The 241,896-nt window shown below is 41.6% G+C and overlaps 3 protein-coding genes, 1 long non-coding RNA gene, 2 other non-coding genes and 2 pseudogenes across 9 annotated transcripts in view; 4 read left to right on the forward strand and 4 right to left on the reverse strand.

Annotated features, from left to right (window-relative positions):
* LOC110568711 (peroxiredoxin-6-like) overlaps positions 1-431 on the reverse strand; it is an 853-nt gene extending 422 nt beyond the window's left edge. The window contains exon 1 of the mRNA XM_064364285.1: positions 1-431. This exon is cut by the window's left edge and continues 422 nt beyond it. Coding sequence (XP_064220355.1) covers positions 1-431 — 431 coding nt within the window.
* A 21,075-nt stretch (positions 432-21,506) lies between these two features.
* LOC135269765 (U6 spliceosomal RNA) lies at positions 21,507-21,616 on the forward strand. The gene has a single exon (XR_010338027.1). It is a non-coding gene; the product is annotated as a U6 spliceosomal RNA (small nuclear RNA).
* A 28,653-nt stretch (positions 21,617-50,269) lies between these two features.
* PAPOLG (poly(A) polymerase gamma) lies at positions 50,270-93,890 on the forward strand. Its single transcript, XM_012477247.2, has 22 exons — positions 50,270-50,508; positions 54,116-54,277; positions 55,726-55,792; positions 62,264-62,345; positions 62,566-62,675; positions 64,420-64,473; positions 68,040-68,151; positions 71,760-71,849; positions 76,691-76,829; positions 77,771-77,843; positions 78,941-79,061; positions 79,746-79,830; positions 80,196-80,249; positions 83,058-83,177; positions 83,635-83,744; positions 87,870-87,991; positions 88,231-88,391; positions 89,710-89,798; positions 90,059-90,279; positions 90,796-90,861; positions 91,050-91,106; positions 92,461-93,890. The coding sequence occupies exons 1-22, from the start codon at positions 50,492-50,494 to the stop codon at positions 92,557-92,559; spliced, it is 2,211 nt and encodes a 736-aa protein (XP_012332670.1). The 5' UTR covers positions 50,270-50,491; the 3' UTR covers positions 92,560-93,890.
* Positions 93,891-99,306: 5,416 nt separating this feature from the next.
* On the reverse strand, positions 99,307-182,265 carry LOC105734422 (uncharacterized). Of its 3 annotated transcripts, XR_010337939.1 has the most exons (5): positions 182,172-182,265; positions 181,413-181,549; positions 114,885-114,982; positions 113,505-113,717; positions 99,307-99,425 (listed from the first exon to the last, which is right to left on the reverse strand). It is a non-coding gene; the product is annotated as an uncharacterized LOC105734422 (long non-coding RNA). The 3 variants fall into 3 exon arrangements; XR_010337938.1 differs by lacking the exon at positions 99,307-99,425 and having other exon boundaries at positions 113,100-113,717; XR_001111507.2 differs by lacking the exons at positions 99,307-99,425; positions 114,885-114,982 and having other exon boundaries at positions 113,100-113,717.
* A 336-nt stretch (positions 182,266-182,601) lies between these two features.
* Positions 182,602-230,169, forward strand: REL (REL proto-oncogene, NF-kB subunit). Of its 2 annotated transcripts, none has more exons than XM_012477259.2 (10): positions 182,602-182,796; positions 191,974-192,116; positions 194,311-194,459; positions 201,522-201,613; positions 216,661-216,801; positions 218,037-218,141; positions 218,240-218,452; positions 220,145-220,213; positions 220,664-220,732; positions 221,838-230,169. In XM_012477259.2, the coding sequence occupies exons 1-10, from the start codon at positions 182,787-182,789 to the stop codon at positions 222,614-222,616; spliced, it is 1,770 nt and encodes a 589-aa protein (XP_012332682.1). In that variant the 5' UTR covers positions 182,602-182,786; the 3' UTR covers positions 222,617-230,169. The 2 variants fall into 2 exon arrangements, with proteins under 2 accessions (XP_012332682.1, XP_012332683.1); XM_012477260.2 differs by lacking the exon at positions 182,602-182,796 and adding an exon at positions 191,425-191,443.
* On the forward strand, positions 210,747-210,885 carry LOC135269876 (U4 spliceosomal RNA). The gene has a single exon (XR_010338115.1). It is a non-coding gene; the product is annotated as a U4 spliceosomal RNA (small nuclear RNA).
* A 5,869-nt stretch (positions 230,170-236,038) lies between the features above and the next one.
* LOC105734335 (non-POU domain-containing octamer-binding protein-like) lies at positions 236,039-237,395 on the reverse strand (annotated as a pseudogene).
* Positions 237,396-237,955: 560 nt separating this feature from the next.
* On the reverse strand, positions 237,956-238,986 carry LOC105734449 (small ribosomal subunit protein eS12-like; annotated as a pseudogene).
* Positions 238,987-241,896: the final 2,910 nt, after the last annotated feature.

Here is a 241,896-nt window from a genome sequence, read left to right on the forward strand (position 1 = left end):
TTCAGCTTCTTATCAGGACCAAAAACAAACACCACACGAGCTGTCACAGGCATGCCCTTTTCATCCTTCTCTGCTGCATCCAGCATGCCCAACAGGATGGCAAGGTCCCGATTCCTATCATCAATGATGGGAAAAGGTAATTTTTCTGTGGGCTCTTCACCGTTGTAAGCATTGATATCCTTGCTCCAGGCAAGATGGTCCTCGACACTGTCTATTGAAAGGGCAATCAACTTAACATTCCTCTTGGCAAATTCTGGTGCCAACTTTGCAGCTCTGCCAAGCTCTGTGGTGCACACTGGGGTAAAGTCCCGAGGGTGGGAGAAGAGAATGCCCCATGAGCCTCCCAGAAAGTCATGGAAATGGATGGGGCTGACGGTGGTATTGGCCTCGAAGTTGGGAGCCACGTCCCCGAGAGGCAGACCTCCAGGCATGGCAGCAGCGATGATGAGGGGGCGCCACTCAGACAGCAACCAACCAAGTGGTTCTCCCGAAGAAGTAGATAAGTATTTTAAATGGAGAAACAATTTGTCTGAGAAATTGAACTTCTATGGACTTATCATACAGATATGCAAAATGACCTGTGCACAAGCCTATTCATTGCAGCACTGTTTGAAATAGCAAAGGATTGGAACAACCAAACACAATGGAATACTGTACCACCACCACCCCCAAAAAAGGGCATAGATCTGTATATAGGAATTTGGGCCGGGTGCAGTGGCTCACACCTGTAATCCCAGCACTTTCAGAGGCCGAGGTGGGTGGATGACCTGAGGTCAGGAGTTCAAGACCAGCCTGACCAACATGTAAAAACCCTGTCTCTATTAAAAATACAAAATTAGCTGGGAGTGGTGCATGCCTGTAATCCCAGCTCCTCAGGAGGCTGAGGCAGGAGAGTTGCTTAAAGAGATGGAGGCTGCAGTGAGCTGAGATTACAGTGAGCTGAGCCACTTTACTCCAGGCCTGGGCAACAAAAGCAAAACTCCATCTCAGGAAAAAAAAAAAAAAAAAAAAAAGAATTTGGTAGGACCTGTAAACAAGGTACAAAAGAATGTATACAGTATGGTAGCATTTGTGTAAGAGACAAAAACGATATATATATAATGCCTCTGTAATGCGTCAACTTGACTAGCCTGAGCTACATTTCCCAGAATTTTTTTCCCAATTTGTTTCCAGTTAAGGTGGGCCTCAAGAGATACTTCTACATTAGGTTTCAGAGGCAGAAGTGAAACAGAGCCATTTTAATTTTGATGCGGACAAGGTGGAAGCAGGCACTTTTGTAGTTCACACACAATATTGTATATCTGTTGGCTCATCTCTTTGACGTGGAAGGCATTAGCTAGCCTGCAACCACTTCACCTTGCCCTGGATTCTTCTTCAGCAAGCCTCTCCAACTCTGGGCTCAGATGTGTGTTGTTTTTTTTTTGTTTTGTTTTGTTTTGGTTTGGTTTTGGTTTTTGAGACAAAGTTTTGCTCTGTTGCCCAGGCTGGAGTGCAATGGAGCAATCTTGCCTCACTGCATCCTTTACCTCCCAGGTTCAAGTGATTCTCCTGCCTCAGCCTCCTGAGTAGCTGGGATTGCAGGTGCCCACCACCATGTCTGGCTAATTTTTGTATTTTTAATAGAGACGGGGTTTCACCATGTTGGCCAGACTGGTCTCAAACTCCTGACCTCAAGGGATCCACCCACCTCAGCTTCACAAAGTGCCGGAATTACGGGCATGAACCACTGCATCTGGCCAGATAGAGGTTTTATATGAAGGACTGGCTCACTTGAGTATGGAGGCTGAGCGGTCCCATGATCTGCAGTCTGCAAGCTGGAGACCCAAAAAAGTTGGTGGTGTAGTTCCAGTCCAAGCTCCGAAGCCTGAGAACCAGGGGCCAGTGGTGTAAGCCCCATTCTGAGTTTGAAGACCCGAGAGCCAAGGTACAGATATAGAGATAGAGATGATTGATAGATAGACAATAGATAGATAGATAGATGATAGATCCTACTGGTTCTGTTTTTCTGACGAAACCTAACTAATACTTATGGTTGCCCTGTCTAGAATTAACCTACGCAAATATAAAAAAGAACAAAACTGGTATGTTGGTTCTCATGTGTTCTTTGTTCTTTGCTCTTTCTACCACTCTCTGTCAAAGGATCCCATTTGTTGGGACACTTAAGGTGTATAGTCCTAAAAGGCACTGGGATGCCCTAAGAGCACTAGTCCCTCTTAAGGCCTTTATGTAGTCAGCATACATAATCAGCTGTGTAATCAGCATCAAGTAGACTCTATCAAAGGCAGTTCATCTCTCAATGGTTTGTTCAGTCCAACTGAGATCACCCATCCTGCATATCATCAGAGTTCCTTGAGGGTGCTTTAAGGACTTTGTAAACAATAGAGAGAATCAGTAAAGAACCAAAATAAGACTTGTGGTAAAGATTATCATCATTAATATCTATATAACTCTACAATTTTCAAAGTACTTCTATATATACATTGACTCATTTCTGACTTACATATTAATAGCAAATATTAATTGTCACATATCCACATTGTACAAAAATTTCAGCATACTCTAGTCACTCCTGAGGGACCATCATTAATTCCATTTTACAAATGAAGATATTGAGGTTTAAAGACATTAAGACTTACCCAATATATTCAAGTAAGTATCACAATTAAGACTTGAGCCCAGCTGAACACAATGTCTCACACCTGTAATTCCAGCATTTTGGGAGGCCGAGGTGGATGGATCACTCACTTGAGGTCAGGAGTTTGAGACCAGCCTGACCAACATGGTGAAACTCTGTCTCTACTAAAAATACAAAACAAAATTAGCCAGACAGGAGAATCACTTGAACCTAGGAGACGGAGATTGCAATGAGCCAAGATTGCATCATTGCACTCCAGCCTGGGCAACAAGAGTGAAACTCCATCTCAAAAAAAAAAAAAAAAGACGAGTTCATATCTACCTAATTCCAGAGCCCATGCTCTTCACTAGTTCACAGTACTCTTACTCACTATAGCCCTGTGAAGGTGGTAGGGTTGATTTTTTTATCATACTCATTTTACAAATAGTAAGGCTCCAGAAAGGATATGACTTGACACAGCCATGTAACTATGACAAAGTAGAAATCCATAAGAATGTCTGACTTTATATCTCACACTCCGGTTTACTTAGCCCCAGCTGATTATGGTAAATATACATAAATGCATTCTTGTTTGATATGTATTACTTGCAGAAGATTGATCAATTTTTCCATGAATAGCTGGAAGCAAAGTCTATAAGCTGTTTTGATCTTCAATAGCTCATGTGTGTGTGTGTGTGTGTGTGTGTGTGTGTGAGAGAGAGAGAGAGAGAGAGAGAGAGAGAGAGAGAGAGAGAGAGAGAGAGAGAGAGAGAAGTTCTCACTATGTTGTTCAGGGTGGTTTCAAACTCCTGAGCTCAAGGGATCCTCCCGCCTCAGCCTCCCAAAGTGCTAAAATTACAGGCATAAGCCACCATGCCAGACCTTTTTTTTTTTTTTTTTTTTTTTGTCCTGGACGTATGTTGTCTATGTCCTAGGCATCTGCATGGGCCTTGAGTTTGGCAGAGAAGTTCTCAGACTCCTCTTGCAATATCTGAGTCTAATTATCGTGTGGCTCCCTGCTCCCACTGATGCTTCCTCAGACCAAGCCTCGGAGCAGCTTCTTCTCTCCTTCTTACCTCTTGATCTTATCATCTTTGGCAAGGATTGCTTGCTTTTCAGTGCCCCACTTTGTGCTACTTCTGCATTCCTGTTAGCCTTTAAGATACATTTCAAGCTTCTGAATTTTAGCCAGTAACTCTCAGATTCATTCACAAGCAGAACACTTGAAAACATTACTATTAAGGAAGTAAATTAGGGAATCAAAATGGCAAGCCAGGAATTCAAGAGTAAGGAGCAATCTCTAAACAATGAAATGGGAGTAGAGTCCTACGTCAATACCTGAGGCAAGCAAGACCTGTCAGTTTGCTTTTTAAAACTTTTTTTAAAATACTTGATACAAATATTAAAGCACATGAAACAACATACTGCATACCTGAGTGCCTACCCCTTCCCACAAATTCTAAAATTACTTCCTATTTGTATCCTTTTCCTGATTATAAAAAGCACATAAAGGCCAGGCACAGTGGCTCATGCCTGTAATCCCAGCACTTTGGGGGACTGAGGTGGGTGAATCACCTGAGGTCAGGAGATCAAGACCATCCTGGCTAACATGGTGAAACCATGTCTCTACTAAAAATAAAAAAAATTAGCTGGGCATGGTGGCAGGCACCTGTAGTCCTAGCTACTCAGGAGGCTGCGGCAGGAGAATTGCTTGAACCTGGAAGTCAGAGGTTGCAGTGAGCCAAGATCAAGCCACTGGACTCCATCCTGGGTGACAAGAGTGAAATGCTGTCTCAAACAAAAAAAAGTTGGCCTGGCATGGTGGCTCATGCCTGTAATCTCAGCACTTTGGGAGGCCGAGGTAGGCGGATCACCTGAGGTCAGGAGTTCAAGACCAGCCTGGCCAACATGGTGAAACCCTGTCTTAAAAAAAAAAAAAAGTTGGCAAAATGTTAATTATTGCTAAAGTGGGGTAATGACTACAGTATTTTAAAGGGCTTAGAATAGACTATCCATTGAACACACACACACACACACACACACACACAATCTTTTTTCTGTTTTTTAAGAGACTGGGTCTCACTCTGTCAACCAGGCTGGAGCATACCGGCAGGATCCCAGCTCATTGTAACCTGGAACTCCTGGCCTCAAGCAATCCTCCCGTCTCAACCTCCCAGAGTATTAGGATTACAGGCATGAGCCACTGCACCCAGCCATAATCTTTTTATTGAGGGGAGTTATCATTTTTATCTTTTTGATTAAAACATACAAATATGTGTTTTATGGGGGATTGTTCAGCCACATAAATACATATCTTTATACATTTCATCCGCACCTGTGCTTAGCCTTCTGGTCAGTCATTTGCTTGTGTTTGTATGCCATGCTTTTCCTCGGGATGCACTTTTCTTCTTGAGGAAATTCTTAACCATCTCTCTAATGAGAGCCTGTGGCAAGTTTTACTCTTATTTTTGAGTGATAGTTTAACAGGGCATACAATTCTAGGTTGATGTTTTTTTCTCAACAAACATTTTCATAATTTCACGTCTTTGTCTTTTGGCATCTATCACTGTTGATGAGAAGCCAGCTGTCAACGTAGTTGTCATTCCTTTGTAGATAATTGGTCGTCTTCTCCCTTCTGGGCACTTCTAAGATTTTTCTATTTATCTCTGATGCAATGTCACAATGTGGCCAGTGTGTGGACTTCCTTTCATATATTCTGCTTGGTATTTGAGATGCACTTTCATTTCAGGATTTTCATTATTTAATTCTAGATTTTTTTTCAATGCTAGAATTTAGAAATGTTTAAATTTCCTCAGCTCTCTTTTCCAATCTACTGATATTCTAATCCCTTCTGATCTAGAGTTTGTCCCAGCTATTGACTTCTCTCAAGAACTGTATTTTTATTTCCATTTGTTTTCCTTTTAAGGATAGCATCCTTTAATTTTTCCTTTTGAGGATGTGACATTTAAGTTGAGAAAGTAGAAGCCATGGGAACTGGTAGGTCTGGAGTATTCCTGACAGAGAGAATACCTTTAGGACCTGGATATTGTAGGCTCCCTCCTTCAAATTGTCTGCTACTTTACCAGCATTTACTTTCTTTTTTTTTTTTTTGAGACGGAGTCTCACCCTGTCGCCCATGCTGGAGTACAATGGCGCAATCTCGGCTCACTGCAACCTCCACCTCCCGGGTTCAAGTGATTCTCCTGTCTCAGGCTCCCAAGTAGCCGGGATTACAGGTGCACGCCACCATGCCTGGCTAATTTTTTGTATCTTTAGTAGAGATGGGGTTTCACCATGTTGGCCAGGCTGATCTCGAACTCCTGACCTCATGATCCACCCACCTTGGCTTCCCAAAGCGCTGGGATTACAGACATGAGCCACCGTGCCAGGCTCAGCATTTACTTTCAACTTGACCTGTAAGAACAGCTTGGCCGGGCTCGGTGGCTCAAGCCTGTAATCCCAGCACTTTGGGAGGCCAAGGCGGGCGGATCACGAGGTCAAGAGATCGAGACCATCCTGGCCAGCATGAGGAAATCCCATCTCTACCAAAAATACAAAAATTAGCCGGGCGTGGTGGCACACGCCTGTAGTCCCAGCTACTTGGGAGGCTGAGGCGGAAGGATCACTTGAACACAGCAGGCGGAGGTTGCAGTGAGCCGAGACAGCGCTCCAGCCTGGTGACAGAGGAAGACTACATCTCAAAAAAAGAAACAGCTTGATTAGCCAGCACACTGACTGAATCTAGAGGCTCTGGTGCTCTATCCATGCACTCATTACCTAGGTTCAGGGTTGTAGGTAATGTGATCCACAGACCTTCTGAGTAGCTGACTGGGTCTTGGTCTCATTAAGTGAGCATATACTAACTGACAGAATCTTTACAATATGGCCAGTACAGCCATATGGCATCCCAGAGACAAACACAGCATGAGCTGATTGAGCAAGACTGAATGGTTTTAGTTGGAATGAACAACAAAAGGCAAATTTTTATATTTACTTATTTTTTTAATATTTTTGTTCCTTTTTTTATTAACCTATAAATCTCTGCTTGTTCCAGCACCATTTGTTTTGTTGTTTTGTTTTGTTTTTAACACATAAGGTCCCATGATGTTGCCCAGGCTGGCCTGGAACTCTTGGGCTCAAACAACCCTCCCACCTCAGCTTACCAAGCAGCTGGGACTATAGGGGCACACACCACCACACCCAGCTTAAATTTAATTTTTGTGTCAAATATGCACTTTATGGAAACTAATAAAATTAACTATCATCACTTAGCATGATCTTCATCATATATAAAAGTGCAAACTTGGGCATTAAAATCACATGGCAGTGCTCACAAAGGTGTTATATGGATGATTTGGATACTCCAAACTGTACTAATATTGGTTTTTTCGTTTTTTGTTTTGTTCTGTTTTGTTTTGAGGCAGGGTCTTGTTCTGTCACCCGGGTTGGAGTGCAGTGGCTTTATCATAGCTCAACGGCAGCCTTGAACTCTTGGGCTCAAACAATCCTCTCACCTCAGCCACCCAAGCAGCTGGGACTACAGGTGCATGCCACCACAACCAGCTAAATAATTTCTTTTTAAGAATATTTAATTTGCAACCAAATTAAGTTTAATCCTGGCTAGACACTGAAGATACCCTGTTGTAGAATTATTGCTCCCACTCCCTATAGATGACTGAGTCTTGGCCTCATTAAGTGCATGTATACTAACAGAATCTTTACCTCCAGTTGGGTGGCAGTGGCAGTAGGCAATTCTAATGTTCTTTTCCTCATGCCACGTCACCTTTGATGCCAGAGTCAATCCCACTGATGCCTTTCTCTCCCTCTTCCCTTCTTCCTTCTCAACAAGTACCATTCTTACAATTGCCCATTTTGTGCCACAGGACAGTACTGTACTTTCTGACTGAGAAATTAACATATCTGGGCTGGGCACAGTGGCTCACGCCTGTAATCCCAGCACTTTAGGAGGCTGAGGCAGGTGGATTGCCTGAGGTCAGGAGTTCGAGACCAGCTTGATCAACATGGAGAAACCCTGTCTCTACTAAAAATACAAAATTAGCCGGGCATGGTGGTACATGCCTGTAATCTCAGCTACTCAGGAGGCTGAGGCAGGAGAATCACTTGAACCGGGAGATGGAGGTTGCAGTGAGCCAAGATCACATTATTGCAGGCCAGCCTGGGCAACAAGAGCAAATCTCCATCTTAAAAAAAAAAAAAAAAAGAACAGATGCACATATCTTGCATTATCTGATAAAGTCAGCTTCACTGTCAGTCTGTCAGACCATCTAGCAGTCGGGTGCTGACACACAGCACAGGTATGTAAGTTGATCCCCCTGTCACCACCACACAGTGTGCCTACATGTAGCCCAGTGGGCCTACTGGCTGTATGCGTGCCATGCAACCTTGAAATCATGCTCAATGTTTTTTTTATATAAACTTGATAGTGTTGGCTTTGTCTAGCATTCATCGTCCTCATTTCTCACAGTGCTACTAAATTAAGATATACTTAGATCAAAAGAGGCTGACTAATATACATTGAGCTTTAAATTTTTAACTTCTGAAATTACATGACAAAGTAAAACAATGTTAAGTTTCTCACATTGCAGAAAAACTCTCATACTTTGGGGCTTGGCTAATTCTAGTAAGTCTCTTTTTGGATGAAGTAGTTCAAGCACAGAAGCTGTCTTCACAAAAAGAGAAGACTCTCTCTAGTTCCTCCTTAGAAAGAGGTCAGTGCCTTGATGATGCTGTCTTCAAGAGAACAATGTCCTATGTTTTTCAACAAAGAATCTGTGGTTTCCAATTCAATAACCTGTCACTACCAAATGCTGGTTCAGAAAGAATGTTTAGAACAACAGAAATCTATAGTCTTAGAAACCAACAGATCAAATCAGTTAATATGAAATCAAATTCAAGTTTTTAAAAAATATTTCTTCCATTTATAAGCAAAGTATGGGTACAGCTAATTTCAACAAAATTAATTTTTAAATGAATACAGGCTGGGCATGGTGGCTCATACCTGTAATCCCAGCACTTCAGTAAGCCAAGGCAGGTGGATCACTTGAAGCCAGAAGTTCAAGACCAGCCATGGCCAACATGGTAAAAACCCCATCACTACTGAAAATATAACAATAAGCCGGGCATGGTGGCGCACACCATTAGTCCCAGCTACTCAGGAGGCTGAGGCAATAGAATCAATCACTTGAGCCTGGGAGGCAGAGGTTGCAATGAGCCAAGATCATGCCACTTCACTCCAGCCCGGGCAATAGAGTGAGACTCCATCTCACATACATGCATGCATACATACAAACATACAATCTGTTAAGATGGGATGAAAGTTATAACTGAATTTCCCATGGCTTTTGAGTTTTCCCATGGTCTTCAAGAACTGGTATGATCTGGCCCTCGCCTTATACCATTTGCTAATTTCATTTTCCAGTTATATCAGTCTTCCATCCACTCCTAGATGAGCTGTTCCTATCACAGGTCCTTTGCATTTATTGTTTTCCCTTCCTGGAATATTATTCTGCCTCTTCTCATTTAAATGTCATCTCTTCAAAGAAACCTTCCCTGAACGCCCTGTGCAAGTAGTCAGCCTCTTTAGTCCCTGTCACCACACTCTGCTTATTTCCTGTCATAATGTTAATCAGAGTCTGCTACTTTCTTATTGGCTGTTTATTTATGTAAACATCATGAAGACAGGAATCTGATTTGTTTTGCTCTCCTAGACTTTATGTGCCTGGTGCAGAAGTCTACCAGCCAACGACGTCTTCCTGATGCAGCTGCCTCCAATTTAGAAAAATCATCAATGTGATTCAAACAGTAAAAGCCTAGACACTGTGATGGATTTCATGCAGAATTATCCACATAGAATTTTGGATATTCCCTAAAAGCCACAAACCCTAGTCTTGAGGTTTGAAATTTTGAATTCAGTTCTGAAATATTTGTATTATGGTTAATTCTGCATAATGGCCACTAGAGGGGGTCATAGACAAATACTATACGCTGAAATTAAACATATTTCCTAGTTAGAATTTTTAGAAGTTCTGCAGCCCAACCCTACCCCCAACACTGTCAGCACCCCTCCCCCAGGAAACTCCTCTGTTTCTTGCCATGACTGAAAGCTGGCATCCCTGACAGATGTCCATCCTACTTCTTTAAAAAAAAAACAATATATGATGAAGAAGTCACTACCTTGTGGGACAGACTATTCTTCAGCAGAGCAGCACTGTTATTTAGAAAGTCCTCTTCCTCCTTGACCTATCTGTAACGGACCCTCCTTGCCAAAAACCATTAAGAAACCAACACTTGGCCAGGCACAGAGGCTCACATCTGTAATCCCAGCACTTGGGGAGGCCAAGGTGGGCAGATTGCTTGAGGTCGGGAATTTGAGACCAGCCTGGCCAACATGGCGAAACCACATCTCTACTAAAAATACAAAAATTAGCCAGGCATGGTGGCACATGCCTGTAGTCCCAGCTACTCGGGAGGCTGAGGCAGTAGAATCTCTTGAACCCAGGAGATGGAGGTTGCAGTGAGCCTAGATCGTGCCACTGCACTCCAGCCTGAGTGACAGAGCAACACTTCATCTCAAAACAAAAAAAGAAACAAGCCAGGCGCGGTGGCTCACATCTGTAATCCTAGCACTTTGGGAGGCCAAGGCGGGTGGATCAAGAGGTCAGGAGTTCCAGACCAGTCTGACCAATATGGTGAAACCCCATCTCTACTAAAAATACAAAAATTAGCCAGGTGTGGTGGCACACACCTGTAGTCCCATCTACTTGGGAGGCTGAGGCAGAAGAATCACTTGAACCTGGGAGGTGGAGGTTGCAGTGAGCCAAGATCGCATCACTGCACTCCAGCTTGGGAGACAGAGCAAGACTCTGTCTCAAAAAGAGAAAGAAAAAAGAAACCAACATTAGGCCAGGCATGGTGGCTCGTACCTGTAGTCCCAGCACTTTGGGAGGTTGAGGTGGGCGTATCACTCGAGGCCAGGAGTTGGAGACCAACCTGGACAACATGATGAAACCCCATCTCTACTAAAACTACAAAAAAATTAGCCCGAGCCTGTGGCCGCAGCTACTTGGGAGGCTGAGGCATATGAATCGCTTCAGCCCTGGAGGTGGAGGTTGCAGTGAGCTGAGATCTTATCACTACACTCCAGCCTGTGGGACAGAGGGAGATTCTGTCTCAAAAATAAAAATAAAAGAAACCAACACTTAGAAGCAGATCTTAAGATGAGGAGGGAAAAGCCAGGCACAGTGGCTCACACCTATAATCCCAGCACTTTGGAAGACCAAGGCAGCCAGATCACTTGAGGCCAGGAGTTCGAGACCAGCCTGGCCAACATGGTAAAATCCCATCTCTACTAAAAATACAAAAATTAGCCAGGCACCTGTAATCCCAGCTACGTGGGAGTCTCAGGCAGGAGAATTGCTTGAACTCGGAAAGCAGGGGTTGTAGTGAACCAAGATTGTACCACTACACTCCAGCCTAGGGGATAGAACAAGACTCCCTATCAAGAAAAAAAAAAAAAAAGGAAAGAGGCCGGGCGCGGTGGCTCACGCCTGTAATCCTAGCACTTTGGGAGGCCGAGGTGGGCGGATCACCTGAGGTCGGGAGTTCAAGACCAGCCTGGCCATCATGGTGAAACCCCATCTTAAAAAAAAAAAAAAAAAAAAAAAAACAGTAGCAAGTATTTATTGATAACTACTTTACAAGGTAGTACTATTATTATCCACAGATGACAAATGAGAAAAATGAGGTCCGAGGGAATAAGTAAATTGCCCTACTTTACAGGGAGTGAGCCACATAATCTGGCTTAATCAAATATATTTAAAACATGTAAAGGCATGGTGGCTCACGCCTGTAATTCCAGCACTTTTCAGGGCCAAAGTGGGTGGATCACTTGAGGCCAGGAGTTCGAGACCAGCCTAGTCAACATGGCAGAACCCTGTCTCTACTAAAAATACAAAATTAGTCAGTTGTGGTAGAGCATGCCAGTAATCCCAGCTATTTGGGAGACTGAGGCAGGAGAATCACTTGGACCCAGGAGGCAGAGGTTGCAGTGAGCCAAGATCGCACAACTGCACTCCAGCCTGGGGCAACAGAGCGAGACTCCATCTCAAAAACATTTTAAAAAATAAAATAAATAAAAATTAAATAAAATAAATATGTAAAGTAAAAATTGAAAAAATTACAGAGAAAATTTGACAAACCAACCATCAAAGTGGGAAATTTCAATTCACATCCCCAAATTATTGATAGGTCAGGCAGTCAAAAAAATTAGTAAAGATATAGATGGTGAAGGCCGGGCACAATGGCTCACGCCTGTAATCCAAGCACTTCGGGAGGCCAAGGCAGGCGGATCACCTGAGGTCAAGAGTTCAAGACCAGCCTGGCCAACATGGCAAAAACCCGTCACTACTAAAATTACAAAAATTAGTGGCTGTGATGGTGTGCACCTGTAATCTCAGCTACTCAGGAGCCTGAGGCAGGAGAATCACTTGAACCTGGGAGGCAGAGGTCACAGTGAGCTATGATCACACCATTGCACTCCAACCTGGGTAACAGAGCAAGACTCTACCTCAAAAAAAACAAAAAAAAACAAACAAAAAAATAAAGATATAGATGATGAAAACACACTTAGCAAGCTTGAGCTAGTAGACATATATAGAACACCATCTCCAATAATTAGACAAGCACACATGCGTTTACAAAGATTGACAATGAACTAGGTTAAGTGGTACTCAAAATTTTTGGTCTTTGAACCCCTTAACACAATTAAAAATATATAAGTTATATTACTGGGCTTGGTGGCTCACACCTGTAATCACAGTAATTTGGGAGCCTGAGGTGGGTGGATCACAAGGTCAGGAGTTCGAGACAAGCTTGACCAACATGGCAAAACCCCATCACTACTAAAAATACAAAAATTAGCCGGGCGTGGTGGCACGCATCTGTAATCCCAGATACTCAGGAGGCTGAGACAGGAGAATCACTTGAACTTGGGAGGCTGAGGTTGCAGTGAGCTGAGATTGTGCCATTGCACTCCAGCCTGGGCGACAGAGTGAAACTCTATCTCGATAAATAAATAAATAATAAATAAGTTATATTTACACACTTAAAATTACTGAGGACTCGAGGAGCTTGTGTTTATTTGGGTTATATTTACCAAAATTTACTACACTAGAAATTAAAACTGAAAGATGTTTTATGCATGAACGTATTAAATAAATGTAAAAATAATAATAGGCCAGGTGCAGTGGCTCATGCCTATAATCCCAACACTTGGGGAGGCCAAGGTAGGAAGATTATTTGAGACCAGAAGTTCAAGACCAACCTGGGAACGTAGTAAGACCCTGTCTCTACAAAAAATAAAAAATATAAAATAACAATAGTTAAAAACCCCCATTGCATGTTCTCATAAAATTTTTATGAAAAAATTCCTTTTTTGGGCTGGGCATGATGGTTCATGCCTGTAATTCCAGCACTTTGGGAGGCAGAGGTGGGTGGATCACCTTAGGTCAGGAGTTCGAGACCAGACTGACCAACATGGAGAAACCCTGTCTCTAGTAAAAAATACAAAATTAGCCAAGCATGGTGGTGGATGCCTGTAATCCCAGCTACTCAGGAGGCTGAAACAGGAGAATCACTTGAACCTGGGAGGCGGAGGTTGCGGTGAGCCAAGATTGTGCCATTGCACTCCAGCCTGGGCAACAAGAGCAATACTCCGTCTCAAAAAAAAAGAAAGAAGGAAAGAAAAGAAAAGAAAGAAAAAGAAAAAAAAAGTGTTTAAAAAAAAAAGTTCGAATCCAAGTCATGGCACCAAAAAATAAAAATTAAAAAGTGAAAAAAAATAAAAAATAAATAAATAAAAATAAAAAGGGAGAAAATGGCATTGTTTTACATCTTGGCAAATCTTTTTAACACCTGGCTGAATAAAAAAGAGTTGAATTCTCCTAGCTTCTACATTCAGTCTGTTGGAATGTGTTGTGTTGGTTGAAGTCCATAAAGAACACCCAGCCTCACATATGAGAGAAAGAAAAGCAGCACCCAATGCCCAGCCAGGCCTTAGTTCTTCCAGGAGCTGGCCTGGCACACAGCTGGCCTTCATGATCTCCTGTTGAACATAATGTCACAGAACATCCACATCAAATGAGGCCACCCTGTGACAGTGATGAACCAAAACAAAAACAGGACCAGGAACTTCTCCAAAGTGACCAAACATCCTCCTTTTCCAGTCGATCTGAGTCACTGCTCACAGCTACAGGGTGGCTCCACTGCACCCTTCTCTTCTCATTTCCTGCAGCTGCTGTGGCAGAGTACCACAAACCTGATGGCTTCAAACAGAATGTAGCCTCTCTCAGTCCTGGAGTCTAGAAGTCCAAAGTTAAAGGTAAGGTGGGGCCATGCTCCCTCTGAAGGCTCCAGGGAGAAACCTTCCCTGCTGCCTCCAGCTTCTGGTGACTCTAGGCACTCCTTAGTTGGATAACTTCCATCTCTGCGTCCATCTTCCCATGGACTTCTTCTCTGTGCCTGTCTCAAATCTCCTTCTGCTTCTCTCTTCCCCTAGGTAATCCAGGTAATCCAAGATGATCTCCTCTTGAGATCCTTAATTACATCTACAAAGATCCTGTTCCAAATAAGCTCACGTTCACAGGTTCTGGGGGTTGGGATGTAGACATGCTTTTGGGGGCCACCATTCAACCCACTACACCTTCCCAGAAATAAGATTTATTAAGCCTTTTGCAGCCATCATCAAAGGTGGAGCAGACAAAATAAAATTCAATCCCTTTGTGACTTCTGATCGAAGCAAGAACTGCAAGAGGCATTTCAATGCACCTTCCCACACTCGCAGGAAGATGATGTCTTCCCCTCTTTCCAAAGAGCTGAGACAGAAGGACAACATTCAATCCAAGACCATCCAAAAGGATGATGAAGTTTAGGTTGTGTGAGGACACTATAAAGTCAGCAAATTGGCAAAATAGTCCAGCTTTACAGGAAGAAATATGTCATCTACATTGAACGGGTACAGCGGGAAAAGGCTAATGGCACAGCTGTCCCTGTGGGCATTCACCCAGAAAAGTGGTTATCACTAGGCTAAAACTGGACAAAGAGCACAAAAAGATCCTTCAACAGAAAGCCAAATCCCGCCAAGTAGGAAAGGAAAAGGGCAAATACAAGGAAGAAACAATAGGGAAGACGCAGGAATAAAATAATTAGCTTTCATTAAAACTTGAAGGGAAAAAGATTATGATACCCAATTACAGAATTATCCCCATTTCCTAACAATCCAATCCAAAGCAGAAAAACCCCACTTTCTTAAACTGTCCCCAAAATCACCTAACACAAGCCCAAATCTACAAGTCTTTTCTAAAACTATCTTACTAAGGTGCCCAACAGTTCCCTACCATGTATGTTCTCCCTCACTACAATGATTAACAAATCCAACTTTTCCAATTACAACTGTGTTCCTGGTAATCTTTAGCTGGAAGGCATTGACACATGGATGTGCAGTTAGAAAAGGAAGGAGTGGGTCGGGCACAGTGGCTCACGCCTGTAATCCCAACACTTTGGGAGGCTAAGGCAGGTGGATAACCTGAGGTCAGGAGTTCGAGATTAGCTTGGCCAACATGGTGAAACCCTGCCTCTATTAAAAGTACAAAAATTAGCCAGGCATGGTAGTGCACACCTGTAATCCCAGCTACTTGAGAGGCTGAGGTAGGAGAATCATTTGAACCCAGGAGGTGGAAGTTGTGAGTTGAGATCATGCCACTGCACTCCAGCCTGAGTGACAGAGTGAGACTTCATCTCAAAAACAAAACAAAACAAAACAAAAAACAAGAAAAGTAAGGAGTGGTCAGGTGCAGCAGCTCACACCTATAATCCCAGCACTTTGGGAGGCCAAAGTGGGCGGATCACCTGCGGTCAGGAGTTCAATAGCCTGACCAACATGTCGAAACCCTGTCTCTACTAAAAAAACTACAAAAATTTAGCCAGGTGTGGTGGCACATGCCTATAATCTCACCTACTCAGGAGACTAAGGCAGGAGAATTGCTTGAACCTGGGAGGTGGAGGTTACAGTGAGCCAAGATCACACCATTGTACTCCAGCCTTGGCAACAAGAGTGAAATTCCATCTTAAAAAAATAGGGGGGGCCGGGCGCAGTGGCTCACGCCTGTAATCCCAGCACTTTGGGAGGCCGAGGCGGGTGGATCACGAGGTCAAGAGATTGAGACCATCCTGGTCAACATGGTGAAACCCCGTCTCTACTAATAATACAAAAAAATTAGCTGGGCATGGTGGCGCATGCCTGTAATCCCAGCTACTCAGGAGGCTGAGGCAGGAGAATTGCTTCAACCCAGGAGGCGGAGGTTGCGGTAAGCCGAGATCGCGCCATTGCACTCCAGCCTGGGTAACAAGAGCGAAACTCCATCTCAAAAAAAAAAAAAAGAAAAAAAAAGGCGGGGGAGGGGTGTTATTGTGGACATTTTTCTCTGATATGCCAAAATTCAACAAGTAATGATTTCTCGAGACAGGGTCTCACTCTGTCACCCAGGCTGTAGTGCAGTGGTGCAACCTCAGCTCACTGCAACCTCCACCTTCTGGTTTAAGCAATTTTCCTGCCTCAGCCTCCCGAGAAGCTGGGATTACAGGCACCTGCCACCACACCCAGCTAATTTTTATAGTTTTAGTAGAGGTGGGATTTCACCATGTTGGCCAGGCCGGTCTTGAACTCCTGACCTCAGCTACTCACCTCAGTCTACCTAAGTGCTGGGATTACAGCGGTGAGCCACCACACCCAGCCAACAAGTGATGATTTCTTTAAAATTACTTGCAATGTGGAACCTGAAACCACATCAATAAACATTTCATACTCTGTTACATTAAAACCCATGAGGGTAGGCCAGTCACAGTGGCTCACACCTGTAATCCCAGTACTCTGGGAGGCCAAGGCAGGAGGATTGCTTTAAGTCAGGAGTTCAAGACCAGCCTGGCCAACATGGTGAAATCCCATCTCTACTAAAAATACCAAAAAAAAAAAAAAAAAAAATCTGTCTGTTTTGCACTTTGGATCATTTGTCCAGGCATAATTTTGAACATCATTCATTGACCACTTGAGAAATGTTGGTTCACTGAATTATGCAGACCTTTTGAATGTTGATACATTTCATTATACATTTATTAACCACACCTTTTAATATCACCACCAGTCTCTTCAGAAAATCTCATTATGCTTTAGGAAGACATCAAACTTACAGCAATGAACATAAGATTTGCTTTTAGGCCAGGCATGGTGGCTCACACTTGTAATCCAAGCACTTTGGAGGCCAAGGCAGGCAGATCACCTAAGGTCGGGAGTTCAAGACCAGCCTGACCAACATGATGAAACCCCATCTTTATTACAAAAAATAAAAATAAATAAAAATTTTAAAAAAAAAGAAAAAAAGATTTGTTTTTATTGCTATTATAATTTTATTTTTTTTAGAGACAGGATCTCACTCTGTCATCCAGGCAGGAATGCAGTGACACGATTATAGCTCACTGGAACCTTCAGCTCCTGGGTCAAGAGATCCTCCTGCCTCAGTCTCTCAAGTAGCTGGGACTATAGATTAGCCCCACCACTCCAGGCTAGAATATAAGATTTCGTAAATTTGAATTTTCACTTGAAACTCAAATTTTTTCACCAGCGGGGTGCAGTGGCTTATGCCTGTAATCCCAACATTTTGGGAGGCTAAGGTGGGCGGATCACTTGAGGCTAGGAGTTCAAGACCAGCCTGAACAATATAACAAGACCCCATCTCTACTTATAAACTCAATTTTAAAACAAAATTTTTATCACTGACAGCAAATATTGCGAGTTGTTTTCCCCAAACTGGCAGGCTCACTTCAATCATTTTCAAGAATATATCTACCAAATACCCATGTCTAAATAACCAAGGATGGGCTGTTAGTTGCCCTCTCCAGTAAAAAAGGTGTTCCTTGGGAAAATTTTAAAAGCTGATTCTGGCTGAGTGTGGTAGTTCATGCCTACAATCCCAGCACTTTGGAAGGCTGAGGTATGTGGATCACCTGAGGTCAGGAGTTCAAGACCAGCCTGATCAGCATGGTGAAACTCCAACTCTACTAAAAATACAAAAATTAGCCAGGCATGGTGGCAGGTGCCTGTAGTCCCAGATATTTGGGAGGCTGAGACAGGAGAATTGCTTGAAACCTGGAGACAGATTGCAGTGAGCCAAGGTCGCACTACTGCACTCCAGCCTGGGTGACAGAGCAAGACTCCATCTCAAAAATAATAATAATAATTGACTCATAGTTCAGCATGACTGTCAAGGCCTCATGAAACTTAGAATCATGGTAGAAGGGGAAGCAAACATGTGCTTCTTCACATGGTAGCAGGAGAGAAAACAAATGCCCAGCAAAGGGGGAAGCCCCTTATAAAACCACCAGATTTCATGAGAACTAACTCACTATGGTGAGAACAGGATGGGAGAAACCACCCCCGTGATTCAATTACCTCCCACTGGGTCCCTCCCAGGACTCATGGGGATTATGGGAACTACAATTCAAAATGAGATTTGGATGTGGACACAGCTCAACCATATTAAGGGGTATCAGAAAGAAAGCAAGCCAGAGATCACCCACTGGCCTGCAACTGCATCCATCCATGTTTTATTTGCTCTGATTTCCATCACCTGCCTGGCACCCTGAGGCATTTGAGTTCGTGACATATGATATTTTGCTAATCATCTTCATTATAGAATTCTCCACTTCAGCCCAACAGTAATGGTTTAATGGCTGAGAAAGAGCAATCTCTCAGACGTAAAGGAATAAAGAATTTAGCATCTTCCATCACTGGATAAGTCACTTATTTAAAGGTTTTATGTGTGAAACCTCAAGGCTAAGTGGACAGGGGCTGGGAGTGGATTTTAGGAGTTTTCACAGGTACTTTTGTTATAGTAGACAGCGAGATTAGACATGAGCAGAGTAAGACAGCCCTCCCCACCCTCCACCCACCCCCTCCCCACCCCCCCCAACCCCCCCCCCACCACCACCACCACCACCATCACCACCACCAGCACCACCACCAACACCAGGAATGTCAGGTGACCATCAGGTGATGGTCAGGTGGTTGTTAAACACTCTCTAAAATCATAATTGTTCACAGCCAGTACCAGGGAAAGGCAGTCTCCCAGTAGATAAAAACACCTGAAACTGGTGATCAGCAGCTTCCTGATAAGATCTTCGTTGGGAAAGTGGGCTCAAGCATGAGCATTAAGAAGCAAAATGACAGAGTTTAACGTACATGACCACCTTCTAGGGACATGTGGCTGGTAAGGGAAGAACACCCCAAGTGAGCATGCGTACAGCTCCAGTAAACTCACTGTGTGCACTCACCTACCAGGTAATAGCAGGCCACTGCACATAAGCGCAGCCCACCCCAAGGGAAGACTCAGGGGAGAAGGGACGCCAGCCCTCAGAAGTATGCCAACATATAAAACCCCAAGTCAAAAAGTCAAACCACACACTTGCCTTTCAAGTTGCCCACTTGGCCCTCTTCCAAGTGTACTTTCCTGTCTTTCCTGCTCTAAAGCTTTTTAGTAAACTGTCACTCCTGCTCTAAAACTTGCCTCAGTCTCTTCTTCTGCCTTATGCCCTTCGGTCAAATTCTTTCTTCTGAGGAGGCAAGAATTGAGGTTGTTGCTGACCTGTACGGATTCGCCGCTGGTAACATACCTTGGTGCTGTGTGACTCGGATACTTTCCACCGCTAACATAATCTTCACTTACCAGTCTAGCATTCCCAGAAGAAGGTCATATAGAAGGTCATATGCCAGTTAAACGCCTTCATTTTGTCTCTTACTGCGCATGCTTGAGCCCACTTGCCTAACTCCTGAGATCTTATTGGGAAACTGCTGATCACCAGTTTCAGGTGTTTTTATCTATTGGGAGACTGCCTTTCCCTGGCTCCAGCTGTGACCAATTATTATTTTAGCGAGACCATTGTAATAATCACCTTACCCTCACCTGATGCTTGCCTGACATTCCTAGTGGTGGTTAGGGGGCGGGTGGTCTCTTCTACCCTGCTCATGTCTGACTCACCACTACTACTGTGACACTCAGGGTTATCTGTTGTCCTGGATGTCTCGGTGTGCCTGCTTGATGCTCTCTCCACCTTACCCACCATGCTCTGTGCCTAGGACTCCATCAGCAATAGGCTGACTTGCTCTCTGACTTTGAGCTGGGTTCAGTTAAAGGTGGGAGCTGCTGGCAGGAGACAGAAGATGGAGCAAGAGAACAAGGTCAGGGTGTTTGTTTCCCATCAGGGTCACTTCAAACATCTATACTCTGTCAGGTGACCTTGCCTACACAGCTTTCTCCGACTCTGCGTTCCTGTAGCCAGTTCCTCTCATGGCCACTGTAGGCCTAGGAATGGAAACAACCTGCTATGACAAGTCTTGAGTGTTGCCCAATCTATTGTGGAGCTATCCTCACAGTGATAGCTTCACAGAGTCCCCTTTTTTATTTTTGAAACGGAGTCTCATTCTGTCGCCCACACTGGAGTGCAATGGTGCAATCTTGGCTCACTGCAATCTCTGCCTCCCAGGTTCAAGTGATTCTCCTGCCTCAGCCTCCTGAGTAGCTGGGATTACAGGCCTGTACCACCATGCCTGGCTAATTTTTGTATTTTTAGTAGATACAGGCTTCACCATGTTGGTCAGGCTGGTCTCGACATAGAGTCCCCTTTTAAACTTTCCTTAAATATCTTCATTTGGCAATGCCATCTATTTCCTACCAGTCCACCTGATGAATATATATGTGCTTTTCACATAACTCACTTTTGAACCTAACACCTGGGCAAAGTACAACTCTGTACCAAGGGCCAAGGTCAATAAGAGTAGTAGATTCAAATTTCAGTCTGAAAACTCTCAAGTATGCAAAAAATACAACTTTTTCTTTTCTTTTTTGAGACAGAGTCTCTCTCACTCTGTTACCCAGGCTGGAGTGCAGCGGCACAATCTTGGCTCACTGCAACCTCTGCCTCCTAGGTTCAAGCAATTCTCCTACCTCAGCGTCCTGAGTAGCTGGGACTACAGGCACAGGCTGCCACACCTGGCTAATTTTTTGTATTTTAGTAGAGATGGGGTTTCACCGTGTTGCCCAGGCTGATCTCAAACTCCTGAGCTCAAGCAATCTGCTCTCCTCAGCCTCCCAAAGTGCTGGGATTACAGGTGTGAGCCACTGCGCCCGACCCAACTTTTTCTACTTTTCTATAACCCGACTTAATTTCTCTTTCAGTCCCAATCCTCTAGGGTTGCAGAAACATAAGTTAAATCAGTGCAGGTTGCCCCTGACAATTAAAATACAATTAATAGGCACAAGAATAGAACGACACACAAGGAACTTGGTAGCCAAGAGGAGGGACACCTAACAAAACCTCAAAGGAGAAAAAAAAAAGAAATGTCAGGGAACTTCTTGGAGAGTATGATGTGTTTGAGATGAGATAAAACAGCTGGGCGCCGTGGCTCACGCCTATAATCTCAGCACTTGGGGAGATCGAGTAGGGAGGATCACCTGAAGTCAGGAGTTTGAGAGCAGCCTGGCCAATATGGTGAAACCCCGTTTCTACTAAAAATACAAAAATTAGCCAAGCATAGTGGCGGGCACCTGTAGTCCCAGCTACTTAGGAGGGCAAGGCAGGAAAATTGCTTGAACCTGGGAGGCAGAGGTTGCAGTGAGCTGAGATTGCACCACTGCACTCCAGCCTGGGAGACAGAGTGCGACTCCATCTCAAATAAATAAATAAATAAAGTTAGCCGACAAAGAAAGGAAATGGCATGCCAGGCACACAGCCTGAGCAAAGGCACAGAGGCAAGAAATAGCACAATGTGTAGGAGACTTCAGCAGCACGTATACTAAAATTGGAACAATACAGAGAAAATTAGCATGGCCCCTGCACAAAGATGGCATGTAAATTCATGAAGCATTCCAAACAAAGCAAACGAACAAATAATAACAATGTTTTTTAAAATATATATTCAGGCCAGGCATGGTGGCTCATGCCTGTAATCCCAGCACTTTGAGATGACGAGGTGGGCGGATCACCTGAGGTTGGGAGTTCGAGACCAGCCTTAGACCAACATGGAGAAACCCTATCTCTACTAAAAACACAAAATTAGCCAGGCATGGTGGCTCATGCTTGTAATCCCAGCTACTCGGGAGGCTGAAGCAGGAGAATCGCTTGAACCCAAAGGTGGAGGTTGCAGTGAGCCAAGATCGCACTATTGCACTCCAGCCTGGGCAACGGAGCGAGACTCTGTCTCAAAAAATATAAATAAATAAATAAACAATCAGGCTTGGTGCAATGGCTCACGCCTGTAATCCTAGCACTTTGGGAGGCTGAGGTTGTCAGATCCCTCGAGGTCAGGAGTTCGAGACCAGCCTGGCCAACATGGCAATACCCCATCTCTACTAAAAATACAAAAATTAGCCAGGTGTGGTGATGTGCCCCTGTAATTCCAGCTACTTGGGAGGCTGAGATATGAGACTTGCTTGAACCCAGGAGGCAGAGTTGCAGTGAGCCAAGATGGTACCAGTGAACTCCAGCCTGGGCAACAGAGTGAGACTCCATTTCAAAAAAAAAAAATTAATGTTGTGGGAGTATATGGATCAAGGCAGGAAGAGATGAGAGACAAGGACTGTTTATAACAGGGGAAGGACTTTGAACTCTGTCTTACAGATCAGTGGTCTGCAAGGAGGAGTACACACAACCCATGTGCAGAAGAAATTTCACTGGAATACAGGAAGAAAATGTTACAACCTCTATCTTGTGCTTCAGTGGTTTTTTTCTTTTCTTTTCTTTTCTTTTGTTTTTTGAGATGAAGTCTTGCTCTGTTGCCAGGCTAGAGGGCAGTGGCGCGATCTCTGCTCACTACAACCTCCGCCTCCTAGTTCAAGCAATTCTCCTGCCTCAGCCTCCAAGTAGCTGGGACTACAGGCATGCACCACTGCGCCTGGCTAATTTTTGCATTTCCAGTAGAGACAGGGTTTCACCATGTTGATCACGATGGTCTCGATCTCTTGACCTCGTGATCTGCCCGCCTCCACCTCCCAAAGTGCTGTAATCCTAGCTACTAGGGAGGCTGAGGCAGGAGGATGATTTAAGCCCAGGAGTTTCGAGACCAGCCTGGCCAACATGGCAAAACCCCGTCTCTACAAACAATACAAAAATTAGCTGGGGGTCATGGCCTGTGCCTGTAGTCTCAGTTGCTTGGGAGGCTGAGGTGGGAGAATAGCTTTAAGCCTTGTCTCAAAAAAGAAAAAAGAAAAAGAAAAAATGATCTGGCATGCTGGCTTATACCTGTAATCCCAGCACTTTGGGAGGCCAAGGTGAGTGGATTACTTGAGGCTTGGAGTTTGAGACCAGCCAGGCCAACATGGTGAAACCCTGTCTCTACTAAAAATACAAAACATTATCTAGGCATGGTAGTACATGCCTGTAATCTCAGCTACTTCGGAGGCTGAGGCAGGAGAATCACTTGAATACAGGAGGTGGAGGTTGCAGTGAACTGAGATCATGTCAATGCACACCAGCCTGGGTGACAGAGCAAGCCTCTATCTCAAAATAAATAAGCAAATAAATAAATAAAAATAAAAATAGTGGCCAGGTGTGGTGGCTCACTCCTGTAATCCGAGCACTTTGGAGGCCGAGGTGGGCGGATCACCTGAGGTCAGGAGTTCAAGACCAGCCTGACCAACATGGTGAAACCCTGTCTTAAAAAAAAAATAAATAAAAATGGTTTGAGGAAAAACTATTCTTTTCACTATAAAACTATTCTTGCAACTTTTCTTATAAGCTTGAAATAATTTCCAAAAAAAGGAAAAAGGAAAAAATAAGAGCAGAACTTAAAAGACTCTGTTAAGAGAATGTAACTCAAGAGAGGCAATGTCAGAGGCATTTGAACCAGAGTGACTCCATCTTGAATTGGGGCTGGGTAAAATAAGGCTGAGTTGGCCAGGTGCAGTGTCTCACGCCTGTAATCCCAGAACTTTAGGAGGCTGAGGCAGGCGGATTGCTTGAGGTCAGGAGTTCAAGAGCAGCCTTGCCAATAAGGTGAAGCCCCATCTCTACTAAAATTTCAAAAATTAGCCAGGCATGGCGGTGGGCACCTGTAATCCCAACTACTCAGGAGGCTAAGGCAGGAGAATAGCTTGAACCCGGGAGGCAGAGGTTGCAGTGAGCTGAGATCACACCATTGCACTCCAGCCTGGGCAACAGAGCGAGACTCCATCACAAAAAATTAAAAATAATAAAAAATAAGGCTGAGACCTGCTGGACTGCATTCTCAGGTGGTTCTCAGTCACAGGATGAGATGGGAAGTCAGCACAAGATACAGGTCACAAAGATCTTGCTGATAAAAGGATGCAGTAAAGAAGCCAGCCAAATCTCACCAAACCAAGATGGTAATGAAAGTGACCTCTGGTTATCCTACTGCTCATTATATTTATTTATAATTGTAATGCATTCATATGCTGAAAGACTCCCACCAGTGCCATGACAGTTTACAAAGGCCATGGCAACATCAGGAAATTACTCTAGATGGTCTAAAAGGGGAGGAACCCTCAGTTCCAGGAATTGTCCACCACCTCCCTGAACACTCATGAATAATCCACCCCTTGTTTAGCATGTAATCAAGAAATAACCATAAAAATAGTCAACAAGCAGCCCTCGGGGCTGCTCTGCCTATGGAGTAGCCATTCTTTTGTTTATTTTCTTCTCTAATAAACTTGCTTTCATTTTACAATGTGGACTCATCCCAGTTCTTTCTTGCCCAAGATTCAAGAACCCTCTCTTGGAACCTGGGGTCTGAATTGGGACCCCTTTCTGGTAACAGGAGGAGTCAAGAATTACTCCCCGGGTCAGGTGTGATGTCTCACACCTGTAATCCCTACACTTTGGGAGGTCCAAACGGGAGGATCACTTGGGCCCAGGAGTTCAGGACTAGCCTAGGCAACATGGTAAAACCCTGTCTTTACAAAAAGTCTGGTGCGGTGGCGTGCACCTGTTCCCAGCTATTCAGGAGGTTGAGGTGGGAGAATCTCTTGAGCCTGGAAGTTCAAGGCTACAGTGAGCTAAGATAGAGCCACTCCTCTCCAGCCTGGGTGATAAAAGATAGATCCTGTTTTGAAGAAAAAGAATGACTCTCTTAAATGACTAGGAATCCCAGCTGAAAGTGAAAATACAAAATTTCATGTCTTAAAGTATAGATTAAATATGATTTTTTTTTTTTGAGACAGAGTCTCGCTGTGCTGCCCAACTGCAACCTCCGCTTCTCAGGTTCAAGCAATTCTCCTGCCTCAGCCTCTCTAGTAGCTGGAACTGCAGGCACGCACCACCACACCTGGCTAATTTTTGTGCTTTTCGTGGAGATGGGGTTTCACCATGTTGGCCAGGCTGGTCTCAGACTCCTGACCTCAAGTGATCCACCCACCTTGGCCTCCCAAAGTGCAAGGATTACAGGTGTGAGCCACTGCACCTGGCATTAAATATGATTTTATAAATTTAACGTGAAAGGGGATTGCATATTGATATTGCTTAAATTTATTAAGGTTATCTTGACAATTTCCTTTATTCTTGGCTAAATTCTTAAAGTTGGCTATTTGTGGTCAGTTGCCTATCTTTGGTACAAGAACAAGAACCAGAAATATAGAGTCTCATTTCTGGCTCTGATTTCACACAGAACCACATAACACTTAATTTCTCCAATGCTTGCTTTTTCATGTACAAAAAGTATTACTGATAATTATAATCTGCAAAGTACTTTCCTCAGGAGAGAGTCATGATTTGAGTGCAATTAACTGCTTCTAATTTTTCAAACATAAAATTCTATTTTGTTTTCACCTAATAGTAGAAACACAGTGTCCAAACTAATGGTTTCCTAAAAGCGATTATTTTCTTAGAGTCATCAATTTATTTGAGGTGTCTTCATGAAATGGTGATTAAATTGAAACTAATTCAGATAAATATAACATCATTTAACATTAGTCATCACAACAGCTCAACATTCTCTTAATAGGAAGGTTGTACATCATGGGGGTGGGGAGAAATATAAACAACAAAAAGAAATGTCAATTCTAACATAAAACTCTAGTTTCAGTAATTATTGGTATCTGGCTGGGCACGGTGGCTCAAGCCTGTAATCCTAGCACTTTGGGAGGCCGAGGTGGATGGATCACCTGAGGTCAGGGGTTTGAGACCAGCCTTGCCAACATGGCGAAACCTTGTGTCTAGTAAAAATGCAAAAATTAGCCAGGTATGGTGGTGTACGCCTGTAATCCCAGCTACTTGGGAGGCTGAGGCAGGAGAATCGCTTGAACCGGGAAAACAGAGGTTGCAGTGGGCTGAGATCACACCACTGCACTCCAGCCTGGGCAAGAGACTCCATTTCAAAATATATGTATACATATATATATTGGTATCCATTCCTCCTGTAAGCTTTCTCAGAAAACAACCAAGAGAATTATATAATCATATATAGTCTCACACCTCTACTATGCCCTGCAAAATAAAAAACAAAACAAAACAAAAAAGAATTATATATAGTACCAGCATTAAACAAACAAATTCATGAAAATGAATACCACTGGAAATAACAAGATTCTGCCTTGGGTGTTAATGTCAGACTTTAATGTTGAAGACAAGACTTGGAGCTATAACTTTTTTATTTATTTTTGTGTATTTATTTATTTTTTGAGACAGAGTCTCACTCTGCCGCCAAAGCTAGAGTGCAGTGGCGCCATCTCAGCTCACTGCAACCTCCAACCCTTGAGTTCAAGTGATTCTCCTGCCTCAGCCACCCAAGTCGCTGGGACTACGGGCGCACACCACCATGCCCAACTAATTTTTGAATTTTTAGTAGAGACGGGTTTTCACCGTGTTAGTTAGGCTGATCTCGAACTCCTGACCTCAGGTGATCTGTCTGCCTCAGCCTCCCAGAGTGCTGGGATTACAGGCATGAGCCACCGCATCCAACCCAGAGCCGTATTTTGATCTAAATGGGACTGACTGGGAAATGGTGTTCAGGTAGACACTATCCAAACAAACACTCTTGCAAGCTCATTGGTAAGCCCCTTTCCCCACCTCTTCAGAATGCCTCTCAGGCTGTTCTTTAGTAACTAGAAGCTGGGAGAAAAAACAATTCATGTATTCATCATCTCTCCTCACAGAGAAACAATGACTTTTAGAGTATAGTAATTTTTTAAATGTTATTCTCCTTTCTATTTTAATGAGTCTTTAGTTTAAATAGATAGACTCATAAAATGATAATACTCATAAAATCATGAAGTATGCCTGTAGTAGCAGAAATGAAAGAAGATAATGTGTAGAACATACCTGGATAAAATTTTACAGTCACTGTGCTGAGTTGAAGGGAAATAACTAATAAAATCTTTAGATTTTTTGAAAAAAAATTTATTGGAGTGTAACATATATACAGAAAAGTGTCCTATTGTACATATAGAGATAAATAAATAATGAAAAGGTGACTACATCTATGGAAACAATAGTCAGGTCAAGAAATAGTAATTAGGCCAAAGCAGGATGATCCCTTGAGTCCAAGAGTTCAAAACCAGCCTGGGCAACACAGACAGAACCCATACCTACCAAAAATTATTTTTTAAAAACTCAGGCATGGTGGTTTACGCCTGTAATCTCAACACTGGGAGGCTGAGGTGGGAGGATTGCTTGAACTCAGGAGTTTGAGACCACCCGGGGCCACAGAGTGAGACCCCATCTCTATAAAAAATAAATTTTAAAAAATTAGCTGATCATAGTGGCATGTGTACACAGGAGAATATGCATTGGTTATATGCAAATACTACAGCTTTTGTTTTGTTTTGTCGTTAGACTTGCACCCAGGCTGGAGTGCAGTGGTACAATCATAGCTCACTGCAGCCTTCACCTCCTAGGCTCAAACAGTCTGTAGACCTCAGCTGGGATCTAAGCTTACTGCAACATCTGCCTCCCGGGTTCAAATGATTCCTGTGCTTCAACTTCCCGAGTAGCTGGGATTACAGGCATGCACCACCACACCCAGCTAATTTTTGTATTTTTAGTACAGATGGGGTTTTACCATGTTGGTCAGGCTGGTCTTATACTCCTGACTTCAAGGATCCACCTGCGTTGGCCTCCAAAAGTGCTGGGATTACAGGCATGAGCCACTGCACCTGGCCCCTCTGTTTATACTTTTGAGTAAATTGCAGACGTGATGCCACTATGCCTCTAAATAACTCAATGTGCATTTTGTAAAAACAATGATATTCTCTTACATAATCACAATACAGTTATCAAAATCAGGAAATTAACACTGATACAGTACTACTATCTCATCTGCATACCTTATTTAAAATTCATCAATTATCTCACTAATGTCCCCTAGAGCAAAATTAAAAAAAATTTTTTTTAGCCGGGCGTGGTGGCTCACACCTATAATCCCAGCACTTTGGGAGGCCGAGGTGGGTGAATCACCTGAGGTCAGGAGTTCGATACCAGCCTGACCAACATGGAGAAACCCCGTCTCTACTAAAAGTACAAAAATTAGCCAGGCGTGATGGTGTATGCCTATAGTCCCAGCTACTTGGGAAGCTGAGGCAGGAGAATCACTTGAACCTGGGAGGCAGAGGTTGCAGTGAGTTGAGATTTCGCCATTGCACTCCAGCCTGGGCAACAAGAGCGAAAATCCATCTCAAAAAAAAAAATTTTTTTTTAAATCTTGGTCCAGAATTTAATCCAGAATCACATATTACATTTAGGTGTCATGCGTAAAAAGAAAAACCAGGCCTAGTGTGGTGATATGAGGTGGGAGGATTGCCTGAGGTCAGGAATTCAAGACCAGCCTGGGTGACAGGTAGAGACCCCATTTCTACAAAAAGAAAACCCTTTTTTTGTCCTTTAATCTCACAATCAACAGAGAAGACTTCTGAGACCCTTGCCACCAAAATGTGTGGGGATTTCATCCTACCAAGCAATTCTTCAGTGGATTCTCCATCAGGGTGTCTTATGATTCAGTTCAATTCTGACGCTATACATAGCATGCCTGTACCAAAATATCTCATGTACTCCGGAAATACATACACCTACTACGTACTCAAAAGAATGATAAGTAAATAAATGAATGAGTGAGTGAATGAATGAAAACTCTGATGCTATCTTTAGGCCACTGGTACTTCTGACTGGGTACAAGCCAGGGTTCCTGCAACCCCCTCCTTGGGTTTGACTGATTTGCTAGGACAGCTCACAGAACTCAGGGAAAAACATTGCCAGTTTATTATAAAAGATATCCTAGGCCTGGCATGGTGGCTTATGCCTGTAATCCTGTTACTGGTTGAGGGTTTCCAGATTCTTGGCGTCTTGAACAAAGATTTGGACAAAACACACAAAGCAAGGAAAGAATGAAGCAACAAAAGTAGAGATTTATTGAAAATGAAAGTACACTCCAGAGGGTGAAAACAGGCCTGAGCATAGGGGGTCAAGAGCCTGGTTACAGAATTTTCTGGGATTTAGTACTGTCTAGAGGTTTCCATTGGTTACTTGATGTATATAAATGAAGAGGATGAAGTAAAGTTACAAAATCACTTACTCAGGGTACAGCCTGTGTCAATGAAAAGGATATTTTCTGTCATAGCTGAGGTGTTTCCATTTGATTTAGTTTTCGGAAGTCCTTAAGTTCCCTGCCTTCGGGTCCTGTTCTCCTGCCTAATCCTAGCGCTTTGGGAGGCCGAGGAGGGTGGATTACTTGAGTCCAGGAGTTCCAGACCAGCCTGGTCAACATGGCAAAACCCATTCTCTACAAAAGTATTTTGTATGCCCACCATGTGACAGGCATGGTGGCTCACACCTTTACTTGGGAGGCTGAGGTGGGAGAATCGTTTGAACCTGGGAGGAGGGAGTTGCAGTGAGCCAAGATCATGCCACTGCACTCCAGCCTAGGCAACAGAGCAAGACCCTGTTGTGTTTTGTTTTGTTTTTTAAAGACGGGGTTTCACCATGTTGGTCAGGCTGGTCTTGAACTCCCAACCTCAGGTTATAAACCTCCGCCCACCTTGGCCTCCAAAGTGCTTGGATTACAGGCATGAGCCACCAAGCCTGGCTTTTTTTTTTTTTTTTTTGAGAAAGAGTCTCGCCTTGTCACCCATTCTGGAGTGCAATAACGCGATCTCGGCTCACTGCAACCTCCGCCTCCTAGGTTCAAGCAAGTCTCCTGCCTCAGCCTCCCAAGTAGCTGGGATTACAGCTGCCCACCACCATGCCCAGCTAATTTTTGTATTTTTACTAGAGACTCCCAGGCTCAAGTGATACGCCTGCCTCAGCCTCCCAAAGTGCTAGGATTACAGGCGTGAGCCACCGCACCTGGCCTCTTTATTTTTTATTTATTTATTTTGGTTTTTTTTTGGTTTTGTTTTTTGAGACAGTGTGTCACTCTTGTTGCCCAGGCTGGAGTGCAGTGGCGCAATCTTGATCTCGGCTCACTACAACCTCCACATCATGGATTCAAGTGATTCTCCTGCCTCGGCCTTCCAAGTAACTGGGATTACAGGCATGTGCCACAATGCCAGGCTAATTTTTGTATTTTCAGTAGAGACTGGGTTTCACTATGCTGGTCAGGCTGGTCTCGAACTCTTGACCTCAAGTGATCTGCTCACCTCAGCCTCGAAAAGTGCTGGGATTATAGGCATGAGCCACCATGCCTGGTCTCTTTCTTTTTTTAAATCTTTACTTGGAGTCATAAAGTTTTGAGACTTTGTCTTGTTATTTTTTAAGGATACAGGTCAGTTATTACATAAAATATCCTTGATTTGGGTTTGTCTGATATTTCCACATGGTTAGATTGTTACGCATTTTGATAATGTGGTTCAGATGGTTGGTATCTTTCAAGTTTTTCAACTGAAATGTTATCTCTTTTTCCTATTTCATGTGTGTGCCTGTTAGGCAGGTGTTTGATGCAATGTTAATGGTATTGCTTAAACTTTATTTTCTAACTGATTATGGTATATAGAAGTTCAATCGATTATAGTATATTAATCTCATATCCGACAACCTTGCTAGATTCTAATTTCTCTGTAATTTTTAATATTTTAACTCTTTTAAAATTCTTTTTATTCTAATAACTTTTCTGTAGATTATGTTGAATTTTCCTAACATACAAGTATGTCAATTCCATATAATGATAGCTTTTGTCTTCTGTTTTGAGACTTCCACATTTTATTTTTTTCTTGCCTTTGTACTTGCTAGGACAATGTAGACATAGCGGACATCATTGTCTTGCTCCCAACTTCAAGAGGAAAATCTTTGATATTTTACTACTATTTTACTATTTAATTTGCTGTAGTTTTTCATTGAATCACTTATCAGATTAGGGAAGATATTTTCTATCCAATGACATTAGACTTTTTTTTTTTTGAGATGAAGTCTTGCTCTGTCTTCCCAGCTGGAGTGCAGTGGCACAGTCTCAGCTCACTGCAACCTCTACCTCCCAGGTTTCAGTGATCCTCCTGCCTCAGCCTCCTGAGTAGCTAGCATTATAGACATGCACCACTACACCTGACTAATTTTGTATTTTTAGTAGAGACAGGGTTTCACCATGTTGGTCAAGCTGGTCTCAAACTCCTGACCTCAAGTGATCCACTTGCCTTGGCCTCCCAAAGTGCTGGGATTACAGGCATGAGCCACCGTGCCCGGCCTTTTTTTTTTTTTTAGCTTTGAGAGACAGGATCTTACTCTGCCCCCAAGCTGAAGTGCAGTAGTCTGATGGCAGCTCACTGCAGCCTCAAACTGCAAACTGCTGGGTTCAAACGATCCTCCTGCATCAGCCGGATTTTTGTGTTTTGTTTTGTGGGTTTTTGTTTTTTTGTTTATTTGAGACTTAGTTTTGTTCTGGTGACCAGGCTGCAGTGCAGTGGAGCAATCTCAGCTCACTACAGGCTCCACCTCTCACGTTCAAGGAATTCTCGTGCCTCAGCCACCTGAGTACCTGGGGTTACTGGCGTGTGCCACCATGCCTGGCTAATTTTTGTATTTTTTGTAGAGATGGGGTTTCGCCATGTTGGTCAGTCTGATCTCGAACTCCTGGCCTCAAGTGATCCACCCACCTCAACCTCACAAAGTGCTGGGATTACAGGCGTGTGCCACCACACCTGGCTCATTTTTGTATTGTTAATAGAGAGGAGATTTTGCCATGTTGGTCATGCTGGTCTCAAACTCCCTGCCTCAAGCAATCTGCCTGCCTCAGTCTCCCAAAGTGCCACATGAGCCACCACGGTCAATCTCGGCTCATTGCAACCTCCACCTCCCCCATTCAAGTTCTTCAGCCTCTCAAGTAGCTGGGATTACAGGTGCCTGCCACCACAGCCAGCTAATTTTTGTATTTTAGTAGAGACAGGGTTTCACCATGTTGGCCAGTCTGGTCTCAAACTCCTGACCTCAGAGGTAATCCGCCCACCTTGGCCTCCCAGAGTGCTGGGATTACAGGTGTGTGCTACCGTGCCCGGCCCCTAGGTTCTTACTTTTAAGACTAAATTGCAATTACCCCAAATGATTTTTTTTAAACCTAACTACAATTTGACCCAGGTTATAGTCAATTTTGGTAAATGTGTCTAGTTCCCTTTCCCAAACGCTATGACTATAAAATCACCCCTAAAATTAATGGGTTTCAACAACAATAACTGTTTTTACCTCTCATGGTTTATTTTCTTTTTTCTTTTCTTTTCTTTTTGAGACAGAGTCTCGCTTTGTTGCCTAGGCTGGAGTGCAATGGTGGGATCTTGGCTCACTACAACCTCTACCTCCTGAGTTCAAGAGATTCTCCTGCCTCAGCCTCCAGAGTAGCTGGGATTACAGGTGCGTACCACACCTGGCTAATTTTTGTATTTTTAGTAGAGACAGGGTTTCATCATGTTGGTCAGGCTACTCTTGAACTCCTGACCACGTGATCCACCCTCCTCGGCCTCCCAAAGTGCTGGGATTACAGGTGTGAGCCACTGTGCCCACTTCTCAAGGTTTCTGTGTGTCAAGAATTCTAGAGCAGCTCAAGGGCAGTGCTGTTCAAGATCTCTCATGAGAGTGCAGCCTGACTGGTTGGAGCTAGTTTATCTCAAAGGTTTCTTCACTTACATGCCTGGTGCCTATCCTGGGGATACTGGAACACCTGGGGCTCCTTAGACACCCCTGTCTGACTCTGTGTGGTGTCTCCGGCAAGGCAGCTTGAAGATAATTAGATTTACATAACAGCTCAGGGTTTCCCGAGGTAGGTGCCCTAACAGAGAGGCAGGGAGAAGCTGTTTTGCCTTTTATGACCTAATCTTAGAAGTCACATGGCATCATTTCACCAGGTTTTTTTTGGAGAGGTAGACCTCTCTCCAAGGCTACTCAGGTTTAAGGCTAGGGAACATAGACCCACCTCTCAATGGAGGAATATCGAGACACATTGTAAGGAGAACACATGGAATCAGATACATACTGTCATGGCAATCTTAGAAAATGCAGCCTGCCATAGCAGCATCCCACAAGTCCCATAAGCAGCCTGATAGCCATCTCTGCCATTAGACCCAGCTCTAGCCTTTGTGTGTTAGGTCACACCCTTTCTTGCCACTGCCCCCAGCAGCATAGTGCCCACTTCATTGTCTTTCATGCACAGCCACACACTGGAGTCCCACAATACTTGCTCTTAAGTCTAAGTCTTTTTTTGTTTGTTTCTTTGACTGGAGAGCAGTGGTGCAAACATGGCTCCCTGCAGCCTCAATCTCTTGGAGTCAAGTGATCCTCCCACCTCAGCCCTGCCAAGTAGCTGGGACCACAGGCATGCGCCACCCAACCCAGCTGATTTTTGTATTTTTTGTAGAGATGAGGTTTCACCATGTTGCCTGTTGTGGGTGAGTAGCAACTATCTGACTGGTATCTCGTGGGCAGTAAAGGAATTTACCAAGACAGTTGTTGTAAAGAAAGGCAGATTTATTAGAGAAAGTATGAAAATGCACTGCAAGGCTGCAAGGGGAAGGTCCACGAGAGAGGGGCAGACTGCAAGGAGACAAAGGCTTACAGGGCATTTTATAGGATGGTACTGTGTGCTGACAAGGGCTTGGAACAGTGCTGATAACACCGAGATTGCAGTGAGCTAATTAATCTGCAGGTATCTTGTGATAAATTGGGTGCAGGAGGGCTACATGTCCTGCACCATGAAGAAAGGCAGACCCACAAGTTATCTCCTTTCTCTTTCTGCTTTCCTTTGGTCTTGCCAGCCTGACTCCTTTTCCCTTGGTAGGACTCCACATTGGCCAGGCTGGTCTCCAACTGCTGAGCTCAAGCAATCCTTCCCGCTCAGCCTCCCAAATGATGGTATTTTAGGCAAGAGCCCCACATCCATCTTTTTTTTTCTTTTTCTTTGAGATGGAGTCTTGCTCTGTTGCCCAGGCTGGAATGCAGTGGTGTGATCTGGGCTCACTGCAACCTCCGCCTCCTAGGTTCTAGTAATTCCCCTGCCTCAGCCTCCTGAGTAGCTGGAACTACAGGTGCACACCACCACCTGTATTTTTAGTAGAGATGGGGTTTCACCACGTAGGCGAGACTGGTCTAGAACTCCTGACCTTGTGATCCACCCGCCTCAGCCTCCCAAAGTGCTGGGATTATGGGTGTGAGCCACCACGCTCGGCCTTTTTTTTTTTTTTTTTTTTTTTTTTTTAAAGACAGGATCTCACTTTGTCACCCAGGCTGGAATACAGTGGTGTAATCACTGCTCGCTGTAGCTTTGACCTCCCCCGGCTCTGAGATTATAAGCCTGAGACACAGTACCTGGCCTAAGAGGAGTTCTTAAGCTTCTTCTTGTACCCTCCCTGGGATTTTAAAGGGTCAGGGAGAGCCCCTGTGGGCTTGAGAAATAAGTGTCACACATCACCCAGGCTAGAGGTCCTGAGAAATGTCATTACAACCCTAGGACCTCTGAATGCATCTCCATGCCAAGGCGTTAGGATGAAATTCTTTTCTCAATGCCTTAAACATTTCCTCAGTGAACGCCTGGACCCAGGACTGTGTTAGGAGCTAGGCAGCACAATGATAAAGAAAGAAACCACTGCTCCAGAAGGAACTCACAGTGGAGAGAGGTGTCTATAAACTTGTGGGAGTATCATCCAGAGGCCATAGGGATGGCCTTCACATTTAAAAACATGAAGGCGTCCAGGCACGGTGTCTCACGCCTGTAATCCCAGCACTTTGGGAGGCCGAGGCAGGTGGATCACAAAGTCAGGAGTTCAAGACCATCCTGACTAACACAGTGAAACCCCGTCTCTACCAAAAAGACAAAAAATTAACCAGGCATGGTGGCACGTGCCTATAGTCCCTGCTACTTAGGAGCCTGAGGCAGGAGACTCGCTTGAACCTGGGAGGTAGAGGTTGCACTGAGCCGAGATCGCACCACTGCACTCCAGCCTGGGTGACAGAGTGGGACTCCATCTCAAAAAAAAAAAAAATCATGAAGGCAAGAAGTATTATGATCAGGTTTGCACTTCAGAAGTCATCACTCTGTGAAAGCAAAGCTATCCTTATACCTTACTGCCAGGAACAAGGCATAGTCAGTTGCAATTAGTGTATAAAATCTCCGTTACAATGTATTAGACCTGAGGGGGATTTCTCTGATAGGAGGTCTGACAGAGAATCATCCAGGCTAGGTTTGTTTCTGTATACAACAGGAAGCATACACTGAAGAAAACCTGCAACGGAATGGAGTTTGTTTTCCTCAGTTAGGAAAACAGGATGAGGAGTTGGAGTAGTAACAAATGAATTTACTTCAAATTCCTTGTTTTTGTTTTGTTTTTTGTTTTTTGTTTTTGAGGTGGAGTTTCACTGTTATTGCTCAGGCTGGAATGCAATGGTGCAATGTCGCTCACTGCAACCTCCACCCCTCAGATTCAAACAATTCTCCTGCCTCCTGAGTAACTGAGATTACAGCATGTGCCACCACGCCCAGCTAATTTTGTATTTTTGTAGAGACGGGGGTTTCTCCATGTGGGTCAGGCTGGTCTTGAACTCCTGACCTCAGGTGATCTGTCCACCTCAGCCTCCCAAAGTGCTGGGATTACAGGCATGAACCACTGCACCTGGCCTACTTCAAATTCTTAATTAACTTTCCCCATTCCAATAGACTTAGGTTAATTTGATTCCCTGGCTGAGAAATGGGCATAGCAACATCCTTTGTAAAATGTTTAGGAAATGTCTGGTTTCTTAAAAATGCAAGGAATAATCCAGTCCAGGTGGCACTGGCCTGTTATCCCACCTATCCTGGAGGCTAAAAAAGGAGGATCATTTGAAGCCAGGAATTCGAGGCTGCAGTGAGCTATGATCATGCCTGTGAATAGCTACTGCACTTCACCTGGTCACATAGTGAGACCCTGTCTCCAAATAACGTAAATATAGGCTGGGAACATGGCTCAAACCTGTAATCCCAGCACTTTGGGAGGCCAAGGCAGATGGATCACTTGAGGTCAGGAGTTCAAGACCAGCCTGGTCAACATGGGTGAAACCCTGTCTCTACTAAAAATACAAAAATTAGCCAGACATGGTGGTGCACACCTGTAATCCCAGCTACTCAGGAGGCTGAGGCAGGAGAATCACTTGAACCTGGAAGGCGAAGGTTGCAATGAGTCCAGATCACACCACTGCACTCCAGCCTGGGCAACAGAGTGAGACTTCGTCTCAAAAGGAAAAAGAAAAGTCCTACAACAGTGCTTAGGTATTTTCACAATAGGCTTTCCTGGAATCCAGAGCGACAGCAGTAATTCCTGGTAGGACTGTCTCTTCCTGCACTACAACCTACATTGGACATAGAAACTGTACACCTGATTGATTCAGGAAATCAAAGTAATAAAACTGCCCGCGACAATGTAGCCAAGTGATTAGAAGAAGTCTGGTTGAAAAGTTAAACACCCTTTTTATTCATTAATCTCCAACTGTTGAAGACAAACAAAAAGCAAAATTAACATGATTGTAAACTAAGCACTTGTGTCCTGTGGTTAGTGTTTTGGCCTGCTGAGAGAGAATGAGTTGATCAAAGCAAGTGAGTCTGCTAAGAACTGTGGGACCAGTGCTGCTTCGGGGAGCGCACAGCTAGGATCCATTAACTGGCGAGTTTCAGGAACAGGTGAATACCGTAATTAATCTTGGCTTCAATTTGGAGGGAAGCAGAAAACCTGCCTCCCTGCCCACTGCGTTTATACATTAATCCCCTGAGTTCTGCAGGAAAGTTTTCACATTGGAATAAAGACTTTTTCTGCCCTTCCTAATGTGTGAAGGACAAACGTTTGGGAAGGATGGCTGAGTTCCTTAACTTCAGTAGTTAAGATGCCTCCTAGGAAAGCTGTTGATTGCTACCTTGCTTGGTTTAACGCATCTAAGCTCACGGAGCAAAGGCTCTTCCAATGACACTAGCAGGTTTTTTAATGCAAGAAAACAGGGAGCCTCACCTTATAAATGTAAATCATGAAAATCCAGAGACTTGGAAGTTTTTGTAAGGGCCAACTCATCTAATCCATGGGCTCTTGAATTGCTTAAAGCATGTCCAGGACTTTATTGTTCTATGTACAGAAAAATGAATAGATACCTGATTTTGCACCACACTAAGAAGAAAAAAGCCTACAAGTTGTACAACTATCTGCATCAGCCATGGAAATTTCATATTAGAAACACAGGAATTTCTGCTAAAATTATGTGCTGAATGAACTGGGTAGCAAAATAAAAACCAAACCACACAAGGCAATCTTTCCTCTGAGACAACAAATGGTGAGTGTAAACCAGAGATGCTACAGGGTGCCCTGTGACGTCCATAACATGAGTGGTAGAGGCCTGTCAGATCCCAGGGTCTGAGTCCAGCCCATGCTGAAGTCCAAGGGGAGTGGGTGAATGAGCAGAAAGAACATGGCGGGGCTGGGGGAGCCGCAGGCAGGTGAAAGATGATTTTATTCAGCAGTAGCTCTCATCAACAGCTTTCTCACACTGTCTCCCTCACACTGTACCCCCAGTCTCAGCTGCTTGAGCCGACAGCTCCCACACAAAGCTGTGTAGCCAGCTCTCCTTTGCCTTCAGGGTCAGCAGCTTAACTTGTTCTCTCTCTGGGCAAGAGCAAGCCGAGCTATGTCCTGTCTCCCTCCTATCCGTCTACAAGACAGACAGCTTTGGCTCTCTCACTCGCGCTCTCTCTCTTTCTCTCTTTCTCTGGGCCATGTCAAGCCATGTAGAGCCAAACCGAGCCCCAAGAGCCCCTGTACAGCGTTAGCAGAGCAATTACACCTTTTACAGACAATAGTGGCTCAGAGACAAGTGTGAGAATTACACAAACAGGTCATATAACAAGTGGAGGTGTGCACCTGCGCACCAGACTCACTGGGTTATGCAAGGCCTATTCTTGACCAAAGCACATCCATACACCTTAAACTCCACCCCCTAGGCCCAGCACACAGGCTTGACACGTATAAGCTTTGGGCATACAGGCCCAATATATACACAGGCTTGACACATAAGAATATCACACAGGCCTTATACAGAGGCTATGGGCACACAGGCCTCTTACATACATAAGCTTCTGCGCACACAGGCCTGTTAATTACAAACATAAGCTTTGATGAACTGCCCAGCTAGCATCCCAGATTACCACAGGTGTTACCCTCTTGCAGATTATCATTCACACTGCCCTGAGTTTAGCTCATTAGCTACTCTGTCTACACCTGGTTTCAAACCATATGACGTTAGTACTAGGCTGGACTGAACCAGCAATCCAGGCAGCATTAGTGTCCCGGCTAGACCTAGCTGTGTACTATGCCCTATTAGGAATGGCAGGACACCCTTCCTAATGGTGAAGGCTCAGGGTCTAGGGGTGTCTCAGGCCCCATGGCCTTATCTTGCATAAGGACTATAGGTCTAAGGCTTCTTGTAACTCTGCTGTAAGGGACTTGTACTCAGCATACTCTGCTGTTCTAAGTAGGCATCCCACTTCACTAAAGTGATGTCTGTGTTGTCCCAGTCTGGGGGAATCATTACCTATGAACACACCCATCCCACTACCACGTAAGTCGTTTGCACGATGACCGTAACTCATCCAGCCATGTTCTTATGAGCCTGAAGAGCAGCCTATGCAGTCACTAACTGCTTCTTTATTAATGAACACCGGAGCTCAGCTCGCTTCCACGGTTGAGACTAACAGCCTATTGGTGCTTCCAAGCACTCCATGCATCGCTATAGGCCCTAGCCAAAACTATCTGTGGTTATGTGTACATCTACTCTAAATGGGCACTCTTGACTTACTACCCAAAAAAGCTGTCTCAGCCTCATTATCCCAATATCAGGCAAGAGGGGTGCTACTGCTTCTAAACCTGCAAGAAAATCAGAGGTTGGCAGAACATTATTAATATATTCATGACACATGGCGGAGCTCTACATGTAGCCCTGCGGCAACACTATAAAAGTGCATTGTTGCCCTCTCATGAAGGCAAACTGCTCCTGGCTCTCGGTGGACTGTCCTAGTTCCATTGTCAAATGGTCCATTAAGTTCGTGACAGATGGCACAGCAGCCAAGCTGTGCAAAATATCCACCCCCAGAATATCTTCAGGTATGGGACAGCGTATATAAGCAGAGAGCCCAGCGGCTGATGCCAAGATGTAGAGACACACGTTTCACTTTCACTGACCAGTCTTCATAGCCATCAATAAATGCGGCTCTGCCCAGAAACTAACCTGAGCTCAGGGACCAGTGGATTGCCAAGTCCACATGTGGCTCCAGTTGTCCCATAACCTCTACGCCAGGCATCTTGGCCAGTCTCTTGTCAAACAGAAAAGGCTTTACACTTCCTCCTCACTGCAGTAGGTACTCTCTAAACTGAGACGCTTAGGCGGGACGGGGTGGCACATTCGGGAGAAGCAATGTCCTTCTCCTGAATGATTGGCACTAAATCTGTGTATCGCTGTGGACATTGCTTGCCTAACTCCCACAACTCAGAAGGGGCACAGGCACCATAGAAATGTGCTTCAGCGGGTATGTCTCTGGGCCCACTCTTGGGGTCTAACAGCTGCTCATACCATATTTCCTGGCACACCACTGGGTGAGCCTGACATGGAGGTTCTTCCTCCTCCCTGTGCTGCGTCCCGCAGGGACTGGGCATGCACTTCCCACAGCACAGCCACAAGCACCCATCTGACTCCGCCGGGAAAGGCATGCTTCTTCTCAGTGCTGTGTACTTCCAGGTGCTTCAGCGCCTTCTCCACACTTCTCCACGCTCCACGATGCAGTGGACCTGTCCATTGCCTCCCATGTTTCCAGCACTGCTGCCACCAAGTACCACCGCCCATGCTGCAGCCACATAGCCGACCCGGAAGCCCTCAGGGGCCAAGGACCCACTCACCTCATCCCATACTTGTCGCAAATTTTCAGATCCTGGGATCCAGGTCCAACCCATGCTGAAGTCCCAGGGGAGTAGGTGGATGAGCAGAAAGAATATTTAGGGGTCGTAGGCAGGTGAAAGATGATTTTATTCAGCGGCAGCTCTCATCAGCTGCTTTCTCACACTGTCCACCCTGTCTCAGCTGCTTGAGCTGACAGCTTCTACACACAGCTGTGTGGTCGACTCTCCTTTGCCTTCAGGGTCAACAGCTTGTTCTCTCTCTGGTCACAAGCAAGCTGAGCTGTGTCCTGGCTCCCTCCTGTCTGTCTGCAAGACGGACAGGTTTGGCTTTCTCTCTTTCTCGGTTCACCCGCCATGTGAAGCCTTGTTGAGCCAAGCCGAGGCCCAAGGGCTCCCGTACTGTGTTAGCAGGGCATTTATACCTTTTACAGACAACAGTGGCTTAGAGCCAAGTATGAATTTACACAAACAGATTATATAACAAGTAGAGGTGTGCACCTGCACTCCAAACTCACTGAGTCATGTGGGCCGGACATCTGCCCCAGCCTATCCTTGACCAAAGCACACTCATAGACCTTACACTCCACCCCTCTGTCGCAGGGGGCTAAAGGAAAAGTATGCTGACAGTACTTTTAGGAATTGCTACATTTGGGTGTCCTTTCCTCTTCTGACACCCTTAGTGGTGGGCCGAGGTCTCAACAAGGCACAAATTAGCCATCTAAGTATAAAACCTTAAAGGGGAGAGTCCTTTTCCCAGCAATCCTACTCACATTAGAAATATGGCTTCAGCTACCACTCTACCTTCCCCTTCTACTCTGCTCCTCCCTACAATTTTATAACAAATCTGCTACATTTCTGAAATTTCACTACTGCCAGATTTATTCTTGTTTACATTTTAATTGAATTGAATTGAATTTATTTATTTTGAGACGCAGCTTTGCTCTTGTTGCCCAGGCTGGAGTGTAATGGCATGATCTTGGCTAACCACAACCTCCGCCTCCGGGGCTCAAACAATTCTCCTGCCTCAGCCTCCCAAGTAGCTGAGATTACAGGCATCCACCACCACACCTGGCTAATTTTGTATTTTTAGTAGAGACAGGATTTCTCCATGTTGGTCAGGCTGGTCTCGAACTCCCAACCTCAGGTGATCTGCCCACCTCAGCCTCCCAAGGTGCTGGGATTACAGGCATGAGCCACCACACCCAGCTGTTTTATTTTATTTTTGAGACTGAGTTTTACTCTTATTGCCTAAGCTGGAGTACAATGGCACGATCTCAGCTCACTGCAACCTCTGCATCCTGTGTTCAAGCAATTCTCCTGCCTCAGCCTCCCAAGTAGCTAGGATTACAGGCATGCGCCACCATGTCTGGCTAATTTTTTGTATTTTTTTTTTTTTTTTTGAGACAGTCTTGCTCTGTCGCCCAAGCTGTAGTGCAGTGGCACGATCTTGGCTCACTGCAACCTCCACCTCCCGGGTTCAAGTGATTCTCCTGCCTCAGCCTCCCAAGTAGCTGAGACTACAGGTGTGTGCTACCACACCCAGCTAATCTTTTGAATTTTTAGTAGAGATGGGGTTGCACCACATTAGCCAGGATGGTCTCGATCTCCTGACGTCATGATCTGACTGCCTTGGCCTCCCTAAGTGCTGGGATTACAGGCGTGAGCCATCGCATCTGACCAATTTTTAAAATTTTTAGTAGAGATAAGGTTTCTCCATGTTGGTGAGGCTGGTTTCAAACTCCTGACCTCAGGTGATCTGCCCGCCTCAGCCTACCAAAGTACTGGGATTACAGGCGTTAGTCACTGCGCCCAGCCTATTCTTTTTTATTTTATCTGGATCTGATGTCCTACCATTAAAATTTTGATTGGGAGGCCAGATGCACTTTGGGAGGCTGAGGCAGGTGGATCACTTGAGCCCAGGAGTTAGAGACTAGCATTGGCAACATAGGGAAACCCTGTCTCTATAAAAACTGGAAAAAAAAATAAATTAGCCTGGCATGGTTGCAGACTAGAGGTCCCAGCTACCTTTGGAGGCTGAGGTGAGAGGATTACTTGAGCCATGGAGGCCAAGATTACAGTGAGCCATAATCACACCACACTCCACTCCAGGAAAACCTTGTCTCAAAAAAAAAAATTGGTTGGGGATCCACATCAATTTTCGATGATATCCAACTCAGCTCCTATTTGTTCAAAATCAATCAAGTAAGACCAGACATGAATCCACTTGGAGCCCATTCAACAATATATATTTTTAATTTTATTTGGGTTGTTCAAAGTGAGTAGGGATTCCCTTCATGATTGCCACCTGTTGTGCAACAAGGCTTGGGATGAATTTCACATGGTCATTCAGCTTGGGTTAAGGAACAGGCTTAAACAGAGAAACGTACAAGCCAAGGGTCAACAAGAGATGACACAGTGGCATACTCTCCCATCATCCCAGAGGGATGCTAAGGCTATCTGCCATATGTGTTCCAATGGAAGGACGTGTGCCCCCTGAGATGACACTCTCTTAAAATGTGTCAGAATGTGGACCCAGAGACTATTTAGAGCCAAGATGGCTGAGTTTAGGTGCCAGCTGTTTAGGAGTTGTCTGGGAAGCCAGCTATCCAGCAGAAAGCTATCCTGGGAGAAGCTAAGTGCAGGCTCCCTCCTGTTGATAGAAGGGGAGACATTAAACACACCTGCCACAACGTGCAGGCAGCCCTAGCTCCAGCTTCCAGAATTGTTTATGGATGATCCTAATCTCAGGTAGGATCACCACACTTTTCTAATCATTCTTTAAAAAGTACTCACAGCCCTCCATATTGACCTGCTAACAACCAGTGCAAACAATACTATGCTACAATAATCTGCCAGAAAAAAAGAAATTCTCCAAGTCAATGAAGGAATCCAGAGATGAAAAAGTTTCAATGGAGTAATGGTACAACGTTCAGACACATCAGAATATTTATTAAGTTAGGGAGGGAGAAGGCAAGGTAGACTATTATACATAGTCTATCAATTGGGGCAAAAGATGGACAAATGATGAGATAAAGACAGATATAAGAGAGAAAATAATAGTTGAAATGAATTCATTCAACAAATATTTATTGAGCACCTGTGCTAAGTCTTGAACTATTCATTTCATTCAACAAATATTTATCGAGCACCTGTGCTAAGTCTTGACCCATTATACAAGACTGATGGTCCACGTCCTACAGACAAGTAAACAACCCAGTAAATCTTTTAAAAGTTAAGGTAATAATTTTTAAAGATTTTTCCCCTGAATTACTTGTACTCACATTTTAACATTCTTTCAAGTTGCAGTTCTCTTTACCTGAATGGACTTTTAAAAAATACAAGAGCCAATGAATGGAATAGAAACAATAATAATTTTTATAGCAGAACAAAAAAAGAGTGTATCTAATCTTTAAAAAAAATACTCAGAAAAAAAGAATGTTTAGATTGTTCTATGTACATTTTTAGGAAAAAGGCCTAACTTGGGGAATTTTTAAACTCGAAAAATAAGAATTTCACCAGGCACAGTGGCTAATGCCTATAACCGTAGCATTTCAGGAGGCTGAGATGGGAGAATCACTTGAGGCCAGGAGTTCAAAACCAGCCTGGGCAACATGGCAAGACTGGTTCCTACTAAAAATTTTAAAAAATCAAACAGGCATAGTGATGTACGCCTATAGTCTTAGCTACTCTGGAGGCTGAGGCAAGAGAATCTGAGGCAAGAGGATCACTGGAGCCCAAGTGGTTAAGGCTGCAGTGAGCCATCATGATGCTGCACTCCAGCCTGGCCTGCAGAGCAAGACCCTGTCTCTAAAAAATAAGAATCTTTACAATGTCTAAGATACAACAGCTAATAATAAAACATCTATCAAGTTCTGAAGGAAATGTTATCATGCAGTAGAAGGGCATTTTCAAATAAGCCAGAAGAAAATGTATCCCCTTTCTGAATAAGCTGACATTCTAGAGCAGGAAATGCTCAAAAGAAAAAAATTCAAGAATAGGGAAATCGTCGCTGGAAGAGACTGGCGATGAGCAATGAAAACAGTTCATCTGTAGAGATGAGTGTTGATAGTTAGTTACATATACATGCATGCACATTTATATATATATAGAAAACATATATATATGAAAATGGACAAAAGCTATGAATAGGCAATACACAAAATAAGAAGTATAAATGGCAGGTAAAATATGAAAGATATTCACCACTGGTAAATTACAAAAGATGCTCACCTTCACCACTGATGAGGGATCTGCAAGTTAAAATCACAAAGAAACAGCACTTTCCAACGTATCCGATTAATTTTGAAATTTTAAAAAAAATATTAACAGAAGCAACAGCTTGACAGAGGCATTTATTGGCCAAAGCTGGGGCAATTTTAGCATCAAAAGAACAACGCCTGCAACAAATTGAAACACACTCACCATATAAAAATCCGTAAGACAGGCGGGGCGCAGTGACTCACACCTGTAATCCCGTGCTTTGGGAGGCAGAGGTGGGCAGATCACTTGAGGTCAGGAGTTTGAGACCAGCCTGGCCAACATAGTAAAACTCTATTTCTACTAAAAATATAAAAATTAGGCTGGCTCAGTGGCTCATACCTGTAAGCCCAGCACTGGAAGCCAAGGTGGCCAGATCACGAGGTCAGGAGATAGAGACCATCCTGGCTAACACAGTGAAACCTTGTCTCTACTGAAAATACAAAAAATTAGCTGGGCATGGTGGCGTGTGCCTGTAGTCCCAGCTACTCAGGAGGCTGAGGCAGGAGAATCACTTGAACCTGGGAAGCAGAGGTTGTACTGAGCCGAGATCACACAACTGCACTCCAGATTGGGCAACACAGAGAGACTCTGTCTTAAATAAATAAATAAATAAATAAGCAAGCAAGCAAGCAAGCAAGCCAGGCATGGTGGTACATGCCTGTAATCTCAGCTACTCAGGAGGCTGAGGTGGGAGGATCGCTTCAATATGGGAGGAGGAGATTGTAGTGAGCTGAGATTGCCCCACTGCACTCCAGCCTGGGCAAAAGAGCTAGACTTCATCTCAAATAAATAAATAAATAAATATTCCTGCATCTATAGGATTCTTAAAAAAGAGAGAGAAGCAAGCAAATAACAACTCTAAGGTGGCCATTCCACCAAGTTCTTATTTGAAAGGGGAAAGAATTAGGTTCTTTGCAATAGCCTATTGCAGAGTAAACTAATGTCCCAGTTGATGAGCAAGAGCCCTTTTTTCCTGAAAAAAGCCTAGCTATCAATGTAGACAGAACTGGAAAAAAACACAATTTGCAATCCCTAAGGGAAATAATTAATTAGGCCACGAATTATCAACGGATGCTGAAACAATTAGGTGAGAGGTTGGGAGCTGCACATTCACCTGGTGCTAAAGTTATCCCCCTGCAGATTACTAACGAGTTCCAAGATGACTGTCACCACATAGACCCAGTGATCAATCTTAATATCATTAATAATGGGATAAACAGAGCTTCACTTTGTGCCTTCCGGTATAATGCAGTATTTAGCCTAAATCTATCAAGCCTTTAGATCCAACACCCAATAGAAATTACTGAGGTTATTGTTAAATGACACCACAAGGAAACCAGAAAAATCTAGAAGTTGGAACATTCTAAGGAAATACTAGTCTGCTCTTTACAAATCAATGTCACAGGAAAAATAAAATGCAAGGAGAAAGTCTGTTCTAGATAAAAATATACTTCAGGATGTTGATAATGGAAGAGGCTATACATGTGTTGGGGTAGGCAGTACATGAGAAATCTTTGTTTTTTTTTGTTGTTTGTGTTTTGAGATGGAGTTTTGCTCTTGTTGCCCAGGCTGGAGTGCAATGGCACGATTTCGGCTCATCAAAACCTCTGCCTCCTGGGTTCAAGTGATTCTCCTGCCTTGGCCTTCGGAGTAGCTGGGATAACAAGCACCCACCACCATGCCCAGCTAATTTTGTATTTTTAGTAGAGATGGGGTTTTTCCATGTTGGTTAGGCTGGTCTTGAACTCCCAACCTCAGGTGATCCGTCTGCCTCAGCCTCCCAAAGTGCTGGGATTACAGGCGTGAGCCACCATGCCCAGCCAAAATCTTTGTATTTTTTTGTAAATTTTGCTATGAACCTAAAACTGCTCTTTAAAAATAAAGACTTTTTTTTTTTTTTTTTTTTTTTTTTAAATAGAGTCTTGCTCTGTCACCCAGGCTGGAGTGTAGTGGTGCAGTCTTGTCTCACTGCAACCTCCACCTCCCGGGTTCAAACAAATCTCCTGCCTCAGCCTCCCAAGCAGCTGAGATTACAGGTAACCGCCACCACTCCCAGCTAATTAAAAAATAAAATATTTTAATGAAAAAAATAAAAGCCATTTCAGAGACCCAACAACCAAGTGCAATCATACCTCCTGATTGGATCACACTGTAAACAAACTTGGTGCAAAAGATATTTGGGCAACAAGTGAAAAAACTTCAGTGTGTTAATGTTATGGTTGTATAGGAAAGTGTTTTCATTCGATATGCATATCAAAAAATTTAAGAGTGAAATTATACGTGTTTATGTGAAGTCTTTTGACTTCAACAAAAAATACGTGAAACGTGACAAAATGATAAAAAAAAAATTCTACGTGACAGGTATATGGTGTTTATTATACTATTCTCTCTACTTTTTCTGTACATTTACAGTTTTCATAAGCACAAAATTTTTTTTTAAATAGAGATGGGGTCTCACTGTTGCCCAGGCTGGTCTTAACTCCTGGGCTTAAGGGATCCACCCACCTCAGCCTCCTAAAGTACTGGGATTACAAGTGTAAGCCACCACACCTAGCCAAATTAAAAAGTGGATTTTGTTTGTTTTTGTTTTTTGAGACAGAGTCTCCCTCTGTCACCCAGACTGGAGTGTAGTGACTCACTGCAACCTCCACGTCCCGGGTTCAAGCAATTCTTGTGCCTCAGCCTCTTGAGTGGCTGGGATTACAAATGTGCACCACCACAACCAGTTAATTTTTGTATCTTTAGTAGAGACAAGGTTTCACCCTGTTGGCCAGGCTGGTCTGGAACTCCTGGCCTCAAGTGATCCACGCACCTCAATGATCATGGCTCATTGTAACCTCCATGTCCCCCGGGTTCAAACAGTTCTCCTGGGAAATAAAACTGGAGTAAGAGAAGGAAAAGAGGGACAGACATCCACTCTTTTTTTATGAGTGTGGGTTAGTTTTGTAATTTGAAAAATTTTAACTTAACAAATAGAGTTACAATGTACACTGCCAATAAGAAAAATGTCCTTATGGAAATTGGGGTTGGCCGGGCACGGTGGCTCATGCCTGTAATCCCAGTACTCTGGGAGGCCGAAGTGGGTAGATCACCTGAGGTCAGGAGTTTGAAACCAGCCTGACCAACAAGGTGAAACTCGTCTCTACTAAAAATACAAAAATTAGCTGGGCGTGGTGGCACACACCTGTAGTCCCAGCTACATGGGAGACTGAGACAGGAGAATTGCTTGAACCCAGGAAGTGAAGGTTGCAGTGAGCCGAGATCTTGCCACTGCACTCCAGCCTGGGCAATGGAGCAAGACTCCATCTCAGGAAAAAAAAAAAAGAAATTGGAGTTGGGGAAAATAAAGTATCCTTATTGAGATGGGGGTTGGGGACTGTCATTAAATGCCAGATAGATTAACAAACACAGGAAAATGGGAAGAAAAGCAATTAATGAAAACATTACTTGGCTGGGCGTGGTGACTCACACCTGTAATGCCAGCACGTTGGGAGGCCAAGGCAGGCTGATCACCTGATGTCAGGAGTTGGAGACCAGCCTGGCCCACGTGGTGAAACCCCGTCTCTACTAAAGATACAAAAAATTAGCCGGGCGTGGCAGTATGCACCTGTAGTCCCAGCTACTTGGGAGGCTGAGGCAGGAGAATCCCTTGAACCTGAGAGACAGAGGTTGTAGTGAACCAAGATCGTACCACTGCACTCCAGCCTGGGGGACAAGAGCAAGACCCCGTCTCCAAAAAAACTAAAACTAAAACCTAACAAATTACAAATTACATAAAGGGGAATAAAACCATATTGTTCTGATACTGACTTTGATAATTAGATACAGGTTCATAGCTATTTTTGAAACACTTTAAGATTTCACTGAACTGGTAAAATAGCAGCGTTTACCTTTCTTCCAAATTACTGCAGCAGATAATAGCAAACAAAGCATTCTATACAGATAAAATAAAAGAAAGAAAGGAAGGAAGGAAAATAAATATTTTAAAAATAAATATAAATAGAGGAAAAAAGGCCAGGAACATTAGCTCGCACCTGTTATCCTAGAACTTTGGGACGCCAAGGCAGGCAGATCACCTGAGGTCAGGAGTTTGAGACCAGCCTGGCCAACATGGTGAAACCTCATTTCTACTAAAAATACAAAAATTAGCCAGGCATGGTGATACGTGCCTGTAATCCCAGCTACTCAGGAAGCTGAGGCAGGAGAATGCTTGAACCTGAAAGGTGGAGGTTGCACTTCAGTCCAGGGGCTGAATGGGGGAGGGGGCGGGGACAAGAGCGAATCTCCGTCTCCAAAAATAAAAAAAATAAAAAAATACAGTGTTATTTCCTGCATGTCTGAAATTTTGGACTGAGATTTATATTGTCTATATATACTCTTCTTATGTGATTCTCTTACAACCCTAAGTTCATTGTTCTGAAGTGACAAAACTAGAAAGTAGCAAAGCTAGAACTCAAATTTGGGTCTACCTTCCACTGAAGCCCATGCCAGCTACTGCTCTATGGTGTCTAGAATAGGTTTTGACTTCTCCCCACCACCTGAACTCAATCTCTCCGCTCAAATCTTGCCAATTTAGACAGAATCCTCTATTCTAAGAAGCCACTATCGAGGGCCCCCACGACCAAGTTTAAATGGCCCTCTTTAGGCCTCCCTTAATACTTTGATGCCATCTGTATCACTTATATTTCTATATGATTATTTCCCTCCTAAACTGTGAATGAACTTTATAGAATCAAAGAATACATCTGGTTTTATGCACCATTAAATCACTGGAGCCTAACGCAGGGCTTGACGTAGATTAGGTTTTTTTTGTTTGTTTATTGCTTTTTGTTTTTTTGAGACAGAGTCTTGTTCCATTGCCCAGGCTAGAGTGCAGTGGTCTGCCTCCCAGGTTCAAGCGATTCTCCTGCCTCAGCCTTCCGAGTAGCTGGGACTACAGGCACATGTCACTACACCCAGCTAATTTTTGTATTTTTAGTAGAGACGGGGTTTCACCACATTGGCCAGGATGGTCTCAATCTCTTGACCTCATGATCCATCCTTCTTGGCTTCCCAAAGTGCTGGGATTACAGGCATGAGCCACCGCGCCTGGCCCTGTTGTTGCTTTTTAAGTAGAGATGGGTTTTTGCCATGTTGGCCCGGCTGGTCTTGATAGAACTCCTGGCCTAAAGTGATCCACCAGCCTTGGCCTCCCAAAGTGTTGGGATTACAGGCAAGAGCCAGCACACCTTACCCAAGTTTTCAAAAATATTTTTTTTGTAGAGTCTTTTATTTGGCAGGGGACAAGTTCTCCTTCCGTCACTCTGGCTGAAGTGCAGTGGTGCATTTTAAAATTGGTCATTATTTTCCCATTTTCATCCCCACACTCCCATCGAACCTGATCTCCACTGTTTAAAAGTGTAAGATTTTGTTTCAGTCTGGGATTTATCCTATTGCAAACTGCTAGCTACTATTTTCAACCTCTCTCAGCTAAATGCCCTTGTCACTAATCAAGGGTGGTACTTAGGGGTGAAGTGAACAGTTAAGCCTCCGATTTACAAGCTTGTTTTTCCCTGGGATACTTGTGTTAAAGTCGCACGTACCTGAGTGTGACCTTTCGAGACAAAATCTCAACTGGTGAGTTAATTATCTATAACTATAACTAAATCAAAGATGTAAGATAATGGAAGCGTTGAAATAGTATTTGCTAGGCAAGGGTGTGTGATCTTTTAAAACATGTATGATATATGCTGCCATTCGAGAAGCAAGGAAAACATATTTCCAAATTTCCTTCCAAACTGTATACCGGGATTGACAGTACTGCGGACAAAAGAGGGCACCAAAGGCTCCTTCGAAGCTACGGTACTGGGAGAGCCCTGAGCCTGTGGGCGGGGTCCCGGGACCAAAAGCAGAGGAGGCGTGGCCGAGGGTGGTCCAGACCTCCAGGGGCGGGGCCACGGCGGCGAGAGGCAGGCTGGGAAGCGGCGCCATGTTGGCGTCGGCCGCGCTGTATTGTCATAAATAGAGCCGGTTTTGTGGTGTTTTCACTACTCGGTTGAATGCCTCAGCCATAGTAAGTGGGAAAGTGAGCGAGCAAGCGAGCTACAAGCGACCAGAGGGAACTGAACAGGGGGAGAAGGGAACAGCAAGAACAGGACTCCAGAGCGAAAGACACTCGCTGGAGAGGGAGACGCAGGAAGCGATGAAAGAGATGTCTGCGTAAGTGGTGGGGGGCGGCGGTTGGGGTGAGGCGGGTAGGGGTGAACTGGGGTGGTCAGTCTGTGTCCTCGTTTCCGTTCCCTGCCCCTTTCACCCTGCACGCAGCTCGCCGGGGTGGTCTCCTTCCCGGCTCCCGGCCGGTCCGCAAGGGCACCTCCCCTAAAACCGGCGGCTCACCTGGCCACCCCTGCATGGACTCGGGGACTCCGGGAGTCCCCAGCTGTCCCGCCTCCGAGGACGCCCTCAGACAAGGATGAGGAGGGGAAAAGGTGCCTGTGTCGGTAAGGAGAAATTGTCGGTCACTCGTCTGCCCCCAACACTGTCTGAGCCCGTCTGCTCCTGTCTGCATTGGCGCAAATACCATCCCCCTGCCTCCCCCTCCTCCCTTCCCGACCGGCTATCTCCAGGTCTTCAGGAGTGGAAGACCTATCGCAGCCCTTTGGTTTCTCTTTCATATAAGGCTAAAGTCTTTTCACCGCCGTCCCCACCCTCTCCCTCACCCCCTGCCTCCCCACCTACCCACAACATCCACCGGTCTGTACCTCTTGTTCATACTTTGATAAGTCAGAGACAGTTACCATGCTTGGCAGGATTTTGTTATAGCTTCTTCCATTTTGGTCTATTAGGAAATAATTTAAACATGCAGAAAAATGCAGAGAATAACATAAGCATCATTTGTGGAACCACCACCCATTTCTCCCAAATCGTAATTGTGTACACACACACACACGGTGTGTGTATACATATCTATGTGTTTATTTTAAAGAAATCAAGCATTCCAGAGGCATCTGAAGGACTTTCCTACCTCCTTGTCTGGTCCCATTCATCTCTTGCTCCAAATGTCACCACACTCTTGAATTTGATGTTTATTGTTGCTTCGTGTTTTTTATTTTACTGCTTTTTTTTTTTTTTTTTTTTGCCCTCAAATCATGGGAGCTGCATGTTTTTTAATGCTATTACTACATACACATGTGTTCCTAATAACTGGCATAGTTCTAGTTGTTTTTAAATTTTAACGTAACTGGTATCACACTTGCCATTCTGCAACTTGCTTCTTTAGCACAGCATAGTATCTCTGAGCTTTGTTCATGTTAATATTTCAGTTGTAATTAACATTAATATTGTATTGTATTCTATTGTAGGAATACACCCTAATTTAATCCTTTACCTGTTAGTGACCATTTTAGGTTGTTTCTGAGTTTTTAATGTTACAGTGTGACAGAGAACATTATTTTACACGTCTCTTTGTGTGCTTGTAACTAGAACTTCTCTAGGGTGTTTGCCTATAAATGAAATAGATGGTTTGAATGGAAGGTGGGATTCTGTTGTTTACTCCCTCCCCCTCCCCAGATGAGGGAAGTTTAGAACCCTAGATTTGGAATCTTAGGACCAGTAGGCTAGTTGGCCAACTTTGTCAGTGTACAGGTAAGAAAGTGAGACCCAGCATCATAGTGTCAGAACTGAGGTGTAGTTATGGAGGAGAGAATGGAGTAGTGGAAAGAGGTTTTGAGTTCAGATTCTGGCTTGTCCTCTCTCTTTGAATTTCAGATACTTATCTGTAAAATTGCACTTATTTAATGCCTCTTAGAATTATTGAAATTGAGTGATATTATATAGATATGTAGATAATTACTCTGTCCTATTCATTTGCCATATATATTTACATATATAGAACAGAAACAATACCAAAACACTGCTCTAGCTTTCTCAGAGGTAAAAAGTCAAATCTTTAAAAAGAAATTACAACTTGAAATAACTAATTGAACTTTTGTTTGTTCTACAACAAAATAAATATGGAAGAGAAATTATAATAACCTGTATTTTGGGTTTTTTGTGTGTGTTGTTGTTTGTTTGTTTGTTTGTTTTTTTGAGTCATTTTGGAAGGTATACAGGCTATTTTATCTAACATTTGATTCTTTCTCTCTCTCTACTTAATGAGATCTTTAGCTAAAGAGCATGTCTTACTCTGTGTACTTAGTAGTGATAAGCCAGTGTTTTAACCAGTTAAAATCCAAAAACAAACGATCTCTATTGTATTTTGTTTGTTTTTTATTTGAGACTGAGTTTCCCTCTTGTTGCCTAGGCTGGAGTGCAGTGGTGCGATCTCAGCTCACTGCAACCTCCGCCTCCTGGGTTCAAGCCATTCTCCTGCCTCAGCATCCCGAGTAGTTGGGATTACAGACATGTGCCACCACAGTTAATTTTGTATTTTTTCTAGTAGAGACAGGGTTTCACCATGTTGGTCAGGCTGGTCTTGAACTCCTGACCTCAGGTGATCCACCTGCCTCGGCCACCCAAAGTGCTGGGATTACAGGTGTGAGCCATGGCGCCCAGCCTGTATGTTATTTTTTACAGGGCTAATTTATTCAATCTAAAAAATTGTTTCTGATTTTGAGATTACATTCTTATTTTTGGTGTTAATGGCTCTTTATGAAAGCATGGTGAAGATAAATGGTAGTGTTGGTTGTTTAGTGTGTATGTTTTTACTTTCATAGCAAAATTAGAAGTTTTGCCAACCACTGTTGGTTCCAAAATTTATTTTGAAATTAGTTAGTTTGTGTAAACTCAAAATCTCAGAACTTCAACTGGCTGAGCACAGTGGCCCATGCCTGTAATCCCAGTACTGTGGAAGGCTGAGACAGGCAGATCACCTGAGGTCAGGAGTTCGAGACCAGCGTGGCCAACATGGCAAAACTCTGTCTCTACTAAAAATACAAAAATGAGCCGGATGTGGTGGCACGCGCCTGTAATCCCAGCTACTTGGGAGGCTGAGGCAGGAGAATTGCTTGAACCTGGGAGGTCGAGGTTGCAGTGAGCCAAGAAACAGAGAGAGACTCCATCTCAAAAAAAAAAAAAAACAAAATCTCAGAACTTCTGTTGTACTTTATTCAAAACTGTAGTTTCCTGATGGCTAAGATCTTTGGAGGGTGGCTCATACCTTCCGAAATATTGCTATTAGTGTAAAGAATTTTATTTCAACGTGAAAATGGCATGGGTACCAGTCTAAAATGAAGAGAACAATTAACTATAGTCACAAAATACTAGGACTGGAAACTCTGATTCGAGGAGAGGATGTTAATGTAGGTTTCCCAAGGACAAATCTAATTATGATTTCTTTGTAAGAGCCAGATTATTTCACAAGGACCGCCTAATGGAATGTTTCTTTCCTGGGGGTAAAAACCCATTGTTTTTACTAAGAGCTTTCTTTCAAGTGGTTGACTGCTGTTCAGAGATTCTAGATCTGGATGGTACTTAAGTCTGCAGGGTAGTGGAGGTGGCCCTGGCACAGATCCCAATGAGACTCTAGGTTTGAGCCTGAGTGGTATTGGTACAGTTGTCCTGAGGACAACACATGCTGCGTTTGGCTTGAAAAGACATCCTAACCATGAAAGCTGCAGGCAGTATGAATAGCCCCTTTGTAAACATTAAACATAAAATACCCATTTTTCCTTAAAAAAAAAAAAAAAAGTCTACCCCTACTGTTAGTACTAGGTAAACTTTTAAGGTAGCTAAATTAACATGAGTAGATTGAGAGATTCAACGTATCAGTATGGTATATACTTTAAATTTTTTTCTGCTGTTTCATTTTTCTTGTTTTCTTGAACAGAAACACCGTGCTGGACAGCCAGCGTCAACAAAAGCATTATGGAATTACCTCTCCGATTAGTTTGGCATGTCCTAAAGAAATTGATCATATTTACACACAGAAATTAATTGATGCCATGAAACCATTTGGAGTGTTTGAAGATGAGGAAGAATTGAACCACAGGTATGTCACTGAAAACTATAAAATATTTGAATGTGCATTATTTAATCATGAATTCTACGAACATATTGAGTACCTACTAGTCTCTACATACAGGTGCAGAAATGACAAAAAGAAAAATCTTGGCGCTCTTGGAGCTTACATTTTAGATAGGGGTTAGAGGAAGAGATTTGTCATTATTAATATTATCAGTATTATACTTATGTGTAATACACATAAGTGCTACTGAGAAAAATAAACCTGAGTGGGTAGAAGTTTCAGGGAAGGAAGGCCTCATTGAGAAAATCACATTTAAGGGAAAATTTAAAGATGAAGGAGGGAGCCATGTGTCTATTTGAGGGAAAAGTGGTCTAGGCAGAACTCTTGAAGTGGGAGTGTACCTGGTGTATTTGAAGAGTACCTAGCATGATACCTGATGTCTGAAGCAGTGAGGAAGCAGGAAAATAATAGGCTTAAAGAAACTGAGGTGGAAAAGAGCTTGGAGGGCAAGAGCTCTTAGGACCTTGTAAGGTGTTGTCAAGGTTTGGTTTATTCTGAGTGAAATGAGAAGCTATTAGGGTTTTGAGAAGATTGGCATGATTGGACTTAAGTTTTAACAGTCACTCTGGCTGCTGTATTGAGAGTCATCTTAAGAGAAGTGTAAGGGCAGAGCAGAGAAACCAGTTAGTAAGCCATTGTAATAGCCCCAGGAGGAAATAATGGTGGCTAGAACCTGGAGGGTGGTCGTAGAGATAATAAGTAGAATTCTAGAAATATTTTAAAGGTAGGGTTCTTAGAGTTTAATCACTGGAATGTGTGTGTGAGAGAGAGGGGTCAAGGATGATGGCCAAGGTTTTTGGTCTTGGCACCTTGAAGGATAGAGTTTCATTATTTGTGGAAGACTGAGGAAAAAGTAAGTTTGGACAGATCAGAAGTTCAGTTTTGTATGTTATCTTTGAGATGTCTAAACCCCACTTTTCTCTTCTAAATGTGGATTCATTTATGCTATTGGTTATAAGTTTGTTTAGTAATACCAAAACTGCTTTAATACTATTAGACAGAAATTAGACAGTAATTAATTCACCTTTTTTAACTATCCCAAGACCTATTACTAGCAATGAGACAATTCTGGTTTCTAGTACCAGAATTCCATAGTAAAGCCAAGAAAGTTGACAGTTCACTATGCCTTTACAGACTCATCGAAGGCAATTTTATTGTTTTTATTAAGCTTTTTGAATTTTGACAATTAGATCAAAAACTAAAATACTGCAATCATATTTATCATCTCTTTAGCACTCTTAAGGATCTAAGAATGCCAAAGAGATGTGTCCTGTGTCAATAGATGTGATAGCATTATCACTTGTATATTATGGTTTTACCCTAGCATCAACACAAAGGGTACTGCTTATATGGGTTTTTAAAAGTACTGTTTGTTCATTCGTTTATTTTAATCTGAAGCATTTTTTTTATAGGCTGGTGGTTCTTGGTAAATTGAACAATTTAGTAAAAGAATGGATTTCTGATGTCAGTGAGAGTAAGGTAAGACTGTAAACTATGTGGAATTCTTATTTTTATTATATCCCCGTCACTTATCCTGGCAGTAAGATGCAGGTGTTGAGAATTATCTGAAATACATCAAAACTTGGCTCTCTGGTATAAGTGGGAATAAATTGGTCTAGACAGTTGAATTTCTAAGTAGTTGAGGATTTACCCAGAAGTAGCCAGTATATAGCTTTGAGTCCACATAATTGTCTTGTTTAACTCATGTATAGTAGGCAAAATTTAAATAGCAGATTTTACTTAAAAGTCACATTTCAGCCGTTTTATGAAGTATTAGACCTGGCAATGCTAGGCCTGCCTTTGTGCACAGCAGGAAGAGGCTTGAATGGGATTGGGCTCCTGTCTTCCATTGCCTCATAACCTCCACCACTTCCTGTTTTCCTTGCGAGGTGATTAATTGAGCAGTTACTATGTTTCTCATTTGAGATTCCCTTATTTGCCTACCCCCTTGGTTCCTAAGACAGGAATTTGCAAACTAATTTATAACTACACAACTTTTTTTTTTCCTCCTGTAGCTTAGCTATTTTTCCCCTGAAATTGATTACATTTTGCTGCTTTGTGTAGTACCGTCCTCCCTTGGTATCCTCTGGGGGATTATTTCTAGGCCCTCTGTGGATGCTCAAGTTCTTTACATAAAATAATATAAGTGAACACAATCTCAGCTCACATACAAAATAATACATATTTGCTTGTTACGTTTTCATATCCTTCTGCACACTTGCAGTAATTTCTAGATTACTTACAATATCTAACACAATGTTAATGCTATGTAAATAGTTGTCACTGTAATTTTATTTTAATTAGCATGTTTAATTTTTGTTTTTTGAGATGGAATCTTGCTCTGTCGCCTAGGCTGGAGTGCGATGGCATAATCTTGGCTCACTGCAACAACCTCCTCCGGGTTCAAGTGATTCTCTTGCCTCAGCCTCCTGAGAAGCTGGAACTACAGGGGTGTACCACCACACCCAGCTAATTTTTGTATTTTTAGTAGAGACGTGGTTTCACCGTGTTGTCCAGGCTGGTCTCAAACTCCTGATCTTAGGTGATCTGCCTGCCTCAGCCTCTCAAAGTGCTGAGTTTACAGGTGTGAGCCACAGTGCCCAGCCTAAATTTTATTTATTTATTTATTTTTTCTGGAGACAGTCTCATTCTGTCCCCAGGCTGGAGTGCAGTGGCACAATCTCGCCTCAGCTTCCCAAAGTGCTGGGATTACAGGGGTGAGTCACCATGCCAGCCATAAATTTTATTTATTTTTTTAATAGATAGGATCTCCCTCTGTCACCCAGGCTGCAGTACAGTGGCACAATTATAGCTCACTGCAGCCTCAAACTCCTGGGCTCAAGCGATCCTCCCCACCTCAGCCTCTCAAAGTGCTGGGATTACAGGCATGAGCCACTGTGCCTTTCCTAAAATTTGCTTTATTTTTTATGTTTTTTCCCCCCACAGTATTTTTTATCTGTGCACGATTGGTTGAATCTGCAGATGTGAAACCTGCAGATATGGAAGGCCAACAATATTTTGAATATAATTGTTTTCGTTTTTGTTTTGAGAGAGTCTTGCCGTGTTGCCCAGTCTGGAGTGCAGTGGTGAGATCCTGACTCATTGCAACCTCCAACTCCCGGGTTCAACCTGCCTCAGCCTCCTGAGTAGCTGGGATTACAGGCACATGCCCGCATGCCTGGCTAATTTTTGTATTTTTAGTAGTGTTGGGGTTTCATCATGTTGGTCAGGCAGGTCTCAAACTCCTGACCTCAGGTGATCCACCTGCCTCAGCCTCCCAAAGTACTGGGATTACGGGTGTGAGCAACCATACCGGCCTTGTTTTTGTTTTTGTTTGAGACAGGGTCTTACTCTGTTGCCCAGGCTCACAGCGACCTCCGCCCCCAGGTTCAAATGATTCTCTTGCCTCAGCCTCCCAAGTAGCTGGGATTACAGGCACCTGCCACCATGCCAGGCTAATTTTTGTATTTTTAGTAGAGACAGGGTTTCACCATCTTGGCCAGGCTAGTCTTGAACTCCTGACATCAAGTGATCCATCCTTTTCGGCCTCCCAAAGTGCTGGGATTACAGGCATGAGCCACTGGACCCAGCCTCACAACTGATATTGTCTGAGAATCACCACTGTGAAGATTATTTTACTAGCTGTACCAGAATGTTTTGGAAAACGAGACTGTCTCCAAAAAATAATAATAATGAAATTTAGGCTGGGCGCAGTGGCTTACACCTGTAATCCTAGCACTTTGAGAGGCTGAGGCAGGCAGATCACCTGAGATCAGAAGTTTGAGACAAGCCCAGCCAACATGGTGAAACAATGTCTCTACTAAAAATACAAAATGAGGGAGGGAATGTTCAACTGGGTGATACCATTTGCCTCATCACTAGGTAGCCCATACTATTTTATTTTAAGGTTTTTGTTTTTCATAGTTTTCTCATCTTTGCCTTAACAGCAGTCAGTTAAAAGGTAACGTCTCACAGTTGTCAGTGTGTCTAGCTGTAAAGTCCCCTTCTGCCCCTTAATCTGCATGGATTTAGAAATTAGGTAAACACCTACAGATTTTTTTTTTTTCTTTTTTGTGGAGATGGCATCTCACTCTGTCACCAGGCTGGAATGCAGCGGCGCAATCTCAGCTCACTGCAACCTCTGCCTCCCAGTCTCCAGCAGTCCTCCCACCTCAGCCTCCTGAGTAGCTGGGACCACAGACCTGCACCACCACACCTAGCTAATTTTTGGTAGAGACGGGGTTTTGCTATGTTGCCTAGGCTGGTCTCAAACACCTGAGCTCAAGCAGTCACCTGCCTTGGCCTCCCAAAGTGTTAGGATTATAGGTGTGAGCCACCATGCCTGGCCTAGAATTCTTTCTTTTACAGCTTTCATTATTTTTTTCTGTACCTATGATAAATATGTAGAATTGGTTCTTCTAAACAGTGGACTCAGAATAAAGTTGAGTCTCTTAAAGACTATAGTCATTGAATTTAGCATGGTCTTTATGCTATTTACTTTTGTTGCCAAAAGGCTGTCTGGCTCATTTCTGAACTTAGCAGGGTTATCAATATTTGAAGTTATTGGATAAGTCAAATTCTGAGCAGGTGAAATGCTAGTCACAAATAATAAAAAAAATTAAGTTAACATCTTCCATTGAGCAGCTGAGGTCATTTTTCTGTGTCAATTATAATTGTCTCTTTCATGTGGGGGCAGGGTCTCACTCTCCCAAGCTGGAGTGCGATGGCATGCATAATCATGGCTCACTACAACCTCAAACTCCTGGGCCCAAGCAATCCTCCTACCCCAGCCTCCCAAATAGCAGAGACTACAGGTACACATCCTGATGCCCTGCTAATTTTTTTCTTTTTTTTTGAGACGGAGTTTCGCTCTTGTTACCCAGGCTGGAGTGCAATGGCGTGATCTCGGCTCACTGCAACCTCCGCCTCCTGGGTTCAGGCAATTCTCCTGCCTCAGCCTCCTGAGCAGCTGCGATTACAGGCACGCACCACCGTGCCCAGCTAATTTTTTTGTATTTATAGTAGAGACGGGTTTCACCATGTTTACCAGGATGGTCTCAATCTCTTGACCTCGTGATCCACCCGCCTCAGCCTCCCAAAGTGCTAGGATTACAGGCGTGAGCCACCACGCCCGGCCCTGTTTGTTTGTTTTTTTAGAGATGGGGTCTTGCCATGTTGCCCAGGCTGGCCTCAAACTCTTGTGCTCAAGTGATACTCCTGCTTTGGCTTCCCAAAGTATTGAGATTACAGGCATGAGCCACCACCATGCCCAACCTATAATTCTTTTTTTTTTTTCTTGGTTTTAAATTAAAAGTGACAAGGTCTCTCTGTGTTGCCCAGGGTGATCTTGAACTCTTGAGTTCAAGTGGATCCTCCAACTTCGGCCTCCCAAAGTGCTAGGATTACAGGCATGAGCCACCACTAGCAGCCTATAATTCTCTTTTTGTATATTTTACTTTGGAAAGTAACTGTAGGATTTGGGTTCAATCAAAGATCATTTGAATCTATACACAATTGGGATATTTAAACTTTAAATAGTATAGAACCCAGATCAAATCATTTTAGTTAAATACTATAGCTGTGGCCAACTATGATTCAGCATATCACTTTCTCATAAATCATGCAAGAATTATACTTCTCAAAGTAAGAAGTTGAACTAAAATATTTTTTTAAGGTCCTGGCTTCTCTGTCCTTTTCATTCATGTTAATTATCATTAAATTTACTGATTGCTGGGCATGGTGGTGCATGCCTGTAGTCCCAGCTACTCAGGTGGCTGAAGCAAGAAGACTGCTTGAGCCCAAGAGTTCAAGGCCAGCCTGGGCAACATTCAAGACTGTATCTCTTAAAAAAATCTGATTCATAAATTTACTGACTCCTTTATAGCTATAAAATTATTTGTGATACTCTTAATGTTAGTAGTCATTAAACAGAGGCATTAACAAGCATACTATCCTATTATATAGATACTTTTATTCAAGTTCAAGTTAATCATCCGATATTCTTTAGAACTTGTACTGAGCATTGTGAGAAAATACAGAGAAGTAGCAGACACAGTTCTTAACTTTTAGAAATTTAAATATGATTGAAGAGATGAGACATACCAAAATGTTAGTAAATATAGCAAATAAGAATTTAAAGATTATAATAGCAGAGAACACAGGAAGAAAAACCTTGTTAGGGAGTAAGGATAACCAGGGAAGGCTTCATGGCAGAGGTGGAACTTGAAGTGAACTTGCAAAAGTGGATATTGATACCCAGAGGCTGGACATGGTGGCTCATGCCTGTGATCCCAGCACTTTGGGAGGCCAAGGCAGGAGGATTACTTAAAAACAGGAACTTGAGACTAGCCTGGGCAACAAAGCAAGACCCCATCTCTAGAAAAATTATTTTAAAATTACCCAGGCACAGTGGTGTGTGCCTGTAGTCTCAGATACTCTGGAAGCTGAAGCAGGAGGAATACTTTGTGCTCACTAGTTTGAGGCTGCAGTGAGCTAAGATCACACTGCTATGCTCACTTCAGCCTGGGCAACACAATGAGAGCCCATCTCCATCTGTTTAAAAAAAGATAAACAAAAAAGATGTCCAGAGAGGATGGGCAAGCACTTTCGGCAGGGACAATGGCAAATGCAGTGGAAAGGAGATTGGATTCTGTAAGCATGTTGGTTGGTTGGTTGGTAGTTGGAGCTTCAGAAAGGAAGATAAGAAGACAAGAAAGATCCATAGGAACATATGAAGATTTTCAACAACAGGCCCAAGGATCCTTACCTCAGTAGTTAGAGAAGGCAGCATTGGCAACTTTTGAGTAGAACAGCTATTTAATAGAGTAATTTAAGAAGATTGGTGAGTGAATTTTATACAAGATAGTGAAAGAGAAAAGGAAGATTAAATAGAGGAGAGTTAGCCTAGAATTAGGGGAGGCGTAGTTAAGTAGAAAGGAGGCCACACATGTGAGGGATATAAGCTAAGAATTGATAAGCCAAGAAGCAGCAGCTTGGTAGTAAGGATGAGAAACAAAAATAGAGAAAGCAGAAGCAGTATCTGTTACCATTGGAAGAAATTTTTTGCTTGTTTGAGGCTGGATATTGAAGTGAATCAGAATACTTGAGTGAATACCTGATAGGCTTTTGGAATTGGCTCTGAAGAGAGGCAAAAAGTAGCTTTTTTCTTTGAGGCAGAGTCTCACTCTTGTTGAAGCTCAACCTCCTGGGCTCCTACCGCAGCCTCCCGAGTAGGTGGGACTAGAGGCACACGCCACCCTGCCCAGCTAATTTTTTATTTTTTGTAGAGATGGGATCTCATTGTGTTGCCCAGGCTGGTCTTGAACTGGACACAAATGGTCCTCTCACCTCGGCCTCCCAAAGTGCTGGGATTATAGGCATGAGCCACCATGCTTGGCCAAAAAGTAGCATTTTAATTACGTTATAATCCAAGAAATGTTAATTAAGCTTGTTAGAATCGCTCTCATAAGATCATGTCGGGAGTGACTCCTTTCTTACAGAAAGGTTGTAGAGCTAGAATCAAGAAATTAAACATACCTCACAAAAACTAAAGGGGATATGGGATTGTCCAAGAGTATTATGTTTTAGAGGGCTGAAAGCACATTAGTTTGGTAATTAAGGTTGCTTACTGCAGCCTCCACCTTTCAGGTTCAAGTGATTTTCCTGCCTCAGCATACTGACTAGCTGGGATCACTGGCACCACCACCACGCCTGGCAGGGATTACAGGTGTGTGACCCCGTGCCCAGCTAATTTTTGTATTTTCAGTAGAGACGGGGTTTCCACATGTGTTGGCCAGGCTGGTCTTGAACTCCTAATCTCAGGTGATCCACCCATCTCAGCCTCCCAAAGTGCTGGGATTACAGGCAGCCACAACACCCAGCCAACATTGAGGTGACTTTTACACAAAATAATCGGAATAATTGAATGTCTTCTGCTTAATTTTATTTTAGAACCTCCCACCTTCTGTTGTGGCTACTGTTGGTGGTAAAATTTTCACGTTTGGATCCTATAGGCTTGGAGTACACACCAAAGGTAACTGCTTTTCTATGTTCTAGTGCTAAGAACATTCAATAACAAACTTTTGTTCATAATTAGAAAAAAGTTCCCAGTATTTCACTACTTAGAGCTAATTATTGTTAACATTTTCTTATGCTCAGCTTCCATACTTTCTTCTATACATGTATTTATGTGTACTTTAACAAAAAATATAACAAATAATATATTCTTAATTAAGAACTACTTTAATTTGCAGGAGCTGACATTGATGCACTTTGTGTAGCTCCAAGACATGTGGAGAGATCTGATTTTTTTCAGTCTTTTTTTGAAAAATTGAAACATCAAGATGGCATTAGAAACTTAAGAGTAAGTATCCTCTGGCATTTAATATTTTGAATATAGATTGGTAACAAATACCTATAAAAGCCAGGGCTTAAGATTATTGAAATACCTCCTAAGTTACTATTAGGAGATAGGTAATAAGAGTAACTTTAATAAGTGATGATTATATGATGGATAAGAACATGGGTCTTATAGTTACACAGACTTGGGTTTGCATCTAGACTCTACCACATCATAGCTCTTAGATCTTGGTCAAGTAACCTAATCCTCTGAACTTGTTTCTTTGTCTGTAAATTGGAGACGTAATAACTTTTTAATAAGGTTTTTTGAGTATCAATGAGATAATTTACATAAGTCATTTACTGTCATAGCCAATAATGATTGATACATATCAAATGATGAGTGCTGTTAAGGTTCAGTTAGTAACTCTTTATATGTATCTATCTAGCAATTCATTCAGCAAATACAATTTCAGCACCAGTAATTTGTTAGATTCTGGCATTAGTCTTACAGATACACTACTAAACAAGACATTGTTTATTGAGGAGGGGGTTAGGCGAACTAAATGAACAAAATAGTGTTAATGTATTCTGAAGTGCTAGAATAAGGTGAAGGTCAAAGAATTTGTGATATTTGGGGACTCTGAGAATGTTTTTGACAAGGAAGTTAAGAATTTGTTAGGTCGGGGAGTTAAGGAAGACTCAGAAAACCATTGTTTCTGCTAAATCTAAATTAATCTCAACTATATTAATTAAATTTTTAATAGGTTAGTCATGAGCTCTCATTATTTTAAAATTACTAACTCTAGTAGCCTTTCTAGATAATCAGTTTTCAGTTTAGACTCAACAAATTCTAAGTACCCAGATGATAGCAAGTTATTTTTTTAATTTTTAAGTTCTGGGATACACATGCAGGATGTGCAGGTTTCTTACATAGGTACATATGTGCTATGGTGAGTCTTTTTTGAGACCGAGTTTTGCTCTTGTTGCCTAGGCTGGAGTGCAATGGCACAATCTCAGCTCACTGCAACCTCCGCCTCTCAGGTTCCAGCAATTTTCCTGCCTCAGCCTCCTGAGTAGCTGGGATTACAGGCATGCACCACTGCGCCCATCTAATATTATATTTTTAGTAGAAACAGGTTTTCAACATGTTGGTCAGGCTGATCTTGAACTCCCGACCTCAGGTGATCCTCCCGCCTGGGCTTCCCAAAGTTCTGGGATTACATGGGTGAGCCACGGTACCTGGCCCATTATCTAGGTTTTAAGCCTGACATGCATTAGGTATTTGTCCTAATGCTCTCCCTTCCCTTGCCCCCACCCACTGACAGGCCCTGGTATATGATGTTCCCTCCATCTGTCCATGTATTCTCATTGTTCAACTCCCACTTATGAGTGAGAACGTGCAGTGTTTGTTTTCTGTTCCTGTGTTAGTTTGCTGAGAATGATGGCTTCCAGCTTCATTCATGTCCCTGTAAGGGACATGAACTCATTCTTTTTTATGGCTACGGACCATAAAGTTTGCTTCCCAGTTCTAAGGAATATTTTTAGAGGGATAATAAATTAGATACTGTTACAGGCATTTTCTATATCTTACATAATACAGGTCACAAAGTAGAAATACTTACCTGGAATGTAAGATCAAAAACATTTTCACTTTGTCTATTGAGTTAAAATACAAATTGGGAGCAAAGATATTCACATTATTGGTAGTTAAGAAGGATAGGGAAGGGATTACACCTATGTGTTATAATTGTTTTCCTTTTTTGTAGGCTGTAGAAGATGCCTTTGTACCTGTTATAAAATTTGAATTTGATGGTATTGAAGTAAGTGTTTAATATTTTTCTGACTTTTCTGACTTTACTGTTAGTTGGAACTCAAGTTTGTTTTCTGAAATGAGGCTTAATATAAGTGCATATTTCTATTTTTTTTTTTTTTTTTGAGATGGAATCTTGCTCTGTCGCCCAGGCTAGAGTACAGTGGCGCACCTCAACCTCAGCCTCTGGGGTTCAAGCCATTCTCCTGCCTCAGCCTGGGAGACTGAGACTATAGGCATGTGCCACCATGCCAGCCTAATGTTTTGTATTTTTAGTAGAGATGGGGTTTCACCGTGTTAGCCAGGATGTCCTCCATCTCCTGACCTCGTGATCAGCCCACCTCAGCCTCCCAAAGTGCTGGGATTATACGCATGAGCCACCACATCTGGCTTTTTTTTTTTTTTCCTTTTTTTAAGTAAAGAGATGGGGTCTAAATCTGTGGCCCAGGCTGGAGTGTAGGGACACAGTCGTACCTCACTGCAGCCTTGAGCTCCTGGGCTCAGGCGATCCTTCCACTTCAGCCTCCTGAGTGGCTAGGATTCTAAGCACACACCACCACACCTGGCTAATTTTTAAATTTTTGTAGAGACAGGGTCTCGCTATGTTGCCCAGTCTGGTCTCAAGCTCTCAGCCTCCCAAAGTGCTGGGATTACAGGTGTGAGCCACCACACTGGGCCTCAAATCCTCTTTTTGTTTTTGTTTTTTTTTTTTGAGACAGGGTTTTGCTATGTTCAGGCTGGAGTGCAGTGGGCATGATCGTGGCTTACTGCAACCTACCCTCCTAGGCTCAAGCGATCTTCCTGCCTCAGTCTCTTGAGTAGCTGGGACCACAGGCGTATGTCACTATGCCCATACCATGCACCATGGCTAATTTTTAAATTTTTTGTGGAGACAAGGTCTCACTCTAATGCCCAGTCTGGTCTCGAGCTCCTGGTCTCAAGGGATCCTTCCACCTCAGCCTCCCAAACTGCTGGGATTATAGGTGTGAGCCACCACAACAGGCCTCAGATAGTCTTTGAATAGTTCCATACCTTCTTTTCTCTTATTTCTGTGGACTTATCACCATGGAAAATGAACCAACCCTTATTCCCCTGCCCCCATGATTTTTATATACAGCCTTCTCAATCCCATAATCTCCTAAAATAATTGTATTATTACAGTTTTTCTTAGAGCAATATTCAGTTCAGTGTTTACATTATTCATTTTTTTCTTTCTTTTCTTTTCTTTCTTTTTCTTTCTTGCTTTCTTTCTTTTTGAGACTGAGTCTTGCTCTGTTGCCCAGGCTGGAGTGCAGTGGTGTGAACACAGCTCACTAGCTTGACCTCCTGGGCTCAACTGATCCTCCTACCTCAGCCTCCTGAGTGGCTGGGACCACAGGTGTGCCCCACCATGTCCATCTAATTTTTAAGTTTTTTGTATCGACAGGATCTCGCTCTGTCATGAGGCTGTCATTGCAAGCCTCGACTTCCTGACTTGAAGTGATCCTCCTGCCTCAGCTTCCCAAATAGCTGGGATTATAGGCACGCACCACCACACCCTGGTAATTTTTTATAGAGGCAGGGTTTTACTATATTGCCTAGGCTAGTCTCGAACTCCTGGGTTCAAGCAATCCTCCCACTCCAGCCTCCTGGGAGTGCTGGAAGTATAGGCATGAGCCCATTTACGTTAGTATGATCTTATAAGCAGTGTACAAAACCAAACACTTAAGTATACTAGATAACCATTCTTTGCTGTGTGACTTTTTTTTTTCCTTGGGAGTTAATAATTGTTTAGTTCCTTGATTTTTTTAGATTTATGACCAACTCTAACCCAGCCTTTCTGAGTTGTCTAAATCTCCTCTAAATAAGTTTAGATTTATCAGGTATTATGATATTTTCATCTTGAGAGAAAAACTCACTGAGTCTTCTCACCCATTCCAGTGTAAGCTGTTCTCCATGACTGGTACACAGCTGTCACCCAGGCATCTTCCTTTCCCATCATCCTGGCATTTCTTTTTGTTTCTAAGTTTTCTTCTTTCATGATTTACTCTTATTTTAGAGCGGCTCATCCACTAGCTTCCTGAGAAAGAGCATTTGCGGCCGGGCGCGGTGGCTCAAGCCTGTAATCCCAGCACTTTGGGAGGCCGAGGCGGGTGGATCACGAGGTCAAGAGATCGAGACCATCCTGGTCAACATGGTGAAACCCCGTCTCTACTAACACAAAAAATAAGCTGGGCATGGTGGCGCGTGCCTATAATCCCAGTTACTCAGGAGGCTGAGGCAGGAGAATTGCCTGAACCCAGGAGGCGGAGGTTGCGGTGAGCCGAAATCGCGCCATTGCACTCCAGCCTGGGCAACAAGCGAAACTCCGTCTCAAAAAAAAAAAAAAAGAAAGAGCATTTGCATGTTTAAAAATGTCTCTTTTTTTCCTCTTTTTTTTCTATTAACCATCAAGTCCAGTGAAAATGTCTTTATTTTGTTCTTACACTAAATAATTTGGCTCAGTATAAATCTAGGTATGAAATTTTTTTTCTCACTATTATGAAGGCCTTGCTTCATTGTCTTGTAGCTTCTGTGCCATATTGAGAAGTGTGATGCCATTTTGTTTCTTCATTCTTTGTATATGACTGGTTTTGTCTCTTTGGAAACTTAATAAAATCTTTTTTTCTTGTCTTCATAATTCATGAGACATTTGTGAAATTCATAATACTCTTTGGTGTGTGTCTTTTCAACCAGTGTGCTAGGCACCCACTAGTCATCTTTGAATATGGAAACTCCTATCTTTGCTTTTGGAAATTTTATTGAATTCTATTGGATTTCCCTCTCTCTCTTTCTTCTTTTCTTTCTAAAATCCTAAATTTGTATGTTGAATGTTCAGGACTTCCTTCTCTTTTTTTTTAATCTTTTTTCCCACTTATTAACCACATCTTCATGTTTTTGTTCTGCTTTTTGGGATTTTCTCATCTTCCAGATTTTCTACTTTTTATTTCTGCATCATATTTTTAATTTCTAAGCATACTGTTTTATTCTTTAAATGTTCCTTTTTATTTATGTCTGTATTTATTTATAGCTTCCTGACTTTATTTGCTAGATACAACGTTTTTATCTACTTTCTTAGGTCTACTTGATCTGTTACCACTTGTCCATCTGCTTTCCAGCTTTCATAGATTTTGCTTTTGTCACTTTCTGCTCTTTATCCTAGTGAATTTTGCCTTTAAAATCAAAATAATATTAAACAAAAAAAAATAAATAAAATTTTCCTGGTATTTTAGTGAAGTTTCAAAAGGGAGGGAATGTAAATGTGTGTTGGATCTTCTATCTTTATCTAGAAATTTGCTCGTAAGGCTTTGATTTTTTTTTTATGCTTAGCATATATGCTAAAATTTAAATGCTTTCATTAATTTGAAAGTTTAATTACCTTAACAAAACTTTACAGTGATTTTCCCATGTGAAAATGCCTGCATAGGCCTATTGAAGTTTTGGTAGAACTTTCCAAACTAATAATCAGAGCTTTTCACATTTTTGTGGTGGGATGGGGGAGGATGGATTAAAAGGAGAAAATGTAATTTTTTTCTCTTTTTTCACATCTTTCCAAAGATTGATCTAGTCTTTGCAAGACTGGCAATACAAACCATATCAGATAATTTAGATCTAAGAGACGACTCTCGCCTGAGAAGCCTTGATATAAGGTGTATTCGCAGCTTAAATGGTAAGCTTCTAAAAAGAAATCTCAGATACCTGCTTCAAAACAATTAGAGAAATATAGATATTTTTGCAGAATTGACTATTAATTGACTTTTGGGGATTGGACTAACTCAGTTTAAAGTGTTGTAATTTTTTTTTATACAGATAATGTGACCACATTTAAGGATCCTTCCACAAATTTATTTGAAAGGCTATGTATGTTTATAGTAGTGGTTCTCAAACTTACTAGTCTCAAGACTCCTTTACATTCTTAAGATTTATTGAGGACCCCAAAAAGCTTTTGTTTATGTGAGCTATATCTGTCAATATTTACCATGTTAGAAGTAAAAACTGAGAAATTTAAAAATATTTATTAGTTCATTTAAGAAATAATGCATTTTAAATTATTATTTCTGTAGACTTACAGAAACTTTTGTGTGTGAAGAATGGCCTTTTTTTTTTTTAAACATTTTGCTAATCTTTTTAATATTTCACCTGATAGAAAACAGCTGGATTCTCATTTGTGTCTACAGTCAATTCTAATATTTCGTTCTGGTTAACATATAAGAAGAAAATCTGGCTAGGTGTGGTGGCTCATGCCTATAATCCCAGCACTTTGGGAGGCCAAGGTGAATGGATCAGTTGAGCCCAGGAGTTCCAGACCAGCTGGGTAACATGGTGAAACCCCATCTCCACCAAAAATATAAAACATTTAGTTGGATGTAGTGTTACTCTCCTGTAATCCCAGCTACTCAGGAAGCTGAGGTGGGAGGATCATCTGAGCCCAGGAGATGGAGACCACAGTGAGCCCTGATTACACCGCTGCACTTTAGCCTAGGTGACAGAGCAAGACCCTGTCTCAAAAAAAAAAAAGGGCCGGGCAAGGTGGCTCATGCCTGTAATCCCAGCACTTTGGGAGACTGAGGCAGGCAGATCACAAAGTCAGTTTGAGACCATTCTGGGCAACATGGTAAAACCCTGTATCTATTAAAAATACAAAAATTAGGCAGGGCACAGTGGCTTATGCCTGTAATCCCAGCAATTTGGGAGGCTGAGGCAGGTAGATCACGAGGTCAGGAGATCGAGAACATGGTGAAACCCCCGTCTCTACTAAAAATACAAAAATTAGCCAGGCATGGTGGCGTGTGCCTGTAGTCCCAGCTACTCAGGAGGCTAAGGCAGGAGAATTGCTTGAACCCACGAGGCAGAGGTTGTAGTAAGCCAAGATCATGCCACTGCACTCCAGCCTGGGTGACAGAGCAAGACTGTCTCAAAAAAAAGCAAAAATTAGCCATGTGTGGTAGTACTTGCCTGAAATCCCAGCTATTCGGTAGGCTAAGGCAGGAGAACCACTTGAACCCAGGAGGCAGAGGTTGCAGTGAGCTGAGATCATGCCACCACACTCCAGCCTGGGTGACAGAGCGAGACTCCATCTCAAAAAAGAAAGAAAAATCTGTCCTCTTAGTTGGAAAAGGGAGGAGTGTTTTAATAGCCTTTTCAGATAATTATGGCTATTCTTCTTAAACTCGACCAGTAACATTTTTTCTTTTTAACAGTTTTATTGAGATATAACTACATATCATTAAATTTATCCTTTTCACATGTACAATTCAGTGGTCTTTAGTATACTACAATCCAGTGTTAGAATATTTTATCACCCTCAAAAGAACCTTCAGACCCATTTGCAGTCATTTCCCCTTCCAGTCCCCAGGCCCAGGCAACCACTAATCTGTTTTCTATCTTTGTAGATTTGCCTCTTAGAGACATTTCATATAAAAAGAAGCCTATGTGGTCTTTTGTGTAAGGGTTCTTTTACTTGGTATGTTTGTGAGGTTCATCCATGTCTATTTTGCTGAATAAAAATGATCGTTTCTTAAAGGTTAGAGTATGGAATCTAAAATCATATCAAACTTTTTGTATTCTGTTACATGATAATCCACTGATCTGTCTTGTTCTTTGAGTGGTCCTTTTATTCATGCTTGATTTTGTACTATCATGCCTTGGTCATTTGGAAAATATTGGATCACAAAATTATTTGGATCTTCCAAATGCTAATGCACATTTCATTATAAAATGTGAAAAAAAAAGCATTCATTAATATCACCACCAGTCTCAATAGAAAAGTATGGAAAGGTGTCAAGCTCATAGTAGCAGATAAAAGTTGTCTAAAATTCAGATTTAACTTGAAAGGTTAAATTTTATTGTTGGCAACAAATTTCATCATTTGTTTTAGTTGAACTGAGGGATTCCCTTTGTTCATTTTTTTTGGAAATACCTAATTGTGAATAACTATAATTTATCTGCCAGTTATTCTTTTGGGTAAAACTGGTGTTCCTTGAAAAAAGCAGATAGTTCAGGTTACAACTCACACAGTCTCACATGTGCCTTCCCCACCTTTATTTTTAACTGCAAGTGTGTGGTGGTGCAGATATTTTTTTCTGTTAATATAGTTTGTTGCTTCATCTTGATCGACTGCCAAGGTACCTGCAGTTTTATACACCGTTGCTTTTGCACCATTGGTGCAAATGTTAACACGGTGAAAAAAGCAAAGAAAGCCTTAGTTTCATTATTTACAAAAAAAAAAAATTGACCTCACAGATTCCCAGGGGTACACAGACCATACTTTGAGAACCAGTATATTTTTTTTTATTTGTTTGTTTGTTTGTTTGTTTTGAGATGGAGTCTCGCCGTCACCCCGGCCAGAGTGCATAATCTCAGCTCACTACAATCTCCACCTCCTGGGTTCAAGTGATTCTCCTACCTCAGCCTCTTAGGGAGCTGGGATTATAGATGCCCACCACAACACCCAGCTAATTTTTGTATGTTTAGTAGAGACAGGGTTTCACCATTTTGGCTAGGGTCATCTCGAACTCCTGACCTCAGGCGATCCACTGACCTTGTCCTTCCAAAGTGCTGAGATTGACAACCACTGTTTTATACTGTTTTGTTTAACTTAATCACTATTGCATTTTGGTGTTTTTCCAGAGGGTAACAGTGAATCACAGTATTTGTGGAAAAGGTTTACATTGAAGTTGTAACAGTGTTGTAATTTGGAGGTATTTGATTAATAGTCAAATGTGGAAGAAAACTAAAAAATACTCAGACTCATCTCATTTTGGATTGCATTACCTATGTAATTTTTTTTTTTTAAGACAGAGTTTTGCTCTTATTGCCCAGTGCCCAGTCTGGAGTGCAGTGGCGCAATCGGCTCACCACAACCTCCACCTCTCAGGTTGAAGCAATTCTCCTACCTCAGCCTCCCGAGTAGCTGGGATTACACTCATGTGCCACCACGCCCAGCTAATTTTATATTTTTAGTAGAGACAGGGTTTCTCCATGTTGGTCAAGGTGGTCTTGAACTCCTGACCTCAGGTGATCTGCCACCTCAGCCTCCCAAGTGCTGGGATTACAGGTGTGAGTTACCTCGCCTGGCGCTCATGTAATTTGTAATTATCCTAAAGCAAAGTGATTTATCGTATATGAGTGCTAAATTTCAAATACATAAAGAAAATAAAACCCGAGGTTTTATTGTCTTTCATATTTTTAGCATTTGAGAGTCTGGAAGTTAGGAGGGCATTTGAATTAACTAAGTATTAGCTTCATAGCGAAAAGTGATTGCTTTGTCTTTTTCAGGATGTAGAGTTACTGATGAAATTTTGCATTTAGTGCCAAATAAAGAAACTTTTAGACTCACCCTAAGAGCTGTCAAATTATGGGCAAAACGTAAGTATCGCTACTCTTTTATGTTTGCATTATAAAATTCTAATTTTCTCTTGCCAGTGATAGAAACACATTTAGAAACTCTGATCCTAATGATATTGTTGGAGGTTGAGGACCAATAAAGTCTGGAGTAGCTATTTGCTTTTCAGGTACAGTGGTTATGGTGTTTTGATATGTAGTGTACCTCTTCCTCCCTTGGGTAAAAACTAAAAGCCCATGACTTTTCATCTTAGATTCAGCCAGGTAGTCAGAATAAGTCAGAACTTGAAGACTGACATCCCTCCCTGTGGGTAGCACCATCTTATATATCTTTGTATTCCCACCAGCAAAGAGTCTGGTTTATACTGTAGTAGGTATTCAATAAAGTTACTGAGGGAAGAGCCTACAGTGATGATTTTCACTTGTTTTTACCTTATAGCACTTTTCTAATAAAGCCTGGAACTGTTACTAGTTTATATATTTAGGTTCTTAAAAATCCCTTTGCTTACCACTGAGCTGGCACAGCACATTCTGTATAATTTGTTGTTTAGGCACACCTCTGAGATACTGCAGGTTCGGTTCCAGATCACTGCAGTAAAGCAAATTACAATTTTTTTTTTGTTTGCCAGTACGTAGAAAAGTTACACTATACTGCAATCTATTAAGTATGCAATAAATAGCATTATGTCTTTAAAAATGTGCGTACCTTAATTTAAAAATACTTTATTGCTAAAAAATGCTAACAGTCAGCTGAGCATTCAGTAAGTTGTAATCTTTTTGCTGGTGTAGGATCTTGCCTTGATGTTGATGTCTGCGGACTGATGAGGCTGGTAGTTGCGGAAGGTTGGGGTGATTGGCAATTTCTTTTTCTTTTTTTTTTGACTGTCAGTTTCTTTAAGACACCAGTGAAGTTTGCTGCATTGATTATTTCATGAAAGATTTCTCTGTAGCATGCCATGCTGTTGAATAGCAGTTTACCCACAAGTAGAAAGTCTTTCAAAATTGGAGTCATTCCTCTAAAATCCTGCCACTGCTTTATCAACTAAGTTTATGTAATATTCTAAATCCTTTGTTGTCATTTCAACAATGTTCATAGTATCTTCACCAGAAGTAGATTCTGTCTCAAGAAACCACTTCCTTTGCTCATCTATAAGAAGCAACTCCTCATCACTTAAAGTTACATCATGAGATTGCAGCAATTCAATCACATCTTAAGGATCCACTTCTGATTCTAGTTCTCTTGTTATTTTTACTACATTGGCAGTTAACTTCTGTCGAAGTCCTGAACCTCTCTCAATCATCCATAAGAGGTGGAATCAACTTCTTCCAAACTCTTGTTAATGTTGATTTCCACCCAGCACCAGGAGACAGGGTCTCACTGTGTTGCCCAGGCTCTTCTCAAACTCCTGGGCTCAAGGGATCCTCCCTTCTCAGAATCCTGAGTAGCTTAGGACTGCAGGCCTGTGCCACCATGCCTGGCGAAGTTTTAAAAAAAATTTTAGTAGAGATGAGGTCTAGCTATAATGCCCAAGCTGGTCTTGAACTCCTGGCCTCTAGTGATCCTCCTGCCTTGGCCTTCCAAAGTGCTGTGAGCTACCGTGCCTGGCCAAAATGTATTTCTTAAATGGTAAAACAAGAAGATAACTCCTTGATCCATGGGTTACAGAATGGATGCTGTATTAGCAGGTATGAAAATAACTTCAATCTCCTAGTATATCTCCACTAGAATTCTTGGATGACTAGGTGCATTGTCAAAGAGCAGTCATACTTAGAAAGGTAATCTTTTTTTACCCAAGCAGTGGACCTCACCAGTGGGTTCTTAAATACTCAGTAAACCATGCTGTAAACTGCTGTACTATCATCTAGGCTTTGTTGTTCCATTTATACAGCACAGACAGTAGAGTGAGCATCATTCTTAAGGGCCCTGGGATTTGGGGAATGTTAAATGAGCATTGGCTTCAAGGCTTCAATTCTTTTTTTTTTTTTTTTTTTGAGATGAAGACTCACTCTGTTGCCCAGCTGGAGTGCAATGGCAGGATCTTGGCTCACTGCAACCTCCTTCTCCTAGGTTTAAGGGATTCTCTTGCCTCAGCCTCCCAAGTAGCTGGGATTAAAGGCGTGTGCCACCACACCTTGCTGCTTTTTGTGTTTTTAGTAGAGATGGGGTTTCACCATGTTGGCCAGGCTGGTCTTGAACTCCTAACCTCAGATGATCTGCCTGCCTTGGCCTCCCAAAGTGCTGGGATTACAAGCAATAGCCACCGCACCCAGCTGGCTTCAATTTAAAGTCACCAGCTGCATTAGCCTCTAACAGGAGAATTACCTGTCCTTTGAAGCTTTATAACAAGTTTCTCCTCTCTAGCTATGAAAGCTCTAGCTGGCATCTTCTTCCAGTATAAGGCTGTTTCATCTACATTGATAATCTGTTGTTTAGGGTAGCCACCTTCATCAGTGATTTTAGCTAGATCTTCTGGGTAACTTCCTGCAGCTTCTGCATGAGCACTTGTTGCACTTTTATGTTGTGGAAATGATTTCTTTCCTTAAACCTGTGCAGCAGCCTTTACTAGCTTCAGGCTTTGCTTCTGCACCTTCTTCACCTCTGTCAGCCTTCATATGATTAAAAAGAAGTTAGGGCTTTGCTCTGGATTAGACTTTGGCTTAAGGGAACATTGTGTCTCATTTGATTTTTTCATCCAGACAAAAATTAAAATTTTCTATCAGCAATAAGGCAGTTTTACTTTTGTCATTCCTGTATTCACTGGAAAGTAGCACTTGTAATTTCTGTCAAGAACTTTTCCTTGGCATTCTCAACTCGGTTAACTGATTGGCACAAGAGACATAGCTTTCAGACTATCATAGCTTTCAACATGCCTTCTTCACTGAGCTTAATCTTTTCTAGCTTTTGATTTATAGTGAGAGATACGCCATTATTTCTTTTACTTGAACACTTAGAGGCTATTAAGGGTTCTTAATTGGCTTAATTTAAATATTGTTGTGTCTCAAGGAATAGGGAAACCTGAGGAGAGGGAGAGAGATGGGTAATGACCAGTCTGTGGAGCATTCAGAACATACACATTTACCAACTAAGTTCACACTCTTACATGGGCTCAGTTTGTGGTGCCCCAAAACAATTACAATAGTAACATCAACGGTCACTAATCACAAACCACCATAACACATATAATAATAATAATAGACTTTGGAATTTTGTGAGAATTACTAAAATGTGACACAGAGTCATGAAACAAGAGCTTTTGCTGTTGGAAAAATGGTGCTGATAGATTTGCTCAACTCAGGGTTGCCACAAACTTTCAACTGGTAAAAAACTCAGTATCTATGAAGTGTAATAAAGCAAAGCACAATAAAATGAGGTATGCCTTTATATTTATTTTATTTTATTTCCTTTTATTTTTTTAGACAGGGGCTTGCTCTGTCTCCCAGGCTGGAATGCAGTGTTGCAATCATAGCTCACTGCAGCCTTGACCTTCTGGGCTCAAGCAGTCCTTCCACCCTAGCCTCCTGAGTGGCTGGGACTACAGGCATGTGCCACCATGCCCAGCTAATTTTATTTTATTTTTTATTCTTACTTTTATTTTTTAGCAGAGACTAGTGTTGATATGTTATTCAGGCTCAAACTCCTGAGCTCAAGCAATCCTGCCTTGGCTTCCCAAAGTGGTGGCATTACAGGTGTGAGCCACAGCGCCTGGCTGAGTGTGACAGTTAAAGGTTTCTTTTTGGGGTCATGAAAAACATTCTAGAATTGAAAATGTTGTTGATTGCACAACTCTCAGTATACTAAAAACCATTGAATTGTGTGCTTTAAATGGATGAATCTTATGGTATGTGAATTACATCTCAGTAAAGCTGATACAAATTAAAAAATAGCAGCACATGGCTTGTGGCTACCATATTGGACAGTGCAGGTCTAAAAAGATATTAAACAAGTAAACTTTGTCCTTGGGCTCAAGTGTCTTGTATAGTTTAGAATAAAGTAAAATTTGCAGTGAAGGGATAACATGAACAATTTGCCCTTCCTTAGAGATTAAATGCCATGTTTTGTCAACTAGATGCATATTTTTTGTATTTACAGTGTCTGAAATTGGAATTTGGTAGTTTTTTTTCTTTTGCTCACTTGGTGGGACATAATATAGATAGCTATAAGAAACGGTCATGACAAGCATGGTGGTGCACCCGTTATCACAGCTATTCAGGAGGCTAAGGTGGAAGATCAGTTGAGCTCAGGAGTTTGAGGGCGCAGTGAACTGTGATTGTGCCAGTACACTCTAGTCTGGGTGACAGAGTGAGAGCCCGTCTCTTTAAAAAAGAAAATGAATAATGTCAGTGGTGTGGTGTATTCTACTTCATGGGGAGGTGTCCAAATTCTGTGAAATACTGAAGTCTTCAGCTTTACACTTGATTTAAAAATATCTATAAATATGATTACTAATGAAATATTCATTCATGTTTGTATACATACACCATTGTATCTCCAAATGTCTCCTTCCTTTCACTTTTCTCTCAATCCTAAATACTAAAAAATGGGGAATTTCAATGTAATATCAGTGGAGCCCAGTTGAGCAGTTGGAACTGAGGCAGAGAACTGAGGTGTCTATTTTAGAAGGCAAAGTAAGGAGGGTAAGATTAGCGATTTATGATTACTAATTGGACTGTGGGCCTAACGTGAAGGTCTGCTTATCAGTTTTAATATTTTATTGGGGAAAAGTTCCAACCATCTTAAGAATAAAGTTACCTTGTTGAATGTCATGGATATTCATTCACCTTGTAACGAGCAGAAAAAAGAAAAAATAAAAAATGTCACAGATAGTCGGCCCTAATAATAATTAGCAAATATATTGACTTTCTAGGACGTGGTATTTATTCCAACATGCTAGGATTCCTTGGTGGTGTCTCCTGGGCAATGCTAGTTGCAAGAACTTGCCAATTATATCCAAATGCAGCAGCATCTACTTTAGTTCATAAGTTCTTTTTAGTTTTTTCCAAGTGGTAAGTACTTTGACTATTTACTAACCTCTACCTGTATGTAAGTTTGTTTGGAAATTTAAGAGCTATACATAGACTTTTTCTGTTGTTATACATTTCTTTGTAAAGTTAAAAGTGTAAAACATCAAATTTGAGGCAATGGTGGGACATCCAGATGACACCTTCTTCCAGGGATTTGTAAATGTGGGCCCTCATCTTGGGAGAGCGGTTAAAATAAGTTTGGCTTTGCAAATTACTAGTTATGTAGAGGTTGCTTAAGCTTTTCTCATTTGTAAAATGGAAGTGATGATCACCCTGATTTATTAGTTTTTTCAGTACATGTTAGCTGTTGCTGTTAAAAAATTATCAGAATTAAATCCACGAAAGCAAATGAGAAGGAAGTGAAAGATTCAGGTGTAAATTAGTTATAGTTAATGCACAGTAATATTTGCCCTTTCAGAGAATACTGTATTAAAATAGGCAGCCTTTTCTTTGTATAACGCCTTACCTTCTTCTTTAGCCCATTTCTTTATTTTTATTATTATTTTTTTTTAATTGAGACAGGGTCTCACTCTTGCCCAGGCTAGAGTGCATGCATCTCAGCTCACTGCAACCTCTGCCTCCTGGGCTCAAGTCATCCTCCCACCTCACCCTCCTGAGTAGCTGGGACTATAGGCATGTGCCACCAGGCACAGCTAATTTTTGTGTTTTTAGTAGAGACAAGGTTTCACCATGTTGCCCAGGCTGGTCTCAAACTCCTGAGCTCAGGTGATCGGCCTACCTCAGCTTCCCAAAGTGCTGGGATTACAGGCATGAGCCACCATGCTTGGCCATTTTTTTTCTGTTAATACCAAATACCCAGAACATTTGCTCTGTAGAAGGTTAGAACAGTCTAATAATTATAAGATTTCATATAGTACCTGAAGTTAGATCATGTGTAAGTTAATTTGCCTTATTTATGTCAGGGAATGGCCAAATCCTGTGCTGCTGAAGCAACCAGAAGAAAGCAATTTGAATTTGCCTGTCTGGGATCCTCGGGTATGTGATTTATTATGGAATTTCCTTAAACCTTTTAAGGAAGAGGACATTTCTCTAAATTACAGTCTAGTTAAAGTTAGTTCCTCTGGTCTTTGTTCTTCTGAATAACTATAGTGCTCTTTCTCCTTCTGCTGTTTTTTTTTTTTTTTTCTGTAGATGATTAGGACCACTAATGCTGATTCAAATGTTATGTCATTAAAAATCACCCATGTGAGATAAGTGGGTGTCTCAAGGATAATGTCATAATCCATTGTGAAAAACTGTCTTAAAAGTAATTGGTTTCTCGGCTGGACGTGATGGCGCACGCCTGTAATCCCAGCACTTTGGGAGGCCGAGGCGGGTGGATTACATGAGGTCAGGAATTCGAGAGCAGCCTGACCAATATGGTGAAACCCCCTCTCTTCTGAAAATACAAAAAATTAGCCTCAGGCATGGTGGTGCATGCCTGTACTCCCAGCTACTCTGGAGGCTGAGGCACAAGAATCGCCTGAACCCAAGAGACAGAGGTTGCAGTGAGCTGAGATTGTGCCACTGCACTCCAGCCTGGGTGACTGAGTTGAGACTTTGTCTCAAAAAAAAAAATTAATTGGTTACTAATAATAAAATACTAAAGTATAATAAAAGATTTGCTTTGCAATACAATTTAAAGCAGATTCATTGTTCCAAGATAGCATAATTCTCTCATATCTTGCATTTTATTTTGCTTTTAGAGTGAGTGCTCGTTCCTCTAGGTAACCAAGGGGAAGTCATCCATTGAGTGGGTGATGAAAAAAGAATGAGAACCATTGAACCAGATAATGCTTTTTGTAGTTATAATACTGTATGTCCTTTATCATGAGATACTGTTTATAAGATCCACATCAATTTAACAGCTTTTCTGAGGAAAAACATACTTCTGCAATGTTTCCTTTGACTTTGACTCTTAAGACATATCCCAGTTCAGAAATAAATGTAGTTAGGGAGGGGAAATGTACTTCTTAGACTTGAGGAAATGTAGTATTAAGTTTATATTTCATATTCTTCAGACTTTTGGGGAAATGAAGTGAGGACAACTGAAATAGGAGAATAGATCAGTTATTCTGCTTCTAATTTCACAGGTAAATCCATCAGATAGGTATCATCTCATGCCCATAATCACCCCTGCCTACCCACAACAGAATTCTACGTATAATGTGTCCACATCAACTCGAACAGTAATGGTAGAAGAATTTAAACAAGGTAAACATGTTGGCCCTACTACCCTTTACATATTCCCACAAGTTTTTTGGTTGACAACAATTTTATTCTCTGTTCTAGCTATGGATTGGCAGTTAGTGTTATACCTATTCTTAAAACTTCTTTCAAATATGGTTGTTTTGTTTTTTAGTAATTAGTTTTCCAAAGTATATGATAATATTAAGGCCAAAAATGGAGCCAACTCAGTCTGGTGGAACCTAATTTTTTTGTATTCTAAGAAATAGCATATATTTATATTTTGTTACTCAAGAATTTGGTGGGCCAGGCACAGTGGGCTCACGCCTATAATCCCAGCACTTTGGGAGGCCAAGGTGGGTGGATCACCCAAGGTCAGGAGTTCAAGACCAGCCTGGTCAACATGGTGAAACCCCGTCTCTACTAAAAACACAAAAATTAGCCAGGCATGGTGGCACGCACTTGTAATCTCAGCTACTAAGGAGACTAAGGCAGGAAAATCGCTTGAACCCAGGAGGAGGTTGCAGTGAGCCAAGATAGAGCCACTACCCTCCAGCCTCGGTGACAGAGTGAGACTCCACCTCAAAAAAAGAAAGAATTGGGTGTGGTGGAGTTTGAGATTTTGTAGTAATAGAGTGATTTAAGAGCTGGTCCCTCTCAAAATCATTCTTTATTCTTCATTTGTTTTGTTTTGTTTTGTTGTAAATTTAGGTCTCGCAGTCACAGATGAAATTCTTCAAGGAAAATCAGATTGGTCCAAACTACTTGAGCCACCAAATTTCTTTCAAAAGTATAGGTATGTGAAATTTTGTATTTTGTATGTATGTGGTTTTTTTTAAAGACTAATGTTAAACTTAGTTAATATATGGCAGGCGACAGCTCTTCCATTTCTTAAGCAAGATAGAGAATAAACTAACAAATCCTAAGTGATAAGAGTATTTCTTCATTCTATTAGTGTGACTTTTTAAAGTGAATTGTTTTTTACTTGTAGGACCTAGAATTAATTTTGTGAAAATCAGAGCACATTTAATTTTCATAAACTGTGTGCCTTTATTGGCTCATTTGTTCAGTGAGAGGGAGGAAAAAAAAGGGATGATTAAAAAGCAGGCCTTAACAATTTTTCTGGCTTTTTTTTCCTGATTGTTGCTGAAAATTCTTCAGACATTATATAGTATTGACTGCCAGCGCATCAACAGAAGAAAACCATCTAGAGTGGTAAGACTTCTATTTCAAGTTTTCTACCTAGTGTGTGGTAATAGTGACATATTTACATGGTGCTTTACCATTTATAAAATACTTTCTTGCTTGATTTACAAAATTTTTTTTTTTTTTTTTTTTTTTGAGAGAGTCTCACTGTTGCTCAGGCTGGAGTGCAGTGTCGTGATCTCAGTTTCGCCGTGTTGGCCAGGCTGGTCTCGGAACTCCTCACCTCAGGTGATCTGCCCACCTTAGCCTCCCAAAGTGCTGGGATTACAGGTGTGAGCCACCTTACCCGGCCATTTTTTTTTTTTTTAATTTTTTTTTTTGGAGAGGGAGTCTCTGTCACCCAGACTGGAGTACAGTGGCGTGATCTCGGCTCACTGCAGCCTCTGCCTCCTGGGTTCAAGTGATTCTCCTGCCTTAGCCTCCTGAGCAGCTGGGACTACAGGTGCGTGCTATCATACCCTATGGCTAATTTTTGTAGTTTTAGTAGAGACGAGGTTTCACCATATTGGCCAGGCTGGTCTCAAACTACTGATCTCAAGTGATCCGTAAAATTATTATATCTTACTGGTGATTGTTGTATATGACCATGGAGCTTCAGTGTTTAAAATACGCCATCAAATTAATGTTTCAGAAACAGGAGGGACATGAGAGAAAGATATACGTATAAATTCTGCTTCTTGTTGCTTCTCAGATTTAAGCAAAATTTTGAGCTAGTTTAGATGATTCTGATAGCCACCGTCTTAATAAGTTTTCCATTTTTGCCATCATGTTTACCTCCAACAAAACTCAAAAGAAAAGATATTTTCTATATCCTTTTAATTTAGGAGATGATGGCATAAATTTTTCAGATTTAGCTTCCGTCGACAGATAGGAGATATTTGTGGTCAAGAAGTAGGTATTCTTTTTAGCACATCTGAATTTATCCCCTCTGCCTCCAGTATATTCACATCCTTGGCTCTATCAGGCGGAAGCTATTAGACCACCAGAGATGGTTGTACTTTCCTTGGGTCTGACTTCTGGAAAAGCAAAACAACAGTACTGTTTTATTTTTACTTCAGGAGTTTAATGCTTATTTCATTGGTAATTAAAGGGACTCTGAAAATAATTCTGTCACTGAAACAGTATTTTGTTTGTCTGTATCAGGAGTCAGAAAATAGGATCTAGGCCAAATTCAATCTGCCACCTATTTTTCATAATGTTTTATTGGAATATAGCCATGTTTTTTCATTTATATATTATCTGTGGCTGCTTCTGGGCTTCATAGCAAAGTTGAATAGTTGTAACCGAGACTGTATGGCCCAGAAACCCTAAAATTTACTATTTAGCCCTTTACAGAAAAAGTTTACCAACCTCTCATTTAGATGACATGGAATAACACAGATTTTTGTGATTGACTGTTAAAGCACACACAATTATAATGTATAAGCTTTTGCTGATGTTCTTTAAAAAAATCTTAAAATATAGTTACTCTAATTCATTAAGTCATTAATAAGTTATATAGCTGCCATTGGTCACACTTCTTAAGTGAAGTAGAAATGAAGTTGCAGAAATCTGAAGAAACTTGAGGTATTTTAATAATATCTAATCCAAATTTAGTGAATTTTTTCTTAAATGCAAAGTCTATCATAATATATGATTGTTTCATATATTATGTGCCAATATTAGTTTCATTGTTTAAACATATCTTAGCCTTAGGATTTATTTTTTATTTTTTTTTAAGAGATGGAGTCTCGCTGTCACCCAGGCTGGAGTACAGTGGCGTGACCATACTGCAGCCTCAAACTCCTGGGCTCAAGCGGTCCCTCCTGCCTCAGCTTCCCAAATAGCTGGGGCCTGCAGGCCCATGCCACCATGCCTGGCTGATTTTTTTTTTTTTGATCTTATAGAGATGGAGTCTCACTGTGTTGCCCCAGGTGATCTCAAACTCCTGGTCTCGGGTGATCCTCCCGCCTCAGCTTCCCAAAGTACTGGGATTAACGAGCATGAGCCACCACACCTGGCCTAGCCTTAGGTTTGAGACATAAGATTTGAAGGTAAAAAAAGATTCAGGATTAGATTAACCAGCAATTTTTGTTCATGCCCTAAGCCATGACTATTTATAGTCTTAACTAAGTCAGGGTATTTTAGATTCAGAAATGCATTAAATAAATCAGTTCTTCTATTAAAAAAAAAAAAGAACACACAGGAATCTACCAACTTGTTATTTACTACAATGGCATTTTAAATGGGGTTCCTAATATATTGGGCTGAAATTTTTAAATGAACATGTAAAGATTCATAGCTAATATGCTGTTTGGTTTACTTGAGTGTAGCTTTCATATTTAAAGTTGACATAAGATAAATTGTGTTTACAATGGCATTTTAAGTGGGGTTCCTAATATATTGGGCCAAAATTTTTATTTTTATTTATTTATTTAGTGATGGAACCTCACTCTGTCACCCAGGCTGGAGTGCAGTGGGGTGATATCAGCTCACTGCAGCCTCCACCTCCCATGTTGAAGCGATTCTTCTGCCTCAGCCTCCTGAGTAGCTGGGAATATAGGTGTGCACCCCATACTCAGCTAATTTTTTGGTATTTTTAGTAAAGACGGGGTTTTACCATGTTGGCCAGGCTGGTCTCGAACTCCTGACCTCAGGTGATCTGCCCGCCTTAGCCTCCCAAAGTGCTGGGATTATAGGCATAAGCTACCACACCCAGCCTGAACTTTTTTAATGAACATGTAAAGCTTCATAGTTAATATGCTGTTTGGTTTACTTAAGTGTACCTTTCAGATTTAAAGCGGACATAAGATGAATTGTGTTCCTTGTTTGTTTTAGGGTTGGATTAGTAGAATCTAAAATACGTGTACTTGTTGGAAACTTGGAACGGAATGAATTTATTACTCTTGCCCATGTGAATCCCCAGTCATTCCCAGGGAGTAAGGAACATCATAAAGAGTAAGTTAATTGTTTTTTAATACTGTATTTATTAAATAATGTCATTTGGCATATGCATCATTTCAGAGTAATTGTGAGATTTTTGTTTAACAGGCATTGATGGGAGTATGACACATTATATATTTGAGTTTGAGTGGCTAGGCATTAAAAATAAGTACATACTACTTTGGTAGCCCAGAAACCCCGGCAAAACACCATCACAATATTTGGAGCATATTTGAGCATATATTTAGTAAGTCATTTTCATAGCCACTTAATCCTCCTTAGAACAACAGGCATTAACTTACCAGTGTTCTGGATGCCACTTTTAAGAATCTGGCCAAACCACTGAAATCTATATTTGTGAGATAGAGACGTAGACACCAAGTTTTAATTATGAAGTAGCATCTGTAACATTGTAAAAAAAAAAAAAAAAAAAAAAAGTAATTAATGGAAATTCTTAAATTTTACTTTATAGCAACAATTACGTATCAATGTGGTTCCTTGGGATAATTTTTCGGAGAGTAGAAAATGCAGAAAGTGTCAACATAGACTTGACATATGATATACAGTCATTTACTGATACAGGTAAGACTTCATCATCATAGAGCTGTGATTCTCAAACCTGGCTATTACTCAGTGTCATCTGCCTACGATCTGGCTGGCTGTACTTATTAAAGTTCTACAATTGGTTAAGTGAACATGGCATATCCATACTGCTATTAAAACAGGAAAGGAGCTGGGCGCGGTGGCTCACGCCCTATAATCCCAGCACTTGGGAGGCAGAGGCGGGCAGATTACCTGAGGTCAGGAGTTCGAGACCAGCCTGGCTAATATGGTGAAACCCCATCTCTACTAAAAATAGAAAAGTTAGCAGGGTGTGGTGGCGAACGCCTGTAATCCCAGCTGCTTGGGAGGCTAAGGCAGGAAAATCGCTTGAACCCAGGAGGAGGAGGTTGCAGTGAGCTGAGATTGTCCCACTGCACTCCAGCCTGAGCCACAGAGTGAGACTCTGTCTCAAAAAAAAAGAAAAAAAAAGCATTATGAAGCAATTTCCAAGATATATTAAGTGGGAGGTAAAATTACAAAACACTGTGTACACTGTGCTACCATTTATAGAAATAATAAAAGAAAAAATACACATTTGCTTACAATTGCATAGAATATCTCTGGAAGGATGCTTACTTAGTTTTAAAAAAAATGGCAAAGTGGTTGCTTCTAGGTCAGGGGACAGGATAAGGAGACATCATTGAATACTCTTCAACACTTTTGAGTTTTGTAGCATGTGAATGTTAACTGTTTTATTTTATTTTATTTTATGAGACAGTCTCACTCTGTCACCCAGGCTGGACTGCAGTGGCACGATCAGCTCACTGTAACCTTCGCCTCTGGGGTTCAAGCGATTCTCATGCCCCAGCCTCCCAAGTAGCTGGAATTACAGGTCCATGCCACCATGCCTGGCTAATTTTTGTATTTTTAGAAGAGGAGTTTCACCGTGTTGGCCATGCTGGTCTCAAACACCTGACCTCAAGTGATCCACCTGCCTCGGCCTCCCAAAGTGCTGGGATTACAGGCGTGAGCCACCTTGCCCGGCTGAATGTTATATTTTAAAATACAAAGAAAGGAAAGCTCTTTGTGTATAAAACCAGGGTTTGTGACCACAGTCATACAGATGACTTGATTTTTGCCAGGCCCAGTGGCTCACGAGCGCCTGTAATCCTAATACTTTGGGAGACTGAGACAGGTGAACCTCCTGAGCTCAGGAGTTTGAGACCAGCCTGGACAACATGTTGAAACTCATCTTTACAAAAAGTACAAAAAAAATTTACCAGGTATTGTGGCACATGCTTGTGGTCCCAGCTACCTGGGAGGCTGAAGTGGGAGAATTGCTTGAACCCAGAAGGTCAAGGCTCCAGTGAGCCCAGATTGTGCCACTACTCTGTAGTTTGGGTGACAAAGTGAGACCCTGTCTCAAAAAATAAAAAAAGACTTGATTTTTATGGGGTTTGTTTTGTTTGTTTGTTTTAAATAGAGACAGAATTTCGCTATGTTGCCCAGGCTGGTCTCGAACTCCCGGATTCAAGCGATTTGCCCACCTCAGCCTCTCAGAGTGCTGGGATTACAGGTGTCAACCACTGCACCTGGCCAGATTTTTGTTTTTTATATGAAATAAATATCAGTAAGTACAGAATTACTGACTATATTTCAGGATCAATGAAAAGAGTATCTTTCACATCTAGCACTCTAGTCACAACCCTGGAATATCTTAATATATCTGTTATGAATTTAGGATTATTTATCTTAAGAATCTGGAATACAATTAAAATTATTGGTTTGGCTTATCTGGGTTTTCTGAATTCTTTTGAAAGAGCCCTCCTATTATGAAAATGCAGATTCCTGGCCAGGTGCAGTGTCTCACGCCTGTAATCCTAGTACTTTGGGAGGCCGAGGCAAGCAGACCACCTGAGGTCAGCAATTCGAGACCAGCCTGGCCAACGTGGTGAAACCCCATCTCTACTAAAAATACAAAAATTAGCCAGGCGTGGTGGCATATGCCTATAATCCCAGGTACTTGGGAGACTGAGGCAGGAGAATCGCTTGAACCTGGGAGGCAGAGGTTGCAGTGAGCTGAGATCGCACCACTGCACTCCAGCCTGGGCAAGAAGAGCGAAATGCCATCTAAAGAAAAAAACGAGGAGGGAAAAAAATGCAGATTCCTATGCTTCACCTTAGAACCACTAAATCACACTCTGGGGAGGGAACCAAAGAATCTGCATCTTGAACAGGCACCCCTGGTAACTCTTTTATAAGCAATCTGGAATAAAAACATTCACTATAAATGTTTCCATTCTAATTTGGGCTTTATTGTTTTAAAAAGGAGAAGGGACATTGTTTATTATAAATTTATAAAATATTATTTTTCAGATGAAGAAACTTGAAGCCCCAAGAGATTAATAATTTATCACATCTCACAGTAGTTGCTGTGTAAAACAAGCCTCCCATCCCTGTCTTCAGTGGGCTTTTAATCTAATTGGGTATATTTACAATTAAAACATATTAAGAAATTTATGTGGTTATAATAAAATAAATAAAACCCATTTTCTTATAAGGTGTGAAAAACACTAGAATGGGAATCTAGGGCTGTGTGGATTCTGATCCTGGCATTCAGGGCTGTTTAGCCTCCTTTTCTCAACTGTACAATAAGGATGTATTTGTAAAATGGTTCCTGAAGTCTTGTCTTTCTATGATTGTGGTAGCTGCAGTAGTAAATTGTCATAGACAGCTTGAATTGCATCTTGGATATTTGGCATAAGAATTCGCTTAGAAGGCCGGGTACAGTGGCTCACATCTGTAATCCCAGCACTTTGAGAGGCAGAGGTGAGTGGATCTTTTGAGATCAGGAGTTTAAGACCAGCCTGGCCAACATAGTGAAACCCCGTCTCTACGAAAAATCAAAAAAGTAGCTGGGCGTGGTGCTACATGCCTCTAGTCCCAGCTACTTGAGAGGCTGAGGCAGGAGATTGTACCACTGCACTTCAGCCTGGGTAACAAAGCAAGACTCTTGTGTCCAAAAAAAAAAAAAAGAAGTAGACTTGGACAAGTAATTATGAAGAGAGATTGCCTTTTGGGAAAATATTAGAAACAAGATCTGGAACATACCTTTTTTCATACATTTATGTTGTTAATAAAGTTTGATTATGAGAAAGCCTTAGAAGGTGGACATGGAAAAACTAATGGATTCGTGGCCAGCCACGGTGGCTCACGCCTATAATCCCAGCACTTTAGGAGGCCAAGGTGGGCAGATCACCTGAGGTCAGGAGTTTGAGACCAGTCTGACCAACATGGAGAAACCCCATCTCTACAAAAAATCCAAAAAGTAGCTGGGCGTGGTGGCACATGCCTGTAATCCCAGCTACGTGGGAGGCTGGGGCAGGAGAATATCTTGAATACAGGAGGCAGAGGTTGCAGTGAGCCAGGATTGTGCCACTGCACTCCACCCTGGGTGACAGAGCAAGAGTCTGTGTCAAAAAAATAAAAAGAATTAGCTTAGACTTGGACAGGTAATTATGAGGAAAGATTGCCTCTTGGGATAATATCAGAAAACAAGATCTGGAAAATATCTTTTTTTCCATACATTTATTTTGTTAATAAGGTTTAATTATGAGAAAGTCTTAGAAGGTGGACATGGAAAAACTAGTGGATTCATGTCCAGGCACAGTGGCTCACGCCTGTAATCCCAGCATTTTAGAAGGCCAAGGCAGGCCGATCACCTGAGGTCAGGAATTCAAGACCAGCCTGACCAACATGGAGAAACCCCATCTTTACTAAAAATACAAAATTAGCCGGGCATGGTGTGGTGCATGCCTGTAATACCAGCTACTTGGGAGGCTGAAGCAGGAGAATCACTTGAACCCAGGAGGTGGAGGTTGCGGTGAGCCGAGATCGCGCCATTGCACTCCAGCCTGGGCAACAAGAGTGAAACTCCGTCCCAAAAAAAAAAAAAGAGAGAGAGAGAAACTAGTGGATTCATGAATAGGATTGTGATGTGATGGAAATGTATTAAAAATATTTGTTTTGTGAGAGGGTTATGGGTGGGTGGGTGACCGGTAGTGATAGTGGGGAGATAGTAAAGGCATATGCATTTCAGGAAAATTAGGCAGAACCCTTGGTTCAGAAAGAAGTGTCCCGTTTAACGTATTAACATTGTTGCAGTGTACAGACAGGCAAACAATATAAATATGCTAAAGGAGGGAATGAAAATTGAAGCAACTCATGTAAAGAAAAAACAACTTCATCACTACCTTCCTGCAGAAATTCTTCAAAAGAAGAAAAAGGTGAGTTTGTAATCTTAACTTGCCAGTATGGTTTTACTCAGACAAATCTGGGATCAAATTTGCATTCTTACAGCTCCCAAACCTATTGAGAAAAATAAGGAGGATATAGGCAGTTCAATCTAGGACTGAAATCTCATTTTCATTCATCACAAGAGATAATTTGCTTAAATGACCTTCAAAATTGAAACCAGTCTTTATAATTTGCTTTTTGAAATCCTAAAATCGCTTCCTTCTTTCAGCAAAATCTCTCTGATGTCAGTCGAAGCTTGGGCGGACTTCAATCCAAAAGATCGTCTCTGGATAGCAGTTGTCTAGATAGCTCCAGAGACACTGATAATGGAACACCTTTTAATTCTCCAGCATCCAAGTCCGATAGCCCTTCTGTAGGAGAAACGGAAAGGTCTGTCTTACTTCAAATGCGTCCTTTTGGTTTTCTTTTCAGTTCGTTTGAAGATAATGTGAACTTTTCTATACCTCTGCTACTGCCTTTCTTTTTAAATTGTTAAAAGATTTTATTTTACAGGCTGCTGATCAGTTTCTTGTTTAGAAATAATTGTGGTAATCCTGTGGGAGATGGTATAGACTTATGAGCATGTAGGACTAGATAGGTACACGGAAATGTACACATTTTTTGCTTAAATTTTTCTCTTCTTACTGGCTCCTCTGCTTTTTTCCCCCCTTTTATTTCAACGAAATGTTAAAGTACAGGCCTGAGCCAATAGTTGTGGCCAGGCACAGTGGCTGGGGCTTGTAATCCTACAACTTTGAGAGGTCAAGGCAGGCGGATCACTGGAGCCCAGGAGTTGCCAGACCAGCCTGGGCAACATGGCAAAACTCTGTCTATACAAAAAAAAAAAAAAAAAAAAAAAAAAGGCCAGGCACGGTGGCGGTGGTTCATGCCTGTAATCCCAGCACTTCGGCAGGCTGAGGCAGGCAGATCACCTGAGATCAGGAGTTCAAGACCACCCTAGCCAACATGGCAAAACACTGTCTCTACTAAAAATACAAAAATTAGCAGGGCGTGGTGGTGCGCGCTTGTAATCCCAGCTACTTGGGAGGCTGAGGCAGGAGAATCGCTTGAACCCAGGAGGTGGCGGTTACAGTGAGCCGAGATCGTGCCATTGTACTCCAGCCTGGGCAACAAGAGTGAGACTCTGTCTCAAAAAAAAATAATTAGCTCGGCATGGTAGTGCACGCCTATAGTCCCAGCTACGCGGAGGCTGAGATGGGAGAATTGCTTGAGCCCAAAAGGTTGAGGCTGCAGTGAGCCATGTGTTCATGCCACTGCACTCCAGCCTAGGTGACAGAACAGTACCATGTCAGAAAAAAAAAAGAAAGAAGGCAGTTGTAATTGTTATTAGAAGTGTTTTAAATAAGTAATGGGGCCAGGCGTGGTAGCTCCAGCACTTTGGGAGGCTAAGCCAAGAGGATTGCTTGAGCCTCAGGAGTTCAAGACCAGCCTGGGCAACATAGTGGTATCCTGTGTCTACAAGAATAAAAATTTAAAAATCAGCCAGACATGAGGGCACACAGCATATTCCCAGCTACCTGGGAGGCTGAGTGGCAGAGTTACTTGAGCCCAGGAGGTTGAGGCTGCAGTGAGCTGTGATTGTGCCACTACACTCCAACCTGGGCAATAGAGTGAGCCCTTTTCTCAAAAAAGAGGAAAAAAGTACTATTTAAATCATTTATTGATGATAATTTAACACTTTCATTAGGAATAGTGCTGAGCCTACTGCTGTAATTGTGGAGAAGCCACTGAGTGTACCACCAGCCCAAGGACTCTCCATTCCAGTCATTGGTGCAAGTAGGTATCTAAACTTGTATTATTAATAATTCTATTTACAAAAAATTAGCTGGGCATGGTGGCACATGCCCGTAGTCCTAGCTACTTGGGAGGCTAAGGCAGGAGGATCACCTGAGCCTGGGAAGTAGAGGCTGCAGTGAGCCGTGATCAAGCTACTGCCCTCCAGCCTGGGTGATGGGAATGAGAGACCCTGTCTCAAGAAAAGAAGAAAATTATATACATAAATGTTTAATTATTAAAATCCTTTTTTTCCTTTTCAGAAATTGACTCTACAGTAAAAGCTGTGTCACCCACCGCTGTGTGTACCATTCCTACTGTAGTAGGGCGAAATGTCATTCCTAGAATCACAACACCCCACAACCCTACCCAGGGACAACCACATCTGAATGGAATGTCAAATATAACTAAGACTGTTACACCCAAGAGATCCCATTCCCCATCCATAGATGGGACTTCTAAGAGATTGAAAGACATAGAAAAGGTAAAGCTACAACTTTAGTGGTGATTCAGTAGTTAATATTTTTAAACTTAATACTAAAGAAACAATTTTCCATAGCTGTTGGTGTTCTGTTAGCAGTTGACTGAAAAGAATATTTACCCAAACCTTAAAGGAACAGTATTAATTGCTCATCCTAAAATCAAATTACTAATGTGTCTAAAAATTTGAATGATTGGTCTGAGTTTCTCCTTGACTTACGGAAGTCATTATTGATAACGAAATCTCATTTCTTGGCTGTTAATATGCCCTGCTTCCAGTAGGTGGTGGTAAAACTGTATTTGTTAGAATCTGAATTGATTTAACCAAAAAGATCACTCAAACTGTAGACATTAACAGTGGCAGCTGAAGTCAATCTGATTTAAATTATCTTCTCTTACCAACCCATGTTTATAGTAATTTTTATAATAGCCTAACCACTAATTAGTCTTCCAGTCTATATAGATTTGTATGGTTTTTGCAGATACATACTAGCAATTTATTTCAATGTTTATATTTTAGTTTATTCGACTTGAATCAACATTTAAGGACCCTCGCACAGCTGAAGAAAGAAAAAGAAAATCAGTGGTAAATATATTAATAGTGTGCTTCAGAATATTTACTGTAAAGCTCCATGTATCAAGAAAAGTGCCATATTAGAAAGTAGGTCAGACTAGATCTACTGTTAGGTTTTAGTTAGGTTTTATTTTAAGTAGAAATAAGTGTTTGCATATAGGAAAGTTAGTTTTCACTTGTGTTGATTCTTCTGTTTTTAGGATGCCATTGGAGGGGAATCTATGCCTATTCCTACTATTGACACATCTCGCAAAAAGGTAACAGTCTTATTCATAGGTACAGTACATAGGTAAAAACTCATAGGTAATCTACAAGTACAAAAGGCTTATTAAGAGCCTAGCACTGGGAAAAGGAAAGATTTTGTCCCTGTCCTCAAGACTAGCAGTGTAGTTGGGGTTGGGATTGGAGATAGCAAAGTATGTAGTTCTGAATATATGTATCTCAAAAATCTAAAAGGGAATAGTTTAAGGCAACTTTATTATTTAATTAGATTATGTTTACCCTTTGTTTTTTATCTTTAAAGAAGCAGTTGGATGCTTAGCATATTAATTTCTTACCAAGTACCTGGTAGTATATCTCTGTTGTGTACTACTGCTTACTGTCTAAACATAGGTTTGATAATTAGGAACTACATGTATTAATATTTTAGAGGAACCAAATGTAGTGGTATATATAGTAAATACCTTTAAAACATGAGCTAAAAGCCCCTAAATTGTAATTTAAATGTTTATTATTTGAAGAATTACTTTTATGATAATATGTAGTATTATTAAGTATGTTATGCTAAAAAGCAAGTACTCAAAAAGCAGCCTTGTGTAAATCAAAGTCCTTCTCTGAGTTTATAGTGAACAGAATGGCTTATTTTTACCCCTCCCATTAAATAGTAAAGTGCTTCTCATCATCAGCTCTTACCCTGCCAGGTTCTCCACAGTGTAGTAGCTTTTCTAAAGCAAAATAGAATACTCACAGGCTATTTGTTGTAGAATTTAAGCCTGTAACCTAAGATTATTCATACAAAAAATATGAATGTATAATTATGTGATAGTGGAAAAAAGTTTTGAGATGGATATTAAAGTACAAAAGAGTGAAATGACATATGGATTTTTAAATATATCAAGTCTAAAGTGAAAGTTGGCTACACCAAACAATTGCAGCAAAATTGTAATAATATCTGAGACTTGGTTATGTCATTTAAGTCAGTATTGCCCTGTTCTCTATTACTTTGTATATCTCAAATTGTTCATAATTGTTTTAATGCATATGGATATGATACATATACTGGCTTAGCCAAGGTAAAACGAGAGGAGAATTAAGCAGTCATCTCTTGACAAGAAACTAACTGTCCTGATCGTGTACATCTTCACACTCCTGCCACTTCTGACCTTTCTCTTAGCCCTCTGCTTTTCACCTCTGACTGTAAAAAGAAGTCATGCCGAAAGCAGGAGTTCCCTATGAACGCTGGAAGGAAGTATTCATTGCATACTTGACTGTTCAGGAGCTAGAGGGATTGGGAGAAAAACTCAAGAGTTTTTTTGTGAGTGACTTTCTAGCTGGGCCTTTATAATACATATGGTGTGCTTTTCCTTTTTTGTTTCTCTTTCTTTCTAATAGAGACTACCCAGTAAAGAACTACCAGATTCATCATCTCCAGTTCCAGCAAATAACATCCGTGTCATCAAAAATTCCATTCGATTGACCCTTAATCGGTAAAAGCAGTGCCTCCTCTCTTAAGTGAACAAGCAATCATTTAGTGGCATAGATGCAGCCACTGTTTTTTTCAAATAGAAGTGGCTGTCATACATGAAATATGGTGAAAGTTACAGCCTTCAGCCTCATTAACCTTGAAGTGGTTTCTGAACTGTCACACTTTGACCTGCAGATGCTGTAGCATTCTCTTACTGATTGCTACATACACTTCTCTGAGGATCACCTGCTGTCAAATTGCAATCTACAGTATTACAGCTTTGCATTTGGGGGTTTTACTGCCTTAACTTTCAACGCTTGTTATGGGAACCAGTTCTTGGCCACTTGGACACTGATAACAAGTCCTGAACTCCTTTTTTTTTTTTTTTTTTGTGTGTGTGTGTGTGTTGTTTTTTTTTTTTTTTTTTGTCTTATGTTGTAATCATTGTATAGACCTAAAAAAACAGCTGAAAACAAAAAAATTGTCTTGTATCTTCCAAATGTTAACACATTTACTTTAGCATTGAAGCCACTTTGTGAAACCTCAGATAAATGAATGTGAGGTATCTTTTCTGCTTTCCTCATTTGTATAGATGTACTGTCTGTTCTGTTGATTTAAATTATTTTTTTCCAGATTGGCACATGAAATATTTAAACTTTTTTGTGTGCCTTTCTGTCCAAATGTTGCTTAGTTACCAGGGAACATTAGTCCAGTGATTACGTAAGAGTTGGGCACCATAAATTCTCTATATTTTGCCTCCCATGGAGGCCTTTGAAATGCATCTTTATTAAAAATCAAAATATAACCAGGATACTGAAAGTCAGTATATGAATGGTAAAATTGTTACATATCCTATTTCATGCCATTCTTGTTAGTTGACTGGTATTTTTTACTGAGGAGCAACTCATTCCAGCATCAACAATAAGATACCTTTAAGTATGGCAAACTTGTATTTTTGAGGTGTAAAATTAACTTGGCATGATAATTCCTGACCATTATTTACCCCACAACTTCAAATAGTTTCTTCATGGACTAGGCATGCAGAAATAAGCAGTGGATTTTATTGAAACCTTAAAGGCATTTTGAATGACATTGATACCAACCATTAATTGGCTCAGGACCTTTGTAATTTTTATTTAACTATATGAGTTGTCTTTTTTTACGCTGCTTTTTTCAATGCATTTCTTAATATTTTTTAAGTTTCATGAATGCATGCTCAGTTTATTAAAATCCATAACCATGTAATTCTTGTAATATGTTGATTCAGTGTTTTGTAAATGAAGTCGTATGTATTTTCAGAGTATTTTTGTATGTACTGTAAGATACCATGTTTTCAAAGAGAAACCTTTAAAACCTTTATTGTCTCTCCTTAGTCTAATTTTTTAAATATGGATTATGCTTGAATTATATTTAAAATGAAAATGTATAGATTACACAGCCAGGAATGCTAGTATTTATCACCTTCTTCAGATTTCACTCGGCATTTAGTAGGTTCAGTAGGAAAAACCCAAAATGGTACATTGAGTAGTGTGGGGAAGATACCTCGTTGTGTATTTTATAGGACTCATAGGATGCCATCTAGCAGGTGGAGAAATAGCAGTCCATTTTCTCTTGCAAGCCCTTTACTAGAGTTGAAATTCTTGAATTGTCAGAGAGCAGTATCCTCCAGGTTCCACTCCTTGCCCCTTAGGTCTCTGAAATGTAAATTCTGTTTACCTTTATCATGGAAAACATGAAAAGTCTTAGAAGTAAAGAACAGCAGGGAAGAAATGATTGTTCTCTTATTCCCTTTTTATATAGCAGCAAAAGATAAGAATGAAATCACATAACCAAGTTGTAGCTTCCTTGGCAAAGCTGTTGTCTTAGCTGACTCTTTCCTTTATTCAAATGTTTTGGGATTTGTTCTACGAATACTCTATTTGAGCAAAAGTGAATGGTTATGAAAGGACTGAATAATTATCACATGACATCAACCTTTGAAAACTTTGATAAGGAATTTGATTAAATTTTATATACTTGTGTATGCACTTCCGCATTTAATATCTCTTGCTTTTAAATCAGCCTTCAAAGTCTCTTTAGGAATTCCTTCCATATCCATGTTTACTCTGTTATATCAATAGACTCTTTCGAGTGACTAGTAGAATTTTTCTTTAATAAGGAAGCAACAAGTCTAATCTTGTACTATAGCACAGGCATTTCTTTTAGATTAAGGAGCACATTCAACATGTGAATGAGTCAACATTAGAGTCCTCAAAGATAGCATTCTTCAACCTGTTTGGTAACTGAGGAGTTGATAGTGGGGTTTGTCAGAAATGAAATGTTTTCTATCCTGACCAGTAAGTAGAAGTTTCAGTACATTTCGTTAACTTAATGGGAAGCTTCCATTGTACTGGTTCCAAGTAAAAAAGGAGAAGGTATGATCTGAATTTTATGTTATGATCAGAGGCACTAAGTACATGTGTTTGTGGGGTTTTTTGTTTGTTTTGTTTTGAGACAGTTTCGCTCTTGTTGCCCAGACTGGAGTGCAGTGGCGCAATCTCTGCTCACTGCAACCTGGCCTCCTAGGTTCAAGCGATTCTCTCATCTCAGCCTCCCAAGTAGCTGGGATTACAGGTGTCCACCACCACACCCAGCTAATTTTTGTATTTTTAGTAGAGACGGGGTTTCACCATGTTGGCCAGGCTGGTCTTGAACTCCTGACCTCAGGTGATCCACGTGCCTCAGCCAGACATGAGCCACCGTGCTCAGTTGTGTTTGTTTTCAAGTATGAAAAAATACCTAGAAGCATATTTGATAAAGGCAAATAGTCTGTTCTTCAGTATATAGACACATGTTCATTTTCACAAGGGTATTACATTTTAATTTGCTCATTTTTCAGTAAGTAGCCCTTGAGAATATATATGAAAGGAAAACAATTATCTGCTAGCTTAAACCTTAGGGACCTAACCAATTTGAGAGAGATAGAGGTACATGGCTTACAACTTTGTAAAACTGGGGCAAGAGAATGATTTTTTTTTTTTTTGAAAACAGAAGCTCACTCTGTCACCCTGGCTGGAGTGCAGTGGCATGATCTCACCTCATTGCAGCCTCTGCTCCCGGGTTCAAATGATTCTCCTGCTTCAGCCTCCAGATTAGCTGGAATTAACAGGCCTGTGCCATCATGCCTGACTAATTTTTGTATTTTCAGTAGAGACAGGATTTCACCATGTTGGCTAGGGTGATCTCGAATTCCTGACCTCAAGTGATCTGCCTGCCTTGGCCTCCCAGAGTGCTGGGATTACAGGCATAAGCCACTGCTCCAGCCAGGAGAATGAATTTTAAAAGTCTGTGTTTTTAAAATGAGTGCTTTGTTTTAAAGCAGCAATTTAGTAGCATTATTAAAATGCTTACTTTAGTAGCAAGTAAGTAAAGATGGACAATATCAAAATGGGCTAAACTTATTTTCCACTATGTTCCACACCTTTGAAATAAGAATTCCTAACTTGAGAATCATGAACAACCCTCAGATAATTCTTTGTAATTGTGTATAAGAAGTTCTAGTTTACATTCATCTTTCTGGGGGAGAAGTGTATAGTTTAGATCAGCTTCTCGAAGTGGTTCATTACCCCAAAAAAAAGTATGGAAGTTGTGGTTAGGAGACACCAGGATTGAATAATCCTGGAATATTATATAATTTCCTCCCTTTGATTTTGCTGTGATATATTACTGAAAATGTGCTGTGACTTCTAACTAGTAAAATGGGCTGATGAGGGACTCTGGAATTCCAAATTTCAAAGTTTATAACTTAAGATGAAACCGTAAAGTCCTCAGCATTTAGAAGAATGCTTAATCTCAGATTTACAGATGTCCTCATGATAACTTAGATTCATTAACAGGATCAAACTTGAGTTCAACAATTTCAACCCAATGTTATCAGAGTACATTAGTTTAGAATGATCATTAGAAATGGTAGAAAATAGAATAAATTATTAAAGATCCCAAAATGTTGAGTTCTGTAGCATGAAACCTCTCTTGCTCCTCCATGTTTGTAGTTCAGGCCAGAACAAACTAAACAGACCAATAAATACAAAAGCTTTAGTTAAAAAAAATAATAGTAACTTGTATAAATTATAATTGTACATGTGTTTACATAACCTATTAAATCGTCCAAAACTTAGAATTTAAATAGCAAATAGTACAGATGATGGAAGAAAGCTAGTCTCAATAATGGTAATTTTTGTTTAATTGTATTCCCAAATTCTTTTTTTTTTTTTTTTTTTTTTTAAATGAGATGGAGTCTTGCTCTGTCACCCAGCCTGGAGTGCAGTGGCACAATCTTGGCTTATTGCAACCTCCACTTCCTAGGTGCAGGCGATTCTCCTACCTCAGCCTCCCAAGTAGCTGGGACTATAGGCGCCTTGGGACTATAGGCGTCTGCCACCACCCCCGGCTAATTTTTGCATTTTTGTAGAGATGGGGTTTCACCACGTTGGCCAGGCTGGTATCAAACTCCTGACCTCAAGTGATGCACCCACCTTGGCATCCCAAAATGCTGGGATTACAGGCTTGAGTGACCATGCCCAGCCTCTGTTTTTTCTGAAACAACTTTTCGGATATACTTTTATATTTGAATTAGTTGAACATAAGATGATCATCAAGCTTGCTATAGTTTTTAAGCTATTGCTACATTTGAACAAAAAGACCCATGTACTTATCCTAGAAAGTACTTAGGATACCTTTGAGATTAATGGTGCTATATCACCCCACAGTGCTTTGTAAAATGAATGCAGCTGCTGTTCCATTCTAGCTAGCTGTTTGTGTCGTTCATATTAATTTACCCTGCCTTTTATTTGGATTGTCTTATTTCTTAGTTGTACACATGCACCTCATTATTTGCCTGGAATAAGTAATCAAATAAACTTGCTTTGATAAATAGGTGATGATTGAGTGATGTTATTTGGGACTAACTCAAAAGTACCAGAAGTGTTTACTTAGTTACCTTTTCAGTGACAAACAATTTTGTCATTTACCACTTAGATTCTTTGGTAGATGATGGTATCCACTACCCACTTAGTATGAAAGCAAAGCTCAGACTTAATTTGCATCACACAGAATCATTTATTAAACACTTATCAGCAAGCAATGGTACAACAGTTTATATAATCTGCTCTATAAGCTTAATGGAGTGTCCCAGCTTTCAGTCCCTTTTGGTAATCTGACCACCCTTTCATGAAAGGACCACTGGAGGTGTCTGTCAGGCACTGGGGGCAAAATTCTGTCACCCTTCTGATCAGGATCAGGCAGAGTCCTTTGTACTAATAATGGCTGGACACAGGATCAAGCTCTGGGTACTATCCATACAAGTACAGGTTACAGGGCTGGTTACATTATAATGGACAGTGACTAGTTTTTAGGCAATCCATGTACTGAATTCACAAGAGCTTGTGTCTGCATCATTAACATTACTAGCAAGTTGTTCATTGCACCAATGGAAACACATTTAACATTTATTAAGCTAATTGGCAAAGTCTGTATTGATTGAGCTGTGGATAACAAGGGCTTCTAGTAGTCACTTGTGAAATGTGGGCTTCCTGATTGAATTCCTAGCTGACCATCTCTGGAGTGTAAATTTCTGATTGGGACAACTCACTGCTCCTTGGATATAACATACTAACACAATTACCACGCTGTGATAAAATTTTTTTTAAAGTCAACATCATAACAGGTTCTTTGTGGATCCAAATACGTTACAGCACTAAAGACAAAAATAAAATGTACTGGGGCTGGGCACAGTGGCTCATGCCTGTAATTCCAGCATGTTGGGAGGCTGAGGCGGGTGGATCATTTGAGGTCAGGAGTTCAAGACCAGCTTGGCCAACATGGTGAAACCCTGTCTCTACTAAAAATATGAAAATCAGCCGGGTGGTAGTGGCAGGCACCTGTAATCCCAGCTACTCAGGAGGCCAAGGCAGGAGAATCGCTTGAGCCTGGGATTAGCAGAGGTGGCAGTGAGCCAAGATTGTACTGCTGCACTCCAGTCTGGGCAATATTGGACCAGGCGTGGTGGTTCACGTCTGTAATCCCAGCACATTGGGAGGCCAGGGCAGGTGGATCACCTGAGCTCAGGAGTTCAAGACCAGCCTGGCCATCATGGTGGAACCCCATCTCTACTGAAAATACAAAATTAGCTGGGTGTGGTGTTGCACACCTGTAATCCCAGCTACTACAGAGGCTGAGACAGGAGAACCACTTGAACCCGGGAGGTGGAGGCTGCAATGAGCCCAGAACACACCACTGCACTCCAGCCTGGGCAAGACAGAGTGAGACTCCATCTCCAAAAATAAATAAATAAAGGTATTGCTTTTTAATCCCCTAGCCTAAAAACCATCTTTCAAACCATATAATCCAGCCAAATTGTTTTAATGGATAGTGTTTAAAAATCCATGCTTCTGGTCCTTCCTTGCCAAACTTTGATTACTGACATTTTTGGCTTACTGCTACCTACAGACTTCCATGACACCCTGGCCAGAGTCTACCTTTTCAGTATGTTACAAGTATGTTTTAACATTTAAATTATTATGACCTGTGTAATACTCAGTTTACCTGTTTGTTTCCCCTGACAAGGTTGTAGGTTTGAGAAAAATGACTTCCAGCCAAACACAGTGGCTCATGCCCATAATCCCAGCACTTTGGAAGACCAAGGAGGGAATATCGCTTGAAGCCAGGAGCTGAAACCAGCCTGGCCAACAGAGTGTTTCTACAAATAAAATTAACCCGATGTGGTGGTGCTTACCTGTAGTCCCAGCTACTTGAGAGGCTGAGGTGGGCAGATTGCTGGAGCCCAGCAGGTCAAGGCTGCAGTGAGCTATGATCACACTGCTCCACTCCAGCCTGGATGACAGAGACTCCATGTCTTTAAAAAAAAAAAAAAACAGTGACCTTTATTCAAGAATCTTTATGTAGTGAATACCCAGAAAACATTGAAGTGGAAAACACATGAGTCCTTGTCTGGTTTTGGGAGTGGGGTTGTTTTGTTTTTAAATTTAAACAGTATTATCTTAAAGAGAAGCCCATTGAAGGAACGAAGATGCAAGAAGGCAAACGAAACTTGAGGCCATTAAGACACATTTTCTAAGCTGGGCACGGTGGCTTACGCCTGTAATCCCAGCACTTTGGGAGGTCAAGGCAGGTGGATCACCTGAGATCAGGAGTTAGAGACCAGCCTAGCCAACATGGCAAAGCAAAACCCTGTCTCTACTAAAAATACAAAAATTAACCTGGCATGGTCGTGTGCACCTGAAATCCCAGCTACTCAAGAGGCTAAGGCAGGAGAATTGCTTGAACCCAAGAGGCAGAGGTTGCAGTGAGCTGAGATGGCTCCACTATACTCCAGCCTGGGCAACAGAGAAAGACTGTCTCACAAAAAAAAAAAAAAAAGACATGTTTTTCAAATTTAGACTGTAACCCTTATTAAGAAATACATTTTATATTGCAAGCCAGCACATATACCATATATACATGAATATGTGTGTAAATAAATGTATATATACACATAAAATTAAAACCACAAAACAATGTTTTCCTTACTATCTGTGATAAAGATTATTTCCTTTTTTTAAGTGCTGTGATTTCACTAAGGTGATTTTACAAACTGTCTTGAGTTATCACCTGCAGTTTGAAATACACTGCATTAGAAGTTCCCAAAAGTTCATCTCAAACTTAGTCATCTTTCTTTTTTCTGTCTGTTCTGTACTGCAGACTGTTAAAGCAAACACTTTTGTAAAGCATGGTATTATGAAAGAAGTGGGAAAAGTAGATGAAGTATAGATAATCCTTTGTCCCAAGGAAAAATTCTTACCTAAAAAACATTTGCGTCAATCAACAATAAAGAAAAAAAATGTAAAAGCCAAAAGTGGCCAGGCTCAGTGGTTCACACCTGTAATCCCAGCACTTTGGGAGGCCAAGGCAGACAAATCACAGATCAGGAGTTGCAGACCAGTCTGGCCAACACGGTGAAACCCTGTCTCCACTAAAAATACAAAAATAATTAGCCGGGCATGGTGGCGGGTGCCTATAGTCCCAGCTACTTGGGAGGCTGAGGCAGGAGAATTGTTTGAACCCAGAAGGGAGAGGTTGCAATCAGCCAAGATCACGCCACTGCACTCCAGCCTGGGCAACAGAGCAAGAATCTGGCTCAAAAATAAATAAACAAATAAAAATAAGCCAAAAGCATGAATTGGGACATTTGGAAAGTATTCATCTTAGTATTAGTTAACTTCAGCGGGCCAAGAAATGGAAAGATGCTCAGAGAGTGGACTGGGGTAAACTCAAGGATGACAAGGATATCTTACTAACAAAGATGTGCACAATTGAGATGCACAAACCACTCATTTAGAAAATGTGATTGTGTACACCACTCTCTTATATAATATCCCAACATGGTCCAGAAACTCAAGGATACTGGACTGCAGTTCTACATCTCACTTAAAAAAAAAAATAGAGAGAATTTGGGAATGATGTGACCTTGTACAATTAAACAAAAATTACCATTATTGAGACTGGCTTTCTTCCATCATCTGCACTATTTGCCTCTATGACCAATTTAAATTCTGAGCTTTTAGAATTTAAAACCCTAACCCTAACCTTAATATTTACTTAGCATTTACAATGCTTAATGTTTACTAAGCATTTATAATGTGTCTTTTAAAACATTATGGTACTTAATCTTAGCACTATTTTTAATAGCACTGTTATTAGTTTACAGGTGATGAAACTGAGGTTTAGAAGAATTACATGACTGGCTTCAAATTGCATAATTCAACTATTAAGTGGCAGACTCAAAGGCCAAGTGTTCAACTCCATCTCCTATTTATGAAAGAAGTTAGGTGGAGATGTGTGCATCAAATTCCCACCATCCTATGTCATTCCATGGGATCTGGAACTTTTGAGAAGAGCCTCGCCAGTGGCAACAATGGTCATTTGTGTCAGGCTGCAGGAGCACTGTACCAGAGAGCCCAGTTCTAGCCTGGCTCTGTCACGTGCATCTGTGTAACTTTAACTGACACTTAACTCCCGATGCTTTGTTTTCTTCCACCTGAAACAGGTACCCTTCAAACCTCACAGGGTAGTTATAACATGAAAATATTCCAAAAGATCAGCAAGGGTTTTCAAATAGGGAGGACAGACAGTTAATCTCCCAATATAATAGCTATTTAGCATTCCTTACCCATCAGGCCAGAAAGACAAAGGGATCCAGGAGGAATATCTCCAAGAAGAAAAAAAGAAAGAAAAAATGAAAGCTTATCTGATATGCTTGATCACAGTGAGAAGATATTAATGATTCTGTCAAAGAGCTTGAAAATAACCAAGTAAAATTTTTTAAATGATACATATTCCAGAGAAATCCAAAAGCTGAATAAAAGGAAATGTAACTACAGCATTCACATGGTGTCACAGGATCCTTCAGGTGTCGCTTTTCCTGCAGGAAACCTCTGTGGCTGGTGGCGCCTTTGCCCAAGTCTTGCTTGGGCCTGCTGGGCTCATTCCGGCCACTCAGCCTGGCAGGCTGCACTCGGCTTGCACTACCAGCCTGGATCCCATGCCTGCCAAGGGCAAGCCAAGCATGAAGCAGTGAGGGGTGTGTGGGCGTGTGGGCAATTGAGCACAAGGGTCTGGCCACTGAGCACAGCAAAGCACACCGGCTGCTGTGGTGGGGCAGGCAGCTCCAGGCACCCACTCCATGCAAGCCTGCGACTGGATCAGATGCACTACAAGTGGCTTCCACCTGTGTCTGGATGAAGGCAATGCAGTGGTGCCCAAAAGCTTGGAGAGGCCACAGACTGCAGAGCCCCAAAGAGGATGGTCACAGTCTTCGCTCAGAGAGCCTCTAGGTCTGGGCTCCCCAAAGGGCCATAGCTCCTTTCTCTTGTCACCCACAACATGGTGAGTGTGAGGGGGTGTGTTTTAGCCCTGTTTGTGTTACAGCTCTTTCAGTCCAGCCATTCGGCGGGTCCCAAGTTCTTATCCCCCATCCAGGAAGAATGAGGTATGTGGACAACTGGAGGATGAGCAAGGCAGAGAGGAGCTTTATTGAGCCACCTCTCAGGAGACCTGAAACGTGTAGCTCCTTTCCTCAGGCAGGTCACCCCAACAGGTGTCCAACTCTCAATAGAGAGGAAACCCAGACCTGAAGTTGGTAGCTCCTTTCCACAGGCAGGTCATGCGAATGGGTGTCCAGCTCTCAATAGAGAGGGGACCTGGAGTGGATAGCTCCTTTCTGCTGGCAGCTCATGCTGACGAGTAGAGACCTGAAGTGGCAAGCTCCTTCCTGCACCTGGTAGTCCCAACATCTGCCTGAGTCTGTCTAAGCCCCAGGTTTTTATGGACTCAGAAGGAGGAAGTATGTGCTGCTTGGTGTATGGGTGGCCCCAGAAAAAGCACCATAAGTTTCCACTCTGGGCCGCAGATTCCATCTGGAACTGGCACCCCAGCCCCCTTCCCTGGCTTGAAGCCGGGGCTTCACTAGGCACCTGCCCGTTTGCACCCAGGAGCCTGTCTGCCTCCTGCCTCCATCAATCATGTCATCCATGGTGCCCAGGCTGTTCCTGCCAAGGGGCGCCTGCAAGCCTGTACCTAGCTGCCCTCATCCCCTTGGCCCCCTCCTGTGCTCCTCAGTGCCCAAAGTCTGGAGGGGCTGAGGCAGCAGGGGGCTGAGGCAGCAGGGGGCTGGTATGTCCGTGTCACTCTGAGCACACGCACACCCAGCCGGCTTGTGACAGCACCCAGGCTTGGCCACAACTTTGCTCTGCTCTGGAATGGGCACCGGAGCAGGGAAAGGCCAGGCAGCAGGAGCATGCATGTCCAAGCTTGTCGGGGAAGAGGGGCTTCCTGGGCCTTGGAGAGCATAGGGATGCCTGGATCCACAGCCATGACTGGGTGGCTGCAGCTCCGCCCAGGAGCGTCAGGCTCCTGCCCCACCTATTCAGAAGTGGGCAGGGCTCCCGCCTGTTCCAGTCTCCTGCTGGCTTTGTGGCACACGCAGCCCTGGCTGCACCTTCCCTGCTGTAGCTGGTGTCTTCGCAGCCGCCGCTCCAGATGGGCCTCTGCTGCCATCAATGGATTGGCTGTGAATGTTCACATAGTCTTTACAAGTAGAGAACAGAGAATATTGAACTTGGCAAAAATTGTAACTATATTGAGAAGAATGGGGGAGGGAGGTAGGACAGGGTATGAGAGTGAAATCCTCATCTTCAGTGGTAGTGAGTAGAAAATATCTAAGACAAAAATCCAGAATAATACAAGCAAGTTATTTAGGAATTTGTAAGTAATCAGTAGGAGAAAAGTCTTAAAATGATGAAAATGGTTGCCTCTAGGGAGCAGATATCAAGAATGAGAAGTAGGAAAGCAGAGGACTTTTGTTTTTTTTTTTTTTTTACAAAATAAGACTTGTATAAGATTTTGACTTTTTTTTTTTTTTTTTTTTTAAAGGAGTCTCATTCTGTTGCCAGGTTGGCGTGCAGTGGCGCAATCTTGGCTCACTGCAACCACCACCTCCTGGGTTCAAGCAATTCTTCTGCCTCCGCCTCCTGAGTAGCTGGGATTACAGGCATGCATCACCACTCCCAGCAAATTTTTGTATTTTTAGTAGAGACGGAGTTTCACCATGTTGGCCAGGCTGGTCTTGAACTCCTGACCTCAGGTGATCTGCCCACCTCGGCCTCCCAAAGTGCCAGGATTACAGGTGTGAGCCACCACACCCGGACATACTTTTTGACTTCTAAACTAATATATCCACTATCTAACCAGTAGGGGGTAGGAGAATGTTGTAGACTTTGAAGCAGGCAGACCTAGGCAGATACCTCAGCTACATCTCTTACCACTTGTGAGACCTTGGACAAATTGCCTAACCTTTTGGTTCAAGGTTACTAATTTATAAAGTGGGAATCTCAAAACTTACCTCATATGACAAGAAGTGAAGTGTTTAAGAGGCTCTGTAGTCCAATGGCCTAGTCTCAGTTGCCAGCTCTAGCACTTACTCACTGACTATGCAAAATAGTGGAAGTTAATGCCTCAGTCCCTCAGTTTTCTCTTCTGAAAAAATGGTGATGATAATAGCAGAAGCTACCCCCAAAGAGTTGCTAAATGGTTTAAAAGAGGCAATCCAAAAGTTCCTAGTATACAGTGGAGTTCAAGAGATCATTTTGAGGCATGATGAGTCACATGAAATAGCATACGTCATACACTATGCAGGTGCTTGACCCACAATTTTTAGGCATCCCTTCTAAAAATACATCACAAGAATCAAGGAAGAAGGCCAGCATTTGTCTCTCCTGCCAGAATGAGGAAAAGATCTCCACCTCCTACGCAGTAGTATGAAAATACATGGCCCTTGCCTTGTCACCAAGTCCTTCTCCAAGTATACGTCTCAAAACAGTTTTATTTGGAGAAATGTATAGAATTCATTGAATTCTTATAAAGTCTCCCTGAGGGCCAGGCCCAGTGGCTTATGCCTGTAATCTGAACACACTGGGAGGCCAAGGAGAGAGGATCACTTTAAGCCAGGAGTTCAAGACCAGCCTGGGCAACACAGTGAGAGCCCTGTCCTACAAAAGAAAACATCAGCCAAGCACGGTGGTATGTGCCTGTAGTCCCAGCTACTTGGGAGGTTGAGGCAGGAGGTTTGCTTGAGCCCAAGAATTGGAGGTTACAGTGAGCTATGATTGTGCCACCACATTCCAGCCTAGGAAATTTAGTGAGATCCTGTCTCTGGCCAAAAAAAAGAAAGAAAAAGTTTCACTGAGCACTTCAGTTCACTTAAGGTTATAATAGGGCCAGGCATGGTGGCTCATACCTGTAATTCTAACACTTTGGGAGGCCAAGGCAGGTGGATCACTTGAGCCTAGGAGTTCAACATTAGCCTGTGCAACATAGGAAGACCCTGTCTCAACAAATAATTTAAAAAACTGTAACTCGATCAAGACAGTTGCAGGTGGGCAAAAAAAAAAAAAAGAAAGAAAAAAATTAGCTAGCCAGGCATGGCAGCACGTGCCTGTGGTCCCAGCTTCTCGGGAGGATGAGGCAGGAGAATCACCTGAGCCTAAGAGGTTGAGGCTGCAGTGAGCCGTGATCACACTACTGCATTCCAGCCTGGGCAACAGTGAGACCTTGTCTCAAAAAAACAACAACAACAAAAGATTATAACATTAAACTGAGATGAAAATGCTTATCAAGCTCATCTCTGCCAGCCCAGGACTCCTGGAATACCTGGCAGAGTGCACCACCAATGTGTAATAAATGTTCTACCACATAAACAGTCATCCTAATTTCAGCTCTGACTAGATCTAAAAAGTGGGCCACACGTGGAGAGATGGCCACAGGAATGATCTAAAGCCACACCCACACCTAATGCAACTGTATCTCATTACTCCCACCTCTCCTGGAGTGAGACAAAACTGTCTAACCCAGATCCCAAGTCACTTCCTGCCAGGGCTTCTCAGCAGTTAAAAGAACTTCTATGTGCAGGTTCTTTCCAAATAGATTCGTTTCTTGAAACTCACAAGAACTCAAACACCAGAAAAAAGGGGATTTCTGAAAGCCACCCACTAGGATGGCAACTGGTACTTGGTAGTTTCAAATATTAAGAAAAGAAAAAGAATTGGCGTTGATTAGGCAGTATCTAATCTCCCTAAGCACAGGAAGTGAAGGCGATTGAGTCTGATTTGCAGGAGGCCCTGAGGTTGCACAAAGCAATCCCTCCTCTAGCATGGCCCACTCACTGCCTGCTGAGAAGCCTGCTTTGCCTGCCTCCAGCTGAGCACACTAGAGGGAAAGCACCATTAAATTCCCTGTGAGCTCTTTAACCAATTAGCTGCACCAAGATCACCAGGTGAAGGGCGTGGGGAAAGACAGAAGATGCTATGGGTTTGACAAGATTAAATTGAAGGGGCCTGTGGGACATGGCTATTGATTCCATAAATGTTTATCGAGACCCTAGCATCCACCTGGCATTGAGCTAGGCACCCAGAGCATAAACAAATATTAAACCTGTCCCTACACTGAAGGACCCCTCAGACTGGTGGAAAGTTAGGGGACAAACATCTCGGTTATGCTCGCTTTTGGGAGCACTGCAGAGGGATCCCTTAATTCTGCCTTGGTCAGGGATGGTGTTGGGGAAGAACAACCCCAGAGCTGAATGCTGTAGGCCAATCAGGAGTTTTCCAGGCAAAAGTTGGGGGAGGTGGAAGGCTGGAAAGGTTTTGGAAACTGGATATTGTAATAGGGCTGTGTGAAAGGCGCATTGGTTGCATTTGGGGAAAAGGTATGAGGTTGGAATATAGGTAGAGTCCACTTCCCACGGACAAGAGGGAGAGGGAAAGACAGAGGCATGGAGACGGTAAGGAGGCTCCTGCTGTGATCTAAGAGATGGGGAGAGTAAACTGAAGTAACATAAAGGAACACGGTGCAAACTTTGGAGGTAGAAAGGATGGGATCTGCTGACAAACTGTATTCATGGGAGAGTGGAGGAGAGTGCCCACTTCCTTGAATTGGAAGGCTGACTGTACTGTCATTAATCAATTCTGAAATAGCAGGGGAGGGCTGGGGGAGAGGGCTCCTGAATTTAGTTTTGGGGGTGTTGAATCGGAGCTGCCTCATGGCCATCCACGTGGAGATGTACAGTAGGCCATGGGAAATATTGGTCTGGTGCCCAGGAGCGTGGCCTTGGCTGGATGTCCAGTCTTCACAGTCTGACAGTCATCTTTATGGATATTTGTTATGGGGGAACCTGGGTTCCTAGCCTCCCCACACCCATTGCAAGAACTCCAGGCCACTCTGGGCTTTGCCCTGTCCAAGCAGGAGGGGTGGCTTACCTGATCGGTCGGCTTGGGGAAGAACTGAGCATTGCGGCCACACCCCATGGCTCCTCCCTTTTACGTTCTTCCGGCCCTGCGCAGTGGCTTTGCTGTGCCTGTGGGTGGCCTCCACTGTGAAGAGGCTCTGCTTGGAGCACACTTGGAGCCACTGTTTCCAATGAGCTCTATTAGTAATAAGGCAAATGTTTTGTACTCCGTCTGTGTCCTAAACTCACAAGAGAGAGAAGAGAGTGTCGTGTATTGAAGCCCACTGCTCGGCTCCCAACAGTATTAATTTGTGTGGGTTGGTTTGTTTTTTGGAACAGGGTCTCAGTCTCTTGCCCAGACTAGATGGAGTGCAGTGGTGTGATCTCGGCTCACTGTAGTGTTGACCTCCTGGGCTCAAGCAATCCTCCTCCTGCCTCAGCCTTACAAGTAGCTGAGACTATGCCCAGCTTATTTTTTAAAAAATTTTTTGTAGAGTTGGGGGTCTCCCTATGTTGCCCCAGCTGGTCTCAAACTCCTGGCCTCAATGATCCTCCCGCTTCAGCCTCCCTAAGTGTTGGGATTACAGGTGTGAGCCACCATGCCAGGCTAATTCGTGGTTTTTTTTTTTTGCAGTTTTCCCTCCTCTACATTCTAAGCTGGTGGCCAAGCCTAGTTCCTTTCCTGAGATGTTTTTGCAGGGTAAAGAACAGATACGGTTGTCTTTGTTTGATGTTCATGGGGTGGGGACTTTGAGAGCTGCAAGAAGAGAGAGAGAAGAGAGTACCCCTGAGATTGGGAGAGAGGAAATAACAGGTTCCAGCAACTATTGTTGTTGCTGTGAATCTTAGCCCTCTGGACGTGGGTGCTGCTCCATGTCAGGTGACAAGTCCTCAAAGAGGGTGTTTGATCTTTGTAGTTAGGAAGGCTGGACCCCAGGCCTGGGAGCATTCACTTTGCCAAAGATTCCTTTGCTCTAAGCAGCAAGGCTATTAGACCTCAAGGGACAATGCAGTCAGACCAGGGAGCACCTCAGCAGTGATCAGCATGAGCCAAAGACCAATGCCTTTGCCTAGCAAGACCTCCCAGGAAGAGCCGACTTTGACACATCCCTGGATAGAATGTGGGACATTCAGCAATTACTGAGATTCATTTCCTGTCCGCTCAGTAGAAGAGGGGGCTCAATATCAGATTGAAATTGGTTTAAACAAAGTGAAGAAGTATGTCATGGCTGGGTGCAGTGGCTCACACCTATAATCCCAGCACTTTGGGAGGCTGAGATGAGTGGATTACCTGAGGTCAGGAGTTTGAGACCAACCTGGCCAACATGGTGAAATCCCATCTCTACTAAAAATATAGAAATTAGCCGAGCGTGGTAGCTCACACCTGTAGTCCCAGCTACTCAGGAGGGCAAGGCAGGAGAATTGCTCGAACCTGGGAGGCGGAGATTGCAGTGAGCCAAGATCGCACCACTGCATTCCTGCCTGAGTGACTGAGCAAGGCTCCATCTCAAAAAAATAAAAACAAAAGTGTGTTACTTCTTTCACATGTGAGTTGGAAGACTAAAATTCACAGCTTCACAGCAGCAACAATAGTTATCAGAATATTGAGGTGCTGGGAGTACGGGAGGTGGGGATTCAGAGGGAGTGAAGCCAAGGAGTGTGGGCAAAGCCTGGACAGCCTCAGATTTAGGGATAAGTGAAGACAGAGTAGGCCAAAAAGGTGAAGTCAGCAAGACAGGAGAAGCTGAAGAGGAGGGTTAACGGGATTCAGTGCTACAGAGGTCAACTAAGACTAGGATTAAAAGGTGGGCATATGACCTGACATTTGGAGGTCACTGATGACCTTAGCAGAGCAGTGCTGTGGAGGTGGAAGTGAATGCAGAGAAGAAAGGTCACATTCTCAAGAAGAGTTGCAGGGGAAGGAAGGAGAGACTAGTGGTCATAGATCAAGGTGGAGGGACGGTTTACTTTTAGCTTGGGAGATTTCTGGACATGGCTTAAGGTTGAAGGGAAGGAGGCAATGGAACAATGGTAGATACTCTATATAGCCAGATGCAGAAGACAGGAACATTTGCACATATTGAGAACTGGCCCTGGAGGCAAGTAGGAATATGGGAAGAAGAGGAGAAGTTGTCATAGGCAGCTTCTAATGATCTCAGCCTCCTGGTGTTCATGCTCTGGTGTAACCCCCTCCCCTTAAACAGGCACTGGACTTACCCACTTGTAGCACATAAAATACTGTACACATAGCTGGGTGTGGTGGTACACATCTGTAATCCCAGCATTTTGGGAGGCCGAAGCAGGCATATCACTTAAGGCCAGGAGTTCAAGACCAACCTGACCAACATAGTGAAATTCCGTCTTGGCCGAATGCAGTGGCTCACATCTGTAATCCCAGCACTTTGGGAGGCCGGGCAGGTAGGTCACTTGAGGTTGGGCGTTCGAACCCAGTCTGACCAACATGGAGAAACCCCATCTCTACTAAAAATACAAAATTAGCCAGGGGTGGTGAAGCATGAGAATCACTTGAACTTGGGAGGCAGAGGTTCCATTGCAGTGAGCTGAGATCGCGCCACTGCACTCCAGCCTGGGCAACAGAGAAAGACTCTGCCTCAAAAAAAAAAAAAAAAAAAAAAAAACAGAATACTATACAAGTGATGGGATGTCACTTGTGATATATTTGGTTATGAAAGCCTGTGGCTTTTATCTTGGGCACTGTATTGGAAAACAAACTTTTCCTCTGCTGTCACATCACAGTAATCAGCACAGAAGACTCCTGTGATCCAATGTGTGCAGATTTGTCCCCATCAACAAGCGAGCAGTCAGTTCTGCAGTGGACAGCAGCTGAGTGTCTTCTAATTCAGTTTGGTTCTGACACTGACACTATTTACCTGGAGATAGCATCAGATCCCACAAATTGAGGGCTCAATCCCACAAGACTGCCCCACTTCAGATGCCAGTCGCAAGTCTAGGCCTCTGTAACTGCAGACTGACCAGCTTCAAGCTGGGGTTCCCACGATGCCCCCTTTAGGCTTGATTCATTTCCTGGAGAGGCTCATGAAACTCTGGGAAACACTTATGTTTACTGATTTATTATTTTATTTATTTTAAGGCTTGCCCAGGCTGGAGTGCAGTGGCGCGACATTGGCTCACTGCAACCTCTGCCTCCGGGGTTCAAGCGATTCTCTGGTCTCAGCCACCATAGTAGCTGGGATTACTGGCACACACCACCATGCCTGGATAGTTTTTGTATTTTTAGTAGAAACAGAGTTTCATCAGGCTGGTCTCAAATTCCTGGTCTCAAGTGCTCCAGCTGCCTCAGCTTCCCAAAGTGCTAGAATTACAGGCATGAGCCACTAGGCCTGGCCTCTTTAACAAGTTTTTCTGCACTGTCCTGGAAGCCTCCATGAGTTCAGCTTTTCAGAAGCTTCCCAAATCCCATCTTCCTGGGCCTGGAGACTTCATCAGATAGGCACGATTGAAGCCTGGACAACCATGTAGAAATGTGATTGGACAAAAAGGGTATAACCTAATACTAATAGACTGAGTGGGGAAATTCAGCAAGGCCCATCAGTTCAGATTCTTCTTGGCCTCTCTGTGCAGCTTTCCTTTCTCCTGGGTACGGGGCAGGACCCCTTCTGAAATGGGGGTCTTAGAACCTACAGTCAGACAAGGTAAGCCAGATAATTTATTTCTGACCAGCGCCAAGGCAGAAAGGTGGGGGAAGATTATACTTTTAGTGCCTATGGCCTGTGTTGGGGAGAAAAAAGATCAGGTGAAAGGAGCGCAGGAGAAGGTCAGAGAAAGAGATTCTGCTTCCTGAGGCCTAAATGCCCCCAGTGTTGTAACAATACAGAGCTTCACCTTTATCGCTCTGAAGCTGCTTTAGGAACCAAGGACAGGGGACAAAGACTTTAACAAAAGGTATGCATATTGTTTTAGTCACTTAGGAAATAAGGACTACAGGAGTTATCAGCCAGGAACTGAACAAAACCACATACATATGTGTAATATATGTATCATAATATCACAGGCACTCTGTCTTGTTCTCACTTGGATTGCCCACCCTGGGGGAGGTCAGCTGTCATGTTATTTTAAGGCAACCCTATGTAAAGCCACATGAATGACCTTAGGAGCCTTCAAGCCCCTTCAAGCCTTGAGATGACTGTAGCTCCAGCCAACAGCTTGATTGCAATCTTATGAGAGACCCTGAAAGAGAGATATACAACTAAACCATGCCCAGAGTCTGCAGACTATAAGATGATAAATGTTTATTGTTCTAAGACATTCCATTTTGGAGTAATTTGTTACACAGCAATAGAGAGCTAATAAGTAGACAAGTGGCCGGGCACAGTGGCTCATGCCTGGCAGGTGCATTACTTGGGCACCAGGGTTCTAGACCAGCCTGGGCAACATGGTGAAACCCTGTCTCTACAAAAAATAAATACAAAACTTTGCTAGATATGTTGATGTGCATCTGTAGTCCCAGCTACTCAGGAGGCTGAGGTGAGAGGATCAGTTGAGCCCAGGAGAAAGCTGTCTCTAAGACTGAGACAGCTGTAGGAGCAACACATGTCAGACAGACAGCCTGTAGGAGCCTGTCAGACACATGTCTGTCAGACAGACAGCTGTAGGAGCAACACATGTCAGACAGACATGTGTGAAGTCCTGAGAAGCTTATGAGAGAGGCCTCATAGGCAGTTGGGAATTGTGTCCAGAATTCAACATGGGAGTCATCTGTGCAGGAGATGGAATCTAGGAGCCATCAGCATATTCATGGCATTCAGTCTTGAGACTGGTTCAGACCCTCAGGAAAAGCAGAGACACACAAGTCATGGCCAGGTGTCTGACCCTTTAAGGCTTAGTTGTCAAAGGAGATCTACCTTGCATGGTTGTTGTGAGTGGTGGCATAAAGAAATGTCTGATTCCAGTGAACCATGTTCATGAACTGCACTCCAGCCTAGGTGACAGAGCAAGACCCTGTCTCAAAAATAAAATAAAAAGTATACAAGTTAACATGCAGGAAAGACAAATATTTGAGGGAGCAGGAGCCCGAAAGCCTTCCATTTTCTTTGCTGAGAAGAGGAACAAAGGTTTGGCATGGCCACCATGAAAAATGAAAAATTAAGCTGGCTAAGGATGCATAAAAGAATGGACCAGTACTCCTAAGGACCCAGTTGAGACTAGTGGAAACAAAGTCGAAGATACTGCCATATGCAGTTGAAGGATTGTTGTCCAACTACCTTGACATCCTGAAATAAAAGAAAGAGAGAGAGGCTATTGAAATGATCCAGGACTCAAAGTTTATAAGATGATGGGGTCAAAAGCCAGAGAGTGAAACAGTTGAGGATGCTGGTAAGAGATGGGCCACAGTGATAGAGCCACAGGAGGGGAACAGAGGAGGTTAGCTCCTGGATGGCTGGGCAGAAAATGGCAGTCTTATTGAAACTAATGAGTTGAGGTGCTGAGCTTAAGAGTGAGAGGAGCCAAAAGATTCCAGGGGAGGACTTCTGGGTAACTAGACAACTCGGTGTGTACTCATGGGTGATGGCTGCCAACATGGAGTGGCCCCCTGCCAACTCCTCTAGTCTAGCTCAAGCCACGCTGAGTTCCCTCTACTGCATTACCACAAATACCATGCTTTAGTCATAAAGGAGTTGTCTGGTCTGTTCTAGTCACATCTGCCTGTGCTGCCCTCCCTTCCACCCCACCCCATCTGCCCTTCATCTTTCCCCAGCACATTCCTTTTTTTTTTTTTTTTTTGAGACGGAGACTTTGCTCTGTCTCCCAGGCTGTAGTGTAGTGGCATGATCTTGGCTCACTGCAGCCTCTGCCCCCTAGGTTCACGCGATTCTCCTGCCTCAGCCTCCCGAGTAGCTGGGATTACAGGCACGTGCCACCACGCCCAACTAATTTTTGTATTTTCAGTAGAGATGGGGTTTCACCATGTTGGCCAGGATGGTCTCAAACTCCTGACCTCAGGTAATCCACCCGCCTCGGCCTCCCAAAGTGCTGGGATTACAGGCATGAGCCACCGCATCCTGCCACATTCCTTTTCAACTCTCAAACTCAAGCTCATGTTCTGCTTCCTTGGTGAGTCCCACAAATGTCTCCAGTCTGAATTAATGTCTCCCCAGCCCCACCCCAGTGTTGCACCTGCACAGCCTTGCAGTTCGCTGCACATTCTCAGGAAGGCAATGGGGTTTTCTTGTTTTCTCCACTGGAAGGTGCATCCCTGGGGAGTGGAAAGTACCAGCCAGGATCCTTAGGTAGCTGATGTTCTAGCAGAGTGGCTTCTTTTCAGTTGGTGCTCAGAGCTGAACTGGATCCAAGTAGTTAAATAATAATGCTGAGGATCAGCCTTCACTCCTAATGAGGGCACAGAGGAAAAAAGAAAGAAGACTGAAGACACTCAAATCCAAAGTAAGCTGAGCCAACAATAGTGTTATTCTGAGAACTGGGCACTGGGTCCATTCGGCACCTCCCACCACTCACAACAACCATGCAAGGTAGATCTCCTATAGCTTTGACAACTAAGCCTCAAAGGGTCAGACACTTGGCCGTGACTCATGTGTCTCTGCTCCTCCCGAGGATCTGGTCCAGTCTCAAGAATAAATTCCATGGTATGCTGATGGCTCCTAGATTCCTGCACAGTCTCCTGCGCAGACTGCTCCCATGCCGAATTCTGGACGCAATTCCCAACTGCCTAGGAAGTCTCTCTCAGAGGCCTCTCAGACCTCACATATCATACAGAAACTCCTGATTCCAACCCCAAATGTGTTGCTCCCACAGCTGTCTTCATCCTAGTAAATGGCAGCTCCACTCTAGAACCAGCTAGAACCAAGAAACCTTAGCTCCTCTCTCTCATACACCCATAGCCAGCCATCCTCAGGGCCCTTACTGCCAGCTCTGATGTCGAAGCATGTCAACTTTCAACCAAGTGCTCGCTGCTTCTAGCACCTGGCTGGAAGCCACTGGTGCTGGATTCTTGCATTAAGCTCCTTGCTCCTCTCCCTGCATCCACCAGTGTCCCCCTTCAGCCAGTTCTCAACACAGCAGCAGAGAGTCTTTTCTTTTTCTTTTTCTTTTTTTTAATTTTAATTTATGAAATAGAGATGGGGTCTTGCAATAGTTGCCTGGGCTGGTCTTAAACTCCTGGGCTCAAGCAATCCTCCCCTTCAGCCTTTCAAAGTGCTGGGATTAGAGGTTTGAGCCCCCGTGCCTCGGCTGGGATTCTTTTTTAATGTAAATCTGATCATATCACTCTTCTGGTTAAAACAGACTGGTGGTGTCCCATCTCAGAGTCAAAGCACAGCTCCTCCCCATGGCCCACCAGGTCCTGCATGGGGCAGTCCCCTGTCAGTCACTACTCTGATTCTTTAAATAGCTTTATTGGCCGGGCGTGGTGTCTCACACCTGTATTCCTAGCACTTTAGGAGGCCAAGGCAGGAGAATCGCTTGAGGTCAGGAGTTCAAAACCAGCCTGGCCAAGAACTAAAAATACAAAAGAAATTAGTTGGGCATGGTGGCAGGCACCTGTAATCCCAGCTACTCAGGAAGCTGAGGCAGGAGAATCACTTAAACCCAGGAGGTGAAGGTCACAGAAAGCTGAGATTGTGTCATTGCACTCCAGCCTGGGTGAAAAAAAAACAACAACAACAATAAATAGCTTTATTAAGATACAATTCACAATTCACATACCACACAGTTCAACCATTTAAAGCGTGCATTGGAAAAACCATTGTATGGCTTTCTATATATTCACAGAGCTGTGCAGCTGTCATCTCAGCGCCTTCCAGGTTATTTTCATTATTCCAAGAAGAAACCTGCATCCCAAAGTCACCTCTCCCCATCGTACCCACTACTGCAGCCCTAAGCAACTTGCTTTCTGTGCCTATAGATTTGCCCATTCTGGATGTTTCATAAAAAGCTCTCTGATTTTATCTCCTACTTCTGAAACCCCTTTCTCTGCCTTCTCTCTTCCTCCTTGCGTGCCTTGTACACCCCCAGCGCACCTTCTTCTCAGGGCCTTTGCACAGGTTCCCCCAGCCCCAAATCCAGCTTCCCTGATCTCTCCACGGCCACACCTCTCAGGGAAGCCTTTCCTGATCTCCACACATAGCAGCACTCCTACAGTTCCCTCCTCCTCCCCCACATGCTCCACTTAATTTTTTAAGTGTTATAAGTATATATTATCACATGGCACTAATCACCATGTATTCTACATTTTTCTTTTAATCATCTATGTTCTCCTGTCACTCATGGAACATCAGCCTGAGAGGCAGGGCTTTTATCTCTTTTATTTCCAGCTGTACCCTCAGTGCCTTGAACGGCGCCTGAAATATCGAGATACTCCATAAACATTGTCAAATGCATGGCAGGAATGGGATGTGAACACAAGTCTGTCAAACTTCAAAACCTGTGCCCATAACTATTATAAAGATCATAGAGAATGTGAAGGATTTAAACTCATGGCAGCGGCTGGGTGCAGTGGCTCATGCCTGTAATTCCACCACTTTGGGAGGCAGAGGTGGGTGGATCACCTGAAGTCAGGAGTTCAAGACCAGCCTGGCCAACATGGTGAAACCCCATTTCTACTAAAAATGCAAAAAATTAGCCAGGCGTGGTGGTGTATGTCTCTAATCCCAGCTACTCTGAAGGCTGAGGCAGGAGAATCACTTGAACGGGGAGGAGGAAGTTGCAGTGAGCTGAGATCACACCACTGCACTCCAGCCTGGGCAACAGAACGAGACTGTCAAAAAAAAAAAAAAACAAGTGGTAAAGGTAAGAAAGGTCTAAAGCCTATGCCCGGTGTGGTGGATGCTGGGCTGCAGTGGAGGTGTTCATAGTGTCAGCTGCCAGGAGTGTTGGCAGCCAGAGCTCGCCGCTGCATCTTTTCCAGGGTTTTCCCTGGGCTGAGGAGAGTTGCCTCACTCAAGGTCATTAGCACTTTCTAGGGCAGCCTGCATCCCACGGTCAGTGCAAGGGTAGCAACCTGCCCTACACTCCAATTTTAAAGGGCCGTCCTAGTTCCAGAGCTCCTTGTGGCATTGGCAGAAGCCATTGTCTCCCCAGCATTAAAGTTCAGCTTCTTCTTCTATTCATCTGGCTTCCTCCTCTCCTTGCACAGGTGTTGATCTTGATAGCATTTCCCAGTAAACTTTCTGTGCACACATCTCCATTGTAGAGACTGCTTCCTGGAAAATGCAACCCATGATGCTCAGAATAATTTATTTAATGGCTTCCCAAAGAGGCTGAAGGATCTATGGGTAATTGAACACAAAACAAATAAGCTGGGCCTCTGAAAGACACACCAACAGCAGAGGAATCAGTCCTACCTGTGTTTTCATGACCCTGGCTCATCATATCCCTCTTAACAAAACTAACATGAGAAGGAAGAGAATGTGGTGTGCAGGGTCCACAGTCACCACCACGGCTCTGAAGCATCTCTAGGGTGAAGTGGCTCCATTTCTTGGCCAAGCTCCACTTCAGACCTGAGCTTGGGCTCCCTGTCTGTACTGTGATGTCACCCAACATACAGTGACTCACGAGTCATCAGGGGCTCGATCACCATTTCCTCTTAGCTACATCTTCCACCCCCACCCCAAAGACAATTTTGTGGTCATCTCTTTTGGAAGCCTCGCTGCTGAGGGGCAAAGGAGAGAAAAGGGGAGAGTCAGTCAAGAAATGACAACCCCAAGGGGGCAGTAGTGTCCCTGCCTGAAGTCTAGAGAGGAATAGACAAAAGTATTATTAAAGTCATTCTTGCCTGTCAGCCTCTTCAGTTGAATAAGAAAGGGGAAGATGGTACCCTCTTTAGTGTGGGAGCAACTTGAGGGGCCATATCACTTGTCTTTTATAATAATAAAAGCCAGTCCTTGGTAGGGTGTGGTAGTTCACACCTGTAATTCCAACACTTTGGGAGGCCAAGTTGGGAGGATCACTTGAGGCCAGGTATTTGAGATTAGGCTGGGCAACGTAGCAAGACCCCATCTCTACAAGATATATATTTAAAATTAGCCAGGCATAGTAGTACACCCGTAATCCTAGCTATTCAGGAAGCTGAGATGGGAGGATCCCTCAAGCACAGGAGTTCAAGGCTGCAGCAAGCTATGATCACGCCACTGCATTCCAGCCTGGGCAACAAAGCAAGACCCTGTCTCAAAAAAAAAGGGCAGTGCTTGATTCATGGTTTTTGTTCTCTCTTTGGTGCACTCACTCTTTCCAGAATTTTTACTTTCTTTCCATTAGCTCACAAGGGAAGACCTGCTGAGGGCGGAAACATCACGCATGAGTTAAAGGAGAACAATGGGTGAGAGGTGCCGAGTAAGCCTCGAGTGTGGCGGCTGTGTTGTGGTTCCTGAGCTTCCTCCACACCAGATCTGATCTTCAGTGACGCCGAGTAGGGCCTACGGAGACATTCATCACTTCCTCCTTCAAAAAAAGGTGTGAACCCAAGAAACTTTTCCTCTCCCAGACCAGGTGGTCCCTGTGCCGACGGGAGCAGGATCTCTCTAGACTCTGGTTACTTACCCATCCTTTCAGGGCGTTGATGTGTCCTTGTGCCTACAAGCCCCTGCCCTACCCAACATGCACACAGGAATTTAGCAATTTGGAAGTTTTTGGTTTTTGTTTTTGTTTTATTTATTTATTTTGAGACGGAGGCTTGCTTTATTGCCCAGGCTGGAGTGCAATGGAACGATTTCAGCTCACTGCAACCTCAGCCTCCTGGGTTCAAGTGATTCTCCTGCCTCAGCCTCCCAAGTAGCTGGGACTACAGGCAAGTGCCACCACGCCTGGCTAATTTTTGTATTTTTAGTAGAAACAGGGTTTCACCATGTTAGCCAGGATGGTCTCGAACTCCTGACTTCATGATCCGTCTGCCTTGGCCTCCCAAAATGCTGGGATTACAGGGATGAGCCACTGTGCCCGGCCTGTTTTTATTTAGGACAAGGTGTTGTTCTGCTGCCCAGGCTGGAGTGCAGTGACACGACTGAAACGGGAGAGTTCCCTAATGCCCCTCACGGGATGTGCAAGAGGGATGTGGCTCACCTGTTGGGTTGTCGCCATTGCTCAAAGCCCTTAAGGGAGCGGGAGCATGCAGATGGACAGGTGCAGGAGCCTAAGTGGGCACATGTTACAGTGTGTCCATTTAGCCTTGGTGTCCACAGGCAGCTTGAGTGTTAACCAGCCTCTATGGACCCTCTGCCTTTCTGCAAGGGCAGAGGGCCAGTGTGACAGCTTTCTGTATCCTAAGCTCTTGTCCAGCATCCCAGAAAAATCGGGCCACACACGGACTCGAAGGATAAATGTGAGAATTTTATTGAGTGGTGGAGGCTCTCAGTGGGATGGATGGGGAGACGAAAGCAGGGGATGGAGTGGGAAGACAGTCTTCCCCTGGAGCCTGGCCATCCAGCAGCTGAACTCCTCTCCCCCCACCAACAACCCAACTCCTCTCAGCATTCAGATGTTCTTCCTCTTCTCTCTTTCTCTGCTGTGCCCTCCATTCCGCCCTCCCATCTGCCTGTCTCTTTGTCTTTTTACCTGCTTGTCTGCTTCTGGAGCCTGGAGTAGGTATTTTTATGAGTTCAGGGTAGGAGGCATGACAGACCAAAAGGCAACTTTTTGGGCATGAAAACAGGAATGCCTGTCCTCATTTAGGGTCATGGGTCTTCAGGCTTGAGGGTGAGGTCTTTGCCAGGGAACCACCAGCTTCTTCCCAGTATTTCCCTGTCTCCTGTCCATATCACCATCCCAGTTCTCTGCAGCCTTGACCTCCCGGGCTCAAGTGATCCTCCCACCTCAGTTCCCTAGTAGCTAAACTACAGGTATACACCACCACCCCTGGCTAATTTTTGTATTTTTTGTAGAGATGAGGTTTTACCATGTTGCCCAGGCTGGTCTTGAACTCCTGGGCTCCACCTGGTTTGGCCTCCCAAAGTGCTGGATTGACAGGCGGGAGCTGCTGCACCTGGCCTAGCTGTTTGGTTTTCCCTGGGCATCTCTGCATCGTGAGGATTATTATTCTCAATTTACTCTCCTTGACCAAAGAGTGAGATCACCCCTGCAGGTTCTGGTTGTTGGAGATATAAGGAAGTCCAGACTTAGCTAGACTGATGTTTCTCAAGCTTTTTTCATTTTCACCCCCTCAGGAGCCTTGTAAGACATTTTTTTCTTATTGTCCCTCTCCCCATGAGATTACTGTATGTCAGCATATTTAGTAAAGGTCACAAACCATTGTAATGTGTAAGTTTTTTTTCACATACACATTCTTCTCAATAAACAATTTTCAGCCCCTTGGGGGCAATATCACCTTTTGTTTTTGTTTTTGTTTTCGTTTTTGAGATAGTGTCTCACTCTTCACCCAGGCTGGAGTGCAGTGGCCCAATCTTGGCTCACCGCAACCTCCACCTCCCAGGTTCAAGTGATTCTCCTGCCTCAGCTTCCCAAGTAGCTGGGATTACAGGCACATGCCACCACGCCCGACTAATTTTTGTATTTTTGGTAGAGAAGGGGTTTTGCCATATTGGCCAGGCTGGTCTCAAATTCCTGATCTTAAGTGATCTGCCTGACTTGGCCTCCCAAAGTGCTGGGATTACAGGTGTGAGCCACTGCACCTAGCCTCAATATCACCTTTTGGAAATCCATGAGCTAGATTCAGCCGCTGAGTTCCCCACTCAGGCCTTCTCTTCCTTTGGAGTGGGGTTGTTGATGTTCCTGCCTAACATGCATTACTTGTTCATGGTTTTATATATATAAATCTTAACCTACCTCTCTGTCAAACCTTAAGCCTGACACAGTTTCACTCCTAGGTAGTTACCCAAGAAAATCTTAAGTGCAGGCTGGGCACGGTGGTTCACACCTGTAATTCCAGCACTTTGGGAGGCCCATGAGGGCGGATCACAAGGTCAGGAGATCGAGATCAGCCTGGCCAATAGGGCGAAACCCTGTCTCTACAAAAAATTACAAAAAATTAGCCAGGCATGGTGGCGTGCACCTGTAGTCCCAGCTACTCAGGAGGCTGAGGCAGGAGAATGGCTTGAACCTCGGAGGCAGAAGTTGCAGTAAGCCAAGATCACACCACTGCACTCCAGCCTTGGGTGACAGAGCAAGACTCTGTCTAAAAAAAAAAAAAAAAGAAAATCTCAAGTGCGTAAGATGACCAAAAGACTATTACAAGAATGTCCGCAGCAGCTTTACTCATAATAACCAGAAACTGGAAAAAATCAAAATGAACTTTAACAAGACAATATGTAAGTAAATGGCGATATATTCACACAATGCAAATTTACCAGCAATAAAAAGGAACTACTGCTACACATAACAACATGTACAAATTGCAAAAACGTAATATAAGTAAAAGGAAACAGATGCAAAAGAGTATGTGCTGTATGATTCCATATCCATGAGGTTCAAGGACAGCCAAAACTAGCCCACGGTAACAGTCAGAATAGTATGTACCTCTGGGAAGACTTAGACGGAAATTTTTCTTCTCTATCTTGATTTGAGTGGTTATTCCACAAATGTGTAACTAGGTTAAAATGTGTATCCTTATATAAAAATTCTAGCTACATACTTAAGATTTGTGTACTTAGCTCTATGTAAATTGTACTTTAAAATTTTAAACAGATCCTTGAAAATTCCTTCCAAACATTCAGACAGGGGTTCCTGGGTGAGATGTATATTTCAGGGTCTCATCCAGAGACCTGCTCTAAGGGCTGAGATGCTAAATCTTATCCATGGTCCCAGGGATTCTGATACAGGTTACCGTGGTGCTACACTCTTAATGGAAAAACCAAACTGTGTAAAATATTTTAAAGAGGTTTATTCTGAGCCAATATGAGTGACCATGGCCTGGGAAAACACAGCCTCAAGAGGTCCCAATAAAGTGTGCCAAAGGTGGTCAGGCGCGGTGGCTCACGCCTATAACCCCAGCACTCTGAGATGCCAAAGCAGGCAGATCACCTGAGGTCAGGAGTTCGAGATCAGCCTGACCAACTGGTGAAGCCTTGTCTCTACTAAAAATACAAAAAATTAGCTGGGTGTGGTGGCATGCGCCTGTAGTCCCAGCTACTCAAGAGGCTGAGGCAGGAGAATTGCTTGAACCTGGGAGGCGGAGGTTGCAGTGAGTTGAAATTGAGATTGTGCCACTGCACTCCAGCCTGGGTGACAGAGCGAGACTCTGTCTCAAAAAAAAAAAAAAAAGTGTGCCAAAGGCAATCGGATTAGTTTGCTTTTATACGTTTTAGAGAGGCAAGAGTTACAGGCAAACACATAAATCAATACATGGAAGATAAATATTGACCCAAAAACGTGGGCTATCTTGAAGTGGAGGGCTTACAGGTTATAGGTGGATTCAGATATTCGTTAATTTACAGTTGATTTAGAGCAAGGCTAAAATTTGGAGTCAGCAGAAAGAATGTTTTAAATTAAGATAAAGATGAAGATGCTATGTAGCAAATTGATGGCCTGCAGGGGTGACTTTACCCTTGCTGTGTGGCCTTAGGTCTTGCCTATAATCTGGAATCTTAGTGCCACAAAAATCTGTTTTGTCAGTCTGTGATCTCTGTTTTAACATTAAGGCTGGCCAGTAGTTGTGCCTAAACTCCAAAAGGGAGTGGGTATAACAAGGCAGGCCTGACCTTCCTTTCCCATCATGGCCAAGTAGTCTGTTTTTCAGCTGTCCCTGGGATCCCCTTGACCAAGAGGGGGTCCATGTAGTCGACTGGGGGCTTAGGATTTTAGTTTTAGTTATCACTGTAAGACACACTGGTCAAGAGTTTCAGCAGAATACACTGACTGGTTCCATTAGCTTCTTGGTTCATGTTCCCATAAATGGGAAAACATAAGTCTAAAGAATTTGAAGTGAATGAAATGAATGTTGCAAAATATTCCCTGAGAAGCACAACAGAAATAGACCCTGAAGTCCTGTAAGCCTAAATCAAATCAATATGCAGACAAACTGGCTCCCAGGGGTGAATGTGGTGATGTCGCAGAAAAGGAACAGGCAAAGAAAGGGGCCCTTACACTCAGCAGTGTTTGGCTGCAATTGAGTGTTCTGACTCCAGCCCACCCTACATCATTGTGCAGTAGAAGGCAGAACATTATATTTGGACCTTAATAGGACCCTGTCCTGTGATGAGCTGTGTGACTCTAGGTAAGTTACTTAACAGTTCTGATCTTCAGTTCCTCCTCTGTAAAATGGGAATAGTAGAATTTACCTCAAGGGGTTGTTGTAGAAATTAAAAGAGAGAAAGTATGCAAGGACTTTGTACAATGTATAGGGGATGAAAATCTTTTTCCCTCTACTCTCCTAAATTTTCCAGCTGGGGCCCCGTAAATTCAACTGGCGAAAAATAGATTAACATGTGCATCACATGTACATAGAGTACCCTGTGCTGAGTAACTTAAAAGAGTGGTTAGAACTTATGCCTGTGGGGAACCAATGAAAGATAAGGGCTAGTGAGTAAGGTGTGCCATGTATATTCATCTGGTTCCTCTCTGAGTTTATAAGCATCCAGACTTGTCTCCAGTGATTAACTTCTGTCCTTTCTGGCAGAGAGGAGAGGAGTAGAAACCTTTACAAATTGGTGTCCTGGGCCGGGTACGGTGGCTCACGCCTGTCATCCCAACACTTTGGGAGGCCAAGGCGGGTGGATCACCTGAGGTCAGGAGTTCGAGACCAGCCTGGCCAACATGGTGAAACCTTATCTCTACTAAAAATACAAAAATTAGCCAGGCCTGGTTGTGGGCATCTGTAGTCCCAGCTACTTAGGAGGCTGAGGCAGGAGAATCACTTGAACCTGGGAGGCAGAGGTTGCAATGAGCTGAGATCACACCACTGCACTCCAGCCTGGGTGACAAGAGTGAAACTCCATCTCAAAAAAAAAAAAAAAAATGGTGTCCTGGTTTTAGGCAAATAGAGGGCGAGCAGAGAGCCTTTCTTGTATCTGCTACTTCTCAATGGTTGTCAGCTCAAAATAATCCTATGCCAAAGTAGCATATTTTGGGGTGGCATGCTCTGTACTGTCCTTCATATATCTGGGATACAGAAGGAGCTTGTTCAGTGTGGCTTTCTCCAGTCTTTCCTGAACTTTAAGCTCTTGTTTGCACTAGCTTCAGCCCCTCATTCACATATTAAATATTCACTGGCACCTCTTCTGTACCAAGCACTGTGCCAAGGACTGGGACTAGAAGAATGAGTGAGATGTAGACACTAAGAGTAGGTAGAACAACCTGGGAGGACAGGTGCTGGGGACACCTTGTGATAAGGAGTATTATATCCCCCCACTCTCAGGGTACTAGGGAGGAAGGACTTATAGGGCTCCCCTGAGTTAAGTTTAGCAGGATGAACAGAAATCAGCAGCAGGGCAAATCACAAAGACTTAGGGTGAGGAGAAGCTCTAGCTGTGCAAAGTTTCTGAGTTCTCTTTCATGGGGTGCATTAATTCAAAAGCCAGCATCTAGTGTGAGACTGTATGCCAGTCACCAGGCCAGACACTACGGGGAACACAGGGATGCCTGACAGTCCATGCTCTCAAGAGACTCTTCACCTGAATCGGGCCCTCCCAAAAGCACTAGGGTGGTAGAAAGCAAGGGATCGTTATTACAGAGTTACACACATAATTTGTGAGGTCTTTTTGTTTTTATGTTTTGTTTTACTTTGGGTTTGGAGGGTTTTTTCGTTGTTGTTGTTGTTTTGTTTTGTTTTTTGTTTGCTTGCTTGTTTGTTTTGAGATGAATCTCCCTCTATCGCCCAGGCTGGAGTGCAGTGGTGCAATCTCAGCTCACTGCAACCTCTGCCTTCCATCCTCCTGCCTCAGCCTCTTGAGTAGCTGGGATTACAGGCACCCACCACCAGGCCTGGATAAATTTTTTTTTGTATTTTTAGTAGAGATGGGGTTTAGCCATGTTGCCCAGGCTGGTCTCGAACTCCTGACCTCAGATGATCTGCCCACCTCGGCCTCCCAAAGTGCTGGGATTACAGGCATGAACCACCGTGCCCAGCCTACACCCATAATTTGTAACTGTCTCATGTTGCTAATCAACTGCTAATCCTCCGAGGAGAGAGATGAGGTCCTAGGTGCCTTTACTATTTGTCCCAGGGCGTGGTAACAGTCTCTAGCCATGGAGGGAATCAATCAGCAAGCAGCGCTGACCAGCCAAGTCTACCCCCTTCCGTCCCCCTCAAATGACAGTAGTTAGGAGGTTCTGCTTCTTGAAAACCAATTGCAGGAAATATTTCATGAGTGACAGAAATCATGCTAGATCTTTGGTGGGTTGGCAACAGCTGTTTTTTCCCAGCTGTCTGAGGCAGGATCCAAAGGCTGTCATGTCGCTTTGTCATAAATCCAATCTTTTCAAGAAAACTTGTGATGTTCTGAGAAATTGGGCATCTTCTCTGGGACTGTGAAAGGTGGCTCATGCTGTGGCATGCTAGTAAATATTTATCATCAGTGCTCTAAGAAAAAAAAAATGCCCTGCTTTGCAGTGTGTGCTGATTTCCCTGATGCAAATACTGCCAACCATGAGCAACAGTGCCACTAGACCAATGTGACATCACTGAATGTGCAGTTGGAAAGAGATGTGCACAGTCAGCCCTTGCAAACAGAAAGGAACCTTCTCCAACGTGCCACTGAGTCATGCTCTACTTGGACCCTGAGAGAAAATTTGCCAGAATGATATGCAGATATCACCTCAGTGATGAGTAACAGCAGATTCTTAAAATACAAAAAGCCTTGTTTGAAACACTTCTGGGCACTTGTGTGACCTGCACTCTGAGCTGGGTCCAGGCCTTTATACTTTGTTAAATCAAGTTTAGCCTGAAGCTACCTCCTTACATATTTTAAGTTCAGCCTAAAGGCTTTTCTGTACATCACGAACTATAACATAAATGGAACTGTAAACAGACTGTAGTCTACTCTTGTGCCAATCACTGAGTTTTGGCCAAATGTGGCCAACTGTTGAAACTGTTCAAATAAGGCAAATACCGAGTTATAGCCAATCCAGCTGTTTCTTTTCTTTCTTTCTTTTCTTTTTTCTTTCTTTCTTTTTTTTTTTTTTTAGACAGAGTCTTGCTCTGTCACCCAGGTTGGAGTGCAGTGGCGAGATCTTGGCTCACTGCAACCTCCACCTCCCATGTTCAAACTATTCTCCTGCCTCAGCCTCCCGAGTAGCTGGAATTACAGGTGTGTGACCCCATGCCCAGCTAATTTTTACATTTTTAGTAGAGATGGGATATCACCATGTTAGCTAGGCTGGTCTCAAACTCCTGACCTCAGGTAATCTGCCCAACTTGACCTCCCAAAGTACTGGGATTACAGGCATGAGTCACTGTGCCTGGCCCCAATCCAACTGTTTCTGTACCTCACTTCCATTTTTTGTACATCACCTTCCTTTCTCTGTCCATAAATCTTCTTCCACTACGTGGCTGCTCTAGAGTCTCTGAGCCTACTCTGGCTAAACAGGCTTCCTGATTCGTGAATCTTTTTTTGCTCAAACTCTTTAAAATTTAATTTGGCTGAGTTTTTCCTTTAATGACTTATTTTGAGCAGGCTACTGCCTTCCACAGGTTCCATCCTTTCTCTGCCTGGTCACCTCCAACCATCACTCTAGTATCTTTTTTTTTTTTTTAAATAGAGTCTCACTCTGTCATCCAGGCTGGAGTGCAGTGGCGCACTCATGATTCACTGCAGACTCGATCTTCCACGCTCAAGCAGATCCTTGCACCCCAGCCTCCCAAGCAGCTGGGACTATAGGTATGCCACTGCTCCCAGCTAGTTATTTATTTTTTGTAGAGCCCTGGACTCCCCATGTTGCCCAGGCTAGTCTTGAATTTCTGGGCTCAAGCGATCAGCCCACCTCAGCCTCTCAAAGTGCTGAGATTACAAGCATGAGCCACTGTGCCCAGCCACTGTCCTTCTGTTCTCAACTGGAATCACTTCTTCATGGGTGTCTTCTCACCCCCACCCCTCCCCCTTAGGTCAAGTCCCTCCACCACGTGCACTCAAAGCCCACCCACTCCTCCTTCCTGGCCCTCATCACAGTTTTTGTTTGTTTGAGATGGAGTCTGGCTCTGTTGCCCAGGCTGGAGTGCATTAGCATGATCTTGGCTCACGGCAACCTCTGCCTCCCAGGTTCAAGCAATTCTCCTGCCTCAGTCTCCCAAGTAGCTGGAGTTACAGGCTTTTGTCACCACCCCCAGCTAATTTTTGTATTTTTAGTAGAGACAGGGTTTCATCATGTTGACCAGGCTGTTATCGAACTCCTGATCTCAAGTGATCCACCCACCTCGGCCTCCCAAAGTGCTGGGATTACAGGCATGAGCCACCGTACCCAGCATTCATCACAATTTAATGTCCATGTTCTTGGTGTGATTATTTGATTTGTAGCTCCCTGTGAACTGTAAACTCCTTGAGGGCAGGGCCTGTAATCCCTGGCTCACACATGATGGGAGTTCAGAGTGGGACACAGACTGCATAAGGTGAAGAAGTAACTGAACTGTAAGAGCACGGAGACAGGCAGAGCCCATAACCAACTTTCGGGATTAACTCCTGAAGCTCCCTCTCCCTCATCTTCAGTTAGAGAGGTCAACTAGTGATCAGGTGACCTTTGTCCTAAGTTTCAAGATTCTGGAACCAGTGTAAACTTACCCATATGGCCATCATCCAGTAGGGGAGAAAATTCTCCAGCTGTGATGAGGAGGCCCTCTAGCTTAGCCACCACTAACTAGCCTTATGTGGTGTATATAAATTAGACAGTGATCTCCCCTTTAGCCAGATGTAGCCCCAAGGACCCTTGAATTTGCTACAGGATGCTGTATTTGGTAAAGAAAAATGCACCTCTTCTCAGAGCACAAGACTTAGCAGACAGCACTAGGACTGAATTTCAGAGCTCACCACCCCCACAGTCCAGCATCTTTGTGCAGTGCATAAACTGGAGAAGTGTTCATGGCAGCCCTGTGGCCCGGCCTCCTCAGGAACCAGCCTTGACAAGATCTAGGAGCAGAGAGTTTAAGACAGAGGGGAACAGCAGGGCAAAGTTCCTGAGGCAAAACTGAGCTTACGCTTTGAGAAATCAGAGGCCAGAGTGGATGGAACTCAATGGGGGCAGGAAGGAGTGGAGGTGTGAGGCGATAAGGGCTTTGGGCTAAGAGAAGAGCTTATATTTTATTCTAAGTGTCTGTTGAACTGAATTGGAATCATAAAATCAGATAAAACAGGGTTTCTCATTTTTTTAATCTATTGACAATGAATGCATAATAGACCCCGGGGGACTCTAACAAGGTTGTCCCATACTTATGTAGAGGAGTTTGGGGACCAGATCCTTCCCTAGGCAGGGAGGACCTGAGCCAAATTATATTGCGTACTCTCCTTCCACAGGCTCTTCTCCAGGTAAAATCATGTTAAAATACACAACAAGGATGGCCTTAAGGGTGTGGATGTTTATTGTTATGCCTATCTTCTTTTGTTTCTTTTAGGATTATTGTTTTCCCTATTCTGGACATGTCATTTAAATGGGAGCTGCCATCTTTCTTTCCTTTCTTTTCTCTTTCTTTCTCTCTCTCTCTCTCTCCTCTTTCTCTCTTTCTTTCTTTCTTTCTTTCTTGACAGGGTCTGCTCTGTCACCTAGGCTGGAATACAGTGGTGCAATCATTGTATCTCACTGCAGTCTCAAATTCCTGGATTCAAGCCATCCTCCCACCTCAGCCTCCCAAGTAGCTGGGAAAACAAGTGTATGCCACCACACCCGGCTAATTTTATTTTTTATTTTTATGTAGAGGCTGGATCTGGCTTTGGTGTCCAGGCTAGTCTCAAACTCCCAGGCTCAAGAGATCATCTTGCTTTGGCCTCCCAAAGTGCTGGGATTACAGATATGAGCCACCGCACCTGGCCAGCCACATTCTTATAGAGCCTGCTCTTGGCCACAGTCCTGAGGTAGAAACTTGGGCCTAGCTAGGCCATTCAGAATTCTTCCCCAGGATTTAAAAAACATAGACCAGAGAGGTCTGAGTAACTCCTTTGTGGTGCATTAATGTATTCAACATTTTTCTCTTTTGGGGTGAACACTTATTACAATGCTGTGTTTAGGTATAAAGAATACATTAGTAAGAAAAGGAAAGTGCACAGTCCCTGCCTCCCCAGTGCTTACAATCTAGTGAGAGAGACATGTGTGAGTCCAAAGATGATGCAAATAAATGTAAAAGTACACTGAAGACAGATGCAAAAAAGGAGAGGCTGGTGGCACTTTGAGATCCTGTGATGGGGGAACTACCTGGGGAAGTAGGTCAAGGATAGTTTCCCCAAGGAAGTGATGATGGAGCTGAGATCTAGGCATTGGGAGTGGCATGTGAGAAGACTGAGTGGCAGGAGAGTACATGGCAAGCACAGGGAGAGCAAGAGGGCAGTGCAACAGGAGAGGGAGAAAGGTGGAGGGGGGCCTGGTTCCAGATAAGGCTGGAGGGGTAGAAGGAGGCTGTTATACCTGTTTGTATAGGTATAACATATCCCTATGAATTGTGTTTGGCTTCTAGTTATAAATAGAGGGAACTTAAATAAGATAGAAATTTATAATTTCTCACCTAAAAGTTTTCTAAAGCTAGGAAATAGGCACCTTTATCCCAAGTTTCTTCTATTATTCTCTCTGCTATTTTGGGTGCTAGTTTCCATCTTCAAGTTCTCATAGTCTCAAGATGACCACTGCAGCACTAGCTGTTATGTCCACATGCCAGGCAAAAGGAGGAGGAAGGCATAAGGATGAAAACTGCAAAACATTCAGCTAAGTCAGCCTTTTGTGAAGGACTTTCACAGGAACTCAATCTAATTACTTCTGTTTACATTGCATTGTCCACCTCTGGCTGGAAGGGATGCTGGGAAATGTCATCTTTTCACTGGGTTCACTGCCACTTCCAACAACATGGAGATTCTGTTACCAAGAAAGAAGGGGGAAGTTTCAGATGCCTTTGAGATGCCCAAGAGTAGATACCAGGAAGGCATTTGGATACGCAAGCCTAGAGCTTGGAGAAAGGTCTGTGTTGGAGAATACATATGAGAATGCTCTAGGTAGATGTGGTGACTGAAGGTCTCAGATAAGTGAGATCTCAGGGAGGGAGTAAGAGGGCCTAGGATGCAGCCTGGAGGAACTCCAGCATTTGATGGGCAGGTAGCGGACTGAGCCTACTAAGGAGACAGAGAAGGAGGATAGAGTCTGGGCAATGTGAGGCCAGGGCACCACCATATTGGGGAGAGCCCCTCTCCACAGAGAGAGAAGGAAATGAGTAAGCCAGAGAGGAGTGTGGAATGAAGGGCAGGGGTGAGGGAGGGAGGGATTCCCTGGTTCCCTCATCCCTGATGCCCTGCCCTTCCTGTGATTAGGTTGTTGAACTTTCTTTCTGTTATATGCTTTCCACTCAATCTCCTCTTTTGTCTAAATCATTCTAAGCCTGTCCCTCTCAACTTTACTAATATAGGTAAGTTCGGGACTGAGGAATGTGGAAGATAACTCAATCCATTGTGCCTTGTGAAAAGGGGAAGTGCAAATGCACATCTGTTCTTTTCAGCACCTCTGATTGGCCCACTTTCAGGTAAGTCCTAATGTGAGCTCTTGTGTCTTCCTAGTGTGTGCTCATAGTAGGCTCCATTTGTCTGAATGAATAAATAAATGCTTGTGGAATGAGAGCCACCAAGGCATGCTTATTGTTCCAGCACTTATGAAGACACTGGTTTGGTCGAGTTGGGTTTGTTAGTCATTCACTTCCCTTCTCCTCTTCCACTCAATCACTTTCTCAATGACTTCCAAGCCAGAAGTGCCATGCCATCTATTTTCTCACTACTGTGACAAGAAGACTCAATGGCAACAGGGAAATAAACAAAGATAGAGGTTCATTGCTAACCGTTAATTTTCTTTTTTTTTTTAATTTATTTTTATTTTTTATTTTTTTTTAATTTTTATTGCATTTTAGGTTTTGGGGTACATGTGAAAAACATGCAAGATTGTTGCATAGGTGCACACGTGGCAGTGTGATTTGCTCCCTTCCTCCCCTTCACCTATATGTGGCATTTCTCCCCATGCTATCTCTCCCCAACTCCCCACCCCCCACTGTGCCCCCCACTCCCCCACAACAGACCCCAGTGTATAGTGCTCCCCTCCCTGTGTCCATGTGTTCCCATTGTTCAACACCTGTCTATGAGTGAGAACATGCAGTGCTTGATTTTGTGTTCTTGTGTCAGTTTGCTGAGAATGATGGTTTCCAGGTTCATCCATGTCCCTACAAAGGACGCGAACTCATCGTTTTTGATGGCTGCATAATATTCCATGGTGTATATGTGCCACATTTTCCCTGTCCAGTCTATCATTGATGGGCATTTGGGTTGGTTCCAGGTCTTTGCTATTGTAAACTGTGCTGCAATGAACATTCGTGTGCATGTGTCCTTATAGTAGAACGATTTATAATCTTTTAGATATATACTCAGTAATGGGATTGCTGGGTCAAATGGAATTTCTATTTCTAGGTCCTTGAGGAATCGCCACACTATCTTCCACAATGGTTGAACTAATTTACACTCCCACCAACAGTGTAAAAGTGTTCCTATTTCTCCACATCCTCTCCAGCATCTGTTGTCTCCAGATTTTTTAATGATTGCCATTCTAACTGGCATGAGATGGTATCTCAATGTAGTTTTTATTTGCATTTCTCTAATGACCAGTGATGATGAGCATTTTTTCATATGCTTGTTGGCCTCTTGTATGTCTTCTTTTGTAAAGTATCTGTTCATATCCTTCACTCACTTTTGAATGGGCTTGTTTTTTTTCTTGTAAATCTGTTTTAGTTCATTGTAAATTCTGGATATCAGCCTTTTGTCAGATGGGTAAGCTGCAAACATTTTTTCCCATTCTGTTGCTTGCCGATTCACTCTAATGACTGTTTCTTTTGCAGTGCAGAAACTGTGGAGTTTGATTAGGTCCCATTTGTCTATTTTGGCTTTTGTTGCCAATGCTTTTGGTGTTTTGGTCATGAAGTCCTTGCCTACGCCTATGTCCTGACTGGTTTTTCCTAGGTTTTCTTCTAGGGTTTTTATGGTGTTAGGTCTTATGTTTAAGTCTTTAATCCATCTGGAGTTAATTTTAGTGTAAGGTGTCAGGAAGGGGTCCAGTTTCTGCTTTCTGCATATGGTTAGCCAGTTTTCCCAACACCACTTATTAAACAGGAAATCCTTTCCCCATTGCTTGTTTTTATCAGGTTTGTCAAAGATCGGATGGTTGTAGATATGTTGTGTTGCCTCCAAGGCCTCTGTTCTGTTCCATTGGTCTATATCTCTGTTTCGGTACTAGTACCATGCTGTTTTGATTACTGTAGGCTTGTAGTATAGTTTGAAGTCCGGTAGTGTGATGCCTCCCGCTTTGTTCTTTTTGCTTAGAATTGACTTGGCTATGTGGGCTCTCTTTTGGTTCCATATGAAGTTTAAGGTGTTTTTTTCCAGTTCTGTAAGAAGGTCATTGGTAGCTTGATGGGGATAGCGTTGAATCTGTAAATTACTTTGGGCAGTATGGCCATTTTCATGATATTGATTCTTCCTAACCATGAACGTGGAATGTTTCTCCATCTGTTTGTGTCCTCTCTTATTTCGTTGAGCAGTGGTTAACCGTTAATTTTCTGACCACAACATGGATCTAAAGGGCACTTATGTTAGCCTATGTCCCAGTGAAAAAACGGGTTAATCAATACATAAATAACATTCCTGATTTTTTCTTTTCTTTTTTTTTTTAGAAACAGTGTTTTACTATGTTTTCCAGGCTGGAGTGCAGTCACCATTCACAGGTGCAATGCCACTACTGATCAGCACAGGAGTTTTGACCTGCTCTGTTTCTGACGTGGGCTGGTTCACCCCTCCTTAGGCAACCCAGTGGTCCCCTACTCCTGGGAGATCACTATGTTGATGCCAAAATCAGGCAGACACCCGATCAGCATAGCACACTAGGCCAGCATTCCTGAATTTTCATAGTGATGAATCAACTAATGATTTATACAATAATTCAACAAGCAGAAGTTGAATTATTAACCAAGCTTTCTATCCACTTGCCTGAAAGGAATTACAAAATCAGATCTGGCCAAGTGGAAGAAAGAGTTTTAAATAGTAAGAAAAGGGTTGATAAAACTACAGTCCATTTTTTGGTGGGAGGAATAGTTTGAGTAGACAGAGCTAAGTGATAAACCATATCCAATTTCCACATGACTTTGAGTTCCCTAGGTACTGGTATAAACAAGGATACAAAACACACACTCTTTCTACCTTAACCAAACCAATATATTCATGTTCATAGTCATTGGTCATCAGCTTTTCCAAAGCTCCTTTTCCAATCCAACTCATGATATATATCCAGTTTCATATATCTTGATATATATACATGTTTTTATGTATATATTATATATAATGTTCTATATTATGTGTATATACACACATACTCTCCAAACTGTCAACTCCATCAGTGTTGAAAATAAACATGGAAAAGAACTCTCAGTCCTCATCCATGTCACCATAGGAGGTCTTGGAGATGGGCGTTTCAACTCAAGTTGGTCTCAGCAGCTAAGGGATTAGTCTATCCCAGTCTATCCCTTGAGAATGAACTAGGCAAGTGAAACGAAACAGGAAAAGTGAGCATCTGGGGGGCAATACTTCTCACACTGAAATATTTTCATTCTAGGGGGAACTGGTTGCTAACAAATGTTACACTTCTCATTTTGGCTAAAGGGTTACTCTAACTGGTGGGTGATTGGCCATGAGAAATGATCTAGTCGTGAGAAGTCTGATCTCCATGTCCCGTGCTTGGGTGAACAGTTCACACACTTCACCACTTTGAAGTCGTCCCTTGCAAAATGTATGGCATTAAAGCCTTTTTGTCTTCCCCCTTAAGGGCTATGAAGCTGTTGTTTGCTCTAAATCAGTCACTGAATTAAACAAAACTCAGCTCCTTTGAATAAAACAATTTACTTCTTGAGTCAGCTTGAGTAATTTTCACTTATGTCATTCGTAATTGGAAGGGGGAAAAAAACCTTCTAATGTGTAACTTTCAAGTGCCTAAGTCATTCTCTGACAGAAAATTCAGATCCTAGTGATTCATACCAACCCTTCTAGGCAAAAAGATGCCTCTGATTATACAATGAGGTAGTCCCTCATATTTATCCCCCTTGGAGGGACTCAGGCTGGACCCCTACCCTAAAATGTTTCCCTCAATCTCCCCTGCCAGTTAGGGTGCCGAAAACATGCTGGGCCCTACCCTATTTAAATGAAAATCCCCTGAGAAGAGCAGTACTTTTGTGTTAATCTGAATTATGGAGGGCAGCAGGCAGAGGAGGACAGGTTTTCTGGGGCTGACATTCCCACTCAGACTTTCCACTAAATACAAAATTGCTGCCTTGATCTATTCTTTTCTCCTGGAGCCTCCAAACCATAGCTGGGAGAGAGTCTTTAAAATTATTTCAACAAGGCTACAGTGAGCTGAGATCATGCCACTGCACTCCAGCCTAGGCGACAGAGTGAGATTCTGTGTCCAAAAATAGAAAACAAAATGATCTCAAAGGCAGCATGGGTCAGTGAAGGGTACAGATACTAGGCTGAGTTAGGATCTGCTACATACTAGCTGGATGACCTTGGACAAGTTACTAAACCTCTCAGTGCCTCAGTTCTACATCTGCGATGTAGGGGTGATAATGGCACCCACTTCATGTGCCCAAATCTTTCTCTATTCATCTCCTCTTCTCTAATCCAGTAAGCATGAAACTTGTCGGCCCCTTAAAACTCTCTCCTGTCTTCCTGTCTCTGTTTCTCCCTCCCTTGACCTGGGCCTTCTAAATGCTGTTCTCTCCTATTGGTTCAATCTGTCCTCACAACCTGACCCCTCACCTTCACCTACCACTTTCAGAGTTTACCTTAGATGTTACTTTCTCCTAGAAACTGTCCCTGACTGGATGCCCCTAAGTCTGGGGTCAGCGTCTATGTGAATGTTCCTACCACACCCTACATTTCTCTTATCCAGCATCTGTTACCCTGAATTGTAGGTGCCTCACTCTTTGAGGACAGGCACAGTGTCTGTCTTTCTTCTCTCTTGTCCAATGACCAAGCATACAGGTTTCATAAAGGTTGTTGAATTAAGGAATGAACCAGTAGATAGATGGATGAAGGTTAGACAGAAACCTAATACCAACTTATGGAAATTTCTACAGACATTTCAGTGGAGAGAGAATGAGAATGGAATTACCCAGAGAAGGGATCTTTGCCATCAAATACAGATTTAGATATTACTTACTTTACTTTTAAAAATGGATGGCCTTTACTGCCAACAGCTCAGAAACTACTTGTTTCATTTATCTCCACATATGTATGTAGTAGTAATATACCCTCAGGATAACAATACCAAGAAGTTTCTTTTTTATTTTAGAAGAGGACAAACAGGAAGGAAAAACAGGAATTGAATCCCCTAGTATGTAGTCATGTGTTTCTGTTTTCTCAGAGCCTCGGTTACAGCAAAGAGGTACATGACATTTAGATATGAAGCTCAGATCTCAGTCCCTGGTGAAATAGGGTATTTCCATGAGGTAATCACTCCTCTAAATATGTCAATAGTGTGTTGTCATTCTGTTGAATAGAGCTCCAGCCCCAAGGAATTTCCCTAGGAACCCTGCTTCGGCCATCTCCCTGGCCCCCTGGGAGGGAGGGGTTTGTCTGTTTTTTTGCATTGGTCTGAATGTGAGGTCAGCCCCATCATACATACTCTTCAGGGCACTGTCTCAGGCACTGAGAAACAACAGGGTGGGAAGTAGACATGGTCTCCATCCAGAGAGAGCAGAGGGTCCCAAGGGTACACAGACAAATCACCATCCCGAGGCATGGAGCCAGGGAACAGAGCAAGACTTTGTTTATGGACAGGCCAGAAAATGAATGAGGGAGCAGATGAGTGGCCAAACTGAGACCCTCTTGCTTTTGACAAGTTGAGAGTGAAGCAAAGGAAGATGAGGAAGGACTGTGCTGGTGAAGCAGGGTCAGGGGATGCATTCGTAGAGGAAGGAGCCGCTAGAGAGGAGAGACTGTGATAGATAAAAGAAAGACAGAGCGAAGGGTAACGGAAGACAGCAGGGGATCAAGATCAAGATGAAGGAGTCAACTTTGGTTTGAAAGAACTTTTCCTCATCTAAAATCCAGGGATTGGCCGGGCACAAGTTGCTCAGACCTGTAACCCCAGCACTTTGGGAGGCCAAGGTCAGCAGATCACCTGAAGTCAGGAGTTTGAGATCAGCCTGGTCTACATGGTGAAACCCCATCTCTACTAAAAATACAAAATAAATAAATAAATAAATAAAATGAGCAGAGCAGAGCATGGTGGTGAGTGCCTGTAATCCCAGCTACTCGGGAGGTTGAGGTAGGAGAATTACTTGAACTCAGGAGGCGGAGGTTGCTATGAGCTAAGATTGCTCTACTGTACTACAGCCTGGGCCACAGAGCAAGACTCCGTCTCAAAACAGAAAAAAGAAAAGAGAGAAGAGGGGAGAGGAGGGGAGGGGAGAGGACAGGATGAAACGAGGAGAGGAGAAGAAACCAGGGATCACGATAAAGACAGATTTTCTGGGGAGAGGAGAGAAGGAAGTATAGGGAGTTCCTACTGGAGCCAGGCAGTCCTGGGACCAAATGCTTGCACTGTGACTTGGAGGAAGTTAGAAGCCCTTTTAAATTTTCATCATCTGCAAGACAAGGTTATTGATACTCGCCTCTCAGATGAAGCATAGTTATTGTGCCAGCCTAGTGCTCGTGGCTGCTGCATACATGGTGGCAGCTGTGATTACTACTGTTACTCATCTCAGGGAAGCAGGCATCCACAGAAGGAAAACAGGGAAAGGATGGTTTAGGGGCTTTGAGGAAGTGAGCCGCCATGGGACTATTACAGAGATACAATCAGTAGGCGACTAGAAGGAAGGCCATGAGGTGGTGAAGGACCAGCAAAAGTCAGAGGGCAGGATTTGGGGCAGTCCACTGGTAACTCTGGGACTTTAGCTGGTAAGGTTCAGCAGTCTGGGAGTGGGATCGACATTTCCATTAACATTGCATGGACATTCACATCTGTGAAGGAAGTGTCTACTTGCTCTAGTTTTAGGGAAGCTGGTCTTTCGATCAGGGTTTGCACAACAAAGCACCACTCCAGTGCCTGTAATTCTAGGACTCCCTGTTTCGCAGCCATCAGCACCAGACACGTTTCCACCACTGTTTTCATTCAAGTCACTGCCCTAACAACCTTCCTGTGTGTGTGGACAGAAGGAAGAACCAGATAGATGATGAACAATGGTTTATGACAGACCCAACTCAAAGACAGAATGCCTTTGAGATGTTACCTTACACTGCTGGTCATTCATTTTGACAACTTGGATTGTCAATTGACCTGCAGTAAAAGGAGTACCCTAGAACAGTTTCTCAACCTGAGCACTAACGAGATATGGTGCCAGATAATTCTTTGCTGTGGAGGGTGTCCTGTGGATCATAAGATGTTTAGCAGTATCCCTGGCCTCTACCCACTAGATGTTAGTAGTAGCCCTCCCCGCTGGGGATAGAATTTGCCCCTGCTTAGGAATCACTCTCCTAGAAGTAGAATGATAATCCTTGATGAAAACCATACTGGTGTCCACATTTTATCACTTTGAACTCAGCTGGGAGATCTCCCTAGCTAGCAGTTCTCCAAAGACCTTCTTCCTATGGCCAAGTCCCCAGCTATTACATCACTTCATCTGGCAAGGCAGAGCTAAATGGTTGCAAAAAAGTAAAGCTGAAAAACAAGAGCTACAGAAACGTACAGGCATTTCATCAGGAGTGGTTCTAGTTTTATAAAGCCTGAAACCTACATACCTTAGGAAGCCCTTTTTATGAACACTAATGCATAACTGTAAACTCAAAATTGCTAGGGTCCCTCTTGGGGTGTTGGAAGAGGCTGGGGCTCAGTGAGGGGTCCTGAGCCTCAGGCTTTATTGGTTTCTCCGTGAACCTGCTTTTACACATGATGCAAACTTGATTCTTTGCTCAATTTTCTTCTCTTGGCTGAACTTTTCCCCCCCAGAATACTATGTTGGATAATCTTACATACAACATTTGCTTCCAACGTGCTTTTCCCTCGTCAACAATTACTTAAGATATTATCCCTTTTGTTTCTTTTTTTTCACAAGTTACGGAAGGTGTAACCATAGTGCTTTCGGCAAAAGAGGTGCAAAGTTGATCTGAGACTATGTAAAAGAAACCATCTAGATCTCAATTTCCCAGGCTATATGGAAAATGAAATTGTTCTACTTATTAAAATAGCATTTCTTCACATTCTTGTGACTTACTAAAAATGACCATTAACGTTTTCAGTCGGTTCCATTTTGGTTTTGGTCAGAGTTTTTTCTGAACTGTTTCACTGAGCACTTTGGTGACATTTATCCTTCACTTCCTTTTTTTGTCTGCTGCCCTCTGGGACTGAGGCTAGGGGATGTGGTGCTCTTGTTGGTCAAACAGCTTCTCCTTTTGGATAGGATCAGCTGAGACCCAATGCTCCAATTCACAATAATAAATCAAGTCTTTCTTTTCAAAGTACTCTAATATTTACTCTCGTTAATGTTATGTGTAAGAATGTGTTGTGAGTGCAGCATAAACCAGGCTCGCTTGGGAATCCATCAATCATCAATCCATCCTCACTCCAACAAGGCTTATAGTCAAGTAGGAATGAAACCTACATATACATAAACAACAGCAATAATAATGGTCATCATCATCATTTGAGTGTGTACTATGTTCCTACACTACTCCAAGCACTTTATAAACATTACCTCAAAACATAAGGCAGAGTGTGATGTATAATGACAAATCACAAACTGTGTTATCTGGGGTTATATTAATTATGGCTGTCCAGGGAACAGCAGGAAAGCTTCATGGAGCAAAGGGAATCTGAACAGAGCTCTGGGGATCATTGTGCTTTATCCAGGCAGAGATGCTTTGAGTCATAGCACAGACACTCATTTCTTAGTAGCCCTGATGTGATTCTGGACATGGTATCCCCAAAACACAGCACTTTGGCACAGTGAGTATTTCAAGCTGAAGGAATTTGAGAAACAGCATTTGCTTGATGGTCTCTCTGACCATTCCCTGCCCTTCTCCCCTGAAGCAGGTCATATGACTTTTATTCAAGACGTACTCTCCCTATATCCAGAAGAAAGGAACATTCTGGGTTTCTTATTTGTTTGTTTTTGAGACAGTCTCACTCTGTTACCCAGGCTGGAGTGCAGCGGCGCGATCTTGGCTCACTGCAACCTTTGCCTCCTGGGTTCAAGCAATTTTCCTGCCTCAGCCTCTTGCGTAGCCATTATTATAGGCATGCACTACCAGGCCCAGCTAATTTTTGTATTTTTAGTAGAGACAGGGTTTCACCATATTGGCCAGGCTGGTCTCGAACTCCTGACCTCAAGTGATCCACCCGCCTCAGCCTCCCAACGTGCTGGGATTCACTGCGCCTGGCCAGAAGAAAGGAACATTCTTATCTCTGAAGACATAGGAGGAACACAGAAAAGAATTTGAACAAACAAAGGTTGCTAAGCTCCCTCCGGTTTATTATCATTAGATCATACCCGCTTTGTCCTGTTATATTTCTCTACGACCATCCACTCTTCATGAAAGCTAGCAATAATATATACAAGTCTGTTTCTTTGGGTATTCATTTGCTTAAAAGGCCCCTGTGTCATGTAAAACATACAAAATAAATTTTCATGATTTTTTCTCTTGTTAATCTGTCTTTTGTTATAGAGATCTCCCCTGTAAACCTAGTGATGGGTGAGGAAAAAATATTTCTCCTTATGTTCTCATACAATATTTGAAGCTACTTATTAAAAAATGCAGCCATAATAGATTGTTAAAACAAGAATGGAACAGAAAGATCAGTTTAAGGAAGAGAAGGGAGAACTATATGAGAAACCCTAGACTAAGAATATTTCTTAGAATTGAGCTAAAATGCCTGAAGCAGTGGCTCATGCCTGTAATCCTAGCACTTTGGGAAGCTGAAGCGGGCTGAAGCAAGCCGATAACTTGAGGTCAGGAGTTCAAAACCAGCCTGGCCAACGTGGTGAAACTCCATCTTTACTAAAAATAGAAAAATTAGCCAGGTGTGGTGGCAGGCACCTGTAATCCCAGCTACTCAGGAGGCTGAGGCAGGAGAATCACTTGAACCCAGGAGGCAAAGTTTGCAGTGAGCCAAGATCACACCACTGCACTCCAGCCTGGGCGACAGACTAAGACTCTGTCTCAAAAAAAAAAAAAGAATTGAGCAAAAACGAAAGTGTCCTGGCAATTTAGGTATCGTGAGTTTCATAACTTCACCCTTTTTTAAAAAAAAAAAGGACACAGGTGCTTGCTCTAAACTCTAAGAAAGCTGACAGAGTGAATCTTTATCCAGGGATGGTAAATGGCAGTAAAATTCTTTGTGGCAGTAAAACACAGATACAGAAATGTGTTTTATGTGTCAATTTCTTACACTTAAATTGTTGTCTTGTGTTGGAATTTCTGTGGGAAGCTGAGAAGCTTCAATCTAAGAGTACCCCTTTCTGGTGCTCTAACTCTAAACTGACCGTGGGAGACAGTCAAGAGCAGTGCTTTTCAAATTGTAGTGTGCATCTGAAGGACCTGCGGGCTCTAAATCAGTCATCTGGGGTGGGGCCTGAGGTCCTGCATTTCCAACAAGCTTGAGAGGCTGAAGGCTTAGAGCAGCAGTTCTCAAACCTGAGCATCCATCAGAAACACAGGGGGCCTTCTGAAAACAGGGGTGGCTGGGCACCACCTCCAGGGTTTCTGGTTTTTTTTTGGTTTGTTTTTTGTTTGTTTGTTTTTTGTTTTCATTTTTGTTTTGAGACAGAGTCTCTCTCTGTTTCCCAGGCTGGAGTGCAATGGCGCGGTCTCAGCTCACTACAACTTCCCACTTCCGGGTTCAAGCAATTCTCCTGCCTCAGCCTCCTGAGTAGCTGAGATTACAGGCACCCGCCACCATGCCCAGCTAATTTTTGTATTTTTAGTAGAGACGGGGTATCACTATGTCGGTCAGGTTGGTCTCAAACTTCTGACCTCAAGTGATCCACCTGCCTTGGCGTCCCAAAGTGTTGCTATTACAGGTGTGAGCCACCGCACCCAGCCCAGGGTTTTTGGTACAGTAGTACTGAGGTGAGTCTCAATAATTTGCATTTCTTGGCTGGGCATAGTGGCTCATGCCTGCAGTTCCAGCACTTTGGGAGGCCAAGGCAGGTGGATCACTTGAGGCCAGGAGTTCCAGAACAGCCTGGCCAACATGGTGAAACCCCATCTCTACTAAAACTACAAAAATCAGCTGGGCGTGGTGGCAGGTGCCTGTAATCCTAGCTACTCAGGAGGCTGAGACAGAAGAATCACTTGAACGCAGGAGACAGTGGCTACAGTGAGCCAAGATGGAGCCATTGCACTCCAGCCTGGGCAACAGAGTGAGACCCTGTCTCAAAAACAATAAATAAAATAAAGAATTTGCATTTTTTACTCATTCATTCATTCATTCATTCATTTATGAGAAGAGAAGTGGTGGAGTAGGGGCAGGGAGTCTCACTAGTTGCCCAGGCTGGTCTTGAACTCCTGAGCTCAAGAATTCTCCCACCTCAACCTCTTAAAGCACTGGATTACAGGCACAAGCTGCCAGGCCCAGCAGAGTTTGCATTTCTAACAAGATCCCAGATGATACACATTTTAAGAACTGCTGGTTTAGAACATCCCTCATGAGTGTGAGTGGTCCCTCACTGGCTTTGCATGAAAGTTGGGGGTTACAGAATTCAAGATGAAACAACCATGACAGGCCTTCTGAGCAGGTATTTTGTGAGTTTAAATGAAAAGAGATCCATATGATTTATTTAGATAATGAAGATAAGAATAGCTAACATTTATTAATCTTTTTGCAACACACTAAGGGTGTAACGTACATTATCTCACTTGGCATCTGGCATGGGCAGCAGTGTTGGTGTTTGATGTCTGGCCGAGGGACCAGCCTGGTGTGCGTGCTTGCTGGGAGGGAGTGTTGTATTTTCTGTGCGCTGTTGTGGTCTGCAGAGGTACCTGCATGCCAGGCCAAACCGTCCCTCAGGAAACACCTTTAGATCTAGACTAGCAGACATTAGAGGCCTGAGTTCTGCTTCACAGAGTCTGCAGGAAACAAATGAAAGAACTGGAGGGCAGGTGCTAACAATCATCTGTATCAACCAAAAAAGTACCTGAATATAGAACAGAGTTTATCAAGCCTGGCACACAGCAGGAGCACCTGGATGCCCAGGACCCATCCACAGGGTGTGATTGGATTGGCCTTGGGAGACACCTGGGCACACACATTTTTAAGAGATTCCCAGCCAGGGTTGAGAAACATTGGTTCAGGTTTTATTTTATTTTATTATTTAAAAAAAATTTTTTTTTTTGAGGGCACTAATCTGCCAGGTACAGGTTTTACTGGAGCAAGATGAATCGGGATGGCTGGGGAAGGGAAGGGGCAGAGACCAAATTGAACAAAACAAAACATCTATTCCCAGACTGGATCTCTTAAGTGTTTGCCAAATTGGTTTTGTGCTATTCTTTAGAACAGCGGTCTTCAAATTTAGTATGCATCAGAGTCACCTGGAGGACTCCTTAAAGCAGATTGCTGGACCTACCCCCAGAGTTTCTAATTTAGCAGGTCTGGGGTGGGCTCAAGAATTTGCATTTCTAACAAGTTCCCAGGTGATGCTGATACTGCTGGTCCCAGAAGTCAGTTGCGTTGCTATTAAGACCTTAATTGCAATGTAGAGAAGGATGCCTATATTTCTTATTTTCTACTTCTTCTCAACTCTTTTTTACTGGAGAAAAAAAAATGCAAACAAAAATGAAAACAGGCCAGGTGCAGTAGCTCGCCCCTATAATCCTAGCACTTTGAGAGATGGATCACCTGAGGTCAGGAGTTCAAGACCAGCCTGGCCAACACGGTGAAACCCACCTCTACTAAAAATTTAAAAAGTGACAGGCATGGTGGCACATGCCTGTAATCCCAGCTACTTGGGAGCCTGAGATGGGAGAATTGATTAGGAGGCAGAGGTTGTAGTGAGCTGAGACGGCACCACTGTACTCCAGCCTAGGCAACAAAGTAAGATTCCATCTCAAAAAAAAAACAAAATAAAGTGAAAATATTGAAATCATTCATAATCCAATGATAGCCACAGTAGACAGCTTTTTTTCCACATAGTAGATATGTATGTATACAAATTTTCTTTCAGAAATTATAATGGTCATATGAAGAATGTGTTTGCATCTAGCAAGATATTTATGCATTATTTCAAGTTCCTTCTATAATCTACGTAATACATAAAATCTTATATAATCTATATAATAAAATCCATATAATTTTTGCTGTGAGTTTAGAATTATAACAAAGTTTCTTTTGATAATACCTTTAATATTATGTAATAAAAATAGCTTTAAAGATCTATACCTAGCAATTTAAATAAATGTTAAAGAGGCTACTGTCTTGTTAAAACGCTATTTAAGTTGAGGTCTAGTGGTATTATTTTGATAAAACCCCAGAAGAAATGTTAAAACTGTAGTAGGATCTTTTATCCAGCTACATAGCTTGACACATAAATGTTTTTTGTTTATGAAATCAGAATATGTCCACAGAGGAGATCCACAGAAAAAAGAAATCAGAATAAAATCAAGAGCTACTAAAGGGTGTTCATGTTTATAACCCTTTTCTTATTTGAGAATAGTCGCGAATAGCAAAGACTAAGAGTGGCAAGCATTTAGAATTTGACCCTCACATATAGGACAAGAGTTAGAAAACCAGCCCACACCACCTGGCAGATGATGGCTCAATCGGATGTGGTTGTTTAGTTTGCAAACTAAAAAATTATATTAATAAAAGCAAGGCAGAAAAGAATTTAAACAACAACTAGGCCGCTACGATAAAACACAAAAACACAAATGAAGAGACAAAACCTCCACAAAGGACAAGGCAAATGAAAATATCTAAAAGCTGCAGCAACTGTTCTGAATAGTAAGCCTGAAATTAATTTCAGGAATTGTTTAAGAGAGGACAGCCAGGGGCAGCCCCTGAAGGCTGGTGGTAGTCTTCATTCACTGCCTCAGGGGAGAAGCCTGTCCTCACTTTCAGAGGTGTGGAGGTGTGGGCCATTCCTGCTGCCTTCCTTCCCTCCCAAAGACAGCCCTGTCCCCCTACTACCTTGAGGCACTTTCAGCAGCATCCAGACACAGTCCTAGATCCTCCCCCTGGGACAGAACAGCACCAACAAAGGAGAGGGCACTGTTCTCACCCCTGGCTGCACTCCTGAAAACACCTGTCCCGGGCCCCACCCAGGGGCTTCTAATTTAATGGTCTGTGGTGGGAACTAGGTAGCAGTTTTGCTTTTTGGGTTCATTCGTTGTTTTTTTTTTTTTTTTTTTTTTGGTGTATGTTTTGTTTTGTTTTTGAGACAGGGTCTTGCTCCATCACCCAGGGTTGGGGTACAGTGTTCAATCATGGCTCACTGCAGCCTTAAGCTCGTAGGATCAAGCAATCCTTGTGCCTCAGCCTCCTAAAGTGCTGGGATTACAGGCATGAGCCATCGTGCCTAGCCAGTTTTGTTTTTTAATTGAAGTAATATATATATAGCCAAAAAAGTACACAAATCATGTGTGCAACTTAGTGGATTATCACAAAACATGCATATTTTTTATTTGCGTAACTGGGTATATCACAATTTGTCTATTCTTTTGGGCATTTGAGTTGTTTCTAGTTTGAGCAATTACAGATAATGCTGCTGCAAACATCCATTGTACATGCCTTCTGGTGCATGTATGCACACTTCTGGGTATAAACTAAGGAGTGGAATTGCTGGATTGCAGGGTAGATTTTCGTTCAATTTTAGTAGATGCTGCCAAACTGCTTTTCAAAGTGATTCTACCAATTTATACTCCCATTAGCAATGTTTGTGAATTCTAGTTGCTCCACATTCTAGCAAGAGAGCAGTATTTGTAAAAGTTCCCTGGGTGATTCTGCTGTACATGAGGAGAAGAACCACCAATGCCATCATACATCATATGCTTTGCAAATGGCATATGGTCTCACATGTGCTAGAGTGCTAGGGATATGGGGCATAGACTGTGATGTCTTCACAACCATCTAGGAAGAAAACATTACAGACATTTGTGTTCCCTTTTTGCTAATGAGGACATGACTCAAAGTTAATGTTACCAGAAGTAACAAAGCCATGCAGTGAGTCAAGACTAAAACCCATAATTCTCAATTTCCATCCCTTTGCTCTTTCCGACATACAGCACAACCTTATTCAGAAGATGTCCAATGTATAGAGGTTTTGGGCAAACCAGATGTCAAGGCACCTTCTCAGTTGTTTGAGTTTCTGTACTAGGGTTTAAGAAAAAAAGGAAGCAGAATAAATGACTCAGACTTTGCCTTCCACCAAAGTCTCTGGACTTGGTTGTGAGAAACACAGAGACCCTCCCTTCAGGCAGGGATGAAGAACAGGAAATTTGTCCCTCCTGTGCCTGGGACTCTACACAACCAGAAGAGCGAAGGGTGCCTTCAGGAGCAGTATGGCCTGAGCGTCCCTCAGACCAGCTAGGCTCTGAGCCCAGCTCTCCCTGTCCTTGCTGGGTGACCTTAGACAAAGGGTTCAATTTCTTTGAGTCTCGACTTCCTCATCAGTAAAACAGGAACAACAATATACCTCCTTTAGGTTTTAAGAAATGAATATCTATAAAAACAAATTTATAGCAAGCATTTAATACAATGCAGATTTTTTAATTTTCATTTTTAGACCGTGTCTTGCTCTGTCACCCAGGCTGGAGTGCAGTGGTACTATCACAGCTTACTGTAACCTCAAAATCCTGGCTCAAGCAATCCTCCTGCCTCAGCCTCCCGAGTTGCTGGGATTACAGGTATGTACCAACAAGCCCAGCTAATTTTTAAATTTATTTATTTATTTATGTAGAGATAGGGTTTTGCTGTGTTGCCCTGGCTGGTCTAGGCTCCTGGGCTCAAGCCATCCTCCCCTCCCAGCTTCTCAAAGTGCTGAGGTTACAGATGTGTGCCACTGCACCCAGCCTCATATTCTTAATATTACCAGAGACAGCCCATGAGTCCTACATCTTCACTTTTTCCCTCTCTACTGAATCCATTCTATTTTTTCCTCTCTATTGGATATTTTCCATAAATATTAAAGGTAATTATTTCTCTTATATTTATTTTTTATTTGAGACAGGGTCTTGCTCTGTCACTCAGGCTGGAGGGCAGTGATGCAATCATGGCTCACTGCCACCTCGACCTCCCAGGCTCAAGTGATCCTCCCACCTCAGCTTCCTGAATAGCTGTACCATAGACATCCACCACCACGCCTGGCTAATTTTTGTATAGAAATGGGGTTTCATCATGTTTCCCAAGCTGGTCTCAAACTCCTAGGCTCAAGTGATCCACCCACCTTAGCCTCCTAAAGTGCTGGGATTACAGGAGTGAGCCACTGCACCCAGCCTCTCCTATCTTTAAAAAAAAAACTCTCCCAACCCTTCTTCCTCCTCTATTTCCATTTCTCTCTTCCATTTACAACTAACGGCCTTGAAGGAATTGTTTGTGGTCACTGACTCCAATTCTTTGTTTATTCTTTCTTTTGAGACAAAGTTTCACTCTTGTTGCCCAGGCTGGAGTGCAATGGCACAATCTTGGCTCACCACAACTTCCGCCTCTCAGGTTCAATCAAGTCTCCTGCCTCAGTCTCCCAAGCAGCTGGGATTACAGGCATGTGCCACCATGCCTGGCTAATTTTGTATTTTTAGTAGAGATGGGGTTTCTCCATGTTGATTAGGCTGGTCTCAAACTCCCAACCTCAGGTGATCTGCCCACCTTGGCTTCTCAATGTTTATTAATTCTTTAACCTTTTCAATGAGACTTTGACCCTCTCCACTCCACTGGCACAGCTCTTCTCAAGGTTTGACTTTCCTAACGCAATGACTTTGACTTTCCTAAATGCAACAGTGGATTCCCCAGTCCTCATCCTACTTGCTCCATCAGCAGCACTGGATATGGTCAATTGCTCCCTTTTTTATTCATCTTTGCTTGGGTTCCAGGACAACACACTCTCCTTATTCTCCTCCTGTCTCACAGGCTGGCCCTCCTGTCTTTTTTACTTGTTTTCCTCTTCTTCCCAATCATAAACACTAGACTGTTTCAGTGAACCTGAAACACTTCTCTTTTCCATCTACCTTTTTTGAGATTTCTCAAAAATCTCATCATCTTTTGGCTTTATTTTATTTTACTTTATTTCTGAGACAGAGTCTTGCTGTTGCCCAGGCTGGAGTATGGTGATGCAATCTTGGCTCACTGCAACCTCCACCTCCCTGGTTCAAGTGATTTTCATGCTTCAGCCTCCCAAGTAGCTGGGACCACAGGTGTGTGTGACCACACCCAGCTAATTTTTGTATTTTTAGTAGAGACAGGGTTTTACCACGTTGGCAAGGTTAGTCTCAAACTCCTGGCTTCAAGTGATCCACTTGCCTCAGCCTCCCAAAGTGTTGGGATTACAGGCATAAGCCACAACACCCAGCCATTATTTTTGGCTTTAAAAGCCATTTATTAATTGCAGACTCCCAAAATTTATCTCTAGGCCCTGACCTCTCCCCTGAATTCCAAACTGACTGGTTACTTGGCCTTTCCGACAGAATGTCTAACAGGATGTCAGTTCCCATAAGTGAATACCTGATCTTCCCCCAAACCTGGACCCATGAAGTCGTCTTTCGGTTCATGGCAATTTCCTTTTTCTAGTTGCTCAAGTCAAAAATTTTGATGTTCTATTTGACTCCTATCCTTTTCTTATACCCTGCAAACAATCCATTAGCAAATCTGTTTTGTTAAATCTTCTCTTCCCTGGATTGCTGCAAGTCTCCTAACTGGGTCTCACCCTTGCCCTTCACAGTTTATTCTCCACCTCCAGGGTTCAAGCAATTCTCCTGCTTCAGCCCCCCGAGTAACTCTGTTTTCAAAATATGTCCAGAATCTCACCACTTCTCACTGTCTCGATTACTACTACCCTGGTCTAAGATACTTTCTTCTCTTCCCTGGATTACGGCAATAGTCTCCTAACTGGTCTCACCCTTGTCCTTCACAGTTTATTCTCAAACCAGCAGCCAGAGTGATCTTGTTAAAATGCAACTCAGATCATGTCCCTGCACTGCTTAAATCATACAGTGGCTTCCCATCTTGTTCAGAGTAGATTCAAGTCCTAACAAAAGCCCTCCATGACCTCCAGTCACCCACCTACACCTTTCTGACGTCACCTTCTACCGTTTCCCATGCTCACCCTGTTCTCGATTCAGCCACGCTGGCCTGCAGATGGATCCCTAACCTTGTCAGGCTTGCTCCTGCCTCTTGCCTTTACATTTGCTGTTCTCTGTGGTAAGAATGCTTTGCCCCCTGATGTTCTGTTCTAGTGCCACTTCCCTCCTCCTCCTCCTCCCATTTTTTTTTTTTTTTTCTAAGACAGAGTCTTGCTCTGTTGCCCAGGCTGAGCAGTATAATCTCTGCTCACTACAACCTCTCCACCTCCTGGGTTCAAGCGGTTCTCCTGCCTCAGCCTCCTGAATAGCTAGGATTATAGGCTCCTGCTACCACACCTGGCTAATTTTTGTATTTTTAGTAGAGATGGGGTTTTGCCATGTTGCCAGGCTGGTCTTGAACTCCTGACCTCAAGTGTTCCCCCCATCTTGGCCTCCCAAAGTGGTGGGATTACAGGCATGAGTCACAGTAGCCGGCCCAGGTCTTTCTTTAACTGTCAACTTCTCAGTGCAGCTTTCCCTGGCCACTCTCCTTTATTTTCCCTCCAGCACTTCTCACCACTGAACACACTCACATGCACACATGTACACATACACTATCACTGTTACTATTATTTATCTTGTTTATTGCTTATTTTCCTCAACAGAATGTGCAGGGCATAAGCTCGGCAGGGTTTTTGTGATTTCAGTTCACTCCATTTTCCCCAGCACCTGGAGCAGTGCTTACCCGTAATATAAGCTCATTTATGTTGGTTTAATGAATAAATTAGTCCCTATTCACATATAAAAAACAAAACATCCTTCTTGAAAAGAGCTCCTGGGCGAAATCCCTATGAGTTCTTTGGCCTGAGAGAAACACAGTTAAAAACCTGAAGAGGGAAATCGTTTTGGTTTTCCCCTTTATTTCTGAAAGTTCCATTTAAGAAAGACTAGCCAGGCCTGGCCCAGCAATCCCTCTCTAATCCTTAATATGCTTTAATGAGAATGCAGAAATGAGTGGGAGTGTGGCAGGCCAATTCTCCCTGACAATCGCACAGACAGGCCTGCATGACAATCACATGGACAGGCCTGCATAGCACCCCAGTTACACGGACAGATTCCCACAGCACTGCCTGAACACTGAGCAAATAGTTAAACCTAGGGAAATCAGTGTCCAGACATCTAAGCTACAAATGAAACATATGGTCAGTAGGAGCCTTGCCTGGGCTTCCCCATTGCTGAAGCAAATCAAAATAATAGGGACAGTTTTTTGTTGTTTGTTTGTTTGTTGTTTTGGTTTTTTGAGATGGAGTCTAGCTCTGTTGCCTAGGCTGGAGTACAATGGCGTGATCTTGGCTCACCACAACTTCCACCTTCCAAGTTCAAGTAATTCTCCTGCCTCAGCCTCCCAAGTAGCTGGGACTACAGACACATGCCACCACGCCCAGCTAATTTTTGTATTTTTAGTAGAGATGGGGTTTCATTATGTTGGCCAGGCTGGTCTCGAACTCCTGACCTCATGATCCACTCGCCTTGGCCTCTCAGAGTGCTGGGATTACAGGCATGAGCCACTGCACCTGGCCATAAGAGACGGTCTTACATTCCTACTGCCAGGACCTGTCTCAGGTCTACAAAATCTGAGATAACCCAAGGTAACAGAGGCAGCTGTTTGAATAGATTCATTGGAGAGTCTAAGGCAGCTCTTCAGAACAAGCTGTTAAGGAGATAAGACAGAAATAATCACTCCATTACCAGAGTAGACAGGCCTTGAAGGTATTGGGGCCATTTAAATAGGACTTAGCATTTTTTTTTTTTTTTGCCTCTGACCTTCTAGTCGAAACAAAATTAGTTAGACTTAGGCGAATGCTAGACTAAACTAAGAAAACTGTAATATTTTGAGTTGGTCTGGTGGAATTATCTCTGGCCTTCTCCCTGTATCTGGTTACAGTAATAAATTTCCTTCTTTCCTAGTTTGTCTGCTTCTCATTATTGGGTCTCCAGAAAACACAGCCGGACCTGGCTTGGTTCCGGGAACGTGAGTGAGAGCCTGGGGGTACAGCAAAGAAAGGGGAAGGAGAGGAGACAGATGCAGGGCGGATCACCTGTGTGATCCAAGGGACACCAAAAACTCTTGTTGTACAACCCCTTGCCACAGTATTTACCATACTCTGATCAGGACAGCCCTTTCTTGGGTAAAGTCTCCATGTTTCTAGGGACCACCTTTCAAAGCCCCAGATGTCCTTATGGAAGGCAGAGGGTTCAATCCAAGACAATTCTTTATATCTGCCAGTTCCAAGGGAGGTCTACACCATATGTGTCTAAATATTTAAAAGTTATAATCAAGCCAACAAACTGATGAAATATTTTCCGTCTTCCTACCCTGTTGACAATTTGGAAGGCTGGGTTCAGCTTTAGAATTCTCAGACTCCTTAGACTTCTCTGCCAGAAGTGGTGGCACATGAAGGGCCAGCCTCTGGCCCCAGTCCACATCCAGGCTCCCTTCTCCTCCCACCCTGGCTCCCTCCCACACCATAGGGGCCTCCCACACAGGTATGTGGACACCACTGCCTGCACTTCCAAGCTCTGTCTGGCTGCCCCTTGGCTACTCTGGACTTTGGGATGCACACGCCAGGAATGCAGTCTGCTCTCAAGAGCCCTGACACTGGGAACAGGCCTGCAGGAGAGCTGGGGGCTCTTTGAGGTCTCAGGTTCCCAAACTGTGATCTTGAAGGAAAGCATGGGCTCTGGGCTAGGGAGGAATTCCCTTGGCCCTAAGGACTCTTCATGCCATGGAGAGGGGCATGGCAGGGGCAGGGCCCTCTAAAGTGCAGGGCTCAGGGCAAAGGCCCTCTTGCCAGTTCTAGTGAGTGAAGCAGAGGACAGTGAAATACCAAGGGAGAAAGAAAGGAGAATATGCGGACAGCATGGGGTGCTGCCTGGGGAGGGGCCACAGTGAAGAGTCCCTGGGCCAGCCTAAGATTGGGGAAAGAAAAGCTAGGAAAGCAGGAATGTGAAAGGAGATGAATGAAAAGTAAAAAGGCACTGAAAACAAACCTACTTGATAATGAACCTTGCTCTCTTCGGGTATATTTTATGTATGTAATGTATGCTTTTTTTTTTTTTTTGAGACAGTCTCACTCTATCTCCCAGGCTGGAATGCAGTGGCGTGACCTCAGCTCACTAAAACCTCTGCTTCCCAGGTTCAAGTGATTCTCATGCCTCAGCCTCCCATGTAGCTGGTATTATAGGCGCCTGCCACCACGCCCAGCTAATTTTTGTATTTTTAATAGAGACGGGGTTTCACCATGTTGGCTAGGCTGGTCTTAAACTCCTGACTTCAGGTGATCTGCCCACCTTAGCCTCCCAAAGTGCTGGGTGGGAGCCACCGTGCTGGCCAATGTATACATTTTTAATTAAACCATTAATCTTACTCCCCAGTTCATGGCACATCATCATCATCCTTATTACATATTTGGGTGGTAAAAGGACACTCTTGTTTTATTTATGTATTTATTTATTTATGTATTCATTTTCATTCCCAATGCCCACCCCACATCCCCATTGACAACAATTGTAATATATTGAATAGCATTTTGTATACAGAGGAGGCCATCCTGACTCCCTCCCTTCACCTCTGCATGTAATAGCCCTGTCTGAATCCAGGAACCATTCCTCTACATAGACCTGTTATGTCTCTTCAATGCGGTCATGCATCCTCCATGTCCAGGACAGGATCTAACTGGCTCCCTCCTAGGCCTTGCAGGAAGACTAGAACACGTTAAAAGTTCTGGAAGGCCTTGTTAACCCTAGAATGGACTTTTGCATAGATCACCCTACCTTGGACCCCATAGAAAGGAAGTGCTAAAATCCCATTACAAGTAATTTTCATCTGTAAATGTCCCTGACATGTTTTCTCATTATGCTATTTTGAAGCCTATTCACCTGTCCTTTGATTACCTTGAGATACCACAAACATGGGTAGATTTTTATTAATTTAAAATAGTTGATTAATTGACTCCTAATTATAGCATCCAAAGTACAGACATTTCAAATCTGGCTGTCATCCAGTCTGTTCCTGGATCTAAGGTCAAAAAAACCTAAAAAATATAATGAAATAAAGAAAAGGGCCTGGCTGTTTCATAGGGGTGTGTGTGTGTGTGTGTGTGTGTGTGTGTGTGTGTGTGAAAATAATTTACATATCTAAATTATCCTGAGGCCAACTTAAAATAAACTTTTAGCACCAATCCTGATTTTTTTCCCTTTAATAACAAATTTAAATATTTTTCTTCTTTATGTTTTTAGAGACAAGGTCTCACTTTGTTGCCCAGGTTGGTCTTGAAACCTGAGCTCAAGGGATCTTCCCGCCTCAACTTGCCAAAGTGCTGGAGTTACAGGTGTGAGCCACCACACCCAGCCAGATTTAATTTTTTTTTTTTTTTTTTTGAGATGGAGTCTTGCCCTGTCGCTCAGGCTGGAGTACAGTGGCAAGATCTCAGCTCACCACAACCTCCGCCTCCCAGGTTCAAGCAATTCTCCCGCCTCAGCCTCCTGAGTAGCTGGGATTATAGGCATGCGCCACCATGCCCAGCTAATTTTTCTATTTTTAGTAGAGATGGGGTTTCACCATGCTGGTCAGGCTGGTCTTGAAACCCTGACCTCATGATCTGCCCACTTCGGCCTCCCAAAGTGCTAGGATTTCAGGCGTGAGCCACTGCGCCCAGCCAGATTTAAATCTTAATATGAACTAAATGACCCTTTTGACTGGAACTGGCATCTTCCTGTAATTTGCCAAAATGACAAACACAAAGAGAAAGAAGAGAGGCATCCAACCTGTGTTCTCTAGGCCTTTTAGAAAACATGGAGTTCTTTGGCCACATATATGCCCGCCTATGAGAAAAGTGATAATGTAGACATCAAGGGAATGTGTACTGTTCAAAAAGGAATGTCCCACAAATGTTATCATGGCAAGACTGGAAGAGTCTACAGTGTTCTGCAGCATGCTGTTGGCACTGTTGTAAACAACAAGCTGAGGGCAAGATTCTTACCAAGAGAATTAATGTGGGTATGTATTGAGCACATTAAGCACTCTTAGAGCCACCACAGCTTCCTGAAACACAAGAAGGAAAATGATCAGAAAAAGAAGGAAGCCAAAGAGGAAGGCATCTGGGTTCAACTGAAGCTCCAGGCTGCTCTACCCGGAGAAGTGCACTGTGTGAGAGCCGATGGAAAACAACCTGAGCTGCTGGACCCTCTTCCCTATGAATTCATGGTATAATCGGTGTTAAAAAAATTAAAACACCTCTGGACTGAAAAATAAATAAATAAATAAACATGCCCTGACCAAAATTGCTAAAAAGTTTTTTCCAATCTCATTTATTTTGGTTTTCTAGTAGGAGTGTGGTATTAGCAGGGGCAGCTTATTATTAAGATGTCTCTGGTGGTAGTAGTATTGCTACGATATCATAGTTGGAAGTTATTTAATTGAAAAAGGTAAGATATGGTAAATAAGAGTTAAATCCATGGTTCTAAAAACCATGCCTGAAGACCAGGCTCTGAAGATCATGACAGGAGAGAGGGCAGCAACTGGTCCAGGGCAATGCTCTTCCATCCTGAGAGTCAGAACTGCCCTGTTGCCTTTGCAGTCCCCTCCTTGTTAATCTAAAGTGTAGTTCCTAGGAAACTAAGGGTTGTCACTGTCTAAGGGAGAGTTTAGAAGTTTTATCAGATTAGGATTTAAATACTTGATCAATTGGTGCTAACATAATTAGGTGCTAACAAAAATACAGGCAAACTCTCGAAGTGAAGAAGAAACACCTTTGTTGCCACTGCCCTAAGTGGGGTTTGAAGGTATCTCAGGATTTGAGCTGGGAGATCGTTCCCATCCAGGGCAGCTGTTAGCTCATGCAGGACTTTTGTGCAAATTAGGGAAGGTCCTCCAGATAGACTGACAGAGCCTGTACCCAAGGTGCCTGGCCAGGAGCGTGGGGCCTGGGCTACAGCCCCCACCACAGCCGCCACAGCACATGTGGCTGTCCTTCTGCATCAGTGTTCAAACAGGCTCTAGCCTGGACACCATGTCTCCTTCCAGTGACTACCCTAAAGCTCAAGTTCCCCTTTCCACACTTCCATAAGCTCACCAGTGGTTCCATGTGGCTAAATCCAAGGAACTGGTTTTGTTCCTCATATTACTGCCCACTCAGGAAGCTCTGACCCCGCGGATCACTCTCTCCTTAAAATGCTCTTCCCCCTGACTCCGTGACGCCACAGGCTCCTTGGGTTTCTTCTTCTACTCTCCTTTCTCCTTTTAGTTTCTTTGGCTGGGGCTTCCTCCTTGCAACCATGTTTATATGTAAGCTTCACTCAAGCCTCAGTCCTGACCTTCCTCTCTCCTATTCTAACTAGACTCTTTCCATAACCTCAGATATGATTCCTACAGCCAGGGAAAGCCTTATTTGTCTATTTTTACATCCACCCCGGAGGGGACAGTACTGGAGCACCTCCCCTGGCTGTATATCCACCACTTACCACTCTTTTCCAAAGACCAGGTTAATGAGCCCATGGGGAATGGAGGTGGGGCTTGGGGAAAGGCTACATAAGCTCTAATGAGCCAAACTGGACCACGTGCTGGTCTGGCAATCTCACCAAGCAGCCTCTGCCTCTGCCTCTGCCAAGGAGAGGTCCATAGCTTGGTGGGTAGATTCAGTTCCGGGGAAAGTATTAGGAAGCTCTAGTAGTGTCTGCAGAGTCCCAGCTGCATTTTCCAATCCAACTTTATCAGCAATAAAGTTGATATTGATCCCTAGCTGTGGCCTTGTTCTACTTCTCAGTTGGTTCCAACTCAGTGGAGGATAGATAATGTGTACCTCTACCATCACCCCCGAAACCTGCACAGGGCCCGAAACCCAGGAAAGCTTAAAGAACAGGCACGGGGTGGAGACTTAAGATACACCCAGAAATAAGGATGCTTCAGAGAAGAGGGGCTTCCAGATCCTTGACTTATTTAGGATACAGCAGTTTAATGAGACTGGCGTGGCAGGGTCTCAGCAAATTCAGGCCTTTGCTACCCCAGTATACACAGGCTGCACAGACTTTTGTAACTGATAGACCTAAGCAGGTGCAGCCAACATTAGAGGAATCGTTCAGTGACTTAAAACTTGCAGAGCTTCAGTGAATACATTCTTTCTTTAAGTATCGGTAGTTGAGACATCTTTTTTGTCATTCCTATGATACTCCTCATGCAGGGATAGGCCAAAGCTAACCTCCATGTGGGCTAGAGCTTTAGCTCTCAAACTCTCACATGCATGAGTCACTGAGTAAGCTTATTACAGTTTCCTGGGCTTCCACTCTGTGATTCAGTAAGCCTGGGGTAAAGCCTAGGAATTTGTAACAAGTTCCTAGGTGATTCTCCTGGTCTGAGGACCACTGGGTTAGAGTATACTAGCCTATGTGGTTCTAGCCTTCTGCGCATTAAATCAACTGCTTCGAATTCTCTTCCTATTTATGTTATATTGACCTGAATCCAATTTTAGGGCCAAGAAAAGAACCGTGGTAGAATTAATTTTCTGATTCTGTACACTTACCTACAGACTCCTAGAATCACCCTCAAAGCCCATGGCATAAAGTCCTCTGTAAATTTGTTACTTAACCCTGGCCATGGTTTTGATCAGAGACCCAGATTTGGAGGTTCAGCCATGGAGAGTGGTGGCTTTTTATCAATTAACAGACAGAGAAATTGGGGCCTTTATTTTCCAGGTGGCTGGCAATCTTTTGGGGCATTAATGAAAATATTAGTAAAACCAAAGATTAAGAGGAACAGGCTGGATGTGGTGGCTCATACCTATAATCCCAGCACTTTAGGAGAACAAGGAGGGAGGATTGCATGTCTCCAGGAGTTTGAGACCAGCCTGAACAACATAATGAGATCTTATCTCTACAAAAAAAATCAAAAATCAACCAGGAGTTAATGTTTATAAACGCCTGTAGTCCCAGATATACAAGAGGCTGAGATGGGAGGATTGCTTGGGCCTGGGATATCAAGGCTGCAGTGAGCCATGCTTGTTTCACTACACTTAGTTAGCCTGGGTACAGAGACTCTGTCTCAAAAAAAAAAAAAAAATTGGCCAGGTGCAGTGGCTCATGCCTGTAATCCCAGCACTTTGGGAGGCTAAGGCAGGTGGATCACTTGAGGTCAGGAGTTTGAGACCAGCCTGGTCAAACATGGTGAAACCCCGTCTCTACTAAAAATACAAAAATTAGCCAGGTGTGGTGGTGCATGCCTGTAATCCCAGCTACTTGGGAGGCTGAGGCAGGAGAATCACTTGAACCTGGGAGGCAGAGGTTGCAGTGAACCGAGATCACACTCCTGCACTCCAGCCTGGGTGACCAAGACTCCATCTCAAAAGAAAAGAAACCAAAAAAACAAAAATGAATAGTAGAAAGAGCTGTTTTTTACTAGGAGACAGTGGCAGGAGCATAATGTCTCCAAGAATCAAGGAGGAGCTGAATTGGTTTAGACAAGCTGACCTTGAAGTCGGAATGAGAGCAGTTGGAGAGAGAAAGAGAAGTAATGGAACTAGGCTAATAATGAGGGGAGGGAAGACAACAGGGGAAGTCTGGGGCTCAGTCAGACACACACGGGTTGTTTGCAGCCAGTGTCCACTCTGACTGGCTAATGCTGGGCCTATATACCACCACTGCCATGTAGAGGGAAGGATTTCCTTAAGAGAAATGTTTTGATCTTGGAGGCAAGGCTATTCCAATCTGAAAGGCAAAGGGAGATATGCTTTGACCCAACTGCTCTCAAATAAGATAATATTAATAAAAACTCTTGCTTTGGCTACTACTGGACCAGAAAGGGTGACTCAGGTCCTAAGAACTCCGTAAAAAAATAGAGATTTCAGAGAATAAACTGGAATAATCTACACACCCACCCCACCCTCAACCAGGGAGCATAGTTACAGGAAGCTCTTGAGAAGTGCTCTCTTAAAAGGTCAAATAAGGAGTCAACAATAAGTTTAATTGGGGAAATCACCCTTTAAAGACTATGACAGTTATACCAGGTAGTCATGCAACTGTGGCTGGATTTGAGGTGGGAGGTCTTGGGAAGATGGGCACAGAATGTGTCTAGCATTACCAGTGAGTTTTGAGGTGTCTCAATTAGAATATTACAGGTGGGAATGCAGGCATGGTATGTACCTTGAGGGGACATACCCAGGAAACTTTTGGAGGGGGCTTTCAGAGAAGGCACAGGAAGATGAAATGAGCTGCAGTGAACTAGGCAGGATAGTGGTGGTTGTCCAGGCCCAGCTTAGATAATTGGTCCAATAGGACAAAACCACCTGCAAGGAGAAAGAAGGACAAAATATGCTTCAACAGTCATGTTGTTAGCAGATTCAAAACTTCATAATTTCATATCGCTCACTATGATGGAACCCATGAAGCAGAACTTAAGAAGTACATCAGAAGGGAGAGAGATCCAAGATGGCTGATCACTAGCAGCTCGGGCTCATAGCTCCCAGTGAAAGCGCAGAGAACGAGAGGATGCCACACTTTCAGACGAATATTTGTTGCTCCCGGACCAAGAGATTCCCAGCGGAGGAGCCCCACAGGTCACCAGGGCGACTCTTGTGGCCGGCACGGCAGTTTTGCTGGCGCCTCAGCGTGGCAGTTCTTGGTGCAGAGTCCGGAGATTCCCGGGCAGAAAAGCACCATCAATCTTAACACCGCTGTTTTGGCCGGCACAGTGGACCACTCAGATTTCGGCACTGGGAATCAACAAGTTGGACGTCCTCTCAGAGACCTAGTTAGAAAGTCGGCAATTACAAAGACGACAGAGGGATAAATATATAATGAAGGGAAGAAACCAGCTTAAAAAGGCAGAGAATACTCAAAATCAGAATGCCTCTCCCTCTACAGGGGATCGCAATTCCTCATCAGTAACGGAACAAGGCTTAATGGAGAACGAGTGTGTTCCAATAACAGAAGCAGGTTTCAAAAGGTGGGTAATAAGAAACTTCTGTGAATTAAAAGAACTTGTTCTAACCCAATGCAAAGAAACTAAGAACCTTGAGAAAAGGTTTGACAAAATGTTAACGAGAATGGACAATTTAGAGAGGAATATTAGTGAATTGATGGAGCTGAAAAACACAACACGAAAACTTCACGAAGTATGCACAAGTTTAAACAGTCGAATTGATCAAGCAGAAGAAAGGATATACCAGCTTAGTGAAATGAAACCAGAAGACAAAATTGGAGAAAAAAGGATAAAAAAGAATGAGCAAAGTCTCCAGGAAATATGGGACTATGTGAAAAGACCTAATTTACCTTTGATAGGTGTACCTGAATGTGATGAAGAGAATGAATCCAAATTGGAAAATACTCTTCAGGATATCATTCAGGAAAACTTTCCCAACCTGGCAAGGCAGGGTAATACTCAACTCCAGGTAATACAGAGAACACCACAAAGATATTCTTCAAGAAGACCAACCCCAAGGCACATAATCACCAGATTTATTAGGGTTGAAATGAAGGAGAAAATACTAAGGGCAGCCAGAGAGAAAGGTCAGGTTACCCATAAAGGGAAACCTATCAGACTTACAGCAGATCTCTCAGCAGAAACCCTACAAGCCAGAAAAGAGTGGGGACCAATATTTAACATCCTTAAAGAAAAGAACTTTCAACCCAGAATTTCATATCCAGCCAAACTAAGCTTTACGAGCGAAGGAAAAATTAAATCTTTTGCGAACAAACAAGTACTTAGAGAGTTCACCACCACCAGGCCTGCTTTACAAGAGCTTCTGAAAGAAGCACTATACATATAAAGGAACAACCAATATCAGCTTTTCCAAAAATATATCAAAAAGCAAAGAGCATTAACACAATGAAAAATTTACACCAACTAATGGGCAAAACAGCCAGCTAGCATCAAATGGCAGTATTAAACTTATATATATTCTAATTGGATAAAAAGCCAAAACCCATCGGTATGCTGCATCCAGACCCATCTCACATGTAACAATACACAAAGACTCAAAACAAAGAGAAGGAGGAAGATTTACCAACCAAACAGAGAGTAAAAATAAACAAATAAATAAAAAGCAGGAGATGCAATTCTCGCCTTTGATAAAGTAGACTTTAAAGCAACAAAGATCAAAAGAGGCAAAGAAGGACATCACATAATGGCAAAAGGATCAATGTAACAAGAAGAGCTAACGATTCTATAGATCAACGAGACAGAAAATTAACAAGGACATCCCGGACTTGAACTCAGACCCGGAACAAGTAAACTTAATAAACATTTATAGAACTCTCCACTTCAAATACACAAAACATACATTACCACCTCACACCTATTCCAAAAGTGACTACATAATTGGGAGTAAATCACTCCTCAGTAATCACATAGCATTTCATAGGTTTAAATGAAATATTGGTTGGCTGCTTGTTTGTTATTTTCTTCCCTTATTCCTTCCTATCTACATCATTAAGTATAATTATTGGTATAAAAGAGGTTTTCAATACCCATTACTAAACTGCATTCTAGACTGGGCAAGAAAGCAATACTCCCATTCTCTCTCTCTCTTTCTCTTTCTTTTTCTTCCTCTTCTTCATTCCTTTTTTTTTCTTTCTTCCAAAAAAAAAAAAAAAGAACACTTTGTGCTGCAAGTAACAGAAAATGGATTCATATGGATTAAACAAGTAGGAGGCACCTTTGTCTTACATGTTGCCAAGGACCTGCATTCTTTTTCTTTCTTTTTCACTATTTCTATTACATTAGCTTATTACCCTAGGGTTATAAGATAGTTGTTGCATTTCCAGGTATCAGCTTCAAATTGCAAGTAGATAGAAGATAGAAAAGGGAAGGTCAGAGAGCCACAGGGCTGTGCCCTTCTGGGTCCATGATCACCCTAAACAAAATCAGAATTTTATTTGGATGAAAGGAAGGGGAAGAGGAAGGAGAAAGGTTTGGTGTAGAATAGGTAGCAGTAATATCAGGCAGATACGTTGCATTTATTTAAGATATTCTTAGCTCTTTTTCATAGCAAAGCATGGATATTAAAAAAGAAGAAGAAGAAGAAGTACATCAGAAAAACAAATGTACTGATTCAAAAACAAAGGTAAATAAAGTTGAAAACACTCATCAGTACAGCAAACAGTGCTGGCTGACATGTAGTAAAGGAGGAAATGGTCAACTGAAGCAGCAAGGTAAAATTTGTTATTGTTGTTGTTTGTTTGTTTTGAGACAGAGTCTAGCTCTGTTGCCAAACTGGAGTGCAGTGGCACCATCTCGGCTCACTGCAAACCTCCACCTCCCGGATTCAAGTGATTCTCCTGCCTCAGCCTCCTGAGTAGCTAGAACTACAGGCGCCCGTCACCACGACCAGCTAATTTTTGTATTTTTAGTAGAGACAGGGTTTCACCATGTTGGCCAGCATGGTCTCGATCTCTTGACCTTGTGATCCGCCTGCCTCAGCCTCCCAAAATGCTGGGATTACAGGTCTGAGCCACCGTGCCGGCAGTAAAATGTTAAAGACTTGGCTGCGCAGTCCTGAAAAGAGAAGTGGAACAACAAAGGCAAACAGATAATCAGAGACAAATTCCACTTCTTAGTAAAAGACAGGCCATAAGGTAATCTGCTGCTGCCTTTGACACAGATTTCATACTCATGACAGAGAAAGGCAGTGCTCTGTGGACCAGCACTTGGCAGAGATGTTCGTCCTCACCAGGCCCTAATGAAAAGCCTCAGAGCCACCACCACAGACAAACATGTACTAAGAACCTTCTATGTGCCAAGTACTGTTCTGGGCACTGGGAGTACAGCAGTGAACAAAACAAAGACCTCTGCTCCCTGGGAACATACATTTACAGCAGCTTCAGTTGAGGAATCCACTACTAATGATTCTCCAGATTAAACAAATGAGAAAACTGCTTCAAGAGGCAGATATTACAGGCCTATGAAAATCCAGGCAATGGCTGGACACAGTAGCTCACACCTATAATCCCAATACTTTGGGAGGTCAAGGCAGGCAGATCACTTGAGGCCGGGAGTTCAAGACCAGCCTGGCCAACATGGTGAAGCAAAACCCTGTCTCTACTAAAAATACAAAAATTAGCCCGGTGTGGTGGCGTGTGCCAGTAATCCCAGATATTCAGGAGGCTGAGGCAAGAGAATTGCATGAACCCAGGAGGCAGAAATTGTAGTGAACCAAGATTGCGCCACTGTACACTAGCCAGGTGACAGAGAGAGGGCAATCACTCCTAGGCATTCAAAAGGGGTGATAAATATTTACGAATTTTGCATGTCACAACTTTAACAGCTTAAAATCTTCCACAGTGAGAGTATTTATACCAAAGATATGAGCAAACACTGCCAGTCAGTGCTTATTTATTAATTAATTAATTTATTTATTTTGAGAGAGCTAGTTTACCAGCACACCATTGAAATGGATGCTTATGAGAGGACATATGGGAAATGGAAATTAAGGGGCTTTAAATCTACAGAATGGGGAAGCATCACTGAAAAATTCTAAATTTTGCAAGAGGCTAGGAAGGTTTCAATTTCCAGATGTGCCTAGGCCATAATTAACTTCTTGATGAAAGACTTTTCCTAACACAGTGTAAAATTCACCAGTCAAGAACTACAGAAAACCGGCCGGACGCGGTGGCTCAAGCCTGTAATCCCAGCACTTTGGGAGGCCGAGGCGAGTGGATCACGAGGTCAAGAGATCGAGACCATCCCGGTCAACATGGTGAAACCCCGTCTCTACTAAAAATACAAAAAATTAGCTGGGCATGGTGGCGCGTGCCTGTAATCCCAGCTACTCAGGAGGCTGAGGCAGGAGAATTGCCTGCACCCAGGAGGCGGAGGTTGCGGTGAGCCGAGATCACGCCATTGCACTCCAGCCTGGGTAACAAGAGCGAAACTCCGTCTCAAAAAAAAAAAAAAAAAAAAAAGAACTACAGAAAACCAACATAGATTGAAAGGCATTAAGACAAGGCTGATATCTAAAAGATTTTTTTCTCTTCTGTTTTCTCTACTTCCCACAGATACTGCTGGGCCTCTGCTAGGCTTGTTAGCTAGTGCCAGTACTATGCATGTATTCTGGGATTCTGGGGACTTTATTTTAATTGAAGTAGATGTTCATATGATTTTTGGCTGCTCATCAACTGAACCTCTTCCACCTCCTTAAGAATCTTGGTGGGAGGCAGAGTCTATCCCCTTTTATAGAAGCATACACTGTCACTTACTCACTTTCCCAGTTTCCCTTGCAGCCATGTGACCAAGGCTCGGCCAGCGAGATGAACCCATTCTGCATTTCGAGCCAGGAGTCAGCGATGCACAGTGAGGCCCAATAGAGAATTCCCCACAATGGTGGGGACAAAGCTCAGCTGCTGACAAAAATGCCTTCTCCAGACTCGTTAATAGGTCATACTATGCAAAGCCAGGTTTTCCTGTCTTCCTTGTAAATCCCCCAACTACCCAATGGACTATGGATAAATTCCTGCTTTGCTTAAATCAGGCAATGTTGGTTTCTATGGCTCATAAACTAGAATGAGCACTGATATAACTGGTCTAACTGCTGTAGGGGCCAGCAGATTTGTTCATGTTTTCTAAGTCTCTTGGGCGTGGGGCTGGTGCTGGGATAATCTTCTCTGTCCTGTTAACCCTTTGGACTCTAAAAGTGGAACACACAAGAGACAGTGGCTGCAGCCACTGAGTGAAGGCCCTGGGCTGAGGCTGAACAGTATGAGAGTGTTTGCAGGAAATCATCATAGACTTAATGTCCTTGATCTTTACATTATAAGAGAAAGGAAATTTGATTTAGGGGGCATGCATCCTTGGGAATGTATTTAACAACTAACATACCATTAAGAAGGGGAGATTTTGACAAAATGCTTTTTTGTCACTTAAAATGTTGATACTTCATTAACCTCTTTTAGACTTACTTGGACATAGATTTGTATCATAGGTTGCTCTTGTGCACGCATAAAAAGGAAAATATAAGCAAAATGACATAAAGTACTCTTAGAAGCTCTTTATATTCAGAATCCAAATATTCTGAATTATCTTTGCTTTCAAAGTTGGACAAGTGTCTTTTTAGACAGAGTTTTGCTCTTGTCGCCCAGCCTGGAGTGCAATGGCACAATCTCCACTCACTGCAACCTCTGCCTCCTGGATTCAAGCAATTCTCCTTCCTCAGCCTCCCAAATAGCTGAGATTACAGGTGCCTGCCACCACACCCGGCTAATTTTTGTATTTTTAGTAGAGATGGGGTTTCAGCATGTGGATCAGGCTGGTCTCAAACTCCTGACCTCACGTGATCCACATTCCTCAGCCTCCGAAAGTGCTGGGATGACAGGCATGAGCCACCATGCCCAGTCGAAAGTTGGACAAGTTTTTTTTTGTTGTTTTTTTTTTGGTTATTTTTTTTTGGACAAGTTTTTATTGAATGTCTTTTTCCTACCTAAGACATAGTTCACACAAGCCTGTAATACACTCTGAATACCAATTTTTCTATATAGGACCTCAATTTTGGATGATATTCTGAAAGGTTTTTTTTACGTTTTTTTATTTTGAAATAATTTTGGATGCAGCATAAGTATAGAGTTCTCATGTGCTCATTACCCAGCTTTTCCCCACGTTCTGAATCACTTTTGGAAAACTGAGATATAATCTACACACCATAAAATACATCCCTTTAAAGTGTACAATTCAGTGGTTTTCAGTGCATTCACAAAGTTGTACAACCATCACCGCTATCTATTCTAGAATATTTCTCTCAATTTCTTTTTTAATTAAAGTCCTTCGAGGGAATTATTACAGAACATTTCTGTCACTCCCCAAAGAAACCCTGTATCTATTATCAGTGACTCCCCATTCCACTCCTGCTCCCCCAGCCCCTGCAACCACTCATCTACTTTCTCTCTGACTGAATCACTTTTTAATTCAGAATGGTCTGTGTGCATCTCAGTGTTACCCTCTGTGTCACCAAGAGCACTGGTGATAGAGCATTTTATAGCAGAGTGCTTCGTTCTGTCTGCAGGATTTTCTTCCAAGCTGCTGGTATCTATTCTGCAAATTTTAACACACATGTGCAGACATGACAACTCCATCATAACTGCAGCCTGGATGATGAGACTGTAATATGAATACCAATTTCAGAGAGGTTGAAATATGAAAAACTGCCAGGCATGGTGGTGGGCACCTGTAATCCTAGCTACTTGCAAGGCAGAAGTGGGACAATATCTTGAGTCCAGGAGTTCAAGGTCAGTCTGGGCAACATAGCAAGACCCAGTCTCTTTTAAAAAAATGTGGAGGAAGAAAATGAACATGGACATCTTAGAACTAATGAAACACTGTAATAAAAATAGGTTATTTAGGATATTTCCATTTATTGGCATTGTATCATTGTCAGACATCATATTGTCATACATTTCTATTATCATTTGATCTACTTCATATCTTCTGGTGAGCCAACTGAATGCTATAGCTGAGGACACATGAGATTAAGAAATAGGACAATGATGAGTTTTTATCCCACGGTGCAGTAGGCATTGATAATTTAATTAAAGAACAGTCCTGCTCCCACTTCACAGCCTTCTTGGAGCAAAGGCTAAACTACCCATGAGTAATTAAAGGAGGAACTCAAAGGAGCAACGGATTTTATGGGGAAGGAGGTGGAGGTTAGCCTTATAAAATGGGAGCAGGGGAGCAGGGGAACAGGTCTCCACTGCTCCCCTCAGGGAAGTTCACTGGCAGAGTGATGCCTCTTGTCCTCTTAGCCCTCACTACCTGTGCTGGTAATTTTCAAATGGCCTACTCTCCACCATTCTCTGCCCTGCTGTGTGCCCAGGCAGGCTGACTGCTGCAGATTACATTCCCAACTCATGACAGTCCTCTGGCTTCTGGTGGGTTTCATCGATAGGAGGGAGTTATAAGTGGGGAAGAGCAAGTAGGCAGGGTGATATTTACCTCCCCCTACAGCCCATCCTCACACCTGGCCAATCAGGGCCACAGTTTTGGCTCTGGCTTCTTTCCTCTGCCACAGTTCCTGTTGGGTGGCATCTCTGCCTGCCTTGGCAACAGCTCCCACTGAGTTACGGTAACAGCTCCCGCCCCTTGTCCCTACTAGAACTTCCCAGTAGCTAGTTCCTGGATACAGCTACATCCCCTGTTGGTACTTTTAACCTTGCCCACACCTCTGAAAGGCGTGGACATGGTTAAAGGTGGTGTCCCTTTGCTAAACTCTCTTCAGTTGCCACTTTGAATGCACCATCTGTTTCCTTTTGGAACACTCAGTTCTTCCCAAAGTGTGTGACTCACAGACAGCTGGGTGCCTCTCTCTCCTCTCCTCTCCCTTCCTCTCTGGGTTGATGCCCCTGCACCAGGCACCCAGTCCTGTCTCCTACATAACACAATCTTACTGGGCCAGGTTCTGTTCTGAAATAGGGAGGTCTGGAGTTGGGGGCCACATTAGGCCATTCCTGCATCGCTGTAAAGAAATACTGGAAACTAGGTAATTTATAAGAAAAGAGGTTTCATTGGCTCATGGTTCTGCAGGCTGTACAGTGTTGGCATCTCTTTCTAGGGAGGCCTCAGGAAGCTTTTACTCACCAGGGAAGGAGAAGCAGAAGCAGGCACTCCACATGGCGAAAACAGGAGTGCATGAGGGCAGGGGTGAGGGGGAAGGGCCAGTGCCATACACTTTCAAAAGACCAGATCTCCTGAGAACTCACTCACTATGGGGAGGACAGCACCAAGCCTTGAGGGATCCACCTCCGTGACCCAAAAACCTACCACCAGGTCCCCCTCCAACACTGGGGATTACATGTCAGCATGAGATTTAAGGGGACATCCAAACTATATCAGTGGCAATAGGTGAAATTCAGGGGTAAGATATTAAAAAGACCAATTTTGTCTATGGATCAAAGATGCATTCTATAATCCAGTTTAACCAATAAAAAAAATTGAGATTTTGATTCCCAAGATCGATATCTAGTTCACAGCTGGTTCTGCACTCAGAATGTATAGGATATCATTCATTGGTTCCCTTAAATCCCACTCTCAAATTTATATCTCCAGTTTCAGACCCATACAGACAGCTGTCTTGTTCCACAGGCTCCTCATTGAACATACTCACATCAAACTCATAATCTTCCTCTTTCTACCCTCAAACCTGGGGCTCCTCCAGTGTTTCCTATTTCATTCCACATACCACTCTCCATACCGTTGCTCATGCCCAAAACCTGAGTCATTCTTGACACCTTCGTCTTCACCCTTATATATATGAATTTTCAGACACTGTAGATCCTGTCTATGAACAGATCATTTATCCAATCCACCCACTTCTCTCCACCATCATAGCTACACCCTAGTACAAGCCATCATTAACTCTTGCCTGGACATAGTATTAACTCACAGTCCTATGGGCTCAGTTCTCTTCTTCCCTGGTCTCTAAACCATTCTTCAGTCAGTATCCAAGGCCTTTTACATGTTTTAAAATCAAATCTGAGCATGATATTCTCCTGCTTAGAAGCTTTTAGGGTTCCCAACTGGTCATACAATAAAGTCCACTGGGAATGAGAGCAAGAAGAAAAAAAAGTTTTTTTTAAGGATAAAGTCCAAGGGCTCACCATAGCTCAAAAGGTCCTTCAAGATCTTGCCCCTGGCCTGCCTCAAGAACTAAATCATCTTCACACACAGCACTCCAGACACACTGGCCTTCTCTATTCCTTGAAATGCTTTGCTCCTCCCCACCTAAGAACATCAAACATTCCATTCCGGTTCCATCTACCCAGAAAGCTCCATCAACTCCCACATCCCCAGCCTGGCCCTTTCATTCCTTGCCCTAGTTCCAGCTCCTGTACTTGTCCTGTGTAACACTTGTCACCATTATTGATATGGGTCACTTACTTTCTATCTCCTCTAGACTTGAAGCTTCTTCAGAATTGGAACTGTATCTACTTTGTTCACTTCTAGGTCTCAGGGCCTAGAACATAGCCTGTTACGCGGTGGTTGTTTAATACACATCTGTTGAATGAATGAGCCCATAGTTATTTCACTTTGAGCCTCAGTTTCTTCATCTGTTAAGCTCAAGGAAGTGACGTTTCTTCCAATGTGAACATTTCATGATTTTATGATTGCAAAGCCCTTCTTTGAACACTAAAATTGCTCAGTTGAAGATAAAATGGTTCAAGAGGAAATTTTTTTTTTCAAATTTTAACCATTGAAGCCTCAGTCATAAAGAGGAAATCCTTGAGACAACTCTGCTGCTCCCACCTGTCCACAGTTTCCTGGGAAATACAACATACACAACAGTCTCACAGGTCAAAAGGCATCTCTGCTTCCAAGAATTTACCTCCTCTCTCTCAGGAAAGTTAAATTGCAGGTGTGGCCTTATGTCTCTAGCTATCCTTCTCGTGCCCATGACACAATCCAAAAAACCTCCAAACTCTACCATACTGAGATGTCCCAGGTTCCTATGGCAGAAACAGGGATGGATTTCAAATTTGTGAGCTTTATCATTTTCTTCTTTTGGGGGTGGTGGGTGTTAGTAGAATCTTTACACATTATATTATTTTTAAAAGTTTTAAAGTGGAAACAAACTAAAGAAGCAAAATTTACCCCTCTCTAGAATCTCAGATGTAGTTAGTTGAGACCATACTGAATTAGCGTATGACTGGTGTCCTTGGACGAAGAGGAGACAAAACACAGACACAGAGAGAAGAAAACCAAGACAAGGGCAGAGATGTGAGTTGTGCTGCTACAAGCCAAGGAATACTTGAGGCTACTAAAAGCTGGAAGAGGAAAGGAAGCATCCTCCCCTAGTGTCTTTGGAGGGGCATGGCCTTGCCAACACTTTTCTTTAAGGCTTTTGGCCTCTAGAACTGTGAGACAACACATTTCTGTTATTTTAAGCCATGTAGTTTGTGATACTTTGTTACAGAAGCCCTAAGAAATGAATATATCAACCTTTAGGAATTTATTCCTCTAGAGCATAGGTTGGCAAACTACAGTCCATGGGCCATATCCAGCCCACTGCCTGATTTTGTATGACCCATGAGGTAGGAATTATTTTTTTCAGAATAACATTTGCAGTCAATTTGATGGTAGGAAACACTAACTTTGAACATCAATTAATGCAAAATGTTATCCCCCAAAAAGGAATCTATCTTCTCATTAGACTTCTATTACGAAAAATTGTACTCAATTATTTTACATTTTTAATTTCATCAAGTAAAAGCAGACGTTTGTCTTTTCTTGTTATATGAGTACCTACATAATATCCACAACTTTGCCTCTTGGCCCACTGATATGGTATGCCTGTGTCCCACCCAAATCTCTTCTTGAACTGTAGTTCCCATAATCCCCACATGTTGTGGAGAGACCCAGTGGGAGGTAATTGAATTATGGGGGCAGTTGGCCTCAGGATATTCTGATAGTGAGTTCTCACAGATCTGATCGTTTTATAAGGGGCTTTTCCCCCTTTGCTCAGCACTTCTGCTTCCTGACACCATGTGAAGAAGAATGTATTTGCTTCCCCTTCTGCCATTTAAGTTTCCTGAGCCTCTCCAGCCATGCTGAATTGTGAGTCAATTAAACCTCTTTCCTTTATAAATTACCCAGTCTCGGGTATGTCTTTATTAGCAGTGTGAGAATGGACTAATACACACATAAATCCTAAATATTTTCTTTTTTAAAAAATAGAGACAAAAAAAGAAATAGAGACAGAGTCTCTGTTGCCCAGGCTGGAGTGAAGTGGCACTGATTATAGCTTACTATAACCTCCAATTCCTGGGTTCAAGGAATCCTCCCACCTCAGCCTCTCAAGTAGATAGGACTACAAGCAAAGGCTACCATACCCAGCTAACTTTTAAGTTTCTTTTGTAGAGATGGGGTCTTGCTATGTTGCACAGGCTGTAAAATATTTTCTATGTGGTCTATTAGAGAAAAAGTTTGCTGAACTCTTCTCTAGGGGAATCTCAGTGTGACCTACTCATTTAGCCAGGGAATTTCTAACCATCAGTAAAAACATTTTTATTATGATAAAAAGGATCTATTTCTTAAATCTGTTTTCATCTTATATAATTTTCCATAATTTTCCTGTTTTTTTAATAACAGCTTTATTGAGATATAATTCACACACCATGCAATTCATCCATTTAAAGTACATAATTTAATGGGTTTTAGTAATTCTGTTTTACAGCCATCATTACAGTTAGGTTTAGAACATTTTCAGCACCCCATAAAGAAATCCCTTAGTAATCAGACCCCATGTGCCCCTGGGCCCAGGCAATCACTCATCTACTTTCTGTCTTTATGGATTTGCCTATTCTGGATATTTCATATACATTTTCCCTGTTACTTTTCTGTATGTGCTTTAATTGATCTTAATTTTTATTTATTTCCTTTTAATACTTTAAAACAAGAATCAATACTGTAAATATGAGCCTTAGCAGTCTTTGACACCTCTGCATCCTATCTTTTCCATCCTGAAATTTATCCCACAGATAGGGTCCCACTGGCTACATTTCCCTTACAAAATGTTAAATTATTGAATATCCTAAGGCCAAGAAAGTGGTACCAGTGCACCAGAGTCCTCAATCTCCCAGCTTGTAGCTTTTTGAGTTGCTGACTTACGATATGTCAGGAATCAGCCCCATATATTTGTTATAGCTTATAGATAATATGGATCTCTGAAATGGGAAGAAAAAGTGGTAAAAAAAATTGCCTGTACAAATTGCCCTTGAGAAATATGGCATAATATTTAAATATTTCGTTTTAACTAAAGTGTTCTTTCAGAATCAAGATTTTCTTTTAAACCACGCTTGGCCTCACCAATATTGACTTGCTTTTATTATTGCTAACAGGTCCTCTGACTGGAAGCTACCACTTCATCTTGCTAGTCATAGTAATTAGTTATAATGACTTTTAATGGGTCCTTGAGTTCTTTCCTTACTTGTTAAAGAGCCATAGCATTTAAATCACCTCATCTATTGTTCCGGTTATCTACTGCTGCATAACAAACCACCCAAAGCTTAGTGGCTTAAAACAACAACAATCATTTTATTATCTCATGGTTTCAGTGAGTCAGGAATTCAGGAAGAGCTCCACTGGGTGGTTCTGGCTTAGCATCTCCCATGTAGTAACAGGAGATGGAAGAGCAGGCATCGGGAGAGCTTGGGATGTCAGGGCCTCTCCATGTGATCGTTTACATGAGTTAGTTTGTGCTTCCTCAAAGCATAGTGGCCTCAGGGTAGTAATGTTTCTTAGACGGTGGCTCAAGGCTTTAATGCAGAGTCCAGAGAATGAGCGAGAATCTGCACCACCTTTTTTGACAAAAGTCCAGAAGGTCACAGAGCATCATTTCTGCCATACCCTACTGGTCAACTAGTCACTAATGTTTGGCCCAAATTCAAAGAGAGAGCCATAAAGTTCATCTCTTCGTGGGGGGAAGATCAAGGAATTTGCAGACATGCTTTAAAACTAAAATTAGCTAGGCATGGTGCCATGCACCTAATGTGGTCCCAACTATTTGGGGGACTAAGGTGGGAGGATTGCTTGAGCCGGGGAGGTGGAGGCTCCAGGGAGTGGTGATTGCACCACTGCTCTCCTGCCTGGGAGATAGAGCAATGCCCTGCCTTGAAAATAAATTAATTAAATAATGTTTTAAAACTGCTACAAGCTGTGCAGAAGACATTCTTTGGTTTACGCAATAATTACTCTGGCAAAAGACATTTCTGTCTTCCATTTACTTCCTTGTTTTTCTTCTCTTTCTTCTTTAAATGATCCCCTTTAAGTGTTTACAAATTTAAAGATTTCAGCTCTAAATATTTTGTTTGTTTCATGTGTTCTGTATATAGACCAATTCTTGTGCCAGGCACAAATATTTCCGGCTGCTCTGTTCTGCTCTGCCTATCTGCCTACTTCCTGTTTGGTTGACTTTGATTTCCTGTACTCTGTTAAAGGGCTTCATTAAAGTTGTAAACTTCCATTTTGACCTAGGCACTGTGTTCTATTTCTGAATATGCCAGTGGCCTTGAGCAACAGTATACATACAGTAACTGTTAAGTATAATACAAGAAGTGAAAATTAAAGTACTATGTCTTAAGATTGATAGAATTAAATGCTCAGTTTAAGGAAATACATATTTTAGTGGAGACCATTTTTCAGGAGCTCAGACTTCAGCCAGTTAGTGAATTGCTCTGGGCCACCGCTAAACATCTACCCCCAAACTCTTATTTCCAAGTGATTACAGGCCTGGCTAGGAGTCTCTTTTTCAGGGATAGTTCAATTTCTCTCATTTTGGGTTGCAAATAACAGGAACCTCCACTGGTTTAAACCATAAGGGAATATTTATTACTTCATATGACGAGTCTGAGGCAAGATGGTTCCAATTCAGCAGCTAATCACGTCACCAAAAACTCATATTCCTTCTAGCTCTTTCTGCTCTAACATCTTCAGCATGGTGGCTTTATTAATTTTTTCTTTTTTGAGACAGAGTCTCACTCTGTCACCCAGGCTAGTGTGCAGTGGTGTAATCTTGGCTCACTGCAACCTCCACCTCCCAGGTTCAAGAGATCCATGTGCCCCAGCCTCCTGAATAGCTGGGATTACAGGCACATACCACCACATCTGGCTAATTTTTGTATTTTTAGTAGAAAGAGCGTTTTGCCATGTTGACCAGTTGGTCTTGAACTCCTGGGTTCAAGTGATCCACCTGCCTTGGCCTCCCAAAATGCTGAAATTACAAGCGTGAGCCACTGTTCAGCCCATGGTAGATTTATTTTTAACTCATGGTTTTAAAATGGTTTCTATGGTTTACTTGTCACATGCAGACACGGCAAAGTCTAGTGAATTCCTGGGTGTCCTTTTTATGAGTGGAAAAAACAAACAAACAAAACTATTTCAGTTCGTTTGAGCTGCTATAACAGAATACTGGAGACTGAGTAATTTATAAAGAACAGAAATTAATTTTCTTACAGTTCTGGAGGCTGGAAAGTCCAAGATCAAGGTGCTGGCATCTTGCAAGGACCTTCTTGGTGTGTCATCACACAGCAGAAGGGTAACAGCAAAAAGAGCTGCTCCCTCAACCTTGAGTCCTTTTATAAGGGCCCTAATCCCATCCATGAGGGCACCACCCTTATGACTTAATCATCTCTTAAAGACCCCACCCCTTAATATTATCACATTGGGAATTAGGTTTCCAACACATGAATTTTGAGGGACACATTCAAACCACAGCAAAAACCTATTCCAGGCTGCACACGGCATCCTAGCACTTTAAAAGGCCAAGGCAGGTGCATCACCTGAGGTCAAGAGTTTGAGACCAGCCTGGTCAACGTGGTGAAACCCCGTCTCTACTAAAAATACAAAAATTAGCCAGGCATGATGGCACTTTCCTGTAGTCCCAGCTATTCGGGAGGCTGAGGTATGAGAATCACTTAAACCCAGGAGGCAGAGGTTGCAATAAGCTGAGATCATGCCACTGCACTCCTGCCTGGATGACGAGTGAGACTCTGTCTCAAAAAAAAAAATAAGTAATGTGACCAAAATTGTTTCAAACATCTAAGGCAAAAAATATATTCAAAATATACCCAGTAATAGGAAAGTATACGTTTATGATTTATAATACCGATCTATTTCTTTTTTTTTCTTTTTGAGATGGAGTCTCGCTCTGTCACCCAGGCTAAAAAGCTGAAGTGCAGTGGTGTAATCTTGGCTCACTGCAACCTCTGCCTCCTGAGTTCAAGCGATTACACTGCCTCAACCTCCCGAGTAGCTGGGATTACAGGCATGCGTCACCACACTGGTGAATTTTTTATATTTTTGGTAGAGATAGAGTTTCACCAGGCTGGCCAGGCTGGTCTTAAATTCCTGACTTCAAGTGATCTGCCTGCCTCAGCCTCCCAAAGTGCTGGGATTACAGGTGTGAGCCACCATGCCCAGCCTGATCTATCACTTTTAATTAAACACTAGGTAAAAATAAAGATGTATATATTTACTATGAAAATGAAAACATTTCATCTGGAATATCCAAAATTAGAATATATTTTAAATCTCATTAGAGTTTCTGATAGTTTGCTATAAATATTATTACATGAAAGTTATGCTTGTCTTCAACCTCAGTGGTGTTAGATACCTAAATACAAGCCTGGTTTTTTATGTAGTAACTTAGAAAGTCCAACCTCCTGCTTATAATTTCCTATTTTTCCACTCCCTGGTTACACAAAATCTGTTCTTTAAGCTGATTAGGACCTACAAGCCTTGTAACCATTCCCAGTTTCCTAGGATCTCTCTTCTCTAGACAACCTCCTTCCTTATAGTGCTTAGTATAAAATCCAGGTCGGGCGCGATGGCTCACGCCTGTAATCTCAGCACTCTAGAAGGCCAAGGCAGGAAGACTGCTTGAACCCAGGAGTCTGAGACCAGCCTGGAAACATAGAGAGAACCCATCTCTACAGAAAAAGTTTTAAAATTAGCCAGGTGTGGTGGCTTGCACCTGTAATCTCAGCTACTCATGACACTGAAGCAGGAGAATCACTTGAGCCCAGGAATTCGAAGCAATAGTGAGCCATGACTGTGCCACTGCAGGGTGACAGTTGGTCTCCTAAAAAAACAATCTATGGCAAGTGTATATAAAAAAAATCCAGGCTACCAAAGTTTATGTATATATGATATGTAATTATAAAATATACAATAAAAGTTACACAAGGATATACTCCAAATCATTACTCTTGGTTATTTTTTGTACAGGGGTTGGTCATTTTACTTGACTTTCATTTTCTCTGCTTTAATTGTTTACCATGATCAAGTAATAGCGAAGAAATAAACCAAAGCCTGCATGTAGAAAAGCTCTAGAAGACAACACATACACTCATACCCACACATGCACGTAGGTGAAATCTGTATTAGAGAGGTAGAACTGTAAGTGAGTTTTCTTCTTTTCTCCAATCTTTCTAATTTTGTTTTATTTGTTTTGTTTTACAGAGACAGGGTTTCACTATGTTACCCAGGCTGGTCTTGAACTCCTGGCCTCAACTGATCCTGCCCCTATGGTCTCCCAAAGTGCTAGGATTACAGGTGTGAGCCACCATGCCCAGCCTTTCTTTAATGTTTTATTTGTGTATTTTTTTTAGGTTGTAATTTTAAAAAAAACATATTTTAGTAAAAAAATTAAAGACTTTGAATGTTATTAAAGAATTTAGGTCCAGGAGCAGTGGCTCATGCCTATAATCCCAGCACTATGGGAGGCTGAGGTAGGAGGACTACTTGATCCCAGGAGTTTGAAACCAGCCCTGGACAACATAGTGAGATCCCACCTCAATCTAAAAATAAATAAGTAAAATATATATAAATATATATATATATGTGAACTTAGTAACTGGCTGGCCCAGCTTGCTTACTTTCATGACATTAATCCATAATTTTGATACCTGTCTTAATATAATCTCTATCATACCTCTCTGCAGGCACAGTTATCACTTTGGGCAGGAGTTGAGCCTTGTGGCTTTTTTTTCTTAATGATATCTAATGCCCAGTGGTGATACACTGTCACTCATTTCAATACTGCAGTGATTCAATGTGTAATCATTTATATTTTATCTGACATTTAATAAGCATCTACAATGCTCTAGGCACTGTACTAGCCACTCTAGGGGATAAAAGATGAACAGGACACAGTCAATGCCTTTAATTAAAGAAGTAAATGCTTTGATTTTTACTTTTCCCACACAGGTACAGAACAGAATTTTGGAAAAAAGAACTGGGAGTAAGATACGGGGCTTGTGAACGCTAAACCTTCATACATTTGCATTTTTATTATTAAGATTATGGCTGCCAGTTAGCTAACAAATATTCTTATATTGCTTTACATCTTAGCTCATATTTTGAAATGTGATGTGACATAGTGAAAAAGAAACAAAGAGTCTGGAGGTCTGGTTTCAAGTCTCAACTCAGCAATTAACTAGCTAATGAACATGGGCAAGGTACTTAAACTTTCCGTGCCTCATTTTCCTCATGTGTAAAACGAGGGAGATGAACCAAATGATCTATAGGGTTCTTTCCAACTTTAAAATTGAAATCTCTTCTGTTGAGACATAAAAGAGGCACCATATGACTTGAAGGTGATGATGACTTTATTACCTGTTCTGAAATATGTTAATTTAAATCTGAACAAGTAATCACTGGATCTCATGGTTATGACACATCAGAAACCCAAGTCAGTACACTGTGTCACACTTCCAAGCAGTGCTCTATACGCAAAACTAGTAACCACAGTATAAGGCCTACACAATATAAACAAAAGATTTAAAAAAGAGAAGTTTTTTTGTTTTTGTTTTTTTTTAAATAGAGACAGGGTCTCACTATGTTGCCCAGGCTGTTTTTGAAATCCTGGACTCAAGCAATCCTCCTGCCTCAGCCTCCCAGTGTCGAGATTATGAGTGTGAGCTGCTGCGCCCAGCCGAGAAAATTTTTAAGAATGGATATTTTATGAATACTTTTTGGAGTTTTTATGTACTAAGATTTCATTTCTCTGAGTGTTCATTAATCTTATGTTTCACTTCCTTAAATGAAAATAGGTGAGTGAGGCAGGTTTCCTCAGAGATATAGTTTTTACTTTAGGGACTATCCCTTTCCCCTAAAGTTTCCTTTAAAAACGGCAGCACGTGAACTTCTGTTAGAGAGGAGGGAGAGCAGGTAAAACTGACAACAGGATCTGGATATGCTGCCACATGCCAAACTATGAATTTTTTTTTTAAGAGACAGGGTCTTGCTCTGTTACCCAGGCTGGAGTGCAGTGGTGTGTTCATAGCTCACTGCAGCCTCAAACCCCTGGGTTCAAGTGATCCTCCCATCTCAGCCTCTCGAGTAGCTAATATTACAGGTGCACATCCCCACACCTGGCTAAGTTGTTATTTTTTCTACAGATGGAGTCTCACTATGCTGCCCAGGCCAGTCTCCAACTCCTGGTCTCAAGTCACAAAGCGCTGGGATTATACAGGTGAGCCACCACACCTGGCTCTCATTCTTGATGGGGTGTTTTTTTGCCTGTAGTTTTGTCTTTTACAACCTTATAAATCATGTAAGTGAATTTCAGAGATCTCAAAACAATACTAGTGCAGTAAGTAAACAGGAGAGTAGGAGTGGGGTTTGGCCAACAGCACAGCTAAAATCCACTCATAGTGGTTGAGCTCAGCTGTTGCAGCTATTTGTCCTTAATAGTGGAAGGACACCTCCTGACTACAGAGAGTTGGGCAGTGACTTAGCTAATATAGTAACAGTGACACAGTATAGTATGCTAATTGGGACTAGGGCGTACTCTCGATAAGGTTTAATTTTTTTTGTAAGAGAACGGTTTGGCTTAAATTGATGTAAAGTATCTACATAAACTACATAATGGAAGACAGGTAGCTCAGACAAAGGAGGTATCAAAGAGAGGAAATTTGGCCATTTATCTAGAATTATCTGAGGGAGAACCCCATTGAATACAACAGATACAATCATTCTGGTTATTAGAGAAGTGTAAGAATCATTGTTATACATGCTGACATATTCAGAGGGAAGAGAACCATTGTCTGCAACTTATTTTGAAACACATTTTTAAAAACCAGATAGATGAATGAATGGACAGAGGAATAAAAAATAAACAGGTGATAGGGCAAGTGCAATAAAATGTTAATGGTGGAATCTAGTAAGTGGATATACATATATTCCCAGCAAAATTCTTTCAGCTTGGCTGTATATCTGAATTTTATTTTATTTTTTGAGATGGGTCACACTGTTGCCCAGGCTGGAATGCAGTGCCAGGATCATGGCTCACTGTAGCCTTGACCTACTGGCTCAAAGCAACCCTCCTTCCTCAGCCTCTCAAGTAGTTGGGACCACAGGCGTGTGCCACCATACCTAGCTAATTAAAAAATAAAAAATCTTTTGTAGAGATGGGGGTCTCAATTTGTTGCCCAGGCTGGTTTTGAATTCCTGGCTCAAGTGATCCTCCCACCTTGGCCTTCCAAAATACTGGGATTATAGGCATCAGCCACCATGCCTGGCCACAGATTTTTTTTTTTTTTTTTTTTTTGAGACGGAGTTTCGCTCTTGTTACCCAGGCTGGAGTGCAATGGCGTGATCTCGGCTCACCGAAACCTCCGCCTCCTGGGTTCAAGCAATTCTCCTGCCTTAGCCTCCTGAGTAGCTGGGACTACAGGCATGCGCCACCATGCCCAGCTAATTTTTGTATTTTTAGTAGAGACGGAGTTTCACCACGTTGACCAGGATGGTCTTGATCTCTTGACCTCGTGATCCACCTGCCTCGGCCTCCCAAAGTGCTGGAATTATAGGCGTCAGCCATCACGCCCGGCCCCACAAAATTTTTAATAATAAAACAGGAAAAAAACCTGCCAACATTTTTTTTAACACAATGTAAACAAAACCTGCCAACATTTTTTAAGTGCTTTCCCTGTGTCAGGCACTTTGTATTAGTGATTTCATTTACTCCTCAGAAGAAGCCTGTGAGGTAGATGCCATATTACTACTCCTATTTTACAGATAAGCAAACAGGCACAGAGAGGCTAAGGGACTTGCCCAGAGTCTTACAGTTAACAATCTAGGCCAAGCTAAGATTCAAATCCAGGTCTGTGTGTGTGTGCAAAGCCAGGGCCTTTAGTTGTGGGACAGAGAGAATTCAGCAGATGTTTCTCAGAGCCTCTGTTAAACATTACTATTATAAAACTTATAGAAGAAAACATAGGAAAATACTTTCATAACCTCAGTCCAGGAAGAGTTCTCTAACATTACACAAAAAACACTATCAAAGAAAATAAATTGGACTTAATTAACATTAAGTTAAAAATCTTTACCAAGATAATGAAAGGGCAAGCCACATACTAGGAGAGGACACTTGAAAAGCATATATTTGATAACAATCCTGTGGCATCCATAAAGGTGCTCTGCTCAGATCTCCCTTCTACAGAGGATCTGCCTCAGCTTTCAAGCCAAGGCCATAAATTTCCTTGGGGCCACTTAGCCAATTATAAGCACAGAGGTAATATAAGGGCTCACTATCTCTTTTAACAGTGTTAGAGCTCCCCACTGGATTGACTGAGACTTCCTCAGAGATGTACTCCTATCCCATTCTCTTCTACCAAACTAACCTTCCTTCCCCCTTTCTTTCTACCAGTGTCAGACCAGCATCTTAAGATTTTTCCCTATCTGTAACTTTTTTCTTTCCCTTTTATCTTTCATATATGTTACCCCCAATAAATCTCTTGCACTGCTAATTTCATATTGGCACCTGCTTCTCAAAAAATCCAACTGGTATACGCATATCCAGAATATATAAAGAATGTCTACAAATAAATAAGAAAAAGATAATCCAATTTTTTTTTAATGGGCAAAAGACTCAAAGAGTTACTCTGCAAAGGAGGATAGCCAAATGACTATTAAACCTGTAAAAAGGTGTTCAACATCTCTAGTTATCAGGGAAATGTATATAAAAACCACAAGGAGGTATTGTTACACCTCCATCAGAATGGCTAAAATTAAAAGGACAATACCAAGTGTTAGTGAAACAAATTGAATTATCTTCAGTTTTTTTGTGGGAGTATAATTTGGTACAACAACCTTGGAAACCTGACAGTGTCTACTAAAACTAACATGTATTTACCATATGATCCAGAGTACTACTCTCGGGTGTATACCAAGAGAAATAAATGCTTATATCCACCAAAAAATGAACAACAATGTTTAAGGCACTTTTATTCTAATAATCCCCAAACTGGACACAACTCAAATATTCATCAACAGTAGAATGGATAAATAAAATATGCTATATTCATACAAATGGATTTCTCCCCAGTAATGAAAAAGAATGTACTATTGTCACACAGTATGGACATGACACATAAACATAGTGTTAAGTGAGAAAGTCATACTTAAACAAGTATACACTGTATGAATCCATTTATATCAAGTTCAAAAACAGATACAACTAATTATTGTCAAGGAGGCCAGAATATCTGGGGCCTTTTAGGGGTAGATATTGACTAGAAGGAGCCCTGAGGCAGCCTTCTGAGTGGCTGGAAGCATTCTGCATCTTAATCTGGATGGTGGGTTACAAAGACTCTCTCCTTGATGATACTCTAATGAGGCTTTTCTGAGCCCTGTTCTCCACTAGGCCTGAGCCTTGGCCTGTAACTACTGCAGATTCTGAGCACAAATTATTTTATCCACAACCCAAACTAAGACTCCTAAACAAATACTAGCACGTTCCTAGAATGACGACTTCAGCCACCTTTAGTTCCTGCCTGGGAAAGCTTAAGTCTGACAAAAGAACATTATGTTTGTTCCAGTTCTACGAGCCTATAGTGACCACAACGTTTGATTTTATTCTGAAACTGTTGTAACTGTATCCATTAAGTTTTATGATGGGTGTCTTGTTTTTTCAACAAAAAAAAATCTCTTGTGGAGCAATTTCACTTCTGACCCCTCACTCTTACTTTTTCATATTCTGAGATCACAGACCGAGAACACATCCATTTGCTAATCAGATTTATTTGTTTCCTGGAGGATTTTGACTTTTCGACTGCTGCATCATTAAAAAGATTATTTTCATATGTTTAAGGTAAGTTCTTTAGTACCAAGAGTAATGGTTTTCTGCCTTTTCAGATCAGTGCCCACTGTTTTATAACATGTATTTGTAACATCCCCTTTAGTAGCTTGAAGTGAAATTCGTAATCTACCTTACATGAATATTTTCTTTTTTTTTTTGAGACGGAGTCTCACTCTGTTTCCTAGGCTGGAGTGCAGTGGTGTGATCTCAGCTCGCTGCAACCTCTACTTCCTGGGTTCAAGCGATTCTCCTGCCTCAGCCTCCCAAGTAGCTGGGATTACAGGCACACGCCACCACACCCGGCTAATTTTTGTATTTTTAGTAGAGACGGGGTTTCACCATCTTGGCCAGGCTGGTCTCGAACTCCTGACCTCGTGATCCACCCACCTCGGCTTCCCAAAGTGCTGAGATTACAGGTGTGAGCCACCACGCCCGGGGTTACATAAATATTTTCAAACGAATAATGTTCTAAGAGCAATATTAAGAAAAAGAAAGCAATTTATAGGAAAACAATATCATCTTCAGCATGTAAATATTTGGGCATAACCACATTAAAAGACATAATGAGCCCAGATGCAACTCAAGCCTATAATCCCAACACTTTGGGAGGCTGAGGTAGGGGGATCGCTATGTTGCCCAGGAGTTCAAGACCAGCCTGGACAACATAGCAAGACCCCATCTAAATGGGCGAGGTGTAGTCCCAGCTATTTGAGAGGCTGAGGAAGGAGGATAGCTACAGCCTGGGAGATGGAGGATGCAGTGAGCTGTGTTCATGCCAGTGGATTCCAGCCTTGGTGACAGAGTGAGACTGTCTCAAAAACCAAAACAAAAAAAGACATAATGAAGTGGGCAGATACATGTTTACACCTGTACCTAGAATCAGTGTGAATGCATGTGCTGCAAATGCAGCCTGATACTACTGTGTTGTATTCCCCTTCCCCGAGACAAGTCTGGATCTGTCGCCCAGGCCAGAGAGTGCAACGGTGAGATCTCGGCTCACTGCAACCTCTGCCTCCCGGGTTCTAGTGATTTTCCTGCCTCAGTCTCTCAAGTAGCTGGGATTACAGGCGCATGCCATCACGCCCAGCTAATTTTTGTATTTTTAGTAGAGACGGGTTTTCACCATGTTGCCCAGGCTGGTCTTGAACTCCTTACCTCACGTAATCCACCCACCTTGGCCTCCCAAAGTGCTGGGATTATAGGTGTGAGCCACCACACCTGGCACACTGTGTTGTATTGATAAGCTATCAGAGTTGCAATTTTCCAACTTTTAAAACATTTTTGAATAAAACAGTCTGCCCTCAATTTATACAGTATTTGCATTCCTGGGAAATATAGCGTATATTAAAACTATACCAAAATATTTTCTATTTACATATGAAAGGGAGTTGTGTTCTAGGCATACATTATTGTAATAGGTGTTTCAACTACATGTGAATGTTTGTGAGACATTGGAAGGTCATGAGGATGAGGGACAATTCTTGACTATGCTCTTTCCTATCTCCAGGACCTGCTGCCTGCTGTTCCCCCAGCTGGAATGTTCTTTCCCTCAATCTCCCTGTAAATGCCTTTTTCTTATACTGAGGACTCAGCTCAAATGTCACCTCCTCAGAATATTCCTCTCCTTCGGAGAATTGAAATTGTAAATGTTTTCCTAAGCCTCTTGCTAGTTTTACATCCTCAGAAGGTCTTTCCTGGGGGCCTTGGAGCCATCTCTCGGAACTGTGAACATCAAGGATGGTGCTCCATGTCTCTGTCTCTAGGAGGGTTTAAGTCTTCACTCTTGGCTCCAAGATAAAACTTCCCATTGTTTTCCATTGAATAAAGACAATTAACAGGTATGTAATGGATTGTGCCTGACCATATGAAAGGGTGAGATTTTTTTTGGTCTTTGAACTCTCTTCAGTGGACTGCCTGTGATGTGCATCACAACATGTTTTAGCACACATCCAATAAAACTGTCTCATTCTTTTGTTGTACATTGTGCATTTCATGGAAAGAATAGTTTGGGGTTGGCAGGATATTTTAAATTATTTCCCCACCTGGATCCTCCAGTTTAGGGCACTTGTATGTCAGGCTGATATTCCCCATTCCCTCTCCGTACTTACTTTAAGCAGTAAAGGATAGCGGCAAGGGCACGGAACTTTGGAGTCAGACAACCCTGGCTTTTAACTGTGCCTTTTCTTTTACCAGCATTCTGAAGTACTGTATGTTGAAGTAATTCTCTGAACCCCGAATTCTTCAGCTATAAAATTAGGAATAATCAATGTCATAGATAAGGTATATAAATTATCTGACCTATAGCAGGTACTATTCAAATGAACGTAACGAAGTTATCCTAGGTCCTTTAATGGCACTAAATGTTTGCTCCATTTCCCCTTTTCTTGGTATCTATGTGAAATCTCGGAATAAAGTGTCCACTTCACTAAACTTGAGTACACTGCGTAATGAGACAACCAACTCGAAGTGCAGACTTTTTGAGTTTAAACGGGTTTCAGTAGGTAAAATACGTAAGTTCACAGTGCCCTCGCAATTTAGATAGACGAAAAAAAAAAATCAGCCGGGGGGTGGGGTAGGTCCCCGTATGCAAATGCAGGAATTATAGAAGAAGACAGGCCCCGCTGCTGCCGCACTTCCCCCTCCACAGTCCCGCGCACCGGCGCGGGGGTGGAGATTTGCATGTGCGAAATCGGGAAGAGGGGGAACCACCTCTCGAAAACCCCGGCCGTCGCCCTCCCCAGCCGGCAGGGTCAGCCCCACTTGGCCGCCCGACGCGCCCCCAAAGGCTCCCGGGCGGCCGGCCCTCTCTACGTCACCCGCACCCTTCCGCCCGCTCCTGAACTTTAAACCACACTCGGAAGAACAACCTGGAGGAGGGGGATTTCTCAGGAGCCGGCGGCCTTCTCACGCCGCGAGCCGTCACCTCCCAGCTCCTGCCGTTCCCTGCGCTCCCGAAGTCCCCAAGGTTCCCGCTGCCTCGACCCCCTCCCGAGGCCACCGCCGCTCCGGGGGCGTCGGCGGGGGGGCGGGGAGACAGCGTGCGCGGGGGCGGGGTGCTGGGGGCGGGCAGAGAGCGTGCGCGGGGGCGGGGCGCTGGCCGCGAGGACGCCCCGCCCCACGCCTCCGGGTGAAGGCGGCCGCGCCGGGTATACGTCAGCCGCGGGAAATTCCCCTCCCGCCAGGTTGCCCGCCTCTCGGCCAGGCTGGCAATCGGTTCTCGTCCCGCTCCGCCCCCTGCCCCTGGCTCCCGCAAGGTGGACAGGCGACACTGGGCGACCCGGAGCGCAAGAATTCAGGGGGTGGGAAGGTGTGAGCCTCAAACCCAGCCGAGGGCGGGAAGGAGGAGGAGGACCCTGGGGTGGTCGGGGCACTGGGGGCCCCGCCGGCAGAGATCCCTTGGCCTCCTGACTGACTGACTGACTGCGGCCGCCTCGGGCCGGGACTCTGGGAGCTGCCTGCGGCAAGGCGCGGGGAGCGGAGCCATGGCCTCCGGTGAGTGTTCCCGGGGGAAGAAGCTCTTCTGGGGGCCCTGCCGCTGTGAGTTTAGGGAGCTTAGTTTTGGCTGGGGCGCGTTCTGTCTTTGAAATCTTACATGGTAAAATTGTCAGCTTTTTAAAAAGTTACCTGCTTCAGGGTTTGCGTGCGAAATCCAAGCCACGCTCTGTAATTTGATCCTGTTGTCATAGCAGGAACCTTAGAAATTCCCAACGACTTGATTTTAGGATTAGGGAAGTCATAATCGAACTAAAAGAGTACGATGAGTTCTCATATTTAAAAATGGATATGTAGTGAAGTGGTGGTTTTATGTTTTAGAACAGGAATGAGGAACCTTCAGACCTCAGGCAAGCTCTCTCCCCCTTTTTAGTTTAATTTCATCAAATGCGAAGAGGTGATCCCCCTTGTACTGACAGTTGTACAAAATGTGGCGCGGCTTTAAAAATCATCCGTGGTATTTTAAGTGTTAATGTTGCTTCGACCAACTGTGGGCCAGACGCGGTGGCTCACGTCTGTAAACTCAGCACTTTGGGAGGCCGAGGCGGGCTGCTCACCTGAGGTCGGGAGTTCGAGACCACCCTGGGCAACATGGTGAAACCCCGTCTCTACTAAAAATACAAAAATTAGCCGGTAGTGGTAGCGCACGCCTGTAATCCCAGTTATTCGGGAGGCTGAGGCAGGAGAATCGCTAGAACCCGGGAGGTGGTGGTTGCAGTGAGCCGAGATCGCGGCCCTGCACTAAAACCTGGGAGACCGAGCGAGACTCTGTATTTAAAAGAAAAAAAAAAGGGTGGTTTTTATTGTGAGATAAAGCACAAGGTTTCTAATCTGACGAATAGAGACGTTGAGTCCCCGCTCCTCCCGGCTGGAAATAAGGGGAAAGAGAAGTTTTAGAATATCCGTGCTTTAAAATAGTAAGTAGGATTGAATACAGCTTTATTACTTTTGAATATATATTTTCCCTTAATAAATGCTCGAATCTCTTCCTTTGGGAGAAAATAAGTTTATAAGAAACATTGCAGGGCAAGGGAGAGTCTCGTGTATACACAGACGTGGTTTGGGGCTGCCTGTAGTTTAAGGTTAGGGGGATAGGGGAGCCGGGGCCGGGAGATAAATCAAGTAACCTGGGTTCGATTTGGACTTTTACCAGGATTTTGGCAAGGTGAGTGGGGGACGCTTTCCAGACAGAGGAAGCTGCGTGAGCAGAGGCAGGGAGGGCTAAACACATATATTAAATGCTGTACTAAGAGAATGAAGAGGGGGCCTCGTTTCTGAACTTGACTCCCATCCCCAAACTGCCTGGTTCAGTGACTCTTAGAAGAAAGCCGATGTCTAGTAGAGAAGAGGAAGTCGGCAGCTTAAAGAATCTCTTTAAAAGGTTGAGCAGAACAATGCTATAGCTATTGCTGTAGGCAGAAAAGGAAATTGGAGTGTTTCACTTGACATTTGATTTCAGTTTGTGGTTGTGAGAATACAAGTGTAGTTTAAAATATTTCAACTTTCCCTTTACCCACTTAAGTGACCCCAAACTTTCAGATAATTCTGTACATTTATGAATTCAAAGCATGTGTATATTTTAAGTGCTAAGATGACTTCAAATATTTTGTTAATTTATTGGTTGTCAGAAAGATTTTGTTCGGAAGTAATGAAGAATACCTAACATAAGAAAGTTCAGCCTTCTGGCGATTTAATAAAACATTACTAATATATTGTATGAATGTAATACTTCTAATTTTTTCAAATGCGAGAGAAAACCATTTCTATATAGACTATTCTAAGACTCAAAGGATTTTAAAATGTGTTACAATTTAAATTTGTTCATTGACACTGTATTTTGTGCTGTTTGAGGACCAAGGATTCCCTAAATGTAAGGAGGAAATGTTTAAAGAAATGGAAAGTTTTAAAGGTTTGGAAGTTGAAGGGTGATTTAACTTTTTGTTTTTTGGTCTTTTCTGAAGAGTTGCATTAAAATGGGACTATTTAAAATGTAACAAGTTATTTAAATTGTAATTCAGTTATTAGAAAACTGTCAGGTCTGGAATTTTAAAAAATGATTAAAGGAATCTGTGTACTTTTTCTTAATCTGTTATAAAGACCTTAGAGATAAAAAAAATTCACTAATGAAATTCTAAATTCCCATTCTGTTTTGAAGCAGTGATTTAACCGGAAGAGTGACCAAAAAAAATTGCTTAGTTTTTCATTGTCTAATTTAGATTCTGTTAGCAGTAAGGTAGCATTAAAACTCAAAAAGTACTTTTATTCATTACAAAGCATTTAAGAATATTTCTTCATTTCTCATGAGATGTCATATATGAATAGGTATATGTAGTTGAATATGTGATATCTATAATGTAAAAGTAACAGAAATCATAATCTAAGCAAAATTATATAATTTAGAGTATAGTTTAGAATCATGTATATACATATGATTCTAAATTTTGTTTAGATAGCAGATTATTTAGGATTTCACAGCATATATTAAGCTGCTTTTTGTTGCTTTTTTTAAAAAAATTATACCTTGATTACAGGCTTTTGACATAATTAATAATAGACATAGTGAAGAAAAATGTTCCCAAACCCATCTAAGGTATGCATAGTAAGCAGTCATAGCTTTTGTATATTTATTATTCTATTTTGTTTACTCTAAGTAGAGTTAGATATTTTATGTCTGAATTTAAACCTTCTCATTGTTCCAGTAAAAAAAGCAACATGTCTTTGTGTGGCATATAGCTCTGTTAACTAATAATTAGTGTTGTCTTTGGTAAAATGTTTTAAAATTTAGATAATTTATTTTTATTCACATTTTTCTTTAGTATGGTTCTTCTGTGTCACACAATAGAAAGTACAGGAATGAACTGTTTTTGTAAACCTTACTACTCACCAACTGTTTGTAGTGTGAATTTCAAGAGAACTGTTTTTTTTTTCTTGAGTAAGGGAGGGGGAAATAGAAGTTAGTATGATGCAACTTATTCTTTAATAACAGAGCTGGAAGTTAGGAATGGATAGCTACAGCAAATGACTTCTTTTTTTAAGTACAAGGCCACACATGAGCGTGAATGTTTCAGAAATGCAACACATGAAAAAGTAGAAATAACAGTGGTGTTAAATAATTAAGGTGATATATGATAGGCACAGATAAAGGGAATGAGTTAATCTAATGACAAGGGAGGGGGCCAGACAATGACTCATAATTGGGAACATCTAGGTTATGCATAGTATCTTTCTCAGATATAATTTAAGGGACTCAGAATTTCCTTTTGTTCCAACTTTTTCTCATCTGGCTTCTCTGAAAATTATTTTGTTTGTAGGCACATGACCCAAATATTGCATGGGATAAAATTGTTTTTCTGGAATTCATATTTCTGGGCCTCTTGTATTTTTATTTTTAAAAGAGAGGTGATTTGGTCTTGTCATTTGTTTTTAACTTTAATACCTGTATAATCTAAGACAGATTCTAAAATTTCTTTATTTTACCTTGGCATGTGAAAGAGTTTTTTCAAGACTTGCCTTTTCCCCCACGTGGTAACAGAATCCCTATTACCAGAATCTTTTATAGTTTTTACCTTGTGTGCATACATCAGTTGAATACGCATCTGAATACTTTGATTCTTAAGGCCCGATTCAAAGTCAGCCTGATGTTTTGGAGTAATAAAGTCAGCCTGATGTATTGGAATAGACTTTGGCTCATGAGAGACCTGGTTTGAGGAAAAAGAATAGTTCTTATTTTCTTTTTCTCCAAATTGAGTAGAGGTGATATTTGGAAAAATATATGTTGTTAACTCCATTTTCTCCTTGAGGTCTCAGGCAAAGTCTGTCACCCAGGACCTTTATGAGAGACATGCAGTCTAGTCAGCTATTCTCAACTGTGGTGTTGACACACTGGTGTGTCAATCATTTGTGTGATGTGTTGCAAGAGTTAAGATATTTATTTTGTAAATTATTTACTTTTTAAATAAATGGGAGCATTTGAAGGCTATCTCTGTAGTGTGTCATTTTTCTTGCTTGCATTTAAATAAGATTCTTTTTTGAGTGGGAGAGAAAAAGAAGTTACAAGTAGCCAGAATTGCTTTGCCTAATTTATCCATGTCCCAGTCCATACTTGCACCTGAATTTTTAGATTGCTTATCTAGATATGTGCATTGGGTTGTTTCCACTTCATGTTTAAAGCAATTATTCTTAATCAGGAGTGTGTTAGAATTTCTTGGAAGGCTTTTTCAGAAAAAATGTATATAGGCTTTAAAAACCTTGAAGATTTCAATTTCTCTTAAACATCTCAAGTGGTGTAAGGATGTGCATGTTTTGAAAAAACTACCTAGCTCATTCTGATGTAAATCCCCAGTTTGAACTCTGTTCTAGGGATTTCTTTGGATCTAAATACTCATTTGACTATACCAGGATGCATTATCTTCTTAAATTGAGTTGCGTTTATTTTAGGTTGCAGGTTATGTGCTGTGTCAGTTATTGTGACTTTACCTCCAGTTGCTTTGATGCTTGATTTTTAAAATTTGGCACTCCCATATTAGCATGCCATTCATAATTTGTTTTTCTTATAACTTCATATAATTTTCAACTTTAGTTTCATCATCTGTAAAATGGGATAAAAAATTTCTATTGTTTTTCAAATGGAGATTAAAGAGGATCGAATGAGAAATGTGTATTAAAGGGGTCTTAAAATAGTGTTATAATTATAATAATTAACTTTTTTTCTGTATATTTGATGCTGGTTGCTAATTCTAGCAGTAAGATGTTAGTAATGTGTCTATTTCTGATAATTTATGATCCATTTAAACCTTTTTTTAATGTCATTTATTTTTTTATCTTAAAAACTTATGCTTTATTAGATAGGCACTATGTTTAAAAATAGTACTCTGTTTTGCCTAAGTGCAAATAAAAACATAAATATATCTTAGAAACATTTTGGCTATATTTCAGATGTTATTCTGGTGTATATTAGCCTTTTAAAATACTATTTAGAATATAGAGGTCAGTCCCAGCTTTGCATGGTATTGCTTAAAGAAAAATACAGTGATCAACTTTAGAGCCAATTTTGAAGACATTTTGGGACTTTTCAAAACTGGCGATTTGAGGTTATCTTAGTTAAGAGCACTCATTTTCCCTACAATTCCCTGATTTGTATTTTACTGTCTTCCACTCCGTAGATGACTACATTTCAGCACATTTTATATTCAGGAGGAATGACATTGGGCAAAGCACAGTATTGAGGAAGGAAATAACTGGTGAATTGTACTGATGCATTATATAAATGATTTATAGTTGGGAAGTTTTTAAAAAATCATAAACTCAGATAAGTTGAAATATGAATGAGTATGAGGAAACACTGAGGTATAGCAATCCTGGTACCTGCAAAGCACTATTTGTTTTTCTTAGTAGTGAAATCTAATTTAAAAAACTGAATTATCACTTATATGATTATTTAACATTTGAATAACTTGTATAAATAAAAGATCTTAAGACTTTTTAGTCATTCAATTGTTGTTTAATGAGTATCTGTGTACAAGGCACTGATGAGTAAGACATAATTTCTGCCTTGAAGTAGCTTGAAGAAATAAAACAAGTAGCTTTATTTCAAGAAGAAAGAAGACAGTAGGTTTTCCCTAAGAGTTATTTGGAATAATTGCTATAAACAGAATACTATGGTAGTTTCAAGGAGGGGAGATTATTTCCAGCTGAGTATTGCAATATACTCTGTTACTTGGTTGTAACCCCAGCTTGTTGATTTTTACCAATTAAGAGCTTCTGCAATAGGACAAATAAATTTCAAGGATTTTAAGTACTCAATATTATATGACAACTGATATTTATGTAAATTTTACTATTTAAAAATATTTAATCTTTTCAACAACTACTTTTATTTTTATAGACTTTTTCATAAACAATCTAAGTAAGTGTCATGTAACCAATGAAGTTTTTTTGTTTGTTTGTTTTTGTTTTTTTGAGGCTGGAGTTCAATGGCTCAATCTCAGCTCACTGCAACCTCCGCCTCCTGGATTCAAGCAGTTCTCCTGCCTCAGCCTCCCAAGTAGCTGGGATTACAAGCACCTGCTACCACGCCCAGCTAATTTTTTGTATTTTTAGTAGAGACAGGGGTTTTGCCATGTTGGCCAGGCTGGTCTGGAACTCCTGACCTTAGGTGATTCACCCGCCTCGGCTTCCCAAAGTGCTGGGATTACAGGTATGAGCCACAGTGCCTCTGCCTCCCAAAGTGCTGGGATTACAGGTATGAGCCACAGTGCCTCTGCCTCCCAAAGTGCTGGGATTACAGGTATGAGCCACAGTGCCTCTGCCTCCCAAAGTGCTGGGATTACAGGTATGAGCCACAGTGCCTCTGCCTCCCAAAGTGCTGGGATTACAGGTATGAGCCACAGTGCCTCTGCCTCCCAAAGTGCTGGGATTACAGGTATGAGCCACAGTGCCTCTGCCTCCCAAAGTGCTGGGATTACAGGTATGAGCCACAGTGCGTGGCCTCAATGAAATCTTTGAATGCTCACTGTGAACCTAGCATTTTTATTCACACTCCCTCCTCCCAAAGTTAACCACTTAACCATTAACGATGTCATTTTATGTCAGTTTCCCACCAAGACACCTTTAAATAAGTAGTGGGCAGGGATTTATTTGACCTTTACTTCAGCCACATAAATTATTTAAAATGTCGCTTAAAAAATAATGTTAATTTTAACAGTTTTTAAGGGGAAAACATACTTTTTCTCAAATACCCCTACAAGGATATATAAGGGTATGAAATATTTAAAATTGAAATATGAACTTGAAAGATTTGAAATATGCAAGGATAAAATTGTGAATTACTCATCTGCATATCTTATGTTTTTGAGTAAAACTGAAATAAGGATTATGAACTTGTTTGGGTTAAAGTTAGTTTTCTCTGGCTCATTATCTTTTGAATAAACAAATAGGTGGTAGATTCAAATACAAGGAGTTTGCACCATACAGAATAAAATTAAAAGTAACAGTAATACTTTATTCAGTAACCCAAAGTAGAAACCTTGGAACCATCAGTGATTCTTTAATTTCTGAGCTATCAATGATTCTTTAATTTCTCTTAATCCTAATGTTCAGGCACGAAGTGCTGTCAGTTTTATCTTTTAAATGATCCTTCATTCCTTTGATCACTGCCATATTTCAGACATACCCTCATCATTGTCCATGTTATTATAGTGGTCTCTAAAACTGATCACCTTGCTTACTTTTTTCTATCTGTCTGCTGTGACTAAAGTTTTTACTCTAAAATACCAATCTGATCATGTGATTTGCCTGCATCAAAATATTCATTGATTTCATCACACATAAAAGGAAATCCACATTGCCAAGTATGCTCTGACTTTTAGTTCTCTTTCTAAAAGTGGAAGTGTATTCCATTTACATTGGTGATTCCTAAATAAACCCTCCTCTGTGGATACACTGTTCCTTTTTCCTCTTCATTTCCCTACTCTTTTGCTTCATTAACCACTCTTTTTCTACTGACAGTTAGGCTTTCCTGACTCTTTTGCTCTTATTATCATTTCCACAGAGTTTTGTTAGTGCTTTCCTTCCTGCTATAGTCTAATAATTTGTGTTGTTTGACTTGCTCTTCTGTAAGGTCCTTTAGAGTGGCAGTTTTGATAACATCATGGTATCACTACATCATTGTTATCAAGAAAGCATCTGAAATAATAGATACCATTTATTGAATGTATATGTATATATGACACTTGGTAAGAATTTAGCACATATAATCTGTAATCTTCACAACAACCCAATGAGGTAGGTGCTATTATGAGTATACCTATTTTACAGAAGAGGGAACTAAGGGTTTTTAATTTTGATAGCATTTCTGTGGTCTTACTGTTAAGAAGTGGCTGGGTAGAATTCTAAAGGCCTCTTCTCCATACTGTTCTGATAAGACCCACCGTGTTACCATTTCTCTGTATTGCTCGCATTCTAACAGGATAAGCCTTAGTCAGCAAAATGGATATGTAATTGTGGGAATTTAGAAATCACTAAACTGATTAAGGGACACTTTTTTTTTAATGGAAAACATCTTCACACCCGTGAAATAAAAATACATTGTTAACTCTCCTACTTGCAAGCACAGTTGAGTGTCTGTTTACCTTTTTTCCCACAATTTGGATAATAAAAGATAGTAAAGTTGCATGTATTTTAAACAGCTTTATTGATACATAATTTATGTACAACAAATTACACTTTAAAGTGTGCAGTTTGATAAGTTTTGACATATGTATACAACCTTGGAATCATCATCACAAGATAATTAACATGTCCATCGTCCCCCCTGCCTTTCCTATCCACCCTATCTTAGGTAACCAGTAATCTGCTATGGTTCATTGTATATTACTTTACATATTCTAAAGTTTCATATAAATGGAATCATGCAGTATATTGTCTTCTGATCTAACTTCTTTCACTTAGCATGATTTTAAGAGTCATCCATGTCGTTATATATATCAGCAGTTCATTCTGCAGATGCATATTTTGAATTTTAGTTATTATAGAAAGTGAGTAATGTTTTTTCTCTGTTGTGTCTTACTTTAGATATGGTTTACATGGGAATGATTGCACATTCTTTGAGCATAAAATCCTTCCTGGGGCTTGTTCTAATATACTATGTGTAAGTTTTTTAATATTTAATGGAGATATAAAAAAACTTACCTATGCTTCTGCAAGGATTTCAATGCATTTTCACTTTCAGCGAATGGTCTTTTCATTCAATATTACAAGTATGATGTAAAATCAAACAGTTAAATACATTTAACTCACTTTAGGAGTATAATCTTTACCTTTCTCGGGGAATCTTGGGGAAAACCCTTCTGCTAGGTCTCACGTGGGAGGCGGATACCTCTGAAGTGGTTATCTCAGAACTTCATATTGACATTAGCTGTAGATACTAAGCTATAAAGTGCTAACCATCAATATGGTTTGAATGACTTGTTTTGACACTACATAGGGACTCAATTTGAATGGGGAAAAAAAGGTGCCTCTCCCAGCCAGTCTCCAAGATAACATTTCAACCTTGTTATTTAAGTTTAGGAGGAAAAAAAAATCTTTATTTTAGTCTGCTGTTATGAAAAAACAGAAGTGTTAAAATGCATTATTAATTGTTACACTAATCTCACTGACCTCCTTTTAAAAAAATTTCAGGTGCATATAACCCGTATATAGAGATAATTGAACAACCCAGGCAGAGGGGAATGCGTTTTAGATACAAATGTGAAGGACGATCAGCAGGCAGCATTCCAGGGGAGCACAGCACAGACAACAACCGAACATACCCTTCTATCCAGGTAATAGACCCTTCTTCTGTGTCTTTCTCTATTAGTTGCCTCATAGATCAGCTATAGCAATTATTTTTAAGGGCCAGTTTCTTCACAGTTATAGCCACAGTTTTGTCTTTTTATTTTTTCCTCTTTTACTTTTTTAACAGATCTATATTAGATAGATGTCTAAGGACATTTCTTAAATATAGTGTGGAGTCTTCCCCACTGCAGATAGTTATATGGTGCTTGTGTATTAACCTAAGTAGAGCGACTCATAATGTTTAGTGTACATTGACAGCTTTTGGATCATGTTCTCTTTCATGGAACACAAAGCTAATAAGGAAAACCCATTCTCTCCTTACAGAGGTGAGTGATATTATTCTGTAGATTAAACATGGGTTTGAGAACTCAATCACAATTCTTCTTGACTAGTCTTAGGACTAGAATACCTTTTTCTCCTTTTTCTTTACCTTTATTGCTTGTCTCTGATTCTCTGACTCATTGACTGATTTGAAATAACACTTTTTAAATATGATTTTTTCACATTAGCATAAATTTTGAAAAGCTTTTGACTTTGGTAAGTATACTAATAGTTACAAGATGTACTAGATTTATTTATTTTTATTTTTTGAAACAGTGTTTCGCTCTTGTTGCCCAGGCTGGAATGCAATGGCATGATCTCAGCTCACTGCAACCTCTGCCTCCTGGGTTCAAGTGATTCTCCTGCCTCAGCCTACCAAGTAGCTGAGATTACAGGCACCCACTACCATGCCCAGCTGATTTTTGTATTTTTTGGTAGAGACAGGGTTTCACCATGTTGGCCAGGCTGATCTCAAACTCCTGACCTCAGTTGATCCACCCGTCTCGGCCTCCCAAAGTGCTTGGATTACAGGTGTGATGTACTAAATTTATATTTTCTATTTGTCAACTGTTTTTTTATTTGACTTTCAGTGAATGGTTTATCCTTTAAATGCCAATTAAAAACTTTAATGGCAAAGTAGATTTTGAAGTGTTACTTTTTGTTTTTATTTTTGAAAAGTGTTACTTTTATCAACAGATCTTAATTCACTGTTTTGTAAGTAGATTATTTACAAAGTCTATTCTTTTGACAAAGGGAATTGCTAAATTATAGAATAAACTAATGGCAAGATTATATATTGAATTCCAGATTCCTATTTTTATCACATTTTTGGCAGTAATATGGACTTGGGTTATCTAAGTATTTTAAATGTTAAAATGGATGAGATGCTAATAAAAAGGAAATAAGGAAATACTATTTGTCCAATTTTTGAGTCATTTTTAAACTATAATTCATCTTATCCTATACATCTCTAAAATATTTCTAAGACCTGTATTTTTACGATTCCAGTAGGTCCTAAACACTTTACAGCTTGAGTTTTGTATTTGCCTACTTAGAGTCTTGAGCAATTACCTTCTCTTTCATCCAGAAAGAAATGTAATACCTTCTGGTTACTGTTCAAATTATATTTAAATTCAAAATTACAGATTTTAGTGGCCACTACCTGGTAAGCTACCCATTCTTACTTTACCTTGTTCCTTTGTGGTATGCTGGTTTTTATATGCCCTGCTTTGTTCTTGCAAATTTACTAGCTTTCAAACTAAGCATTAGTTTCTGTCCTTCTTTTTCCATGTTAACCTCTCCTTTTTACTCTCTGTTCTATATATACTTTCTATGTGAAATTTGATGTTGTTAAACTAAATTTGATTTATTGCCTATTCTAGAGTCAACTCTTGGGGTATGCTTACTGAACAAATATTTTTATGAAGTGAAATGTCACATATTAAGTAAAATGATCATATTTATATGCTATCCTTTCCAGTATGGCTTAAATATATTTTCAAGGAATGTTTATGGCATGACAGTACATTTAAGAGCTGGGCATTAAGTGACTTAACATCTGTTTTCTCATGTCTATGATAAAATTTGGGTATAGTTTACTTGTTTTGAAAGGAAAATAAGCAGAGTCAAAATGATTTGACCAATTGAAATTAGGGCAGAAAATATGCCAAGGAACTGAGAGGTAAGTTCTTCTCTACTGGTATTCTCTGGAAAGTTTCATCAAAACTGCAGTTGTTCGTCAGTTGGACTTTATTTATCTAGTGTTGATTACATGATAATTAATGTAAATTGAACTCTCATTTAGATCTGTTTATAATGTGATCTATTTGGATCATATATTTAATTTCCCCCTTTTTTCAGATTATGAACTATTATGGAAAAGGAAAAGTGAGAATTACATTAGTAACAAAGAATGACCCATATAAACCTCATCCTCATGATTTAGTTGGAAAAGACTGCAGAGATGGCTACTATGAAGCAGAATTTGGGCAAGAACGCAGACCTTTGTTGTAAGTATACAGTTACAGACATCTTCAGAAACAAGATAAGACATAGGGTGCTCTGTTTCTTCTCCATGACAATTTGTTACTTTTAAGCTGAATAATTTTCTCATTCTACTTCTGTTTACTACGTTTTACATCTACATCTTCTTACTATTTGCATTAGAACTACTCTTTCATTCTTCATTAGTAGACACATCTTATGATGATTAGCAGGAAGACATTTTTGTAGTTATTTAAAGTAAACATAAACTTATTGTATACTGTAAAGATTTCCTTTCTTGGGGTGAACAGTTTTTTAAATAATTTTTTACTCTGTCTTTTCATTTATAGTTAACTTTATTATTGTTGTTGTTATTATTTTGAAACAGGGTCTTGCTCTGTTACCCAGGCTGGAGTGCAGTGGCATGATCTCGGCACATTGCAACCTTTACCTCTAGGCTCAAGCAATCCTTCAGCCTCAGCCTCCTGAGTAACTGAGACTACAGGATGTACCACCATGCCCAGCTAATTTTTGTATTTTTTGTTGAGATTGGATTTTGCCGTGTTGCCCAGGCTGGTCTTGAACTCCTGGACTCAAGCAGTCTGCCCACCTTGGCCTCCCAAAGTGCTTGGGATTATAGGTGTGAACCACCATGCCACACCCATTTACAGTTAATATAAAAATGGCTGGATGTGGGAGAAATCAACTGGAAAACTCTAGAATTATTATTTAGAAAGTAGCAGGTTATAGAATTAACATACAATAGTTCTAAGAGAAAAATAATTATGTAATAGTTTATGATCGTGAGGCTACCAGAAGGTGGGCCCATTCATTATGTTAGCGAGAATGTAAATTAATAAAATCTGATAGGCAATTTAACTACATAGCAAAAGCCTGAAAAATATGAATGCCTCTTGAGCCAGCAATTCCACTTCTAGGAGTTTAGCCTCAGAAAATAAATAAGCGTATTCAGACATTTCACTCTAGTGCTGTTCATTGCAGTTCTCTTTGTAATGGCAAAAAGCTAGAAGTAATCCAAATAGTAAAGGGGATTAATTAAATAAACTGGTACATTCATCCAGTGTACTCCTGTACAGCCTTAAAAATCATATTGCAAATATGTCTACTGGTATGTAAAGACAATCACAATATATTAGATACATAGGTTTTTTTTGTTTTTGTTTTTTGTTTTTGTTTTTAAGACAGAGTCTTGTTCTGTTGCCCCAGCTGTAGTACAGTGGCGCGATCTCGGCTGACTACAATCTCCATCTCCCAGGTTCAAGCGATTCTTCTGCCTTAGCTTCCCAATTTAGCTAGGATTACAGGTGTGTGCCACCACGCCCAGATAATTTTTTGGTATTTTTAGTAGAGACGGTTTCACCACGTTGGCTGGGCTGGGCTCGAACTTCTGACCTCCAGTGATCCACCTGCCTCAGCCTCCCAAAGTGCTGGGGTTACAAGTGTGAGCCACCGCAGCTTGCCAGATAAATAGGTTTTAAAACAAATAAATTTATATATGTACATGATAGTACATATGTTAATACTAAGGTATTAATAGTAGTTGTCTGGGTGGGTAAGATTGTAGGGTTTTATGTTTGTCTTTTACCTTATTTTATAATTCATTTTTGTAATGAACATGTATTGGCTTTTGGGGAAAAATGAACTAATTACAACAAAAAAGAGATTCATAGTCCCACATATATTAGTAATAACCATTTAGAAAAAAAAAGCCTTAAATGCTCCTCTTAACGATAATAACACAAAACAAAATATCTAGTAATATACACACTTGGCAAATATTTGTCTATATTACTTGACCTCTCAATAACATTTTACATTGTGATCACTTCTTACTTGAAACGTTTTTATTCTTCTGTGAGAACAAACTTCCGTTTTACTTCCTGCTTTTCTGGCTGTCCTTTCTTAGTTCCAGGCAGTTAAATTTTTCAACCACCTCACTTACTGTCCTAATAATGCTCTTTAGGGCTGTTCCACCTCTCTCCCCAATTTAGGATCCCATTAAGGATCACACACTAGAGGTAGCATTATATTTAACATGAATAACATGAATAGTGTTTTCATGTTAACATGAAACATTTTGGGCAAGAAACCTGCAGAAGTGATGTGGTAGAATTCTTAAAATATCCCTTCAGTTTTTTACATTCTTGTGGATATTAATTGGCATTCTGTTATAAAGAAGAACTTTCCCTTCTTCTCTGTTTCCACTTAAAAAGTATCACTGTAAACTCATGGATTCTTGTATTTAATGTATAGTTATTCTGTTATTCTTTTGATTTTCGAATTAACCCAGATTTGAGTAACGTATGCCTCTTCAAACTGTCTTCTGTATTTTTTTGATATGTCCTCATCTTTCTTTGAGCACTTTTTTACTTTCTGACAAAACAAAATGTTCAAGACTTGTGCTTTTCATTTTTCTTTCTTTCTTTCTTTTTTTTTTTTTGAGACAAAGTCTTGCTCTGTCACCCAGGCTGGAGTACAGTGGTGCGATCTTGCCTCACTTGCAACCTCCCTCTTTTGGGTTCAAGCGATTCTTGTGCCTTAGCCTCCCAAGTAGCTGGGACTATAGTCATGCATGACCACACCCAGGCAACTTTTGTATTTTTAGTAGAGATGGGGTTTCATCGTGTTGGCCAGGCTGGTCTCAAACTCCTGACCTCAAATGATCTGCCTGCCTCGGCCTTCCAAAGTGCTGGGATTACAGGAGTGAGCCATGGCACCTGGTCAACTTGTGCTTTGCTTGCCCCAGCCCTGAAGTCATCAGTTTTGTTTTTTGTTTTATGGTTTGTTTTTTTTTTATGAGATGGAGTTTTGCTCCCAGGCTGGAGTGCAATGGCATGATCTCGGCTTACTGCAACCTCCACCCCCTGGGTTCAAGCAATTCTCCTGTCTCAGCCTTCTGAGTAGCTGGGATTACAGGCATCCACCACCGTGCCCAGCTAATTTTGTATTTTTTACTAGAGATGGGGTTTCTCCATGTTGGCCAGGCTGGTCTCAAACTCCCGACCTCAAATGATCCACCCACCTCGGCCTCCCAAAGTGCTGGGATTACAGACGTGAGCCACCGTGCTCGGCCGAAGTCATCAGTTTTTTCCAAAGATTCTTGGTTCCTTTTAGTAGAGAATGGTATTTAGTCTGATTGCCTTCTTAACATATTCTCTTAAATGTCTCAAAAGTACCATAAGCAGCCAGGCACAGTGGCCCATGCCTGTAGTTGCAGCTACTCAGGAGGCTGACGCACAAGGATTGTTTGAGCCCAGGAGTTTGAGTCCAGCCTGGGCAACATAATGAGACCCTATCTCTTAAAAAAAAAAAAAAAAAAAAAAAAAAAGCACCTCAAATAGAATATGCCCCAAACCATGATTTTACTGTGATCATACCTCTTTCCCCTCAGAATTGGTCTTCTTCCAATGTCCTGTGTGTTAGTGATTGCTATAAAAGCCCTATAGCTGTCATCTCCAACATTCCTCCTCCAGATGTGCACGTTGAATCTACTAACAGATACCTTCTAAACTGGTTTTGAATCTATCCACTTCACTCAGTGAAATTTATCACCACGACACTACCACTATAGTCTAAACTGGGGCTGCTGGAATAACCTCCTGACCAGTCTTGCATCAACTCATTTTGTACCTTTTCCCCCTCAATCTTTCTTCACATTAGCCAGAGTGATCTTTTAAAATACAAATGGAATTGTTTCTCCCTTGCTTAAAACATTTTAATGGGTTTATTTGGCTCTTGGAACAAAGACAGCATTCCTTCTATATAGCCTATAAGGCCCACATGACCCACGTGTATTTCTAGCCTTCTATTAAACTATGCTTTCCTTAATTTTTACACTCAACTCACAAAGCCTTCCTTTAGTTTCCTCTGCTTACAATACTCTTCTATAGGGGTCTTTGTGTGGTCTGTTCCTTTTGCCTGAAAGTCTCTTTCTTCTATTCCATCATAGGCTCCCATAATATCATGTATACCTCCTTCATAAAACTGGTTATGATTTCAGTTTAGCATTTATGTATGTGTGATTATTTAATGTATATCTGCTTCACTAGACCAGAGACTACCAGATTTTTTCTGTAAAGGGCTAGATAGTAAATATTTGGGGTTTTGCAGGCCATATGGTCTCTGTTGCTCAGCTCTGCTATTGTAGCATGAAAGCAGCCATAGATAATACATAAACATCAGTAGGGCTGTGTTCCAATAAAACTTTATTTGCAAATACAGACAAGATGCTGGGTTTGATCCATGAGTTATAGTTTGCCAACCCTTCCACTAGATTGTAAGCCTCTTGAGGAGAGGAATTGTATATCCCCATTACTTTCCATAGTTTTTGGTATATAGTAGGAACCCCAAAACTTGTTAAATGTCTGTGAATGAATGAATGAATGAATAATTGATTCAAACAATCTCTGTGATCCTTCATTTCTCATGTCAGAATTTCAAAAATTACCATCACCTATAATATTTTGTGAATAGCAGTCAAATACAAGATTATTCAGATGAAACAAAATGAAGACATATAAATATATTAATATGAAGAATTCTATAAAATCTTTTGCCAAAGAAAAAGAGTCAAACCGGCCGGGTGCGGTGGCTCAAGCCTGTAATCCCAGCACTTTGGGAGGCCGAGGCGGGTGGATCACAAGGTCAAGAGATCGAGACCATCCTGGTCAACATGGTGAAACCCCGTCTCTACTAATACAAAAAATTAGCTGGGCATGGTGGCGCGTGCCTGTAATCCCAGCTACTCAGGAGGCTGAGGCAGGAGAATTGCCTGAACCCAGGAGGCGGAGGTTGCGGTGAACCGAGATCGCGCCATTGCACTCCAGCCTGAGTAACGAGCGAAACTCCGTCTCAAAAAAAAAAAAAAAAAGAAAAGGAGTCAAACCAAGAATCTTTCAAAGAAGTGGAATATTTTTGAGTAAGAGGATTATAACTGCAAGATTTCAAGAAAGGACTAAGAATTCAAGATTTAGCCAACCGAGCACAGTGTCTCATGCCTGTTATCCTAGCAGTTTGGGAGGCTGAGGCAGGCAGACTGCTTGAGTCCAGGAGCTTGAGACCAGCCTGGGCAACATGGTGAAACCCTGACTCTACAAAAATACAAAAATATGCCGGGTAGGATGGCATGTATCTGTAGTCCAGCTACTCAGGAGGCTGAGGTGGGAGGATCACCTGAGCCTGAGAGGTGGGGGTTGCAGTGAGTCAGTGTGCCACTGCACTCCAGCCTGGGTGGCAGGGTGAGATCATCTTGAAAAAAAAATTTATTTATTTATTTTTGTAGTTATTGGAAGCAGAGGAAGGAAATGTGAAATATTTTTTAGGTGTTAGCAAAATTCTAAGTGTGTTGACTATGAAGAGCATGAGCATAAGACAGCATGAGTGTGAAGACAGGCAGACAAAGTAGCCTCTGGTTTCAAGTGCCATGTGAAGTTTGAACAAATAGTAATGTTATTATAATTGAGTTTTGCTTCCTTATTCACACCCACCCAATTTTACTGATGTCATGGTTTTTCCATGTGGGAACAAGTATGACTGGTGGTGGTGGGGGAGTTCCCCCCACCACTGTCTATGCTACAGATATGCAAATTAGTAATATTTGTAGCTATTGGGAAGTTGTTCATAAATGACATTTTGAAACTTGTTAAATATTATTGTTAGCATTAAACTTTCTAATAAAAAACACACCAGTAATTTTTTATGATGAATAGCTATGATAACTTTGTATAATATGGCACAAAACATATTCTACTGCTACTAACAGTGAATTTAGGGCTCAAAAATCAAATTTCTGCAGAGCTAGGCAAGCAGCATAAATGAGTGGTGTGAATCAAGTGTAGGAGGACTAACAGGCACTGTAGCAAACTGAAGAGCCCTGCACAAATGGGTCTCAGTCCTCAGCCTATGTTTTCTGTGCCAACCTAGTGTTTCCAGGCCTTTAAAATGTTCAAGAAAAGCCAGAAATCCAGATGTTCATATGCAGTTATCTGATTTCTAAATGTAGATAATCTGTGCAGATTTTTAAAAATATAGGCAACACTCTTGTGGGCCTAGCAAAACATACCTGTGGGCTTCAACCCGTGGACTTCTTTTTACAGCTTTTGCTTTACGTTATCAAACATACAGATTTTATTGATTTGATTCTGAATTTGAGAGGTAAATTTTACCATTATGGTATTGCTTTACTGTTAATCTATACTTTGGTATATGTGACATAGGCATATTAGTAAGATGTAATAAGATGTAATTGTGCTGGGCACGGTGGCTCAAGCCTGTAATCCCAGCACTTTGGGAGGCCGAGGCGGGTGGATCACGAGGTCAACAGATCAAGACCACCCTGGTCAACATGGTGAAACCCCGTCTCTACTAAAAATACAAAAAATTAGCTGGGCATGGTGGCGCTTGCCTATAATCCCAGCTAATCAGGAGTCTGAGGCAGGAGAATTGCCTGAACCCAGGAGGCGGAGGTTGCAGTGAGCCGAGATCGCGCCATTGCACTCCAGCCTGGGTAACAAGAGCAAAACTCTGTCTCAAAAAAAAAAAAAAAAAAAGATGTAATTGTGAAACACTGTATGTAAAAATGATATATACTCTTTTTCTTTTAACAGTTCTCTTAGAAATATAACTCCACTTCTTTTTTTTTTTGAGATGAAGTTTTGCTCTTGTTGTCCAGGCTGGAGTGCAATGGCGTGATCTCAGCTCAATTCTCCTGCCTCATCCTCCCAAGTATCTGGGATAACAGGCTTGCACCACCACGCCTGACTAATTTTGTATTTTCAGTAGAGATGGGACTTCTCCATGTTGGTCAGGCTGGTCTCGAGCTCCTGACCTCAGGTGATCTGCCTGTCTTGGCCTCCCAAAGTGCTGGGATTACAGGTGTGAGCTACCATGCCCGGCCATATAACCCCACTTCTTACCCTCTCATCTTTATCAGAGCAAATGAAGCACATTCGTGCTTTGGTATGTCCAGCTGACAGCATGATAACTTCAGTATTGCTATACATTTGATTTTTGCAATATTCCATGTGTTTATAATGCAGTTTTGAATATTCTGGTTTTTTTCCTGCTAGTTTCCAAAATTTGGGTATTCGATGTGTAAAGAAAAAAGAAGTAAAAGAAGCTATTATTTCAAGAATAAAGGCAGGAATCAATCCATTCAATGGTAAGTATGTTGATATAGTCATTTCTATTTATTTGGGTATTCATTTCTATCGATCTATATCTATCTATATATATATTTTTTGATTGTTTGTTTTTGAGATGCAGTTTTGCTCTTGTCGCCCAGGCTGGAGTGAAATGGCACAATCTCGGCTCACTGCAACCTGCACCTCCCAGGTTCAAGAGATTCTCCTGCCTCAGTCTCCCAAGTAGCTGGGATTACAGGCACCCACCATTATACCCAGCTAATTTTTGTATATTTAGTAGAGACGGGGTTTCACCACGTTAGCCAGGCTGGTCTCGAACTCCTGACCTCAAGTGATCTACCCACCTCAGCATCCCAAAGTGCGGGATTACAGGTGTGAATCATCATGCCCAGCTATTTATATCTTGAACCTGTGTTTTAAGTTCTGTGTTTACTTTTCTACTTGTTGATTTATACCTCTACCTGAGGAATGAAGTATACTATTTAAAATAGCTTTTTCACAGTTATTGAAAAAAATCTTATGCACACAGAGATTTCTGGTATTGTTGGAAAGTTTCATTGTTTTCTATGATAAAACTTCCAAATGTTCTGATTCTTTTTGAATGTGGCCTTCCTTATGCCACTTCCAGCAGACATATACTCCCCTTTTCAATGTTAAATAGGCACTGTGTTTATTGGAGTGCATTTAGCTCAAGGGCATATTCACCAATAAGACTTAATCCCAATGTAGAAGAAGAAGCATAGAAATAATAGAAATTACACAAAGTATTTTCATAGCATATTTGTATATATGGCTAGATATCTACTGCTTAGTGGATTTTATTGGGGATAGCATTTATTAAGTATTTATATTTATGGTACTATCTGCCTCATGTCATAAGTATAAATGCTTAATATTACTTGACTGTTACTTGTAAGTGCTCTGTATTGTTTGAATAGTTAAGTACTGCCACGCTAGATGGTGGCATCCTATACTTACAGTAGCCTCCATTCTAAAGTCTTCTGCAGCTACTTAAATATGCAGAAGTCAGGAATTAAATGACTATAACATTTTCAATGAATAAATTACCTGGTCATATTTAAGACTTCCTTATACTGCTGGTTTGCATTTTTCCTGGATGTATAAAAATAATTTAAGAGATATGTTGATAATTTAAGGAATATATTCGCAGATAAGTACTATTTTATGAACCATAAAATCTTTATCTCTTTTCTCTAGGTTTTCATTTTCATACTACTTAGTATAAAGCTGAAAACCAAAGTCCTCTTCTTCCCTTCCCTTCCAGTCTTACCAGGGAGACTGCTATTAAGTTTGATATATATTTTTCTAGAATTGTCTTTATACATGTGTGGTTATATGTAGACATATATATTTTATATAAAAGGAATCATGCTGTACATCCTATTCTACTGCTTAATTTTTTTCCACTCAGGAATATACCTTAAACTTTCCATGTCAATACTTACAAATCTGTTTTTATTTTTTTAACAGAATATTTTATTGTTTGGGTAGAAAAGAATTGGCTTATTTAGTCTTTTTTTTTTTTGAGATGGAGTTTGGCTCTGTTGTTCAGGCTGGAGTGCAGTGGCACAATCTCGGTTCACTGTAACCTCCACCTCCCAGGTTCAAGCAATTCTCCTGCCTCAGCCTCCCGAATAGCTGGGATTATAGGTACTTGCCACCACACCTGGCTAATTTTTGTATATTTAGTAGAGATGAGGTTTCACCATGTTGGTCAGGCTGGTCTTGAACTCCTGACCTCGTGATCTGCCCACCTCAGTCTCTCAAAGTGCTGGGATTGCAGGTGTGAGCCTCCGCGCCTGGGGTTTTTTTTTTTTTTTTTTTTTTTTTTTGAGGTAATCTTGCTCTGTTGCCCAGGATGGAGTGCAGTGATGTGATCACAGCTCACTGCAGCATTGACATTCTGGGCTTAAGAATGATCATCCCACCTCAGTCTCCCTAGCAGCTAGGACAGCAGGCATGCCACCATACCCAGCTAGTTTTGTATTTTTTGTAGAAACAGGGTCTTGCCATGTTGCCCAGGCTGGTCTCAAACTCTTGAGCTCAGTAATCCACTTGCCTTGGCCTCCTAAAGTGCTCAGATTACAGGCATAAGCCACTGTACCCAGTTTATTTAGTTTTCTATTAATTGTTCTAAAACATTTATGTTGTTTTCATTTGGTTTTTAAAGCTTTACTGAATATACACTTTGAGCTCTTGTGTGATTATTTCCCGAGGATAAGTTTTTGAAAGTGGCAAATTTCTGGGTCAAGAATATGCTCGTCTAAAATTGTGATTTATTGCCAAATTAATAGGCCAGACTTTTAAATCAAAGAGGCCATGTAAGTCTAGATGCAATATAAAACAAGGAAATTATAAGTGATGGCTATAATTTATTAAGCACTTCTTGTATGTCAGGGAGTAAACGTTAGTGCTTTATGTACACTATTTTATTTAATCATGGAAACAATTCTGCTTTATGGAAGAGAATACCAAGGCTTTTGTTATGTAACTGTTCCAAGTCATGCAGCAAATATAAGTGGCAGACCTGGAATTTATATGCAGGTTCCCTGACTCCAGTGGTAAAGGCATTAAAAAGGAAGACTCTATCTGTAGAATTTTTTTCTTAGTTTTGGCAGTTCAGAATCAGGCATGATGTTTTTTGAGATGCCCAGGCTGGAGTACAGTGACACGATCACAGCTCACTGCAGCCTTGACCTCCCAGGTTCAGGTGATTCTCCCACCTCAGTGTCCCAAGTAGCTGGGACTACAGGTATGCACCACCATGCCCAGCTAATTTTTTTTTTTTTTTTTTTTTTTTTTTTTGAGACAGAGTCTCACTCTGTCACCCAGGCTGGAGTACAGTGGTACAATCTCGGCTTGCTGCAATCTCAACCTCCTAGGTTCAAGCCATTCTCGTGCAACCTCCACCTCCTGAGTTCAAGCGATTTTCGTGCCTCAGCCTCTCGAGTAGCTGGAATTACAGATGTGTACCACTATACCCGGCTAATTTTTGTGTTTTTAGTAGACACAGGGTTTCACCATGTCAGCCAGGCTGGCCTCAAACTCCCGACCTCAAGTGATCTGCCCACCTCAGCCTCCCGAAGTGTTGGGATGACAGGTGTTAGCCACCACACCCGGCCACAGTTTTTATCTTTTTGTGGAGACAGGTTTTGCCATATTCCCCAAGCTGGTTTCAAATTCCTGGGCTCTAGTGATCTGCTTGCCTCAGCCTCCCAAAGTGCTAGGATTACAGGCATGAGCTCTTGGGCCCAACTCAGGCATGATATTAATAGTGAATACTCATAATAACACTAAAAATAGTTCCTGGTAGATAGTAAGTGCTTTATATACTTTATTTCATTTAATCCTTATAACAACCGATGAGATAGGTACTATTATTAACTCCATTTTATAAATAAGAAAATGGAAGCATTGAAAAGTTAAGTAGGCCAGCCACGGTGGCTCATGCCCGTAACTCCAGCACTTTGGGAGGCCACGGTGGAGAGGATTACTTGAGTCCAGGAGTTCGAGACTAGCCTGGGCAACATGGTGAAACTCCATCTCTACTATTTTTTTTTTTTTTTTTTTTTTTTGATTGACCCAGGTGAAGTGGTGCACAACTGTGGTCTTAGCTACTCAGGAGGCCGAGGAAGGAAAATTGCTTCAGCCTAGGAGGTCAAGGTTGCAGTGAATGGTGTTCGCACCATTGCACTTCAGCCTGGGCTACAGAACAAGATCTCATCTCTAAGAAAAAAACAGGAAAGTAATTTGTTCAAGGTTATATAGCTGTTGAGTGATTGAGCTAGGATTTGAACACAGGTAGCCGAACTCTAAAGTCATGGTCTTAACAACTCTGCCATGCTGCCTGGATGAATTTTGATTTGGGGAAGGAACAATTCTGCCAGTTAATCCTTCCCACTATTTATGTTTTCCATTGTTGTGTACTTGTTTTTTTAAACATTCCTTCCTTCCCTGAGCCCTTCAGTAGTGGTTCTTTTTTTTTTTTTTGAAACAGAGTCTCACTCTGTCACCCAGGCTGGAGTTCATTGATGTGATCTCAGCTCACTGCAGCCTCTGCCTCCCAGGTTCAAGCAATTCTTCTTCTCAGCTTCCTGAGTTTCTGGGACTACAGGCATGTGCTGCCATGCCCAGCTAATTATTGTAGTTTTTAGTAGAAACGGGGTTTCACCATGTTGGCAAGGATAGTCTTGATCTCCTGACCTCATGATCCGCTCGCCTCAGCCTCCCAAAGTGTTGGGATTATAGGCATGAGCCACCATGCCCAGCCATGGTTCTCAATTTGAATGTGCATAGGAATATCTTAGTACTTGTTAAAAACGTAGATTTCAGGCCATACTTCCACTAATTTAATAGGGCTGGTATGGGTCCTGGGAATCTGCATTTTAAAAAATATTTTTAAAATAATAACTTATCTGAGTCACCAGGCACCAAAGTATGTTATATGTTCAGGTCTGCAGCAGCCTCAGTTCTTGCCTCCTCAGAAGATGAAGGAGAGACTGAGGCAAGTTTTAGAGCAGGAGTGAAAGTTTATTAAAAAGCTTTAGAGCAGGAAGGAAAGGAAGAAAAGTACACTTGGAAGAGGGCCAAGCAGGTGACTTGAAAGACAGGTGTGCTGGGAATCTGCATTTTAACAAACATCTAGATCAGTATTTCTTAATTCTTTGACCATGACCCACAGTAAGAAATAGATTTTATTTTTCAGCTCAATACATCCACATGCACATACACCACACCCTTCAACAACAATGCCCTATGTATTAGTCCGTTTTCACTCTGTTTATTAAGATATACCCGAGACTGGGAAGAAAAAGAGGTTTAATTAGACTTACAGTTCCACATCGCTGGGGAGGCCTCAGAATCATGGCAGGAGACCAAAGGCACTTCTTACATGGCAGCAGCAAGAGAAAATGAGAAGGATGGTTTTATCAGGGGTTTCCACTTTTGCATCATTCTCATTTTCTCTAAAATCGCAGCACATGCCTGTAGTTTCAGATACTCAGGAGGCTGAGTATTCACTTATTCACTACCACAAGAGCAGTATGGGGGAGCCACCCCCATGATTCAACTATCTCCCACCAGGTCCCTCCCACAACACATGAGAATTGTGAGAATCATCTTGAATTATAATTCTTTTTCTTTCTCTCTTGCTTTGTTAGTGCTTACCTAGCCCCCTAAATTAATTTTACAACCAGTGGTTCCAAAACTACAATTTGAAAATCTCTATCTGAGATGATTCTGATGCAGGTGATCCACAGAGTAGACTTTGAGAAACTGATCTGATCTACATGCTGAGTTCAGCTTCTCAAGTATGGCTTCAAAGTCCTTCATAATGAAATCCTTGCTTTCTATTCTAGCTTTCATTCTCTACATCAACTTCCTACCCCTCCTTCCTCTACCAGTGAGTGCACACATGCACTTATTTGTTTTTGCCATTCTGAACTATCTGCGCTGTTAGAAGAGTTATGTTCTTTCTTACCTCTGTGCTTTTATACATGCAGTTCCTTTGCATGGAATACCCTTATCTGCCTGGTGAATTTTTCTTACTTATCCTCTGAGTTTAAGAATCACATCCTCTTTAAAGCCTTCCTAGACCTTCCCTCTGTTTTCCCAAAGTACCTGTATATATTTCTAATATGATTTGCTATAACTTTGTTTACATGTTTTTCCTTCACTAAATTGTGAGATTCTGGATGATGAGGACTATCTTCATGTATCCCTGGCGCCTAGCCCAGCGTCTGGCACATGAGAAGAAACTTAATTAAAATGTGTTGAAAGGGCCAGGTACGGTGGCTCATGCCTGTAATCCCAGCACTTTGGGAGGCCAAGGTGGGTGTATCACTTGAGTCTAGGAGTTTGAGACCAGCCTGGGCAACATGGTGAAACCCTATCCCTACAAAAAATTGGCTGGGCTTATTGATGGGCATGCAATAGGTGTTTCTTGGAAATGGCCAATTTTTATTAAAATATTTCTGGAAGAAAATTTTTAAAAAAATTGACTGGGCATGGTGGTGTGCACTACCAGTCCCAGCCTGCTCCAGAGGCTGAGGTGGGAGGATCACTTGAGCCCAGGAGGCGGAGGTTGCAGTGAACTGAGATCATGCTACTGTACTTCAGGCTGGATGACAGTGAGAAAAAACTGTTGAAAGAATAAATGGATGAACATGTCTTATTTGTACTTTTCTACCAAAAATATCACAATTGTTTTCCTTAGCTGAGATGCCCTGAAAGCCTTCTCAATTCTCTTAAGTCTAAGGTAATGGCTTCCTAATTTATACCATATGCTTAGCAATTAATCATTGAAAGTTTTGTGATATCTGTTAGATCATTTGATTCTTCAGGAATTGTCTTCAGATATGAATTTCATGCTCATTGTGGACAAGGTCTGTGATGGAATGTTGTTTGCATTTCACTTTGGCACCTAAACAATGTATTTGTTTTACTGTTATATAAATATCTTCTCAGCTAAGTGCTTTGAACTCTTGTTTCCTACCTGCACACAATAGATTCCCCAACTAGTGTGTTTTAAGGCCAATCATTATCTTTCTTGCCATTAGGTCTTTAAAACTAAGGAGCAGTCTCTTGCAAATGGGGCATAAAGCAGTCTAATACTGTCAAAGTTGAGGCTTCAAGTAAAGGATTATTCAAATTGTCTAATAATGTACCAAAGTCTAAATTGGGTGAAGAATTTAATTAAGGACTCCAGTATTAGATTTTAACAGTGTGTACTTAGCTAGAACAAGAGTGGCAGTTAGACTTTGTAGAGGACTCTTAACTGCAAAAGCTGAAAAAAAAATTTAATTATATATCATTTTCTAATTATGTATTTAAGTAATGAAATATTAGAATTTCTAGTATTGGCAATTAAACCCCATAGAATACCTAAACTCTGTATTAAATTTTGTGCAATAAAATTGATTTTGACAATAAAGAATTTGCAATTAAGTTTTATTAGGTATTTTACTATTTTCCCACATAGAGAATCTTGAGTTGTTAGGAGAGTAAAAGGCTGTTGTACAGTTGAGTTTGGGAAAAGTACATTACTTAGTAGTCTGAAAGGGAATACAGTTTAGTAAGACAAGTAGTCCAACATAGATTCTTATCTCTAAAGTCTGGTTTAATACAAGAAAAAGCCTTTCCTTACAACTGAAAACTTAAAGCTTGAAAAAAATGATTCATATCTACTTCTTTGTCCTGTCGTCATTGCAGTCAGAGTTTTCGAAGCTTTTTTTCATTACCCAAGGCAAAACTTGTATACTTTCTTGCTTTCAGTATTGCTTGAACATACTTCCATTATTAACACTTTCCATGTTGTATTGTATAATTTTAGTTTATGTATCTATTTTTTTATGTATCTCACCTTAGTGAGATACTCCTCTCACTAAGGTCAGGTACTATCTTTTTATATCTGTATCTAACACTTATTTTGCTGTGGTAGCACATAATAGATGCTCAGTAAATATGTTGAAAGGTTGAGTAAATTAATGATATACTTCCAGCACCTTTACCTTTTGCCTGGCACATGAACACTTAAATGTCAGCTTTTATTATTCTATATAGAATACTTTATATACTTTTAAGTAACAAAAATGTAAATTAATTATAACTAAATTTTATATTTTTCCTTAAGTGAGACATAGTTCATTTTTTTTTTTCTATTATTTGTAGAGACAGGGTCTCTATATGTTGCGCAGGCTGGTCTTGAACTCCTGGGCTCAAGTGATCCTCCTGCCTCAGTTTCCCAAAGTGCTGGGATTACAGGCATGAGCCACCATGCCCGGCTGAGACATAGTACTTAAAATTGTTATTCCATATGCTGTGTATTTTTGCCATGTTATTTATTTTTATTTCTGTAGTATTTGATGGTATTTTAGAAATGTTATAGTAGATATCATAATTGATTTTAAAAATTTAATTCCTGCTTATGAAGAAAATATAGCATGATAATATCTTCTTGGTTAAAAATAAAATTCTCACTTTGGGAGGCCGAGGTGGGTGGATCACGAGGTCAAGAGATCGAGACCATCCTGGTCAACATGGTGAAACCCCGTCTCTACTAATACAAAAAATTAGCTGGGCACGGTGGCGCGTGCCTGTAATCCCAGCTACTCAGGAGGCTGAGGCAGGAGAATTGCCTGAACCCAGGAGGCGGAGGTTGCGGTGAGCCAAGATCGCGCCATTGCACTCCAGCCTGGGTATCAAGAGCGAAACTCCGTCTCAAAAAAAAAACAAAACAAAACAAAAAATGAAATTCTCATTATACACCTACTGATTTTAGAGTTAAAGGAGTAATACTTCTTTCTAAAGGTAGATTGAACATTTAACATAAAGAGGAAGAAGAACAGTTATTACCTTATATTCTTTTGACAAAGTACAAAGTGAAATTTTAAACTAGTTTAAGAGGAATTTGAGAGAATTTGATTGGTCTCATGCTTTCTCTGTTAGTTTTTGCAAATGTTAAAACTGAGTATCAGGCCAAGTGTGACCACTCACGCCTGTAATCCCAGCACTATGGGAGGCCAAGGTGGGCAGATCACTTGAGGTCAGGAGTTCCAGACCAGCCTGGCCAACATGGTGAAACCCTGTCTCTACTAAAAATACAAAAATTAGCAGGGCGTGGTGGTGCACATCTGTAATCCTAGCTACTTGGGATGCTGAGGCATGAGAATCTCTTGAACCTGGGAGGCAGAGGCTGCAGTGAGCCAAGATCACATCACTGCCCTCCAACCCGGGCAACAGAGTGAGACTCCATCTTAAACAAAACAAACAAAACTGAGTATTAATTTTCACATTACAGAATAAAACACTGCATTTTGTATTATAGAATGATGTGTATTTATTAAAGTCTACAGCAAGCATTATCCTAAGTAAGAGAAATATCAGAAGCATTGATTTTAAAGTTGGGAATGAGAAACCAGGGCACACTTTTACCACTTCTATACAACATTGTAGTGAAGATCATGGCCAGAGCAGTGAGCATTAAAGCCAGTGTGCAGTGAGATTCCCCTGAAAAGTAGAGGCATAGGATTGAAAAATGAGGAAATAAAACTGTAATTATTTGAAATTGTTATTTGTAGTGATAACCCAAAAGTTACATAAATGGATTATTCAAATAAGTTTAAAAGAGTGAGTTTTTTGCATTGGAAGTATAGCCAATGAGGTTTATCTCAGGAGTGGTTATTGCTAATTGAAAACTTTTTCCGAATACCCTGCTGTCATGACTTGCAGTATAGTCAGCATTGGCAAGTTTTGACAATCTTTTTGGAGACTGAATAAAAAATGAAGTTTAAAAGGGTTAGTGGATGTAAAATTAATGTACAAAAATCAGTCATGTTTCCATACGTCAGCAGCAAATAACTAGAAAACATCATTAAAGCAATTATTGTCAGGAAATATGAAGCACATAGAAACAAATCGAAGCAGTGATAATCAAGATTTCTTTAGGGAAAATTATAAAATTTTATTAGGAGATCATAGAGAATACTTAAATAAATTGAGAGGTATTCCAGTAATATTGTAAAAATGTCATTTTCCCCCAGTTGATAAATAGATTCGATGCAATTCCAAACAAAATCCTAGCAAGATTTTTCATTAAATATGATCATTCTAAACAAGAACCAGTTACTTTATAGAAAAAGAACAATGAGGAGAAATTGACCTCGTCAGAGAGAAGTATTAATACCAATTAAGGCAGTGTTGTACTGGGTTAAGGATAGAAAGATTGACTCATTGGAGTAGAATTGAGAGCCCAGAAAAGGCTCCAATCACCTGTGACCCTGAACTGGAATAATTGGGTAAATAATTATCTTGTTTTTATTAATCTTTCTTAAATGTATGTATGGCTCACATTTATTTCAGTATTTAATGTTACAAGTGTTTTGGTCTTTACTTAAAATTTAGTGATATTTTTGTGACCAGAAGTATGCCATAGAAACTTAACTCTTATTTATATTGATTAGCCTGTGGTAAAATTTGTTTTATTATGTGTTGTTTCACTTGAAGTTGCAATTTCCAAGATCCTATAGACATCATCCTAGAAGACATTAAGTGAAGACTTCTGTGTGTATAAACAGATTTGAAATTAAAAATATAACAGATCTTCTGAAGTTGCAACAGTGCTCAGAAGTATTATAAAATAGAAATCATTTCAAAAAGATTTCATTTCATTTTTGCCCAAAAGTTTTGTTTTGGTTTGTTTGTTTTTTGAGATAGAGTCTCACTCTGTCACCAGTCTGGAGTACAGTGGCACGATCTCAGCTCATTGCAACCTCTGACTCCCTGGTTCAAGCAATTCTCCTGCCTCAGCCTCCCTAGTAGCTAGGATTACAGGCACACGCCACCACGCCCAGCTAATTTTTGTATTTTTAGTAGAGACGGAGTTTCACCATGTTGGCCAGGATAGTCTCTTATATTCTGACCTCATGATCCATCTGCCTCGGCCTCCCAAAGTGTTGGGATTACAGGTGTGAGCCACCATGCCCAGCCTCAGAATCTTTCTTTTAATCTATAAAAGACAAAACTGTTAAATATACGTTTTTGTCAATTTAAATCTACATATTCACCCAATTTTTATAAAATTATTTTTATAATTATTTTAAAAAGAAAAAAGAATTGAGAGCCCAGAAACAGAGCTAAGGAAATATGCAGCTTTAGTGTATGACAGAGGTGGCGTGACGTATCACGAGGAAAGGATGTTTGAGAAATGAAGCTTGAAAAAAAAATAGTTATTTAATTAAGTTGGATTCCCTACCTTACATCATATATAAATATCAGCTGAAAATGGATTAAAGGCTTTAATGTGAATCACACTTTAAAAACTTTTGGTAGATTCTGTTGGTAAACATTTTAATCCTTGGGGAATAAAAAGATACAAAGTATTTTCTATAAAACCTTTGATAAATTTGATTATATTCTTCATTTCAATTTATTACATTTTTTGGTTCTAGAATTTGATTCCTTTTTTTCAGTTTCAAGTTCTCCAGTAAATTCTCAATCTTAATTCTTTGAATATATTAAGCATAGTTACTTTAAATAATGTCTGAAAACTTCATTATTTGGATCTTTTGTGGTATGTTTTTATTGCCTGTTGCTTTCTTTTTAAAAAAACAATCATTTTATTTTGCCTCCTCATATGTCTGGTTATTTAAGAGAGAATACCAGTCATTTTCTGTGAAAAAGTGTAAAGATTTTAGTCCTACAATATTATCTCCCTGCAGAAAATTTTCTTCTGGCTAGTGGCTGGGTACACTAGCAATTCCAGATCACCTAAAATCAATGAATGATTTAGGTTATTTGTGGTTGGGTTTTCATCCCTGAGATCTGATTTGTTTCTAGTTACCTTTACTCTTAGGGTATAGCTCTTCCAGACCTCAAACCCCAAAAGTCTTGGGTATTTACCGTATTCGACATCCTTGACAGACTCTCAAGTCCTTTATTTTTTCCCTGTATTTTATTGAATGTTCATCTCAAACTTCTTAACCATCTCTTAGAAAATTGTCAGGCTATATTCAGATAAAAGTGGCCTCTCATTCTGAACTCTGGATTTTCTTCTCTCATATTTTGTTCCCATGATTTTTCATGACCTTCTTGGCTCTCTAACATCACTACAGAAATTTTGTTTCATATTTTGTTCACTTTATTAGTTATCATGGTCGAATTGGTCCTAGTTCACATATTATCATCTGCCATTACCAAAAGTAGAATTTGTTTTTGTTAACTTTTACTTTATGCTTTCTTCAGTAACTTGTAAAAATATCTAAATGCTTGGTTGTTCAATAGGCCTTTAATTAATTCTTCAGTCATTTAAGTTAATTGAGGAAATGTATATTAAGTATCAAATGTATGTAAACCACTATGTTCCTTGCCTAGTGGAGATATGTCAGACACCCCTTCTGACTTCATTTGAAACTTTGTCTAATAGGATAGAAGAGGCATACATAAATTATTATATAAGATTTTAAAACTTTTAAATGCATAATAAAGGTGTAGGTCAAGTCTTACACTGATCTAGAGGGAGAAATATTACTTCCATTGCAGAGGATGAAGTTAGGCTTTATAAAAAATAAGCTTTGAGCTGGGTTTTCAGCCTTACACTAAATCTTGCATTGGGTAAAAACAGGTATCTGTCATGATTCTTGCCTGTCAGTGGTTTTTAACCACATTGTGCAGAGATGAAAGTGATTCTGATGCAGTAGTAATTGTATTTCCACACATTGAGAAGATTCAAAGCAAAATCTCATTAACACTGATTTTTTTTTTTGAGAAGTAGGTAGAATTTCTTCTCTGTAATGGAACATTGTGTGACTAAATATTTTTAAACTTTGGCTTATTGACCAGTTAATTTATTTTTCTTTTATGTACCATTTAAAAATATTTAAAATCAACTTTTATTAAGAGACAATAAAATCTACCCAAATATATCCTGCCACGTAACAATCAAGCTATGGACATTTCCATTACCCACTAAAATTACCTTTGTCCCCTTCTTGCTAAGTTCCCTACCCTGCCTCTGCCTCAGTCAATTACTAATCTGCCTTCTGTCACTGGAGGTTAATCTTTTCTAAAATTACATATAAATGAAACCATACAGTATACTTTTGTATCTAGTTTCTTTTGCTCAGCATGGTTTTAAGATACATTCATTTGGGGGTATATATCCATAGTTTGTTCTCTTTTATTGGTGAGTTTATTCCATTGTGGGACTCTTTTTTTTTTGAGACAGAGTTTCGCTCTTGTTACCCAGGCTGGAGTGCAATGGCGCGATCTCGTCTCACCGCAACCTCCGCCTCCTGGGTACAGGCAATTCTCCTGCCTCAGACTCCTGAGTAGCTGGGATTACAGGCACACGCCACCATGCCCAGCTAATTTTTGTATTTTTAGTAGAGACGGGGTTTCACCATGTTGACCAGGATGGTCTCGATCTCTTGACCTCGTGATCCACCCGCCTCGGCCTCCCAAAGTGCTAGGATTACAGGCTTGAGCCACCGCGCCCGGCCCCCATTGTAGGACTCTACCACAGTTTGTTTATCCATTCACAGAGTTCACATAGGTTTGTTTTTAAACTTATCAGGAACATCTAGCTGCCAGATTATCTTTTTTGCATATTGATTACTCATCTTTGCAATTGAAAGACACTAGTATCTTGAACTCTACATTTATAATGCTGTAAAAATGGATTTGGAAGAGGTAGCTCTCATACTGCCTACACAATAGGCAGTAAAGTATGCTGCTGTAATACAGGTGTTGGTATCATAACATTTTGACCTTTTAATTATACAGATGTGTTTTAATACACTCTTTCAAAGGTTAGACATAAGAATACTAATACTGGGATAATTCTAAATGTTGTGATAGCTATGGAGACTGTCAATGTCATTAAATAAAAAAACAGTACAAAATACATTATCATTTTTATTTTTACATGTAAAATAAGGAATTCGGGCTTAACTATGTTTCTAAATTTAGTGTTTTAAAATTTAATACTTTGCAAGGTAAAATTGTTATATAAATAATGTGCATGTCATGCTTTTTAAAAATATAAATGTTATTGCTATAGCTTATGGTATTTGAAAAGGCAGTATTTTCTTTTGGAACTGGATTTCTGGTTCAATTATTAATTTAACAAACTATTATACTATATTCTATCATGAGCTTTTCTAGTTCTATAGAATTGCAAAATTTTTAATGAGAAAAATTTAAGCAAAGCTAATTTGCACATAAAATTTCTTATGGAAACTAGCTATCGTACATTTTTTTTGTTTCTTGGTATTTCATACTTAAAATGTTGATCCACATTTTAGTAGATATTCTTGTGTATGTCATTTTTATGTATAACATATATACAATTTTCTAATAGAGTTCAATCTTTAAAAGCATAGGCTCTAAATTCGATGACTTGAGTTCACATGTCCACCCTACCACTGTTAAACTGTGGGCAAGTAATTCATTTCTTTAAAGTAAATTCCAGGCCAGGTACAGTGGCTCACGCTCATAATCTCAAGACTTTGGGAGGCCACGGTAGGTGGATCACTTGAGCCTGGGATTTGAGACTATCCTGGCCAACATAGTGAAACCCCATCTCTACAAAAAAGTAGAAAAATTAGCTGGGCATGGTGGCATGTGCCTGTAGTCCCAGCTACTCAAGAGGCTGATGTGGGAAGATCACTTGAGCCTGGGAGGCAGAGGTTGGGATGAGCCAAAATCATATCACTGCACTCCATCCTGGGCAACAGAGTGAGACCCCTATCTCAAAAAAATTAATTAAATTCAGTTCCTCATTAGTAAAATGGGAATGAAAGTAATTCTTGTACAGATTTAGGAGATAATTTACAGAGTCCTTAACACAACAACTGGACCAAATACATACTTGTTGAATGAATAAGTAAATGCCATTCTTTGTTGTGTACAAACCTGCAACTGTTTTTTGAAACTTTGATTTGTTGTTAGTGTCAACTTGGGAGTCTGCTTTAAATCCCAGGTGAGGTGATAGTTACTTCCTGAACATGGCTGTATTTTTTTCAAATACTGTTAGACAGTGACTACTTGATAAGAATGGTAAAAGGCAATCTTGAGATTGTATACTATTCTGTTTCTATTGGTACAGATTTGGATGCTATTCAAGGTTATTGGCTATAATGGGCAGGGAGGAGGACCTAGCAGGACTTGAGGTCTATGTGACTATTTTACTTCTTGTTTGTTTGTTTGTTTTTGAGACAGTCTCACTTTGTCACCAGGTGCCAGGCTGGAGTGCAGTGGCACAATCTCAGGTCACTGCAACCTCCACCTCCCAGGTTCAAGCAATTCTCCTGCCTCAGCCTCCCAAGTAGCTAGGACTACAGGTGCATGCCACCACGCCCAGCTAATTTTTGTATTTTTAATAGAGACAGGGTTTCACCATGTTGGCCAGGATGGTCTCAATCTCTTGACCTCGTGATCTGCCCACCTCGGCCTCCCAAAGTGCTGGGATTACAGGCTTGAGCCACTGCATCCAGCCAACTATTTTACATTCTTAAAAATAATTCTTTTTTTTTTTTAAACTATTCAGTGCCTGAAAAACAGCTGATTGATATTGAAGACTGTGACCTCAATGTGGTGAGACTATGTTTTCAAGTTTTCCTCCCTGATGAACATGGTAATTTAACAACTGCTCTTCCTCCTGTTGTCTCGAACCCAATTTATGACAACCGTAAGTATTTCATTTTCTTGTATTTGTAGTCTTAACTTGTTTTTTGTAATAGTTTAATTCTTAAAAGTATTTTGGTAATTAGAAAAACAATATATTTATGACAGGAAAACTTCCAGAAGTTACAGAAATATTATAACAGAGAGTAAATCTCGAATCTCATTCTCCAGAGATAATCACTATCCTTAGGTGCATATTTTACCAGTTTCTTGTTCCTATGTATACACAAATACACTGTCATCATCATTTTTGACATAGTACAATTTTGGCAACTTAAAAAAAATCATAAGTGATGATTGTTTTAAAAACTAACTTTCTTACCATATATCTTGAACATTTTCCTTTCAGTCACCTTATTCATTTCAGTAGCAGCATATTTCATTATTAGTTATATCACAATTTTATTAATTACCCTCTTACAAGACATTCATTTTGTTTCTTTTCTCATTTTTTATTTTTGCCCTAACTGTACTGCAATACATATTCTAGTATATGTTTTTTTATAGGGGCTTGTTTTGTTTTGTTTTGTTTTTGAAGTGTAGGGTCTTGCTTTGTCACTCAGGCTGGAGTGCAGTGTGCAATCATGGCTCACTGCATGGCAAATGCTGGATCAAAGGATATGGATATATCTAGTTTTAGAAGATTATGAAACTTCCCCCCAAAATGCTCTGTGTGTGTGTGTGTGTGTGTGTATGTGTATGTGTGTGTACATAGGCATCTATATATACATCCACCAATGGTGTATAGCTATACCTGTTTTACATGTAGGGTAGTGAGACATAGGTCTATAAAGGTAGATCAGAGTATCCTTAACATGTAGAGCTTTAAATGCCAGGGATAATGATTATAATCTTACAGCCAGATAGTAGGAAGCATGAAAGTTGTATTGCCATAAGGAGATGTATTGCCATACGGAAAATTGTATTGCTGTAGGGATATGGCCATGATTTATGAAGATTAATCTGGTGACAATTGTGTAGGATTGATTGGCAGAATCAGAATTTAGAAGCAGGGAGCTATAATTAGAGAATATGTCATTACCTAGAAATGAAGTCACAAGTCTAAAGTAAAGCAGTTAGAAAGGAAGTGGACAAATATAGTTGATTAGTGTATTTAGTGTCCTTCATTTATACACTAAAACTTTTATTCTGTGAATGGTTTTCCTCAAATTCTTCCCTTCAAAAAGGAATAAAATATTACAAAGCAACTCATTTTTTTTGAAAATCCTTTATATTTAGGTGCTCCAAATACTGCAGAATTAAGGATTTGTCGTGTAAACAAGAATTGTGGAAGTGTCAGAGGAGGAGATGAAATATTTCTACTTTGTGACAAAGTTCAGAAAGGTATTTATTTATTTCATTGAATTTAGAATAAAATTTAGATTAATAGATGCAGTTACTTTGTTTTCCCATTACTGTTTCTTTTGTTTTTTATTTACTAGATGACATAGAAGTTCGTTTTGTGTTGAACGACTGGGAAGCAAAAGGCATCTTTTCACAAGCTGATGTACACCGTCAAGTAGCCATTGTTTTTAAAACTCCACCGTATTGCAAAGTTATCACAGAACCTGTAACAGTAAAAATGCAGTTGCGGAGACCTTCTGACCAGGAAGTTAGTGAATCTATGGATTTTAGATATCTGCCAGATGAAAAGGGTATGACATTATGCTGGTAATAATTTATATATTTCTTAAAGTGGTCCTGCTAATAACATCTTCTTGTAAGATTCATTTAAATACAGCTATATATATTCATAATTTGTGTTTCTTTTCCTGGAAGCTTTCCGTTGGGTTTTTTTCTTTATGCTCATTACATCTCATTTATTGGTTTTTTGTGGTTTTTTTTTTTGAGACTGAGTCTTACTCTATCACCCAGGCTAGAGTGCAGTGGTGCAATCTCAGCTCACTGTAACCTCCGCCTCCCGCGTTCAAGCAGTTCTGCCTCAGCCTTCCAATTAGCTGGGACTATAGGCACGTGCCACCACACCCAGCTACTTTCGTGTTTTTATTAGAGATGGGGATTCACCATGTTAGCCAGGCTGGTCTCTGCATTTCTTTCTTAAGAAAGAGGTTTGGGCAAAGCTCAGTGGCTCACTTCTGTAATCCTAGCACTTTGGGAGGCCAAGGTGGGCGGATCACAAGGTCAAGAGATGGAGACCACCCTGGCCACAATAGTGAAACCTCGTCTCTACCAAAAATACAAAAATTAGCTGGGCGTGGTGGCATGCACCTATAGTCCCAGCTATTTGGGAGGCTGAGGCAGGATAATGGCTTGAACCTGGGAAGAAGAGGTTTCAGTGAGCCGAGATCATGCTACTGCACTCCAGCCTGGTGACACAGCAAGACTGTCTCAAAAATAAAAAAAGAGGTTTGATTAGTATGGAATAATTTCAAAGTATCTAAACTACTTATTAAAATTTCTATTTTATTTTTGAAGATCTATTTTTGTCCTTGTGCACTTACCACTCAGAGTAGTCTCTATATTGACTTCTTATCCAACCTTATTGCATTCGTTGACATTATTGACTTGTATGATAAGAAAACAAGATGAATATTTTAAACTGTTTGTTTTGGTTTTTTTTGAGACAAGGTCTCACTCTGTCACTCAAGCTGGAGTCCAGTGGCATGATCATGACTCACCAGAGCTTCAGCCTCCTGGGCTCAGGTGATCATCCCACCCCAGCCTCTGGAGTACCAGGGACTACAGGTGTGCACCACCATACCAGGCTAATTTTTGTGGGTTTTGTTTGTTTGTTGGTTTGAAATGGAGTCTTGCTCTATCTTGACCAGGCTGGAGCGTAGTGGTATGATCTCGGCTCAGTGCAGCCTCTGCCTCCCGATTTAAGTGATTCTCTTGTCTCAGCCTCCCGAGTAGCTGGGACTATGGGCATGCACCACCACACCCAACTAATTTTGTATTCTTGGTAGAGATGGGGTTTCACCATGTTGGCCAAGCTGGTCTCAAACTCCTGACCTCAGGTGATCCACCGTCTTCGGCCTCCCAGAGTGCTGGGATTACAGGCATAAGCCACCGTGCATGGCCAATTTTTGTGTTTTTTGTGGAGACAGGGTTTTGCCATGTTGCCCAGGCTGGCCTCAAACTCCTGGACTGAACTGATCCACCTGCCTTGGCCTCCCAAAGTGCTAGGATTACTTTAAACAATTTTCTACCAAGAGAAAAATATCCTTTACTACTGATAGTACTAATTTGGGACATATTCTGTAATACTTATTAAATCCAAATTATATACATATTTATTGAAAACATTTTCTATATGTGAATAAAATACTTGTTTATTAATGGAGAGTTTAATTTTTTACCTGCTTTCCTGGTTTCTTTCTAATCAGATACTTACGGCAATAAATCAAAGAAACAAAAGACAACTCTGCTTTTTCAGAAACTGTGGCAGGATCATGGTAAGAATATTTTGGATTGATTCATATTTAAATAGGTTTTGTTTTATTTGCTTTACTCAGTTTTTCAAATTTTATTTTTGTTTTGTTTTTGTTTAGTAGAGACAGGGTCTGTCTTTCACCCAGTCTGGAGTGCGGTGGGGCAATCTCAGCTCACTGCAACCTCCACCTCCCAGGTTCAGCAATTCTCCTACCTCAGCCTCCTGGGTAGCTGGGATTACAGGCATGTGCCACCACACCTGGCTAATTTTTAGTATTTTTATTAGAGATGGGGTTTCACCATGTTGGCCAGGCTAGTCTTGAACTCCTGACCTCACATGATCTACCACCTTGGCCTCCCAAAGTGCTGGGATTACAGGCGGAAGCCACCACCCCTAGCCGGTTTTTCAAATTTTAACTGATAGTGTTATTTTTCAAATTATATTTAATAATGGAAAAACTTTATCCTAACAGTTAATTTTCCTGAGAGATCAAGATCTGGTCCCCTTGGATCAATTGGAGAAGGAAGATACATCAAAAAAGGTATTTTATTTCCTGTTGCATATTTCTTGTGATCAGAAAGACCAGAACTTGGCACAATATATTGGAATTCTGTATTTAGGAATGAATAACTGCTTTTTTGAAAATTTTCTCTCCTTCAGATTTTTCTTGGTTTCAGTATAGAATGAATTGAACATGGCTTCTGAAAGTTGTGTTAGAAACAGATTGTGTTTTCGGGATTTATTGTTCAAGAAATAACATGTTTTTTATACAGTAGCAGTTGTATTAATCACATCATGTTATGGAAAAATTGTTATTGATTTGGTTAGTTACCAATTTTTATAAATAAAATTTTACTGGAACACGGCCATGAATATTTGATTAAATACTGTGTCTAAACTGCTTTTTTAACATCATGGCAACAGAGTTGAAAAGTTCCAACAGAGGCTGTATATAGCTCATAAAGCCTAAAATATTTACTATCTGACTTTTTACAGGAAAAAAAAATTGCCAATCCCTAGTTTAGATAATTCAACCAAGGGCTAACGGGCTAATTAGAAGTCCTTTCTACTCCCTTACATTCTTAAATCAGTTCTTTTTCCTGGTTTAGGTTGTCAAGCATTTGTATAATATGTAAATAAATACAGAATTTTTTATGACTGTGAATTTTGTAGTCTCTTAGGATTGTATCATAATATATCTTAAAAGTTGTGTATTTTCTTATTATCCCTAATGAGTGTTTTCTCCATCCTTCCATTTTCTCCTAAAAGTGGAGAGTAAGAGATGATTTTGATTATTTGGAGTCCCATTAATTATAATTCTAATATTTATCATCCAGTTTTCAAAAATACATTTATAGAGCCTCAGAAGCTAGATTTTCATTTAACTGGAGTGAAAGTACATATGCCAAAGTAACTTGCTAAAATCATTTTTATCTGTATTTGTAAACAGTGTATGTTACAGAATTTCATTTTGGATTTGTGTAATAATTTTAGTGCTTTTTACATTTTTTATTTGAAATCTTACATTGGTTTCCTTGACATTTTTTTGTGTATTTATTTGTGTGCATATGCAATTTTAATTCAGAAATAATACTTTTATAATTTTGTTTATTTTAATTTTGTAAAATAAATTTTTCCTCCCACAGAACCAAACTTGTTTTCTCATGGTGCAGTTGCAACAGAAATGCCCAGACCTACTGGGGTTTCAAATCAAGCAGAATCCTACTATCCCTCACTTGGGCACATCTCAAGTGGATTGTCACGTCATGCCTCAATGCCACCTCTGCCTTCTTCAAGCTGGTCATCAGTGGCCCACCCCACCTCACGCTTAGTCAATACAAATCCACTGAGCAGTTTTTCAACAGGAACACTTCCTTCTAACTCACAAGGTATCCCACCATTCCTGGGAATACCTATTGAGAATGATTTAAATGTTTCTAATGCTTGCATTTATAACAATGCTGACGACATAGTCGGAATGGAAGCGTCATCCATGCCACCAGCCGATTTATATGGTATTTCTGATCCCAACATGCTGTCAAATTGTTCTGTGAATATGATGACAACCAGCAATGATAGCGTGGGAGAGACTGACAATCCAAGACTTCTGAGCATGAATCTTGAAAACCCCTCATGTAATTCAGTGTTAGACCCAAGAGACTTGAGACAGCTCCACCAGATGCCCTCTTCCAATATGTCAGCAGGCGCCAATTCCAATACTACTGTTTTTGTTTCACAATCAGATGCATTTGAGGGATCTGATTTCAGTTGTGCAGATAACAGCATGATAAATGAGTCGGGACCATCAAACAGTACCAATCCAGACAGTCATAGTTTTGTTCAAGGTAGTCAGTATTCAGGTATTGGCAGTATGCAAAATGAGCAATTGAGTGACTCCTTTCCATATGAATTTTTTCAAGTATAACTTGCAAGATTTAAATCCTTTTAAGTCTTGGTATCACCTGTGTAGGTGCAGCATTTTGTATTTGTCTGACTGGGAATATAATACTGTATTTGAGAATATAAAAAAACTTTTTTCAGGGAAGAAGCATGCAACTTTGGACGTAGTGAACACAAAATTGGAAGCTGTCATAAAAAGACAACTCAGAGGCTGGGCATAGGAACTTAAGCCTGTAATACTAGCACTTTGGGAGGCCTAGGCAGGTGGATCACTTGAGGCCAGGAGTTCAAGACCAGCCTGGCCAACATGGCAAAACCCCATCTCTACTAAAAATGCAAAAATTAGGTGGGCATGGTGGTGCACACCTGCACTCCCAGCTACCTGGGAGGCTGAGGCACAAGAATTGCTTGGACCCAGGAGGCGGAGGTTGCAGTGAGCTGAGATCTCACTACTGCACTCCAGCCTGGGTGACAGAGTGAGACTCTGTCTCAAAGAAAAATGCTTTTTTATATTTCTTTTTATAATGTTTTAATGTATTCTTAAATTTCAAGCAAATTTAAGATAAAACTTGTAATGGCTATGCCATTGAAAAACTTAATTTCTTATTTTTGAGGCCCATGGGCCAAGGTAACCCCTAAGGGGTTTTCTTAGGCTTCTTGGAGTTTCTTAGGTTTGTATGTGTATCAAAATGTCTTTAAAATGTTAAGTTGGGCAGAAGGCAGTTGAAGTGAGCTTTCAAGGTATGGGAGGTTTTCTACGTTTTATACTATTTCAATCTATGCCTTTAAAGTTACTTATGGTTTTAACTTTACACTCATATTTTTTAAGGGGAAAAAGTTTCCTTGGACCATTCGCCTTTCTTAAACGTCCTTGCTCCCTGTGATCTCATAAAACTGCCTATTTGACATCTCTATATAGAAATCGAATTAAAGCTCACACTCACCATATCCAAAACTGAATTCTTGGTCTTCCCTCCCAAACTTGCTTCTCCTTCAGTCTTCCCCAACTCAGTAAATGGCAATGCCATGCTTCTAGTTGCTCAGGCCAAAAATCCTGGAGTCATCCTTTATTCTTCTTTTAGCTCCCATATCCAATCCGTTAGCAAATCTAGTAGACCCTACCTTCACAACATAGCTAAAGCTGACCACCTCTTTTGACCTCTGCTATTAACATCCTTTTCCAAGCCACTATCTCTTCCCTGGATTGAAGGTATCATCTACAAAACTTCTCCTTATATCCTTGAGTCCCTACAGTCTGTTTAAAGTAGCCAGAGTGATTATTTTAAAAATAAGTCAACTCATTCCATTCATCTGCTCAAAACCATCCAGTGGCTTCTCGTCTCAGAGCAGTCAAAGTCCTTAAAAGTAGCAGGCCTAGTCTCCCTGTCCTACTTCAGGTTCTGCCATTTCCCATCCTCATGCAGCTCCAGGCACCATGACCTCAGTGCTCCCCTTCAAAGCATCAAGTACGCACCTGCCCTGGACTCCGGTACTTGGTATTCCTTCTCCCTCAAATGTTCTCTCTCAGAAAAATGCATAGTTCATTCTTTTACATCCTTCAGGTGTCACTCCACTGTTACCTGAGCAAGGTCTTCCTTGACTATATGTACATCAGCATTCTCTGTCCCCCCTGCTTTATGTATGTCCGTAGCACTTACCGTGATCTGACTTTACTAAGCATTTATTTGTTTATTGTTTGTTTTCCTATACCGGAATATAAGCTTTCTAAGGACAGCAATTTTTGTGCTTTATTGTTGAATCTCCAATTTGTAGAAAAATGCCTGCCTTATATTAAACACTCAGTAAATATTTATTGAACATTAAAAGTATTACTAATAGAACTTTGGTTTTTGAAAGAAATATTAACTGTAATTATAAGACGTATATGATTTTTGCAGTTTTACTTAGTGTGACATTGGGTTTATGAGAATCATGTACATTCAAGTCCAGGAATAATAATGGTCATCCAAATTGTTTGAAAGCAAAATAATCCCAGTGGCAAAATGATGGTAGAATTTGGGTAATCTTTTTTTTCCTTTTATGAAAAGAGATCTTATGGAAGGTAAAACATCTGTTCATTGAAAATCTCTAAATCCACATTTTGACATTGTCAGGCTTATTGCAACTTCCAGACTGAGTAACATTTACAACAAGATTTACAAAAGAGACTCGTCACATATCCATTTGGCTTGTCTCATATGGTGAGCTGAGTGCTGGGTAATATCTGCTGGCTCCTTAATCAGATTTGAAATTCTCAGTGTTTCCTAGTTGTTTCTACATACTTATCTGAGTTGTTGTAGCTGTAACATTATACTTTGTTTGCTGTTTTTCTTTCCTGACTTGGTAATTCTGGCATTTAGAAACCTTTTACTTGTGCTTCAAAGCATAGTTACATTTTAGTAACTATTTTAGTAGTTTTTGTTTGCTATAAAATTATTTATTTTACCCTTTTATTTCCCAAAGACATTGTAAGGGTTAATTAGATCATTATATTTTATTATTACAGATTAAAGTTAGGCAGTAATCTTAATTGTGATGGAATTATTATGCTAAGTAATTAACTTATTAAAGACCTAGTTTGTTTTACAACTAGAACCTGCCCTAAATGTTGAGTATGTTCGTAGCAAGAAACAGTCTGTCATTTTACTTACACGATGTCTAACCAAACCATAACTTTCCATACACTAATCATTTCAGTCAAATTGGGGAATGTAGGAATGCCATGCAAACAAAAATTCTCAGTTAACTGATACTGGGAAATACGGAAGAGAGCAAGATAAGACTTGGGGTCAGGATGGTTCAGGAAGGAAAAAAAAGAATTAGAGACCCTAACTGATTACCATTAATATTCCTCAGAAATTATGATTTCAAAAGTAAGTATTGCTGTCTTAGAAATTTTTCATGAGCAGCAGTGATGAAATCTCACAAGAATCATAGAATTCAATAAAAAAGGTAGAAAATAATTTTTTATTTAAAAATATAAATTAAATTTTAAAAATCATAATCACATAAACAGAACTTACCAGGGAGAAAGAAAGACCTGAAGACACAATTTCTTTCCTGTTTAAAATATGAACCCAGGATGTCTCCAGATGGTGATGGACAGGTGGGGAGGTTTTTTTAAATACGGAATCTCATAGTTTTGTGTTCATTAGCACCAGTTAGTTTAAACACTGACTGTTAGAATAGCTACATGGATTTTTTTTTTTTTTTAAGCTAAATAAGTGTTGGCTAATTTTGCAGTTTGGCTAGTTGGCTAGTTTTCCCTGTGTAAGCAGAATTAAGATTCTGCTACATCTGTGTTTAGAATATTCCCAATGGATTTTTCATTTTTCAGGTGCTACTTTTTGATCAAAGACTGTAAAATGAATTTGACAACATTTCTCCTCTATCTCCACATGTATTTATGCTTTCACCTGCTCTTTTAACACCTACTTTTAGTTTCTGAGGCACTTTTCTGAACTCTACTTGTGCACTGAATTCCTCCTCCTTTCTCTCCCAGCCTGTATTTACTTTATCCTCACATCATCACTTAGTGCTTCCTTTCTTTGTATAAACATGGTAAATGTCTTCATTAGACTAAAAGGAAAGACAAAAAAAAAAAAACCTTTCCTACCACCTGCATGACACTTGACTTTGCATCCTGACTTCTGAAATGCCTCCAACCTCCATTTTCTCCCTTCCCAGTCATTCCTTAGCCCAGGGATCTGTATCTTTAACTCCTACAATCTTTTAATGATATTCTAAGAAAGATGAGCCGAGACTGCCCAGCTTGTCAAATCTCATGTCTTTTATCAGTCCTAACACTGCTTGACTTGTTGATAACCCCTAGACTTCCCTCTTTGGACACTTCTCTGGGTGTTCTGTGGTAGACAAGATTCCTCTCTGAGACTTATTTCCCAAGAGTCTCGACCCCTCCCCTCAGTTGGTGCTATTTTTCCCCCTGGATGATCTTGTCAGAGCCCACAGCTTCAGTTTTCACTCATGCCACCTGAATGCCCTAATAAACTGGCTCCCCATCTTGCATTCTTTACCTTCCTTATAATGGCATTACACATTTACCATGCCACTCAAGATACTAGGAACCTCAAAGTGTTGTATTCTTTTTCTCCGTCATTCATACTTAATCATCAAGTCCTTTTGAGCTTGCTTCCTCTTGCTGCTTTCTTAGTAAAGGCCTTCATTCTTTGTCCCTAGTAATAATCTTTTCCATATGTTCCAGTTAAAATAGCACGTTCACCCTAAGCCTTATTACATAGTTAGCATTCCTTGAAAGAAAACAATTCTCTCAGGCCTTCATACCTTTAACATGTTACCCACTCTGCCTCCGCTCTTCTGCAACTAGAACACATCCTTGAAGACTGGGTTTCTCTATGAAGCTTAGTCCTGCCTCCCAGGTTGAGGCGAAGCTTTGTACATGCCTGTATTATGGATATCCTCTCATTTAAGTGTTTGTCTCATTTGTCTTTAGGACTCCAGCACCCAGCATAGTCCCCAGTATACTAGTTGGTGCTGAATAAATGGTAGCCATTATTAGAGAAGGATAGATAAAATTACTGAATAAATGGTAGCTATCACTAGAGGAGGAAGGATGAAATTGACATAGGAGTGATTATTAAAATGTATATGGAAATGATTTTTAAAGGCAAAGGTAATGATTTTCTGGCAGGAAAAGCAGCAATGCCAAGATTACTTAAGTCTTGTGAAATACACCTCTGTTCCTTGACCTGCCACTTCCCTTTTTAAAACACACACACACACACACACACACACACACCCCGCAGCCCTTTGAGATTGAAAGCAGCTCTATTAAGAATAGTAGTGTCAACTGTATTATGTAGAAATTTTAAAGTTTTTAGGATTATTTCATAGCCCTGACCTTGCTACTTCTCTCCACTTTATGTGGCAGGTTTAATCTCAAGTCTCCCTCATATACTTCTCAGCCTCAGCACCTAAACATACAGACACTCCAGTATTGATGTAATCAATCTTAATATCACATTTTTTGAATGTCTAATGTGCAAAGCACCATGTTGAAAATGATACAGAGGTGAATAAGACAAAAACTCTTGCTCTCAAAGATGTCAGTCTTTTTCTTTGCAAGGATAATACATGTAAAGTAAAATGCATAAAGTGGACTAATTTTAAATGTACAGCTTAATGAATTTTTATGTATGTTAACACCTATGTCACCACCATGTTTAGGACATTTCCAGTACCCTAGAAATTCCTTTATGACCCTTCCCAATCTGTACCTATATCTCTAAATCTATTCTGTTTTCAATCTTAATGGCCTTTTAAATAACTGGGCCTCTCACAACTATAGTGAACAGAAACAGTTCGGTTGTCATCTTCTAACCTAATACTTCAGGAAAACTCATGATAGTTCCATTTTAAGAGTTCATGGAGCTGGGCATTGGGCATGGTAATCTCATGCCCAGCTGAGCTTACGCCTGTAATCTCAGCACTGTGGGATGCCAAGGTGGGAGGATTGCTTCAGCCCAGGAGTTCAATCAGCCTGGATAATATAAGAAGAACCTGTCTGCAAAAAATAAAAAAATTGTCCAGGCATGGTGACATATGCCTATGGTCCCAGCTATTAGGGAGGCTGAGGTGGGAGAATTCCTTGAGCCCAGGAGGTTGAGGCTGTAGTGAGCAGTGATTGCGCCACTGCACTCCAGCCTAGGCAAGACCCTGTCTCAAAAAAAAAAAAAAAAAGACTTGGAATTGGTGATCCAGGCTGCCTAGTAGCCTCAAATAATTTGTTATATCTTTAGTTGATTTATTGAAGGATCATCACATACTATTAAATAGCCTGGAGAAATGGAAAGAATAGGAACTTATTAGTCAGGTAATAACCAGCCTACTACCTCACAGGTTGTGTTGTGCTAAATAAAACGGTACATAAGAAGAAACACTGTAAATTATGCAGTGCTAATCATATTGTTAATAAACCAATATCTGTATATTCTGTGGCCCTGATTAATTCAGACATTCCTTCTAGTTATATTGTACAGAGCAGAGTGAGAACAATTATGGATTCGATTCTTTAGTAAGAAACCTGAGATGGATTTCTCATTAGAATAGTTATTGCCCAGATCTGGAGAGCCTTATTTTGGCCTTATTTTTACAGAACCATTTCTTATTGATTAGTGAAGGTATGGCCAATTTTAATGACTTTAGTTCTGAAATTTTGCGACCCCTAATTTATTTGTAAAAGTTGGTTATGAATTGAGAGTGGTTTGACTTTTCCTAAAAGTGAATCTCAGCTAATGAAGTTAACCACTGAAAGGTTTCTCATCTGTTTTGTTTTCAGACGTTGACTATGAAAGGGGAAAAATTAGAATGCTTTTTGTATCACATGTAACAGGAAATGTATCATTTATTATAAGCCCAGAAATAGGTGACTAATCAGAGATAAATGTATGGGTTGTCTGTATCTAGTTTTATACCTTTTTTGTCTAAGACATAGTCAAATCAATATTTTAACTAATACATCTTAGCAAAGTTTAGTTCAGCACAAGGTTAACAGTGAGTAAGATAGAGTTTCGAAAGTAATCATGTCTGTAATATTTCTCATGCATGCAAAAAGCACAGACAAAACCACTCATGCCCTATTAATAAACAAAATACAGATCAAAATTTTAAAAAGTAATCACTCTGTTTATTCTAAATGTCTATGGCTTTAGGAAAAATAGCACCTACTAGTACTTATCTATTTAAAGATGTAGAATGTATCATCCTCTAATATTCTTATCACTTGTTTCTACAACTTTAGTTTACAACTGGGCTTTCAAAAATTTAAAGATTTACAAGTAAAATTAATTAAACACCTGTGTGTGAATAGTAATACACAGTAGTTAGTACAGAATGTTACTTCTTCAACAAATTGAGTTTTCAGGGAAATCAGCAAGTAAATGAAATACAAATTTTGGGTAAAAGTATCAAACCTTCATCTTGCCCATTTTTCCTCTTAAACTGAATATTATCTAATCAAAACATAGTTTTCCATAAGATGTAATAAAACATAGATAAGATTGGAATATTTGGGGATCCATTTGTGGAACTGAATTTCATGAGACTTCATTGGTGATACACTCGATTTTTACTGGGCAGGTAATTAGGTGATAATGTTGGTCACTGTCACACAGTTCAGGTAGCTTTAAGATGATGTGGCAAGGAAAACAAAGCTTTTGGGTAACGAGCATTCTTAGAAGCACAGTTTGAACCAGGTGAACCCTTTAGAAGTGAATTCTGTTTTACAAGTATGTACTTAAAATACCTTTGGCTGTGATGAATCTAGATCCCAGCAGAATATCAAAATTCTATTTTTTTTGCTGAATATTTGTATATGCTTAATGACTGAAATGAATTTGGAGGCACTGATGAAAGTGATTTTTTTAAAGTTCTCAGGTACTGTTCAATTATTTAATGCTAGGTTTAGTATCAAGATGCAATTGTTTTTAAAATGCCAATATGCCATCTATTATAAGAATATTTTATTACCTTTGTAATATCTTTGTATACAGTGATTTTTTTCTTGGTAATATAATAAATGGAAAAAATTCTAAAACACTTGCTAAAATTTTGTTGCTATTTGATTTTTAAAATATCAATCAGATTTTCTTCATTTTTATAGCATCTTCCTAACAGGAAAAGGTAGTTTTGGTTGCTTAGAAACATCAGGCATTTTTCTATGGAATGCTCTTGCTGAATATGGTTGCATATGTAACTGTCCCTTGAAATGATAATTTTGTAGAGTACTGAAGTGCCTTTTTTAAAGATTTTTTTTTCTTTTTTCCTTTTTTGGCTTAACCAACAAAAATCTGTTTTCAGAGGCTGAAAGTCCGAGATCAGGGGTACCAGGATGGTTTCTGCTGAGGCTCTCCTCCTGGCTTGCAGATGGCAGCCTTCCCACCATCCTCACATGGTGGAAAGAGAGAAGGATAGAGATCTAGGGTGTCTCTTCTCTTTTTTGAGACAGGATCTCGCCCTGTCACCCAGGCTGGAGTGCAGTGGCACGATCTCGACTCACTCTGCCTCCTGGGCTCAAGAGATCCTCCTGCCTCAGCCTCCCAAGTAGTTGGGACTACAGGCACATGCCACCATGCTGGGCCAATTTTTGTATTTTTGGTAGAGACAGTTTCACCATGTTACCCAGGCTGGTCTCAAACTCCTGGCCTCAAGTGATCCACCCACCTTGGCCTCCCAAAGTCCTGGGATTACAAGCATGAGTCACCATAGCTGGCCTGGCCTCTTCTTTTCTTAAATCTTTTTTTTTAATTGACAAAACTCTATATGTTAATATTTATCTTGTACAACATGATGTTTTAAAATATGTATACATTGTGGAATGGCTGATTAACATTACTGCACATAGTTATTTTGTAATAACACTAAAATCTACTCTTAGCAACTTTCAAGAATATATTTGTTATTATCTATAGTCACCATGCTGTACAGATCTCTTAAACTTATTCCTATCAAGCTGAAATTTTAAATCCTTTGCCCAACACCTCCCCAATCTCACAACCCCTATCCCAATCCCACCTTCCCAGTTCTAGTAACTACCATTCTACTCTCTACATTTTTTTTTTTTTTTGAGATGGAGTCTTGCTCTGTCGCCCAGGCTAGAGTACAGTGGCATGATCTCAGCTCACTGCAGCCTCTGCCTCCTGGGTTCAAGCAATTTCTTGCCTCAGCCTCCCGAGTAGCTGAGACTACAGGCACGTGCCACTACACCCAGCTAATTTTTGTATTTTTATTAGAGATGGAGTTTCACCATATTGGCCAGGCTGGTCTCGAACTCCTGACCTCATGATCTGCCCACCTCAGCCTCCCAAAGTGCTGGGATTACAGGCGTGAGCCACCACACCCGGCCTCTACTCTACTTCTCTGAGTTCAACTATTTTAGATTCCACATGTAGGTGAGATCATGAAGTAGTTGTCTTTGTGTGCCTGACTTATTTCACTTAATGTTCTTCAGGTTCATCTATGCTGTTTCAAATGACAGGATTTTCTTTCTTATGTGTGAATAATATTTCATTGTACATATACACCACATTTTCTTCATTTATCTATTGATAGATGCATAGGTTGATGCCATATCTTGAATATTGTGAATAATATTGCAGAGACTATGGGAGTCAGATGTCTCTTCAACATAATGATTTTATTTCCTTGGGATACATATACCCAATAGTGGGATTGCTGGATCATAGGTAGTTCTATTTTAAATTTTGTTTTCTGTTCTTTCCATACTAGCTATACTAATTTACATTCCAACAGTGTGCCAACAGTTTGTTTACTCCATATCCTTGCCAACGCTTGTTATCTTTCATCTTTTTTGGTAATAGCCATTCTAATAGTTCTAAGGTGGTGTCTCACTGTGATTTTAAATTTGCATTTCCCTGATAAGTGATATTGAGCATTTTTATGTCTTATACCTGTTGGCCATTTGTATGTCTTCTTTTAGAAATGTCTATTCAGGTCCTTTACCCATTTTTTAATCAGGCTCTTTTGTTTTCTTGGTATTGAGTTGTTGGAGTTCCTTGTATATTTTGGATATAACCCCTCATTAGATGTATGGCTTATAAATATTTTATCCCATTCTATAAGTTGTCTCTTCACTCTATTGATTGTTTCCTTTGCAGTGCAGAAGCTTTTGTTTGATATAGTCCCATTTGATTTGTCCATCTTTTTTGTTGTTTTGTTGCTGGTGCTTTTAGAGTCATATTCATATAATTACCCAGACCAGTGTCATGGAGCTTTTTCTCTACGTTTTCTTCTAATAGTTTTACAGTTTGGGGTCTTAGAGTTAGGTCACTTTGAGTTTTGTTTTGTTTGTCTGAGACGGAGTTTCACTTGTTGCCCAGGCTGGAGTGCAATGGTGCAATCTTGGCTCACCGCAACTTCCACTTCCTGGGTTCAAGTGATTGTCCTGTCTCAGCCTCCTGAGTAACTGGAATTACAGGCGCATGCTACCACACCCAGCTAATTTTTTTAATTTTAGTAAAGATGGGGTTTCACAGTGTTGGCCAGGCTGATCTCAAACTCCTGACCTTGTGATCTGCCTGCCTTGGCCTCCCAAAGTGCTGGGATTACAGGCATGAGCCACCGCGCCTGGATGAGTTGAGCTTTTAATATGGTGTGAGATAAGAGTCTAACTTCATTCTTCTGCGTGTGGATATCTAGTTTTCCCAGCACAATTTATTAAAGAGACTGTCTTTCCCCATTATGTTTCTTCACACGTTTTTCAAAAATCAGCTGGCTGTAATATGGATTTGTTCTTGGGCTCTCTTTCCTATTCTTTTGGTTTAAGTGTCTGTTCTTATGCCACTACAAAACTGTTTTGATTACTATGGCATTGTCGTAACTTTGAAATCAGGTAGCGTGATATCTCTAGCTTTGTTTTTTTGCTCAAGATTGCTTTGGCTATTCAGGGTCTTTTGTGGTTCTGTATTAATTTTAGGTTTGTTTTTTCTACTTATGTGGAAAATGTCATTGGAATTTTGATGGGGATTGCATTGAATCATTAGATCACTTTGGTTAGTATGGACATTTTAGCAATATTAAGTGTTCCAATCTATGAACAGGGGATATATTTCCATTTATTTGTGTCTTTAATTTCTTGTATCAGTGATTTATAATTTTCAGTATACAGATTTTTTACTTTCTTGGTTAAATTTATTCCTAAATTTATTTCTTGTAACAAGAGTTACAAAAAATTGTTTTCCTGATTCCTTTTTCAGGTAGTTTGCTATTAGTATATAGAAACATTAAACACTACTGATTGTTGTATGGTATCCTGCAACTTTACTAAATTTGTTTATTAGTTCTAACAGTCTTTTTGGTGGATTCTTTCAGCTTTTCTATATATAAGATCATATCACCTGCAAATAAGGACAATCTTCTTCCTTTCCAATTTGGATGCCTTTTATTTCTTTCTCTTGCCTGATTGCTCTGACTAGGACTTCCAGTTCCAGTACTATGTTAAACAGAAATGAGAGTGGAAGTCCTTGTATTGTTCCTGATCTTAGAGGAAAAGCTTTCAGTTTTTCACTGTTGAGTATGGTGGTAGCTGTGGGTTTGTCACATATGGCCTTTACTGGTGAGGTACACTTCTTCTCCTAATTTGTTGAGAGCTTTTATCATGAAAGGATGTTGAATTTTGTCAAATGCTTTTTCTACATTGAGATGATCATATGGTTTTTGTCTTTCATTCTGTTAATGTGGTGTATTATATTTATAGATTGGCATATGTTGAACCATCTGTGAATCCCTGACATAAATCTCACTTGGTTATGGTGATTAATCTTTTTAATGTGCTGTTGAATTCGTTTATTAGTATTTCGTTGGGAATTTTTGCATCTTGGCCAGGGACAGTGGCTCACACTTGTAATCTCAGCACTTTAGGAGGTCAAAGCCTGAGGATGACTTGACCCAGGAGTTCAAGACCAGCCTGAGCAACATAATGGGACCCCATCTATACAAATGTATGTGTGTGTGTGTGTGTGTGTAAATATATATATATACACACACACACATTTTTTTTTTTTTTAATTAGCTGAGTATGATGGTGTGCACCTGAAGTCCCTGCTACTCAGGAGGCTGAGGTGGAAGGTGCACCTGAGTCTGAAAGGTCAAGGTTACAGTGAGCCATGATCACACCACTGCACTCCATCCTGGGTAACAGAGGGAGACCCTGTCTCAAAAAAATAAATAAATAAAATAATTTTTGCATCTATGGTCCTCAGAAATATTGGCCTGTACCTTTTTTTTTTTTTTTTAAATATTTGCCATAGTCTGATGCCAAGTTTTCTTTTTTAATAGTGCCTTTGTCTGATTTTGGTGTCAGGTTAATGCTGGCTTTGTAAAATGAGTTTGGAAGCATTCCTTCCTCTTCAGTTGTTTGGCAGGATTTGAGAAGGACTGGTATTAGTTCTTCTTTTTTTGAGATGGGGGTCTTGTCCTGTTGCCCAGGCTGGAGTGCAGTGGCATGATCACAGCTCACTGCAGCCTTCACTGCCTGGGGTCGAGCAGTTTTGCTAACTCAGCCACCCGAGTATTTTGGACCATCAACATGCTTCACCACACCCAGCTAATTGTTTATTTTTTCTGGAGACAGGTTATCTCTATGTTGCCCAGGCTGATCTCGAACTCCTGGGCTTAAGCAGTCCTCCAACCTAAGCCTCCCAAAGTGCTGGGATAACAGATGTGAACCATCGTGCCTGGCCGTAGTTTTTTAAATGTTTGATAGCATTCAGCAGTGAAGCTGTAGGGTTCTGGTCTTTTCTTTGATGAGAGACTTTTTTTTTTTTTTGAGACAGAGTCTCGCTCTGTTGCCAGGCTGATGCCGTGACACAATCTTGACTCACTGCAAACTCTGCCTTCTGGGTTCAAGAGATTCTCCTGCCTCAGCCTCCTGAGTAGCTGGGACTACAGGCACATACCAGCATGCCCAGCTAATTTTTGTATTTTTAGTAGAGACGGAGTTTCACCATGTTGGCCAGGATGGTCTTGATCTCTTGACTTTGTGATCCGCCCACCTCGGCCTCCCAAATTGCTGGGATTACTGATTCAATCTGGTTTTTTCTTTAAGGCTTAAAATATATTTTAACAAGTTGATGCTGCATTGCTGCTCCATTTCTCAGAAAAACTTCAAATTTAAGGTATCAGCAACAAATCAAACATAGTACATCAATTAAAAGTGCACAGCATAACTACTACCTAAGATAGGCAAGGCTAAGAGCTACCATCCGACCTTCAGCATACAGCAACCTTGTTCCTGTACTAGGTCTATCAAGAAAAGCTGTGTACACCATCATAGACACAAAAGGGCCATTCCTGGGTAGTCCTTACCCAAGAGAAAGATTGAGGCAAGTTAACACAAGGTTTTTTTTTTTAAATATACTAAAATGAAAGTCTATAAGAGAAAATGTCTTCCTTAGGACATGAAGGGATAATATATGGGATAAAGCAGAACTATACATACATTATTTGTGGACATTTGCCTGAATTCTCACCTGGGAGTGAATGGAGCAGTGGGGCGAAGGTCATGAAAGGAGGTTTATTTTTTGTGGTGTATGTGGCAGTGTCTCTGGGGTTGGGGAGTATATGGATAAGAAAGCAAATGAAACAGTATGGAGAAAAAAAGAACAACCATTTCACCATGGTTCCCCCAGGCCTTCAACAGTCACATTTGAGACTTCAGTAATGCACCACACAGAACTGATCAGTTAAAACAATATGCCACACCGAACTGGTTTGTTAAATATCACTCCTCCCTTATCCCCTTCCTCCAACATATTCCCTAGTGTAGTACAGGTAAGGTAGACCTAACTATTGGGAAGAATCTCTTAACACTTTTCCAGGGTGGAATTCTGGCTAGTCCAAAAAGGGTCCTTTTAAAGGTTTTGAGGAACTAGACGCTGCAACTTTATTAGTATCAGCGACATGCGTTTGGAGCAAATTCAGCTCCATGAGTTGCACAGTTCAACACAGGAGGAATTCCACCAATTGCCCCAATTCCTTTCATTGCAGCAGCTTGGCCAAAGCATTCTGTTGTTGGTGGGGTCAATTCTAAGGTACCATCTAGCATAGGTTTAGGTTCTGGAGGAGCAGGGATCCCAGCTGGCACAGGAGCAGGGGGCATGGTGCCTGTTATGCCCATCTGGCCCATCTGTATCTCCTGCTCTCTCATATCAGAGGTTCCGTTGAGTCTTTCCTGCCCTTGCCAGTGCATCACTTCCTCCCAGTACCTGCACTCATCTCACGTGGGCTCCAGTTGCCATCATTTTTGCAGCTCTTGGTTGTACAGCTCTTCCGTCCTCCACAGCTCTTCTTGGCACTTCATCAAATCCTGCCTCATTAGCATGACCTGGCGTTGACAAAGGCGAGCAATCTCCATCTCCATCTCCAGCTTCTCATGAGCCTTCTTGATATTGCGGTCCACTTCATCCTGCTGCTGCTTCTCCATCTCAATGGGTACCTTCCAGTGCATGGCATACTCATATTCGAAAGCCATTCTGTGCATACTGGGGTGGCTGTTCTCACTCCTTGTGAAATTGCTAGTTCTTTACAACCAGCTTCTCTGGAAGTCCTTCTTGGTCACCTAATTAGCCTATGGGCTACACAGTAACAGGATGAGGAAAGGTAGTTAGCAGGAAGAAGCATCTGTCCCGAGCTTTCTGAGCAACTGGCTGCCCTGAGAAAGGCCTTTCCCTGAGGGCCTTTCTTGATCATCCACAATGACTATAGCCCTCTCCACCTGGCCAAAGAAAAGTCTTCTTCCAAAAGTTTGTTAGAAGGTTTTGGACTATAAGGGATGCACTATGGCAGGCAGAGTGCGCACAGCTGCATATTGTCCAGACCCACTTTGGCAATCTCCACTAGGGTTTGTGCTTCCAAGCACATAATGCCAAAGCCTTTATCCTTATGAAGACCTCACCTGCCTTCCCATATTTCTTTTTTGTTCTTCTTCTTTAAATTATTTCACTTTTCCTTTTTAGTTATTTAAATCCTCTTTCTGTGAAATTGCCTTCCCACATTTTTCACATCGTTTCCTCCTCAGTGATGTCAGAAGGAATACTACCCACAAAGAAATGGCTTCATTTGGTGACAGGCTTCTTTCCAGTTTCCTGAAATGCTTCAGGTCAATAGTCAGGGCTTCATTTTGGCTGCTGGCCTGCTTCCCATGCAGGTTTTGGCAGCGGTGATGGCTGTTGCTGTTGGTGGTGGTGATGCTGATAATGTTTCCCAGGAGTCTGATTTTGCTCCAAGTTAAAAGTTTTACCGCTGTGCATTTTTGCACCCTCAGTTTCAAAACCAGCAGAGCACCTCCCAGTCCTCTCTAACCTTGACTTCTCTACCTACTGGCCTCTCCTCAGAGTAATGGTAACCCTTATTTATTATTAGTCTGTTTAGATTTTCCATTTCTTGATGATTTGTTTTTGGCATATTGTATGCGTCTGGAAATTTATCCACTTCTAGGTAATCCAATTTGTTGGCATAATAATTCTTCCTAATAGTCTCTTATGATCCTTTGTATTTCTGTGGTATCGAAAGATTGTTTTCTGCCTTCCTGACTTCTTTCCCACCTGTCTCCCTCCCTTCCTGAGTAATTCGGGACAAAAGCCATTTGCTTGTTCTGTGCAAAATGTAGGAAGATGTTACCACAGGGGGCAATGGTAATGGCCTAGTGTGGGACTGCCATGTGGAGCTGAGGAGAACATCTGAGGGCAGCAGTGAGGGAACTGTGAATAATGAGGCAGTGATTGATTGGTTATTTTTGAGGAGAACTGAGGCTAATAGGAGCCAGATTTCTTTTTTCTTTCTTTCTTGTGTGTGTGTGTGCCCAAGATTTATTTGTTCATTTCTTGTATTTGAAGTACTCTTTGATGACACCCCTTGCCATAGTCCCTAACTACTACACAACTGCAACCAGCCACTTTATAGTTTCCCCCTCTCTGTCAGTTTTACAGAGGCCTGTCCATTCCCTAGTTTCTTGTCATCAACCTTAATTAGGTTGATTTGGTGTTCAGCACAAAGGGGCTCAACCAATTTGAAATACATAGGCTCATCACAGTTGGATGCAAGCACACACAGCACACAAAGATGGGCTTGGCACTTGTCTAAGGCTTTGGCAGCTTTGCAAATTCCACATGCTAGGCCATTGTGGATGAGGGTGGTCTTCAGCACCTCCTGTAAAGCAGTATTAACGTCTATTACACCTCCAGCAGCAATGCCTTCCTCGGTCATGGCTGTGGGTTATGGGTCAAGCTGAATCTTGAATACACCTGAGACTCCACCTCTGCACAACTCAGTGGTGGCAGGGAAAGAGCAGGAGCCAGATTTCTTATAGTCAGAGAAAAGAATTACAAATTTAGGAAGGGTGAAAACTAGAATAAGGTTGGAATTGGAAGTACTAGTATAAATTCTTATAGCTTTCAGTATCTGTAGATACAGAGATGTATAGGTTTGTGTGTGTGTGTGTGTGCATGCATTTGTGTTTATTCCCTAGCTCTGTTCCATGAGAGGCCTTGGAAGCAACAATGGCACAAAACTATCGGCACACCTGCTGCCCAGATCTTGGTTTCTAAATACCATTTTCTGCTAAAAGAGATGAGATCCCTTTGGGAGGCCGAGGCGGGTGGATCACAAGGTCAGGAGATCAAGACCATCCTGGTCAACATGGTGAAACTCCGTCTCTACTAATACAAAAAATTAGCTGGGCATGGTGGCGCATGCCTGTAATCCCAGCTACTCAGGAGGCTGAGGCAGGAGAATTGCCTGAACCCAGGAGGCGGAGGTTGCGGTGAGCCGAGATCGCGCCATTGCACTCCAGCCTGGGTAATGAGCAAAACTCCGTCTCAAAAAAAAAAAAAAAAAAGGGATGAGATCCTAGAGAAAAAACCCATTCCAGGGTTAGTGTGGAGGAAACACAAAGATGAGCAGGGAATGTCCTTTTGTTTAGAAAGTAAGAACATGCTCAAAGAATGATGGGGACATGTCAAAAGAACAGAGGAGCTAGCTTGAAGGGGCTCATACTGGCCAAATCAACAAATTACAACTCATCAAATAAAATAAGCTGGGGAGAGAGATCCAAGATGGCTGACCACTAGCAGCTCGGGATAGTAGCTCCTAGTGAAAGTGCAGTGAATGAGAGGACGCCACACTTTCAGACGAATTTTTGTTGCTCACGGACCAGGAGATTCCCAGAGGAGGAGCCCCACGGGTCGCTAGCGCGACTCTTGTGGCTGGCACGGCGGTTTTGCTGGCGCCTCAGCGTGGCAGTTCTTGGTGCAGAGTGAGCGGGACTGGGTTCCCTTTTGGCCGATTCCCCGGCAGAAAAGTACCATCAATCTTAACACCGCTGTTTTGGCCGGCACAGTGGATTGCTCAGATTTCGGCGCTGGGAATCAACAAGTTGGACGTCCACTCAGAAACCTAATTTGAAAGTCGGAAATCACAAAGACGACAGGTGGATAAATTTACAATGATGGGAAGAAACCAGCGTAAAAAGGCTGAGAATACCCAAAATCAGAATGCCTCTCCCTCTACAGGTGATCACAGTTCCTCATCAGCAACGGAACAAGCCCTGATGGAGAACGAGTGCGTTCCATTAACAGAAGTAGACTTCAGAAGGTGAATGATAAGAAACTTCTGTGAATTAAAAGAACTTGTTCTAACCCAATGCAAAGAAACTAAGAACTTTGAAAAAAGGTTTGATGAAATGCTAACGAGAACAGACAATTTGGAGAGGAATATACGTGAATTAATGGAGCTGAAAAACAACACGAGAACTTCGCGAAGAATGCACAAGTTTTAACAGTCGAATTGATCAAGCAGAAAAAAGGATATCAGAGTTCAAAGACCAACTTAATGAAATAAAATGAGAAGTCAAGATTAGAGAAAAAAGGATAAAAAAGAATGAGCAAAGTCTCCAAGAAATACGGGACTATGTGAAAAGACCTAATCTACGTTTGATAGGTGTACCTGAATGTGACGAAGAGAATGAATCCAAGTTGGAAAATACTCTTCAGGAGATTATTCAGGAAAACTTTCCCAACCTAGTAAGACAGGACAATATTCAACTCCAGGTAATACAGAGAACACCACAAAGGTATTCCTCAAGAAGACCAACCCCAAGGCACATAATCGTCAGATTCACTAGGGTTGAAATGAAGGAGAAAATACTAAGAGCAGCTAGAGAGAAAGGTCAGGTTACCCACAAAGGGAAGCCTATCAGACTTACAGCAGATCTCTCGTGGGGGCCAATATTCAACATCCTTAAAGAAAAGAACTTTCAACCCAGAATTTCATATCCAGCCAAACTGAGCTTCAAAAGCGAAGGAAAAATAAAATCTTTTGCAAACAAGCAAGTACTTAGAGATTTTACCATCACCAGGCCTGCTTTGCAGAAGCTTCTGAAAGAAGCACTACACATATAAATGAACAACCAGTATCAGCCTTTCCAAAAATATATCCAGCTAGCATCAAATGGCAGTATTAAACTCATATATATTATTAACTGGATAAAAAGCCAAAACCCATCGGTACGCTGTATCCAGACCCATCTCACATGCAATGATACACAAAGACTCAAAGGGACAGAGGAAGATTTACCAACCAAACAGAGAGCAAACATAAATAAATAAATAAAAAGCAGGAGTTGCAATTCTCACCTCTGATAAAATAGACCTTAAAGCAACAAAGATCAAAAGAGGCAAAGAAGGACATTACATAATGGTAAAACGATCAATGCAACAAGAAGAGCTAATGATCCTATATATACACGCACCCAATACAGGAGCACCCAGATACATAAGACAAGTTCTTAATGACTTATAAAGAGACTTAGCCTCCCACACAATAATAGTGGGAGACTGTAACATCACATTGTCAATATTAGACTGATCAACGAGATAGAAAATTAACAAGGATATCCAGGACTTGAATTCAGACCCGGAACAAGTAAACTCAATAAACATTTATAGAACTCTCCACTTCAAATACATAAAACATACATTCTTATCAGTACCATATCACACCTATTCCAAAAGTGACTACATAATTGCAAGTAAATCACTCCTCAATAATTGCATAGCATTTCATAGGTTTAAATGAAATACTGGTTGGTTGCTTGTTTGTTATTTTCTTCCCTTATTCCTTCCTGTCTCCATTGTTAAGCACAATTATTGGCATAAAAGAGGTTTTCAATTCCCATTTTTAGACTGCATTCTAGCCTGGGCAATAAAGCAATATTCCCGTTCTCTCTCCCTCTTTCTCTTCCTTTTTCTTCCTCTTCTTCATTCTATTTTTTTCTTTCTCTCTTTCTTCCTTTTTCTTTAAAAATAAAATAAAATAAGCCACAAGTCCACATGATATAAATCAATGAATAAATTGGAGAGAAGGGAAAGCTCTACCTTTTAGGGGAATGCCAACCAAAAAATGTAAAAGGAATGATGGAATTAGAAAATCTGGCGGGGAGAGATCCAAGATGGCTGATCACTAGCAGCTCGGGCACATAGCTCCCAGTGAAAGCACAGAGAACGAGAGGACACCACACTTTCAGACGAATATTTGTAGCTCACGGACCAGGAGATTCCCAGCGGAGGAGCTCCACGGGTCGCCAGAGCGACTCTTGTGGCCGGCGCGGCGGTTTTGCTGGCACCTTAAAGCGGCAGTTCTTGGTGCAGAGTCCAGAGATTCCTGGGCAGAAAGGCACCATCAACCTTAACACCGCTGTCTTGGCCAGCGCAGTGGATTGCTCAGATTTCGGCGCTGGGAATCAAAAAGTTGGAC

This window comes from Aotus nancymaae, unplaced genomic scaffold, assembly GCF_030222135.1.
Source record: "Aotus nancymaae isolate 86718 unplaced genomic scaffold, 86718_ANA_hifiasm-v0.15.2.pri h1tg000057l, whole genome shotgun sequence".
NCBI classification, from domain to species: Eukaryota; Metazoa; Chordata; class Mammalia; order Primates; family Aotidae; genus Aotus; species Aotus nancymaae.

What these genes read in the sequence shown, in the direction of transcription:
- REL (XM_012477259.2), top strand. An exon ending in ATATCTGCCAGATGAAAAGG is followed by an intron (nt 218,453 to 220,144) that starts GTATGACATTAT and finishes CTTTCTAATCAG; the next exon opens with ATACTTACGGCAATAAATCA. An exon ending in GAAACTGTGGCAGGATCATG is followed by an intron (nt 220,214 to 220,663) that starts GTAAGAATATTT and finishes TTATCCTAACAG; the next exon opens with TTAATTTTCCTGAGAGATCA.
- PAPOLG (XM_012477247.2), top strand. An exon ending in TTTTTAGTTTTTTCCAAGTG is followed by an intron (nt 76,830 to 77,770) that starts GTAAGTACTTTG and finishes TATTTATGTCAG; the next exon opens with GGAATGGCCAAATCCTGTGC. An exon ending in GGTAGAAGAATTTAAACAAG is followed by an intron (nt 79,062 to 79,745) that starts GTAAACATGTTG and finishes TTGTAAATTTAG; the next exon opens with GTCTCGCAGTCACAGATGAA.